This window comes from Trachinotus anak, unplaced genomic scaffold, assembly GCF_046630095.1.
Source record: "Trachinotus anak isolate AG129_WGS33_773 ecotype Australia unplaced genomic scaffold, CSIRO_AGI_Tana_v1 ptg000004l, whole genome shotgun sequence".
Classification (NCBI taxonomy): domain Eukaryota; kingdom Metazoa; phylum Chordata; class Actinopteri; order Carangiformes; family Carangidae; genus Trachinotus; species Trachinotus anak.
In genome coordinates, this window is record NW_027273855.1 from 1,641,672 (window position 1) to 1,885,464 (window position 243,793).

At 42.4% G+C, this 243,793-nt stretch overlaps 13 protein-coding genes and 2 long non-coding RNA genes across 27 annotated transcripts in view; 9 read left to right on the top strand and 6 right to left on the bottom strand.

The window, feature by feature from the left end:
- Positions 1–13,195, top strand: part of asxl1 (ASXL transcriptional regulator 1) — a 16,223-nt gene extending 3,028 nt beyond the window's left edge. The window contains exons 2-11 of the mRNA XM_071475161.1: positions 1,037–1,120; positions 3,415–3,534; positions 4,504–4,705; positions 6,565–6,734; positions 6,907–6,991; positions 7,087–7,253; positions 7,679–7,775; positions 7,999–8,104; positions 9,033–10,002; positions 10,095–13,195. Of these exons, the coding sequence (XP_071331262.1) occupies positions 1,037–1,120; positions 3,415–3,534; positions 4,504–4,705; positions 6,565–6,734; positions 6,907–6,991; positions 7,087–7,253; positions 7,679–7,775; positions 7,999–8,104; positions 9,033–10,002; positions 10,095–12,692 (4,599 nt within the window). The 3' untranslated portion in view covers positions 12,693–13,195. The remainder of the gene's footprint in view (positions 1–1,036; positions 1,121–3,414; positions 3,535–4,503; positions 4,706–6,564; positions 6,735–6,906; positions 6,992–7,086; positions 7,254–7,678; positions 7,776–7,998; positions 8,105–9,032; positions 10,003–10,094) is intronic.
- Positions 13,196–15,562: 2,367 nt separating this feature from the next.
- On the bottom strand, positions 15,563–32,970 carry myt1a (myelin transcription factor 1a). 3 transcript variants are annotated; one of them, XM_071475163.1, is made up of 23 exons: positions 32,705–32,970; positions 31,492–31,576; positions 31,351–31,405; positions 30,988–31,030; positions 30,828–30,899; positions 29,390–29,631; positions 26,905–27,984; positions 25,451–25,570; positions 24,994–25,084; positions 24,603–24,716; positions 24,299–24,516; positions 23,083–23,285; positions 22,787–23,002; positions 22,544–22,692; positions 22,084–22,146; positions 21,247–21,315; positions 20,216–20,278; positions 20,036–20,119; positions 19,184–19,405; positions 18,121–18,212; positions 17,866–17,969; positions 17,495–17,638; positions 15,563–16,580 (listed from the first exon to the last, which is right to left on the bottom strand). In XM_071475163.1, the coding sequence occupies exons 3-23, from the start codon at positions 31,403–31,405 to the stop codon at positions 16,440–16,442; spliced, it is 3,585 nt and encodes a 1,194-aa protein (XP_071331264.1). In that variant the 5' UTR covers positions 31,492–31,576; positions 32,705–32,970; the 3' UTR covers positions 15,563–16,439. The 3 variants fall into 3 exon arrangements, with proteins under 3 accessions (XP_071331264.1, XP_071331263.1, XP_071331265.1); XM_071475162.1 differs by having other exon boundaries at positions 15,563–16,583; positions 32,705–32,967; XM_071475164.1 differs by lacking the exon at positions 21,247–21,315 and having other exon boundaries at positions 15,563–16,583; positions 32,705–32,967.
- LOC139620037 (uncharacterized) lies at positions 24,976–30,591 on the top strand. The gene is made up of 5 exons (XR_011690723.1): positions 24,976–25,113; positions 25,348–25,442; positions 27,769–27,900; positions 29,504–29,645; positions 29,853–30,591. It is a non-coding gene; the product is annotated as an uncharacterized lncRNA (long non-coding RNA).
- A 17,326-nt stretch (positions 32,971–50,296) lies between the features above and the next one.
- Positions 50,297–62,598, top strand: LOC139620040 (NLR family CARD domain-containing protein 3-like). The gene is given in 10 exon segments (XM_071475180.1): positions 50,297–50,722; positions 51,855–51,968; positions 53,101–53,214; positions 54,952–55,030; positions 55,192–55,420; positions 55,544–57,338; positions 57,453–57,626; positions 57,720–57,893; positions 59,481–59,527; positions 59,648–62,598. Coding segments are annotated over 10 exon segments (3,426 nt in total). The 5' UTR covers positions 50,297–50,576; the 3' UTR covers positions 60,202–62,598.
- Positions 62,599–62,729: 131 nt separating this feature from the next.
- On the top strand, positions 62,730–70,553 carry LOC139620045 (protein-serine O-palmitoleoyltransferase porcupine-like). 3 transcript variants are annotated; one of them, XM_071475193.1, is made up of 13 exons: positions 62,730–63,283; positions 64,347–64,570; positions 64,820–65,012; positions 65,581–65,624; positions 66,055–66,236; positions 66,314–66,444; positions 67,511–67,636; positions 67,991–68,091; positions 68,702–68,778; positions 68,917–68,980; positions 69,109–69,194; positions 69,477–69,587; positions 70,033–70,553. In XM_071475193.1, exons 3-13 carry the CDS (start codon positions 64,864–64,866, stop codon positions 70,132–70,134), a joined length of 1,173 nt encoding a protein of 390 aa, XP_071331294.1. In that variant the 5' UTR covers positions 62,730–63,283; positions 64,347–64,570; positions 64,820–64,863; the 3' UTR covers positions 70,135–70,553. The 3 variants fall into 3 exon arrangements, with proteins under 3 accessions (XP_071331294.1, XP_071331293.1, XP_071331292.1); XM_071475192.1 differs by having other exon boundaries at positions 64,347–64,517; XM_071475191.1 differs by lacking the exon at positions 62,730–63,283 and adding an exon at positions 63,323–63,535 and having other exon boundaries at positions 64,352–64,517.
- A 136-nt stretch (positions 70,554–70,689) lies between these two features.
- Positions 70,690–78,233, top strand: LOC139620046 (organic solute transporter subunit alpha). Its single transcript, XM_071475194.1, has 7 exons — positions 70,690–72,552; positions 73,251–73,402; positions 73,518–73,591; positions 73,726–73,881; positions 74,090–74,201; positions 75,005–75,257; positions 76,538–78,233. Exons 1-7 carry the CDS (start codon positions 72,480–72,482, stop codon positions 76,972–76,974), a joined length of 1,257 nt encoding a protein of 418 aa, XP_071331295.1. The 5' UTR covers positions 70,690–72,479; the 3' UTR covers positions 76,975–78,233.
- Positions 78,234–78,462: 229 nt separating this feature from the next.
- Positions 78,463–86,622, top strand: LOC139620047 (histone-lysine N-methyltransferase SUV39H1-like). 2 transcript variants are annotated; one of them, XM_071475195.1, is made up of 6 exons: positions 78,463–78,599; positions 80,351–80,496; positions 82,198–82,857; positions 83,999–84,145; positions 84,802–84,931; positions 85,938–86,622. In XM_071475195.1, exons 1-6 carry the CDS (start codon positions 78,581–78,583, stop codon positions 86,069–86,071), a joined length of 1,236 nt encoding a protein of 411 aa, XP_071331296.1. In that variant the 5' UTR covers positions 78,463–78,580; the 3' UTR covers positions 86,072–86,622. The 2 variants fall into 2 exon arrangements, with proteins under 2 accessions (XP_071331296.1, XP_071331297.1); XM_071475196.1 differs by having other exon boundaries at positions 78,476–78,599; positions 80,329–80,496.
- Positions 86,623–91,248: 4,626 nt separating this feature from the next.
- On the bottom strand, positions 91,249–105,198 carry gpr173 (G protein-coupled receptor 173). The gene is made up of 2 exons (XM_071475197.1): positions 104,252–105,198; positions 91,249–98,440 (listed from the first exon to the last, which is right to left on the bottom strand). Exon 2 carries the CDS (start codon positions 98,242–98,244, stop codon positions 97,060–97,062), a length of 1,185 nt encoding a protein of 394 aa, XP_071331298.1. The 5' UTR covers positions 98,245–98,440; positions 104,252–105,198; the 3' UTR covers positions 91,249–97,059.
- Positions 105,199–117,662: 12,464 nt separating this feature from the next.
- foxp3b (forkhead box P3b) lies at positions 117,663–140,582 on the top strand. Of its 3 annotated transcripts, XM_071475201.1 has the most exons (13): positions 117,663–118,324; positions 118,654–118,725; positions 130,276–130,418; positions 131,461–131,551; positions 131,838–132,012; positions 133,294–133,386; positions 135,619–135,706; positions 136,605–136,679; positions 136,818–136,971; positions 138,110–138,186; positions 139,148–139,249; positions 139,770–139,891; positions 140,318–140,582. In XM_071475201.1, exons 4-13 carry the CDS (start codon positions 131,473–131,475, stop codon positions 140,373–140,375), a joined length of 1,023 nt encoding a protein of 340 aa, XP_071331302.1. In that variant the 5' UTR covers positions 117,663–118,324; positions 118,654–118,725; positions 130,276–130,418; positions 131,461–131,472; the 3' UTR covers positions 140,376–140,582. The 3 variants fall into 3 exon arrangements, with proteins under 3 accessions (XP_071331302.1, XP_071331300.1, XP_071331299.1); XM_071475199.1 differs by lacking the exon at positions 130,276–130,418 and having other exon boundaries at positions 117,664–118,324; XM_071475198.1 differs by lacking the exons at positions 117,663–118,324; positions 130,276–130,418 and having other exon boundaries at positions 118,381–118,725.
- A 1,030-nt stretch (positions 140,583–141,612) lies between these two features.
- Positions 141,613–146,380, top strand: trappc6b (trafficking protein particle complex subunit 6B). The gene is made up of 6 exons (XM_071475202.1): positions 141,613–141,824; positions 141,929–141,996; positions 143,960–144,077; positions 144,218–144,301; positions 145,223–145,316; positions 145,563–146,380. The coding sequence occupies exons 1-6, from the start codon at positions 141,744–141,746 to the stop codon at positions 145,592–145,594; spliced, it is 477 nt and encodes a 158-aa protein (XP_071331303.1). The 5' UTR covers positions 141,613–141,743; the 3' UTR covers positions 145,595–146,380.
- A 147-nt stretch (positions 146,381–146,527) lies between these two features.
- Positions 146,528–155,535, bottom strand: LOC139620044 (putative beta-lactamase-like 1). Its single transcript, XM_071475190.1, has 7 exons — positions 155,392–155,535; positions 155,093–155,233; positions 152,746–152,849; positions 152,499–152,656; positions 151,879–152,090; positions 149,151–149,256; positions 146,528–148,979 (listed from the first exon to the last, which is right to left on the bottom strand). The coding sequence occupies exons 2-7, from the start codon at positions 155,196–155,198 to the stop codon at positions 148,001–148,003; spliced, it is 1,665 nt and encodes a 554-aa protein (XP_071331291.1). The 5' UTR covers positions 155,199–155,233; positions 155,392–155,535; the 3' UTR covers positions 146,528–148,000.
- Positions 155,536–158,546: 3,011 nt separating this feature from the next.
- On the bottom strand, positions 158,547–162,410 carry LOC139620054 (uncharacterized). Its single transcript, XR_011690725.1, has 3 exons — positions 162,286–162,410; positions 159,454–159,491; positions 158,547–158,858 (listed from the first exon to the last, which is right to left on the bottom strand). It is a non-coding gene; the product is annotated as an uncharacterized lncRNA (long non-coding RNA).
- Positions 162,411–165,557: 3,147 nt separating this feature from the next.
- Positions 165,558–177,302, top strand: LOC139620052 (immunoglobulin superfamily member 21-like). The gene is made up of 9 exons (XM_071475203.1): positions 165,558–166,643; positions 168,831–168,952; positions 169,278–169,396; positions 171,025–171,140; positions 172,664–173,144; positions 174,197–174,297; positions 174,676–174,868; positions 174,960–174,989; positions 176,079–177,302. Exons 1-9 carry the CDS (start codon positions 166,503–166,505, stop codon positions 176,159–176,161), a joined length of 1,386 nt encoding a protein of 461 aa, XP_071331304.1. The 5' UTR covers positions 165,558–166,502; the 3' UTR covers positions 176,162–177,302.
- On the bottom strand, positions 176,828–230,920 carry vps13d (vacuolar protein sorting 13 homolog D). Of its 6 annotated transcripts, none has more exons than XM_071475166.1 (70): positions 230,380–230,920; positions 229,565–229,739; positions 228,270–228,347; positions 226,889–227,079; positions 226,256–226,336; positions 225,685–225,801; positions 225,486–225,590; positions 224,047–224,217; positions 223,178–223,278; positions 222,004–222,172; positions 220,729–220,830; positions 220,331–220,520; positions 219,914–220,093; positions 219,342–219,472; positions 219,184–219,238; positions 218,140–218,319; positions 217,854–217,984; positions 217,638–217,770; positions 215,253–217,529; positions 214,957–215,111; positions 212,952–214,007; positions 212,114–212,204; positions 211,867–211,993; positions 211,594–211,774; positions 211,149–211,373; positions 208,351–208,501; positions 207,821–208,037; positions 206,835–207,006; positions 206,540–206,655; positions 205,447–205,671; positions 205,054–205,352; positions 204,725–204,858; positions 204,315–204,470; positions 203,140–203,326; positions 202,413–202,487; positions 202,106–202,306; positions 201,512–201,601; positions 200,971–201,111; positions 200,102–200,227; positions 198,317–198,391; positions 194,948–195,050; positions 194,478–194,630; positions 193,905–194,040; positions 193,756–193,803; positions 192,940–193,090; positions 191,948–192,164; positions 191,613–191,860; positions 191,330–191,521; positions 191,117–191,243; positions 190,856–190,998; positions 190,497–190,627; positions 189,981–190,156; positions 189,318–189,441; positions 187,765–188,000; positions 187,549–187,651; positions 186,966–187,123; positions 186,688–186,796; positions 185,619–185,789; positions 184,857–184,961; positions 184,473–184,622; positions 183,709–183,858; positions 183,349–183,445; positions 183,106–183,254; positions 182,452–182,586; positions 182,129–182,296; positions 181,571–181,703; positions 180,766–180,961; positions 179,802–179,933; positions 179,472–179,712; positions 176,828–177,899 (listed from the first exon to the last, which is right to left on the bottom strand). In XM_071475166.1, exons 2-70 carry the CDS (start codon positions 229,659–229,661, stop codon positions 177,768–177,770), a joined length of 13,203 nt encoding a protein of 4,400 aa, XP_071331267.1. In that variant the 5' UTR covers positions 229,662–229,739; positions 230,380–230,920; the 3' UTR covers positions 176,828–177,767. The 6 variants fall into 6 exon arrangements, with proteins under 6 accessions (XP_071331267.1, XP_071331268.1, XP_071331266.1 ...); XM_071475167.1 differs by having other exon boundaries at positions 211,191–211,373; positions 219,914–220,096; XM_071475165.1 differs by having other exon boundaries at positions 219,914–220,096.
- A 3,091-nt stretch (positions 230,921–234,011) lies between these two features.
- lrrc38a (leucine rich repeat containing 38a) lies at positions 234,012–243,520 on the bottom strand. The gene is made up of 2 exons (XM_071475204.1): positions 242,029–243,520; positions 234,012–237,259 (listed from the first exon to the last, which is right to left on the bottom strand). The coding sequence occupies exons 1-2, from the start codon at positions 242,654–242,656 to the stop codon at positions 237,012–237,014; spliced, it is 876 nt and encodes a 291-aa protein (XP_071331305.1). The 5' UTR covers positions 242,657–243,520; the 3' UTR covers positions 234,012–237,011.
- Positions 243,521–243,793: the final 273 nt, after the last annotated feature.

The following is a 243,793-nucleotide window of genomic DNA, read 5'->3' on the forward strand; positions in this document are numbered from 1 at the left end:
CACACAACAAACAGTGCGTCAATGACAGTCAGCTGGTCGCAGCAGTGGATGCTGACGTGAAGCTATATCAGAGCAAATTAAATTAAATATTATTTAATAATACAAGTAAGTTAATACACTAAAAGGAAAACAAGTCAAATATCATCTGGACATAAAGGCCTAAACTATCAGCGATCGCTCTGATGATCGTCGATCATCGGCCATCAACACGACCCTAAAACGCTCCTGTCATGGCCGAGTAAAGCCGATACAAACACCTGCATCACAGACAGTCACCTGGGGCTGGTTTCACAGATGAGTGAAGCCAGTGGTGTTTTAGATATTTCATGTGTGACAGAGGACAGTGGTAACCCTGACACTCGCTCAGCAACTCAGCCTAAAGACCAGGACAGAGGAGGACACAAGATTTTTTTTTAATGGTGTAAAAGTTTGACTGACACTCAGTTTGTCACAGAGGCACAGCAGCTCGACATTAACAGAGATCAGGGTGTGTTTTACCGTTTAAACTGGACCTGATGTAGATAAAAACGGCTCATCATTGATCATTGTTTGCACACACAGCAGGGTCCAAGTGGGGCCACACTTCTGGACCCCTCTGTTTCTCACACAGTTAGTGACAAGAAATTTTAGAGATGTAGAAATAGTTTTATAGAACAGACAGAGGAGTGGTAAATAAGAGACAACCCACGGTTTTTTATTACCTTAATGTATTTTTGTTGTTTTTTAGTTTTTTTTATGCGATCTTATTTTTAAGATTGCATAAAAAAACTACAAACAGCAAATAATTGCTGTTGATGTTAACCTGAGGCCTGTAAAATGTCCCGCTCAGCTCTGTATTCTTCTGATCAGACTGTGCAGACATTCACCTGCCTCTGTCTGTCAGGATGAAAACAGTTTGTCTGGCGGTGTAACTTTATTAAACGAGCCTCAGTCCATCTCAGAGTTAGTGGATTAGAGAAATCCAGCTGCCCCTTCAGTGTTTCTCCCGGATGTGTGTGTTCGTGTGTGTCAGGTAAAAACTGTGGATGTTTTCCAGGTGTTGGAGAACTTCTCTGATGCTCCCATGACTCCCAAACAAATCCTCCATGTCATCCAGACCAAGGGGCTGAAGGAAATGAGGTCAGACACACACACACACACACACACACACACACACGAACACGAACCTGCACACTCAAGAGTTTTTAGTAGTTTTAGATGCTACGTTGACCGATACACCATGATAACTGACTGTTGTATGTTCGAACAGTTGTTCCCATGTTTGAATTGATGATCTTTTGTCCAGTGTTTGTAGTGGTCAGTGAACTCATCACACTGTACAAACATCAATAGAACATGTGAGTCTGGTTCTAACTCAGGTTCTTTTATTTCCTCCTTCCTGGACCACTGGACCTGCTGCCGACCAACAGGAGGTAGGTGCTCTCACTTTTTACTCCTCCTCTGCTTCATCCTCTTTTATATGGTTTTATTTTCTTATATTATATTGTCTGTTAAGTGTTGACAGACATTGTGTTTTCATTATTTCAGTAAATGAGATGCTGTATTTTAAAACTTCAGTCACCTTTTTGTCAGTGGTTGAGTTTAGGTCCCAGTTGCTCCTGATGGATGAAATCAGGATTAAGATTTGTTGAATTCAAAACATCAGCTGTGGCTGAACCAGTGAAGCAGTGAGTTTTGGAGAATTGGAATTGATTTGAGTGATTTTTGTCAATAGACAGGAAGTATTGGTGTCATCTCTCACTCCAAAATAAAGCCTGTTTTTAAGTTAATGACGACGACACAAGGCATCTGCAGTATTGTGTTAAAGTTTACGACTGTATCCAGAAATCTCAGTGGTTTGATTTGTTGTGGTGTCAAAAACATGCACACCTTTCCTCCTCACCTGAGACAAGGACACTTTTGTTACTGCGCAACACCAGAGGTCAGTCATGATACAGGCAGAACAGGCTTAAAAAAGAAAACTACCCCAGTTTGGGAATATTTGGGTCCAGATCCAGTGATACAGGTGAGCCAGTGTTTGCTACAAGAGAGAGCAGGTAACACATCGAGCCATTGTTATCCAGCGTGGCCGCAGCTTCCTCTGCATCTGAACCAGTAATCAGCACAACGGAGGTCACAGCGTTACAGTCACAGGCTAGGTTAGGTCGACCAGAGCTTCCACTGAAGGTTCTGAGTTGTTTTTATTTGTAGAATAAGGATTTAATCAAGTTTAATTATTAATTATTTTATCCCGTTGAATGAAAAACAAGTTTTAAGTTTATTGATGGGAAAGCAAAAGAAAAAATAAAATGGAATTTATTACAACTGAGCCAACAGAAGAACAGATTTATTCGGAGGCAGGAATGATCTGTGGTCTGGTCATTTTGTGTTTCTTTCAACAACAAGAAAATTACTGTCATACACTGTTTTACCCTGGTGAAATGTTGGGAAAGTACTGAAGCTGGAAAATTACCTTAAATTACTTTTTATGCTTAAACTTCTCTTGATCAGTTGGTGCTGAACACCTGTCAGAAAATGAAGTGATGCAGACTGTATAACACTGTTAGTACTGTGTGATATTTTTTCTCTAAGACTGTTTCCTCAAGAAGAAAAAAAGCCACTTTGACACTGAACCAACACAGCAGGAGAACTGTGTGTTTTAGCCTCAGTGTGTGAAATCTTTTTCAGACTAAATGATGCATCACTTGATTTTCTGTCGGGCGTTTAGCACCAGCGACCACGAGAAGCTGAAATCTTCCTGTTACATGTTTGAGCAGGAAAAGTTGTTTGGTTGCTCAATAGATCATTTTTGAACCAGAAGTTAAAATGGCTGATTTTATGAAGCGTTTATGAGAATCTGTGGAGACGCAGCAGTCGGCTGCGTGAAGATGTGTTTGTGTTAAACTACAGCGAATCACATGTTTTATTGAGTGACGTCACAATAACTGTGCAGGTCCAGCTGTTTGAGGACAGAGGTTAGTGCAGCGCTATGGTGCTAATAATACACAGAGTATTGTGTGTCCTTTACCACTGCCTGGGGGCTCCTCGAAAAGGACGCCCCCCCCATAAGAAACCAAACCACATTAACACATGTTTATCAGATGTGGTAAATGTTCGGAAACTGTAGATTTGTGTTGTGTTATTGTCAGATTTAACTGTAGCTCACTGGCTCAGACAACAACAAAGTATTTAATCACACTGATGCTGACGTTCAATATTATCAGTTATCAATCCTGCTGATTGATTTGTGACATTTCCCCAAATTACCTGATAGAACCAGAAGTTTTAAAGGGACAGAGTGTGGTCATCTAGGTGTTCAGGTACAGGTGTACACTGTCAGGACATGAACAGATATGAGTTCTGTGACCACGTGATCACATGAGGTGTAAATGTGTGTGTGTGTGTGCGTGCGTGGTTGTGTGTGTGTGTGTGTGCAGTGGCACAGCTCCGTTGGCCTGTCTGGTCACCATGCTGCACTCCCAGGTGAGAGGAGACCGAGTCAAGAACAGCATCTTCTTCAAGCTGCCTGGTCGGATGAGTCTGTTCACCCTGAAGGTGATGACGCTCTTCACTCACCTGCCTGTACAAGTCACTAATCTGAGCTCATCTTACTGTCATCACTGGGGTCAGAGCAACATTTCTCCGAAAACACGTCTCCTCAGGCATTCTGACACAAAACTACGTCTTCATTTTAAAACAAAAACGATCTCCGTCCAGACGAGTGTTTTAGCTCTGCATCAGAAAGATCTCCATCTATACCATCACACCTGAAAACACAAACATAGATGAGCATTTGCGTACACTAAGCATGTGCGAGCGGGTGTAAACAGGAAGCAGATGATTGGTTGCAGAAAATAGTCTGAATGAGGAACAACAAAGAGAGTTGTAGCAATAACATGTTGAATTTCGCAGCACAACAGCTGTTAGCAAAGACAACAAGGTCACACATGTAATTCATTATCCATGTTGCTACTCACTGGTAGTCGAGGCTGAGACAAGAGCCAATCAGGGAGCAAACGTGGGTTTTTGCTGGTCCAAACTACAACGCAGCCCCAGAGTTTTCAAAATAAAATGGGGCCAGCAGCGTTTCCAAAACGCTCTGTTTTCAGGGCTCAGACTCCAGAGGGGTAAACATAGCAAAAGTGATTTGTTTTAAAATGAAAACGTAGTAGTGTGGATGTGGTAATAAACACAAGATAATCCAGAGGCTGCACACTGAAGAGTTTTATTTGGAGCTGATTCCTGCTGAAGTACAGATTCTGTTTCTGAGAGGATGCAGACAAACACAGTTAACGCTGTTTGGTAGATCAGTCAGGATCTGTTACTGTGCGAGTTGGTTCACATCTCCACATTAGCCAGTGATATTATAATGGACATATTAACACAAAGCCGTATCATATGTTGAATGCTTCAGTGTAGCAGTGGGTTTGATGCATGAACTTCCTGATGAGCATCACACATGAAGAGGACACTTCTCCTCCAGATGATCAGGGACCTTCTAACTCTGTGCTGTTCACTCTGCAGAAGAACGCCCTCCAGTGGACAAAGACGACTTCGGAGTCGGAGACGCCGAACGAAGCAGCTGGTAGCACCACCCACCAAGCGTCCAGCAGCAGTGCCTCTGCAGGGGGCTCCGCTGTGGTCCCAGTTAACCCCACTGAGGCCGCCGAGCAGGAGAGCTGTGACTCCACCGAGACCACTGCTGCCGCCAGCGGAGACAATGATGGTAACACCAACCACACACCAGTAACCTCCCATTACCTCCACCAGAGAGGGGTTGTTCCTCAGCTGGTTATTCTGTTACCATGTGGTGGTGCAGTACAGGCAAATTCAGTTCAAGTCAACTTTATGTATATCGCTTTGAATCATGACAGAAGGTTTCTGAGGGCACTTTTCATTCAGAGCAGGTCTACACGGTCTCTTTATAATATTATTACAGACCCGACATTCACCTGGTGGTGAGGCAGGAACAATTCACTCACAGGTAGAAACCTCACGTCTACCCCCACCGGAGGGAGGGAGGGAGCAGGAGGAAGGAACACAGTGTAATTCAGGTTCCACATCAGAGACGAACCAGTATAAAAATATCATGACTATAGTGACCAAAATGATCAGTTATCAGCTGATGTATCACGATGTTGTTAAAATGTGCTGAAAATGTTCACAAAGTAATAACTTCAAACTAATTTTACAATGAAAACAAATAATTTTGTTTGCATTTAAACAATAAAATAATAACATTGCATCTGTGTCACAAATGAGGACCAGGGACCAGTAGCAGTACCAGGTTTTCCTGCAGCATTCCCACTCTGTTAACAAGGGAATAGCAAATGTATTATTATTGTTATTGTTATTATTTTCCTGCTGCAATGTCTTTCAGAGCACAGACACTGTAAACACACCTGTCACCTGCTCAGCACTGTGCTGTTAATCCAGAAACACTGCAGCTACAGTGATGAAAGATTGAGCTGCAGCCCTGAAATAAGTTTCAAAAACACACAATCACCGACTGAAGCGTCTCACATGGAGGCTCCGACGCTGTCAGGAGCACCAACCCAGAGATGTATATTTGCACAGCGGCTGCAGCTCACTGTTTCTCCTCTGTGTCTGACAACATCTGATGACACTGCTCGTTGTGTGTCCTCTCTGAATAGAAAGGCAAACTCACCTGTTAGTGTAAAAGGAATCAATTACATTTTTAGCGGATTTACCCGATCTGCCTAATTTTGGTGTGAACAGGGTTTTAGAGGCTGAAAAATCTCCAGAGAAGCTCTGTCACTGTCGTGTTTTGACTGACACTAAACAAACTCATGCTTCCTGCTGCACAGGCATCTGGGAGACTGTATGTTGATGCCGTACAGAACCTAACATGAGTCAAATTAACCATGGTAATTAATCATGGTAATTGATTATGGTTATAGTGATATTTAAAATTTAAACAGTGATACTGTCTCGCATTTCTACTGTGACTTAATGGTAAACCGGTAACATGTTTATGAAATTAATTGAAAGAAAATGGTTTGAGTCCTGGGCTGAAAAAGACACTGACAAAACTCAATAGTTCATACACACACAAATGTCTAATTGGATAAAATGATGGAAATGATGACATTTTGTATAGAAAGGGAAAAAGGTCAACATCAGAAACACTTCAACATCATAATGTTCTGCAGAAACACTTGTGGCTGTTATTCAACGCTGTAGCTCAGGAAGGGGAGATTGTGACTATATTTCCTGTCACTGGACTGGTTGGTGGAGGAAACCACCATGAGGCGGTGATTCTAGTTCTTTTCATATCTGAGGAGGTGGGTATTTGTTTCAAACCAGGAGGCCTACCTCCTACAATCCTCCTCTCTCTGTTAGTACGGGGTGGAACCTGAACCGAGTCAGTGGCAAATCTGTGATAACTGTCACTGCAGTGTTGCTCAGATTCAGAGTTGGAACATAAAGGTGAGTTTCATCAAGAGCACAAGTCTTTTCTCTGTAGATGTTTTCTGTTCTGTCAACAACATGAGGTGTGTTGGCCTCTGAATGAGTGACTTGTGAATGAACAGATCTCTAAGTGTGTTTGTCTCTGACCTGAAGCCTCGGTGGATGAGAGCTCGTCCAGCGCCTCCTGCTCCACAGAGCTGCAGGCTCCCAGCTCCCAGCCTCAGACCCGCCTGAGCAGGGCAGCGGGACAGCAGGGACGCACAGACGCACAGCAGCCCCAGCACACTCAACACGCCCAGACCAGACTGAGCCGCTCCAGACAGGTCAGCATCTGCACGAGGCAGAGACACCTACAGCTCTGTGTTTACAGTAGAAATGATAATGTGCTCATAAAGTTTTTAACTGCTGGAGAACCATCTTAATGAGGTTCAGTCTCACTCCTCCTGCTTGATATACTTATTGTAGAACTGTCTGCTGTCCTCTGCTGTGTTACAGTCAGGGAGGCAGAGGAAGAAAGCCGTCATGATGCCTCGTGTTGTCCTCACCCCTCTGAAGGTGAACGGAGAGCACGTCCCCTCAGGTAAGAACCCCTCACTAACAGCACAGCAGTAATGTCAGCGTCCATGACCCTGCAGCTTCAGCATCAGGCTAAACGTGTGCTCTCTGCTGCGGCAGGGCCCATGAAGAGGAGTCGAGGCGGGGTGGATGTAGACTTTGAAACACCAGGATCCATCCTGGTCAACACCAACATCAGAGCCCTCATCAATGTGCGGACCTTCTCAGCCTTTCCCACACACTCTCAGCAGCAGCTGCTGCAGCTGCTGCCAGAGGTGGATCGACAGGTGAGTGGTTTTCTGTCCTCACCTTCTCCTCAGCTCTCACGTCTGCAGTGATATTACACAGTAATGTTCACACAAAGCAGGAAATCAGTCACCGTCATGGACCGTTGCAGTGCATCGTTTTCATCTGTTCACTCCTGTTGGTGGATTTAATAAATGGTTATTAATGTTCTGGGCTTTCATCAGCTCTAAATGTCATCAGCTGCTGTTAATGAAAAGAGAAACAGGAACAAATATGGAACATGGCTCTACTTGGGCATCACCTGTGATGTGACCAACAGTAATACAAGGGCTACCTCATGTTTGAGTGAAACTTTGTGAAGCTCAGTTAGAGACAAAGGCCCTGTTCTGTCGTTTCCTGTCAGTTTAAAGCAGGTGAGGCAGATGTGTTCACCGTTCTCCTGCTGTTGTGTCGTCTCTCTTTGCAGATTGGACCTGATGGGATGGCCCGACTGAGCAGCTCAGCTCTCAACAATGAGTTCTTCACCCATGCCTCCCAGAGCTGGAAAGAGAGGCTGGCTGAGGGTAAATGACTGTTCAGTTCATCAACAAACATTTTACTGAAAGATCAAATTAGATCACACCGGACAGGAATGTATTGATCACTGTGGGCAAAGAGCTACACCTGATTGCTTGTTTCAACATGTCGGGTTCTCAGTGAAAATGACACAGGTTTACAGTTTGAGGTGACGTATGTTGGGCTGTGGAGCCACTCTTTTAAACCTTCATGTGTCTTTGACCTGTTCAGGTGAGTTCACCCATGAGATGCAGGTGCGTTTCCGACAGGAGATGGAGAAAGAGAAGAAGGTGGAGGCGTGGAAGGAGAAGTTCTTTGAAGAATACCACGGGCAAAAGTAAGAGTGATCCCATTTACATATTGCACCTTGTATTTGATCAATTGTTCAGCCCTAGAAACTGCTTATAGTGATCATGTTTACAGTAATCAGCTGCTGATATGGATCAAACAACTTAGAATCATTCCTACACAAATTCTGTTTAAATAATTAGCTTGTTGTATCATTCTTAGTCTTTTTATATGTGACAACATCTGGAAAAACAATTAAAAACTGTTTTAGCCTCCTACTGCAGCTGTCATATGTTGAGGCTCTCAGATTTACTTCTTCTTGTCTCGCTGAGTCATGATGATTGGCTCAGTAGCATCATGTGACCAGTGCAGCAAAGACCAGAAAAGCTGCGCCACTTAAAACAAAAACACTCTGGCAAAATGTAATAATAATAATAATTGATAGGTTATAGGTCTGGCTCAGGATAGGACACCATCTGAGTCTGAACCCAGACCGTGGTCCACCTGCTAGTTACCAGAAATCAGTTCTTCTGCCCTGCCAGTGGCTGCACAGCGTAACTTCCAGTGGAGGCTGCTGTTTTTAGAGCAGTGAAGAAGAATAGATTTCCAGGAAAATTGCAGTTTTATCTGAATGTGAAACTGTTAAGTTTATCAATACATTATGTGGTATTGGATCGGTATTTAACTTGTGTTTAAGGCAGTTGAGTGTTTAAGGCAGTATCGGAGCCATTTCTGATACTATAAACTCTAATGTGATCTACAACTGAACTATTCTGAATTGTTGTCATCAAGAGTCAATAACTTTATTTAGAAAAACCTTGTTAAAGATGTTTTTACCCAGTGTTTTAAGCCATTTATGTCCCTCTCCTGAGCTGCCCTTCATGTAGTTCAGACGACTTGACTGATCCTCCTCAGTCATGGTCGCTGTGTTTCCACAACGTGCTGAACTGTGTGTGTTGTGTATTGTGTGTCTTCAGGTCCGGCCTGACACGAGAGGAGTCTCTGAAACTTACCATGAGCGAAGCCAGTGAAGTTGGAGCCAGCGTGCTTGACAGTGATGTGGCAGTGGTGGCAAGTGGCGCCCCCAAGAGACGCAGTGTGGGACGGCGGAGGAGAGACGGCAGGATGAGGAGACGCACGCGAGCCGACCTGCGTCGCAGGGCCCGCAGGACCCTCTGCAAGCCCCCTGCTCCGGCCCTGCAGACTGCAGAAGCAGCTGAGGCCAGCGCTGCCGTGGACATCTCAGCCGTCTCTGTTGGCTCGCCCGTGTCCGACAGCGCAGTGGTTCAAGGTGAGGTGGTGCTGCAGGCCGAGTGTGGCGTGGAGCTCCCAGCTGAGAGCGCCTCCATGGAGCCAAAGCCCTCCCCCGACCCAGAGCCGGTCACGTTACCAGCCTCCACTCCTACCCCGACTCCCAGCCCCAGCCCCAGCCCGGCTTCCACCAGTGCAAACGAAGAGCCCGAGGTAACAGCCCGCCTGCTCCCCGAGGAGGCTGCGCCCGTGCTTACTTCCACCTCCTCCCCTTCCTCCTCCTCCTCCTCTGTCTCGTCTGCCTCTTCACCCGCCTCCTCGCCCTCCTCACCTTCGGATCAACAAGGAGCGTTTGCCGCTGGCCTGGACTCATCTTCATCCTCGTCAGCATCCTCCAGTGCCGCGGTGGCCGCCGATCCCCTGGATGACACCGCCTCCGTGGTTACGTCCATCACAGGGGGCACCGTCACCAGCAGCCGCGAGAGCAGCCCCTCAGCCAGCCCAGCCAGCACCCCCGCCCCCAGCGCCCAGCTCAAGGAGCAGAAGAGAAGGCCAGACGAGGCTCAGGCCTTCTCCAGCTTCCCCGAAAAGAGGCCACGGCTTGACGACCGTCAGTCCTTTCGTACCACAATTGACGGTGTCCGTTCGGAGAAGCCGCAGCCGACAACAGAAGAGCCCAAGGTGCCGCCTATCCGGGTAAGACTTTGTTGCATGAACCTGCGCGCAGGCATGTTCAGGAATGTTATTCGGCGAAAGTGTTACTCACTGTTCCTGTGTCTCTGTCCCAGATTCAATTGTCCAGAATCAAACCTCCCTGGGTCAAGGGGCACCCCACCTACCAGATCTGCCCCCGGATCGTGCCGCCCGGCGAGGGCTCGCGGCGGTCGGGGACGGGGGGTGCACGCACCTTGGCAGACATCAAAGCCCGCGCCCAGCAAGCCCGGGCCCAGCGCGAGGCCGCTGCTGCTGTTGCAGCCTCTAGCGACGGGGCAGGGCCGGCCGGGGTCCGGCTGCGGCCTGCTGCTGGGCTACCGGATAGCAGCAATGGACGAAGAGCGCGAGAGCATCCAGGACCTATCGAGCCCGGAGGAGGAGGAGGAGGAGGAGGAAGTGGAAGCAGGGGAGATGGTGGGATGGAGGAGCAGGGATCGTCTTCAGGCTCTAATTCGTCTGGAACACAACTACTGCTTCTCAGTGTAGATCCCACACCCCAGCCCTCCCCCTCCCTGTCCACTACCTCGACTTCCATGTCCTTGGAGCCCTCGCAGACCCCAAGCCCCCCTCGAGAGGAGACAGCTGGGGGGCCAGAGTCCGTAGAGGAAATAGAAGCAACATCAGCCAGTGTCCAGAGCCCCTCCAACGGGCTCACCGACAAGGTCGCTGACTCGCCCTCCCCTGAGCCTGAAGCAGTAGCCGAACCTGTGGCCTCGCAGCCGACCAGGCAAAGCAAGGTGCCGGAGTCTGCCCCCGCCCCCTCACAGAGGGCAGACCAGGGCTGTGAAAAACCCCCACTGGCTCCGACCTCAATCCCAGATTCTCTTCCCAGGTTCGGGGCTCAGGGTGTGGACGTCATTCAGACGCTGGCCAGCTCCAAGGAGCAAGGGAAGGAGGCTGGACAGGGTGGTGTTATCCAGCATGGGTCCCACCATGTGGACCCCCAGGAGCCCCTGTCTCGCCCAGCTACAGAGAGACAGCAAACAAAGGCATCCTCTCCCCGGCACGTGGACTCGTCTGGAAGAGAGAAAGATGACGAGGCAGGGACACACAGCGACTCCACGGAAACCGCCTCGGACTGTGAGAATGAGAGTCAGGATGATGAGCAGCAGCAGCCGGACCAGGACTGGGGGCCCCCCCTGAGCACCCACAGAAACAGCCAGCTGGTCATCTGCAGTCCTTCTCCTCAGAACCAGCAGCCAGTCATCCAGGCTCACGTGTCCAGCCGCCAGGGTCAGACCGTCATTCAGCCTTGCTTCCCCAACAGTTTGCCCCACCCTCAGCAGAGCCGCCCCCATCCTCTGGACCACCAGTCTCTCCCCACAGCCCACACACAGGGGCTCAAGGACGCCAACGTCGTGGTCAAAATGGAGCCTGTAGATGACGTCAGAGCCTCCAGACAGAGTTCTGCTGAGGAAGAGTGTCGTGGAGGCTCGAAGGCCTCGACTGCTGCCTCCAAGAGACTGATCAGCTCAGTCAGACCGGTTTCCAGTGTGGAGGCCAACAACCCTTTAGTGACCCAGCTGCTGCAGGGCAGCCTGCCCCTGGAGAAAGTCCTGCCCCCACACTCTGCCAACAGGCTGGAGATCAGCCGATTGCCAGGACCCCAACCCAGGCCACCACTGGCAAGGACCCCAGGGTCTCGCCACAGGCCTGAGGCTTCAGTCCAGTCTCCGGGTCCAGAACTGAATGCTGTCTCTCAGATCCACATCAAGTCTCCAACAGGCCGCCCAGTCTCGTGTCTGATGGAGGCCCCGGCCGTGTCACAGTATCAGTCCCAGCAGGCCCCCGGGGCCGTCCCGGTCATCACCTCTCTGCCCCCCTCCTCATCCTCCACCAGCTCTCTGTCCTCCAGAAGTAAGTCAGACCTCAGCTCTCACACCGCTGTGGAGTCTGCAGTGATCAAAGAGTCTCGTGGCCCTCAGCCCTCACCCGGGGCCACTCCGGATAGGCCCCAGCCAGCCCACCGGACCATGCCCAACGGCCCGTCTCCTCCCCATGCAGACACCTGTCCTACGGAGGTGTTGCCTACTATTAAGATCAACTGGCGGCCCCCCCACCCTCACCAACAGCAGCTCTCTCCTGCACCTACCATAAAGAATGAAGCGGCTGTCCGCCCCTCGTGCCAGGCTCTTGCCAAATCCTCCCCTACTGTGGCCCTCAGTGTTACCAAAAAGGAGCCTATGAGCTCCATGGACAGCTACCTGAGTGGGGGGGCGATGGAGGGGCTCCTCAACATGGAGATGACTTTAGCCAGGATGGCAAAGAAGGAGCACAGCAAAGCTCTCTACTCCTCTGGCTCTCCCTCCACCTCCTCCTCCCCATCCCCCTCCTCCTCCGCCTCCTCCCTTCCCTTCCAGCTGTACGGGAAGCTCCCCAAGCAGGGCGGAGGCGTCGGAGCCGTGAGCTACACAGCCAACGTGTCAGTGATGGACAATGGTGGTTTCTCCCGGAGCATGGCCGATGGCGTGCTCCAGCTGCACCCCCGCTTGGCCTCCACCCAGACCACCCTCAGCATCCAGGCCTTCACTGACAGCACGACCGAGGAGGTGGCGCTCAAGTGCTCGTGCCGCCTCAAAGCCATGATCATGTGCCAAGGCTGCGGTGCCTTCTGCCATGACGACTGCATCGGGCCCTCCAAACTCTGCGTGTCGTGTCTGGTGGTCAGATAGCATGGTGAACTTGTGTGTGTGCGTGTGTGTGTGTGTGTACAGGATCAGCAGCAGAACTGAGGGGGGGTGGGGGGGTTGGCTCCAGGATCAGCAGCAGGACTGGGGGGGCTCCAGTGTACAGATGCCTGATGAAGGTGGAGCACACAGGAGGAGCCTGACAGGCAGGACTTGCCTTGTATAATATAACTGGTCTGTATTTTTTTGTTGTTGCAGATTTTCAGATTTTTTTTTAGTTGTACTGATATATTGTTATTATTATTGTTATTATTATTATTATTATTATTATTATTGTTATTATTGTGAATTTGGGGCATGATTGATTGTAAATTGTGCCTTTTTTGTTTTCTCTCCTCAAAAACATTTACCTCATCTTATCTCGCTCCACCTCTCATCATTCGGTGGCCATGTTTGTTTTGGTCCCTGCTCTCCTCAGCAGACAGGGACTTGTTGTTGTCTCTTTGCGCAAAGAAGTATTTTTTTAACCATTAAAATGAGTAAATGACGTTGTTTGACTGGTTTGTGTTTGACTCAGCTCACGGCTCCTTCACCTCCAGCCTGAAAATAAAATGATCAGTGAGTGATTGAAGGCGTTTTGAATCCTTGATACCTGTCGTCAACAGAACAATGACACTGACGGTAGAACCTGTAGAATATAATAGAAATGTCCATAAAAACACAACTGAGTCAACAGAAGGACAAAGTGCAGCCAACTGCTACAAGCTGTCTGTTTAAAAGTTTATCTGGAATTAAATAAATGATACAAACATCGACGCTTTCTCAGGTTTTTAGGCAGTGATGAAGTGTGGTCGTGGAAAACGCAGCAAACATTTAAAATGAAAGGAAACTTTATTTCCAAAACTTCAAACATGGACTTAAGATGAGGCTGCGGTGCTCTGGTGAAGAATGTTCTTGATTTTTCTCCTGTGATGAGCACAGCGTTTATCAGGGGTCTCCAACCTGTTTTACTCTGAGACTTACTTTGACAAAATAAAAGGGGCTGAGCTCCTCATCTTATATCACATTTATTCACATATTGTATCAAAACAAACTGATCTCCACACCAAAATCAGATCAGCACTGCAAATAAACGTCCATAACTCTGCTTAGAAATCAAAGTAAAGAAGCTCCTCAGTCAGGGATCCAGTGATAGTTGTCAGTACGTCCTATGGTACATAACAAACAGGAAGTTAAAATGGCTAAACTTCATTTTCTAAAATGTAAACAAACATGGGCTCAGGTTCAAGCCCACTTCGTAACTCACTTCATCCACGGCAACATGTTCCTGCTTGTTGGAAAAGTTTATATCTGTTGTGTTATCCAGAAGAGTTGCTGTCACTGAATATCACCTACAGCTTATCTGACGTAAACAAACTTGACAGTGTAACTTAATTGACCGACAAATAATGATTTGGTGTTGAAGGGTGAGGATCTGTCTGTGTGTTTGGTTTAGTTGGAGCAGATTTACTAAGTGAAGTTGTGTTGCTTGTGTTGCCTCCATGGTTTGTACAGACTTTAATCTCTGAACTTTGGGTGAGCCGCTGGTAGAACCAGGAGCCATGTGTTGGAGACCCCTGGTCTAAGGTTTGTCACATTTTTCAAATTAAAAGACAATTAAGTACTTCATAGAAAAATAGAGTCAATAGTACAATATTTGTAAAACATATAAGTGTAGTGGAGTAAAAGTCAGAAGTTTCCAAAAAAAAAATAAATATAGAAAAATATATTTAAGTGCAGTAATCAAGTTAATGTTTCTGTTTACTTTGTTCCAGTGCCACTAAACACCAGGGCCAGAATCACCAGTACTTATACTATTATTTAAAGCTGCTAATCGACTAACTTCTCTGTATTTTCATAGGCCCCATATTCTGCTGTTATTTAATCCCATTAATGTTTTATGTTTGTTTGAATTCTTCAGATGTGATGAGTGAGGAGAGTTTCCCTCCTCTGATCCTGATGATGCTCATGATGCTGATACAGGAAACGGCTGAATGTCAGCTGACACAGCTGACTGTCAGCTGACACAGCTGCTGTCCATCAGCCTGTGGGGCCTTTTTCTCAAAGATAAGTGTGTTAGTGAGACCGTGTCACAAAAATAAAGTCTGACTCATTTTAAGCCAAAAACATTAGAGACCTCAGTCCTAAAATCAGTGTTACCATGGTAACAATCAATGATACCCGCGCTGACCAGCAGCACCCAACAACAAAAACCAGGGAAACATGGCTCATGATTTATGGTTTGCTAACCTTGTCGGTGATTTATTATTATTATTATTTTCCAAATCGGATTTTTCCTTTTTGTGTTTGCGGTATCTCCTAAGAAAAGGTTTAAAATGCCGAGGCGAGCTCGTTAGCATGCTAACTTCAGTAGCAGAAAAGACGAAAGAGTTAACATTGGCGTTAATTTCCACAGCTGGAAACAGCTGCTGTTGAGAAAAGGAAAGAAGTTCGATGCTGAACTCACGTTTTTTCTAAAGTGGTAAGTAAACAACTGCTAATGCTAACGCTAGCTGTGCAGACATAACAAAACTTAGAAACAGCTCCTTTAAAATGGTCAAGAACTAAACTGCGTGGTGCAACGGTTTAATAATTTGTTCTATCTATAGTCACAGTACATGTGATGTGGTTTTAACTGGTCTGTGATCAGGTCCTGTTCCCCTGCTGTACTGGTTTCATTCCAAGGTCAAAGATGCTGTTGAGACAAACTTCAGCACAATATAAACAGACAGGAGCAAATGTGACCCTTTGACCTTTGGGGACATTTTCTTCCACAACAATAAAGAACAGCTGTTTTCCTCTGAGCAGCAGCTTGTTGTGTGTGACAGTCTGACAATAAAAGAGTCAGCAGAAACACACAGGCCACCCAGTCCACGTGCACTGTGGTTTAACCTTTATTTCAAGAGCAACTTAAAGACTAATCCAGACACAGCCATCATTAACACAGACGATACAAAATAAATATTCACCATCACTTTGTTCTTCATCACCAAATAAATAACAAATATGTGCAGCTCAATATTCACAGTGTATTGCAATGTACTGAAAATATTTTGTGGAAATAAAAAGGAAAATCATATAAACATAAGCACCGAAAAAATATTTTAGAAAATTATTAAAAACTTTTAGTTACAAAATATTTGCACTTAAAAAGATCCTGTATTTTAAATAAATAATAAGATTTATAAAACAATTCATAGTTAATATCTTAAAATATTTCCTCTTTGTTCAGCAGTGCAGAGGAAACAATCACCTTCTCTTAGTTACTGGTTAAAATCTTCTCAGGTAGCAGTTTCAAATAAATAAAAAAAAAAACAAACTTAATAAATAGATAATGTTTCATAAATAAGCCAACATAAAAATAATACAGCAGACATGAGTAAATAAGTTGTTATTAAACCAACATTTGCAAAGGACTTAAATAGTTACACAGCAATTGTAAGAATGAGTCTACAAACTAGTCCTGGAGGTGCAACATCACTATGCTCTTATAGATACTATCAACATTATTGTGTAATGGGATATGTTCACTAACTAAGAATCTGTTCACTGCTCTCTGTGCACACCGTCACAGTTTGATCCACAACCTCTCGTCTCTTCACACTCACACCGTCGTAACGCAACATGCAAACAGGAAACAAACGCAAACAACAGATGACAAAGTTTCAAATGAGAAGAATTAATTACATACAGTATCTAAAGGTATGGAAAGAAAGAGTGTCGCTGTGGTGTGGGCCCGCCCCACCCACTCCATCACACCTCGATGCCCTTCACAGCCTGATTGATGGACTCGAGCAGGGCCCGGTTCTCGGGGTTCTGGTAGCAGTCTTTATTGGTAAACATGTGGGTCAGGGTGTCCACGTAGCTGTCGAAGTTCTGCTCGGACAGCGGCTCCTGCTGAAAACACACGAGGTCGCAAGTGAAGTCAGAGACATCTGAGTCTGAGCAGTAAACCTGGACTCGCGACTCTTCACACAGAATAAAACAGGAGCAGTCGTTCTGCACATCATGCTGCTTCTTTCTCTTTGGATGGTGTCATGTTTTAGCTGTTAGGTCAGAATTAAATGTATGAAATTCAAACTGTCCAGACAAAATGGTCCAGATATAAATGAAACCTTCTGACTCATAAAGAGACAGCAGGTTTTGCCCTTTGGGGAGGATGTTGTGTGTAGAGACGGACTCTGATGGAGGAGTGGAGTAAACATGTCACCAGATGGCTTCATGTGCTAATTAGCATTCGTGGCAGGATTTATTAATTAAATGCATTTAGGTGCTTTTTACCTGGTGCTCCCCACAGGACAAATCTAAATGTTGTAATCTGCTTCCTGGTGACAGACATCTGTCCAGATGTTCTCCAAACAGCTGTTGTCAGGCCCTGACTCAAAGAGCACAACCTTGACTCCTTTGATTGGAGTACATTTAGGCCTGAGTCAAACAGCTGGATTCTTTCTGACAACAACATCCTTGTCAGCTGATTTCAGTATTTTACTCCAGCTGAATTCACAATCAAGCTGTTCTCATTCACGTTTTTCTGTTCCTGTTGTCAGACCAGCAGTCACTTCGAGCTGCTGCTCTGCTGCTGCTAAAGTCCTGGTTCTGACAGAATCACCAAATACATCCGTTAAAAACACAGACTGTGCTGTGACTCCTACTGTATCTACTGTAAAACGATCACTCAGAGAGGAAGTTAAAGCTCATTCAGCTGCTGTGGGGTCAACTGAATGAGAGGCTTATATGAAACCGAATGATTATAGCTGCTAGAAGAGAATTAGTTTCCTCCTTTAGAAGACACCACGGTGTACACTCACCATGGTGGGCAGGCGGATGTTGGCCAGGCTGCGGATCAGGGCCTGACTCAGGCCAGAGAGCTCCACGAACAAAGCCTCATTCCTTTCCTCGATCTGTTTATTCTCCTCCTCCATGCTCTTCAGGTTCTTCTCCATTGAAGAGATCTGAAGCAGAGACAGACACACAACAGTCCAGAAGCAGCAACACACAGAGCTTCACAACAGAACCACAAATATTAACAACACTTCTTCGGACGTCCCGTCAGACAGACATCTCCTTAGTGTCAGCAGGGAAAATGATTTTTTAATTTCAGTACCACCTTCTGCAGCATCCTACAGCCCCTCAGTCAGTTATTACCTGGCAGCGCACTGAGCTGAGCGGCTGAGCTCACCTGAGTGTGCAGGTTCATCATGTCGGTCTCCATCTCTGAGTTGGACTCGCTCAGCTCGTTGATCTCCTTGTTGAGCTGCTTGATGTCCTCATCGTTGTCCAGAACTGTGCAAACAGAAAATGGAGACCCCTGCTCATCCCGCTCACTGTGGTGCTGCATTTACTGACAAGTGTATTTAACTGTACAGTGCATTACATCTCTGAGTCTGTGAGCGTCACGTGTTGGACGCTGTTGGACAGAGGGACTGAATCTTACCATCGCTGGCTCTGAACTTTGCAGTAATGTACTCGTCTCCGGGGAACTTGGCTCTCTTCTTGTTGGCCGACGCTCGGGGACAACCTGACAGACTGAGAGCAGCAGCTGATCAGTTCAATGAGCTAATACGTGGAAGGGTTTAGAAAACAGTGCACACGAACCAGATGTCGAAGAGACGGGAACATGTGGAGGTTTACTGTACATCAGAAACCAAGGAAGGATTGTGCATGACCGGATTAACCCAACACAGGGACCCGGGCCCCCCCCCATCTTTTTTTGCCTGCACTCAGACGCCACTCAGTGCTCCTCTAGAAGTCTACCTGACCGTAGGTTTGTGATGTGTGACGTGAATTTGTGCTGATATGATCAAACGCAGATTCATTCTGGAGCATTTTCTCAACATTAGCTAATATTTACCACCTGAACAGCCTCGTCATTTCTGACTTTTTGATTAAGTGGTGCTGATTTCCGAACTGATCTGGATTTAGGTGGATCTGTGTTGCCCCCTGCTGGACTCAAACGAATGAGAGGCCTGTTCTTCCTCGCAGAGCTCTGCCGGTCTGAACGCGACCTCAGTGAATTCACTGTGAACCATCTCATATATAATGAACTTCCAGGACCAAGGCCCCTCAGGACCCCTCAAAGTCCGGGTCCCCAGATCAGCTGGTGATCCAGGGTGAGTTAGCAAAGGAAATGAGCAGCATTTTTATAAATAGTGTTTGTTGTTGGTTTAACTCGTGGTTGGTTTAACTCAAGGTTACAAAGCATGAACCAGTATTGTTGCTATGGTTACCTGCATTTAACAGGCCCTGAAGCCTAATAAAGAACACACTGACCTGCACTGGTTAACTGGGCCTCTTCCAGAGGAAGCCATAAAACAGGTCCAGGTTCTGTGTAGCCAATGATCAGTGGTCACAACTGTCACAGTAAAGTCTACCAGGGTCTGAAGTCAGACCCAGGGAGGGGGGATTATTTATGGGGGGCCAGTGACCCTGCCTTACAACAGGCGTAATGAATGCACTCTGACATGACGCTGTAAGCTGAGCTCCCTGTGAGCCGATACCTGCGGTGAGTCAGGAAACTGCCGTTGGCGTGGCCGGAGCCGTCACAGCCCGGCGTCGGGCAGGTCGGGCCTTCGGTCTTGAAGGCCTTCCAGGAGAAGGGGGTGCCGTTGAGAAGACCTTCCTTCTGCCGACGTGCTGCTAATGGACAGCCGTACGCACTACGATGAGTGGCGTACTTCCCACTGATGTGGCCCAGACTGTCGCAGCCAGGAACCGGACACCTGGAGGCAGGAAACACCGGTTCGGCTTTGGTTCTTTAGGCTTAGAATTTGTTTGGTTTGGGTTTAGCCGCTTCAAAACATCCCAGAAAAGACAAATGTCACAGTGAAATGTGTTTTATTACACAAACACGAGACTGAATTTTAAATGGACTGTAAAAACGGCTTCACAATTAACCTTCATTTAGATTCTTCCGTGAATTAAACATTAGCTTATTTTACTTTTGACCGACTCTCCTCACATGTACTCTGTTCTCAGTCATTTTCCATTTTCCATTTTCCTCCAGAATATCTGACATGTTTCCTCCTCCATATACAAGATCTATAAGAATAATGTACAACTGTATGGAAATGACAGTGTAAAAGGCTGAAATTGATCTATCACACAGTTTGTGTTATTATATGAAACTAGGTTTTAATAAAATTTCAGACTGGCATTTAGTTTTTTGTTTTTTTTATTTTGGTTAGAGCTGCATGTCATGAGGTTTGCCCTGCTGCGCTAGAGAATAAATGATTACTGAACTATAAATGATGTCTCACTTTCAGAACATGGACGTACATTCATGTTCATTTCATGAATTACATTTCAGTAATGTGTACGACACAATCTGCCTTTCAGCTGCTGTTGCTCACCTCAACAGCTCGGAGTCTTCCTTGTCGTCCTTGGTGGGGACTGATTTGACCCCGCTCTTCTTGGCTCTGGGACACCCGGACAGACTGGCAGAGAGGAACAGAGAGGGTGAGTCACAGCATCCGTCAGCAGAGAGACTGACGGTGCAGCAGGTGGAGGAGGAGGAGGAGGACAGCTCCTACCTTCTGTGTGAAGCATAGTTTCCAGTGATGTGGCCCGATCCATCACAACCTGGAGTCGGACACCTGAGACACACAGACACTCTGTCACTCTCCAGCTTTTCTGAACTAATCTTGTATGTACTGAACAAGTGGACGCCAGGTCCAGCCTGTGACATGCATCTCAGCTGCTGCCACACTGTAATCCTTTAAAGGTCCCATATTTCACTCTTCTCCAGTGTTTTATTTGAAGTGTTAATATCCATAAGAAGATATATTTGTTGTTTTAAGAACCAAAAACCATCTCAATGTAGTTTTACATCTCCTTTCTCAGGCTTCTCTCTGGAGCTCTAGTAACAACAGAAGAGAGGATCTGAACCTCTCTTCTGATTGGCTGTTTTCTGAGTGATCCAATAGAAATATAGCAGATTTGAGATAAACACTCAGAGAAACCAAATCCTGCAAGGTTGGACGGTGGGTCCAGGTGGGCGGGGCTTGGGGCATGGCTGAGGGCAGTGAATGCTTTGTTGTGACATCACAAAGTTACAGGAGTCTTGACAGCTGGTTTTAAGGCGCAGTTTCTGAATACAGGCTGTGTGCGTTTCTCTGTGGACTGAGGCTTTGATACTTTCACAGTATTAATATAGAACCTAGACCTGCTTCATAATCACAAACACATGGACATCTACCTTTAGACTATATGGGACCTTTAACTTTAGTGCTTGTTAGGTCTTTTTTTTAATGAATTAACTATTCATTAATGAACAAAATAATATCATGGCAGCTGTTTTATAAAGACAAAAGAATATGCTCAGAAATTAACCATAGAGAGTAACTTGATTTAAATTATATATCAGAAATATTACTGTTCTACAAAAGATCAAGTATTTTGGTGTAGAAAGTTTTAATCCTGTATCATTAATACACAACTGGCCTTTGTTGAAAGAGGGTGTTAACCTCAGCGAGTCCTGTGTCTGTTGTGTGTCTGCTGTGTGTTGATGTTGTGTGTTGAGAGCAGAGCAGGGACAGAGCTGAACATGAGGAGACAGACATACTTCAGTTCAGCTGTGTGGGCAGCCATGAGGGTCCGAAGTGATTTATCAGCAAGAGGACAGCCAGACAGACTGGAAGATACAGAGAGAGACCGTCAGAAACCAGAGACCAGAACCAGAGGAAAGAGCTAGAACCTGAACTGGACTACAGAGCCAGGACAGAACTGGGCTACAGAGCCAGAACCTGAACAGGACTACAGAGCCAGGACAGAACTGGACTACAGAGCCAGAACCTGAACAGGACTACAGAGCCAGGACAGAACTGGACTACAGAGCCAGAACCTGAACTGGACGACAGAAGAGTAATAGTGGAAAAATAATGATGAAAAAATGTGTGTGTGTGTGTGTGTGTGTGTGTGTGTGTGTGTGTGTGTGTGTGTGTGTGTGTGTGTTTCTCCTGGTCAGATGAGCCACACACTGACTGAGACCTGGAGAAACTCTGAGGCAGAGCAGGTCCTGATGTTACAGGATCCTTCTCATTACACCTGAAGAGGCTGTTTGAATGAAGGTGAAACATCTTCATCTTCCTCAGTTGATTATTTTACATCTGAACACCCAATCAGAATTTTATTGATACCCTCTGTACACAAAATAATTAATAAGTCATTTGCGGGCTGTTACAGAAAATAGACCAATGACGATCCAGCACTACACCTACAGACCTACTGTACCTATGCTGTGAGGGAACAGGGACATGGTCTGACGTGGTTCGACTCTTCTGTCAGATTTACCATCAGTTTGCTTTTCTTCATGAAATGATTCAATGTCATACTTCACAGTCACACCACAGATCAACAGAACAGAAACACTCCTCATCTCCCAGCAGAGAGCGGTTCTCACCTTCGATGTGAAGCGTAGTTCCCAGTAATGTGTCCACTGCCGTCACAGCCTGGGGTGGGACATCTAGGACCAAGACACACACCCACAGATCAGGAGGTGGTGCTTATATTAAAATACCACAGTGTCATTGAGGCTTTTAACGTGTGAGGTGTTCAGGTCATATCAGGTCAGTTACAGAGTCTCTCAGGTGTAACTGTCACCTGGATGTTGTTCAAACTGGTATCCATAGTAACTCTTGGATGACACAAACACAGCAGGTTTACAGAGAGATAAACGTTTGATGCTCTGACTGACACCTGTCTCACCTGAACTCTGACTGACAGACTGAGTCATGTGAATGTTTTGACATTAATGTTCCAGTCATCTCACCTGTACAAAGTGTTACATGGTGATCAGCTGATACAGGCTACAGTGAAAGAAGTGGAACCGTGGTCCCTCAGTGTGAAAGGTTGTGACTTACACCAGAACCTCTTTTTTGCTGTCTTTGGGCTGAAACTTGACCTTGAAGCTGCTGGTGGTGACCTCACCGGGGTACTTCCTGTCCTCCAGGTTCTCCTGGTCCTCTTCCTCCCCATCAGAGGAGGTGTATGAGGGAGCCGTATACTCCACCTGACCAAAGGTAAGAACGCAGGTAACCACGATGGCACATCATCATCATCATCATCATCATCATTCGCTCAGCTGGAGTGGATGTGGACCATACCTCCTCGTGGTCTTCCTCTTTGACTCCACTTGGTTTGGTGAAGTCCAGCGGCCCCTCCCACTCTGGCTGAGTGTGGCCCTGAGACAAGGTGGCTCCGACGTGTTGGGAGGATGAAGAGGAAGAGGATGAAGGCTCTGGAGACTGCATTCCCTCCCTCTTAGTCTTCTTCATGCTGAGGTCCAAAGTGCCGTTTTCATCCACTTCGATGTCCGACTCCTGCAGAGTTCAGACACAGGAGGTGAGTGTGTGCGGCTGATCCGGTCTGAACAGGTCCGGGGAAGGATGTGTGTGCGTACCTTGGTGCAGGGCTCCCTGGGCTTGGTGCTGAGAGTCTCCGGTCTCTCCCAGCAGCGGGTGGACAGGTTGAGGATGGCTGTCGCTGCCATGTGGGCCGCCTCTGCATCTTGGCTGTAGTCATAACCACTGGAGGACGAGGCGCTCTTGGAGAATCCTCCAGACACGCTGTGGCTGGGGGAGGAGGCCTTAGGGAATGGTTTAGCTGTGTGGGAGAGGAGGGACGTTAGTGGAACAGGAACAAGAGAGCAGAGCAGCCTGACATGACACGATCTGTGCAACATTAATGAAGCCTGGTGAAGAGGACAAAACTAATACGTGTTCCCTGATGACTAATTCCTGCTCTCCAGTTTTATCGTGCACATCAATTATTCATGTCTCCTCTCAAATTTTAATAATTAGTACATATGGATTAATACATGACTGCATTAAACACATTATTACCATTGTAATACTACTGCTGATGCGCTCAACTGACAGCAGAGTATCAAGATGGTTAGAGGAGGAAAATGTTTGAACTGTAGACCCAGACTCAGGAGTTTACTGTGATCAGAGCGGTAAGTGTAGTTAATTGGTTATGTTGTTTAGCTTTTAACTGGCAGTGGCTGACACAGTGTTTGCGGCTGTGCTAATGCAAACGCTCTTTCTCTGGACTGACAAGGTTTTGGTGACCGGTAAAAGAGCAGCATGAATCAAGATGGTTAGTGTAAGAGGAAATGTCAGAGAATCAGAGACTAGCAGACGTATCAGAATGGTTAGCGTAGTTAACATCTTTGGTTTGTTTATGTTGTTTGTTAGCTTGTAACTGGCAGTGGCTGACACAGTATTAGTGGTTGTGCTAATGCTAACTCTGGCTCTCTGCACTGACAAGGTTTCAAGTTTATTTAGCCCCGCCCCCTGTCCACACAGGTTGACAGGATTGGTTCCTTAGGTTCTATGACTTATGAATCCCTGACTGTCTGGATCTGTTTTTAGGAAATACTCACTCATGGTATGTCTTGTATTATTTACAAAACATCATATGGACGTTGACAAGGTTAAACACTTGATTTTCGTCAGACAGGTTCTTAGATGTAGCACAGAATCACAACAGAAGTGATCTCAGGGCTCTTTTCATGCCGAGCAGGACTAGACGTCTCTTTCTAACGTTATTACAGGGATTTCTTTGTCAAAGTCACAGGAGAAGCAGAGCAGTGAGGTGAAGAGTGTGGGTCTCACTTTTGAAGGCTTTGGGTGATGTTTCAGTGGTGCTGGGCGTCTTTGGGATCAGCATACGCTTTCCAAACACCTGGACATCAAAGCTTGCATAGTCAAAGGACACCTTGGAGTATTTCTCCAGCTCCTTGGCCAGGTTAGCTCGCGGCGTGGTGGTCACCGTGTTGGGCCGGTAGCTGCCATACTGAGGGATCTCCAACTGTTTCACGAAACACATGGGCCTGGAGGAAAGGTCATGAGTTATGCAACGTGGACAGAGCTGTATGTATTTCATCATTAAAGAAAAGAAAAAAAAAAAGAACCTGACCTGAGCACTCTGTCAGAGTTGGAGGAGGGTTCGCTGGATGAGGCCTGTAAATGAACCTGCTTGTCCTGGTTCTTGTTGAGTTTAGCTGCTGCTGCGATGGGGCAGCCAGACAGACTGACACAGGGACACAGAGGTCAACATTCAGTTTCAGAGTTTGATTATTGAGAAGTCTTCTACAGACGGTGTGAGTATGTGTTAGTTGTATTAGATGAGATTAATTCTTCGTTTATCTTTTCTGTTCATTTCCATGAAAATTATTCCACAATCTGACTCCAAGTCTGTGTTTAAACCAGATGTTGCCAAACCATAGGCTATACAGCTATGTGTGTGTGTGTGTGTGTGTGTGTGTGTGTGTGTGTGTGTGGTGTGTGTCCTTGGGTGTTGTATTAACCTGCGGTGTGTGTTGCGGTTGCTGTTGACGTGACCTTGGCCTGTGCAGCCAGGAGTCGGACACTTCAGGACGTTCTCATGCATGGCCAGGACTACAGACACACAGCAGACACAGACTCAGGTCAGTGTGTTTAGTTCACTGATGCTGGTAAGAAGAGGAGTCGTGCTACTCACACAGTAGCTGAAAAAGCAGTAATGGTAATGACAGTAGTACTATTAGTAGTTTTTTCTATAACAGAAGGTGGTAGAATAGGTAGAAATAATGATGGAAGTAATATTAGAAAGAAGATATAAACAGACCTTTACTCTCAAAGCTGTTAAACATCTAAAAAGAACTGGTCTGTGTGTTAAATAGAAAGTCGGACAGAGCTGAGAAACTACCGCAGTGACAGAACCTGCATCAGGAGAGTCCGGGGGCCTGCCGGAGGTCTACGTGTTGTTAAAGATAAGGTACTCACTCTCTGGAGGGATTCGGTCCTTGTGAGGACATCCAGACAGACTGCGATGGTGAGGGTACAGCCCGGTCACATGACCTGTCCCATCACACCCTGGGGTTGGACACTTCACTTCCTTCTTTTCTGAATAGAGGAGGGTGTGATTTAGATGGCAGTGAGAATAAACGACAACACATCAGTGGGCAGAGCCCCAACATGCGGTCCTGACAGCAGGCCCAGGATCACCACACTGGTATGGATATTGATATATTGTTTTATTAATATTATCAGTAATTGTTTAATGAGTTTAAATGCCTCAGACATGAGGCATTTCTGAATGAAGTCAGCAGATGCAGCTTCAAAACCATTTAAAAAAAAAAAAGCGATGATAAATAATAAAACAACAAATAACAAAAACTCTGAATGTGCCCAGTGGATCTGCAGTTTCTCTGGTATTGATCTGACTGATGTTTCATTACTTACAAGAAGAACTATAGCATCTGTAGTATTGATACTCTGAGTCTCATACAGTTTTTATGCGCAGAGAATGGGAGCCTGGTGGCAATGACAATTCACAACATTGTGACAGACAATGCTGTGATGTGAGGTGTATTTCTCAGGGGGAGCAGGGACTGGCTGTGGTCCTGGAGTCTTACAGTGAGTTATTATTTGAGGTGGGGTTGTGTGATGAGTGTGTCTGTGGTCGGAGTATTTATTACCTGCAGCAGCTTCAGATCAGCTCCAGCTCAGAGAAGCTGCAGGAGCTGAGTGATGAGCTGTTGTGGACGGAGTCAGCAGAAAAACGTGTTTTTGCCACTTAAAAAATACCCGCAGAGAATAACTAATGCACGTTTAAATGTACGCTTTGTTTTGAATGTTCTCTCTGCTTTATCTTGCCGTCAATCAGCCCCTGTCTTTGGGACTACATCTTCTCAACCGTTGCACCACCGTGTTCCTGCGCGCAACGCTGACTCTGCGGAGTAATACAGCGCGCTTGTGCGTAGGAATACGGTGAATCGGTTCACAAACTGTAGTTCCACAGGAAAGGGCTGTTTTACGGCAAGATAAAGCGAAGAAAATACTCAAAGTAAAGCGTTCATTTCATCTGATATCAGCGTTTTTTATGTGGGTATTTTTTAAGGGGCTAAAATACGTTTTTTCTGCTGACCCCGTCCACATGACTCCGCCTCTGTGTCGCTGCTGCTGCCGCTTCTCTGAACCGGAGCTGATGAAGTCGGACAATAACTGTCAGCGTAGGAGTTGTTGTATGAAATAAATAAATGGATGTTGGTGATGAATTTAATGTTTGAAGCAGATATAATATATGTACCAGACAAAGAAAGCTATTAGCTGTGATTAACAGGACCCAGGTCACGACTGAACACTTGAATGAACAGGGCCTTCCTGCGCTGTGCTGTGACCGTGAACGCACCTTTGCTGTGACCGTGAACGCACCTTTGCTGTGACCGTGAACGCACCTTTGCTGTAGTGGGCGCTGCGCCGGGCCCCAGCGGCGGTGTCGCAGCTCTTGCTGGAGGAGCCGTAGGGCTGGTACTCTGGGGAGCCCCGGGCCTCCTGACCTCCCTTCACCTCCTTCGCCTTCAGGGCGATGGCCTGCTCCAGCAGCCCCAGGTTCCCTCGGGTCATGTCCCAGTTCTCTGAGTCGTCTGTGATCCCTGAGCCCTCTGAGACACGATCCTGCTCCTCTCCATCCTCCTCCTCCTCCTCTTCCTCCTCTTCTTCTTCCTCCTCCTCCTCCTCGTCATCCTCCTCCTCAGAGTGGACCTCTATGACCACTGTAGTCGGAGAGGCTTTGCTGGAGTCTCGGTCCTCGTCTTCCTCCTCCACCACCTCACCTGCTTCCTTACCCTGCCTCTCGTCCTCCTCTTCCTCTCTCTCCTCCTGCTCTTCCTCCTCCTCCTCCTCCTCAGTCATGGGGGTGCTGACCTTTTCTTCCCTGAGTGACACCTCGGCTTCTGATCCCTGAGTGCGTGGACTCAAAGTGTAAGGAGTGTCGACCTCTTGGTGGACCTCCCTCTCTTCTCCCTCCTCTTCTTCCTCCCCCTCTTCCTCGTCGTCTTCCTCCTCCCCCTCCTCCTCCTCTTGTTCCTCCCTCCTCCTCTGCTCCTCTTTGGCCTGATGGTTGTAGTCGCCACTGGAGTACTGGTGATCAGAGTTTTCCTGGTTGATCGTCTGTCTTTCTACCTCTCTCTCCTTTACAGTATTCTCTTGTCTTTCATGCTGCTTTTCCTCCTCCTTGTCTTCCTCTTCCTCCTCTTCCTCTTCCTCCTCTTCCTCTTCCTTTGTCTCTTTAAGCTCTGTAACCCCCTTGTCTTCCTCAGGTTTGTCTGATGGCTGGTCCTGTGTGACCTGCGGACCCTCCTCCTCCTCCTCCCGTGTCTCTGTTTCCTCCTGTTGATGATCGTCGGTGAGCGTTTCCACCTTCACTTCCTCGCCGGTGTCCTCGCTTTCAGGTTTGTTCTTGTCGTCTTCAGCCGGAGGACGAGCTGCTGTCTCTGTTGTGTCCTTGTCCTCCTTTGTGTCCGCTGAGCACTCTGCTGTGGAGTCGAAGAAGAGACGAATGTTAATGTCGCAAACGTCTTTGTCACCTCTGTATAACTCACAACTCCCGACACTGTGACTGACCTATAGTGACCTTATCTGACTTATTTAGCATTAATGAAGTGAAGCCTGGAGTTAGTCCAGTGAACTGGAGTCTGCTGCTACACCCACAGGGTCCAGACCAGCCCTCTGACAGGTGGAGTACTTACACCATCAGTCCTCTGCTCACCTGAAAACTACACCTGCTGCTGCTCAGGGTTGTCACTCCCCATCGTCTGGAGTCATGAAAATACATTAACATTTGTACAATACTTTTAAAGGTCCCATATTTAATCTTGTTTTATCTGAAGTGTTGATCTCCATCAGAAGATATATCTGTGGTTTTAAGAACCAAAAACCATCTCAGTGTAGTTTTACATCTCCTCTCTCAGGCTTCTCTCTGGAGCTCTAGTAACAACAGGTCAGTCAGCCAATCAGAAGAGAGGATCTGAGGCTCTCTTCTGATTGGCTGACTGTTTTCTGAGTGATCCAATAAAAATACAGCAGATTTCAGGTAAACACTCAGAGAAACCAAATCCTGCAAGGTTGGATGGTGGGTCCAGGTGGGTGGGGCTTGGGGTGTGGCTGAGGGTGGTGACTGCTTTGTTGTGACATCACAAAGTTCCAGAAGTCCTGACGGCTGGTTTTAAGGCTCAGTTTCTGAATACAGGCTGTGTGCATTTCTCTGTGGACTGAGGCTTTGATACTTTCACAGTATTAATATAGAACCTAGACCTGCTTTATAATCACAAACACATGGACATCTACCTTTAGACTGTGTGGAGCTCTAATTACCTGAAAAACTAGTGATTCCCATCAGCCTCAGCTGTGCTGTGTAGTGCTAACTAGCTAATGTTAGCATAATAACACACTAAAATATAATAACATGCTAATCTATTATGGTGACATTAGCTGCAGAATATGAGCATGTGAACATTGTCACTGTATTTTAACATGCTGATGTTAGCATTTAGCTCACAGCACCATTGAGGCGGCTCAAAGAGCAGCTGCCGTTGCTGTGACTCAGTCCATGAGTCAGCAGTCATCATTTTATTTTCACCCTCAGCTGATGAGGTTAAGACGACCTCAATAAAAAACCATGTTCTGCTTTTCTGTGACGTTTCTATGATCTTAGCTTTTTAGTGAGGATTTCGATCCACTAATGGGCTGCTCAGCCTCATAGGTCATGTTATATTTCATGATTTAAGTATTTCCTGTTTAATTGTTGTTTCATCGACTTTCATCTCCTCCGGGTTCTGATCCCCACTTCCTGCCCTGATTGTCTGTTGTGAGTGCATCTTTCATCCCTTTGACCTTATCTTTACCTCGACCCTTTGGATTTGTTGGCTTTGTTTCACTCACTTTGTACTGACTCTGGTCTGCCCTTTGTTTTACTTTTCTTCTTCTCTTTGAGGTCTTCCTCCTCCTCTTCCTCCTCCTTCTGCTCCTCGTCCTCCTCTGCGGCATCACTGTCAGCGTTGAAGCCATCATCTGACGCCTGTTTGGGAGGCTGGGTCCTCCTCTTGGGAGCAGACTGGTTCTCCTCAGCCTCGGCCTCGGCCTCCTCCAGCTTCCTCTTCTTCACAATAGGACATCCCAGCACGCTGCGGAGAGCAGGGTGTGTGTCTACATTAATGCTAACGTCCAACATGCTAACATAAAACAACACAATTGATAGTTTGTGTTCACTCTGTGAGATGTAACAGATATTGCAGCCTCCAGGTGCCACTAGCAGGACTCAACTCAGACCTTCATCTCAGTCACACATGTAGAAAACTCAATGTGCTTCAGCTAATCACACACAAACTTTCTTTATTGATCACAGCCATGAAACATGAACAGAGATGTGAACCAGCCCCAGTGATTCCTCTCAGCCTTTAGCTGTGAGTCTGAGCTTCTTCACATCACTGTGGAGTAATCTCAGCTGGACGCCTGCCGAGGGGGAGCAGTCACAGAACTGAATCATCTCCATCTATAGACGGTTTGTGTGTCTGTGGACTGATGAAGCTCTAAACTCTTTTAGCTCGATGCTCATCAACTACTCTTCATCCTCAGTCTCTGAGATCTTTGTTGTGAGGCCTGAGTTTTCACTGACTGACTCCAGGTCCGATAACTCCTGACTCCAGTTAGCTTCTGTTCACAGACTGTTTCCAGCTACACTGTGAATGTTTGAATGATGTTTTCAATGTGGACGAGAACAACACAATGTTATTAATGTGTTGATGTGTTATTAGTTCAAATCCATTGTGTTTGTTCATTATTGTAACTTGGATGAAGATAATTATAAAGGGCTCATTTTATTTTTCTCATCAAATGTATTGTTACATTTTTGATCTATTTGTTTTACATCAGTGGAAACAGTTAAAAAAAAAAACATTCAACATTTTTACATAGAAAATAATGAATGAAACAAAGACTTATGGTGCAACTGTGTGAATATTAATCATGACCTCTGACCTTTGGTGACATTTTTTATTATTTTATATATGAATGAATTAATGTGTCATTATGCTCTGCATCATTGTGTCATTGAAGTCCATAAGAAATATTGTTTTTACTGAAATTCTGATTGTTGTTGAACTGGATAACATCCAATAATTTACTTATCTCATATGTACTCACATTGAATCTGTTGCATATGAAGAATTATAATGCTAGTTTTATACATAGAATGAAGTATGTTGTATGTACTGTGCATCTGCATATTCTTTGGGCTTTCGTGGGTGATATAGCTTTAAGTCTTTTCTATATGTTGATGCTCACTAGCTGGAGTACAGAAGGTTTACAGTATGAATCCTACCTTCTGTGCCGTGAGTATCTTCCACTGACGTGGCCTTTGCCGTCACATCCAGGGGTGGGACAGCTGCTGCAGCTGCAGCAAGACAAATACACACTTCATTCACACAAGACCGGCTTTATACACACTGACAGTGATTCTGCTGAAGCATCAGATCACTTACCTCAAGTCCTGCTTCATCTCTTGTCCCACAGGTTCTGATGACGCTGAGAGTGAGGCAGCAGGGAAATCATTAGATGCAAAAATAAAAGTCATACCAGACCTATCAGTGTAAAGAGGCAGTAATGCTTTTATTTTGTAGGAAAAAAAAAATGTACTCATTGCACCGTTAGATAAATGAAATTCATCCATGTACGTAAAATATACATGTCCCAGTGTGCCTCCATGAGGAGTGGACATCTTGTGACGTGGTTGGACAACCAACCAGGCAAAGAGGGACCAGACCTCCAGGGTCCTGAAGAGACTATCAGGTTCCCAAAATCCACATTTGTGGCAAATCTGTGTGTGTGTCTGTGTCTATACTGACCCCGGATGCCTTTAGAACGGGTTCGTGTTCGTGTCTCTGTAACGTCTTGACTCATCTGAAAAGTGGAGAACAGAGACATTAGATGGGTAGAGAGATGGATAGAGGGATAATGGATGGATGGATGGATGGATGGATAGATACTTTGATGCTGAGGCGTGTCCTCTCTGGTTGATTGGCTCTCCCTTGGTCCACTGCTGACTCAGTAGCTGACCTGTGAACTCATTTTCTGTTGGATGAAACACAACACAGAACTTTGATGTAAGTAATAGTTATAGAAAAATGAAAATATGTTGTGAGGGCAATGATTGATTTATGATTTCATACATAATAGTTTACTGGTTAAGGTTCAGTCTGTTGTATAAGGTCTTCTGCATCACAAACTGGGGACGTACAGATGTGGACATTTACCAGGGAGTTAGAGTCTAATGAAAAGATTTGGTTGGTTGCATTGTGGGAAATGAAGGATCCTGCGTCTCTGCTGAGTCCTGTCAGGACACAGCCTGGCGATTAAAACATTACTGTCCTGGAGAAAAAAGTTTCCAAAGACACCAGATATATTTGAGGGTCAGGGAGGGACTGGGAGGACTTAGACTTATCCTGACTACAGCCCCGCTGAGAAACAAATAATTAATATCATATAAAATAATCATAAACATTAAGTTTTAATTAAAGATATTTAATAATAATAATAATGAGATAAAACATATATAACTTAGAGGTATGCTATCTTCAGATGTTCCTTTTGGAGGTCTCTCTGTGCTGCTGCAGGAATGAGGACCGACTGCAGTCAGTGGTGATGTTTGCACAGGGTCACAGGCCGGAGCAGGAGCCTGTTCACCTGCCCACGGCCTCAGGTTAAATGTGCATAAATGTGTATTGACTGCTACATTTCAGCAGGTAGAACACTTCAGACTGAAAAACAACATGGAGTATCGGGCACAGAGAGACGGGCTCCTGGCGGGCAGCGGGGATGTAGGCCGGCCTGTGGACCAGGACGAGGCCTGCTCCTCTGCCACACCGACGAGCACCGACGGACACAAGAGCCTCCGAGCACCGCGATCCTCTCCTCACCGCCCCGACCGGGGGGCCGCCGGCCGCCATTGTATGTGCCAGAAATAACGAGTCACAGCAATAATCGGGTTAAAGCCGGACACATTCGACCGATCTGAAATCATCCTCCACGAACGGAAAACCCCCAGAAAGCGAGCTGACACCGCCACGAACTAACGGAATACCGCCCGGTCCCGTCCTGCCGGCCCGGCCGTGGACCCACCGTGAGGCCTGCGGCCGGGCCGAGGACAGACCGGGGGGAGCGGAGAGCTTCGTGCTCTTTGTCAGAGACATAAAGCCTTACCTTGCTGCCCTCCCCTCCCCCTCCCTCAGACCGCTCCGGCTCCAGAAACACGATCGGCCCGACGCTCCGCGGTGACTACGACCACGATCCACTCCCAGACCACCGAGGACGGACTGAAGCGGGGGGCGGCGACGTCGGACTGAGCCCAGCACCGCCGACTGTTCAGCACCTCGGACAGGGCCGGCCGGATCTTCAGCACCATGGACAGAAGCCCCGCTGCACCGCCTCCTACCGGAGCGCAGGAGAGCTGCAGGCGGCCGCGCTCATGCAGGGGCCCGGGCCGTGGGCTGCTGGAGGCGGCGTCAATATTTAACAAGGCCGCCAAGCAGCTGGAGGACGGGGTCTGCGGGGGGGGGGGGGGGGGGTCACCAGACTCACTCCTGCTGCCAAACATCCAGTAACTGAGGAGGCTAAACAAGAAGTGGAGTACTAACTATATAACAGCTGATGACTAAATTAACCAGCTGGCACTGTTTACATGAGTGGTGCCTTCTTCAGCCATACATTCCTCATCATCATCATCATCATCATCATCATCATCATCATCATCATCATCACAGCAGAACATCCACCCAGAGAGCACAGGACCAGCTGACACTGGGCGAGGGTGGGGTCACAGAGAGACCTCAGATTCACACCTACAGACAGTTTATAGGCTATACATAATAAACACACACACACACACACACACGCACACACACACACACACACACACACACACACACACACACACACACACACACACACACACACACACTAACAACTAAACAAGTGCACACCACGTTTCCATAGTAGCAGTTCAGTACTGTGTTGTGTCCCTTTGTTTCATGATGACGTCACGTCACGTTATCACAAAATACCATAACATCACCACAGTAGAATAATAGCCCCAATGATCAGTATTTCCTATTTTCTATCATTTCAGTGATAGTGAACTCAACATTTTGGGGTCTTGTGAGAATTTCTAACGGATTAGAAACTGATGAAATGGTGTAGACAGACACTGTGTGGTGTAAACATGTGCAACATGGAGGTTCCTCCACTTTTGAGGCCCAGCCGCAGTCCCCAGCCCCGGGAGGAGGAGGGGCGGGCAGCGGGCAGCCTCTGGTGCTGTTGCAGCCTTCAGTCCAGCTGGGGGCGGTAGTGCACCGTGCAGCTGGTTTTCCCTCTGCAACAGAAACATAAGAGCCATGGCTGAATCACAGACTGTGTAAACCACCAAACCACATGTACAAGTTCAGCAAAGTCTCTTCTCAACCATGGAGCAGAGATGACTCTGATAGGAGGTACCCTCGTTGAGAAATGAAGAGAAACTCATCTCCATGTAAGCTCAGTGTCTTCCAGGTAGACACAGGTGGAGGAAATTGATTGTTAACAGACACAAACACAAACACAAACACAGAGACGCAAGCACACACACACAGAAACACACAGACAGACACACACACACACACACACACACACACGGAAACACACAGACAGACACACACACTGTCAGGTATACTGACAGACAGGCAAACAGACACTGTCACCACTACACACAGCAGCCATGGATTTACACACAACATAACAACTTTCACCGTACATTGTACATTTTAATACAATCTTGTGTTGATTTTTGCACTTTACTTCAACACATCAGGTATTTTTTAACCAATTCCTGACATCATGCTGTATTTACATTGTTCATACACAGTCCTTCATACTTCACAGTCCCACAGCTCTACAGATTGTGCTCAGTTTAAATTGTACTGTATATTCAAAATTATAAAAATGTCACAACTCAAACCTATTTCTTTCCACTTCAGCTGTTAAGAAATTCTAATTTTCAGCTCTTTCAGGATTTTGCTTCAACAATTCAACTTTTTCCTACTTCAACAGCAATGTCTTGTGTAACTTAAAATTTCAAACCTTGTGCTGTTTCATGATGTAGTTCATCCAATTGATGTTAACACAAAGGTTTCTTTCTGATTGTTATAACCATCTCTTTTCAAAGTTATACCTTTGGCAGTAAATAATTTGGCTTTTAACTGTTTCAACATGTTGCATTTCTCAGTTTTTGCTTCTAATGGACTTCAGATTCCAGCTCCTCCGGTTTTAAAGTTCGGCATCTAAATTTTCAAAGCGCTGTGCTTCAGTTATTATTAGCTGCTTTGTCAACACTTTAGCATTAATTCAGAAATCTCCTCCTTGTTTGACATTACAGGTTTTGCTTATATATTTCTTCTTTTGTATTTTTAGCCAATTCAGGTCTTTCACCAACAAAATACTTCAAGTCCCAGCTTTTGGAGCTTGTTAAACAACTTATCTGCAGCACTCCACCAATCAGGCCTGTATGGTAGAGTGGCCAGATGGAAGCCACTCCTCAGTAAAAGGCACATGACAGCCCAGGTGGAGTCTGCTAAAAGGCACCTGAAGGACTCTCAGACCATGAGAAACTAAATTCTCTGGTCTGATGAAACAAAGATTGAACTCTTTGGCCTGAATGCCAAGCGTCATGTCTGGAGGAAACCAGGCACCGCTCATCACCTGGCCAGTACCATCCCTACAGTGAAGCATGGTGGTGGCAGCATCAGGCTGTGGGGATGTTTTTCAGCAGCAGGAACTGGGAGACTAGTCAGGGTCGAGGGAAAGATGAATGCAGCAATGTACAGAGACGTCCTTGATGATAACCTGCTCCAGAGCGTTCTGGACCTTGGACTGGGGCAAAGGTTCATCTTCCAACAGGACAACGACCCTAAGCACACAGCCAAGATAACAAAGGAGTGGCTTCGGGACAACTGTGTGAATGTCCTTGAGCGGCTCAGCCAGAGCCCAGACTTGAACCCGATTGAACATCTCTGGAGAGATCTGAAAATGGCTGTGCACCGACGCTCCCCATCCAACCTGATGGAGCCTGAGAGGTTCTGCAAAGAAGAATGGGGGAAACTGCCCAAAAACAGGTGCCAAGCATGTAGCATCATACTCAAACAGACTTGAGGCTGTAATTGCTGCCAAAGGTGCTTCAACAAAGTACTGAACAAAGGCTGTGAATACTTATGTACATGTGATGTGTTTTGTTTTTTATTTTTAATTGCAAAACTTTCAAACAAACTTTTTTCACTTTGTCATTATGGGGTATTGTGTGTAGAATTCTGTGGTAAAAAATGAATGAATACTTTCACTGTACAACAGACAGGAATTTCCACACATCTCAACTTTTTTCTCTGTAAAAATGTTTTAATGCAGTTTTAGTAGTTTTATTAGTAGTTTCAGTATTTGTATTTATGCTGGACTGCAGGACTTTTACCTGTAATGGAGTATTTATACATTGCTTTATTGGTACTTTTGTTAAAGTATCTGAATACTTCTTCCACCACTGTGCATCTTTGCTGCAGAAATAACGCACCGCTACTAATTTTTTCATTTGTAAAGCTAGAATTTCCGAGTGTCCCTGAACCTGCGCACACCAAGGTACAGGACCATTTCTACCTGGTGTCTGTCCCACAGGTGAGTGCGGGGCTTTCGCTCTGTTGGTTTAAATGTTGAAATTCAAGTTTGGAGTTTTAAAAATGACATTAAAACTGAGTCTGAGTCAGATAAAATTCATGACATGATAACATGAAGAGAAAAATACAGTGTCCCTGTAGGATTCAGCGAATCCTTATTGTTCGTCTGTTAGCTAATATTAGCAACGATGCTAGTGCCGACCGTTAGGCTATCTGTCATGGTGTCTGTTCACTGAAGGGAAAACGTAGTTTCGCAAAGGTTTACAGCTGCAAATCAATGTTCAAATTCACGACCTCACTCAGGAAAACATATGTTGTAACTCGTTAACCTATATTAGCGACGCTGCTAACGATAAGTGACAATGCTAACTCTAGCCCCCGGACGCCGGGATAACTGAACAGTCAACAGAAAACCGTTATGTACAGTGACGTCACTGAGCAGCGCAGCAGCTAATCACAAATGTCGGTTTTAATATTAAAACTATTATTCCTCAGTGTTAATATAGCTGTTTTTATCTGACAGCAATTTAAAGACAGGGCCATGTAACAGAAGGTTACCATTTATCTATTTAAATATTTGTTGTTTTGTTTTTGAAGGCCTGCTGCTTATAACTGCTAAGTGTCAGGTTGCTAATACCAACATGCATTGTAGGAATAGCAGCCACCTCAGTAATGTTTTGTCTCTTATACACAGAGAAGATTTATCAAACTGCGCTTTAAGTAGAGAAATACAGAGACTGATTTTCACAACAGATCACATAACTAGATTACAGATAGCTGTAGCATCTGTAGATTTTATAAAAATGCCATTTACGTGTGACCTTATGCTTTATGTACTATACTCTGAAGACAATTGCCTGTCATGTCGTGAGGATTGAAATGATCTGTGAACTGCAGTGTTTCTGGAGAGAAAGTAAAATATTATTTTTTTCTCTCTTTCCATTCCCTCTGGCCTTCTTCTCCCTCTCGGCACCTGCAGGCTGTCAGCGTTGGTGACATGTAAGTTCACACACATTAATAAAAAGTTGCTGAATTCAAATATTCAATACACTGTAGTGGTAGTTAAACACTACCCTCCAAAACATAAATATATGTAAAATATAGATTATTATTTGGAGCATATTACAGTGGGGCAAAAAAGTATTTAGTCAGCCACCAATTGTGCAAGTTCTCCCACTTAAAAAGATGAGAGAGGCCTGTATTTTCATCATAGGTGTACCTCAACTATGAGAGACAGAATGGGTGGGAAGAATCCAGGAAATCACATTGTACGATTTTTAATGAATTAATTGGTAAATTCCTCGGTAAAGTAAGTATTTGGTCACCTACAAACAAGCAAGATTTCTGGCTTTCACAGACCTGTAACTTCTTCTTTAAGAGGCTCCTCTGTCCTCCACTCGTTACCTGTATTAATGGCACCAGTTTGAACTCGTTATCAGTATAAAAGACACCTGTCCACAACCTCAAACAGTCACACTCCAAACTCCACTATGGCCAAGACCAAAGAGCTGTCAAAGGACACCAGAAACAAAATTGTAGACCTGCACCAGGCTGGGAAGACTGAATCTGCAATAGATAAGCAGCTTGGTGTGAAGAAATCAACTGTGGGAGCAATTATTAGGAAATGGAAGACATACAAGACCACTGATAATCTACCTCGATCTGGGGCTCCACGCAAGATCTCACCCCGTGGGGTCAAAATGATCACAAGAATGGTGAGCAAAAATCCCAGAACCACACGGGGGGACCTAGTGAATGACCTGCAGAGAGCTGGGACCAAAGTAACAAAGGCTACCATCAGTAACACACTACGCCACCAGGGACTCAAATCCTGCAGTGCCAGACGTGTCCCCCTGCTTAAGCCAGTACATGTCCAGGCCCGTCTGAAGTTTGCTAGAGAGCATTTGGATGATCCAGAAGAGGATTGGGATAAAGTCATATGGTCAGATGAAACCAAAATAGAACTTTTTGGTAGAAACTCAACTTCGTCGTGTTTGGAGGAGAAAGAATGCTGAGTTGCATCCAAAGAACACCATACCTACTGTGAAGCATGGGGGTGGAAACATCGTGCTTTGGGGCTGTTTTTCTGCAGAGGGACCAGGACGACTGATCCGTGGAAAGGAAAGAATGAATGGGGCTGTGTATCGTGAGATTTTGAGTGAAAACCTCCTTCCATCAGCAAGGGCATTGAAGATGAAACGTGGCTGGGTCTTTCAGCATGACAATGATCCCCAAACACACTGCCCAGGCAACGAAGGAGTGGCTTCGTAAGAAGCATTTCAAGGTCCTGGAGTGGCCAAGCCAGTCTCCAGATCTCAACCCCATAGAAAATCTTTGGAGGGAGCTGAAAGTCCATGTTGCCCAGCAACAGCCCCAAAACATCACTGCTCTAGAGGAGATCTGCATGGAGGAATGGGCCAAAATACCAGCAACAGTGTGTGAAAACCTTGTGAAGACTTACAGAAAACATTTGACCTCTGTCATTGCCAACGAAGGGTATATAACAAAGTATTGAGATGAACTTTTGTTATTGACCAAATACTTATTTTCCACCATAATTTGCAAAAAAAAATTCTTTAAAAATCAGACAATGTGATTTTCTGGAATTTTTTTTTTTTTTTTTTTTTTTTTCTCATTTTGTCTCTCATAGTTGAGGTATACCCATGATGAAAATTACAGGCCTCTCATCTTTTTAAGTGGGAGAACTTGCACAATTGGTGGCTGACTAAATACCTTTTTGCCCCACTGTATATTGATACTGAACAATGAATGAGACTTTGTTAATCAATTGATTATTAAAGAGAAATAAATATTTAAATTGAAATGAACTGTGAAGGTCTAAACTCAAAATGTTCTTTTCTATCCTCTTCTCCTGTATGTACCTGCACAACGTTGCTGTTGTTGACTCCAGGCTGCACCTGAAGGGTAAGACAACAAACACATTCTCTGTGACATCCACATCATGGTGTCTCATAGAGCTACGCAGAGGCAACATGAATAGCTTGAGATTCTTCAAAGAACCTTAAGAAGTCCAGTGCAGTTGCCTGTGGAAAAGTTATGGAACACAGGTGATTTCATAATGACTACTCAGACATTGTATTACTTTACAGATTATAATGACTTCTTGTCCTAAAAATATGTCTCAACATTAATAACATACATGGATCACTTAAAATAAATCATTATTGTTATATGTAATTCTCTTTGAAGAGGATTGAGGATTGAAATGAGCTGTGAAATGTTTCTGTAGAAAAAGTAAAATATTTTTTTCTCTCTCTCTTTGGACTCCTGGCCATGAAGAGTAGGGCTTCAGTCTAAGGTTCACTGGTTGCACTTCTGCTATCAGTTCCATGGGTATAAATGGTGTAACATTCTTTGGTGGAGACGGGGGGGGGGGGGGGGGGCAATTTTGTCACAAGTCTTTTTTTCCCAGAGATGATCTGATATCACTCCTATAAACTGGCTATATTGTTGGTGTGTTGGATTACCACTCAAATTGTTCCATTTCATCAATGTGATCAAAATTTATATCATTATTTTTGCAAAGATATACTAACTGTAAAAACTGTTAATGAGGTATGAGGCAAGATTCAGAGTGACAGAGCTTAACCATAGTGACTCACTCACACCTGCCTGTGTGTACACAGAGTGAGAGCAGCAGCAGCAGCATCATGGGAATAAATGACAATAACAGATTTGTGGATATTTCTCTCTTTGCAATGATGGTTTGAAGAACTCTGCTGCTCTCTCTCTGTCTGTCTACTGTCAGCATTGTATTTGGTGACACTAAACTTACCATAGGGCTTAATGATTTGTTGTACTTGCACAAGCATTGCCCTTGTACAGCAACCACAGGTACTGAGTCAGCTCAGTGTGCTTGTTCCTCTCTGCATCTGCACTCTCATCATCAGTTGTGTTAGAGTTGAGACCTCTTGTTAGCTTTGTCTCTCCAACTGCTTCCTTGTCTTTCTCCTCATTTTGTTTTATAAAGTAATCAGCTATAAACCACTTTATAGCCAATCCAGTTATCATGTTCCATCTTTGGATCAGTGGCCGTTTGATTTTATGTATGATTCGAGTTTGTTTTAAGGAGAAATGTTACGTTCAGGTGTAATTTCAGTTTATATTTACTGGACTTTACTGGAATCCGCCACAAAAGTTCTGAATGAGAGAATGTCTTTTAGGAATGCAGGAGGGCAGGGATCCAGCAGGTGAATGGGGAGGAGCCTGCAGGTGAGAGGTGAGGATGATAATGGTGAAGATTCACAGCGGGAGCAGGCGGAAGCTTTGGAGCCGGTTACACTGGAGCGAGGAGAGACACAGGGAAGGATTCAGTTCTCAGGAGCAACAACACTGGAGAGGTTTAGTTAGTGATGTTACCTGTGACACTGAAGCTCCGAGGCCTGTTCAAAAAGATCTAATTTCAGTGAAGCCTTGTATCGGTGTGTGATTGGTTCAAATTCAAAATTACATGACCAATGACGCCAAAGCTTCGTTTCACACCCCTGCCACCTGGATGCTTCAAAAACTGAGTCAAAGGTTTAAAAATGCGCGAAACGTGGCACGGTGCAGCTTCGCGGGTTGTTGCTGTGTTGTAGTGTGTTAAGAGTTAGAGTTTGGAGATCTGTGATGGAACCTGCTGCAAAGAGTTCTGAGATCTTGAAACACCTTGATTTGATTTTGCATGTCTAATACTTAAAAGATTGTCAATAATACAATATTTCCTGTGTGTATTTGTTAAAGCACTGAAATGGTCAATTACACATATACTCCCAGGTCTCTCAGCACTGCAGCGCTCCCAGTGTTAAACTCTTAAGCACCAGACTCTCTCCAAGCGACAGTAATTCACTAGAACACTTCTTACATTGTTCTCCACATGGTCACATAAACTTTTCCTATCCCACAGGACATCGTGAACCTGCACAGAAACACTAACAAATACATGTGCAGTGTGGAGAAGTGTTAGTATACAGGTGGCTGAACCGATATTGTGCTTGTTTCAGGAAATGAATTCTAATGGCAATGACTTGGGTTCAAGTCCAACCTGTTGTTCTGGTTGAATGTTTTCACTTCCTCAGTTCATGAGTTTTACTTGTTTAGGAAAGGGAAATTGTCCAGATCCACAATAGAAAATGCCATCTTTAATGTTTTTCAGTTACTTAGAGCGAGCAGTGGAACAGGTTTATTCATCAATTCATTTATTCATGCTGTCATGTGTTGGGTAGTTGTTGTGAAACGTTTTGCAACAAAGCGCTTTTCCTCACTTTGACCAGCAGATGTTCTCAGTGAGCTCTGATATGAAAAGCTTTGAGTAATGAACATGGATGTATTATAAGACCTGGATGACGGATCTAAAAATGGCGCCCATTCAGTTCAATACGAGTTGCTCGCCTGGCGCATACACCGAAAAAGTTTCTGGCTTCCGGGTTACTTCTGCGTTATGCGGCCCATAGAGACTGCGCAGTAGTGTCACTCCCATCATGCCTTTGGGCAATGAGAACGAGCGAAAAACGTTCTCGATCTGGCGCTGCGCATTCATGAGTGCTCTGCTGGCAGACTTTATGATGTTTAACAGACTAATACAGGACCGGCCCAGTTCTGTTTCACAGATATATTTGAAAATGAAAAATATATCAATTATTTTTTATGAAGATTTAATTTAAATGATGAATGCCACTGAACATATAGCTACTGTACACTGAACACACACTGAGGAGAGTTAGAGAGACGATGATGCAGGCTGCAGCACCAGGACGCTGCATCCAGGCCGGAGTCAGTTATCATTTGAACCCGCTGACACAGTGAAGGCCATTAAATAATCTATAAAATAATAAGGCGGTTGTTGTGAGCGGATGACAGGCTGGTGAACTGCAGTCAGGATGAGACACTGCTGCTCACACATCACAGAAACTATCACACAGAAGCTCAATGACTTGAATTAAAATACCTGAAGAAACTGTGACGGAGGAAGTTATGAAAAATCATGGCGGCGTCTTAGTGAATCCAGTGATGCGGCGAATATATCGATTAAAAACAATTACATTCCTGAAAAAAAGTGTAAGAAGTGATGAATAAATGCGACAAAAAAAAAAAAAAAAAAAAAAAATCACAAAATGAATGAACTTGGTTTGTGTAGAAGAAAACTTGCCTTTGTGCCGTTTATTCACTTTTCACACTAACTTGTTCTCGTCCTGACGTCACTAGCAGTAACCTAGCAACCATGCTCGTTCCCGAGACACAGCGGGACCGCGGATAGAGTGCACGTACACAGTGGTGACGTCACTCAGAGAAAAAAGACTTTTCTGAGCTTTGAAAAACTTTTACAAAGACTAAAACCCCATGGCTTAAAACTATACATCAGAAAGATTGGTATTTGGCTGTGTGCACAGCTGGAGGTGTCCTGTTAAAAGTTTTACAGGCCTCTCTTTTACTATTGCGGCCTATGGGAAAAATGCTTTTTGGGCCGCAGGGGGATTTTTCGCTGCAATACCACGAGTGGCCACTGGAAAAAAATGGCTGCCAGGCTGAGCGGCGGCGCCGTATCCAGGTCTTATAATACATCCATGGAAATGAACCATTACTCCGCCATCACTAGGTTTAGTGGCCTGAAGTGTTACCACATGTGAAGCAGAACAACCTGGGAGAGAGTGAGTGGAAGAACAGGGCTTTTCTACAGGGTTTAATGAGAGATGAGTTGCAGGTGTGCCAGGTAGCCAGCGCTGCGCCCCGCCCCTGCTGGGAAGAGTGACCATACACAGGGGGGAGGAGCCAGACACAGGAAACACTGGGGTCACGGCCATGGTACATCCATGGTCACGGCAGGTCTGTGACAAAAGGCTGAGGTGTTTGAGAAGGTGAGGTGGTGGCCGGCAAGATGGCGGACCGGACAAGCGGCAATTTTGAAGTTTTCAAGCAACTACCCCGAAATCTACTAATTATCTACAAAATTCCCTAACAAACAAGAGAAAGAAGTCGCTTAAGTGGACACCCTGAATGGTTTGGACAATATTAAAGTGCAAATTGATGCCTGAATTTACCTCTTGAATACTTAATGCCACATGCAAACTGGGAAGACAGAAGCTAGGCTAGGTGCTGGCTCGAACACTGCTGACATTAGTGACCACACACACTGATGGATGTTGCTACTACCTGCAACAGCACAAAAAGGAAATCATCTCCTGTCACTCCTTCAAAGATCCATCTCCACCTTCTTCAAAGATGAAAACAGCTCAAGAACCGAATGAAACCACGAACGGGCTCCTTGTAGAAGCTACTGAAAAGCTAACCTCCAAAATTGATAGCTTTGGTGAGCAACTAAGAGAAAACTCAATCATGGTTGCTAAATATCTCCAAATTGGTAGAGATGAGTGCTGCCAAAATTAAAGACTGCAAAGCCAAAATCCACAGTGGTGGACACGGTTCACCGCCTTGGAAGGAGAGAGGATGGAAAACTGTGTCAGGTCATCATGCAATTCACCATGAGACACCACTGAGACGCCTTCTGGAAGTTATCTCAGAATCCCAAAGTCTGCAAAGAGCTAGGGGTCCATTTCAAACAGGACTTTTGCAAAGTGAACAGGGAGGCTGGAGCAGCATCATGGCTGAAGATGGAGAAAGCCAGAGCGGCAGGAAAAACTGTATTCTACAGAGGACATGTGGGTTACACTGGATTAGTTCAGCTCATGGTTTCTAAGGTTAACCTCACTCACTTTGTCATTCAGGAACATTACCCAAGGTTCTGTATTCATGTTTACAAGTTGGATTCTCTCCTGAAACATTTTTTAATTGAAGATGAGGGTTTTATTCTATTTTTAGATTTTTTGTTAAAGCTTTCGACACTATTGAACACAAATTTATGTTCCGCACTTTAGAATTATTTGGTTTTGGAGAAAAATTTATAAATTTAATTAAAATGCTTTACAAGGACACGACAAGTACAGTGTCTCTACCACATGGTACATCTCCAAGATTCTCAATTAGTAAGGGTATTAAACAAGGCTGTCCCATCTCTCCTCTGCTTTTTATCGCAGCAGCTGAATTGCTCTCCATTCTCATAAAAAATTTGGATTTTGAAAAATTAACAGTATTGGGCAAAGAGCTGATAATTAGCCAACTAGCAGATGACACAGCTATTTTTATTAAAAATTCTGATCAAATTCCAAAAATACTCCAAACAATTGAATTTTTCTTTAGGGCCTCAGTTTGAAATTAAACCTCAAAAAATGTGAACCGCTACCTATTCAGAACTCTTCTCTGACAACAATTCATAACATTCCTGTTAAATCTACAATTAAATACTTCGGCATCCATATTACAGAGGACAATAATACTCAAGAAAAACTTGTCAATTTTATCTGAATATGTGGTCTCGGAGAGACATCTCTATAATTGGACGTATTTTACAAAAATGGAGTGCATCTCTAGATTCATTTATCCAGCGTGCTCATTAGCAATTCCAGACAAGGAAATTAAAGCTATAAACCAGGCTAACTTTAATTATATTTGTAAAAAAAGAAAACACACTATATTAGAAAAGGAACCTTGGTCAAAGATTACGAGGAAGGAGGGCTCAAAGCCATTGACATTGAGAGCATTAATGGTACAATTAAAATAAACTGGTTGAGGTCTTTTTTGAAAAATGGTTTCATATCCCAAATAAACTTTTTATGAAAATGGGGGGCATCAACCTCCTCCTTAGGTGTGACTTTGAACTGAATAAGCTTCCAGTCAAATTATCAACATTTCACCAACCAGTATTATTACACTGGAAAATAGTCTTCTGTCATAAATTTACTCTTTATGCAGATCTTTGTCTCCCTTTTGGTGAATGGTCAAGCTCTCACTAATCTGAAACTGCCCAACATTACAATTCAGAAAGCTTTTATCAAAGTACTACATCCATTTCCATCAAGACAAAATTCAATACTAAAATTCTCCAAAACTGATGCTGACAAATTGAGAGCCAAATTTTTCAAGTATCCAATTCCACCAAAAGCTGAGGAAATCCATTTTAAAATTCTTCGTGGTATTTATCCCTCAGGAGAATTTTTAAGACGTAGATTTGGCTTTGATCATCACAACTGTGCCTTTTGTGATGATCAAATAGAACAGAACATGTATTTTATGAATGTAAATTTGCTAATACATTTTACTGGCTATACCCTAATTTTGTCAACTTTCCTGTATTAACTAAAGAAGATATTCTTTATGGCATGATTTGGAAGAATGTTACTCATGACCTGGCAATCCACACATTCATTATCCTTGGAATTTTTTTCTGCATAAAAACAGATTCCTGAAGACCCAACCAAATTTCTACATATGTCATAAAGAACTATGTCAATATTTTCATCACTAAGATTATCTCAAAAGAAGATGCTGTCAAGCTTTACAACTTAATAGAAGATCTCAAGCTTGCTGAAAACCATTAATGCCCCTCTTCTCTCATTTATCCTATATATAAAATGTATTTTTTTCTTCTTTCCTTATTTATTTTCTTTCCTTCACTTCTATTTTGTCTTTTCTTACACTTCTTTCTAATTTTATCATTTGTGTTTATAATGCTTGTCCTTTGCCTGTTTGTATACTTCAATAAAGTTTGGTTTAAAAAAAAAAAGTCTGTGACAAAACAGCCACAACAAACATACCATTGTATCAGTACAATATCTTGTAGATACGTGAAGATATATTTTTAAAAATCGTTCCAGTATTTTTACAAAGATTGTTTGAAGATACACTGCGCCCTCCTGTCACTGCTCAGGTCTGAATCTCTGTCTGATGTTTGTGTGTAATCAATAAATATTGTTCAGTTTTTATAATTTGAAGACTTAACCCTATTGGTTCTTGTACCCAGAAGCCTAATGGGGGAATCTCTGTGTTGATTGTCTGACCGCCGCCCAGCTGGTGGAGGTGCAGTGACACCAGCGAAGCTTTTTCACTGATGGTTTTTGTGAAGCTTTCAGACACTAGTTTTCCACGGTTCTACTCGGACCTGGTGTTAACACCTGTCTCAGGTGATCTAACAACAGGTGGAAAGCTCGAAGTACAGGAGTTAACACGGAGTGCAGGCCCCTCCCTTCCTCCCCCCGTTTGGCATTTCCTGGTTGAAGTTTAGTTTCACTTTCACCAAACGTTGTGACGCAGATTATTTTCTCCTCTGAAGGTAATGTGAGCAGTTTTTAATGTTTTACTCGTTAACACCCGTTGTTACCTGAGTCATCTCACCTTCAGCTTATCGTTGTGTTGTTGTTGTTGTTGTTGTTGTGTTATTATAATGTTCAGTAGCTGAGTCAGAGCTGTAGCTGAAGTGTGGACCCACATTAACCGTGTCCGCCATGTTGTGTGGATCTTTGCAGTAGAAGCGGTGGAATAAGAGCAGAAGCAGAGTTAGTTGATGGTCAGTAGTTGAACACAGAGTCGTTATTACTGTGCAGCTCCACTTCCTGAGGACTGGAGGCAGCTTTTCAGCCTGTGGAGGAGGCGGAGATGAGCCGCTGCTCTCCCGCTGTCTGGGCCTCATAAAGCGGCCTGAGCTGGGCCGGACAGCCGCCGGAGAACAGCTGTGACTTTCTGTGGGTGAATGGTGTCATTAGATTGAACTACAGGACTGATGTGGACACAGCGGCGGGCTGAGGGGCTGACGGGGTTTTTCAGGCTCTGTTTGATGCTCAGAAACACAGTTAACACTGCACCAAGAGGCTCCTGGTTCTCCAACAGGAACTGGAGACGATTCTTCTGTTTTACATTAATATTGGCCTGATCAATACTGACTGTTACTCCACATCACTGATCAATACTGAACATGTCATGTTCTTGTCAGGACTTTACTGAGACTTTATTGATTATTGATTCCACAGGATCGATGTCAGATCCAATCAGTTGATCTCAGTCCTGTGTGTCAGTGGATGTTAATGTTGGTCCATGGTGTGTGTGCTGGGCTGCTCTTCACTTCACTGCAGCTTCATGACTTCATCTAGTGGACTGATAGTAGAAGTACAGCAGCTTCCTCTTCCTCACTCTGCTGTCAGACTGTATTCAACTGACGCTGATATGAACCAGAGAAGAAGAGTCAGTCAGTGGAGGAGCAGCTGGTATTTTTACAGGAGAAATGATGTCAATTTCAGTTGATGTGCAGATGAATGATTTTTGTTTGTCTCCACATGAAGGTGTAAAGTGTGTGTGAGCTGATGTGGATGTGAATCCAGCAGCATGGATCAGGACAGAGAGGAGGGAGCCCCTCCCTCTAAAACCACTCTGTGTTGGGGCCAGACCAGAGCTCAGAGGTGAGATGAGGATCTCTAACTGTCCATGACTCTTCTCTATGTCAGAGCTCAGCTCTCAGATCACTGCTCCATCATTATGATTTCAGACAATCTGTTGATCAAAGGTCAGAATTTCAAACCGATGCAAAGTCTTTTCACACTCAAAGTTAGTTGTTGTGTTTATTAAAAGATGGAACATATTTTTTCATCAGTTTTTAATTTTAAAACCTTTTTTTTAAAATTTAGTTTCACTTGAAGATGCTTATGATGATTAGATGGATGAATTAATGGGTGAATGATTTTTTTCTACACATGAAGAAACATCAAAATCCATTGAGACAAAACAAGTGCAGTTTCATATCAGATGAAAATGTCAGAAGTAACCAGAATAAAATGAAGTGAATCAAACGGACATTACTTCAACTTACTTCATTTATCCGTCCACTATCTCAGTATTTCCCTCAACTTGAGGTTATTAAATACAGGAATCTAATGCAATGTAATAGAAATGATATGGATGTAGTAAATATGGTGACAGGTGATTTCAGATAAGGCAGGGTGTTAAACGTGTGAAATGAGTTTTTGTGTTTATTGAAAGATTGAACATATTTTCCATCAGTTTTTACTCAACATGCACATTAATCAGATCTGTTGTTGTTTCATGATCCAGCAGCAGAGACCAGACTCTCCTGAACCCAGCTGTGTGTCTTTCAAGAGCGACATGTCAAAGGACAGGCTCACTGACGATGAAAGACTTCTTCTTTCAACTGGTTATGGGTAAGCTGTAAATGACAGTAAAACTCAGGTTATTGTAGAAAAGAACCAGTTTGTACGACGTGTTGTTGGACCAGGTCTGAAATCAAAGTGTTTCTGTCTGTTGTGAACGTCCACACTGGAAGGTGGGGGTCAAACTGCAGCCGTCATAGAGGGAGGGTGGACATGATGTGGTTTAAATATGGAGATAACGTCTCCCATGTTCAGACAGTCTGTCCTGGAAGACATTCACAGTGTTGACGAGGGCTGAACAATCAATCCAAATATAATCGAAATCACAATATGGCCAAGTGCAACATCCAAATCACAGGAGCTGCAGTTTTTCTGATGAAGGTAAAATGTGTCACAACATTGTTGTGCGTTGTTAGCACCATAGCATGTTAACATGTGGTGCTACAGAGACGCCCCGGACTACAAATCATATTCTCCAGACATAAAGCAACATGTTTGTTCAAAAATCACATCATCATCATTTTACATTTTTACAAATATCATGAAGCCCGAGTGTTGACCTCAGGTGTTCACGTGAAAATTGACAGAAATAGTTTGTGTGAAGAGAGAAGTTCAAACCCGGCCTACTTTCTCACCTGAACACAGCTGACCAATCAGTGAGGGAGGTGGATGAAAAAACAATGTAGGTGGTGACGTTGGCTCAATGAACTTAAGATGTGGAGTTCACATTTAAACACAGGATCCAGAAGCTGTTCCAACAATTTCATTACACTTGAAGATGCTTATGATGATTAGATGGATGAATTAATGGGTGAATGATTTTTTTCTACACATGAAGAAACATCAAAATCCATTGAGACAAAACAAGTGTAGTTATATATCAGATGAAAATGTCAGAAGTAACCAGAATAAAATAAAGTGAATCAAACGGACATTACTTCAACTTACTTCATTTATCCGTCCACTATCTCAGTATTTCCCTCAACTTGAGGTTATTAAATACAGGAATCTAATGCAATGTAATAGAAATGATATGGATGTAGTAAATATGGTGACAGGTGATTTCAGGTAAGGCAGGGTATTAAACTTGTGAAATGAGTTGTTGTGTTTATTGAAAGATTGAACATATTTTCCATCGGTTTTTACTCAACATGCACATTAATCAGATCTGTTGTTGTTTCAGGATCCAGCAGCAGAGACCAGACTCTCCTGAACCCAGCTGTGTGTCTTTCAAGAGCGACATGTCAAAGGACAGGCTCACTGACGATGAAAGACTTCTTCTTTCAACTGGTTATGGGTAAGCTGTAAATGACAGTAAAACTCAGGTTATTGTAGAAAAGAACCAGTTTGTACGACGTGTTGTTGGACCAGGTCTGAAATCAAAGTGTTTCTGTCTGTTGTGAACGTCCACACTGGAAGGTGGGGGTCAAACTGCGGCCGTCATAGAGGGGGGGTGGACGTGATGTGGTTTAAATATGGAGATAACGTCTCCCATGTTCAGACAGTCTGTCCTGGAAGACATTCACAGTGTTGACGAGGGCTGAACAATCAATCCAAATATAATCGAAATCACAATATGGCCAAGTGCAACATCCAAATCACAGGAGCTGCAGTTTTTCTGATGAAGGTAAAATGTGTCACAACATTGTTGTGCGTTGTTAGCACCATAGCATGTTAACATGTGGTGCTACAGAGTCGCCCCGGACTACAAATCATATTCTCCAGACATAAAGCAACATGTTTGTTCAAAAATCACATCATCATCATTTTACATTTTTACAAATATCATGAAGCCCGAGTGTTGACCTCAGGTGTTCACGTGAAAATTGACAGAAATAGTTTGTGTGAAGAGAGAAGTTCAAACCCGGCCTACTTTCTCACCTGAACACAGCTGACCAATCAGTGAGGGAGGTGGATGAAAAAACAATGTAGGTGGTGACGTTGGCTCAATGAACTTAAGATGTGGAGTTCACATTTAAACACAGGATCCAGAAGCTGTTCCAACAATTTCATTACACTTGAAGATGCTTATGATGATTAGATGGATGAATTAATGGGTGAATGATTTTTTTCTACACATGAAGAAACATCAAAATCCATTGAGACAAAACAAGTGCAGTTTCATATCAGATGAAAATGTCAGAAGTAACCAGAATAAAATGAAGTGAATCAAACGGACATTACTTCAACTTACTTCATTTCTCCGTCCACTATCTCAGTATTTCCCTCAACTTGAGGTTATTAAATACAGGAATCTAATGCAATGTAATAGAAATGATATGGATGTAGTAAATATGATGACAGGTGATTTCAGATAAGGCAGGGTGTTAAACGTGTGAAATGAGTTTTTGTGTTTATTGAAAGATTGAACATATTTTCCATCAGTTTTTACTCAACATGCACATTAATCAGATCTGTTGTTGTTTCATGATCCAGCAGCAGAGACCAGACTCTCCTGAACCCAGCTGTGTGTCTTTCAAGAGCGACATGTCAAAGGACAGGCTCACTGACGATGAAAGACTTCTTCTTTCAACTGGTTATGGGTAAGCTGTAAATGACAGTAAAACTCAGGTTATTGTAGAAAAGAACCAGTTTGTACGACGTGTTGTTGGACCAGGTCTGAAATCAAAGTGTTTCTGTCTGTTGTGAACGTCCACACTGGAAGGTGGGGGTCAAACTGCAGCCGTCATAGAGGGGGGGTGGACATGATGTGGTTTAAATATGGAGATAACGTCTCCCATGTTCAGACAGTCTGTCCTGGAAGACATTCACAGTGTTGACGAGGGCTGAACAATCAATCCAAATATAATCGAAATCACAATATGGCCAAGTGCAACATCCAAATCACAGGAGCTGCAGTTTTTCTGATGAAGGTAAAATGTGTCACAACATTGTTGTGCGTTGTTAGCACCATAGCATGTTAACATGTGGTGCTACAGAGACGCCCCGGACTACAAATCATATTCTCCAGACATAAAGCAACATGTTTGTTCAAAAATCACATCATCATCATTTTACATTTTTACAAATATCATGAAGCCCGAGTGTTGACCTCAGGTGTTCACGTGAAAATTGACAGAAATAGTTTGTGTGAAGAGAGAAGTTCAAACCCGGCCTACTTTCTCACCTGAACACAGCTGACCAATCAGTGAGGGAGGTGGATGAAAAAACAATGTAGGTGGTGACGTTGGCTCAATGAACTTAAGATGTGGAGTTCACATTTAAACACAGGATCCAGAAGCTGTTCCAACAATTTCATTACACTTGAAGATGCTTATGATGATTAGATGGATGAATTAATGGGTGAATGATTTTTTTCTACACATGAAGAAACATCAAAATCCATTGAGACAAAACAAGTGTAGTTATATATCAGATGAAAATGTCAGAAGTAACCAGAATAAAATAAAGTGAATCAAACGGACATTACTTCAACTTACTTCATTTATCCGTCCACTATCTCAGTATTTCCCTCAACTTGAGGTTATTAAATACAGGAATCTAATGCAATGTAATAGAAATGATATGGATGTAGTAAATATGGTGACAGGTGATTTCAGGTAAGGCAGGGTATTAAACTTGTGAAATGAGTTGTTGTGTTTATTGAAAGATTGAACATATTTTCCATCGGTTTTTACTCAACATGCACATTAATCAGATCTGTTGTTGTTTCAGGATCCAGCAGCAGAGACCAGACTCTCCTGAACCCAGCTGTGTGTCTTTCAAGAGCGACATGTCAAAGGACAGGCTCACTGACGATGAAAGACTTCTTCTTTCAACTGGTTATGGGTAAGCTGTAAATGACAGTAAAACTCAGGTTATTGTAGAAAAGAACCAGTTTGTACGACGTGTTGTTGGACCAGGTCTGAAATCAAAGTGTTTCTGTCTGTTGTGAACGTCCACACTGGAAGGTGGGGGTCAAACTGCGGCCGTCATAGAGGGGGGGTGGACGTGATGTGGTTTAAATATGGAGATAACGTCTCCCATGTTCAGACAGTCTGTCCTGGAAGACATTCACAGTGTTGACGAGGGCTGAACAATCAATCCAAATATAATCGAAATCACAATATGGCCAAGTGCAACATCCAAATCACAGGAGCTGCAGTTTTTCTGATGAAGGTAAAATGTGTCACAACATTGTTGTGCGTTGTTAGCACCATAGCATGTTAACATGTGGTGCTACAGAGTCGCCCCGGACTACAAATCATATTCTCCAGACATAAAGCAACATGTTTGTTCAAAAATCACATCATCATCATTTTACATTTTTACAAATATCATGAAGCCCGAGTGTTGACCTCAGGTGTTCACGTGAAAATTGACAGAAATAGTTTGTGTGAAGAGAGAAGTTCAAACCCGGCCTACTTTCTCACCTGCACACAGGTGACCAATCAGTGAGGGAGGTGGATGAAAAAACAATGTAGGTGGTGACGTTGGCTCAATGAACTTAAGATGTGGAGTTCACATTTAAACACAGGATCCAGAAGCTGTTCCAACAATTTCATTACACTTGAAGATGCTTATGATGATTAGATGGATGAATTAATGGGTGAATGATTTTTTTCTACACATGAAGAAACATCAAAATCCATTGAGACAAAACAAGTGCAGTTTCATATCAGATGAAAATGTCAGAAGTAACCAGAATAAAATAAAGTGAATCAAACGGACATTACTTCAACTTACTTCATTTATCCGTCCACTATCTCAGTATTTCCCTCAACTTGAGGTTATTAAATACAGGAATCTAATGCAATGTAATAGAAATGATATGGATGTAGTAAATATGGTGACAGGTGATTTCAGGTAAGGCAGGGTATTAAACTTGTGAAATGAGTTGTTGTGTTTATTGAAAGATTGAACATATTTTCCATCGGTTTTTACTCAACATGCACATTAATCAGATCTGTTGTTGTTTCAGGATCCAGCAGCAGAGACCAGACTCTCCTGAACCCAGCTGTGTGTCTTTCAAGAGCGACATGTCAAAGGACAGGCTCACTGACGATGAAAGACTTCTTCTTTCAACTGGTTACGGGTAAGCTGTAAATGACAGTAAAACTCAGGTTATTGTAGAAAAGAACCAGTTTGTACGACGTGTTGTTGGACCAGGTCTGAAATCAAAGTGTTTCTGTCTGTTGTGAACGTCCACACTGGAAGGTGGGGGTCAAACTGCGGCCGTCATAGAGGGGGGGTGGACGTGATGTGGTTTAAATATGGAGATAACGTCTCCCATGTTCAGACAGTCTGTCCTGGAAGACATTCACAGTGTTGACGAGGGCTGAACAATCAATCCAAATATAATCGAAATCACAATATGGCCAAGTGCAACATCCAAATCACAGGAGCTGCAGTTTTTCTGATGAAGGTAAAATGTGTCACAACATTGTTGTGCGTTGTTAGCACCATAGCATGTTAACATGTGGTGCTACAGAGTCGCCCCGGACTACAAATCACATTCTCCAGACATAAAGCAACATGTTTGTTCAAAAATCACATCATCATCATTTTACATTTTTACAAATATCATGAAGCCCGAGTGTTGACCTCAGGTGTTCACGTGAAAATTGACAGAAATAGTTTGTGTGAAGAGAGAAGTTCAAACCCCGCCTACTTTCTCACCTGCACACAGGTGACCAATCAGTGAGGGAGGTGGATGAAAAAACAATGTAGGTGGTGACGTTGGCTCAATGAACATCTGATGTAGAGTTCACATTTAAACACAGGATCCAGAAGCTGTTCCAACAATTTTGTTTCACTTGAAGATGCTTATGATGATTAGATGGATGAATTAATGGGTGAATGATTTTTTTCTACACATGAAGAAACATCAAAATCCATTGAGACAAAACAAGTGCAGTTTCATATCAGATGAAAATGTCAGAAGTAACCAGGTCTGATATCAAAGTGTTTCTGTCTGTTGTGAACGTCCACACTGGAAGGTGGGGGTCAAACTGCGGCCGTCATAGAGGGGGGGTGGACGTGATGTGGTTTAAATATGGAGATAACGTCTCCCATGTTCAGACAGTCTGTCCTGGAAGACATTCACAGTGTTGACGAGGGCTGAACAATCAATCCAAATATAATCGAAATCACAATATGGCCAAGTGCAACATCCAAATCACAGGAGCTGCAGTTTTTCTGATGAAGGTAAAATGTGTCACAACATTGTTGTGTGTTGTTAGCACCATAGCATGTTAGCATGTGGTGCTACAGAGTCGCCCTGGATTACAAATCATATTCTCCAGACATAAAGCAACATGTTTGTTCAAAAATCACATCATCATCGTTTTTGGGGGGGTTCAAGTGACAAAGTTCTTGACATGAGTCAAATATAAAACTTCCAAACAAATGAATTAAAACATCCAACAAATCAAACAAAATATCGTAACAAGGTGAAATACAAATTAAATTAAAAAGGTATCATACAATAAAAGCTTTTTTTAAAAATCTGTCTTAAGAGGTGAGATAAAACAGGGAACTGACTCTGCAAGTCAGGAATCTAATGCAAAGTAATAGAAATAAACCTTTAAAATCCATGCAACCATAAAAACTAACCAAATAACTGCTTTCAACTGAACTAAATAAGATACAATGAGGTTTGAAAGTTCATTGCTGAACTCACAGTGTTTCTCATTGATGTCACAACGATTTCGACAGATTCGACTTTGCAGACCAGAAAGCAGTGGAGTTATATAAATACCTGGGTGTAATTAATAGGATGGCAGGTGATTTCAGGTAAGGCGACTTCTCATTTTTCATGATTCCTCCACAGATTGGACCAGGAGAGCTCAGAGGTTCCCAGGGATCAGTCTGCCCAGCAGCATCAAACACACCTGGACTCCATATTTATGGTCTGTACATGTACAACAGCTACTTTTATTACTGTGCTGCTCACAATCATCTCCATGCTGCACTGTTAGACCAGTGGATTGTCAGTCTGTCCAACATGGATCTGATGTTTGGCTCCATGGTTTTAGTTTGATGCTGTCACTCATATAGTTTCCTGTTCCAGCTGCTGGAAGAGAACATGGTCACTTTTGTGAAGAACAAGCTGAAAAAGATCCAGAAGCTATTGAGTGCAGATTACCCAGACTGCTTAGAGAGCCAGAGGGAGGATGAGGAGGTGTTGGATGGTGAGGATAAAGAGCAGAGGAGGAGCAGCAGAGAGGCATTAGTGAAGATCACAGTGAACTTCCTTAGGAGGATGAAGCAGGAGGAGCTGGCTGACAGTCTGCAGAGCAGTAAGAGGATTATATATATATATATATATATATATATATATATATGTATTCTTTATAGGAATTAAACAGTCATGTGTTCTTTATGAATCAGTTATTGATATAATTTCTTCTGTGTTCATTCAGGAACTCCTGCAGTTTGTCGACGTGAACTTAAATCTAACCTGAAGGAGAAGTTCCAGTGTGTGTTTGAGGGGATCTCTAAAGCAGGAAACCCAACCCTTCTGAATCAGATCTACACAGAGCTCTTCATCACAGAGGGAGGGGCTGGAGGGGTCAATGATGAACATTAGGTCAGACAGATTGAAACAGCTTCCAGGAAGCCAGCCAGACCAGAAACAACCATCAGACAAGAAGACATCTTTAAACCCTCACCTGGAAGAGCTGGACCAATCAGAACAGTGATGACAAAGGGAGTGGCTGGCATTGGGAAAACAGTCTTAACACAGAAGTTCACTCTGGACTGGGCTGAAGACAAAGCCAACCAGGACATACACTTCACATTTCCCCTCACTTTCAGAGAGCTGAATGTGCTGAAAGAGAAAAAGTTCAGCTTGGTGGAACTTGTTCATCACTTCTTCACTGAAACCAAAGAAGCAGGAATCTGCAGTTTTGATCAGTTCCAGGTTGTTTTCATCTTTGACGGTCTGGATGAGTGTCGACTTCCTCTGGACTTCCACAACACTGAGATCCTGACTGATGTTACAGAGTCCACCTCAGTGCACGTGCTGCTGACAAACCTCATCAGGGGGAAGCTGCTTCCCTCTGCTCGCCTCTGGATAACCACACGACCTGCAGCAGCCAATCAGATCCCTCCTGAGTGTGTTGACATGGTGACAGAGGTAAGAGGGTTCACTGACCCACAGAAGGAGGAGTACTTCGGGAAGAGGTTCAGAGATGAGGAGCAGGCCAGCAGGATCATCTCCCACATCAAGAGATCACGAAGCCTCCACATCATGTGCCACATCCCAGTCTTCTGCTGGATCACTGCTACAGTTCTGGAGGATGTGTTGAAGACCAGAGAGGGAGGAGAGCTGCCCAAGACCCTGACTGAGATGAACATCCACTTCCTGGTGGTTCATCTAAAACTGAAGAAGGTCAAGTATGATGGAGGAGCTGAGACAGATCCACATTGGAGTCCAGAGACCAGGAAGATGATTGAGTCTCTGGGAAAACTGGCTTTTGAGCAGCTGCAGAAAGGAAACCTGATCTTCTATGAATCAGACCTGACAGAGTGTGGCATCGATATCAGAGCAGCCTCAGTGTACTCAGGAGTGTTCACACAGGTCTTTAAAGAGGAGAGAGGCCTGTACCAGGACAAGGTGTTCTGCTTCGTCCATCTGAGTGTTCAGGAGTTTCTGGCTGCTCTTCATGTCCATCTGACCTTCATCAACTCTGGAGTCAATCTGATGTCAGAGGAACAAACAACATCCAGGTGGATTGAAGTGTTTGGAGGTAAATCAACACTTTTCTACCAGAGTGCTGTGGACAAGGCCTTACAGAGTTCAAACGGACACCTGGACTTGTTCCTCCGCTTTCTCCTGGGTCTTTCACTGCCGACCAATCAGACTCTGCTACGAGGCCTGATGACACAGACAGGAAATGGTTCACAGACCAATCAGGAAACAGTCCAGTACATCAAGGAGAAGATCAGTGAGAATCTGTCTGTAGAGAGAAGCATCAACCTGTTCCACTGTCTGAATGAACTGAATGATGGTTCTCTAGTGGAGCAGATCCAACAGTCCCTGAGATCAGGAAGTCTCTCCACAGATGAACTGTCTCCTGCTCAATGGTCAGCTCTGGTCTTCATCTTACTGTCATCAGAAGAAGATCTGGACGTGTTTGACCTGAAGAAATACTCTGCTTCAGAGGAGGCTCTTCTGAGGCTGCTGCCAGTGGTCAAAGCCTCCAACAAAGCTCTGTAAGTGTAGAGATAGTTGGATTTATTCATCATTATATAAAGAGACTTCTATCTGTTCAACAGGAGAGAAAATAAATTATTTTCTTCTTTAATTCCTTGTCATCATCTATTCAGCCTGAGTGACTGTAACCTGACAGAGAGAAGCTGTGAAGCTCTGTCCTCAGTCCTCAGCTCCCAGTCCTCTAGTCTGAGAGACCTGGACCTGAGTAACAACAACCTGCAGGATTCAGGAGTGAAGGTGTTGTCTGCTGGACTGAGGAGTCCACACTGTTCACTGGAAACTCTCAGGTCAGGATTCATCAACCTGTTTATCTGATGACTGTTTAACAGACCACCAAGTGTTGACAGAAGGTTCCTGTGTGTTGTTTTGTGTGTGTTCAGTCTGTCAGGCTGTCTGGTCACAGAGGAAGGTTGTTCTTCTCTGGTCTCAGCTCTGAGATCCAACCCCTCCCATCTGAGAGAGCTGGACCTGAGCTACAATCATCCAGGAGGCTCAGGAGTGAAGCAGCTGTCTGCTGGACTGGAGGATCCAGACTGGAGACTGGAGTCTCTCAGGTATGGACAGACACTGTCTGATAGAGGAGAAGAGCTGGAAACATTTCCTCGGTCACAGCTGATGACAGATCTGAACAGAAACGAGGAGTTTTCTCCTGATGACTCCAGTGTCTCATCATGACTCACTGTGTCATATTGAGGAGAACAGATCTCCCTGTTCTGAAATCAGCTGTTTTCAGCTGTGTTTTTTATTTCAGGCTGAATCAGCACAAAGCAGCTTGGAAACGTTTCAGCTTGTTTAATAAAACCATCTCCACTGCTCAGAGACATAAATCTCCCAGTGTCTTCAACCAGGGAGGAAATAAAAGAATTCAATCAGGTCGCACCATCATGTCTCTGTCTCCTAAAATACTGATGATCAATAATCAGCTGAACCTCTCTGAGATCCTGATCTTGTGATGATGAGATCTGTTGTATTTAGGAGACAGTGAATCATAACTGTGACAAACAGATGTAATAACTATACGGAGGCTTCCAGCTGTCAACAACAAGACTGAGCTGTAACAAACCAGCCCACAGGTCGTCTGTCAGCAGGTTTCTATGACCCATAGTTAGGTTTTGTTGCTAGGCAACATCTTGTGGCCGTAGATGTCGGCTGCTCTTGGTACAGTCACACAGCCAGTACACACGGCTGTTATTGTAACCATGACATCCAAGGTCTGGTACACCTGCTGCCGTAGGCGCACTATTCCAGGAGACGCTGCTGTGAGTCGTATCAGAGGGTTGTTGTTGTTCAGGTTGGAAAAAAACTCATTGTGGTGAACAGGTGAATAATTAGTGTTTGTGAGTGAATGTTTTTAACATGAAACAGCTGTTTTTTCAACAACAAATCTGACACCAGATCAGATGAAGACACAAAGTGGCTCCTTCATGAAAAGTGTGCAGCAGCTGGAGCTTCACTAGTCTTCCTCTCTGAGTCTCTTCCTCTCTGCTCTACAGTTTCTCTGACTTCCTCTGGACTTTGACTTGAAGTCAAACGACAGACGCTCGTATGTTTCCTGCTGCTGTGTGACGGCTGATGAATAAACACAACATCAGGACTGATGTTTCTGCTAAACTGTTCAGTGACCTGTGAACATCATCTGTCAGATTCATTCATCTAACACGTCACAGACTGAGACACTGTGGAGCAAAGAGACACATGAAGGTCACTTTAGAGAGGACTGAGTGTGTGTGTGTGTGTGTGTGTGTGTGTGTGTGTGTGTGTGTGTGTGTGTGTGTGTGTGTGTGTGTGTGTGTTAGTCTAGTGAAGCTGCAGCTCCTGTATAGTTTCCATGAAGGAGCCTCTTTGTGTCTTCATCTTATTTGCTGTGACATTAGTTTCTGCAGCTTCAGAGTCACAGACTCAAAGTGTCTCACACCACAACTGAGAAAACCAAGGATGAAATATTTTCTCTGTGTCTCCTCCCTGCTCCGTATAATTACAAGATAAAGACTCCACTTCCTGTTTCTCTGTGAATGTGCGTACAAACAGACAAGCCTCCATCTGAACACAAGAATAAAACAGTGTGTGTGTGAGAGCCATGTAATGTCCATGTCTGCATGCTGACAGAGAACATGCTGGTCTGACCCCCCTCCTCCTTTCAGGGTGGAGCCTGCTGGAGTCCGCTGGTTGAGACCAGGTCTGAGGAAGTGTAAGTGTGATTTTCATTGATTCATGAAAACAAAGCAGCACATTGAATCATCATCAGACTGTCAATAACTGATCAGATGATAGATCAATAACTGCAGCTGTGTCTTGTTCTCTCCATCAGATTGCTGTGAACTCACACTCGACACAAACACAGTGAACACAAAGATCAAACTGTCTGACAACAACAGGAAGATGACACTTGTGGAGGAGGATCAGTCGTATCCTAAACATCCAGACAGATTTGACCAGTGTCACCAGCTGCTGTGTAGAACTGGTCTGACTGGTCGCTGTTACTGGGAGGTTGAGTGGAGAGGAGAGGCTGATATATCAGTGAGTTACAGAGGCATCAGCAGGAGAGGACACAGAAAAGACTGTTGGTTTGGAGGGAACGATCAGTCCTGGAGTCTGAACAGCTCTGATGTTGGTTACTCTGTCTGGCACAATAACAGAGGAACATCTGTCTCCTCCTCCTCTTCCTCCTCCTCCTCCTCCTCCTCCTCCGTCTCTCACAGAGTAGCAGTGTATGTGGACTGTCCTGCTGGCTCTCTGTCCTTCTACAGAGTCTCCTCTGACTCACTGATCCACCTCCACACCTTCAACACCACCTTCACTCAGCCTCTGTATCCTGGGTTTGGGTTCCTATCCAGGCCTGGTTCCTCAGTGTCTCTGTGTTAGCGGAGCACAGAGTCTCCTCCTGTTAGAGAAACTTTCTCTGTTTGACAAATCTGTGTCTCTGTCACTCACATTTTCAGATTTATTATATATTATATATATTTATATATGTATTGAATCAGTTTATTTTTAAAATCTTTTGAATGATACTTGTAAACTTGTTGTTGTTGAGAGATTTAGCTTTGAAAGCCAATGTCCAGATGAAGTAGTTGATTACTGTGTGGCCACCAATGATGTTGATGAACAAACATCACCATTGATTCCTTTCACTATTAAAGGTAAATACTAAACTGTGATCTTTGAAAGTAAAGTGCAGAGGATAAAATGACTGAGTTTCATCTCAGACGTCATTTAATGTTGTTTTATAAAGATGATGATCTTACTGAGGCTTTCTTGAGCATGGTACTCAAACCTGACCTCTGACCTTCCGTGTAGAGAGCATTGTGGTTTATAATTGATGGTTTCCTGACTCACCTCAAAGGCTCAGACTTGCTAACATGTGTTCAGCTATATAACATCTTAATAAAGCCCCCTCCACAATAACAAGTTTGACACTTAGAGGAAAGTGGAGTTTCTCTCCAGATGAAAGTGGTTTCACTTTCTTTAAAGATGACCACAGATTTGGGGGAATCATATTTTTTCTGCTCTGTTTCTTTGTTAAAGTCAGTAGCTGTAACACAAAAGGCTATTTTGCCTTGTGGAAAACAAGGCAAAATAGCAACAACCTGCTCACTTTCATTTGGGTTTTCCAGACACGTTAACTTCACAGAGAGTTCAGTACCTTCCTGATGGAGCTTGATTGGAACTCTAACATGCAAATCTCAATTTATCAACGTATCATAAATCATGCAGCAGGCTTCAAGTGTTGCAAACATTCCTTATTTTCTCATCAAAATTCATCAACTTTTCTCATTTCCCTGTCCCAGTGGAGGATCAGCAGGAAAGAGGCTGAAAACAAGGTCTTTTCTTTTTTTTATATCCCTGTTGGGTGATCAAACACTGTATAAACTCAGAAAACACTAAATCCTGCTCATCACAGTGGATCTTTGTGTCAGTCCTCCCCCCTCTGGTCTGCACTGAGACCCACAGCTGGTTGCTAATCTGCTGTGAACTGGGATCAGAAGAACCACCAGACTCATGTCTCTCAGCATCTTATCACTTATTGTGACACATTTAAAATTCTTTCAATCTGACCTCTGGTTCTTTCCATTGAGTTGCACTGATATAAAACACAGTTTCATACACAGACAAGATGACACTGATCACCTGCCTTGATGAGAGGACTGACAGATGCATTTTCATTTTCATGTTGCCCCTAAAGAGTGGAGTGATATGTGAATGTAAGTGAATGGACTGAGGCTGCAGTTTCTCTGGTTGTATTTGAATATTTCCACTGTAGAGCAGGTGGAAATTGTCAAACAGATTTTCAATTTTCATTTGAATATGGTCACAGAGCTCCCACATGAGTATGTGAAAAAGAAAATGCTAACTGGATTACTGCATTTTCTTTTTAATCTTTACTTCTGCATTCTGTTGGAAGTGGTGTCACATGACTGCTGACCTGAACAGCACAGGTGTTGCTGACTCAGCTATTGTATTTATCTTGTTGTTCAGTAGAACATCTAATCTCCTGGGTTTGTCCTCATGTGATTATTCTGTATATTCACAGTCAGAATGAATTAATGAACTGACTTTGATCTAGAATTATTTGTTGCTTTATTCATGACATGATTTGACCTGTATGTTTTTTCATTTGACCCCTCAGCTGTAACCACTCACACCTGACTAGCTGCTAAAGATGAAAGACTTTCAAATGGAACCTGCTGACTGCTTCTGCTGCTTTGCTCTTATTATTAAGTTAGAGAGAACCTTGTTCTATAATAATGATGAATGGGGCTCTGATGCTGTGAGGCCATAAAATGTTTGTGTCATTTCTTACACCAGAAGTAGAATTTCAATTTTTAAACTTTACATCTAATTTAAAGTCTGGATGCGACCTGTGAGGTGGTGCACTGCACAGCTCCTGTAGATTATGGGGTTAGTGAGGGAACTCATTTCCCCAGTGGCTCAAAGTAACTTCAGCTGTGTACAGTAACTTCAGGAGCCCGACTGATGAGAAGCCTTTGACTGTTTTAGTCTGACATTTACAAGCAAGTCTCCACTTCCAGAGTTTTCTGCTGTAGAAGTTCATCATTTGCACTCAGTAGCTCTTAATGTGGGGGATTCAATTAAAGAGCCACTTATGACATTTAATGGATATTTTAATGGAAAACAACTGCTGGTTCTTGACAAAGTCAGTGGCCCTTGTGTTGTCTACAGAGAGGCCTGGTTTGAGGATTCAGGACAAAATACAGACTGAACTGTCCTGTGCTCAGGAATAAAGTGACATTAAGCCTTTAATTTAGTCATAATTGCTTTCAGATGAATGAACTGTTTATTATGAAAGTTGTGATGATAATTTATTCATTTTCATATTCATTTCCTTCAGTCTGCAGCTTCAGTTTGTGGATCCTGTGTCACCTGCAGCGGCTGTTCTCTCTGGACTCCATGTTCGCCTGGTTTTCTCTTTTGTTATGCGGCGAATATATGGATTAAAAAACAATTACATTCCTGAAAAAAGTGACGAATAAGTGCGACAAAAAATCACAAAGTCAATGAACCTTGATGCGTGAAGAAGAAAACTCGCTTTGTGCCGTTTATTCACCTTTAACTAACTTTTGCACTTCCTGTCGGCGCTAGCAGAAAAACTTTTACACAGATTAAAGCCCCATGGATTAAAAGTGTACATTATAGGACTGATGTGTGGCTGTGTGCACAGCTGGAGGGGTCCTGCTCACAGTCTTACAGGCCTCTTTACCGTCGCGCTCTGGGAAAACGCTTCTTGGGCCGCGGGGCATTTCCGCTGTAATACCACGAGTGGCCACTGGAGGAAAATGGCTGCGGGTCTGAGGACACGAGATAACCAGAGAAGAAGAGCGCAGCAGAAACAGACGAAGAAGAAGCTGTTTGACGGCACACCACCAGGTTTACAGTCTGAGGTTTTCTCCAGGTCCGGACCCGCTGCCCGCGACCCCCCACAGACCAGGTTAGCTTCTTAGCTAACTGACCAGACGGCTCGGCTCGGTTCGGCTCGGCTCGGTTCGGCTCGGCTCAGACAGCAGCTGAACCAGGACCGAGCTGCTGTGATTGTTTTACAGAGCTAACGACTAACAGGACTAGTTAAAGAAGTTAACGGCAAAGTTAGCAAGCGACGTCTCTGACAGCACCTGAGGTTAAACTGGTTAAAGCTGCGGGACTTAGTCCTTGTTTCAGTGTTTACAAAGTCCGGGAAGTTAAAGTTAGTTAAAGTTCATTAGCTGACTAACGCTAGTTAGTTGAAGTTACCTATCACTGGGTAAATGTACACTTCGGTGTAGCTCCATTTAAAGTGTGCAGCTGTGACAGTAGGTTATTATGAGGCGGTGATACAGGTTCAGTCTCTGGTTCCTGGTTCTTTTCTTCTTTGCTTCCTATTTATCTATTTATTATTGATTTATTGTTATTCACTATTTATGATTTATTATTGTGTGGAATATGGATGGATGATGTGTCTTTAACTTATGGCACCTTACAAGCACTCCAAATTTCATTGTATGGTTTTTAATGATACAGTGACAATAAAGGCCTTCTTCTTCCTCTTCTTCTTCTTCTTCTTCTTCTTCTTCTTCTTCTTCTTCTTCCTCTTCTTCTTCTTCTTCTTCCTCTTCTTCTTCTTCTTCTTCTTCTTCTTCCTCTTCTTCTTCTTCTTCTTCTTCTTCTTCTTATCTATATTATTGGATTTGAATCTCTTTGGGTTTTTGTTCTCCAGGAAATTGTCATCAGTATTTTACTATTTTCTGAAATCTAAAAGATCAAATTTGATCAGTAAAATGACCCGGACAACTGTAACTGGAGTAACTGGACCAATGCACATTAACTTTACTTCATTACATTGAAGCTAATATTCTGTAAATCGAGTGAAGCTCTGTTCACTGATTTGAGTTTTCTACAGTGATTTATAGTTTTTGGACCAGATCGTCCTTCAGATGTAATCATGAATGTGTCCATCTGACTTTGTTTTCATGTGTTTTTTATCCTCACATGTTGATGAAAGGTGTCATATGTTTCAGAGGAGTTCCTGTGTTGGTGTGGGTGGAGCTGCAGGATGGACATGTCCAGCAGGCTGGCGGTTTGGCAGGAGCTGGCTGAGAGCTGTGGCCTCGCTACCATCCAGCAGGGTCTGCAGCAGGTCTGGAGTCTGCTGCTGCTCTGCCTGATCTGCAGACTCTGCTTCAGACTGGGTGAGCTGGACTACAGTACCTGCATGTCAGCAATTAGGAGCCTTCGCAGGAAGGTTGGTCTTACCTGTCTTTGATATTGACACAGATGAAATAATGTTTTCAACACCGCTCCTGTCTAAGATTGCATTCTGATGCTTTTCTGCCTCGTCACACAAAGTGACCGTCCAGACCTTTCATTCTAGATACATTTATTACACCTGTCAACGCAAATCCAACCGTACTGATGTGAGAGGAATTCGTTGTCAGATGCTGTCGGATGCTGGTGGACTAGATCAAAGTTTCTTCCTGCCTGTGTTCCTCAGGTGGCGTCTCCACCCTGAAGCATGTGGTGTCAGTGCTGGCTGGGATGTACGGCCTCTTCCTGTTCTTTGAGTGGCACATGCTGTGGGTGCTGTTGTTCAGTGCTCTCTGTTACCTCGTTCTGCTGCTCGGCCGAGACTCCAGCACCAGAGGCCTCTTCCTCTCGGCCGTCATCCTCGTCTACCTCCTCGTCGGGTGAGGAAACGCTGCAGAAACACATAGTTTGGAATCTGCAGCTTTCGACAGGAAACAGACAAAATCAAACACTTGTACAGAATAATAAATACATGGGACTACATGATATTTCCACACCCTGTGCTCCATCCATGCGTTCACACACCCAGTTAAAAAATCTGCAACAGCAACCACTGCTGTTCATGATGAAGGAGACCTGGCTTAGCAGCTGTACAGCAGAATTAGTGCAACAACGCTCTCATAGCTACTTACAGCTTCTAATCACTCTGCTCAGTATTTATTTACCGCATCAGAGCAGCCATGCCACATCTAGTTTGGTGCAGAGCACAAACCATTTTCCTTTCCTTTTAAAGTGGGAACTCTCTGTTAGCAACAGTTCTGTCACAGAAATCAACACCTACATTCTGCCTGATATTCTCTCTGCTGCAGTTGAACCCTGACGTTGCTTCTTAGCTCACACTTCCTTCAGTAGATTCACAGTTTCCTCAGTAAGTGTTTCTGCAAACCTTGTAGTTTCTGGTGTAGAGTTTAAGTCTTGTGACACATTTTTTCTACCTTTTCATTTCAGAGAGTTACATTTAATCGACATGGTGACCTGGCATAAAATAAGAGGTAAATATTCCGTCATACTGTTAAGGACATTTTCTTTATTGGTGGTTTTTCTTGCTCGTTACTTTAAACTACAGTCGTCACTGTTCAGAATATAACACTGAGTTCTTAAATTATTGTTTTCACACCATGGTTCTGTGACTATGTTAGTCAGTTTAAACTACTGCTGTACACTGTGTGTGTGTGTGTGTGTGTGTGTGTGTGTGTGTGTGTGTGTGTGTGTGTGTGTGTGTGTGTGTGTATGTATCAGATTTGGTATTGAGCATTGTAGAATTTCATTGGTCTTGGTAGTGACCCATAAGTTTCTGGTGTCGTGACATCCCTGGTTTTAGGTTTTAGGATTCAGGTTACAGTTGGCTAAGGGGCTAGCGACTGCATTCTGTCAATGAGAACTAATGTGTATTGTGTGTGTGTGTGTGTGTGTGTGTGTCAGGCACTCAGATGGTGGTGGCCATGAAAGCCATCTCTCTGGCCTTTGACCTGGACAGAGGAGCAGTGGGAGGCCTGCCCTCCCCACCTGAGTTCCTGGGCTACGTTCTCTTTGTGGGCAGCGTGATCTTTGGCCCCTGGATCAGCTTCTCCAGTTATAAAAGCGCCATCGAAGGCAGGAAACTGGTGAGTACTGGATGTTTCTGCCCTCCTCCGCCCTCCTGTGTGGTGCTGTGGTGGTAATGAGGTGGTTTGTTCCTCAGAGCTGGTCGTGGCTGTGGAGTTCCTCCGTCAGCCTCCTGAAGAGTCAGCTCTGTCTGCTGGTCTCCACCTGCATCGCCCCTTACCTCTTCCCTCTGTTCATCCCCATTGACGGAAACGCAGTCACAGAGAAGTAAGACCAATTTTCACTTTCATCTCTCCTGCAACTTAAGACATTTTGCCAGTACAACACCTTGTAGAGTCCACTGGTCTGAGAACAGACTGTCTGTCTTTCTTTCCCTGCTTCCAAGATACATTTGATAAAGGTAAGGCTTGTTTTCAGAGTTAGACCTGACAGTTTCCTCCCTCAGTCTCCTGAGGTGCGTTTACAACGAGACCTGAACAGCAGACACTTCTTATCTGACCACGTCCTTCAGAAAAAAAAATCTCTCCCCTGTAAGAGTTCTGTACTTAAATGTAGCGTCAGTGATACAAAGCTACAATGATCCACTATCTGGTACTTTGACAAAACATCTGAACGCAAGTGTTCGGCTCAGTTGTCATGGAGATGGTTCAGGTATCACGTTGTGACCTCAGTGTGGAACTTAAAGGACCACAGCAGGGGTTTTGTGCAGTGACTGGTGGTCTGATGACAGAGAAGATGAACTGGTGAAATTAACATCTGTTTATAGCATCAATGAATGAATCAGTGTGTTAAACTCAGGCCTTGGTAGCCAACCTGGTAGCTAGCAGGACTACGATGATATTTTTGCATTTTCTTTTCACACTAAACACATTTGGACATTGTCCTTAGATTCCAACCAATCATTGTCATTTTACCTGTTTAACTGTTCATTTTCATCTGACATCAATGTGTTCACTTGGAAAAAGTATATTTCCACTTTAGGTGTATTTTTCCGTCACAAGCTTTGTCTTAAATTTAATTTATAGTGGTGTAAAACAGGTCTTAAAAAAGTCTTAAATTTAACTTGTTATCAGCTGATAAGATAAAGATAAAAAATACTGTATTAATCCTGAGGGAAATTCACATTGTGTCCAGTAGCTTATTCATGTATTTAATTAAGATTTGCGTCTGTGTCATGACACCCTGTAAACAAGCTGATAACGTGTGTTTTTCCATCCCAAGCTTTGTCTTTAATTTCTTTTAAAGTGGTGTAAAAAAGGTCTTAACCAGTCTTGTTTGTACCTGTGGACACCTTGATGATGTGTGTCTCTGATTTGTCTGGTGTGTTGCGCAGGTGGCTGCGTGCCTATGAGACTGCAGTGTCCTTCCACTTCAGTAACTACTTTGTGGGTCACCTCAGTGAAGGCACCTGCATGCTGGCTGGAGCCGGCTTCACTGAGGAGAAGGAGCACATCAGATGGTGCGTTCAGCTGCTGTGACCCGAGCGTTCAGGTGGAGTCCACCTGTGTTATAGCACACCTGTGGTGATGACAACACATGTAACCAGAAAATGGTTACAAATGTGTTGTTACGCTGTGGGTGAAATACATATTTAGTTTTTTGCTGTTTTTGATTTAAGACAAAACAGACGAGACCTTACAGAAGAGGAAACCATCAAATTTAAAACAAGAAAAAATTAGTCTGAATGAGACTGCCTCCTGTTCCCCGGTCTTATCTGTGTGTGTGTGTGTGTGTGTGTGTGTGTGTGTGTGTGTGTGTGTGTGTGTGTGTGTGTGTGTGTGTGTGTGTGTGTGTGTGTGTGTGTGCTGTGCAGGGATCTGAGTGTGGTGAAGCCTCTCAGTGTGGAGCTGCCTCGCTCCATGGTGCTGGTGGTGACATCCTGGAACGTCCCCATGTCCCGGTGGCTGAAAACCTGTGAGTCTGATAAAGACGGCTGAGACACACAGCGTCTGTCCTGTGAGACGACGGACTGAAGAGTAGAGACGTTTGTCAGTCACTGGTCCGTCCAACTCTTTGGACACGGAGACAGACGGCTCTAAAACAGCTGGCTGTCGTCCACAGACAATGATTCCTTATATCATATTTTTGGCGACACAGAAGATTCAACCCTCCAGTCGTCAGGGCTTAAAGAAAAGAATTAGCTTCTCTAATGTGAGGATTTTCTGTTTGTCATATGTCACAGTATATTTGATATTTTAAAGTCAGGTACATTTAACACATCATTTGTGAATTTTTCACTATTTTAATTTTATTTTTTGCTCGTACTAAACGATGAAGTGAGAAAATGATCACCTTCTTATTTGGTCATGAAAATGTTACCATGTGGTTTAAGTATCACCTCACTGACTAATGACGTGTGTGTGTGTGTGTGTGTGTGTGTGTGTGTGTGTGTGTGTGTGTGTGTGTGTGTGTGTGTGTGTGTGTGTGTGTGTGTGTGTGTGTGTGTGTGTGTGTGTGTGTGTGTGTGTGTACATGTTGTCATAATGTTGTGTGTTCACTGTGATCTGTCCTCCATGTTCTCCAGATGTGTTTAAAAATGCCATGAAGCTGGGGACGTTTCCCGCCATCCTGGTGACGTACACAGCCAGCGCCTTACTGCACGTCAGTGACATCACACACTCCTTTTAGTGAACATCTGGATGAAGACTGTTGATGGTTGACTTCTGTCACTAACAGATGAATTTGTTTCTACATATATTTGTGACCAGTTGAACTAAATGTGCTGTTTGTTTTGTTCAGGGTCTGAGTTTCCACCTGGGGGCTGTTCTGCTGTCTCTGGGATTCATCACATACGTTGAACATGGTGTGAATTACATCTCTGAGTAGAGTAGAGTAGAGTATTTTACTGTAGAGCTGCAAACACATGACCGAAACCCTGCAGAGCTACTGTGATAGTGATAACACGTCGTCGATTTTCTTTTCTCTCCTCAGTTCTGAGGAAGAGGCTCGCGTCCATCTTCAGCGCCTGTATCCTGTCGAGGCCTTGTAACGCTGGCTGCAGCCATCAGCACAAGAAGGTAAAAGTTCAGCTTCACTCAACAGTAGCACGATGAGCAGGTGAGCAGGTGTTTTGAGTGTACATTGGTCTAAAATTACAGACAACAGTTTGTTCTGACTTTTCTCATGGAAGTTCATACCAGGACATCAGATGTTTCTATTAGATCCAATAAACTGAGAAAGAGACGTGGTACAGGTTGATGAGAGGTCTGTGAAGGTTCTCAGTCCCCAGCTCTGTGTATAAGGGTAAAGAAGGTGCCCCTGTCCCTGTTTGAGCTTGTTCTTTGTGTGTTGGTCTGTAGGCGTACTGGGTGGTGATACTGAACCTGGGTTTCAGCCTCCTGGCCATCTTCCACCTCACCTACCTGGGCTCTATGTTTGATCCTGGAGTTGATGAACAGGATGCAGAGGAGGTAAGAGCAGAGCTGAGGTGGACCACAGGTGATCTGCTCTGAGGAGAAATACTTCACATACAGATACAGACCACACACATTTTAAAGAAGCTCCATTAACATCCCACACATGTCTCTGATATGAGTCGGTTTCAAATCTGCAGCTCAGCTCACTGTTTGTTTATTTGGGTATTTTCATTTTGGATTTGAAATCCCACTGATGTTGAAAGACACATGAATGCACCACAACACATGACACAGGAGACTGAGAGATTGTGTGTGTGTGTGTGTGTGTGTGTGTGTGTGTGTGTGTGTGTGTGTGTGTGTGTGTGTGTGTGTGTGTGTGTGTGTGTGTGTGTGAGTGAGAGTGTGTGTGTGTGTGTGTGTGTGTGTGTGTGTGTGTGTGTGTGTGTGTGTGTGTGTGTGTGTGTGTGTGTGTGTGTGTGTGTGTGTGTCCTGTTTGCAGGGCTACGCAGCGATCCACACCATCCAGAGGTGGTCTGAACTGAGCTGGGCCAGCCACTGGGTCGTGTTCGGCTGCTGGGTCTTCTACCGTTTGATTCAGTGACACGGGGCAGATGAGGAGGCGGCAGACACACAGGACTTCATATCACAGTGTGAGTGGATCTGAAGGGACTTAAGGACGAGGATCTGCTTTAATGGGACAGGTGGACGACTGCATCCACGACTGACTGGGTGCAGAGGGACAGAGCAGTTTACGGTACGAGTACCTGTGACTTTGAGGATCATTCCAGGACATGTTGACGTGAACCGTCCCCTGATGTGCAGTAAAATAGGATCAGGTGAGACCTCCGGATGTGCTCAACCTTCACTGAGGCCTGTAGACAGCTGTGTTGTATATCCAAAAACATTTCAGCAGTTCAGTATTAGATATACAGACTGATTTCTTTATATATGTTCTTCTGTTACAACTGAACCTTTCTGTGCGTGTGTGTGTTTTCTATTAAATTTTTCAGTAAACGTAAACGAGCTCCTGACCTGTGATTATCAGCAGCACGAACCTGAACTATTACAATCAGATTTATACTTTTTCTCATTACCTACCTCAATAAACAGATTCTCAAAAAACAGGTGAATCATCATTACATGTATTTATAATGTATTTTCACTGGGACACAGTGTGGAGCAGTGCTACAGCTCATCAGCAGCACAGAGTGGAGGTGATACAATAAAAACATCTGATCCTAATGAAAATCAGTGACTACATGTCTTTATCAGAGCTGCCACTGACGACTGTTACCCTGTCAATTCATCTATTGGCTGTTTTATTGATTAGTTGATTAAAAGATGAAACATTTATTTAGATGCAGGCGACTCAACCATGATGTTTAGATATTAACACACACACACTAACACACACACAGACACACAGACACACACACAGGTCATTTATCTTTATCTTATCCATATACTTATTGATCTGGCTCAAAATATTACTGGTTCTTTTTCATTAGAGTTGTTTTTTTTAATTATCATTTTAAATGTATATGTTTAGAACAGGATTAGAAAAGTCACTATAAAATCAATATCTCACTTGAAACAAATGTGAACTGTCAGTAAAATAAATAATTTAACAGTATCAGTCCTCCCTCTGCTGCTGGTACCACCGGTAGAGAGAGAGAGGGAGGGGTGGCGGCCAAGTCTGGGACAGATCCTGTGTGTGTGTGTGTGTGTGTGTGTGTGTGTGTGTGTGTGTGTGTGTGTGTGTGTGTGTGTGTGTGTGTGTACACGTGTACGTGTACTTGTACTTGTACTTGTACTTGTACTTTCTACATAGTAAGGACCAAAAAAAGTATTTTACTAACAGAGTGAGGACATTTTGGGAAAGTGAGGACATTTTGGCCGGTCCTCACTTTTTGAGACACCTTAAAATCACATGTTGAGGGTTAAGACTTGGTTTTAGAGTTATGGTTAGAATTAGGTTTAGGTTAAGGTTAGGGTCAGGGTTAGGGTTAGGCACTCAGCTGTGATGGTTAAGGTTAGGGTAAGAGGCTAGGGAATGCATTATGTCAATGAGTGTCCTCACAAAGATGGAAGTACAAGTATGTATGTGTGTGTGTGGATGTGTGGATGCGACAAACAAGCAGAAGTTTCCTCTGCAGCAATGGCAGCCATTGCTGCAGAGGAAATGCTCTGGCTATGCCACAACGACTTCTGCTTGTTCATGCAGGTCAGAGGGGCTGAGTTAGGTGATGAGGTAACACTACTGTACTGATTTGTTAATAGCTTTTCAAAAGCAGTGCAGGCTCCACGCCATATTGGGTCACACCAGGGCCCACAGTCCTTGTCCCAGCTCTGGGAAGCCTTCTTTCAGGCCCTGGGAGCTACAGCCGGCCTTTCATCCAGGTCCCATCCCCAGACCAATGGGCAGAGGGAGCAGACCAACAAGACCTGGAGACAGCTCTACGCTCCATCCCTGCTCAGCACCAAGTCACTACATGTTCACTCAACTGATCACAGATCTACACAAACACAGTAGACCACCTCTGGGATGTGGTAGTAGTGTGGTGATCTTCATACTGTGCTCAGTGAGTGTACATGTAATCATTTGACCCACTGTGCATAAATATATTTGTGTGTGTTTTAATGAGCTGTTCTTCTCACATGGATTTCTGGCCTCTTGGATGGACTTGGACCCCACCTGTCCTCTCACCTGTGTCTAGTCAATCATTAACGTCTCTGTCGCTCCGACCAACACGGAAACCACAGGACAACAGTCTGCGAGGATCCTCTGATCCCCGGCCTTTCATCCCTGATCTGATCCAGGGACGGGACCGGGTTCGTTTGGTTGCTGTGGGTTCAGCTGTAGTGTTTGTAGCTGACTGTGATAAACGTGTTCCTGTCTGTGTGTGTGGTGTGTGACGGGTGGACGGAGTGCAGAGCAGCATTACAATGAGAACTGGAAGAGGGGCCAACTGCAGCTGGATCGGGCCTGAGATCCCTCTGTCCTCACAAATCTTCAGTGGTAAGTAAAGGTCTATGCTGAGTGGGGGGACAGTTTCATTGGTTTCATTCTAACAGCAGCTGAATATAACCACTAATATACCATTATTCTTTAATATTTGAATGTCTGTTTTTCCATTTTGTACCAAGAGACAAAGCAGACTTGAGTAAAGACCCCTGGAAACTAAATTCTTATTTTGTTCATTTTGAAGCATTTTGGACAGAACGAATGATTTTTAAAAGTCTCACTGAGATACTGTGTGTGCTGTTCTCCATAGAGTAAAAACAGCTGATCATATTCATCCTCCATCAGTTCTCTAACATTTCAAACGGTTGTAAAAAGAACTAAGTCAGAGGTGTGGAGGACACATAAACAAACAGCTGCAGTATTTTATTACCTTAAATCAACTAAACATCATCTCAACTCTGGAGATTATATTAGCATTGTCCCATAATTTAACCCCAACAACAGAAATACATCATAGGATGAGAATTTAGAAACAGTGAATAACAAAGTAGTTACAGAAACTGGAGGCGAACAAAGTGAAATAAACGAGAAGCCTGGAGAAAGAGATTTAGTCTGGATGAGATCAGAACAGGAAGTGGACGTCCACACAAACAACCACCGTCACTGAGACGTTAATGAGCCCCTGCATCGCTCTGGATGATGCCCTCAGTGTGACACTGTGTGTTGATCAGACTGTGACTGTCTCCTCTCAGCCATTAAAGATGATCTGTGGCTCTTCCTCATCCCGGCCGGCCTGGCTGTCATCCTGCTGGGGGTGTTCCTGGAGGAGGTGGGCTTCTTCCTGCGCCACGTCCCCTCGTCCAGACGGAAACGCCTCTACTTGTGGATATTAGGAATGTACCCGGTAAGATGACAGCCCTCTGTCCCACACACAGCCCCTCCCCTAAACTCTACAGTGTGTTGAATTTGTTTTGGTGCAGTGTGACCACCACAGCTTTGTGTTGTTCTTTGTGACTCAGGTGTTTGCCTTGACCTCCCTCATAGCGCTGTATGTGCCTCGTTCCTCCTCGCTGTGTAACTTCATTGCATCTCTGTGAGTTAACCAGTCCTGACATCACACAGTACTGTAGTCACATCTGCACTGGTACACTGTCTGAGTGTGTGTGTGTGTGTGTGTGTGTGTGTGTGTGTGTGTGTGTGTGTGTGTGTGTGTGTGCGTGTGTGCAGGTATCACTCTGTGACCTTGCTGAAGTTCATGGGGCTGATCACAGACTTCTTTGGAGGGAAGGATCGTATGCTGGGTGCTCTGTCTGGACAGCAGGTGTCTCCAGACCCTTTCCCCTGCTGCTGCTGCTGCTGCCTCCCAATGGTGGACATCAACAGGTGCACACCTGGACACACTGACCTGCACACACCACACGAACATCTGATTCACAAACTGGTGTTTCAGCCATAGACTGTATCAGTCATCTGCCTGCACGAGCCAGTTTACAAAGGTTGACAATATCAACATGAAGCACAGGCTTATACATACATGTGTTGTGTGTAAACTTCGTTATGTAAATGTTGTGTGTGGACTGTGAACGTGCAGCAGCAGCCGTGGCTGGATGATGGCGGCCGTGCTGCAGCTCTCTGTGGTCCGCAGCATCCTGTTCTTCCTCACTCTGGTCCTGTGGTCAGACGAGCGCTACACCTACGGAGATGTGAGTCATTTATTCAGACCTCGACCTGAGCTCATTCTGTTGAAGCTATACTGCACAGATGTGATTTAACCCAGCCCCTCCTGATAAAGGACAGTGGGTGGAGCATTTGTCAACTTTATTAATCACTGTAGGTTGTTTATGGAGCTTCACCACATCAGGATTTGATATTTTTCTTTCATTTGAATCGACATTAAAGTATTTTTCAGGCTTTTTTGCCTTTATTATAGTGACAGGAAACTTTTTGGGGTGAGAGAGGGGATGACATGCAGCAAAGGGCCACAGGCCAGACCAGAACCCGGGCCACTGCGGTAAGGAGCCACCAGGGTGCTCCATCATTAAAGTAGAATTACCAAACTGGGAAAACAACTGTTTAAAGCTGCACTAGTGATGAAGATAACCTTTCATAAAGACCAAAGACCTCATGCAGTGATTGGTCGGCTGTGTGACTGAAGGGTTTAAACTTCTGAGAATCTGAGGCAGCACAGACTCAAGACTTGAAAGTCTAACGCCCTGTTGGAGTTTTATTAAAGTTTCAAGGCTCATTTAAACTGACAACACCTGAAATTACCTGTTGACCATGAACTCTTGAGCCAACCAGTCGTCCAACCAGAACAAGCATTGTTTCTTTGTCCCTCCCTTCTGATGTCGCTGATATCCAGGAAGCATAAAGAGACGTCACCTGACTTCCACTAGAGGTCACCTCACTGTAAAACCCACCTGTGGGTCATAATCAGCTGCTGCAGGGGGACGTCTCTCTAGGGCATGAAGGATAAACTCAGTGCAACAATCTTCTTGTTCTCCAGGGGGATCCAGTCAACCCCAACCTGTATGTGAACGGCATCATATGTGTGTCAACCTTCGTGTCCTTCTACGGCCACCTCCTGTTCTACAAAGCCACGAAGAGAGCTCTGCCTGGTTATGGACTGAGAGCCAAGTTCATCTGCATCATCGTGGGGTTGGTGCTGTGTGGCCTGCAGAGCGGCATCCTAGAGACCATGGGTGCTCTGGAGGTGATCCCCTGCACACCACCCTTCTCCGCCCAGGCCAGGTCCCAGTGTAAGTCTCAGCACATCAGCACAACCAGCAGTTCTAGTGAATCTGGCTTTTCTCAGGCCTTCTATTGGCTTCATATTCTACTTTATACAAACACACTCTCTGGCTTTCAACTGTGTGCCATGGTCTTCATCAGTGGGCAGCTGGACAAAGATTACAGGGGCCATTTATTTGTACATCTGACGCCAGAGACAATCTTTAAACAGAGGCCCAGGATAAAGGCTGTTAGATGTGGTTGAAATTCTTGGAAACTTTAGTAAGTGGACCTTGAGTTGAGTTTGTTTTGACACACACCTCTAGCATCAGTTTCACAGCAGTTAGATGGGAAATGTTTCAGTGATCCAGACTTTATGGATAGGACCACCACCTACAAATCCAAAGCAATCTGAACTAAATTCAGCTTCTATTATTCTAACAGAAGAACATTATTCTAACCTTACAAACGTTTTTTAGAAAGCAGTCATTGGCAATACACTGACAGTCAGTCACAGTTAGGGAGAGACAGGAAAGTCAAGGAAAGAGAGAAGGGATGACATGCAGGTTGGACCTGGCCCCAGCCCTCTATGTATCAGACCAAGCCCCCATGGTATGTACTCCCCCAGGTGAGCCACAGCAGCGCAACCCATAAAAGAAAAAAAACTGTTTATAAATGAAATATTGTTTCCTCAGGACCAGAGTCTGAAAATATCAGACAAAACATCAAAGAATTCAGACGATTATAAAGGTGCATCATGACCTGAGGGCGATAAAGTTTGTTCAAATACAGAACATAGAGCAGATTAGAAAGAGGATAATGAATCTATACATGTACATAATATATAAACATGCCGTTTGTCTACACATATGTACAAGGTAACAATAAAAAATGAAGAAAGCAAGAAATATATTCTACAAATTGGGTACATGGACGTATTCACACACCTTTATCAACACACAAACACCTGCATTCACACAACAGCTCAACATTTAACATCTGTCTTTTAATCTGGGAAGGGAATGAAATGTAGGAAATCTCCAAACTAAAGTTTCAGGTTTGTAAAGTGGGACGAGAAAGTAAATTATGAATTCATCAAATCCTCAGGCACTGAAATGTTCTGTTTTCTAAAAGATGATGGTTTCTTTAATCAGTCAGTCAAAACAAATTCTATATTTTGTTAATGAGATACAGACGAGTTGAGAAGAAGCCAGTGATACATGAGGCTGTGTTCAGTACGCTTTCTCTCTACATGTGATCACAGTAATGATTGATGCCCCTCAGACCTGTGTTATCTGTCCAACCTCAGTGATCTACCACTACTGTGTGATTGTGGAGATGTTCTGCATCGGCCTGTATGCCCGCCACACTTTCCGTAAGGTGGAGCCGAGCGTGGTGGAGGAGGCGAAGGTGCCCGTCGGTGTGTGTCAGATGGAGAAAGGCGTTCAAACAGACGACGTTCAGACTGTGCATCAGAAACGTGGCCTGCTCTCAGAGGACGCTCGGCCCGGCCGCTGCCTCGTCGGCGCCTCCAATCCCAGCTACAGCGACAGCGAGGACAGCCTGTGCAGGATAGAGCATGCTCCTCTGGATGGGTTCCCCTTCCCTCAGGTCAGAGGTCAGCAGCCAGGCAGACCTGATCCAGTGGAGCCCAAGTCTGCAGAGGACCCAGGTGTTGAGCTGACCCACATCACTGTCAGAGCTGATATTAACTGTCAGGACTCTAAGGATGTCACTGTGGTCTGACCAAACACTAAATAAGGCAAAGCTGGTAAACCAGAACCAGCATCCTCACCGCTGGTCCTGGCTGGTTTGGTTCTGTGTGTGGCCCTGAGACCTGCCTGCAGAACCTTTGATCAACAGTTCACACAGTCGTACCTGACATACAGGAATCTGTGTGGAGGTGTCCTCCTTCTCCGTATGGTGCAGATCTACAAAAACCGCTGGCTCACATCTCTGCTTTATGAGACAAAGCATGACAGGCAGCGAGGGGCCCAGGCTGGATCTGAACCTGGAGCCGCTGTGGGAAGGACTGAGCCTGGTTTATGGTACCAGCGGAGCCACTGGGGCCCTCCCTTTAGCTTACACAAAGACAAAATGTTCATCAGTGTAATGACATGAGAAATGTTGTTGCTTCTCACTCTTCAAAATCTCTAGATGTGTTTTTTATTACATTTATTGTTTTCCAGATTTGTAACACTAATTGTGCTCATTTGTGGGAAGAACTACATGAAAACTTGTCAACTAAGTTATCTTAGCGCTGATCTGCTGTAGGTTGGACTGTACCATGTTTACACACAGCTTTGGATTGAAGTGTCTTTTTTAGCAGAGACAGTTTGGACACTGGCTTCTCTCAGGAGAGAGAATAAATGAATTTATATTTCACAGTCTTTGGCTTCAAGCTTTGCCCTGTGTCTGTGTATGCAGCAGTCAGAACGTGGCTGGTTCTCTCTCTGAACATGGACCACATCCAAAAAGCTTTAAAAAAAAAAACTTTTCAGGTTAGATGAGTCTGAAAATGTTGTCCCCCTGTTTTAGTGTGAATGAAGAATATTATTACTATTATAATGGAATGATGCAGTCTTCTTCCTGTGATGATGGAGAACTATCCTCACAGAGAAATATGAGATATATATATGAGAGTTTTGACTTTTCATGTCGTGACTGTTCATATTTCTCTTCTCAAAGGAAAATAATTTGAAGTGATTTTTATTAAACTGGTGGTGAATTTTTAAATGAAACTGTATATTACTAACATGTGAATAGTGTATAGTTATGTATAGAAGTATACAGTACTCATTCTAGACAAATGTGTTAAGTCTGAAGAAAAAAGACATGAGAAACTATTAAATGTTTGGGACAGTGACTGTGTACAATATTTTAAATTACAGTCAGAGCCCAGACCTGGAATAAAACAGTAATACTTCAGTACAAGTACCTAAAACTTGAGTACCCAGGTACAGTACTTGTACTTGATTAAATGTGTTACATTCTTATCTCTATCACTGCTCGTCCTTGTGATTTATTAATTTATTATCATATCAGGGATCAGTGTTACTGCGTCTGAAGAGGATCAGGGTGAAGGACGTGAACCGGAACCACGACGGTCTCCAAACTTCCTCTGTGGTGAAACAACGGACGTACCGACGTCATCACGTAGCTGCGTAGCTTCTTGGCGAATGGCGCCGCCTTTGTACGACATCTATTGTCTTCCGGCTGATCCTGACGACATCTGAGCCAATGAGAGGGCAGACTACTGACGCTCATCCAATCAGCAGCCGCTGCAGCGTGTCCTGCAGCGGGGTCCTCCCACCAGTGCAGATTTTCCTATTTTGGCGGCTGTGCAGAAAACATGGCGGAAAATTTGAAAGGTAACTCATGAGGAGTATATATGACTTTATATGCCATTATATATTTATTTACTGTTGTTATTTTTGTTCAGTGTCGGTACAGTCGATATGAAGGCAGCGAATATCCACTCTCTCCTGTCGTCTAGCTCGCACAGCGGTAGCACAGCGGCGGGTCGTGTATTATGGGGAAGCTAAGTTAGTTGTCCGAAGTGTCGTTAGCTCTGGGTGCAGTTTAACCGAGGCTCTTTAATAACCACACTCTCCGTTTGTGATTCAGTGACTGTGACTTAAAGCCGAGAAGTGTTTTGTCAGCTGTAGGAAGCAGAAATGACGGAGTTAGTGGAGTAGTTGAGTTTGCACTTCTCCTCCGTACAAACGGCAGAAGCCGTTTAGCGGGCAAAACTGTTCCCGGTGAGCCCAAGGCGCCATGCAGCGCCAGAGGCGTTTAAATGGCTTCATACTGTTTTTATCCGGTCATTCAATCTCGGTTTGATTTACACAGTGCCAAAATGACAACATGCATTATCGGGGCTCTCTGCAGAGTCGGGTCCGGGCCTGACAGCATAATAGAGAGAAACCAAAAGTTCCACCATGAGCAGCACTTGGTGACAGTGAGGAAGGAAACTCACTTTAACAGGAGGGTGGTTTTTAGCATCTTTTTGAGACTGTATGTTTCTAATTTTCACAATATTGCACAGGTGGAAGAAGGCTGTCATAGAGACTTGTTTATGAGTGAAGTAAAAGACATGTCCTGGTTAAAAATTACCCCAAGGTTTCTTATTGTTGCACTGGAGGCCAAGGTAATGCCATTCAGAGTAACTATATTATCCAAAAATGTATGTCCGAGGTGTTTAGGACCAAGTAGAATAACTGCCTGAAGTTTGACTACCTGATTAGTTTCGTCTGGCTTCATAGATAAGTACAGCTGGGTGTTATCTGTGTAACAATGGAAATTTAAGTGGTGCTTCCTGATAATATTGCCCAAAAGAAGCATATACTGTCTATTCAGAGGGTCCAAACCTCTTCATTGTTTTTACATGTTGTTATGTTGCAGCCTGATGTCAAAACCATTTAGCACAGATCTAATATAGAAGTGTTGATTAAAGAAAAAATATCATTGAACAGCCTCATTAGAATAGAAGACTGGTCAGTGGTATAGATGAAGAAACTGTTGAAGTTAGCTCAGAGAGATCTACAGGGGAGAAGCAGTCTAAATATAAATCACATGATTCTGAGGTTACTGTACAGTTGTGTCAGTTGTGGGAAGAAGGTGAAGGAAAAAAGTGCATCAAGTAATTACTGGTAGTAATAACAAAAAAAACGGTAGCAATAATGAGCGGTATGTATGTGACAGTTCTACTCATAAAACTGGCTCTAGCCGTGGTTTCTTTGTGAGGGGACACGTTCATCAGGAGGTGCTGCACATTAAAAAGTAATTTTTTAATTTGGAGTTATGAAAACAAATAGTTTTCTTGTGGATTTACAAAACTGTTAATGTACTAAGCATCACTTAGTTGAGCAAGCTTTGTGTTTGTAACATGCTTCCAACTGAAGATGGGATTTTATTGAGATGAAACTTTCTTCACTGTGTTATTTGTCTGCTGAATTCAGCCAGTCATCCAGACAGTGTAGTGCCTGTCGAAGTCATATTACATTTCTATGCATCTTCAGCCATGAGCAGTGCTGGTGTAAATCGAATTTGTTTGAAGTGGAGTTTGCTTTAGCCTCATTGCATTTGACCCTGACTCAGTTAAAGGGAGTTGCTGTGTCAGATTGCAGCGTGCCCTGTAAGATGTCCTGGGAGGAGCTGGAAGCCCTGTGTCGCAGAGAGAGGCTCTACTGTAAAGAGCTCGGAGTGAACAGAGCCAACGTCAATGAGTATGAGGTGGAGTTCCTCTGTGACTACAAGAAGACTAAGGTAAGGTGTCACTATTACAACACATCCTCACCAGAGCTCTTCTTATCTGTGGTGGTGTTATTAGGAAGTATGCATTACGCAGCCTGTACACTGTACACTGACCTGAGGCCTCTATTATTCTGATCAGATGAAGACACAGTCATGTTGAAACACGGAATCAGTTCAAGGTAATGATATAAATGTAGCAGCTGGTTATTCCAGTTGTGTGTCTGTCATTCTAGCTAACACCACAGGATGATTCAGAAATGAGACAGATGCTGGGTACTTGTATACTGTGTGGGTTCATCCAGTTGTTGTTAATGCTTCTTTGCATACCTTTGCTCTGAGGTGTGCACTCCTGTAGACAAAATATGACATCTCAAGAGGCCTCATTTATGAAACTTTGTATAGGAGCCATACCATAAGTTTATGTGCCTATTCCAAAAAATCATCACATTTATAAAACTGGGAGCACATGGGCATGCACACAATTTAATTTTAATTTTTATTTTATTTTATCAATCACCCACAATCATCTTGAAAATATGTGCACATGCTCAGGCCTTCTATCCTGCCCACCACACTCTGAAATTAAATATAAATGGTTAATGCTGCTGCACCCTGAAAGAGTCTGGACTGGTGGGGACACAGGCAGACTGAGTTAGGGGTGGGTGATGTGACAATCTTATATTGTGGACAATCTTATGTTGGCATATGATCTGCTTTCCAGATGAATCGTACAGATTGCGTCATTAAAAAGTTCAGATATTTAATTTTAAAACTTCAATCGCTGCTGTCCAAGACGGTGGAGCTGGAGCCCATTCATGGGACAACAAACCTGCCCACAGGCAGAGGCGTGAGAGGCAGGGCTAGCTAGTCAGCAGTGACTGAACTTTCACATTAAAATACTTCCATATAGCACCTTATAAATAACAGCACTCTCCAAATGAATACTATGTATGAGATAAGCAAGAGGACAGCCTTATGGGTGAAGAGTAGAGGCGAGTCAAAGCAGCAGAAAGATTTGAATCACAACATTTGGTCATGACCTTCAAAATAAAATCGAATGGAAACAGGATGCAGATTGTGATTCAGAACGCAGATTTCGATTCTACCCAGAAAGATTGTTATATGATCTTTTTGCCAGATTGCCTACAGCAACTGAGTGGCTCACACCTTTAGACTGATGCTGTCAGCTGCAGTGTGGACTGTAACAAACAGTAATAAATCACAGGTATAAACAGGTAAGATTTGGATTGACCTGTGTCTTTTAAAATGGAGAGGTGCTTATGACAAAGTAGGTGTTTAGACTAATCTAATACAGACTAATCTTTTAATATTAGGTGAAATGAAAGGTGTGTGACAGATCACTACAAATTCACTGCTTAACAAATTTTCACAGTTTCTAAAATGTTTATGTGCCTGGGTCACAGTTGTCTACAGGTGCACACATGCTCCCAACAAGTTTGTTTCTATAAATCCCAACTTATCTTTGGGAAGTGGCTCAAACATATTTCAAGCTCTGTTACATGTACACAGAGAAAACAAGAAACTGAGCATTGACAAGAGCAAACTGAGAATTTACTAAGAAATAAAAAAACAATGATTTGTTCCAAACAGACATAAATAATATCTTAAACATTGAGCCTGGTCTGTGTTGACCTGGTAAATGATGCTGGAAAAAATTTTGTCTTTGCTCCTAATGGAAGTTGTGTGTTTCAGGAAGAGGAGTTTTACTTGGTGAAGTGGAGGGGGTTCCCAGAGTCGGACAACACCTGGGAACCCAAGAGGAACCTCAGATGCCCCAAACTGATGAAGCAGTTCCACCTGGACCTTGAGAAGGAGCTGAGTCGCCACAAGAGACGCTGCATCCCTAAAAAGCTGGATAAGGAAGTGACCTCAGCCCTTATCCAGAAAGCCAAACTCCGTCAGAGTCTGCAGCGCTGGGAGGCCCATTTGAATCACACTCGCAACCACCCAGGTCGCATTTTTGTCATAAACGAAGTGGACCTTGAGGGCCCCCCAAAAAACTTTACCTACATCAACAACTACAAAGTAGGCCAGGGCATTGTTTTGGATGAGATGGCTGTGGGTTGTGAGTGTAAGAACTGTTTAGAGGAGCCGGTGAATGGCTGCTGTCCTGGGGCCTCTTTGCACCGTATGGCCTACAATGATAGGGGGCAGGTCCGGATCAGGGCGGGAAAGCCCATTTACGAGTGCAACTCTCGATGCAACTGTGGCCCCGATTGTCCCAACAGAGTGGTGCAGAAAGGCATCCAGTTTGACCTGTGCATCTTTAAGACAGATAATGGCCGGGGCTGGGGGGTCCGCACTCTGCAGCATATCAAGAAGAACACATTCGTCATGGAGTACGTAGGAGAGGTAAGACCGGGTCCAGGACACCCTCTGTCATCATCAGGAAAGTCAGTCTGTTTAACGCATCTTTCATTTTCTCCTTTAGTAACATTTAATTGCTAAAATGGTGAAAAATAGCATTTACATTTTTTCATAACTGTGACATTGAAACTAAAGTGACAGGTGTCAGTTTCACGTGGTGTTGGTGGTGTGTCAGTATGATATCGACAGATCTTTTTCCTGTCTATTATGCTGCAGTGAGGCTAGAGCTGCAGCTCAGGCCTGTTTCTCATGCAGGCTGTGTGGCTGCTCTGTTAACATGGGAGCAGAAATAAAAACCAAGACGCTGTGATAGTCTGGTGTCCCAGGACACTTTTATGCCTCCATGGGGGCGACAGCCAGGGCCAGAGGCCTTATGTTTTCAGGTTGTCTGTCTCACTTGTCTTAGAACTCCAGCAGAGTGATATTTCTTCTCTCCAGCTGATAACTTCACATCAAGTTAAAGAGCCAGATCTTCCAGTTAAAGTTTGGTTAATATCCAATTAGTAATTTCAGTTTAGCAGCTCAATAGACTCAGGATCCAGGAGCTTGGGAAGAATAAGTTGTGCTTAATGTAGAAATCTACAGCTGTTGTTTCATTGTGTCACATACATATTTAAGGTAAATGTAGATTACACATGGAATCAGAAACACCCAGTAATAAAAGACTCAGATTAGGATTGTGGCCAAAAAAACTGGACTGGACCATTTTCAGTTTGTTGGTTGATAAATTCACCTTGTTTAAAGATTATCAAACAAATATGAAGAATTCTCATATTTACAGAACTTCACAGTTACCGTGAGGTTCTATTTAAGACATCATATTGAAAGGTGTTTCTAATATAAATATAATAATAATGATAATAATAATGTATGTTTATAAATGATGGGGGAACACTAGAAATACATTTTTAATAAATCCAATAAAACAACAGCTGAACCCACTGAGTCAAATAAAGATGGGGTTTCTTTGCAGGGCTTTCAGTTCTATTTTTCTACTCGGTGTGAATGTCTGAGCGTTTCCGCTGCCACTTCTCTTTGTTCTTTTGTTTGTGGCTGAGGCCTTCCCTCAGCAGCCTGAGTTTGAATCCAACCTGGTTCCAGTAACTTCCTGTGTGGTTTCATCCAGATCATCACGACAGATGAAGCAGAGAGGCGGGGTCACATATACGACCGCCAAGGCTCTACGTACCTGTTTGACCTGGACTATGTGGAGGATGTGTACACAGTGGATGCTGCTCACCTTGGAAACATCTCCCACTTTGTCAACCACAGTGTAAGTGTCTTTAAACTGTACAGAACATACTGCCGGCAGGACTGCACTCTGTATGTACAGTCATCAGACCCCTTCATGTTGTTCACATGTTGTCATGTTACAGTCTTACACTAAAATCATTTAAATTCAGTTTTCCCATCATCAGTCTTCATCATCAGTGAAAACACAATTTTAGACATTTGTGCAAATGTAATAAAAGGTGTTCACATTTTTATACAGGATGGATTTCACATGCAAAATGATCTGATATCGTTTAACTTTATTTACAATCTCTTTTATATTCCAGCCAATGATGTTAACGTTTGGTCCAATTAATCTTATTTAAACAGTACCTTCATTACATTTTCTTCCATCATAATATTCTGCATTTTGGGAGAAACACATGCACGTGTCCATCCCTCATCCATGATCAAAGCAGTGATGCTGCTGCAGCTCACAACTTCAGTTACCTGATGATAGTGGGAGGTCTACCTCAGCAGGTACACAACCGTGTCTCTTGTTGTCCTTCCAGGATAAGTTACTCTTCCAGTGCACTTGAGTGCAGACAGACTGTGCAGTCCCAGATTTTGTGTATGTGTTTTTTTTTTTTTAAATTGTTGTTTGGTATTTCAAAGTTGGAGTCTGAGCCCCTGGCTCATACTGTGTTGTTTTTGCAGTGTAACCCCAACCTTCAGGTCTTCAATGTGTTCATTGACAACATTGATGAGAGACTCCCGAGAATCGCTTTGTTTTCAACACGGTCTATTCGCGCAGGAGAGGAGCTCACCTTCGACTACAAGATGCAAAGTAAGTGTCATTAATTCAGCAGATTCAGCTTTAAAAAGTCTTTGATGGGCCTTTTTTAATAAGATAAGATAAGATATCAGCGGGACCACGTAATCATGACATTCAGCTCTTCTTTAGTCAAGTCAACCAGTCAGGTCTCACCAACAGAACTACACACCTGATCCTGAAGGATGGTGTCGGGGCCAAGCAGCACATATTTTGATTGTTATCAAAATCTGTTCCTTTTACTTACTGAGCTCTGTTTCTTGTCACCTCATCTTTCAAGTGCTCATCTGCTGCCTACAGTGCAGCACGACTCTGCATCTGTGTTTGAAAAATAGTGTGTGAATGTCAGGATTCCTACAGTGTGGAATATGATTTTAGTAATTTCCAACTCTGTATGAGCCAGGAAAAATAAGAGTAAAGCATGGGGGGAAAAATAGTGTTTTAGGACTGTTCTCTCCTGAGAGGTGAGACTGATGGAGAAAGCAAGAGCAAAGTCAATGGACTTCAGGTCTCTTTTCATGTTCCCTGGTGAATTGTACATAGATGTGCTGGCACCCTCGGGCCCTTAGAATAAAGATCTGTGTGATCACAATCGGGCTCCCAGTACCAGCAGTACCTCCAGCCTGCACCCTGCTCCCCCAATAATCAGAACAAAAGCAGCAGGGTTCCAGCAGGTGGATGATAAATTGATTAATAAATCAACAAAAAAGTATTCTTTGATAATTGATCACAGTCAGCTCACTCGGACTGTGGCCCAGAACAGTGTCCAGAGTATCCAACCACTCTGTAGTTTGTACTTGACACTAAAAAAACTTTTTTCATTTACTGTACGTTGGTTAATGTTTACAGAGGCAGCAGTTTTTTCTCTGTTGAAGAGTTGAACTTCACATTAAATCTACCGTTTAGAGTGTAAATGATGTCACATGGTTACCAGCCGTGTATATGGAGGGGTGGGCGGTTACTTTTTAACAGTCCATAAGAGCTGGTTTTTACACTGAACCCTGATTCTGTTTGTTTCCAGTTGATCCAGTTGACACAGAAAGCACCAAAATGGACTCCAGTTTCAGTCTAGCGGGGCTTCCCAGCTCTCCCAAGAAGAGGATTCGAGTGGAGTGTCGATGCGGATCAGACTCTTGTCGAAAGTACCTGTTCTGATGATGAACTGCTGAGAACGCAACACTGTCATTGTGTAAAGATGTGGAAAATTGTACAGATTTTTAAATGAACTATTATTTTCTTTTTGCTTATGAAAGCTGAAATCCACCATCAATGTGTGACCACGACAGACAAGATAAAAAAAAAAACCCAGTCCAGTTTCATATCAATGATTTCACAGAATGTGCAGCATCTGGTTTCCACTAAACTGACGTCAGTGGGTCGTTTTTCTATATGATGTCAATCATGTAGAAAATCAAACAGATGAGCGAGTCTTTCAGCTCATCTACAGAGTACAGGACAAAAACCAACATCCTGTTTCTCTGTGACTAAAATGTGTTCTGTGGTTAAGTCTATGACAGGTCTGTTCCCCGGCCTTTTCATGACCGTGCAATCATAGCAGTTTTTTAAAAAAAAGCTTCGCTCTTAGTTTTGTCCTTAATTTCTACTAGTGACAGCACTGTACTCACAAAGGTCACACCTGAGAACACCTGAGATCTGACATCTGAGACCACCTGAGATCGGAGAACGCCTGAGATAAGAAAACTCCTGAGACCTGTGGAAGTGAAGGTGAACAGAAACATGACGACACAAACATCTGTCACAGTTTAGACCCACTTCCTGGTTCACCTTTGACTCAGTGTACCTGCTGTAGTGTAGTGACTGATTCCTCTCACTGTTGTCAGCTGTTCACTGGTAGAAATGATTGAGTTGAGACCTGTATTTTGTGACATTAAATGGTCACAGTTTCACAAAAGGCTCTGGGCAAACAGTCGCCATGACGGCAGCTGTGGGGCCAGTGTCTGGTTTTGTTCCTGTACTTCCTGTCATCACCACACACATCTGGCCCAGCTGTTATCTCTGGCTCATATCAATGTCTTTGAACTGTCCAACATCAAATGTGATTTTTAAAAAATGTTTATTTTTTTATTAGTTATATATTTTCTTATGCTTTATGTTTCTTCTACCTTGAGTCTTGTCACTTGTGTGTCATCGTGCTCCTGATGCTCAGCTGATGTGACAGTGATGATGGTTCAGGTCTCAGTAAGAACTGGTTCACTGGACGGTGAAACACCCGCCGCCGTATTCTCCTCCCGGCTCCACCTCGCTGCCTCTCTGATCCTCCACCAGTCTGCCCATCTTTACCAGTAACCAGCTCTCAGATCCCAGTCAGCATGTAGCATGGAGATCTCCCCAAGATGAGAGGGAGTGACCAGCAGCTGAGCCAGCACTGCTCTGTGTGTGTGTGTGTGTGTGTGTGTGTGTGTGTGTGTGTGTGTGTGTGTGTTCGGTCATCAGAATATTGGATGCTTCTGTTGTGAAGCTCTGTGGGTTACAGGCTCAGTTCACACAGATGACACCACAGATGATTATGATGAACTGATCCTTTAAATCAGCTTCTCCTGTCACTTCAGTGACTCTTTGTCTGTTTTGTGGCCGAACAGCTGATTATTTCACAGTGTATATATTTAAACATTTTAGTGTTCAGTAGGTTTTATCAGTGTGTTTTAGGTGGAGAACAAAAACTGTAAATAAATGCTTATACAGTGAACTGATGCGTCATGGTTTTCATTGTTGTTTAAATAGGACTGAGTGTGTTTGAATTATACAACATCACCACTAGATGGTGCCTCTATCACTCTGAGTAACTGATACAACCCTCCACACATCACATTTATATCAGATAATAAATAACTTTAAAAATACTCCCTTTATAAAACACACAAACAATGAAACACATCAAATCTAATGTGTAGTTTTCCAGTTGAGTGTTGATGGAGGGTCAGCCCTTCAACTCATGTTGGTTTTACACCTTTTTGTTTGCAAACAAAACAAAGTGTGAAGGCTGACGGCTGCAGCAGTGGTCAGTGCAACAAACAGCACAATTATTAATCAGTGTGAATCTGAGATAAAGACCTGTTACCTTCAATAAAGGCCCCTGTCTCCATTAAAGGAAACATGGTAGTTGTAGGTTTCTTGTAAACGCCCCCTTGATGACACAACATTGACATTATCACAGACATTTGTGGATGTATTGCTGCCCTGCGCTCAGACCAGCCACACTGAGTAAACACTGTATTTACCTCCTACGCAGCAGGTGTAAATGAGGCCCCAGGTCTTCCCCAGAAGGTCCACGTCATTTGCTGGACACCACCTCGACAACCGGCTTTGGCAGGGGCCCATAGAAAACTCTGGAGTTCAACATGAATTTAATGACCTCTAATTGGTGTAATTGGGTGTTGTTACCGCCAACGTGAATATCCGTCTCACTGCAGCATGACTAGGATTCAACACAGGCCTGTGCTTCTTATGACGGACAGTCATCCTGACCCTGGTTTCCTGGCTGCTCAGGTTCTGCTGCGGGAAGAGTAGGAGCTGCACTGGGTCTGGTCACACTGGCTCCTGGGGGCCGACTAACTCGCAGCTAATGATTTTGTTTGTATGATGCCACACTTCTAATATTTTAATATCTGTATGTGTACTGAATCAGGTATATGTTGAATGAGGATTAACACTGTAACGTGGAGTAAAATAAGGTCAATCAGCATGTAAGCAGGAGGGGTGTTCTCATTAAGAGCCAAACATCTAACCATGAGTGTGTCTCCCCCACCTTGTGTGGCAGGGATTGCATTGGATTAAGTGGATTAGCGGAGGATCAGGACTTGGTGAGAGACACAGGTGGCTGGTGTCAGTGAGAGGTGAATAAGCCACATCAGCCAGATGGCTGGTGTCTGGGTCAAAGGAAGCTTGACGGTGCTTTCAGAGAGTTTGGCAGAACTTCTTCCCTGACTGGCTTATTGATGTGCTGATGTCTGATACTGTGTCAGGAACCGCTCAGTGATAAAACACCCACTGAGGAGTTTTAAGGAGAGGCACAGGTTCCCTCGTGTGAAATGAAGGAGTTGGCTGTCTGTAATCTCTGGTTTTAAAGAACTCCCTTCCTAATGCCTCTGTCCCCGTTCTGTATACAGTTCCTGCTTAAAGTTGAGTTAAAGCTAATATGAGGCTTCAGTCTGAATTATTTAAATCAACGTCACAGGTTTTTGGCGTCACAGCCCCCGACTGTGGAAAACTCATCATAATCTGAACATTACAGACTTTTCCTTCACTACCTCTTATGTGTCTCCACTTACCAGAAGCAGCGCAGTCTGGAGCTCTGCAGATAGTTTGCTTTATTTGACCGGGCTCTGAGATGTGATTACAGTGTTCAGTTTTATAGAGGAAACAGGAGCAGGCTTGTTAACCCTGAAAACTGCAGACACTGAGAAGAAGTTCAAATATCTTAAAGCAGGACCTGCAGAAATAAAGATCAACTCAACAGTAGATGTAATTTCAAGTGTGAGTTGGTATCAGTTGATCAAATGTTTTCAGTGTCAGCTTTAAAGTTAAAATATAACTTTACCTATGTTTTATGTTTGTTCTTACATCATCACAAATGTTTCCCAGAAGTTTTCAAACCTCAAGAAATCAGTGATTTTAATCATGTTAACGGTCGGTTTGTTTGGTTGCCACTCAGTGACGTCACATCCTCTATGTGCATGTGTCAGAGTTGTGGTTGTCTGCTCAAAATTGACTTTTTATCTAATTAAGCCACATTTTCAAAATACATTTTTCAACCATTTATTTTAACCAGATGAAGTCACTGTACATCTGGATCATTAGTGACCAGAGGAAAAAGCTGAGCTCTGACGTCCTGTATCCGCCGTGCAGAGAGACACTGGCTTTAAATGTGAATCTACTTTATTCAGTGTTTTAACTGGTTATAATCAGCTGCTCTGTTTGTTCTGGAGAGGAGGAGACTCTGTGGAGAATTCAGCTCCGGGTGAAAACCTGAGGCCTGTGCTACGAAGCAGGATTTGAGGTTATCCAGGTAACTTCAGGTTTAACTCTGGGTTTTCAGACGGTGCTTGACTTGTTGCCGGGGTAAGTCACCATGGTAACAGATGCTGAACTCCAAACCTGCTCAGGCACAGGTTAACTTCAGAGGATCAGATCAAAACCTGGTAACAGCCCAACTACTGACCAATCAGATCACTGGAAAAACGGAGTCATCATTTCTACAGGATCCCAAAAGGGACGAAAGAGACAATAAAGTGATAAATAATAATGAGCAGTAGACATTTTTATGGATCAGTGGATGGTTCTGCTGTTCCATGTCTTTCCATGTGTCCACTCTGGTTTTAAAACAGAGGAGAGTTTGTCACACTAAATAACCACATAATAACTGTCACAGCTTCATTTTAACTGTAGACTATTGAATGACATGATTCCTGGCAGTGATGATGCTTCGACTGACTCTCTTCTTCATCACTGAATGACATGAGGAGACTTTGGGACCAGAACTGGAAATAAAAACTAAACCTCTGATGTCTTTTATTAGGCAGAAAAAAATGATCCACACACTGTTAAATATTTCATGATTATAAAGGAACATGTCATTGTTTACATGTCAGCTTATCCAATATCTCTGAATTCATGGTTGTGATGATGCTGCTTATAATTAACAACTCTGCCTCTTTCACATGAATTTGCTCGTAGCCTGATAGGTAAACCCTGGGTTAAGTGAGCCAGTTAATAACCAGCTTCATAGTGCTGGTTATCCAGGACGGCCAGTGTTAGGTTCAGTTAAGCCAGATAAGGAAAAGTTATCCTGGGTATGTTGAACCTGCTTCGTAGTACAGACCTCTGAACCTCTGAACCTCTGACACTGAGGGAATCCAAACCAGGAGAACCTGATGGTGAAGGTGGTGAAGACAACAACTCCCAAGATCCCACAATACCTCATGACATCACCAAACTCCCTCTTTTGTTATTGTTTTGATTGAGAGAGGCAGAAAATTACATGTGGTGCATTTAAGCCCTGTAGGAATTTGAAATGTCGCTTTGTGTGTATTGTAAGTGCTGAAAGTAACAGGTCAGTTCACTTTATGTTTGCTTCTGTAATTATGGAAAAATATATTGGAGCTACTTTGTGTTGTGTGGATTCCCCAGAGAGCAGGGGGCTGGAGCCAGATCGTGATTTTGTTAGTGGGGTGAAGCCAATAAACAAACACCCAAAAAGAAAATTATCATCACCACCATCATCTGCATATTATTATACACATTCTCTGCACAGTGGGCTACACCACCACCCGGGAATGCTGGGAGATCCTGCCACAATCATAATAATCTTCTCATCATTTCAAATGAAATTTATTTTCATTACAAAACCCACAACAAAAATCATAAATTGCCAGATACATGCGTAACAGCTCGACCACGTTTTAAAAGAATACAGAGCAGAGGGAAACTGGAACGTCTGACCTGCCTCCACGATCTTCAGCGGTCACATCCTTCAAACCTGTGTGACCTCTGACCTCAGGATGCACTGAACCGAGGCGTTTTCTACATTTACCTAATACTTGAAAGTTAAATTAAACACTGTCTGGAGAATTCATCGGCCTGAAGAAACACTGTACACAGCTGCTGTGATACCTTGTTCCTGTGATTCCTGTGACTGAGTCACTCGTCAAACTGGTGTCTGGCTCATTTACTGCTGGACCCACCAGCAAACACCTGTGTGTGTCCAGGTCAGTGTGTCTGTCAGCTGCAGTGGATCCAGATCAGATCCAGTTTAAAGAGGCAGCAGTTCCACCTGAGTGATGAGCTGCCGTGGACGGGTTCTGCAGGAAAACTTATTTTAGCCACTTAAAAAACTACCCACAGAGAATAATTAATACCAGTTTAAATGTACGCTTTATTTTGTACGTTTTCTCTTCTTTATCTTTCCGTCAATCAGCTCTTTCCTTTGGAACTACATCTTCTAAACCGTTGAACTACCGTGTTCCTACGCACAAGTGCGCTGACGCTGGCTCTAACACCTGATCTGCGGAGTAATACAGTGCGCAGGAATACGGTAGGTAAACGGTTCACAAACTGCAGTTCCAAAGAAAAGGAATGTGTGACGGCAACACAAAGAGGTGAAAACATTCAAAATGAAGCGAAACACTTAATCTGATATCAGTTTAATTCTGTGGCTAAAATACGTTTGTCTTCTGACCCCGTCCACAGCAGCTCATCCCGCAGGTTCTGAGCCGGGGAGGCCGCAGCTTCTTTACCTGGAGCTGATCTGGATCCACTGCAGGTAAAAAACCAGGTACCTCACACAGGCCCACGTCAAATCACCCCAACATCACTTTAAACTGTCGCTGTCTCTGATGTAAAAAAAAAAAAGAGTCCCAACATGGAGGGAGCTTCCTCACAAAGCTTCACTCGTCCCGAACCATCATAGGCTTTAAAATCTCGAGTACAAGTTCTGATTAGACTCAGTTTTATAAAGTCATAAAAGAGACGAAGACCCTCGTCCCCTGTGAAGCAGCACAGATACTGTAGAGTCAGGTCCGACCGAGGCCTCACTCTCTGCTCGCTTCCAGTGTGACGAGGCCATTAGAGCCTCACTCTTATACAAAGCAGCCATTAAAGGATAATTCCAGCTAATTATAATTTATTTCATATTGTAATTTGAGCGATCGGGTTTAATTTTGGCGTCTCAGATCTGGGAACACGGCGACGACCAAAGTCTGACGAGAAGAGTCATGAGCAGATGATCGGCAGTTTATCTAAACCACTGGATGTGGAGATCAAAGTGGAAGTGAGTCATTCAAACTGTGGTGAAGTGGGTCACAGCTGAAGCAGGAAGTAGGCCGATGGCAGACCTGCCTGCTCACATGACCCGCAGACTTTAATGTCACCGTGGTCACAGGTCTCAGTACAGCGCTGTTTTTACTGATGGATGATCTGGACGACCCAGATATTTTTCCTGCTGATTGAAACCAGCAGCTGTTTTGTATTTGTTGTGTATCCTCGTGAAGATTGTAGTTTGACACACTTCATTTTTTGTGTTAATTCTTCAGTCAAACATTCAGAGAGACGTCATGTTTGACCCGTTCTTTATCTCCAGCTCTTTTTACCTTCATTGTCCCTAAATATATACAAAAAAAAAATCCTCCAATGAGTAATCATCATATCAATAATCAATAATCATGTTTAAAAAAGGGACTTCTAGTAAACGTCATTGGTTTAAAACATTCAGATCTTTGTATCAGAGAAGGAAACGCTGAGGAAGCAGGAATGATGTGTCTGTTCAGTACTCTCCCTCTGGTCATCCATGTAACACACACACACACACACACACACACACACACACACAGAGTCACAGTAGAAATACAATGATCAGGAACTCTTCCGTTGCATTTCAAAGTTAGTTTGCTGTCAGTATAATACACACTAAATAGTACAGAGGTCACAGTAAATTTACAAAAGATCATTTGCCTGAGGAAACTGAAAAAAGCTTCTCAGGCCTCTCAGCATCAGCTGTGGATCCACGGCTCTCTGGCTCCGTCTCAGATGATTTCAGCTGAAAACAACTGCACAGAAATCCAGAGCGGCTTCACCCACACCCTCAGACTCGGTAGAAAAGTCTCTTCTACCGCTGCGGCTGTTCCCGTCGGCCGTCCGTGACCTCAGTCCCTGCAGGTGCTGATGGGAGCGGCGGCTTGTCGGCGCGTCTCTTACACAGTGTTGTTTCCTCGTGTTGAATGACTCCAGCAGAGACACCTTTCTCTGCTCTTCGTTGCATTGGTTGGACATTTTTATGGAGTAAGGCCATAATTTAGAAAACAAAAACAACATTAGCGATTCTCTGTGGCATGCTGCTGCTGCTGCTGCTGCTGCTGCTGCTGCTGCTGGGGGTCAGACGTGCCACAGCAGGGACAGAGGGGCCCCTCAGGCCCCTCACACTCAGGGACTGGATCCTGTTTTGCAGACATTCACTGACAAATTACAATCTCTGTGCCCCGTCCTCCACCTCCACCTCAACTCCTCTGCTTACATATCATTGTCAGAGAGAAACAAGAAAGACGCACAGTTCACTCATTCATCTTTGTGCGAGCATGAAGCAGTAGGTGTTCCTTCCACTGCCAGTCCTCTAACTCCTGACTCCACAGCCATGTCCTGTTTACATCACTGCTCTGCGTCTTCATGTTTGATGATTTATTAAAGTTTGGCTTAATAATCATAATTTTGACTTCATTAGTTTGACAAAGCACGGTGAATTTGAAATGTAACACCGGGTTCTGGGATCAGTGATGTTCTGTGATCAATACCAAAGGAATCTGAATGCTGCTCTCTGTGGTGAGAGAGTCTGTGGTTTGTGTCTATCCCACAATGTGTCTGTGTCAGAAATGATCCCTGAACAACTGATCTAAGATTTACTTTACGCTTTGATTTATCCTTGAGGAATCATCCTGTACAGATCAGGTCAAATCTGTAAGTTTATTAACAACAAACTGCTTCAAGCCTCTGTCACAGAGAAGACTGGAAACAGGAAATCATCACACTGCTTTGTTTCCTCAGTGTTTTACTTTGGCTCTTTGACCAATCGTAGAGCTTCTCCTCAGACAGCAGCTCAGACGAACACAGTAACAGTCTGGACTGTTGGAAATCACTGCCTCATTCACTCTGTCGGGGATAATGAACACTTGATTCTCTGTGTCCAGAGAGTAAACTGAGATACACAGAGTAGGTACAGTGGAATAAAACTCTCAGAACCAAGGGAGTGACTACTGGACATTGTAGAGGAAAGGAGAAATAAATAAAAAAAACACCAAGGACATGGTTTTGTTTGCCAGTACTGTGCCTTGTAGGCAGGTTTGAATTATGAGGGGGGGGGGGTCTTTGGGGAGTCTGACGCCCCAGATTAAAACTTGCCCCCATATTCCCATGTTCACACTTGACTCTTGTAGAATCTTGTACTATAATTTCAGACACCCCTAAAATGGACCGTACCATTTCGTAACCTTGCAGTTAGCTTATCGACAACGTTGTCTTGGCGATGAGTCATGAGCAATGAGACAGTGGTTTGGTTAGCCTGGACCGCAACAGTGGGACCAGCCTTGTAATGACTGACTGACTGACTGACTGACTGATTTCCACCACTGATCAGCCACATGCCATGTGAGAGGGAATATTGTAGTTTCTACTTCACTCCATTTTTTGACAGCTTTAGTGAAACAAGCAAGACACTGTAAGGACTTTAACACTTCTGTTCACTGAAGCAGGCACCTGTGCTGTACTGGGTTCCCTTTCACCCTGGATGAAAAATCGCCCCCCCCCCTCTGTGATTGTATAATTCACACTCTGCCTGTAGGTACAACAACACAGTGAGTGTGATTTATTTCTCCTTTCTGTTAAAACAGCCAGTTGTTTCACTGTCTCACACTTTCTTATTCTCTTGTGCCTATATTTAAGTGAGGCACAGTTACCATCCAGCTCTATGTGACCGTCCTGCTGAGTCTGTGTGAATTACAAACATATGTACCAAATGTTTTCAGGTCACATGATCAATGTGGACGCGGCCTGCTGACTGATACTTCCTGCTGAACAGTGTGTATCAGCAGAGTCTTTCTCCTGCTTCTCAGATGTCACACTTCTGCTGTTTGTACAAAAGATGAGGTTGGTAAAGGATGGTAAAGATACACAGAAGGATCCCAAGGTCTTTTGGACCCCACTGTACATTTAGTAAATTTCAGCTTCAGCTCATGTGTCTGGCAGATACCACCTAAACTGTGACAGCTCTGGGTGCTGAGTTACTGGATTTTTAACAAATGATAACTTTGGGTATTTTTTTTCTTTGAGGGAATTACATAATGCATACATGATAAGCTTCTAAACATTTGGATTAGAAACAGAATAAAGTACATAAAGTGCAGCAAGTAGCCAATTGGAAGTGATTTCCAACACGTCCTCAGTCTGTGACTTTCTGCAGCTTCGGGTTCACACTGTCGGCTGCAACAACAAACTTCACTTACTATGAGCTGAGCTGATCAGGTCTGTTGTCTATCTTCAGCATTAACAGCACACACACTAATAGAATTTCTGCTGTGAGTTGACGCATCAATGAGTAACAAACCGAGAAACAGTGGACAACTGGTCAACAGAGAAAATACATCATACACATAATGAGTGTGCAGCACTTGTTGGAGCTACTGATGTGTTCAGACAAAACAAATGGTAACATAACCTTCCTCATTCATTTGATTACAAATGTAAGATCAGTTTAAACCATGCCCCTGCTCCCTGAGTGGAAGGAACCCGGCATGCCACTCAGAAACCTGCCCTCTACCATTTTGTAAGATTTGATTTTAAAGCCTAAAGTCACATAAAGTCTCTTAGAATTTCACCTTATTCCTCCCCGTAAAATTGACTTCATACATTGAGATAACTAATCATAAAAACTTCATTCTTTGTGGATAAATAACTGAATAGAAAGAGACTGTCTTTGGATAGATTGTTTGAAAATTAAAACATTAAGCTCACAGATCCTTGGAATCAAATAATGTTCTCAAGTGCTAACAATTAAAGACTAATAAACCAGGTTCAGTTAGGGGTTAAGATGCTAACGATGACGGCAGTGTCTCCAGTTGAACTCTAGCTGAGAATCTTTGTTGCATCTCTCTCCCTCATTTCCTCTTGTCTCTCCACTGTCATCATACAAACTCTAACTAATCCAGCATGTTTAAAAAAATTTTTGATTCAGACTTCTTTGTCTCCCGTAGGATTCTTTACATCACCACAACAACATCCTCAACAATCCTCCTTTGACATTCTTTATAAAGCAGCTTATGTAATTTGTTGGTGGTTGTTTGTCTGGCTTGGTTTCCACAATGACTGCATTATTATTTGCATGTTCTGCTGATATAGTATTTTTGTCGTTATCAAAAGTCAGCGTCTGACTCCACATATTTTGTTGCTTTGAGTGAAAATGGGTTGGTAGATGGAGATACATGCTTACCATTCCAGTGTTTTTACCATTACACTCACTAGTTTACACCCACTGCTTAAAAGAAGCTTGCGTAGATTCAAACACCACAATAACTCAAGAAAACACTCCCACAACACATCTGTTGATTGGCCCTTGGTTTTCTCCATGTTTACATCATCATCTCTGCTTACATGACGCAATAAGGCTCTCGTGGCAGATGAGGTTTAGTCCTGCAGCAGGCTGGTAGATGGGAAAGGAGCCCTTTCTTCAAGTCTTTGTTAAGGAAGAAACAGACAATGGGGTTGACCCCGGCTTGAGCGAAACTCATCCACACGGTGGTGGAGAGGTACCGGTGTGGTATTGTGCAAGCCTCGACAAACACCCTCCAATAGCAAGCCACTATATAGGGAGACCAGAGCACCAGGAACAGCAGGGTGATCACATAGAACATCCTGCCAAGCTGCTTCTCCGCTTTGAACTCCTCCATGCCCAACAGGCGCCGGTTCTGGTTGTGCAAGTTCTGCCGGATTCCCAGCAAAGTGGGTGGCATCGGGCCCCTGCCAAAGCCTGCAATCCAATTGGCTGCAGCTTGACCAGTAGCCCCCGGCCCGTGGAAGGTCCAGTTCTGACTGATGGCTGGCACCATCTGGACTGGCTTCATTTTGCGGTGCTTGTATTCAAAGAGGAGTAACTTCATGTAGACCACGTGTGTGGCTAGAATGAGCACAGCCAGCATTAACATGAATCCCAGTGTATCATTAGCCTTGAAGTAGCGATGCTCAAAGATGCACTGGTCCTCCTCGCGAATGAACTTGTAGGTGCCCACGTCAAAAACTGGTGGGAAAGCCATCGCCACAGACAGCGTCCACACCATGCACACCACTGCCACACATGTCCAGAATGTCATGCGCTTTGAGTAAAAGCGGTGGTGTGCAATGGCCATGTAGCGCGTTACGCTGATGCAGAAGAGCATGAAGGCGGCATGGAAGCAGAAGAGCACTGCCATGAAGGCCACCACCTTGCAGCTAAGCACACTATAGGTCCAGGCTGAGCCGTTCTTTATAGACACCAACACAAAGGGGAAGCAGATGGCTGAACGGATGGTGTCTGCCAGGCACAAGTCCAACAGGAAGTAATAAGGTGCCTTGTGCAGGGCCCGGTCCCGCAGTACGAGCAGAGACACCACCAGGTTACCCACTAGGCTAATGCATATGATCAGCCCCAGTAGCACCAGTTTGATATAGGTAGAGACGGCTGAGGAAGGACTCTCTGCCACCATATCTCCTGCAGTAGCCGCCACTGCTGCCATTGGCCCAGCGGGCCCTTCGCTGCTCTCATTTCTGTTCGCCATCCTGAATGTCCCCCCACCCATACCACCTTTTCTTCAAGCACCAAAACCACCACTCCCCCGCCACCTCCTCCGTCTGCTGGTTGTTCCTTCGTCCTCGTGGTTGCTTCCTCTTTTGCAGTTCACAAGGAACAGGAAAACCTTAATCCACATTGCCCCATTTCGAGCAGGGTCTTGTTATTGGTGTATTATGTCGTACCTCCTGATCCTCTCCTGGAACCTGAAAATAATCAGAGAAGACAAAGAATTAGGAGTTTGGAGGGGCCCCTGGGGAGATTAATTTCAGTCTTCCAGGTAGTATGTGTTGTACCACCTGGATGACCCAAGCAATCTCCTAAATGATCCGTATTGTACACTCACTGAGCACTTTCTTAGAACACCACACTAACACTGGGTAGTTCCTTTGTTGCTTTCAAACAGCCTCAGTTCTTCATGTCATGGATCCAAAAGATGTTGGAAACTTTCCTCTGAGACTCTGCTCCATGTTGACATGACTGCACCACATCATTTCTGTAGATTTGTAAGCTGAACATTCATGCTGCCAATCTCCCGCTCTAACAAATGGTAGGTCTACTGGATCCAGGTCTGGAGGCCACCGTCATGTTGATGAAACCAGTTTGAGACGACTTTTGCTTTGTGATATGGATCATTATCCTGTAGGAAGTAGCCATTAGAAACTGTGGCCATAAAGGGATGAACGTATTCAGCAACAATACTCAAATAGGCTGTGGCGCTCAGACCATGACGGATTCATGCTGTTGATGACAGATTCTGACCCTACCATCTGCTGCCAGATCCATCAGACCAGGCTACATTTTTCCAGTCTTCAACTGTCCAGTGTTGGTGAGCCTATTTCCACTGCAGCCTAAGGATTCTGGTCTTGGCTGACAGGAGTGCAATCTGATGGTCTTCTGCTGTTGTAGCTCAGGAGATCAGAACTTTCAGAAACACTCAAACTAGCCTGACAAACCATCATGTTGCAGTCAAAGTCACTGACATTCTTCCTCATTATGATGTTTGATGTAAACATTAACTGAAGCTCCTCACCTGGATCTGCAGGACTGAATTCACTGCCGCCACATGACTGGCTGATTGGATAACTGCATGAATAAGTGGGTGAACAGTTGTTCTTAATACAGTGCTTGCATGTCTACAGTATTTATGCAAGATACTCTTGTAACCATGGTAACACGTGTGACTGTTAGTGCAGGGAGTTTTCCAAATACATTGGAATGATATGTAGCAACCACACAGCCACTGTGCCATGTAATATAAGAGTAGACGTTCTTGTCTGTCTGTCACTACTTATGACCAATCAGAACCAGTTACCAGTTGGACATCAAAGTTTGTGATCAGTTATTTCCTGGTGAGATCTGATAAATAATCACATTAGGCTCTGTAAAGTGCAGCGTAACATCTCCAGAACCTAATTTTACCCATGAGGGTCCATTAATGAGTCTTTAACTTCCGGTGTTGCTTCTAATGGCAGGAAATATTTATGAATAAAATATTGTTACATATAGGATACTTATATTTTACAAATCAATCATCATCTATGGATTTTTACACATACACTCACAGAGTAAAAATGACAAATAAACTAACGTCATCAACCAAAACACCTCAAAATGTTTGAGGCACCACCTTCAGATCCCTGATCAATCTGAACTTGTTGGATCAGGACCAGTCTCTGACTCTGTCACACCTTTAACCTCTGCAGGAAAGCAAAACCTGCTGTTAATAGCTGCATTAAACTCCAATCCACAAACTCCAATCTACATCTTGTCTTGTAGATTTAGTTATAAATAAATAAATTTACTGAAAATAAAAAAACAAAACAAAAAAAGCTTGATTGACAAAAGTCTTCAGACCCTTCATTCAGCAGCACTTCCAGCTTCAGTCTTCTTGGTGAGGCTCTACAAGCTTTCACACCTGAACTTGTTGAGTTTATCTCATTCTTCCTGTCAGATCCTCTCAGACAGATTGGACTGGTCTTCAGGACTGGTCTTAAGGTCTCTCCACAGATGTTCTATGGGCTTTAAGTCTGGGCTTTAACTGGGACACTCAAGGACCAACCACAGTCTCCTGGACTCTGGAGCAGGTTTTCTTCAAAGACCTCTCTGTACTTGGCTGCATTCATTCTTCCCTCAGATCTGATAGGTCCCCCTGTCCCTGCTGCTGAGAAGCCCCCTCACAGCATGATGCTGCTCCCGCCATGCTTCACTGTAGGGATGATATTATCCAGGTGAAAAGCAGTACCTGGTGTTCACTAGTGTTCTGTCCAAAGAGGTCATTTTCTGTCACGAGTCTTGCTCGTCCTGCTCTCAGAGTCTTTAAATGCTGTTAGTAAAACTTCAGCAGACTGTCATGTGTCTTTTATTCAGTGTCTTCTGTCCTTTCTCTCCACCATAAAGACCTGATTGATGGAGAGCTGCTGAGATGGTCGTCCTTCCTGCAGGTTCTCCACCTCTGCAGAGGATTCTGAAGCTCTGTTACAGTGACTGTTGGGTTCTTGGTCTCCTCCCTGACCAAGACCCTTCAGACTGGGTTACTCAGTTTGTCTGGACATTCCAAACTTCTTTAATTTCACAGTTACTGAGGTCACAGTTCTCCTGTGGTGACTGTTACAGACAAACAAGCAGAGCTGAACAACCAACCCCAAACAACCAGGGATTATTCCTCTGAATGACACTAAACATATCAAATTTTATGGAGGAAAAATAAATAAAAACATTAACCATTAATGACAGTAACACACTCTGGTGACAATGCAGAATCCTTCCTACCTCTGTGTTAACCTATCCAAGCTCATGGTCTGTAAAGGTAGTTTTGAAGCTCAAAGGAGACGCAAGTTTAGTTTCCACGCACATCTACACACGTACTGTATGTACTGCTGCAATATCATAACTGATCTCAGGAGAGCAGAAGCTGAGTCACGGACAGCTTGACAGCTCGTCACCAGTCAACGATCCCAGGATTATTTTCAATGTGCAAGCCTCCTAAAAATGCTGCACTCCCTTCGATTGAGAAGCTCCAGCCGTTGGACTGGACACCGTCACACCCGTGAAAAATGACAGAAAAGTTAGGTACAACGGCTGAAAGTCCAGCTAGCTTGCAGGTACAATACCCTGCTGCCACCACAAGAGGGCAGTAAATTACATGATGAATGTAATCAGGCAAAATCCTTTATGGGTGAGAAAGTTGTTGTGAGATCAGGTGTAAGGAGAGATGTCACATGATTACTGCTTGTTCTGACGACACATCACACAAACAAACATAATGCTCCTCGCCAGCCACAGCAAAGGCTCTGAATACTTTAGTAGATGAAAAGATTTGTTTTTGATTTTTCATTAATTAAAAACTAAAAACATGTTTTGCCTTTGTCATTGTGAAGCACCATCTGTAGATTTATATCCAATTAAAATTAAATCAGGTACAACACAATAAAGTCCAAAAAGTGAAGGGGTCTGAGTCAGGACCCTAAATACTCCAAAACAGGGGTTGGGGCGTTTAAAGAGACCACCAGCTGTCCCCGTCTCTGTATCATGACTGATCTCTGGTGTTGTGCATTGACAAAAATGTCCCTGTCTCAGGTTAGTGGAGAAGGTGTCCTTATGTTAGACAGAACTAAAATTCAAACCTTTGAGACTTCTGAACACTGTGGTGAACTTTAACACGACGACACCACCCACGCCTAAGGATAACATGAAGCAGGCTTACTTAGTTATCTGCTTCTCACATCTCACAAAGACACCTCCGCCACGGACTGTGTGATTACTATAACTGTTGTTCTCAGTTTACTGCACCACAGTCATCTCCTTATCTTAGACAAGTACAAACAGAGGTTTCTGGATGCAACTCCAGTTCTATCAGTCGTTGTGTCTCACAAAGGAAACGAAGAAATGCAATATGGCCTGAGTGAGTTCCATACATCCATCTTGTGTTGTGGTGGCGTTGTCAGTGGGGTGACATCACAGCATCTGCTGTCAGTATCTGTATTGAGACTGACATTAACCTGTTGAGTGGAGTATAAACCAATTGAATTGCTGCCCCCCCCCCCCCCCAAAATGCTACACTCCCCAGAGAAGATGTGACAGTACCCAGAATAATTAAAGTCTGACCATGTCCAGGTCAGTGACAAGTGAACAAGTTGAATAAGTTCATGAAGATGCAGTTCTGTTTGGAGGACACTGCAGAAATTAAACCATTTACAGACATTTGTGTCTGTCACTGGTTTGAGTTGAGTGCTAATTAGCAAATGTTAGCATGTTAGCACACAAACACTAAATGTCATTGTGAGCATGTTAGCATGGTGATATTAGCATTTAGCTCGAGTCACCACTGTGCCTAAATACAGCTTCACGCAGCTGCTGGCGTGGCTGTAGAGTACTGTGAGCCGGCCCTTTACGACCAGAGGCCACGTTAACCAGATATTTCCTCTCATTTACTGAGTTTTTTTTTAACAATGATGGGAAAACCCGAAGGCCGTCCGTCATTTTGACAGATTAGAGCAGCAAGGCCGATCTACCATGACGTTATAATTCACATGACGTGCTGTCAAAAACCACATGTAGACCACCTGTAGCATGACCCCCCCCCGGTCCTGAAGCGCTCTCAGGTTCAGGTTCAGAACATAAAACAGCCATGAGAAGTCGACTGTCCGTGACAAAGACAATCACCTCTGCAGCGATCTGCCAGTTCCCAGTCTGAGCCCCGGCGGACCAGGAGAAGGGTCTGAGCTCAGGCTACAGCAGGCCAGCTCAGGTCATTTTAACTTACCCTAAATATTTTGTTCATATTTTAATTCAAATGATCTAATAGTGTAAATTTGCATCAGTCATGTCTGCCTATTTAGCCACAATGGCGGCTGAGTTTTAGTTTTCTCCACTGTCACTTCCTCTGCTTCATGTCAATGTCTCTGTTCATCCTTTCCCTCCATTAGAAATCAGTTTGTATTAAATCTTTAATTAAATCAAATTAAATGCTTTTAAATAGGATATGTCTCATTATCATCAGAAGATGGAAATGACAGGCTGTCCAGCCTCTGTCTGAGACCAGCTGAAACATTTCTCCCGCAAATACAAAGAGATGAACGCGAAAAAGGTGAATGATGTTGTCAGGGCAGATGCCTCTGAAAAGGACAATGAACGCATCACTGAATGAATCTTTATGTCATGTAGTGGTGGGAACAGTCTGAGGACAGTGTCATGTCAGCTGCTTGTGAAGATGAGGAAGTCTCTGAGGAAACGTCATGTGAAAAAAAAGCAAACATCTGTGGACAAGGTGGACACTCACACAACCATGACTGGAAAACGAAGAGGAAATGTATGGTATCAGCCACTGGGCTGTTTTTATCGGGTCGTTTGTGGAGCTCCACAGGCTGGGAGCTGTGAGGGGCTGAGAGGCTGTGTGTCTTGAAGGAGGGGCTTTGTGAAGCTGGAAGTTGGTTGGCGGTGGAGGGCAGAGTCACTGTCAGGAACTGGGTAGCAACAGCAGCCCAATACCTCTGGCTTGATGTCGGTGGGAGGAGGCAACAAAGCTCACTGGATGAGACGTAGACAGAGTCGGTCTCTGACAGCGGGGCCCAGCATCAGGCCTCCTCACATGGAGCACAGAGGTGTGATGAGGACTGGGGAGCCAGCCGCTGCTGCAGTCCAGCACTAAGGGACCTGGATGGCTTAAAATCACACACAACATAAGCTGCGCTCCTTCAGGAGGGAACATTACACCTCATGATAATAAATCACCTGGCTGCTGAGCCAGGCCCCAGAGCTGCTGGAAATCCTGCACTGTTTATCACCAGCACAACACAGTGTCCCACTGACCACTGCCCGCTGCCGTGCTGCATCACATCAGGACCCTGCTCTGCATAATGCGGCCCTCGCTGTTAGATCAGCCTGCAGGGGCTGGGCAGACAAAAGGCACCAGACCCTGAGGGTGCGGGCCTGCAGGGGGCTGCTGGACCCGGGCAGGGATGCGGAGCTGACAGTCTGTAGGAAACACAAAATGGTAGTCGTGTTGTGCTGCTCACCTGCTGTGGGCTGCTTGTCCTCCGGACTGTGGCAGGCCGTCTGTTGCACAAAAACGAACAGCTGATGAATAAGAAAGCGCAGCATCCACCGGCGCCCGGTCCGGGTCTCTGTCGCCGGAGTCAGGGAGCCTGTTGCGGACTCCTTCAGAAGACAAAGGCTTTAATGAAAGCACAGCTGCGTTTCCTCTTTTTTCTTGTGCATGTCATGTCTCCGTGTTCTCCACAGAGGCTCCTGCCAGCAGATCCCCAGCCCCAGTGACAGCACGAAATGTGGGTTCATCACTGTGCACGCAGGCTGTACTGAGTCTCCAGTCCGGTTCACAGACCGCAGGCAGCTGGATCCTGGAGCAGCATCAGTGAACTCGTCGTGCCTTGCAGCTGGCGGACAGACGCCCTGTGCAGCTTCTCCTGCTCGCAGTTTTCGGAAACCCTGTCGATCCGCCGCCGCCGCGCGTCATTTCGCATTGCTCCAGTCAAGCCGAGGGAAACCCCATGTTTGATGCCCGTGAAATCCTTTAGCATGCCGGGGTAATCCGCGGGCCTGCGCTCACAAACAAGTCCATTCACTAGCTAACGCACAGAGGCCAGAAAGCCCCGGGCAGGCGGGTTTGGGCTGCGGGATGACACCGACGCCAATCCCCATTCTGTCCCATCAGCGGCCGGACATCTCTCCGACAGGCGGGCACACGGGGCGCGACCGCGGGGGGACAGAGCCTGGACGCGACGCTGTGTCTGGGAGGTGGAAGCGCGGCGGTCTGGAGCAGAGAGGCTGGTGTTGGGCAGGAATAAGCGCAGCATCCAGTGGCTGGAGCAGGCAACTCCTGCTGGTAGCGGCAGCACTGATTTTAATCCCGTCTAATGTCCCATGGACAGGTGCGGTCCGGCTTTTTGGGGGGGGTGAGGGCAGAAACCCCCCCCCCCCCCCCCCTTGCCCCCACCACAGACCAGGGCTTGTGCAGGATTCATCAAATGTGATGTTCCTCATATAATGACATTTAATATATGTTTTACAAACCAGCCTGGGGATGAAGTTAAATCAGTCAGAATAATTTATCGGTATTTATGTTAGGCTCTATAAAAAATACAAAGAACATAAGAAATACACAAAAAATACAATATCATATAACTTATATGGACAGCAGTGTCAGTCAGTTCACCACTTTGGCCCAGACTCAGCCATGGTCCTAGACTCTGTCCTAGAGCCCCCCCCCCCGAACATTATTATCATTTATTAATAAATAATAGACAACACCATGTCCACACAACCTCTTCTGAGTGCTGTATTTGAACAACAGAGGAGAACAACATGTAAATGACGTCAAACAGGAGCAACATGTAAATATGGAACCAGGAGAGATGTTGCAGTGTTCCCCACAGGTGGAGAACTGACTTGTGGTGGTGGGACGCGCAGCGTGTGACCGGTGTGCATGCAGAGACTTGTGCAGTTTAGAGGGGAGAATGTAACCTAGGTTATTTTGTGTAGCTGCAATTTACAGATTGGTAGATGCTACAGTTTACTGAGGTTCCTAAAATTGCCTCTCATTCCGGCTGTCAGTAGATGTCAGTGAGGTGTGTGGCCAAAAATGAGTTTGAAAAGAGTGAAATAATGGGACATGGGGCCGTTATTATAGCAAACCTATTTACAAATCTGAGTGCAGAGTTGTGTTTCTGTATCTCAATCTGTGTGTGTGTGTTTTGATTTGTAAATGTGTGACAAAAAAATCTATATTGAGATTTGCAAGTGTATTGAGATTTGTAAATGTGTCAACAAAATCTGTAAATGTGTACTTAGATATTAATGGCTGAAACTGAGCTGGAAACACTGACAAGTCATCAGTTAAAACCCAGCCTCTCAATTGGCTTCTTTTTGCACATGACTTCTGCAAATATTCATATTTCTGGGCGATTGGTTTGATCTCAGAGAAGCGAACGATGACGGTGGAACATTATATGAATCAAAAGGTTTATGTGAAAACAGTGTAACTCAACTGTAGTTTGTTTCTAATTAGCAAATCTTAGCACGCTAATACACTTAAACATGAAAGTGAACATGTTAAACATTAAACCTGCTTTTCATCGACATGTTCTTGTGTCAGCATATTAGCATGCTAAACTGGAGCATTAGCTCAAAGCACCGCTGTCACTGAGTACAAATTCTTAGAGCCCTGACCAAAGTCAGCAAAATGCATTAACAAAGAAACTGTAATGTCTGTTCAAGCAGAATTAGTAAGCAGGACCTTGCACTAGCACAAAGGGTGTGACTGTCACATGGAGGCAGTGACTGCTAACCACATCCTTCAGACTGATTGTGAGGTTCTTATCTCATGAGCATTTTCCTTTCCTTTTAAAACCTGTTAAAATCTGCAGGCGTCCTTTCATGTTGCTGTGTGTTTCTTTTCAGTCTTGTATATCATCACTTCCTATGACAATAAACTTATAATAGTCAAAGATCCAATAGGTGCAAATGTTTTCAATGATCAGTGTAACAGTCAACTACTCTGTCTGCACAGTGATGATGATGATGAACAGTTTTTACTAACGAGGCGGCTGCATGGGGCTCCATGTATTCTAATGGCAGTCCTGCAGTGTAGTCAGATGTGTCTCTGCAGCCCACTGGGCTGGAGTTAGCAGAGGTCACAGGAACATGTGGCATGAAAAGCTTCACAGTGTGGCCTGGATCACTGCCCTCATCACGGCCAGTCAGTTGTGTTCTTGTGTAGTGAGGGTTTACGCCTCAACAGCTGTCTGCTCTGCTGGAGGCTGGACGCTGTAAAATGCCAACCACAGCTACTCTTCTCTGGAATAAAGCAATGGAGCGCTCTGCGCAACCTTTGCTGACATCATTACTTGCAGTATGCGGTAGCTCTGTAGGAGAGAAACCTGTTGGAAGCCAGAACAGCACAGTATTCACTAAGATGATTTCATGTCTTCGAAACCTGAACAGTGAGGATCCTGCACAAGAGACTGAATGAACAGACTAATGACAACACCAGACCAATACATGCAACATCCTACAGGAAGAGGTCAAAGGTCACCGGCCAGGAATCAGTGGACAATGAGAAAGATGAAGCGGACACTGTTGTCACCATGTCTCCCATCTCTTTATACAACCACCTGTTACCATGTGACATGTCACACTTACTCTGGGTCACATGATGACAACTCCATACACATGAACACACCTGGATTCTGCAGCACAACAATCACTCATCAGTCATAAAATCGTTTACTTCCAGATGGACATAAAAGCATCGGGATGTAGTTATTTAGCTGCATTTGTTAAGCTCTACCACTTAACTGTACTGAGCTGAAAATAAACCACACACTTGTGGTTGACCCAGATTTGATTTTCATTGGTATGCACTACATATCCATATCCAGTGCACACCAGGAATTTTCAACCCTTCCAGTGAAACCTCTTTGAGGACAAATGATAGTCCTGCTCCCAGAGTATGTGAATAATAAACTCTATAATGTTACTGTTTGAGTCCTGGACAGGTGTCCCCCACCTCTTGGCTCTCTGACCTGGGACTGGCTGCAGCCCCCTGCGATAAGCAGGATGGGTAATGTGTGGATGGATGTTACAGGCTGAGTATCATGGACGATATTTGGTGCCACCCTGAAGCCAAATTTGAAGAAACTTCAGTGAAATGTCAAGTTAGAAATTTGACCTTAAACATTTTTCCTTTTGTCAAAATGAGAATTTCCAGCTCTGCTAACAACTGACGTCTGAGCATGTTCTGAATTTATTCTTTATGAAAAACAGTCTTTTTAAAGAAAAGCCCACATTCTTTAGTAATGATAAAGAACCAGTAATAGTATGAGCTGGATCAGATAAGATAGAGATACAGTCCTAATGATAACCATCCCTACAGCTGCGTAGAGGTTGACTTTGGGAGGTATCCTTTCACTATAAGCCTTGATTAACCACTGTTATTTTGTAATTAAAAAAAAAATATATGGTGCACAGTGAGATCAGTCACAAAAATGTGAAGGATTAATTTCATTTCTAAGTGTTGTCTATTCATTAGTAGGGACAGCTGTTTAATATCTTTTGTCCTGTAGCTGATAAAGACTCTCATTAAGCCAAAGAGTCGTTTGCTGCTGCCTCAGAATTTACACTGAATAAGTGACTGAGAAAACGTTTAGGCCGGAATCCGGGTTTATCCTTGACTGACCGAGGAGGAAAATGAATCGTTTAGATTAATGGTGGTATACACTTCCTGTTGTGTTGGGATTTTTTTTAATGTCAAAGCATAACAACAACACAATACAACACAGATACAGAATGAATTTTGTCGCTCACTTTTATCTGCTAACTTAATATCTGATCAACCCAGTTTAGGATCATATCAGTCTAATAATACTCTCTGTTTTCCCTCCAAAAACAGTTACATGATAATAACAGTAATAGTATTATTAAGAAGAGAAATACACGTTTTATTTCAGTTTTAACTTTAACATATAAGTCCCTCTAAACTTCTGCTGATGGAAAGCGACGTCTGCAGCAGTGAAACCAAAACCGACGCAGAGAACAGATCTGGGTTGTGAGATCTTGCGAGAGTGTGTTGCTGAGACAGAGACAGCTCTGAATAAAGTTAATAAAGTTCATTTCGCCCTGGTCTGTTGGTCTAAAAAATACTATTTTGATGTTGGTATTTTGGTGACTGTGGGTTGAAAGAATCGGCCTTAATCTGTGCTCATGTTCACTTCTCCCATTGGAACGAACAGACTCAGACCTGACACCTGGATTTCTCCTTTCTCAACGGTCTCTGGTTTAGTGAGTCCCACTGCCAGACAGTAACGTAAATGCTACGTATGCAAAATAAGATACATTTTAATGAAGTTCCATTTAACAATGAGGTTATTTAGAAATAATAAACAAACGTTTTACAGGTACAACATGTAAATAATTGTAAAAAAGAAACTCAAGTTTACACATTCATACCATATTCTGACCAATAAAGTTTCAATGACGAAATTCTGGAATAAAAATGCAAATGAACCAGATTTTATCTCGTTTCTCCATGATTCATTTATTCAAATGAGACACTTTGAAAACCACCTAATCTTGCGATTGACATGTAGGACACTTAACCCTCCATCACTATTATGTCTAGACAGTTTAAAACACAGAAGATAAAACACTATAAAAAGCTTAGTAAACAGAGTGTAATGCTCTGTACACAATGGATGCCAATACATTTTAATGGACATATTCTAGTGGTAATAGTCCAATTTATGTAAGTCTTCCATTCAAATGGAAACGTCTGTGTCTTATCACAATATTGTATATACAGAATTTTAAACAATGTAGTATTTTAAAATAAAATGATCATTATCAAATAATGCTGTCAAACAGTAACTACTTCTTTTTGAATTAAATCAAAATCTGCAGTGTATTTCTGCAAAGAGTTTACAAAAATCTGCAGTTTGAGCAGAAGTCATATACAGACTGGGGCTGGGGGGAGACCAACTGTAGCTCAACCAAGAAATTATTAGACCTCTACTGTTACATACTAGATCTGCTTTGCTTTATCCAGCTGCCTCTTGTCTCCAGTTGCCATAGTTACCGTCTACACATTAACAGACATGTTATACTGGTTAAATTAACCCATTATTGTAACAGTGACTTTTGCTCTGTTGCAGTAGCAATTTGATGATAAAATTATAATACATCTATAATAATCTATATAATATTATATATTATTAAGTATTCCCATTATCTATCTATCTATCTATCTATCTATCTATCTATCTATCTATCTATCTATCTATCTATCTATAAATAGAAGGCATCTCATCATTAAATGACCTGTTAGCCGTCTTGTTGACACTGACCAAACTACCCCAGCATATTGTTGCCCCAGAGTGAGATTTCAGCACGCTGGCGTTCTGGAATCAGAGCTGTGACATGTTACTTAACAGCGTGGTCCCGTCATGCCGGCTCTATCCTTTTACACAGACGTTGATCCAGGCCCTGTGACTACCTCTGCTGCCCCCCCCTGCCATGTTTGTACCTTTAATACGGAATGAACAGGGTGTGTAAAAGGGGCTCCTGTCTCCTAGAAATGACTAAATTGCAACATGTTTTGAAGGTGAGGTGACTGAACTTATTAGCAAGATGTTCACTGACAAATCAAAATTCTGGAGAACCTGGAGGGACAGTTGTTTTGAGTTCTGCAAACACGCACAACGAACTGAAACCAGCTGCTCACGCCACCCGTCCTCCAGTGACATGGTGACACAGGAGAGGCACAGGGCACAGGGTCACAGATGCATCGGAGTTATCACAGATCAATTACTGTTTCAACATACTGACATACTTCTTTCCTATCTGGTGTTCTTATTACATAATCTGAGTCACTCCCTTTCCACTCAACTTCATAGAACCTACAGAACTTTGCTGGAGACCAGAACCAGCAACAGGTCACAAAACTAAAACATGGTCACCTGGTTGGAAATGGCGACTGAGAGACCAAGAGACTCCTGTGTGGTTCACGAATGGCGAACAGCAGCAGTGGTAGACCCTCATCCCCCTCTGCTGGACTCAACACATATTTACAAAGCAGGAACTGCTTTATCTTGCTGTCAAACAGACCTTGTCTTTGGAACTACAGTTTACTCCGATATATAAGCTGTTTGATTCAGTGTTCTGCAGTTGTGTGTAGGAACACGGTAGTTCAATGGTTGAAAAGATGTAGTTCCAGAGGAAAGGGCTGTTTAATGGCAAGATAAAGTGGTGAAAATACTGAAAAACTGATTTTCTGTGGAAATTTGCTGAGGTGGCTAAAATACATTTGTCTTCTGACCTCGTCCACAGCAGCTCATCACTCAGCTCCTGCTGCTTCTCTAACTGGAGCTGATCTGAATCCACTGCAAGTGTTGCACAGACTTGAGATAAGTACCTCACACCAGAACAGCTGTGAGGGTGGTACACACCTCCTGAGCTTTCCCCACCAATTTACACTGAAGCAACAAGCTGCAAACATCCTTTGGCCACTTCAAAGTTACTGCTATGCGCTCAAATGCATTAAAATACGAATCCACCTGAGACTCCCTGAACAGTGGCACCAGTGCAATATGCCTGCTCACATTGAAACTTTGCTGTGTGGCAGGTGACTGGGGAGTAACACTAAACTGGAACTCTCACCCTAAGGTGCAGAGCCTCCACCTCTACCTCCTGTTTTCTCAGCTCCATCTCTTTAACATGGACAGCCAGTCGGAGCTCTTGAGCCGACCTCCCCAGGATAGTGGGTTGATCTGCGGGAGTGGATCTTAGGATCTTGGAGCTCCACATCAGCTTTCACTGCTCCCTCGGCAGTGGGCAGGTCCCCCAGCTTCTCAACCAGGAGCTGTCTCACCTCCGTTTGTCTTGAATTTAATGGCACATGCACATACATTTAGTCAGTTGCTGCAATGTAGGATTTCTTGCAAAACCCTCCTGATCAAACTCCAGAGTACCACTACAGAAAAACTGTGATCTAGAAAAAAAAAAAAAATATATATATATATATATATATATATATATGTATGGGCCAAAATACCTACAAAACTTACCCAACAAAACATGAGGATAAATGTACCAGCCCCCAATTTGTGTTAGAGCATAAAAAATGACTTCCCCTTCCTCCCAAAGATGACCAGTACCACATCAACTTACAGACAGAAAGCCAATGTGATTTTTACATTGGGTTTTGCATTATTACAGAAAATAAGCTCAGAAACCTTCACTAATGAACAGCATGATTTTTGATGCCACCAGAAATAAAAAGCTATGTTAGTCAATAAATGAACTACACCACCATAGCATTGACTAAACTTCAGCCTGTAGTTTGATTCAGCTCTGAGCTCTTCTACAGAAGCCTTTCCTCTGACAGAGTTAGTGACAGTTTGTAAGAGTAGAGACACAGCGAGGCTGTAAAGGTGGACTGGTGAGGAGATCTGTTTTCATGTTGGACTGATGACATTTAACGCCCCCGACAACCTCTGTCGTCTCATTTAGACACTTTTTAACAGATGTAAAAGCTTAAAGACATCGTGACTGATGTTTTTACTGATGTATTTTATGTCATAGAATAAAACGTGAAAATGTCTTGAGCTTGTGTTAAACACAGACCTTATTTCAGACATATAACCAAATACCCATTCAAAAACCCCAGCGACTTTAAGAAGAGGGAACCAAAGGTGCTAAAATGCTAACGTGTTTCTGGGTTTCAGGACTCATTCCTGCAGACCTCCACTGCAACCGCCACCTCCAGCTCAAGCAGCACAGACCACAGGACAGAGGAAACAGCACCACCCTCAGGCAGGGAGGAAGAACAACAAAAGCAAAAGCACACTCAAACACAAATTGACCCAGAAATTATGACTCAGGCTCATGACAGTTTGGGTTAAGATAAGTGCTTCTTTTAGGTCAAAGGAGTAGGTTACAGTAATAAACACACGATGAAGGTTGTGGTTAAAAGAAACAACGTCTGCTGTGTGAAAGTCCTGTGTTGTCATTCTTTCACCATGTAACCTGACTCTCTCCTCTGTTCCCGTCATAATTACTACGGCCACTAGAGGCCGTTTAACAATAAAACTCAACTATGGGTCGTAATAACCTGCTGAACAAACGACCCACAGAGTTGTTTTTTTTACAGAAGCGTCTCCAGTTAACAGACTGGTGTGTTGTAAGTTTTTAGTTTTGTTCAGCAACACTATGTGAACATGGGAAGTAATTAGTAATTATGTTGTAATCTTCAGTGAAAAAAATGAGCAGTAAAAACGTTTGTAGACATATGTTGCATTGCTTGAGTCACACGAATATTTAGTAATTGTAGTTGTAGTAGTTGAAACTTGAGCTCTGCTTCAGAAGAATATTGAAACCTGCTCTAAAAACAGATCCAAAGCAGCCTTACAATACTGCATGAAGAAAAAAACACAGTATTTTTTAAACAATATAAATAAGAAAGTGCTCAGAGAGCACAGACCTCCATCAAGGTGTTAATTTGGTCACTGAGTTTTAACCTGCATCTGATTAAATGTGCAGCCAAACACACACACACACAAAAATTGTCCACAGAAAAGTGCAGTGATGATCTGCTGAAGTCTTGAAAACAAATGTTACCTAATAAGGTTAATAATAAAGGCAAAACTTTGAGAAGGAAATCGAGATTTGAAAGGCCTCAGGCTTCCGCTGTGCCTCAGTGGCATTCTGTAAGGTGAGATGACCTTTGACAACACAGAAAATAACCTCAGAACGAGCTGTTTACACCTGTTAGAATGTCATACAGCAATGTACTGGGCTTCCCCCCGGCTCACTGCAGCTAATGCTTCCTCTTCTGAAATGTACTGGTGTACCATTTGAGGTTGTTGATACTGAAAATGACTGAGATGATGAGTTTACACAGAACAATCACTCAGACACCAGGAAACAATATTTCCGAGGAGATTCAAGCAATAATGAGACATTCATTATTGAAAAGCATCTGGTCTAAAAACAAACACTTTACAGAAAGATTACAAACTGGTGTTTTACTGAAGTTCCAAGCTCCACACGTCACAAAGAAAGTTTTTGAGTGGATTGCAGAGCCTAATTTTAAATATGAAATATGTACAGTACACAGACATCAAGTACATGAAATCCAAGAATGAAAATGATGAAAGACAAGTGCTGATGCATTGTACTGTATTGTACAGGGCAAATAGTTATATCTCCATGCTAATTGCTTACATCTGGGAACATGGTGGCATTACTATAAATAAGTCAGGCTTTAAAAGAAAACTGGGTCCTTCATTTAATCCGGTCCCACTGAGATCAAGAGACCCGAGACCTGCAGGAGAAATCAGACAAACACATCGAGACAACATCAGACAGAATCACAAACATCTCAAAAAACGTTCATCATTAAAAGTTTAAATTCATGTAATGTGATGAGACTTTCATGTTCTACGGAGCAAAGTCCTGGAGGGCAGTCTGCTCAAGTTCAGCATTTACTCTAATGAACGGTAGTTTTCAGTCTAAGAGGAGATGTGAGGAAATGATGGAGTTTAAGTGGGATGAACTGATGTGTCGTCCTCTTCTAGCGTGTTGACATAGAGGCCACCGTACTAAGCTGGATAGAGTCATTTTAAGGTGGAGTATCTCATCACAATAATTTTCCTTTCCTCAAGAGAAAAATCTGCTATTTCTGATGTAAGGAAACAATTTGTCTCTTCAGTCTGTGCCGTTGGTTCTACATGAGGTTTAACAGCAAAATTCACAGATATTTAGAGGACTGTTTCAGTTTCAGTTCATATACGTGTAGGGATGACAGGAAGATAAAATCATGGGTTCATTTTTATTTTATCATTGTTCAGTGCAAGTTTGAGGTTCTGCAGAGTTGTCTGGAGAATTTCACAGGCGGCCTGGAGTCTGGACATGGCTTGAGGTGGAATAGAAGAATATACATACAAGATTGTATCATCTGCATAGAGATTGAAAATGATATTATTCCATAGTTTTGGCTTTAATTAGTATTAGCAACAACACCAGTGATGTGAATCTCATAAAGTTGCATCTTTGGTCAAGCAGGTCAGACGGAGCGTTTGTCACACACTCAACTTTCTTACCCCGTTGGTCTGGTTTTAACAACGTCGCTAAAATGACTGAGATCAAAAACCTCAGAAATTACTTTGGTGAATATGATGTTATCTTATAATTTATTAGCTGATATCTGAGCAATCAGATGATTAGACAGGTTAGAAACAAACCAACATGTGAGTTAAAACTATAGCTGACTGTAGCTGTGTGCTGGTCTCCAGCGTGAACTCTCCTCAGTAAAATGTTGGTACAGGTTATGAGCTGTAATCTACAGTTCGTGTGGCCTGTAAATAAAGAACAAAGCTCCATCCTGTCTTTGCTCTGTACAGTAACAAAGTACTAAAAATAGTACTGAAAATCCCCCAGAATTGTTACACCCCCATGGTACAACACACACACACACACACACACACACACACACACATTTCTTTTAATTTGACCTCAAACTAAAGTGGTTTAAATACTGTCATATGGATAAACTGTCGGCTTTGTGTTTCCAGATGTCAGCAGTTACTTTGTAAGTCGTCATCATAAATAATAAAAGGCCAAAAATATGTAAAATAAGATGCAAGTTGTTAAAAACATGTATTTATCAATTTAAAAGAAGTGTTACGCCACTCTACCATTCAAAATAAATAAATAAATAAATAACAATACTGTATATAATGTTTACGCCACTGCATCCATCTAATCAGTTAGCTATGATCCAGATACAGACCAAACAGAACACAGGCTCGGAAAGTACAGTGCATATAGGTTGTCCTGGATGCACTGCCAGGGGCCCTGCACGGTCCTCACATGTGCAACTGGGAAAGTCCCGTCACCAACTGCTGTGATCCAGCAGCCTCTCACATATATTAAACACAAAACTCCACAAAACTTTAGTTCTTTGTGAAAAGATAAGACGGTGACTGGTTTGTTGGTCAATAATAATAATCAATGTTCAGTAGATTAACATGGAGGTTGTTGTGGGTTGTGAAGCTAAGAAAATAGATGTGTACTGACAGACAAAGACAAACCTTCAGATATCCTTTGAGGGTGCAAGTACAGCAGTGTGCCAACAGTCACACTGTACCTGAGTCACACAGAATCAGAGAGAAGTCCAGTGAATGAGGTTTCTAAAAGAAACAGGTCTGTAAAGAACAACAGCTCAGAGGTGACTGAAGACTCCGTCTATTCAGCTCCAACAACCAGTGAATCATTTACCATATTCACTTCACAGCTGGAATTAACATAAAGAGAAAGATGAAAACGCCTGTTCTTCTTTGAAATTCAGAATTCAAGACTTTCACTACAAAATGTCATTGGCACTGGTGGAATCTGACCTCTAATGAAACAAGTACACACCTCCACTCTGGGCTGAATCAGCTGAGTAAGCCCTCACATCCAGCACCTCAGCGGAGGAAGGAGTGAATCATGGCATATTGACAATATAATTTTCACTCTGAATCACGCTAAGTGAGAGGGCACACATCATTTACAGTACACACACAAGTGGAACCACATCAGCAAAATTCAGGGATCAGAAAGTAGAGTCATAAAGCTGTTCTCACACTAGTACACGGTTCACACAGTCAGATACGGCACTGACCGCGCTCTGCAGGGAAGCTGCACGTGCAAAAATGATGCACTGTTTCCAGCATCCACATCACTTCTGTTTGACAACTGATCAAAATCGGAACCAAACAAATGAAGCATCTAAAGATTTCAAACTGAATGAATTCAAATGAATGAGCCCTGACATTGCTGCCGTGTGTCTGCCTTCAAAACCTCCACAGTGTGTTTGTGAAGAACCCAGAAGTTACATACAACAGAGCCATCATTAATATCAAGGTGCTGTTAACTCTGACACGTCAAACTGTGTGCTGTGAGAAAGGCCTCTGGTGTGATGGCACAGTAGATACAGGACGACCTGAAACACACCAGAAATCCCACAGAGAAACAGTGGACAGTGTTTTATATGTTGGACACATTAACTTATCCCATCACAGGAGAGCTGCCATGTCTCACAAAAAACATTGTCCTGCCAGTTTGTTTCCAGTAAAACATTAGTAAATATAATGTAGAAGCTTATGTAAGTGCTTGCTGAGCTACAAGTTTAAATTAATTTAAATTTAAATACAATTATTAATCTAAAAACTAAATCAAAGTTTTCAAATCTCACTTAAACCTCCAAGTTTTTTTTTCTTCTAAGATACCAGAAGCATGTTTTTTTCATGTCTTTAGCATGTTCCACTTTACAAATGGTGTCCAGTGTATATCCTGCTCATAGGCAACAGCCACCATCTTGTTAAAGAAATGTAAAAGCAAGATTCAAGTTTTATGCTTTTATTTAGGCGACTCAAGGCAGATGGGAGAGATGGTGATCTTCTTTTAATATCACAAAACTCACTGACATGTTTTACTTTCAATATCTTTTACAGAGCTTTTGATATTATATTATATGATATTAAGTAGTTATAATACCCTAACCCTATTATATTGTGCAGTGACACTAAACACATAACCACTACATGCTTAAACCTAATTTTATTTTAACCTTAAAACACGTTTTTACCTTATCTGCTTTTTGTCCCTTTAAGGAAAACATGTCCCCGTAAAGTGAAAAAACATGTAGGTCCCCACAGCATAAGTAATACCTGGAACCCCACCACACACACAAACAAAGAAACACACACACACTCACACACACACACACACTCACACACACAGATACCCTCCTTGGAGACTTACGATATCATTATCATACACTGAGACTCATTAAAAAACTCCCATTTTCCATGGTCTGTATAATCTCTGTGTGTAATCTGTGTGTGTGTGTGTGTGTGTGTGTAATCTGATTATCTGGAGAATCTTTGTGTCCACATTAGAAAACAGTTGATACAGGACCAGGACTCTGTGGCCCCTCCTGACTGACTGGAACAGTGTCTCTGAGACGGCACCGTTCACCTGAGCCGTTCTTGTTGTGATGAGTCTCAGTAAAAACTGAGATTAAACATAAACTACAGTAGTTGTCACTGAAGTCAGTTCAGACATGTGTTTGTGACTTTACCAACATGACCACTGAGAAGGTTCTGGCCTGACTCAGTTCTTGTGAAAACAGGAGTGACTCAGGAGGCAGGGAGGTAAAGATTAAATTTCATTACTCAAAGTGGTTCAAATGAAGAGAAATGCATCTTATTTTCATTAAATACATTTGTTACATTCATGTTAAAAAAAGAAAAGAAAACTCCAACAGGTGTAAAAAGCCGTTATTTCTCTGTGCTGTCTGGACGTCTGTTCTCCAGCCCACAGAGACAACGTGTTTGATCTCTGTGTACTTTCCAACAGATATATTTGCTCAGGTTGTCAGAGCCGTGTTAGGAAAGTGTTTTTGTTGAAGTTTCTTGTTGTGTTGTGATTTGCTGAGCTCACAGGCTTCGGTTTTGCTCCGTCTCCTGCTGCGTATAAATACTGAGTGGATGTCTCGCAGCTCTGATGTCCTCTTCCTCTGAGACTGCTGTCAGGTGAGTGTACACCTTTACTCCAGCATTATTACTAACATCCAGCACCTTCAACAATTCTTTTAAGAATTAAAAAAATCAATGAGATGACGAAATATTTTGACATTTAGATTTAAATTTTTTTTTCTTTCACATAAAACTAAAACTAAAAATATAAATCTAAACTTTCTTACTGTATGGTGCAGATTTTATTGTAAAGTGCAACACCACTTTTTCTTTTTTTTTTTTTTTTTGCATTTCCAACCAAAATAGCAGAATTGTGCTCTGATGTGTCTGTCAGTTCTTCTAAAAAAACATATTTCCTGTGGAATAACTCCCCTGAATCACTTCAGAGTATCTCCGTCGAAGAAACCTGAGAAAAGGAAGACAGAGACAAGCAGCAGGTTCTGCACGCAGGTGATACGGTAAGAACCAGTCTCGCTGTTTTACATCAGAACTTCAGATCCTCTACCTGGGATCATGACGAGATCAGCTCAGACTACATGGAAAAGCCTGAGGATCAGTGTAGGTTTGCAGCACACGGTGAGAGAAGGTGCACGTTGTCAGTGTGGTCTGTGTGCAGTCGACATACGTCCTAATATTTCAAATCATGACTGTGTTCACAAAACGCACAACTGCAGTGTTAAGAGAGTAAAAAACACCACAGAACCCGTCTGGTAGAAGGAACCAGAAAAAAATCTGTGATGATATTTTTGATCTTCTTAAACCACATTCGTGTGTTTTTATCAGATGGTTACAGAGAAGTCTTCAAACACATGGTGGCAGGTAGAGTTTTTTTTTTTTTTCCCAAAAGACATTTCGATTCAATTTCAACAATTATGAAGTTGATATATATGCTCAGTACAATGGAGTTAAATTCAGATTTTAAAAAAAAATCATCTGCCAAATATCTTGAATAAATGTAAAACACTCAGGTGTTACAGTCATATGTGGTGATAGTTCTTCATCTGTCTGTCAGATTATACAAGAGAACAGTTCTTCTGTCTGGACTTCTTCCACATACTCGTCTGCAGTGATATAACAATACCACGTTTCATGTCTTTAATATATTTTAAAAACCCCTGATGCTTGATGTTGAACGTCAGCTGTAGTTTGACTGTACATGTAAATGTGCTGCTGTCCGACCTCTGACCCTGCATCATCACCGTCTGCACAGACAAAGTCCAACTTGTCTCTGACGTATCAGATTGCAAAGACATAATAAATGAGAATGATCATTAGGATCAAGATATAGATGAGATGATATTTAGATGATATAATATTTATACAACGTTGTTTTTCTCACCTACCTTTAAGTTTTAAATGTTTCTCATGGATTATTAAATAATTGTGGCTCAGGTCTCGAAGACTGAACTGGTCCCAACTGCTGCTGGTAGACCTGCTTCATTTTTAACGTCACAAACCATAAATATTAGGAAGCACTGGAAAATGAGGTAGTAGATAGGTAGGTAGGTAGTAGACTTTATGATGATTTTTATTTTTATGTGCAGTACCAGCCTTCGTCAACATATTAAAGAGTCTTTACTCATAAAAGTTAATTTTCTCCACATGTCTGCACCTGCATATTTATATTCAGCTGATTTACTGTGGATGGTAAAATGATAACGTGCTGCGATTGTGATAATTGCTTTATATACATTAAAACAAATGTAAACTTCAGAAGTCTATATTTTATATGAAAAATGTTTATAACAAACTACCATGAAATGTTTTACCAATATTCAAAAAAACTGATGTAGCATCATGTTTAGCCAAGACTATATACAATATACAACATATATTACACACACACACACACACACACACACACACACACACACACATACACACACACACAGTAGTGAAGTAGTTTCTGGTTGAATTTTAGTGAGTTTCACTTCATCAACTAAAATTAATGGCACTAACAATTTTCTGGTTGTTCTAAAGTAAAGGGAAAATGTCAGATTAAGCACAGTTTCCGTTGAGCATACACACACACAGACACACAGACACACACACACCATTTAAAAAGATGACTCATACGTCCCACCTTTCAGTATAACACTCATTACGACTCAGAGCAGAGAAGCTCTGGTGCTGATGTGGACCAGGACATCAGTAATGTCGATAAATGAGGTTTCAAGTGTGGTGTGTTATTGCGCCGCTTGTGTGCGTTGTTGGGTAGATGCAGTTAATGATGTTACAGGTTTTCATAGGAGCACAGACAGTGTATTCCTGTGTATATGACACCTCAGGAAGCCTCTCTAAGAGCTGCAGCCATCTTCTCAGCAGAAATCAGGAAGTGGGGCTGCAGAGGAAAATATCACTCCAAACACTCGTCTTTCTAGCTCGGGTTTATCTGTGAAACACCCAAACACAACACTTCAAGTGTTTCCTATGTAACCACTGAAAAACAGACTCTTTGCTTTTTGTGTTATATTAGTTCAGTATCGTTCCCCCTCCTGTTTGAAAGCACAGCTTGTATGTCAGCTAGAATATAAAAGCAGCAGCACTGTTGTTCTCACTTTTTCCTCCAAACCTCATTTTTTCCCCCATAACTGTAGTGAATAGATTTCCATTGTTTACTCTAGTAAACAGTTTACTCTAGTAGTTACTCTGTTGTTCCCAATAATGTATTTTATTCAACTGTTGCTACATGTAATCATCAGGAGGAACCACTCAGTGTTGTATTGTCAGCTGACTCATACAGTGAACTGACACTGTAAATTGCAGAGTGACCTTAACTGCTCACAATGACTGGTAGAACTGGTCTGAATCAGTGTTTGGTTTGATCACTGACAACATTCAAGTGTATGTTCACTACAACACACTGCAACACACTACAACACACTGCAACACACTGCAACATACTGCAACACACTGCAACATACTACAACACGCTGCAACATACTACAACACACTGCAAGACACTGCAACACACTGCAACATACTACAACACACTGCAACACACTGCAACATACTACAACACACTGCAACACACTGCAACACAATACAACACACTGCAACACACTACAACACACTGCAACATACTATAACACACTGCAACACACTGCAACATACTGCAAAACACTGCAAGACACTACAACACACCACAACCCACCGCAACACAATACAACACACTGCAACACACTGCAACACACTGCAACATACTGCAAAACACTGCAAGACACTACAACACACCACAACCCACCGCAACACAATACAACACACTGCAACACACTGCAACATACTGCAAAACACTGCAAGACACTACAACACACCACAACCCACTGCAACACAATACAACACACTGCAACACACTGCAACACACTGCAAGACAATACAACACACTGCAACACACTACAACACTATACAACACACTGCAAGACAATACAACACAATACAACACACCACAACCCACCGCAATACACTGCAACATACTACAACACACTGCAACACACTGCAAGACAATACAGCACACTGCAACACACTACAACACACTGCAACACACCGCAACACACTGCAACATACTACAACACAATACAACACACTGCAACACACCGCAACACACTGCAACATACTACAACACAATACAACACACTGCAACACACTGCAAGACAATACAACACACTGCAACACACTACAACACAATACAACACACTGCAACACACTGCAACACACTACAACACACTGCAACACAGTACAACACACTGCAACACACTGCAACACACTACAACACACTGCAACACACTGCAACACACTGCAACACACTGCAACATACTACAACACACTGCAACACACCGCAAGACACTACAACACACCACAACCCACTGCAACATACTACAACACAATACAATATACTGCAACACAATACAACACACTGCAACACACTGCAAGACAATACAACCCACTGCAACACACTACAACACAATACAACACACTGCAGCATACCGCAAGACACTGCAAAATACTACAACACACTGCAACACAGTACAACACACTGCAAGACAGTACAACACACTGCAGCACACTGCAACACAGTACAACACACTAGAACACACTGCAAGACAGTACAGCACACTACAACACACTGCAACACAGTACAACACAGTACAACACACTACAACACACTGCAACACAGTACAACACAGTACAACACACTACAACACACTGCAACACACTGCAACACAGTACAACACACTGCAACACAGTAAAACACAGTACAACACACTACAACACACTGCAACACACTACAACATACTACAACACACTACAACACACTACAACACACCGCACCACACTACAACACACTGCAACACAATACAACACACTGCAACACACTACAACACACTGCAACACACCGCAACACACCGCAACACAATACAACACACTGCAACACAGTACAACACACTGCAACACACTGCAACACATTGCAAGACACCGCAACACACTACAACACACTGCAGCACACTGCAAGACAATACAACACACTGCAACACACTGCAACACACTACAACACAATGCAACACAATACAGCACACTACAACACAATGCAACACAATACAACACAATACAACACACTGCAACACAATACAGCACACTACAACACAATACAACACACTGCAACACAATACAGCACACTACAACACACTACAACACACTGCAACACACTGCAGCATACAACACAACAAAACACACTATGACATACTACAGTGTAAAACACATTACAACACAATACAACATACTACAATGTACTACAAGATACTACAATACTACGACATGCTACAGCACATTACAACACACTATGACTTGCTTCAACATACTACAATGTACTACAACACTACAACACGCTACAACACACTTGTACACACTATAACATAATACAACAACACATTTTAAAAGCATTTTAAGATGATGGGCATTCAGAGCTTATATTTATAATAATAATAATGAAGCACAAATTCAGTGTCCACATCTGTCCACATCTGCCCACATCTGTCCACATCTGTCCACAGATCAGACACAGTTTGTGAGCAGCTTCATCCTTTAAACAAACTGATAAATCAAAAGGTACAAACACAAAATAAAGCACAAGATTCAGGATGAGGTTGTTCATTTAATTCTCTTTCCACATATACAGTCCCCTCCAAAGGTATCGAAACGGCAGAGCCAGTTCCTTTGTTTTGTTGTTCACTGAAGACATTTGGCTTTAAGATCAGAAGATGAATGTGAGACGATAGTTCAGAATTCATCTAGATGTGTTAAACAACTCAGGACATAGCACCTTTAGTATCAGACTGCCCCATTTTTAGGTAAGCAACAGTGAAGGAACAGCTAGTCTTAAAGTAAATAACATCAAGCCTGTGACCCACTGACATCACCGAACTGTTGCATTCTTCATACGTGATGCTTTTCCTGCCTTTTACTGCAGCCTCTGTCAGTTCTTGTTTGTTTCGGGGGGGGGGTTTCTCCCGTCAGTCTCCTCTTCAGGAGGTGAATTGCATGCTCTACTGGGTGATTGGCTTGGCCAGTCTAAAACCTTCCACTTTTTCCCCCTGATGAAGTCCTTTGTTGTGTTGGCAGTGGGTCGTTTTCTTGCTGCATGATGATGAACTTCCTCCCGATTAGTTTGGTTGCATTTCTCTATAAATTGTCAGACAAAATGTTTCTGTAGACTTCTGAATTCATTCTGCTGCTACCATCATGAGTTTCATCATCTATAAAGATTAGTGAGCCTGTTCCAGAAGCAGCCATGCAGGCCCAGGCCATGACGCCGCCTCCACCGTGCTTCACAGATGAGCTTGTATGCTTTGGATCATGAGCAGATCCTTTCTTTCTCCACACTTTGGCCTTTCCATCATCAGATTCATCTTGTTTCATCGGTCCATAAGACTTTGTTCCAGAACTTTTGTGGCTCATCTCTGTACTTCTTTGCAAATTCCAATCTGGCCTCCGATTCTTACTGCTGATGAGTGGTTTGCATCTTGTGGTATGGCCTCTATATTTCTGCTCTCGAAGTCTCCTTCGAATGCTGGATTGCGATACCTTCACCCCTGCACTCTGGAGGTTGTTGGCGACGTCACTGATCATTGTTTTGGGGTTTTTCTTCACAGCTGCTGTTGTTTTCCTTGGCCGACCATGTTTGTCCAATGGCTCTGATTGATTTCCCCTCTTCTCTCAGCTTCAGAATGGCTTGGTTTTCTCATCTTCATGTTAGTTTATCCTTTTTAGCAAGAAATGCAGTCTTCACACGTGAAACCTGAGGCTAAAACATTAGAGCTATTTAATGTTTAAACAGTCAATCTAAAGAAGAAAAAGAAACAACTGTCAGTCACATGTTCCGATATTTTTGCTCACTTGAAAAATAGGTGGGTTCAAACAAAAGGTGCTATGTCGTGAGTTGTTTAACACATGTAGATGAATTCTGAACTCTTGTCTCATATTCATCCTTTGATCTTGAACCCAGATGTCTTCAGTGAAGAACAAAAACAAAGGAATTGGTTGCAATACTTTTTGGAGGGGACTGTATATGTGTGTGTGTGTGTGTGTGTGTGTTAGAGTCACACAGAAAATCCAGTGTGACAACAATGCCTCTTTCTGTTTGAATAATTAACACTTGAACGCTTGGTTGGGTGATTTTAGATCAAAGATCTGAAAACAAGAATCTCTTACACTTTGATTTCAGAGTATCAGTCTGATGTGAGATATGGAAGTATGCAAATAATTAACCCACACATGATAGTAGTACCATTATGAGGTATCTGCAACTTTCCATACTGTAATGTGGCTGATTACAAAATCCAAACAGGAAATACTTCTCTGCACCATTTGTGGCCGCCAGATGTTGACTCACAGAAATACCGACCAGATATCGACCATCAAATCAGATCATCTGAGTGTTCAGGGCTGGGACTGAATCTCTCTTCACTGTGTCAGAGCAGAAACACTGAGGCTTCTTCTAGGGGAGGCAATGTGATGGAGGAAAGCCACAAACATGAGTGCTCTCACTTTCCACTGAATTCCTCTCTGTTTCTGTGGGTGTGCATCTGCAGAACACATTTGGTATTGGCTTTTTTGGTTTATTGTCTTGATGCACCTTCCTCTGCAGCTTTAAACAAATCTCTGATGTGACAGTGAGATAGCTGACTTCAGACTGTGCATGATACTTTATTTACATGGTGACAATAACGATCACCTGCTCCACAGAGAGATGTGTCATTTCATGAGCTTAATAGGAGCCTCTGTGGAGCAAGATTAAGCATCACAGCTAAATGCTTTTGAAATACAGGAGAAGATGAAGCCAGAGTTTCCATGTTTTAGAAATGTAACCAGTGGGTGGTCAGTCATTAACAGTAGAGAGTGAAAATGTCTGAATGAGTTTAACCAACTGATCAACTAACAAAAATGTAGAACGAGGAAAAGAAGCTAAAGAATGTGCTTTTCTTCCAAATTATAAATATTGAAATATAAAAAATGCTCATTGCTTTCATTTACAAATACTTTGATACTGAATGTATCAGTAAAACGTTCATGAAAATTGTTGTTGTTGTTGTTGCAGCTCAATCTCTCCCCTGTAGTGACTCCAACATTAGATTCTCACAGCTCTTGGTTCAGGCCTGGTCTGATTAAATACAGCGAAAGGTCACACTGACTCACAGCACGAGCCACAGCATATTTAATAAGATGTAACCAAAGCCACAATTTTTCCCTAATCTTAACTAAGTTGCTGCAAACCCTGATCTGTGGTGTCGCAGTCGCAGCAATCATCTCAGCAAATGCCACAAAATGACCTGTTTGTGTTTACAGAGCCGTCCAGTTGTTCCTCTAGTTCCCTGGAAAATAAAAAAAACAAAGAGATTTTCACATTGTCTTTTGTATTAATGCAAAAAAATTAACAAACAGAAGTTTATGATACACTTTTTGTTCAGCAGGTTAATCTTGACTCCACTTTATGATGTTTGAAGCCTAAATACAACCAGCAGCAGTAAAAAGCTCATGTTAGGCTGTAAACCAACGACACCACGGTCACATGACTTCACCGTCACCACCACTAACCTTCAGCCTGTAGTTTGATTCAGCTCTGAGCTCTTCTACAGAAGCCTTTTCTCTGACAGTTTGTAGAAACACAGCGAGGCTGTAAAGGTGGACTGGTGAGGAGATCGGTTTTCATGTTGGACTGATGACATTTAACGTCCCCGACAACCTCTGTCGTCTCATTTAGACACCAGCCTTTTTTAAAGAGACAGCTTAAACTCTTCTTGACTAGGATATTGAATCAATCTGATTTTATTTGTTTAGCGCCAAGTCATAACATACATCATCTCAAGCACTTTCCAGGGTAGGGTCAAGACCTTACTGTAGTACAGAAAAAGACAAAGTAAAACCTTCACCACGTTCTTTCCACACAGTCCAGGATGGTTCTCTAAACCTAACAGAGTTGTTTTTGTTCTTAAACCCAATGAAACCTCAACCACAGCATTTTCACCTCACGTTACTGAAACTAACTGTTAATTATTGGATCAGTGAGAAACCAGAGGCTGTACAAATATGGACAACGGTCTCCACTTCCTCCCACTGTACAATAACAGCCAGATTCTTCACAGTACTGATCAGGCTCCACCCATGACAGCGTACCTCTTTTTTTATAGCATAATTAATTAGAACCCGTCTTATCAGTCATTGTGAGAAACCATCTGTAGGAATACGTGTTACTTTACCATGTAAATGTGAGTCAGTGTGTGCACACTCTCGATACAAAAACTGGCTGATAAAGACATTTCTCAGTAACTACTAGTGGTGACAGGACATCTTTACAAATATCCATTTATCCAACATATCCAGTATTTATCTTTTGAGTGTCAAAAGATCATTATAAAGTGCTGGGTAACACTTTATAAAAGTCTTTACAAATAATACTCTAAAGTTTTCATTTTAATTTAATTATATTTTGAAGTTATTGTTCTTCATTTGAAATTTTTTATCTTATGCGACTTCGTGTGTACTTTGTGGACTAGGATTTTAAAAACCACTATGATTTATAACATAGTTTAGATCAGTTTCATCTGGACTGGCTACAATATTAAACAGCTGGCTTCATGTCAACGCCTTAAAAACCGTCAGTGTTGAAGCTGGAGCACATTTTTATGGAGGCCAAGAGGGGCCATACTTGTAAATATGTTTTTATCCTGTTATCTCAAGAAAACAAAGTTATCTTGAGAGCGACAGAAAAAATATTTACAACAACCTTTCTCAGCTTCTGTACATTTTGCTGATAATATGAGTAAAATGAATTTGTATTATATTTTAAAATCAAAAATCGAATTAAGGTGTTTTACTTGTTTTACTATTAAAGTAAAGATTGGAAATACAAATGATTCGACCTCTGTCAAAACACATCACTTTCAGTACAACTTCAGTGGAACTGGAGAAATGATTTATAAATGTTTGGGTGCTGTTCCATTATGAATATTGTCCCCATTGGAGTAAGATGTGTTGTAACTGACATGATGTCAAGCTGACCAGTCTTGTGAGCGTCAAATGAAAACTGATCTGGAAATACCATCCTGGCATCTCTGATAAACAACCAGCCCCGGTGGTTGCAGGTGAGACATTTCACCGCGCTGCACAAAAGCAGAGCGAGTGTGTGTCTGTGTTTGTGTGTGGTTGTGTATGTGTGTCAGTGCACCTGTGAACAACCACAACTTCTGTCAGAAGGCTTGGAACAGGAAAGCCTTCACGTTTTGGGTTGTGTGTTTTTGTCAGATAACCACACGGCTCTGATGTTGTGTTCGAACTGCATCATGTGTGGAAGGCGACAGCCTCCAGCTGCTGCTCCCTGCAGGAGCAATAACTTCATGTTCACGCTGTTACACAGCTGTGTTGTCCAAAGTAAACAAGACTTATTATATACTGAGAAAACAAAAACTTCAAGCTGAATGTGTCCTGCGATATTGAAAAAATATCATCGTTTGTGTGGGAAACCTGTGCTTGTGTTAATAAAGTCAGAACAAACAGATCTGTGCTCTTGGTTGAACTAATTTAGGCTCTAATAAGTTTTTATTAAAATAATAATTTGTGCAAATAAATGAATGAATATTTCCTTTTACTTAGCAATTTGATCTTTTAAACTAAACACTTGAGAGGATGCAACATGACACAATAGTCGACATGTCATCATGCTCATGGGACCTATTGTTTAAAAGGGAAACGAGCTAAATCCACTGTGAGCAGAGCGATCAGGAGTCAGACTCATGATCTGGCAGCTGTCTCTGTTTGTGTTGCCTTATGCTACACAGCTACGTGTGCAGCTAACTGACCTCAGCCAGAAACAACACAACAGTACAAGCGAGTAAAAGAGGGTTAATTATGATTATGATTTTGAACAATATTGATATGCAGAATTGAATTCAGTATTTGAAGACATGTCATCATCAAAACCAATCAGCTAGCCTGATGCTAACTGCTAACAGGCTGCTGTTCCTGGTGTGACAGTCTGAACAATCTGACTCTAAAAATGTTCAAATTTCAATAATGCTATGATTTAAAATTTCTAATTTAAGCACAAATGGTAATTTGTGAGAGAATATTAGAAAATGCAAATGCAATTAATAACAACAGAATAATAAGAAGCATTTTGCATAAAAGTATAAAAGGTGAAAGGATTTAGAAGTAGCACAATTTATTAAAAAAAACATTATACAAAGAGAAAGGAAGAGGATTTAAACAGAACTAGAATTAGAATAAAACAGGTTAAACAGTGGGATAAAAATGACTATGATGACAAACAGGAAGCAGTTTAAAAATGTGAGAACTCGAGTGATGTGATCCACGTCCCTGGTCTCACTGAGGACCAGCAGCAGGGAGACCTGATGAAGATGAGTTTGTTTTTCGATTCTGTCCTCCTGTTAAAAACCGAGCACACATGTCGTCTGTGCAGCAGGTTGTTATGACCCCTAGTAATTATGACATTATTATGATAGAATATAGAGCGACAAAGTCCACGTCAGGAGGAGGTTGGGGCGGATGCAAGGGTCACATGTTTGATTCCCAACAGCAGTTTAACCGGTAGTAAGTTGTTATTATTGTAACCATGACAACAAAAATCATCAAATTTTGAGGAAGTACTTTTAAACTCTTAAATCACTGATTTTTCCTAAACCTAACCAAGCCATGACTGTTTTTATAGTAGCCATGGTGACACAGGTATGTACATCGCTCTTAGTACAGCTTGCATGTTTATTACTGTAACCATGACAACCAAGGTTTGGTACGCCTACCTCTTTCGGGGCACTGTTTCAGGAGATGCTCCTATAGGTCGTATCAGAGGGTTAAAAACAATATGTGGTTGTTGTTCTTTAATTATTAAATTTGAGTTCTGAGTCCACGACCGCACCAGCAGACCTGGTTTTCTGGTCTTTAATGGTTGAGACTGAAGCTGAGCTCTGACTTTAATCCTTCAGCTTCATCTTTGTTTACCTGGAGAGGTTTCGTCTCATCTGATCTGTTGGAGACACCCACTCGGTGCTCGTATGGAACAATAGTCGATATAGTCATAGGTCTGTGCGTCGTCCTCATGGGTGTGGCGAGACATGTAGTTGTTTTACACAGTTTGAGCTGAGGGAGAATACAGATGTTGAACAGAGGCAGGCCCAGTTTAGTACAGTGCCAGAGAGTCCCACATCAGGACGTCCCAGTGTGTGAAGTGATGGTGGATGTTTGCTGAGGTGTGTTCACTGCTGACGGGAGAAAACAGCTGTGTGTGAATTAGTCCTAGTCAAAAAAATTAGGAGTGCTACAGTTACAACTTTCAGGAGTTTCTCCTAAATTGGGAAGTTAGGAGCTGCTTTTAGCCTTAAGCTGCTTTGTGAATACAGCAGTAAGTGTTGCTTGTGCTCCTGTGGAGTGGAAGTGAAACCACTTTAGGACACAACCTTAAAGTCGCTTTAGTGAAGCAGTGAAGTCTCCTGTCACAGCAGGAATACCACAGACGATTAGTGAGGGCGTGAGATGTGGACAGCACCAAGCTCAACCACAGTGTGATAAGATCTAACATCCTCCTCCACCTCCTCCTCCTTGTCAGACCAGGGACACGGTGTCACCACCTGCCTCAGGAAGTCAGGTACGCAACCAATGACATCACACAGCTACGCTGGAACAAACTTTACCACTTCCTAAACACAGAGAGGCATGATACATTTTCCTGGGTTGAAGGCGGTGGTGGAGGAAATATTCAAATTCTTCAAATTCAAGTTCAAATTCTCAGTATGCTCAGGGACAAAGGTCTCCTATTGTTATGTAATATATATATAATTTTACAGGATTAATATTCATTAAAAATGACTGAATTATTTTTAATGTTCACAGCATTAAACTGTGTAGATGGTCACTGTTGAACTATAAGATGCTGATGTGTTGTGCTGCAGATGCTGTGTTGTGCTTTTTACTCACTCATAAACCTACAATAATCCATAACAGTGTGATGAGAGCATTCCAACGTGTTTATTCTACATATTATCAAATCTTTTTGTGTGCAAAAAAAAAAGTTTTTTCTGCTCAGAATTATTCTGTATGTGTCTGCTTGGATTTGAAAGTTCAGTTTGGCCGAATACTCTTGAACAAAGTAGGTGACCCTGCTGTCAGTCAGTCCGACAGTGAAACCTTGATAATGATTCAGTCTTGTTATGACCGTGGCTCAAGTGGCAACAACAAAACGGAGACACATCATGGTTAAGATCAATAAAGAATATTTTCATTAAATCAAATTAAGATGCCTAATTAAATCATCTAAGGTGTAGAAATCAGTGAAATCAGTAGTGTATGGTGTGCACGGGGGAGGGATGTGAGTGCAGGTGTTGCCTGGTTCAGAACTAAACATAAAGATTAAACCAAGACGACATAACCAAAGTCAAACTGTGGCGTGCCTGTGGAGGGGAGCAGAGGCAGATTAGATAGCAACAGGAGTTGTGTACCCTGAATCACACGCTGCAGTGTTCCAGATGCAGACAAGAGACAGGCCAGCAAATGCATCCCAACCCCCCCAAGAGGACCCCAGGGGTCATCACAATCTGATGAACAAGTGGCATTCATCATGGTGAAACAAGTGATTTATGAAAGTTTGTCCAGTCCACAGGCCGTGGTTAACATGATGTTTTTCCTCCCAGCTTTGGAGCAGTATGGAAAACACGAAGCAGAAGCAGCAGAGACCGTCAGTGCTGCGTCAAGTTTCCCAGACAGCTTCCAGACAACACCACGGTATGTTGACATGTCAGTGTCCTCAGCTCCACAGCAGCAACATCATCACTGTACATCATTTTATATATGCTGACATTTTTTTTTTTTTTAAGTCAGCAACTTTATAGACAACAATTCTAACATTTGTGCTTGATGGTGTTTTTGTTTCTTACCCGAATAAATGTGCTGACTGGAGCTTTAAGACCACCGTTTACCTGTTAACACAGTAGAGCATCAGCAGTTGCAACATATTTTATTGCATGTATTTCCAACAGGTCAGGAGTACACTAATGCTTTCTTTCTCCAGTGTATCCAGAAAATGGTGCAACCGTCTCCAGCTGCAAGGAAGAGGTGGACGAAGGCCGTCTTTCCCAGTCCCCTTCGCCACAGATGGGCTCCTCTCTCATGCAAAGCCTTCACCTGCTTCCTTTTGGGAGAGACGCTCCAAAGCAGAGCTCCATCGAGGCCAGGCTTCATGACAGGTGACTGTCACATTGATCTTCACATTGAAAGATTAATTATGCAAATTAATGAATTGGCTTAAATTATTGAGGCCATATTAGAGTCTAATTTACAGGAGACCCCGTAGCAGACCCAGAGCATATTGGCATAATTATACTAAAGTACAAGTACTATCACTTAAATGAAATTTTACTTGTGTAAAAATGTACACAGATACAAGTACAAAGTACATCAGTTAATATAAGTATATAAACATTACTGTGTTACATTCTTAAAAGGGAGGAGAGGTAAAATAAATATGTCAAGGACAGTAACATACGGTAAAACTATTAAATGAAAGAACATCTTTATGCTACAGGTGCATATGCATCAGTAGTTCATTGCTATATGTTTCCAGGTGAGAACTGCACCAAAGACAACCATTTACTTCCAGCCAGGCAGTTTGCAGTCTGTGCATACAACTGATAATTACACATGCACTCAGTTGTCAGTTTGTTAGGAACACCAAGCTCAGATCAATGCAGTCTAAAACAACCGCTTTGTAATTTTAATGTTATTAATTTTTTGGAGAGAGTAGTTGATTCATCTGTGTGATCATTGTGGAGGATGCCGTGTGTGGAGCTGTTGAGTTGTATTTAAATAGAGAGGTGGTAGAAACACCAGGAAACACCAGATTTATGTAGCAACGTTAAGCTCCATAAATCAAACAGCTGCCGTTTCTTAAGAATTAAGCAGCAGAATAAAGCAGCAGAAAAAGCAGAGATGTATTAACAACATTAACTCCACAGAGGCTGCAGCTGAGAAACACACAAAACGCTGTAGTTGTTGATGGTGGACACCGTTGCACACCCCTGTCTGAACAACACTCTGCATCTCATCCACCAAGGTCCACTATCTGCTCTAAATCCACATTCTCTGCTAGTTCTCAAAGCAAAATATAACCAGTCCACTCAGTCTCTCAGCGCTAGCCGACCCAGCATGCACCTGTGGTCACGCAACATGACAACTGTGCTTGATGTAGGACACGTGTCGTGGGGCGGTGTATCCAATCAGCAGTCTCTTCTCTGCTGCAGCTGCTGACACAGTTAATCATTACTTCATCATGTGACTTGTTTTTACTTTATAATGATTTTCACTTAAAGTATCTGAAAGTATCTAGTTTTCAAGAGCTAATTCTTTCATCAATCTTTTTTTTTTTTTTTTTAATAATTGTAGAACTAGTGTCTCTCACCTGCTCAGCTCTTTCTCCAGAGGCAGTACCATGAACCACACTTTAAGTTTGTTGTCTGTGTTCCCTCCAGCATCCCTGAGGGGACCAGTGCTCTGTTCGTGAGCGGCCTCTGCCGCTGGCCTGGCTGCGATGCAGTGTCGAAAGATTTTCCCAGCTTCTTAAAGTGAGTAGCTGAACATTTCCCCGAATCGCTCGTCATCAAAGTGCTGCAGCATTTTTAGGAATTACTATTTTCCCCAGACACAGATTAATAATGAACCACTCTTACTTTGAGAGCAATGATTCCATGTGATATTAACCTAATAATCATTATTCACCTCTGTAAGGGAACAATTTCAGAATATATGTTTTTCCACCTTAAACAAATAAAGCTTGCAGTGCTCAGTCCAGGCAGTGGGGGAAAGTAACTAAGCACATTTACTCTAAGTACTGTACTTGAGGTACTTTATACTTCCACTCCTACATTTCAGAGGAAGATATTTTACTTTCTACTCCCCTGCATTTATTTATTACTTGTTACTTTTAAGATGTGGATTTTACAAAATGGATAACATAACAAGCTTTTAAAATAGAACATGTTGTTAAAGTTTAAACCAGTGGTTTCCAGCCTTCCTGTCCTCTGACGTGTCACTGAAATCAGTGTGTGGTTGTGGTCACAGCTCAGATGTCTGTGAGTTAACAGCTCCAGCAAACAGTGATTTAAACTTCTCACATGGATTCATTTCAACAAACACTCATCACGATATTTATAGAAAATTTAAACAATAGTCAAATCCTTCCTCAACTTCGTTTACTGTTTATTATGTCTTTGTCTTTTTTTGACAAATGAATCAGACTCAGATGCACAGAAGCAAAAAGAACAATTACACTTAGTGGACAGTGAAAAGGCGACAAAACAAATGATGAGCAAAAGACCCATAAGGCCAAACTTCATCAGATGTGTATTATTCTCATTAATCAATAATCAGAATTACAGTGTGTTCAGAAAACTTTCAGAGTCCTTCACTGTTTTCACATGTTGTTTTAAATTGTATTTAACAACAATAAAAAAAAAAAAATAGAATTTTATACATTTTTTCAAATGTATTGAAAAATAAAAACTGAAATATCACATTGACATAATTATTCAGAAACTTTCCTATGACACTTGAAGTTTGGCTCCACCTGTGGTAAACTCAGCTGATTGGACATACTTAAAGACACACACCTGTCTATATAAAGTCTCAGCTGACAATGTAGATCAGAGCAGAAACCATGAGGAGGACGGAGCTGCTGCAGAGCTCAGAGACAGGATTGTGTCGAGGCTCAGCAACCAGGACTCTTCCAGAGCTGGACCAGGACTAACTGAGAGATCAGGGAGAAGTGAGGAGACCAAGAAGCTGACGACCGTCACTGCAGCTCTGCACTGATCTGGGCGGGCGAAGCCTCTCCTCAGTGAGAGTTTGTGAAAAAGCAGCTAAAGGACTCTGAGACTGTGAGAAACCAGATTCTCTGGTCTGATGAAACCAGGATTGAACAGTTTGGCCTCAGTTTTATGAGTCAGAAGTTTCTCCCAGGTATTGATTAAAAACTGATGAGGGGAAAAAATGAATTGAAATGATTTTAGCATAAAACTGCAACATAACAACACGTGAAGACTTTCAGAATGAACTGCAGACTTGTCATTTCTCAAACTTCAAATTTTAATCTGTGTGAAATATCTAAATCTGTGGGAATAATTGTAGGAAATGAACAACAGTTAATTTATATATAATATATTAATATATAAATAAGTCACTGAGGCTCAAACCTCCGGACTCTGCAGCTCTCTGCAGTCACTATGTTCATGTGTCCCATTCTTGTGAACACAATATCTCAGTAACACCTTGATGGAACATCTTCAAATTTGGTACAAACGTTCACTTGAACGCAAGGATAAACTGATTACAATTTGGTGCTCAAAGGTTAAAGGTCAAGGTCACTGTGATTAAAACACGTTTTTGGCCATAGCTCACAAATTAATTCATTAAATATGACACAATTTAACAGAAATGTCTAAAAGGATAAAGTTAAGTGATGACATTTTATATCTAAACGATCGAAGGTCAACTTCACTGTGACATGTATCTCAGGAGGCGGAGACTGTGACCATGTTTCCTGTGACTTGGCTGATTGGTGAGAAAACAACCACAAGGTGGTGACTCTAGTTCTTCTTAAATCCCTGAGCAGCAGTAAAAGTGTCTTTATCTTTAAATACAGAACCATGATTTCAGAGGGGACCTGTGTTCCACATGGCAGAGACCTGGCCGGGATCGGGGCTGAGATCAGGTCCTGGATGCAGCACTGGACCTGACTCTGAGCTTCTCCTCTGACTCTGGGTCATTGTCTCTATAATAACCTGTATTTTGTCTTGTAGGCATCTCCACTCAGAACACAGCCATGGTGACAGAAGCATTGCTCAGTGGAGGGTCCAGCAGGACATTGTTCAGTGCATGGAAAGTCAGGTGGGAACTACAGAGACCTGGAAGGTCTAACTCACGTTACTTTGACTTCGGCTCGACTTCCTAGACTGTGTGTCATCGTCTCAGTGGTACAGGAAGTAACCCTCCCCCACCAGTGCAGTTTCTTTAATACAGGGTTGTTTTTGGTCTGAATATAAAGAGAGACACGACACTGACTGGTTTGTTTATACTGGTTTTTGTGGTTCATACCATTTTAAACAATGTGACAATTCTGATGCATGTAACCACTGCACAGAGGTTCAGATTGTAAAGTCGAGCTATGAATGTCAGTGTGGTAGGTGGTGGTTAGCTTAACTTAACTTAACTTAAATGTTCATGCTTCTTCAAACACAGCACTGACACTTGTGCAGAGGAGATGAAAACATTTGGGATAATGGAAGCGCACAACTCAACAAGTGTAAGACACAAGTCGTTTTTAGACATTTTAATGTGGCAAAGTTCCACACAGCTGACGGAGGGGACAGGAAGTGAATTCTGTCGGATAATCAGAGCAGCATTAGCTCCTGCTTGTGTAGGAAAACAAAATCATTGTTTGGGTTAAAAGACGCATTTCCTCCGGGTCAGAGGGCCTTCATTAACCTCGTTCCTTTGTTACCATGGTTACAGAAGTGAACACAAGTTGCAGAACAAACTGCCATGGATAAAAGAAACAGGAAACACACAGGAAACAAACAGTGGTGTCAACCCATGACTCCAGTTCAGCCACCCCCTAACACAGACTACATCAGTACACACTCACTGCCCCAACCACACTAATGCATAGCTGTTGTGTGGCTCAGACAACAGGAACTATTGCTAACTTTAACTAATGACTAACAAACTCTCTGTGGGTGTCGAGCAGTGGGATCACAACATTTAAACTCACGTCTCTTTTTCTCAGCTCATCCTGGAAAAACAGAAACTCATTGCGATGCAGCTTCACCTGCAGCTGTCTGAACACAAACACACTGATCTGGTAAGTTTCTTTCTCTCAGCCTGATTTGCCAACTTAAAAGGATTAAGTGCAGCTTGAAGAATTGTCAGAAGATTTTTGAAGCAGTAAAGAAAGAAAGTGAAACTGTGTGTTAATGGCCGCCTCCGTCATTGTGTGCAGAAGGCTGCTTCACCGTGGCCATACAGCCTCCCTCTGTTCCTGCCACAGCCTCAGCTGTCAGATGGAGACAGGGCGCAGCAATGGTGCATTAAACATGTGGAGGAGTTGTCCCAGCATGGCTACGCAGCCCCTGCTTCTGCCAGCCTTCTGCCAGGTAACACAAGCAACCCTGGGGGTTTATTCAAGACAGAATATTACAGCAACAAACTCAACTCGACTCGGTTTTTTTTTTTTTTTTTTTTTTTAGCTCTGTGTGAGATAGTGTTAATTTAGTCAGCTATTTTTAGATTAACATCAAAATCCATTTTATTTTTAGCCATTTTTACTCAACAGCATCTTACTAATAGAAAAGAACAACTATTTTATTCTAGTTGTAGACGACAGAAGCGCTTTTTTTGTCATCAGGAAGTTAGTTGATGAACATTTGAGTATAATTTTAGTCAAGAATGAACATTTTAATCAAAAAAACGTTTCATCCAGCTAATGACAGGTTGTATGATCATGAATGCAGCAGCTGTGATATTTTAAACATCCAAAGCTGAGCGGACAGTCTAAGTTTCAGTATAAATCTGTGACTTGAACTTTTCTGTTTGTCCAGAAAAAAAGAAAGAACCAACAGGAATGTGTTGATTCTGTTCTGTCATACTGTCGCCTTAGTGGTAGTGTTGTGTTAGACCCACTGTGTTTATAATATGCTGTACATTACCACCAGTACATTTGTATTATATGCAAGAAAAATATTTTGCACCTCTCTGCATACAGCACAAGCCAAATACTACACAGTCAGCTGCAGCTCCAGACCTGATGATGTTTTAATAACCAGGAGATGTCACATTCAGAATCTACAAGGCCTCGCTATCTAAGGTGTATGGTCATTGAGTTGTGCGTGCTTTAGCATGGATGACAAGTTTAACTCTCCAAAATAAACAAAATCATCTGAAGCAAAATAATTCTCAAAACTGCACTGAAATTTGACATTTTCAAAATATGAAAAATTACAAATGCAAATTATAGATCACAGGAGGAAAATTCTCATTCCTGTTATTCTTTCATTAAAGAGTCTTTTATTAAAACCAGTCGTCAGTTTTATAACAATCTGTCATCTCAGTCTTTACACAGGAGTAGGTCGTCTGTAATGTAATGTTCATACAACCTGAACATTTTGTTCCTTTTCATATTATTTGATCACACTCACGGTTTTCTACCAACACACTGTGGCAGAGGATCGGCTGAATAACCACATCACCCCAGTCCTATGTGTTTAATGACTTATCATTGTTGTTGTTGTACAGATCTGGTCCCCAGCATCGAATGTTACAAATACAACAACATCAGGCCTCCGTACACATACGCCTACTTGATCAGATGGGTGAGTTTCATTGGCTAATGTAAGATATGTTCAGTTATCTGTGAAGAGGATTGTTGTGGTTTGACAATCAATGATGATTTCATGCTCTTTACTCCTGTAGAAAAATATTATATATGTATGCTACTTATGTTAAATTTCCATATATGAAACATATGCACAAATGAAATAAAAACATATGTAAAAGTGATGTATGTAACCTATTAGAAAAGGGAACAATTTCATATATTGACATATATGTCTAGCATATACGAATATATATAAAGCTTAATTACGTAACATATATCTTTAATATATGTTATATAAATATGTATCCATATCAAAGCCTGACAATACATGTTTATATTATATACAGAATGATCCAAAAGTGTGACACCCTTTTCCTAGAATGAAAATATATGTTTCAAATGAATAATAATAATATATAATAAGATATAACAACAACAACACCACAACAACAACAACAACAACAACAACAATAATAATAAGTATATATATATATTTATTTATTTGTTTATTTGTTTGTTTATTTATTTGTTTATTAGATACATATTATTGACAAAGATGGTTGCAACATGTTATATCATATGGAAATTAATCATATACATATTTGTAATCTATATAGGCCACATATACAAATGTATATTTCATATATGTTATGTTATATATAAACTGATATCTTCATATATCCAGAGTATATATGTAATAATAATAATATATCCCCCTATAGGTGTCACATATGACAAAACACTCACACTACACATACATATCTAAGTAAATTATATATATTATTATATATTTATTGTATATCATAATATAATATACTATTAATACTATTATATATGAATGTATACACTGTTGGGTGCAGTTTTTCTGCTATAAGCTGTTGCAGCAGTGGTTCATTTGTGAGTCCATGAAGTGACTGTCTTTGTGTGTGTTCTTTGTTGTGCCTGACTTGTTGCAGTCTATCCTGGAGTCTCCAGACAAACAGCGCACTCTGAATGAGATTTACAACTGGTTCACCACCATGTTCTTCTACTTCAGACACAACACCGCCACCTGGAAGGTTTGACTTACCTGGATTATACATTCACTCTGAAACCTGCGGAAATGATGTGCATTACACAGTTGGAGCCCTATGACTGAGCGCGCGGCACCTTTTCTCTCACATCAGAATTATGACAGAAACACTTCACACTGTATCAAGTCCATTTTATTTTCTTGTGTTAACATCTTAGGACTAATTTAAGACTGTTAAAAATCAGCATAGTTACTCTCACTTTATTGACTTTGTGAACGGCCGCTCTGATTGGAGGATGGTTGTTCTGCAGGGGACAACACGGAGGAAAAATGATGTCAGTGGGACAGATACAGGAGCAAAACAAAATAAAAATCATCCAAAATGTACGTGTCAGACTGAAGGAGTGAAGGGAAACAAAACGGCACTGACTGATCATCAGGCTTTTGCTACAGAAGGGTGACAGCTGAGGAGTCAGTTCATTAGGGCAACACTGAGAGTCGTGGTTTCTGTCAGAAGAGAACATGCTTTACCTTCTGTGACGACAGAACTTTCCTCTTCTACCCAGAATGCAGTGCGCCACAACCTCAGCCTGCACAAGTGCTTCGTACGAGTGGAGGGTGGAAAGGGAGCTGTGTGGACAGTGGATGAAACCGAGTACCAGAGGAGGAAGGGACAGAAGTATCACAGGTACAAACATCCTCACAACAAACACAAACTGCTCTCAGGCCTGTTCAGCCCTGCTCTGGATTCAAGCATCAGCGCTGTTTATAGGCCGATATCTGTGCTAAGCAGGTTTATAATTTAGTTCACGTGTTTCTACAGTCAAAGAGGGAAAGGAAGAGTAAGGCACTGACAGGATTTTTTATATATAAAGAAAAGATTAGGTAGAAAAGGAGAGGAGGAAGTAGAAAGGAAAGGAGGAGGTAGGAAAGGGATGGAGGAGATAAAGAAGAGGTTTGAAAATCAGTTCCATTTCAGATTTAGCACATTATAATTCAGTATCAAATATCTGTCCGTAGTTGATAGTTGAATAAAAAGAGTGGCTGAAGTGAGAGTGTGGTCAGTCAGTGTGTGTTTGTGTGTGTCTGTCACACTAACTGTGTGTGTTTTCAGGGACTGTCCTGTCAAGTGGTTCACATCCTACTCCCACCACTGTCCAGAGGATCCCTGAACACCAGCAGATGGAGTCATATCCATGTTAAGTGAAAATGTAGACCAGAAAACATTTACGGAATTGTCTATTTTTATTTAGTGTTATTTTCAAATGGCTTAATGTTAATTAAACATGGCTGTATTGTTTGTGACATAAAGGTATTGTGTTCTCATATTTGAGTTTTAATTAAAACTAAGTGTAAAATAAATGAAGCCAACATGTGTTGCTGTGCTGTCTTTAGCCTGATTTTACCCATTCATGAACCGGTTGCCTCCTTCATTCAGTAGGTCAAAGGTCAGTCACATCATCACACATGAACCCTCTGACTGCTGAACAGAGAACATCCTCCTACACTTTGCCGTCTGCTCTTTTTAGATATGATCTTGACTTTCACAAAAACAAATTGAAAATTGGTCGTTAACCTAATTAATTCTTTTTTTCCCCTTTCCCACACAACAGTAACACAAGTACTTCAAAGGCCGCTGCATATTATTACCACACAGCTCTGTATGACCTGACTAGTGTCACTGAGCAATAACACTGTTGGCATTATGCGTGACACATAAAACTATCATACAAATATCAATGCAAGTATGAGTCAGGTGATATTCTATACTATTTTCGTTGTTAACACACTCTATAAAATGAGCAAAACCAAGACTGTGTTGGTCTGTCTGACGTGTTCAGTCTGTCTGAGCCGAGCCCATTGGAGGGAAAAGGTCAAAGGGCTCAGTCATTTCCTAAAACAGCGGGTGTATGTAGCTTTTTATTTTTTTACAAACATTACTCAGTGCTTTTTTTGTCAACAACCTTATTGAACACAGAGATCACAACAGTGTAAGGATTAATACAAACACACGACACAAAAACAGCAGGCATTAATACAAAGAAACAACAACAGAGAAACGTTATTCAATGCCCGGTCACACAGCATTCCGGGGTTCATCACTTTTTTGTGCCCCCCGGAAACATTTCCGTCCTGTTGTGAGTATTTGTGGGTACGTGTGTTGGGTTGCGTTGATGTATTGGGTTGATTTGTCAGTATTTACAGCACATTTGTGTATTTGTGTTGTGAGTATTTGGATGAGTTGTGTTGTCAAACTGATGAACGTATTTTTCTTATTTGTTTGTGTCTTGTCACACATTTGGACGTGTTTTTTTTAAGTCGCAGTGCGTTGAGCTCTCAGGGCCACCGTAGTTGGTCCTCCTGGCCGGCTGGTGGCGGTGGAGGGGCAGCGGTGCTCTCTGCCCCCCCCCCGGTAAACAACATAAACAACACGGAAGCGACAGAAAGCGACCGTGCTGTGTTTGTGTCGGTGTGGAGGAATGAGGCCGGCCCCGGTGTAAGTGGCCCCCGGCGGACCCGCTGCTGTCACAGGGAGAAGGATGGCAGACGAAGCTCCCTTCCAGTTCCTCCACAACGAAGTGATTCAGTACATTTCCAAGTCCGCTGAGGGCGGAGAGACGGTGAGGAACTGCCCGTCAGGAGGCGCTCCACGGCGGCTTCACGACCTGAGCAGCCAGGGGTCGATGGTTCTGTTTATTCACCACTTCTTCTGTCATTCATTCAGGAAAATGGAAGAAATATTACCAAACTGGAGAATATGGGATTCCGAGTCGGCCAAGGACTAATAGAGAGGTAACTACCAGGCTGCTGCAGACATGGGACGGGAGGGGGTCAGCTGTGGCTCAGTATATGATGGCCTAAAATAATAGTCTCTGTTTGAGTCATTGTCTTATTATGGATTCAACAGTAAGGTCGTGGAGGAGACACAAGGCTTCATCATTTATACATTTAGAATGATTTCTTCCACTTTTTAAGAGTGAAAACAGTAACAGTCAGCACATTTATAAAGCATCAAGCACAACACCGCCCCAGAGAGAACCCATTCCTCTCTGTATTATTGAAATAATAATATTTAAAGGAGTAGTTTCATGTCAACTAATCCCATGTGCAGAGTCAAGTCAACAATGAATCTCCTTCTAACAATGGTGAGGTTATCCAGAGCCTGGTGTGCCCTCTTCCTCTGCGGCACAGAGCTCCGTCACTAACCAGTGGGGGGAGAAGTATTCAGATCCTTTACCTAAATAACAGTAGTAATTCCATAGCCTAAAGTACTCCATTAAAAGTAAAATGTTTGCTTAAATGTACATAAGTAAATACCTTAGATATTGAAAGTAAAAGTAGGAATTGTGCAGAGCGGCTCTTTTCAGGTTGTTGTTGTTGTAGTTTGTCAAACTGGAGCCAACTTGTGTTATTTCTAGAGATATTTTGAGTAGATGAGTAGAGGAGGTGAGATGATGCATTTACATTCTGCCACTGTTGAAAACACATCAGTGAGTCACATGTTCCTTCACCACCCTGAGTTTATTCAGACTCAACCACACACACACACCCCGTCCTGCTGCTGCAAACACTCAGCAGAGCTCAGCACGTGGAGCTTTTTTCTTTGCTCTTCCAGATGCAGGTTAATTCAGAGGTTTTCTGGACTCACTCAGCTGCCTCCGAGTCTTTCTGCAGGTCTCCGTGTCCTCCTCTGTTGCACATGGCCGCCTCTCATATTGGTTGTGGACCACTCTGCTTCACTCGTTCAGTCTTCTAATTAGAGGTTTCAGGAGTTGAAGTTTCGCTGTGTCAAAGTTGTATTTTTACTGTCTGTGAATGGAATTCTCCCACACTCAGTCTGAGGAGGCAGCCTTTGATGGACATTTTAGGGGTTTCAGTTATGATCAGATCTCATGAACATGTGAAACTCATCAGGCAGAAAAATATAAAGTATAAAAAATAAGATATGACACATATTGCCTGATGGGTGGTGCTCTAATAATGAAGTTTACATTTTTTGCATTTTTCTCAAAATGGCTTGAGCTATACTGTAATTTTAGTATAGCTAAAATTATACTAATGATTGATTAAAGTGGATTAATCGTACTTATTACAGAAAATATAAATTTGTCATCATCACAATCATTGCACCTTCCAAACTTCAAAAAAATCACAATAAATCACCCGTACTCCCACAGAGCTGAACTTTTTTCAGCACATCCACTGGATGATGACTGAAGTTTGCCTCGCTGTCAGTTCAGAGGTCCATTGCTCTGTATTTTTCAAAATACGCAAAATCAGTTCCACAAGTCTTAATATCAAGTGTTTCAGTGTTTGGATCTAACGACTGGTGAGTCCGCAGTGATCCTGATAATCTTGCTGTAATTTGTACTGTATGCACAACATTTTCTTTTTTGCTCAGTGTTGAATTCAAAGTCATCAAACTGTTTGATGAGACTCCTGATACCAGCACAATGATGTGTGATGTTTTTCACAACTTTCACACCAACAATTTAAGTGTTTTAAGGTGAATCAGGCAAAAATCCCCCAGTTTTGCACATGTGATGTCATTGCCTCAGCTTCTGTGAAGGTGTGTGCAGCACATGGTTACCCAGTGGCACAATCAGTAAGTCACCTTCTCTGGGGGATACCAACGATAATCACAGCCAGTGATTATATTTAAATTGAATGTTGGTCTTTAACTTTTCATCAAGTATCATTCCTTTGTGGCAATAATACTTTCATTCAAAGCTTCTGGCGTTTTCCTTTTCTCCAGACTGACAAAAGACGCAGCACGGTTCAAAGACGAGCTGGACATCATGAAGTTCATCTGTAAGGACTTCTGGACCTGTGTGTTCAAGAAGCAGATAGACAACCTGCGGACCAATCACCAGGTAACACTGAGTTAACAGACTGCTCATCAGGCTCAGCCCTGACAGACTGAAATCATTCATTTAGTCTTAAACATTTGTAATACACTTTATGGTGTATGAATATCATCCGAGTTATTACCTTTGTCTGTGGTGTGTTTCAGGGCATCTATGTTCTCCAGGACAACAAGTTCCGCCTGCTGAGTCAGCTGTCAGCTGGTAAACAGTACCTGGAACACGCTCCTAAGGTGCTCCGCCTCGATTTCATCAGACTCTGTGACTCCGTCGTGATTTGTTCTATAAGGCCCTGGATTGTTTTTTCATGAGGCAGCTGATCCCAGACCAGCAGGGCCTCACACAGCTCCAGACTCAGTAGGGATGAGGTTCATCAGCATTTTACTGAATTTGAATCCAGTTTCCCAATCCACTTATGAAATCTGAATCCTTCAGGATCCCTCATTGGATCTTTTTAATTAGTTTCTGTTGTTATTTCACTCAGCCCAGTAACAAAACCAATCGCAACCATTTAGTGAAACTAAGGATTAAATTTGATATATTTAAGAATTAAGCTTCTTCTAAACACATTAATAACACAGTTGGTAATTATGTGTGATTGCTGATTCAGCCAAAAGTTTTTGTCAAATGAATGGAGAGGATTTCAGCTTCACTTTCAGCTATTGAAACTTGTATTCAGATTTTTGATATCTTGTACAGTTTTTGATTTATTGCAGTTTATTGCACAAATTTCATTCTACACACATAATTTTTCCTCAGACCGGAGGAAAACGTGTTCAATATCACACAGTGTGAAACAACTGGACGTCTGGTTTTTCAACAGTCAGCCCCTGAGCAACATGAGAGCATCTCAACAGCTCCGTGCACTTCAATACAAATTAAGAGGAAGATTTTCAGAGAAAAAAAAAAACTAAACTTTTCTTAAACTTGCTCTATTTGCCACATTTTTCCAAAAATTTTACAGATATAAGTTGTGGTTCTTTATGTGCGCTGAGCCAAACTCTCACTAAGGTCCCTGTGAGTTAGTAAGTTAAGAGTTCTTACTTTAACAGCGCACTGGGGTGTTTGAAGAGCTGCTGCGCCACAGCACACAGACGCACAACAGCTGTGTTAGGACGTCCCTGCTCATCATATGGCTGTTTGTCTTTCTGCAGTACCTGGCCTTCACCTGTGGTCTGGTGAGAGGAGCTCTGTCCAACCTGGGAGTGAAGAGTATTGTGACTGCTGAGGTGTCCGTCATGCCTGCGTGTAAGACACACATCTCATCACTTGTCCATCATTCAGAGACACAAAGTGTAGTGTTGATCTTGCTAAGAGTAATTTGACAAAAACATTTGAACTCTTCTTCCTTTTTTTCAAGAGCTTTCAACCACATCTCTCTGTCATCATCAGTAGGGTTTCTTTTTATTTTCAGCCCTATTCAGACCTGTTTTTAATGTTTGTCTCCGGTGACTAACTTATGCTTTCTTCTCCTTGTGTTCTTTGTGTCTGCAGGTAAATTCCAGGTCATGATCCAGAAAATGTAGCAGCCAGCAGAGGCCACACTCACTCTCCCTTTTGCCTTCATATGTCCTTGTGTTTTGTCTTTAAAGGCAAATTACATCCAACTTCAGCAGTAAAATGACGTCTCTACACTCTAGAGATGACGTTGACTTCCAGTGTTTCCTGCTGACCGACTGTCATTATCATATCTCTCTTTCCAATGCCATGATGATTATCTCTGAGAATGATTATATAGTAATGTTATTTCTTTTATATATAGTCTACATGATTCCCACTAACTGAATGTGTGACTGTGCATTGTGATCATGGAAGTTTTTTGTTGCCCTCTTGTGGTACAAAAGTAAACTTCAGCATGTTTGAATGGATGGATAGAAAAAAAAAAAAAAAAAAACTTTGATATTGATAAATATCAAAATAAAACACTGATAATTATCAATAACTCTGTTAGGATTTATCATTCTAATACATTGCTGCATTGCCTTCTAGTTAATCTATGATCATTAGATTTTAAGTGCTTTTCAGAAATCTGTTTATGTTAAAACAATTCATAAAATTACAATAACAATATAAAGATCATAAATATATAAATAGATAAAAATTAGGAAATGCTGAGCAGCTAAGATATCACAGGAGAAGTTCAGTATTGTCCTCAGACATGTCAAACAGATGAGTAAATGAGTGAGCTCAGTTTGATGATCAGAAATCCTGTTGAAGCATGAAAATGTCCAAACTGTTTTTATTGAAGTTGTTTGTTTGAACTTGACTCGAGGTTGAATCAGTTGCAATAAATTCCAGTGTGAAATCTCTCAGTTCCTCATTGTCTCGCTGTGTTTCCTTGTTATTTTTTGTGCTCCAGATATTATGTTAGAGACATGACCACTGTTTATGATTGCAATTCAATTTCCTAATATTCATCTTTGCTCCATTAAATTAGTCACAGTTACTAACAGCATCACTAACGTTAGTAAATCATTGAGTTTTCTATAGGAACTCTGTTAAAAAAAACTTGTTTAAAATACACACACACTCACAAACTCATCATTACAATGATTTAAAGTGAACATTTTGTCTGCATTTATTACTATGAATAAAATTTACAGTGCATTCAGAAAGTCTTCAGACCTCTCATTTTATGCTAAAATCCTTAAATGTTTCCTCTCATCAGTCTACACTCAATACCCAATAATGACAAAGTGAAAACAGTTTTCAAAATTTTGCAAATTTATTAAAAAGGAAAAAGTTAAATATCACATTGACAAACGTATTTAGACACTTTCCTGCAGCTGTAAATTAATTGTGAAGCCAATTATCAGAATTGATACAAAACCAGGCTTACATTTAAAGATAAAGACCATTTTGGAGGAAGTGGAGATAAATTGGATTAACAAGTTCTGAGATTTAGGTTCTGAATTTAGAAAAACAGAGCAGAATGTATTTTTTTCCTCAAGTGAATGCATTACGCTTCCATAGGATCACTGTACAAGAGGAGGCAAAAATGTGTTTTTGATTAAATGGCACTGAAGTGAATTCCCTGAACCTGTTCAGAGTGTATTTGTTGAGCCTGTCTCCGTCCACAATGTAATGTGATGCTATAGATAAACCTGTAGTAAATATTAGCTCTGTGAAACATCTAATATTTACGTATATTAGATACATATAGATATAATAGATAAATTCTGTCAACGTTAGCCCTACTTTGTTCTCCCATTGAGTGTTTATTTTAATTGTTGTTATATTACATGGAACAATGATTCTAATGTGTTCCTCCGTGTGTATGTATATGCGGTTATTGTGTATTAAGGTGTTGTGTACCACAGGACCGTTCAATAGATATTTTTCCAGTAACATCAGTGCCACCTGTGTATCTACCAATATGCAATGCAAATGCATGCATATCGTCACTTAATCGTTAATTAACGCTCAATATAGACTTAATAAACATTTAATATACGAGTTAATTTTGCATAATATCTTGTATCTCGTATTTATTGTTTATAGAAAACGTGTTCACCTGCTCCCCTAGTGAATTTGAATCTTGAAAAATCTAACCACTTGACATTTAAATCAACAGTGCTTTTCCTCTTTCTAGGTCACACTGCAGGCACTTAGAGATAGAAAAGGAATGATGCAGCATTGTCCATTAACCAAACATGACTCAGAACACATTATACAGCAGTGTCAGTTCTGAAATGCTTGTGTTGGATACTTAACAGAAGAATAACTCTTAAAGTTTGCTTTGGAGACTTGGACAAAACTAAATGATACAATTGGTTTTATGAGCAGAAAGATATTATATTAAAATTCAGCAACTTGAACAAGAGAGCATCCAATGACACATGACCACTGAGCAATTGTTTGCAATATCAAATTTTCCACTGCATTTGTCCAGTGACAAACTTGTGCTAGGCTGAATTCCTGTATTCCTGTCATCATGAAGTAAAGTATGGTCTACCAGCTATCCTTGTAACCCTGTAAGTGTTGAGTCCTGGGGAATCGAACCCTGGCGACAGACCTTTCTTGTTGAACAGGTAAAAGTTGAAGAGCTGTCTGTCCTGTGTCTCCAGGGAGACTGAGGCGCTGTTAACTTTCAACTTGCAAGGGTACGGGCTGTCAAACACCACCCTGAACACCCTATTCTGCAAGTAATCCAGCCGAATAGTTCGGTACTTGGACGGCACAGTTGTGTCCACCTGTGGTCCAAACTGCTGCATGACAAGCACTCCATCTGAGCCCACCTTAATCTCATAGAAAGTCATATTCCTGTAAGTGAAAAAACCAATATATGGAGCTGGGTTGGGCGGTGGTCTTAGAGTTCTTTGAGCATCCCTGAAAGCGTTCTTGACTACAGGGATGAGATAGCTATAGGCCTGGCTCACAAGGTCCTCATTTGCAGGCCGTACCCCTGCCATCAGGATTACCAGTCCCAGCTTGAGCCGTGGCACTAAGGAGAGAGTGGCCGCGTAACCATCCAGGTCGCCATCCTTCCTCACCACATCATAGCCGAACTGCTCATTGATCTCCCACGGTGTGCCGGTGGAGTTGGCGAAGTAGCCACTGTGGCATTGTGCCACTGGGGTCAGCATGGTGTTCAGGGTGTCCTGGCGGAGCAGGGTCCCACCGTATGCACCCAGCAGTGTCATCATGAGCTTGGCCATGTCAGCTGCTGTGGAGTACATCTGACCTGCAGGTCGGTACCAGCCGAGGTTGTAGAGTGGAGCCGGCTGGCCATTGCTGTACACACCCACAGCCATCTGCCTCTCTATGGTTGGAGTTATGTTGAAACCAGTGTCTTCCATGCTGAGCCGCTCCAGAATGTTGTTTGACACCCAGCTCTCAAAGTCTGAACCAGTAACCTTTTGGGCCAAGATGTTGGCCAATAAGGAAAAAGCAACATTGCTGTAGTGGCATCTGAGGGAGAGGAAACAGTGATGTCACAAGTGTTCACAAGTTACCTGTTTACAAAATACCAAAAGGATTGTTGTTCTTTGAATAGACATAAACCCGCTTGCAAAATGTACAGACTGTCTAAAGTCATCAGAGTCAAAAATAGTGTGACCCAGGAAGGAAACAGAGTCTTACTTGGTGCCTGGATTTGCCACAAGGACATCATCCTGTAACAAATTAAGGGCTGCCTCTGTGTCTCCACTCCAAAGGAGATTAGTTGACCTTAATCTTCTGGGTAACCCTGTAAAAATATTAGAAAACCTGAGTGAGTAAAACTGGTGTGTATATCTGTGGGCTACTTCATTCATGAAAGCATGGTCTGCTTTAAAGAAAGAACTATGCACAGTAATTATACATGGAAACACTTGGACATTAGTAACAAAGCAAATGTCCTCAGCATATATATGTCATGCACACATATAAAGAAGGTATTAAAACTAAGGTTCAGGGACAAGACCATGCCATGCCCCCGCCAATTCAATCATCTGTGCAAACCTATATAAATGTACCTAACCCCTTTTCTCATGGTTGTCTCACTTCTCATGACTGTTCCCCCTAAACCCTGTTCTTCTCCTCTCCTCTCTCAGCAGGGTGGCAGCGTGGCTCAGCGATCGGCAGTGTTGTCTAACAGCAAGGAGGTCCTGGATCCAATGAGCCACAGGTGATGACTAAGCTCATTGGACCTACTCTCACCCTGAGTCTCAATCCCTGAGTTCCTCAGTGCTCCAGCCACACTATGACCCTGTTTGGCCCTTGCTCATCTCCATGCATTCAACCCCTTTTCATCCCTTCCATCAACCCATACCATCCCAATGAACACAACCTTCATCCAATCCTTCCTGAATCCTCTAGCCAATCCAAATAATATTTAAAATACAGTATATATAGTCAATCAAATGGTATGGTGTTGTTGGTGAATTTTGGATTCAAATCTTCTTGCTCAATATTCGTTTACAAAATATGGGTTGAGAAAGTCCACATTGAGACTTTGAAGATCCTGATCTAGTGCCATCATCAGGTTAGCATGAAAACCTGTCCATGAGTAATGGTTTAAAAATATTATCTTCCTTCTTTCCCCCAGCATCCTGCAGGGCTTCCCCCTCTGTTAATCTGAGAGAACTGAGCTGATTACCTCTATATCTGGACACAGCTCAGTATAATTTTAGCTCCTCTCTGTTTAGATGAGCCAAGGGTAACTAAGGTACTGTAGTGGGTGGTAGAGATGTGTCCTTAAAAGGAATTACATGGTGTCAAGTATGTGAGTGTACACCTACACTTTGACCAATCTGCTTTCTTCACACACTGTCATGGATCTGTTTAGCTTTAGATGTTAGCTTTGCAAAGCTTGTAAGCAGTTTTTGAGATGTGTCTTTTATTAGCTGTGTCCCAATTCAGGGGCCTCCTCCTTCAGAGGTTGCATTGGAAAACTGATGGAGTTACAACAGCACAAATAGGCTGACTCATTTCAAAGGCTCCTTCAAATGTGGCCGGGAGATGAAGGATCCAATGGGTGGATTCTTTGTGGCCTTACCTATTCCAAGATCCATTGCACACTGGTAATGAAAGCAAACAACACCCAAGAGCCCAAGGAATATTCTTTCAGTTTCAGCTCAGTTCAACAGCCAACAGTAGAACTGTTAAAACCTCAAGGTTCTGTGACAAAAACTTATGTGTTATGTGCAACAGTAAGGTCGGGCACAGCTGTTGATGCAAAGCAATAATCCTTTATACCAGACCATACCATACCAGACCAGACCATAGCAGACCATTTCGGGTCATCCTCCAAAGGATGTGGCCTATATATTAGGACACATCTATGTCTCTGCTCCGGCATCTATATGTGGTGACCGCAATAACTTGAACAAAGACCGATTTCAACCCGAAATTAACTCTAGGAACTTGCTTTTTACCAGTGTTTATGAATAGACAAACTTGGAGGACTAAATATCCAGAAGACAGATCGAGGCCAAGCTACCCCTATTCAACTCCAAACTGACGATTGTGACTGCCACACCCCTTTACAGTAAGATTTTGGTTTTTTTTTTCATTTTTTCCTTGAGCTGAACCATCTTACATCTTGTGAATGTTTAGTGTTAATTTAACCAATTATCCACAATTCAGAATTATTTAAAGGACAACTGGAGTTAGTGTTCTGTCATAGAAGAAGATTGTTTTACAAGTTCACTCAGTAAAATGACTTAAAACAGCCTGTGCTGAAGTGTCCGTCTCATTAGTGCTTGGTGCATTTTTAAAAATCCATTATTTATGAATGTACCTAGTGGGACCATCCCTGCCCAGCAAGGCTCTGAAAGTGTCCTTAACTCGTGTCAGAGGAGCCTGACTGTGGGGCCAGTCACATGGATATGAAAGCCTCAGCCTTCAGCGTGGCTCCCCCACTCGGCCCTTCCCTTTTGGTCTGTTTCTACACCTTACAATACCATTTACGTGTTTGTTCCGTTTAATCATGGCCTGTGGTCTGGGTTATGACTCCAGGTAGCTAACTATGATGTAAGACAACATCCTGTCCCAGGCCTGTTGCCCATTCTGCCTCTATGTTCCTGTCTTCAGCCACATTCCCACCTCCCTTTGCCCTGCGTTGCTATTAAACTGTGCAGTCATTGCCCTCTGACTTCCCTCCCTGTTACCTGACTCCCTCGTGCACCTGCTCATCTGTCTCTCTTTCACCTGACCTGTCCCCGCCCTCCCACACACCTGTTCCCAGTTCCCCATCGGCCCTGTCAGCGTGTACATACAAGCTGTCATTAACCCATCCTCTGCCAGGTTGTTCATTTTGCTTCTTCATGTGTTCCAGTCATTTCTACGAGGCTGCCTGCCTCCTAGTCTTGTCAGACTGTGTGCTTACCTGAGAGCTGGCTGGCCATCCTGCGCAGACTGAGTGCAGGGGAGCGGCTGCGGAGGGACGAGGAAGCTGGTGCCCCACTTTTCTCCAGTGGGTTCTTGATGGTGAAGTTTTCTGCGTATTTCTCCAGAGGGTCGTCCAGAGAGTCCACCAGGCCGTCCTCCCACAGCTTGTACAGCATCAGTGTGGGGAAGATTTTAGAGAGGCTTGCAATTCTGCAATTACAGTGATTACAGTGAATGCAGCACCTTCTTATTCCAGTTGATTAAATGAATGTATCCTGATTTAATAATACACAGCATCCCCACTGCTGCTGCACAGATTGAAGCACTTCATTTGGTGAGTGGTTCAGTCTCATTGATTACTGGTCCTATACGATGCTTAATACAGTGAAGGTCTAATCCTAACCAGGACCCCTAATTCTAACTGTAAGCCTACAATATCCAACAGAAGAATTAGACTGCAGGTTGCATTGTGTGCTGATGATTATTATTCAAATTGAGCTGCTAATATTATGAACTGGCTGAGCAGCTTTTAGGACTAGATAATATTAATTCCACTTCCCTTTTGTCATATTTGTCACATATTATGTGGTACACACTGTGCATGACTGTAAATCTCACCTGTACACTGTGTACTCATTAGGTGCAGATGAGGAAGGGTCGCTTATGTTCTTCTTGCCAAAGTTTCCGTTCCACAGAACAGAGTCATTTAACACCACGATGGCTGATATGGCTGGCAGCTTGGTGGAGTGAACACTCGACCTCAGGAGTATATCTATCTGTTAGGAGAGAAAACTGACTATATTCAGAATCTCCACATGATAAAACACTGTAGTACGAATTTTTAAACTTGTTGAGAGAGATTCACCTTCTCTAAGGCCACCCTCAGTGACGTTATCGGATGTTTGAGGGGCACAGGCTCAGGGAAGCGAGGGCACATCTCCTCTAATGTCACTTTTTTTTCCACCACTTCTGTGGAGAAGGAAAAAGGTTTAACACGTATGAAACATACAGACATGGTGTTATTGTGGTATGACATGACAGGCAGATCCCAGGTGTGACTGGATAACCTTCCAACATAGACTGAACTCATTCCAGGAGCTCATTATTAATATTATTATTATGATTATTAACTTAGCTTCCAACAACTCCCATGCTGTCTGTTGTAGTACATGTTTAACACATGTAGAAACCAAGACCTAGACATGTTAAGGAGCTATTTCCTGCCCATCTGCTGGATGCACTCACTACGTGTCTGTCCTCGTTGTGGGGGTTGCCATGTTGGAGCTCTGTAACTGAACAAAACTAAGGTTTCTAGCTAAACAATTCTAACACATCCTGTAAATTAGACAGTTGTTGAAATGTGTATTCTTTCACCTCTTGTGTGAATTAAATCACTCAAACCCATGTGGGGAACCAAATGAAATTCATGTGTGGATCAAATTTAGTTTTATTAACTTTTCAAATATTGGATAAACTACAAACAAAAAGAGCTAATATTTACTGAAATGATATTTACCTTCTCTGCCTACTTTCACACCTTTCAGAATGTTTGTGTTGTGCAAATATAAAATGTCAAATTTAGATTTTGGGAAAGTCGAAGACACCTGGCTCTTCTACATCTCTGACATTAAACCTACGAGCCGGAGAAAAATCTGTCCTTCTTGTATTTGCATGTTTTTATGTCATCTGATGAAACTGACAGACTTGTTAACATCAGAACATCTTTCTTCATGAATCCTATTCATTCCCCTGCAGGTGCTCTCCATGGTTTAAGAAAAGTCTAATGGGCAGTGGCTGTTGCTCCTCATATCCAGGTCACAATGTAAAACAACTGCAAGCTTAAAATACAGACAGACGACTATCAAGAACATAACACATCTTCCCTATAATATCTGTCACTGAGCCTCAGCTTCAACCCCAATATAATGGAAGTCAAAGGAAATTTACAGTGTAGTGCTCATAACTAAAAATTACATTTTTCAATGGATTATTTTTTTGACCATTAACAGTGAAAGACTAACAGGATTCCACCTGTGAGAAAGTTCCCTTAACTTGTGACAGACATATAATTCTGCTATTCAATACCTATCTGCACTAACGCATTACTAAGATATTGTAACTCTGATTTTTTTTTGGTCAGTAGTGTTCTCCAGTCCCTCTGGGCTGTGGGCAACAATCGGGCTATGATTTTCTTTTAGCTCTACAATCACCACCAATAAGTCAGGACAGTTGACATAACTTTATTCTACTCTCTTAGCAGGACACCTGTCCCCCTGTAAACAATGGCAGATGGGAACCAAAAGTGCTCCACACAAGGGGGGTTGTAAATAAGCAAATGTTACACCTACAACATATATATCATATATGCAATAAAAAAGTGCTGCAACTGATGGTAAATTATACAATAAAGTCAGTGAAGAAATATTAATCAATAATATGATAAACTCAAATAATATTGCACCACTTCACATACAACACAAATGAATATGGTAATTTTTATAATCAATAATTCATAAATACTAATTTATATCAGTGATAAAAAATATTTTTATAATTGAGATAACCTAAATTTGTACAATGATTAAAGTTACAATATATTAATACAATAGGTAATTTCATTTTATATTAAGATAGTATTCTGCAGTTTGGAATATCTCTGTACTCCTGTAACTGTCCTTGTGAATTAAGGTGATTTAAAATATAATTTGTAGACATAGTAAATAGTAGGAAACACATTTTCTGTTATATATGTATATATATGCAATAATCCAGCAGCAATAATCCAGCAGCACACACTAAACCATGATTAATGTGAGGTTCATTATTAACTGGTGTAAATGTGTTTAACAAGGTTATAAAGCTGAGCTGTTTCTATGATGTTAATCATTGAGTCCTTCAGATGCATCGTGTTTGCCACAGTCACACAGTACACCCTGAATATCACATTTATTGTCACATACAAAGCACCACTGCTCTGCTCCACCCTGCCTCCTCCTCTTGTCTCTCAGCAGGAGTTAAAGTCTGCTTCACAGGGCAGCTAATCCTGCTGTCACTATTTCCAGCTTTGTGTAATCCTGCTGCAGCTTCTGCAAACGAGCAATTACAGCAAAGAGGCTAAGAGCGCTCACTAAGTTCCAGGATGGGAAGTCATACTATATGTTTTAAAAAGTCTATGTGTGGGTGGAAATCTGTAGCGGCTGGAGAAACGTTACCTGTCTTCAGCTTTGGCATCCTATACTGCCAAATAAAACAGCAGGTCATGACCACCGACAGCAGAAAGAAGACGACCATGCCCAGCATGGTCCATTTCACCTTCATCTTGCTTAGTGGCTGTTATGGGCCACGGACACAGTCTAGAAAAAGTGTCAGTAAAATGCGGAAGAATGATTAATGACCACATATTGATGTTTTTCATGATATTTGACAAGTAAAAAGTTTGGTTTCCCAGAGGAGGTAATGACTCAAAGAAAGATTACTTTCATAAACAGCAGATTCAAATCATTTATCTTACCAAAGGAGGGAAAACAAGCATTAGAGTTCTCCCATTGTCTTTGTGTCATTCTTCATCTTCTGACAGCAAATATCCAGTTTCATTTCCTACAAGGTCCACAAGGGAAAAGCCTGCAGCACTGTCTGATCTCAGCTCCACTGCTCCTGAGCATTCACTGGCCACAGACCACCACCCACATGCACTTAATCCTGAGTGTGATCCCTGGCTGCAGATGAAGGGCTGCTTCTATTCCCACTCCGCCGCCGTGACATCATAATCTGCTGGGAGATTCAGCTACAGCGCCAAATGTAAGGAGGACCGTGGAATGGAAACCACAGCACTCATCCTCAGCAATCAAATCATCTCACATCCTCCGGGGTTAATTCTGCATCACTCATCTGCTACATCAGAGGGACAGTGCAGGGTTAAGTATCATGGAAATGAATAAAGACTTACCAGATTTGAACAAGCACAGGTTTAATAATGATGACTGCAGAGAAGAGCATTTTGAATGAAAGTCTCCACGTAGACCTGGGATGGGTTCTGCAAGGGAACAAGTTCCCAAAAGCACCCAGGACCTAACAGGACGTCCCTCTGTCTTACAGGGAGAGAGGGAGAGAGGTGCATCTTTCCTCAGTGGACAGACCCCCTCCAAAATGGTCTGGGGGTTGCCCAAAGCCGCCCAATTTCAAAACCCTCGATCGGAGGGAAGGAGAGGGGGGGCTTGCCAGGCTGCCCTGGCTGTCTGCTGCATGGGCCCCTGATTGCAGCACTGGATGGTTGGGCTGGGGGCCCCTTGCCTGCCCCTCTGGCTTTCTAGTGTAGTCTCTCCCCCACCCCTACTACATGAATAGAATCGATCATCATTATTATTGTATTATATCATATTATTACCATATATTATTTTTACTATTATTATACTGTGTGTGTATACATGTACATGTAAATATGTGACTATATAACTTTCTATCTCATTACTATTATCATGGCATTTATCACATTGATGCTATCATATTATCATTATTATTATTATTATTATCATTATTATCAAGATGATTGTTATATTATTATTATATACGATTGACTCTCATTAGAACATCCTACCATGCACACACACATACACACACATACACACACACCTAAATCTAGTTATATATACACTATGTTTATGATGTTTTATGATCACAGTGTCTTTTATGTCACTTTCTGTGTGTCATGTTCAACATGTATTTAAAAAACAAAAAAAACAAAAAAAAACACCCATTTCACTGAATAAAGCTCTTGACTCAAAGGTCAAAGGTCCATTGTAAGGTCACGTTATGATCTGAGCTTGAGCCTGTAATGACCCCTTCAACCCACTAGAGGGACCTGTAGTGATTGGACTGCTTCTTCCACCCACTTATTCGACATGAAAGTCCATTCAACTATGTTGGCTTCATTTATTTACATATTCTCTGTAAACACTATGATTTTCATCCACTAACCTTTTTTGCATTATGGACTCTTCAAGTCCTCATTTCATACAGATGTATGTGCATTAGTTGTTTATGATAGTTTATAACTTTATTCAGTTATAAACGACCATAAGTTTTCATTTCAATCTATCTGTTTTTAGTGCATCGGTCTCTGTGAACAACAGGAGAATTACACATGACACAAAAACCACAAATGATTTCTTCCTGGAGTTGCTCCTACACAAACAATGTTGTGTCATACATTTTTTTTTGGAATTTTGTTCTTTTATTGATTAACATATATTATTTTATAAATAACTGCATCATGATAGTTTGGAAAGATGTAGTGTTGGTCTGACAAATAAATGAATAAATAACTTAATGGTATTTACTGTGTTTTCTGAGCTTCATCATCATAGTATTTGCGCAGTTGTTATTAATGTGCTGTTTATCTAAGCAGAGCCAAACGTGCTGATCAAAAGCTATATTTAGTCAGTAACAGTCATGTGCTTATGTAAATAAAATATTACTATGAATATTTTGTGTTTAGTTACTATTTGGTGCAGAAGCCTAAAGGAGAACTCTGCCTTCACCTCTCATCACTGTCCAGAGCACACTCAGCTGAAGGCTGGGATTATTAAATGACTGACCCACAGGATGTGCACCAAACCCTGTCTCTGAAAAATTACATTGATGGTTTTGTCAAATATGTTTTGTACGACACAGAGGGAGGTCAAGGTGACCTCTGACCTCACAGTTTACATCCTGCATCCTCCACACATCATGAATTAGTTTACAGGGATCGATTGACTGGTCAGTGAATGTAAAATATTATTCAATACACAGGAGCTTGCAAAAGGAACTAGAATAAACTGAATTTAAAATAAAATGAAAAATGAAAGATGAACACCTGGAAATAACGTACGATCCATGCCCTTCAATCTTTCAATGTTTTTATGAGGTATGTGTATATTAAGATACCTTTGCAGTTATTGTTTGAGAGTTATTCTCCTTTTAAGTGTGTGTGTGAGGATATTTTTTATTATTAGGTGAAAACTTTTTACAATAATATGTCAGGATTCCCATTCTCTTCTATTTTCCCAGGAGATTTCCAGTGATGATCGAGCTCATGTGACAGACAGGAATAAAAACCATACACCCATATGTTCCTGTCAGTGGAAGCTGGCTACCCTATGAAATCATCTCTCAGATACTTAACTCATTTTGAAATTATGACAAATTGATCACAAAAACTTTGTTACATGTAAATAAAATCATTTTTATCACCATTATTCATTTATAACTGGACTCATTTCTTATGAATGATATTAACTGAACATCAGTGACTAAATGGCGAAACACCATGAACACAAACAGTAATCTACAATGTTCCTTACTGACCCCAGTTGAATAAATAATAACTTATAATAGCCATAATAATAACTAATAACCATAATCAAACCAAAGAGATATATTGATTTCCTCAAACTCAGTAGGATTCAGTAGGAGCTATTCCACTATCAGCATCTATAAACAGCAGCCAGTAAAAACTTTCCTCATTACTCTCAAATAACAAAAGATTAATTGACAAATGTAGAGTGGAAAGGGAGGGCAAGCGATATGCGGGCATTGCTGCCCCCTTCCACCCCCTCCACCCCCACCTCCTCTGCACGGCCCTGTAAATATAGATGAAAGTACAAATGCAGGCGCAGAGAGAGAGAGAGAGAGAGAGAGAGAGAGAGAGAGAGAGAGAGAGAGAGAGAGAGAGAGAGCTGCTGTAATCCTCTAACTATAAACCCGAGCGGTGGGGTGCAGCAGCCTCAGTGTGAAGGATGGGAGATGAAACACCGCCGCTGTCCTCCGCTCTCATGACAACAGATGGAGCATCCTTCGGTCTGAGCAGCACCACCCAGCAGGATGACAGGTCCCCCCGTCCTCTGCCTCCTTCTCCTCTCTGCTCACACTCTCAGTCTCACAGCCGGTAAGTGAACACCACCCTCGACGAGCAGCATCTCTGGGAGAAATAACTGAAGTCTGAATGAGAGATCATGGTGGGGGGGAAAAAAAGTTCAGAATTACAGATAGTTGTTGTTTGCTTTTACGATTTGTTGTTTTCCTTATGATTATCACGGACCTTTGCAGGTATTTTTTCATCCTAACACTGGTCATTATACAGAATACATACCAGAGCTCCAGGAAAATGCAACCTATATTTAAAAATCACATTTGATTTTATGTGATATTTCAAATGTTTTTAACCTTTTAACCTCTTAAAACAACTTCATTTTTATGTGAAATGTGTAGACATTTCATTTCAATTACTACTGTGCTTAAAAATAAATAAATCTAAATTTAAGGTTTCTAGACAGAATGTTTTGCAAAGATTGAGATTTTTTGAATGTGCTTTATGTGTTGACTTGTGGTTTGGAGCTGAAATTATTGTCACCAGTAGTGTGATGAACTTAATCACACTTGACTGAAAGCAATTCATTAATCATTGAGTTCATTAATCAAATGGTGTGTGTGTGTGTGTGTGTGTGTGTGTGTGTGTGTGTGTGTGTGTGTGTGTGTGTGTGTGTGTGTGTATGTGTGTGTGTGTGTGTGCGCGTGTGTATTTAGAGGAACCTACCAGTACAACCGTACAATTCAACTTCATGAGACTGGACCCTAGAAAAAAAAAAAAGTTAAATTTAACTGAAGGTCCACCAAAGTCTCTCAAACGGTCACATGACAGGACCTGAGTAAACTCCATCCACTGAACAGAGACTTAGCTGGAAGAAAGAAAAGACGAACTTTGAGTTTAAATTTGTTGTCAAATATCTTCCGAAGCATCTTTTATGTGTTTGTCTGAACTCCCAGAATGCCTCCGGCTTCATTCAGGATAAAAACCAATTTGCAGAGACAGCATGAGGCTTGTATTGTTTTCACCTGGTGAGTCTATGAGTGTGTATGTCCTCATGAAAAAATATGGTCCTGGAGACACCCAGTGTGGTGGGAACTACTACAGAGGCTGTCTGAGCACTGTGGCAAGTGCTTATATGTCTGAATGTGAACCAGCAAGATGCAGTCTCAAAAATGCACTGGTGTGCAGCTGAGATCAAAATGTAGACTGATTTTGAAGATGGGTCTGACACGAGTACTGAGTAGTGCTGGTGGTGATAGGAGACTTTTCAAAAGTGTGTTACTACAGATAATGAGTGAAACACAGTAAAAGCAGACATGATCCGCACTGTGGCGGATTATGTAACTGAAATAAGTCCTAAGGCTCCACATCTAGATCTTCATATAACAGTTTAATGTAAGCCTGGATTACCACACAGAATGGACCACAGCTCTGAGGCCCCAGACCCCCATGTGCCACAACAGCTCCAGGTTCACTGTAGGACAAATCTTTTTTATTTAAAAAAATTTTTTTTTAGTAAATTGATTAGTTATAAATTTGTGGTTTTCTCTCAACACGTTTATAATTTAAATTTGTGTTAGCGGTGACATTCCCTAAATAAAGTTGTGTTTGAATGGTTTTAGATGTGACACTTTACATCCAGTGATAATGTTCAGTGCCAATGCAGGAAGTTGTGTGTCCTTTAAATAAAGGACTAATAAAGGCTATCTTATCTTATCTTATCTTATCTTATCTTATCTTATCTTATCTTATCTCTCTGAGGAAAGACGGACAGAGAAAGTGCGGAGGTCGGGAAGGTGAATGAGTGAGTGAGTGTGTAACACGTCTGACTTTAAAGGAGGAGGACAACATCAACTTTCCCTGTTGCCTAACCTAATATTAACAAAATGTCATAGTTGCTGAACTTAAAACATATTTAACAATTCATTTATTTGCCATAACTAGAATCTCTCCTGACCTTAACTGTTCATCGGGGCAGAGCAGCTGGTTAATCTGGCCTCGATGAAATTAATGGGAACGAGTGGCTTCCTGGCTGATAAGAAAACATGAAACTGAAAATAGTTTTTCTACTTTGGAAAGTTATAAAAAATGTGAAGATACAATAATATTACTGTCTCACTGTAAATGCAGCAGCTGCAGTTGGGTCTCATGTCTGCTGTTGATGACAACAGAGCACAAACCTAAAGCCAGAGAAAAGACTATTTATCAAAAATGTTCAAGCAGCCTGCTGATTGTGTCATCGAGTGACTTAGCTAACGTTGTTTGGAGATGCTTCCTCTTGAGGATAAAATGCCCAGTGTCTCATATTGCTAAAGGTAATCTGTCCTTTAAAACTACTGAACTACTGCTTGTACCAGTTCAAACCAGAGAGTGGATGGAAAATTCATCCCTGCAGAATTCACTGATTTTCTGATGATCTCGGACCAAACTGTCTAGATTTCAGATTATGAATGAACCTGGAGCCACTGATTCAACCAGTCCAGCTTTTTACAGCCACAGTGAAAAAACATTTATTCAAAGCACCAGTCAGGCACCAGAGAGGGGGCCATGGCTCAGCTGGTTGTGCAGAGTGGCTGCTGATCCGCGGCTCCCTCAAATCCAGAGGTCTTTACTTTCAGGTTTAACTCTGGGTTTTCAGGGTTACAACAGCGGTTCACTTCTTACCGGGGTAAATCACCATGGTAACTTATACTGAACTCCCAACCTGCTCCGGAGCAGGTAAGCTTCAGGGGATCACATCGAAACCTGTCAACAGCCAAACTACTGACCAATCAGATCACTGGGAAAAGTGAGGCGTCATTTCCACAGGATCCCAGTGGGAACAAAAGAGTTTACAATTAAGTGACAAATAATAAGGAGCAACAGATAATTTTATAGATCAGTCAAAGTGAGTCTGTCAGTGTGTCTGCACTGGTTCTAAAACAGAGGAGAGTTTATCACTAAATAACTACATGATAAATATTATAGCTTCATTCTAAACACTGATTCTTTAATCTGACAGAATCTTTTATTAGAAAAATGATCCACACACTGTTAAATATTTTCCACCATTATAAATGAACGTCTCAGTTAGATTGACCTCATCAGACAAAAACTACTTCTCATGTCTCCTCTCTGCTCTGGCAGCAGACTTGACTTTTTCTTCTGCATCACATGTTCAGAATAATGAAGAAAAAAACCATCAAGCTGCAGAAACTTGGACTAAAAACCTTTCTCTGCCTGTGGATCAAGGACTTTCTCACCAACAGACTCCACCATATCAGACTAGACAAACCTCCTCTACCATCATCCTCAACACTGGTGCCCCCCCAGGTTGTGTCCTCAGTCCACTCCTCTACTCCCTATTCATCTATGTCTGCAGCCCCACCCACAGCTCCAACACCATGACCACAAATAATGAGGAAAGCGCCTACAGGGACAAGATCCAGATGGTGGTGCAAGGACAATGACTTGATCCTCAACACTAAAGAGACAAAGCCAGTGGTCATAGAACAAGAAACCACAGCACACTGGACTATGCATTGACAGAGACAGAGTCCACATGTCAGAGGATCTGACCTGGAGTGTGGTCGAGAAGACCCAGCAGCGCCTCTTCTTCACAACAAACTCCCCCAGAAACTCCTGCTTAGTTTCTACCGCTGCTCAACAGGAAGTGTCCTGACACACTGCTGCACAGTCTGGTTCTGTAGCTGCTGCAGAAGAGAGGACGGACCTACAGCGAGCATCCAACCCTGTGTGACATCCACAGGAGCCATCTTCTTCGGGTTATTACTAACTGTGCAATATGATTTATTTTTACTTAAATAATATAATAATAATAATGAAAATACATTTCATGCATAATATTTATTCTATATCTTTTTTCTCCTTTCAATATCTATTTAGTTTGTTCTTTATCAAACAAAAGAGAAAAAAGACTCAACAAGAAACTTCATAATAATAATTCCTGTAAATAATCCCAGTATTTATTCACAGTTTGTCCTCAGACTGATTTTAATAATTGGAAATTATTTCTTTTTTTTCTTTTCTATTTTAGCTATGCAGTCTTATTGTTTACATTTCCTCTTTTGATGTCGCTATAACTAAACTTACCTGCAGGTATCTTTCACATGAATGTGCTTGTAGCCAGACAGAAAAACCCAGAGTGACTGAGCCAGTTGAGAACCAGCTTCGTACCACAGTTATTCAGTGTAAGGTTCAGTGAAGCCATCATTTAAAAAAGAGAAGGAAAGAGAAAAAAGAAAAAAAGTCACAAAGTGTTGCTAAAATCGTGATGATTAAATATGATACCGACGATTAAATACAACTTTGCTGTTGTTATGACATCATGGCCTCCAGCGGGACCTCTCTTTTAATTTTACCTCACCGTAACTGAAGTTTAACTGATTAATCCACATTAATCCACATTATTTGCTCCAGTTGATTTTCACATGGGGATGTTTTGTAATTTTTCCCCACCCTTTTAAATACATAATGACTCTATTTTCATTATAATTGCATAATCTTTTAAAATCCCTGTTCTTTCTGAATAAAAGATTTTCACGTATGAGCTGTGCTAAAGCTTCGCTTCGGTTGGGAAAATAAACCCAAATCTTTTTTTTTTTTGATATTTGATTTTTTTCAGTTCAGAGCAGCTCTTATTTTGCCTGAAGTCTGTCATTCGTAATGCAGGGTAGCAGCTCCAGTCAGACAGTTTTGAACTCTTTCAGGTTGCCACTGATGTGTTTGAAAGTGGAGCCTTTTATCTACCAGCAAGGCCAACTCTCTGCCTTCCATCCTGGGAGAAATTTACAAAGAGGAGGGCGACTTGGCTGAATAAGCCACTTTTATCTCTTCCAGCAAAGACAACACAAGACATGGAATATAAAACACTTCACAGTCCACAGCAGGCTAAGCTGTTGAATTGTCCTTTCTATGTTTGTTGCATAAAGTAGGGCAAAAGCAGCCGTAGTCCAAAACCAAGCCGAAGCTGAGCAGGGAGAGTAATATCACTCCCCAATATCTCATTTCACTAACCCTAATCTCATTCCCAAATATGCTTTCCCTCAGTTTAAATGATTGCTTTCAGTTGTTTACAGTGGACATTACGAATCAGTTACCATGTGTGAGAGCTGTTTTTTATCATTTCAGTGTTATTCTGATATGTGTTAATCTCTCTGCTACCTTGTTTGTGTGTGTGTGTGTGTGTGTGTGTGGAGAGACCAGAGCTTGGCAAATGGCTGGCTCTTTAGATGAAAAGCTGGAGGGCGGATTAAGAGGAAAAACATGGGAAAATAATCTGTAGGCAGTCTGACGTCATGCAGTACAGGCCGGCACTGTGGAGGTGAGACTGACTGTGGTGAGAGAGGGCATCTGAGTGCCTCTCAGCACTGGCAGGCCGAAGGTGCCTTTGGTCCCAGTCCACATGTCAGAGGGCAGCCGTTCAGCTCCTGGACATGAGTTCAGCCCACACAGGCTACATGCACGCATCAGGCCAGGGTTCGTTTCAGTCTCTTCATATGAAGCGTAGTGTTTCTCATGTAAAGTGTAAAAACCACATGGATTGTGTGTGAATTCTTTCTGTGAAAAAATATATTTCAATATGAAATTAATGCTAAAGCTTGAATTTTACATCTGAAATATCATATCATAGCATATATCATAATATCTGAAACATCAATATCATGTGAATTTTCTTGCAGGTGTAATGTCCAAACTCTACCTGCACCTATATGTAAATTAATAACATGTGAAATTTGACGTCTTGTATCACATTATTCTTTTCACATGCAAAATCAAAAACCATGTGACTATGCATCAATTAATCATGTTTGAAACCTATTTGATATTATGTGATATTACAATTGAAGTGAAATACATGATCAGTATTTGGATTTATCACATGAAGTTTAACATGATGAAACCAAATGAGTCTATATATGTCTAAATATACGTTTCATCTATGTAATAAATCGTATGTACCTATACGTTACATTAACCCATTTAATCCCACAGCAACATTTAAATCTCAGCCTGGTGTAAATACTGTTGCTCCCATGGATTAGTATATCTAAGATGTGAGCTGTGTGAGAATTGAATTTCCATGTATGTACATATAAAATATACATAATTTTAATTTGAATAATTTTAAATAATTTTACATATATGTAAAAATTATTTGAAACCTATAGGAAACTGGAACAATTTCATTTATTGGCATATATTTCTAGCCCATACAAATATGTATGTTTATGTATGTATGCTTATAGACACGTTATATAAATATACTGTATATCCACCCAAAAGCCTGCCAATATGTTATTATATATAGTGTCTTCCAAAAGTGAGAAGATAGACATGTTTGAAATTCATGAGAAATTAATAAGACAAATATATGTTGTAGCAAGGTTAAAATTTGCTGTGGGAAGAATCCAGATATCTGCTTTGTGACAACCACCGTGCCCCATACCCTGCAGGACTACTGGGGGTACAGTGCACTGCACCTACAGGGTGGTCATTAACTGCACAACTCACTTCTCTCGTGGTGTAACATGCTTTTTCTATAAATGGACTATAAGCCACCAGAGACATTGCAGAGTTACTGTTAAGAGCAGTAAAACTAGTCACCACACGCAGATTTAGTTTACATTCACTACACAATCTACTCAGCTTATATCCGTGAACGCTTTGCCTCAGAGTGCACTGGGTTAACGTTCCACCCACTAAAACCTAACAATAATTCCACCCACTTATCCCAAACATGCTACAATATATATAGATTTTTAAAAAACATTGTTTTAATGAATTTGCATATATAAATTAAATATATGCTGTTAACATATATGGTCGTCTCATGTCATACCATCTAAAAATTCATCATATAGATATTTCTAATATATCTACATAAACAAATTTTACTATGGGTATTTCATATATGTTATAAACGTATATCTTCATATATACAGAGGGATACATGTCTTACATTACATTTTTGTATGGGAGGATTCACTATTTAATATTTCACATTGAACAAAAACACTGCTGAAGCAAAACAAAATGGAAACTTATTTTAAAAAGCTGACAATAGCTCATAAATCAAACCCAACTAAATCAAATCTCATAAAAAAATGACAGAGATTCAAGAGGGAAAAGACATTTTGACATCTCTGTAACGCCTTGATAACCTCAAATTTGGAAAAACCATTAAAAATGTGAGTTTGAGTTCACGGTGACCTCACAAAACATGATTTTGGCCTTGTGAACCCAACATCTAGAGAACTTCTTGAGGGAATTTCTTCAAATTTGGCACAAACGTTCACTTACACTCAAGGGCAAACTGATTAAATTTTGGTGGTCAAAGGTCAAAGGTCAAGGTCAGTGTGACCTCACAAAACACTTTTTAGACTTTACACTGCATTTTGACAAAATTTCACACAAATGGTTCATATTTCATACGACTCCTGGCCCAAAACAACCTCCACTTATAGTTTTTCAGTCCTTCATTTTTCTTTAATCATCTGTGTGTTGCATCTCTCAGGAGGTTTTTGACTTATTTGGCTCACATATTGTAAAATGTTAATGTTATGTTGATTTAGTGAGAGCTATATGTTTACTAAGTGGGAGTCCACCTTGACTCAGCTTTGATCTGAGAAAAACAGACGTGGAACAAAGCTGCGGGGCTGTTAAATGTGCAGAGTGCTGAGTGCAATACATCAACCCGGTGATGCTTGTTTTGTACAGCATAAGAACATAAAGTACATAACATCTCTGTTCACTTCACACTTCACAATGTCCAAATGTCTCCCGTTTTTGTCCCTTTTGCAGGTTACTTAACTGTTTCCATTGAGCCGCTTCCTCCTGTTGTGATTGGAGACACAGTCACACTCAAGTGCAACTTCCAAACAGACGGCAGCCTCCGAGAGATCGTGTGGTTTCAGGTGAGCATGCAGGTGAACTGAACTCTCAGTATATGGCTGATGAGAGTCCCTCCTTCTCCCGCTCTCAGTATGTCTGTCTGAAAACATCCATGTTTGGTGTACAGTCATACAGAGCAGTGGTCGTGTGCAGTAAATGTTTAAAGCTCTATCTGGAGCTCAGGCTGGCAGGAGACTAAACACAGGAGCAGCTGGGTGTCGATCATGGTGGATGGTGAACGGCATGCTGGGGGACTGGGTGGTGGCTGGGAACCTGTGGATGAGGCTGGTTGCTGATGGGAGGGATGCCAGCTGAGTGGAAAACAGACTGGAGGCTAGCTGACTCAGGAACAGGAAGTAGGTTAGCAGACAGACAGGCTGAGAGACTGTCTATGAATCAGGGGAGTTAATAAAGTTCAGACAATGGCTCCTTTAGCAGCATTTCTCAGGCACTTCCTGTGGCCTAACCTTGGAAGGCAGCTGAGATTCTTGCGAGCAAGAATCCAGGCTCCGAGCGATTCACTTGTGGCCAAAACACTGCAATTCCAAAACTGCTTTGTATGAGGGAGGAACAACTGGCAGCTATGGAGAAGCGAATGCCTTTTATGTACAACTTTTCTTTACAAGGATGGTGAAAGTTCTCTACCAACATGCTAACTAGCTTTCAAAGCTCCAACGAAGCCCTCACAGATGGTTGTGTGTAACAAACCATCTGGCGTGTTAGGTTCAGAGCAGTCTCAGTGTCTTCTCTCTTCCCCTCCACAAACAAACACACAAAGGAACACGACAGCTCAAATCATTTGTCATCAAATAAAATGTCTTCTGGGTCCAAACTGTTAGACAGAAGCCAAGAACAACACACAAGAAGGGAAGAATTCAGACACACAGAGTCCTGCCGATGCAGTAAAGTTGTCTTCAGATGGGTGGATGAACTGCAGCCGGGGAAGGCAGGAAACTAATCACGGCAAATCCAAACATTATGAACTACCAGGACATGAACAGGAAAATGAACAGATGAACTGACAAAGAGCTGGTGACAAAGGCTGATCAGAGGCCTCATGTACAAACACAAAAACCTTAAGTAGTGATCTTCCTCTCGGACGGTTTAAGCCAGAAACTGTCATGTCCAGCTCTGCTTCCTCCTGCGGCTTGTTTTATTTTGAAATCACCAACTCTACTTTCATTTCAGTTTCACTTTGTTCCCTTGTGTGTTTCCCGCCCTAGTGTGTTGCACCTGCACCATCTTTCCTAGTGTAGTTGTTTTCTAGTGTACGACTGTAGTTCTGTTTTTGACCCCTTTTTGGATTCGCCTGCCTGTATTGAACTGACTACCTGTGTACCTTGTGGTTTTCAGTCCTCATCCTGTAGTTTCAGTGGATGACAGAGACATGCTGTTTTTTTTCCTGTTAAACTTGAAAAAAAGCCCCTGACTGTTTATGTGAGTAATTTACTTCTGTCAATAACCTAATATGTAAGTTGGAAAATATTTGGATAGTCTCACCTTTTGCTTGGTGCAGTGCTTCATTCCATCTGAGTGTATATTGAAAATAGTGTAAGGTAACTAGTGTATGAAATTAATGAAATACTACTGTAAATTATTTTACTCATTTCAATCAAGAGAAACTGCATAATGTACAAGAAGAACACCTCATTCTGGTGCAGGGCATGACAGAACCCCCCCACATTAACATTCTGTGTATTTTCTGTTACTATTAAAGCCAGAGGGCAGTGATGAATAAAACCTTTTTTTTCTGGATTCTGCCTCTGAAAGCAGCTCCTTACCCACTGAAATTTCTCTTTTGGTTAGCTGCCATTTTTCCTGATTCTGAAGTCCAGGCCTTCATACTCATTAGCATATAAAATTTAGGGCGTAAAGACAATGGAGGGTGGTTTTCGTGCATGTGCGCTCAATTTCACGTTAAGTGCGTGGAATCCTGCGTGCACACGGTTTCACACATCTGAATTTTTTTGGTGCATACACAGCTTTCCACTTTCTTGTTTCAGTATTTGTACATAAAGAAACTAGAAAGGTGTAGGTGAGCAGGGATCTCAGGTGACTTCAAATAGGCAACTGATGACAAAGAAAACTGGTGGGAAAAACACAAAGGCTAGGCACATAGGTGAAGTCATTTCAAAATAAAACAGGAAATACTACATAAAAAATCCGGACGTCACTCAGATCTTGACACTAACATGCTCTCACTGTCTCAGGTTATTGAAGGAGGCGGCGTCAAGCAGAAAATTTTCACCTATGATGCAATGTACAACACCACTTACTCCCACTTGGAGGACATCCACAGACATGATGACCTGGTCTACCAGTCAACTGTGCGGTAAGGCAGGCTACTACAACTGTGCAAGACGTGTTCTGGTCAGAAAAATTCATCAATCCATTAGCTTTACTTCTTATCTTTGAGGGTCTGGAGCCAATCCCAGCTGTCACTGGGTGATAGGTGGGGTACATGCTGGACAGGTGGCCAGTCTATCACAGGGTTGACACATAAACAAGATGTATGTTGTTATCTGGGCTGTAAGCTAACAGTGCTAACAGGAAGGAAGGATCAGAGGGAAGGTGGTTGTAAGCGGAAGTGAGATTTCAGCAGTCTAATATTAAAAAAATGAAATGCTAAAAGCTGTAGTGTCTGTGTATATGAACAGGCTTCCTGAGGTCCAGATGGACGATGACGGCCTGTACGAGTGCCACGTGGGGATCTATGACAAGAGCTCCAGAGACAAAGTGATTCTAGCCTCAGGCAGCATCATCCTCAATGTCATAGGTATGTATTCATTCCTGGGGTCTCGGGAAATTTAAATATAAATAGAGGAAAAGTCAGGGCATCACCAAACCATAGACATCTGCATGGTAATCAGTCCAGCTGTTGTTGAGATATTTCAGATTTGCAGGAACTGTTTCTTTGTGACTCAAGTCGGGTGCAGCTTTCTGTGTCCAGATCATTAAAATAAACAATAATGGGAAACACTGGAAACTGAAAATTCCCATTTCATTTCAAAACTGAGAATTCAGGAATCAAGAATTCTGGGATCGACTGATGAATTTCTGTGACAGGCTGCTGCACCTGTTGCATTATGATGCTTGTGTTTTCACAACCTCTTCTGCCTCTGTTAGAATGAAGGAGCTGTCCCCCAGGATATGCACAAGGAAGCCGAGAAAGGCCACACTCACAAATATTTTTTTATATCGTTATCTCGCGATAAGAAAGCTCGTTATCTTGAGATACTGAGATATTACTGGATAATTATTCTGTTGTCTTGAGAAAACAAGAAATTCATCTTCTGTATATGCATGACACCATGATTATTGTGCTGTATGAGACCAAGAGAAACTGCATTGACTGCAATAACCCCACCCTCTTCAGCATCATGGGGAAGGTCTTCACCCACATTGCACTTGCCAGCCTCCAACTCCAAGCAAACTTTGTTGGCCCTGAGTCACAGTGAGACTTTCGGACAGCAAAAAACATGGTACATAAGAAACAAATGTCAGGGGCAGAGGAGACCCTAACCCTAACCTCCCAAAGGCCTTCGACCTTATCAGCAGAGATTATCTCTGCAAGATGCTCGCACAAATTGGCTGCCTCCCAAAACTCCCTACCCTGAAAAGAATTTCCAGTCTGCAGCAGAGAGACGCAGGGCTGTGTTCCTCCATCAATACTCCTCTGAATTTCCTTCTCTCTCCTGCTGACAGTAAACTCTTCAACCAAAGACCAAAGTGACCACTGTGCTCCTGAAGGAAATACTATTTGCCGATGCATGCTTGTGAAGCGTTCGCCTTCACCTTTAGCCACCATCAACAACAAAATCCTTCACTGTGTCAACTCATTTACATACCTCAGGTCCACAATGTCCACTCACCAGATGTGGGGCTGAGCACCCAATGACTGCCGCAGTGAAAGCCAAGCCGTCGAAGAGTGTGCTCCAACTGTAACCATGTGCACATGGTTTCCTACCAAGCCTGCGTCATCAGCACTCTGCTGTATGGTAGTGAGGCCTGGACCCCCCCAGCCTCAGCTCTGACGGACGGATTCCTACAGACTTTGGGAGGAGGAGGGATGTGTTGGTTGCTAACCACATCCTGACTGTCTGTACAGACATGAGATTAGGATCCATCTGATCATCTCATTCTCCAAGAACATCAGCGTATTTTCCAAAATGTATTCCTTTGATTCAAGTATTGAACTGATTTGCAGTTTTCCCTTTGAAGGTGCTTTTTGCAGCAGACTTTGCTCAGACTCATCACCGGCATACTAATTCATCACTTAGGACTGATTTCCTTTCTTTTCCATATAAATAACTAAAAACCTTTACTGTATATTTATTCTCCGTCAATGAATCAAAAGTACTTCAATGTTTGAGTGCCTGAATCCTGTCTGTATTTTCTCTGTAGTGCCTCCCAAGTCCATCTCTGTGGTGGCAGCCAACTGTCCGGCTCCTTTCAGCCGCTACGAGGCCCAGAACTTCACTCTGGTCTGCATTGTTACAGGAGCAAAGCCAGCTCCCATGGTGAGATGGAGCCTTCTCACTCTTTGTCTCTCTCAAAGGACTCAGTCTCTATAATCAAATTTGCATCACTGCTGTGTGTGCTATGAGGCACACATCCATTTATTTCTGATCATGGAAAACAACTCTAACATCTTTTAGATGTTAGACAGTGTCAGAAAAATGCTTTTATGTCGACTGCAGGATGGAATTGGAAGCAGTGCTGGATTTACTGTTCACAGAAAAAAAAGAAAAAAAAGAAAAAACAATGTCCTCGCTTTATTCTTGCTGCAGTGGATTGAAGTTTAAAATGAAAAGAGCTATTTACAGCTTTGGTCGATGACCCCTGAGTGACCTTTTTGGAAAATGTATTTCCTTAATATGAGGGGATTACAGGGCAGAAGCATATGTGATAAAATAAAAGTCCAGTGAAGAGGGGTCCTGAATGAGACAAAGATTTTTACTGTGTTTATCTATTGCAGTGGATCTCCTGTTTAACCAAGGTCACCTCTGCCTAACACCGGGCTGTTGTAGTTGTGGTAAATAATGATGATGGCGGACACCACCCATCTCCCTGGTCACATGACCATATGTTCAACCAGTAAACAAGATTAACACAGTAGCAACCAGCTGTTAGCCTTCTACTGACAAGCATCTTTATAAATGCAGCAGTGTAGATACAGTACAGGAGGATACAGAGTCTGGATGATGTTACAGCTCAGAGTAAAGTGTGGAGTCAAAACCACTGATCTCACTCAAACACACACAAACACACAGATCTTAGTTTTACTATACCCCCCCCCCCCCCACCCCCCAGCAAATGTTTTTATGAAAATGAGCTGAATTCCCATGTTTGTATCATTTAGAATAACCAGTGCTAACATGGTTTTTATTACGCCTCTGCACCGGCGACAGTCAGGGCCAGAGGCCTTATGTTTTTGGGTTGTCCGTCTGTCCATTTGTCCGTCTGTATGTGAACATGATATCTCACCTGGAGGGAACTTCTTCAAATTTGGAATAAATGTTCACTTGGACTCAAGGATGAACTGATTAGATTTTGGAAGCCAAAGGTCGAGGTCACGGTGACCTCACAAAACATGGTTTTGGGCCTGTGAACATGATATCTCAGTAACGCCTTGAGGGAACTTCTTTAAATTTGGCACAAATGTCCAATTGGACTCAACATTATGATGTCACAGCATTTGGTAAATTTTATCCTTATAGACTTTTGTGTTAAATTGTGTCATGAACGGCCATGAATTTGTGAGTTATGGCAAGACTCAAAAGGTCTTGAGTTATGTTTTTAAAAATATCAGCAGGTGATATCAGAAGTTAGTGCAGTAAGTTAACCTTCACACTCAAAGTGATGTGATTAGTCGCCATCAAAAACAAACAGGAAACAAATCTTTGAACTGATCAAAATTATCTGATTCGTCAAAGCGAGTCAGAGCTTTTGCTGTCATTTCAAATGGAGACTCTGTCAAGAGGCTCAGGGTTATTCCACTGTTGTGCCTCCACTGTCCTTATTGAGCTCACCTGTCTTTCAGGTATACTTCAAGCGGGATGGTGAGCTCATTGATGTGGTGCCAACTCCCCAGTCCTCCTCCTCAATGGGACACCGAAGCCAGGCGGGGCTCCGGAGCTCCAAGAGCAGTCGAGACCTTGATGACACCAAAGTCCACAAGTCCCTGTCCCCGCTGGAAGAAGAGGGGAAGCCGGCTCGACTGGGCCAAGACGGGCCCAATGGCCCCAACCAGGACCGGGAGCAGAGGTCCAAGTCCGACCCCAAGCCAACCACTGAGGTGATACCTGAGACGGTGGTGAGCCGCGAGTTTCCCCGTTGGGTCCAGAGCAGTGACCCGCTCTACTACTTCCAGCACCGGCAGCAGCCAGCAGGAGACGGCACCGTGGAGGTGAGAGCCCTGCTGACCTGGAGCCTCAACCCCCAGCTGGACAATGAGGCTCTGTTCAGCTGTGAGGTCCACCACCCAGCTCTGTCCATGCCCATGCAGGCTGAGGTCACACTGGGTGAGTCACGATGCTGAGCTAACTAGAGCGAACTAACCCTCTGTGTGTGTTAGTGCAGAGAATCATCTCCGAATCAAGTCACTCAGTCGCAACAAAATCAGATGAAAAAACGTTTACCCCCGAAAATGTTGCCTACAACCTCGCAGATGGAGACGATATTGAAGTATAAGTGGTTTCACATCAACTTAATAACGTCACTTCCTGTTAGCGCTCCTTGCATCTTGCGGCACAATGTACCTGCTAATACTGAAAAACCAGATAAACTCTGAAGTTCCATATATTTAAAAGGGTGGACTGTTAATTTAGTGATGGGCTCTACCAGTAAGGTTGTTCATGTTTATCTGGGTTCTTGTGAATGGAGGGAAAGTGGTGAAGTTTGGCATCAGTCACTTCCTCTTATCAACACAATTACTCAGATCACCTGGTTATAATAACAATGAAAATGCAGAATATACTAGAAATAAAATTTCAGTGCAACCAGAAATTCATGGATATGAAGAATTAAAGGGGACAAATCAGGATTCATTAATGTAAACAAAAAGGGGAAGGGTCATACTGAGCCTTTAGCACAGTTTGTACCTTCACCTCAGATGGTTTGTAGCATAGGTACATGAAAAGGTGGTGGACATGCACTGAGCTGGTGGGTAGATCCTGGAAATGTGGTAGCCATAATTACGTAATATGTATTTTTATGACTTTTCTCTTTTTCAGTACGGAAGCAGAGAAAGGTCATACTCGCAAGTATTTTTTTTTATCCCATTATCTCGAGATAACAAAGCTCATTATCTCGAGATAATGACATATTGTCAAGAGAAAACTATTTTATGTTTTTGGATAATGGAGTTTCGTTATGTCTTCACAATAGAATAATTATCCCATTTACTTGAGATAACAAAATATGTCATTATCTCGAGATAATGTTATGTTATCTCGAGATGAAAAAATATGAATGAATATGGCCTTTCTCAGCTTCCAAAATTCAGGCATCTGAAAGTTAAGTTTTGTCTAATTGTACATCAATAAACCAATGTGGTATTTTGGTTTTCCATCAGCTGCTCCCAGAGGACCCAAGCTGTCTATGAGCCCCAGTAGGGCCAAGGTGGGAGACACGGTGCGGATCGCTGTCCAGGGCTTCCAGCTGGGACCTTCTGCAGTGAGTTCCCAACACAGTGGCTTCTTTGAGAAGGGAAATCTCTGTGAAGTTAAAAAAAAAAATAAAAAAAGAGAGAAACTCTAACTCCAGATTTGGCTATTGGGTAGTTAAATTCAGTTGTCTGTAGTATTAAAGTATCAGGGCCTGTTTGCCAAAGGACCAGAGGTGACTGAAGCTTTGTTTTAGGGCCCCAAACAACCTGAGTCTGAGGAAACCAGCAAAATTGAGCCAGTTTCATCTTTAATATCACTTTTAAGAACTTAAAAAAATAAAAACACGTTTTTAATGGAAAGGGTTAGAATTCTCTCACCTTGTTCTGGCAGCCTGACCCTGCAGCTTTCTGCTCACACACCTGTGTGTGTGTATGTGTGTCCACAGAGCGAGGTCTTCCCTGAGCCCATGTTCACCTGGACCAAGGTCGGAGGTCGTCTGCTGGACGGCAGAGAGGAGCACGATGGCAGGGAGCTTATTCTAGACAGAGTCCCCGCTGAGCTGAACGGCTCCATGTTCCGCTGCACAGCCCAGAATCCTCTGGGCTCCACAGATACCCACACCCGCCTCATTGTGTTTGGTGCGTGTGTGTGTGTGTAGGAGGACTTGATCTAATCATTTATCTTTGTTCAGTGAGCTCACAGTAAATGTTGTTTTGTGTGTTTTTACAGAAAACCCAAGACTGAAGAAACATTTTATTGGTAGGTTTTTCTATTCTATTCAGATGCTTTTACAACTGTTACTATGGTAACCTCCCATCAGTGTAATGAACCACTGATTGAGTTTTATGTCCAGGCTCCTGTGACCGGCTGTTTGAGCAGACACACTAATTTACAGAGCCCCAAAGTGTTCAATATTCAATAAACACACAAGAAACTATAACATAAATAATCACATGAAAAATTTGTAAAATAATTTAAGACATTAAAACTCAACTATATAACATTATTTCAGCACTCACTATTTGAATAAGGTCTATAGGACATTTTAAAAGGCCCCTTTTCAAATTTATTACATAAAAAATTCCCCAATAACATTTCAACTTTATACCACTTTTTAATTCATAATAAAAACTTGTACAACCTTTCATAACTTCACTTTTTATTTCATGATATCACTGCTCTTGACAGTGGTGTTGTCACTGCCCTCTTACTGCCCTAGCCTAGCAAGCTCAGCAACTGAGCATTAGCAAGTTAGCTCCTGTTAGCTAGAGCTAGATCTCATTTTCTGTATTAACTGGGCTGAAAATGCTGCCTACCTTGCTAGTTAACCTGTGAGCTTAGGTAGGGCTGGCATCAAAACGAAGAACATATATATATATGAAAATTTGCATATTTTGCTTAAAGGTTTTCATGCTATCATTGTGCTCACTGTGCTATTATTAAATTTGCAACTATACCATTTTTGAAAGCCTAACCCCACTATATGTAATGGGTTTTTATGTTAATACAGATTCTTTTAAATTAAGATAATTAGTGATTTTAATCACAATTATTATTTTCAACTAAGCAAATCTGATTTAAAAAAATAAGTAAATAAAGTCTTACTTTCTACCCTGCAATGGACACACCCACACCCACAATACTTGTTAATATGATACATTTATTGCAGGTTTGTCTCTGCACATGAGATTTGATGACAATATAAATTCAGAATATATAGACTTATACTTTAATGGTTTAGTTGTTCCTTGAAGTTGGAACAGTTAACGTCAACATGTCACAGTCATGGTGAAATCGTATGAATCTACAGCAGTGCTGTGTAATGCATGCTCTCCTGTTTGTGTGCAGCCATCGACGCAGCGGTCAGTCGACGCTCGCTCACATTATCCTCCACGTTGCTGCTGCTGAGCTTCACTTGTGAGTTGACGTGACCTCTGGCTCTGCTGCGCCTCCACACCACCACCACCACCACCACCACCACCACCACCACCCCACTACCACCCCCACCTGAGGCATCCGCTCTTGAATGACCCCCAGAATCTAAACCTCCACCCGGCTGTTAGCAGCAACACTGAGCGCTGCGGGAACATTAAAGCTGCAGCAGGACCCTGACAGAGAGGACAGATACAGGATCAGACACAGAACTGAGATCCAGTTGCTGTGCACCATGTTGTCACACTGAGCAGCTTTGAGGAGAGGTCACACTCGGTCAGATTATGAGTATGTAAGATGCTCTAATTGTATCATACTAAAGGAAACCATGGATGTAGTGTGTGATGTCACCTAACCCAGGTGTAATGGTTTTGCAGAATGGTAGCCCAGGCAGTACCAGCTCTCATGTTTACACCAGACACTGGGACACTGCAAGACACAGTATCACAAAAATAAAAGGCTTTCTCAACTTGTTCATGAATATCTGGAAGGCAGACAGAGCCATGTGACAGAGCCATACATTTTTTTTTTCCCCTCATCAATCCAAAAGCCAAAAAGCCAAAAAGTTACTGTATATAATCCTCATGACTCTCACCCAAACAGGTTTCTATATCCAATGATGTTCTGGTTCGGTTTGGAAATAACAGGCTCCACACAGTGAGTGCTGAAGTTGAAGTGGTGCTTTATTTAAAGCAGTGTCTATGTGAACATTATTTTACAGAATCACAGAATGAGGCCTATCCTGAACTCCACGCCTCCTGTCTAGTTAACAATCCAAACTCAGCTCAAAAAAAATCTCATCTGACATCAAACCAAAACCCTGAAGGTCTGACAAGTTGTGTAGAGTTTAGAGACAGGCCTGGTTAGAGGGCGGCCCACACGCTCTGTTAGAGGAGGCCTCTGGTACAAGAGAACAGCAGGCTCGTTAAAAATGACTGTTAAATAAAAGTAGAGACACTCAGACCTGGAGGTCTTTGATTGAAAAAAGGGAGCGATAGTGAGAGTCCACACACACACACACACACACACACACACACACACACACACACACACACACACACACACACACACACACACACACACACACACACACACACACACACACACACACACACACACACACACACACACACACACTAATAGTCTCTTATACACATAATAGAGTTGTAAAGGCAGTTTGTTACATTGGACTTTATTTCAGCATCTGTCCTTATTCTCTATACTGTGTACAGTATGCACACTACTGTAGTGTTGGTGTGTAGCTCTATTTACATTTCTGTCTATTCACAAACATATAGAACAGCTGTAGGATGTGTACACCTGCTGCCATCAGCAGTCATAAACACACAGAACCTGCTTGTTATGAGTGGTTTGTTTTTTTACATATACACAAGTCAAACTAACACTGTCTTGCATATGTTATTCATGTAATGTACATGTATGTGCTCTGTCAAACATCGGGCCATGTCACTCAATCACGTGCACAGTTGCTTGACTTTTCCCTTTACTGTCAAACACATTAAAAAACAGAAGCCTGAAAAAAAATATATCAGTAAAAGCCGTTACCCACTCAGGATGTAAGAAAAGTCAGAATCCGTCAGGTGATCAGGACTCCAGCAGCAGGTAGTCCTCGTTCTCGCTGGCAGGAAGCATCAGCTGCTGCTCGTAGTACAGACTCTTGGCATAGTTGATTTCTTGAGAGATTTTGATGGCGAGACTCTCACTCTTCACATGGACCTGGGGGGTGGGGGGGGTTTAGGAGTGGGGTTAGGAGTAAAAGGAAGTTTCATTAACATCTACAATGTACTCCACAAGGTGGGTGACATTCCTGATCCTGGAAGCCTCTCTAACATGCAGGTCCTGAAAGACCAGGTCAGGGCCATGATGATCAAAGAGTCACACACTCCTGCTCTGATAAGGCTCAGAGATGTGACAGACTATAAATTTGACCCCAACCAATCAGAGCTCGCCCACTTCGATGACAGCTTTCCTTTATCTCTTGCTATTTTCTTGGATGGAGCTATGGAGGAAAATTATGTTTCATTTGTAATCCCCTGGTGTTTTAAGAGAGAGACACCCCCCCCCCAAAAAAAAAATCCTGAATCGCAACGTCTGTGTGGCCAGAGATGGCAGCTGTATGACAAATATCCCGCCCTCCCCCAGAAAAAGCCAGTTGTCTGCTTCATAACAGCAAAACCAGGAAACATATGAAGCCGATCGTGTTGCTGCGGCTCACAACTGAACCTGATGTGGTGGCAGGAAGGAGGAGGTGCGGACAGACTTTGAAGAAGCATTAAAGAGGAGGATATCATGCAAATATTATTCAAACATCAGACACGAACTTCTGCATTTGTTCAAGCGCTCTGGTGGTGTGAGCTGACGGTGTGATGTCACAGCGTTGACTGAGCTGTATAAGAAGCTGGGGCTGTGAAACCTTGTGTGTGCATAGTACAACCTGTGGAAAAGAAGCGTTTCAATTATTTTTAGTGTATTCAGCTGCAGCAAGAGCACGAATGTGAAAGACGAATGCAAAGGACGAAAAAGGAAGTAGAACTTTCAAAAATGGTTTGTAGAGGGCCTAGTTTTCAAAGGGTGCAGCTGAACCCTTCTCTGGGGGTGAAGAGGCCTGGCAGCACAAACATCTACACTCAGCTGGCAGTTTATTAGGAACACCAAACTAAAACTAAAGCAGTCTAATCCATTGGTCCTTTAATAAATCTTCCTTCATCAGAGTTATATAATATAACTCTGAACAATGCAACTTATATTGTTCAGCTTGTGTTGATTCAAATTTGTATGACTTTTATTTGGAGGCTGCAGTTTGTGATGCTGTTGAGTGCTGACAGTTTGATGGTTATTTATTTCTTCTTTAGAACATAACTACCATGAAACTATCTAAAGCTAATAAAATTTGATTTGTTACACTCTCTCGCTTTGATCTCTGTACCACAGCCCCTCCCCCCTCCGTCTCTTCACTCTCCAGCTTGCTCATGTTCTCAGTTTGTTCACACTGAACCCAACAGCAAAGCCCGACTTTGGTTTTCAATAAAAATAAACAACGAGAAAAGGTTGATTTTTTTGCACTAATATTGACACCAGAGTACTTCCTTGTTTTGTGAATGACAAGTTGAAGAAGCTGTGGTGTCTGACCAATCAGTGATGGTCAGCTGTACAGACCCCCCCCCCTCCCTCCAAAGGCTGAGACAGAAATCTAGAAACCTGGACCAATAAAACCCAAACTATCTGCATGGGGAAGGACAAGAGGAAACCATGTGGTCAGTGATGGAGCAGTCAGATGGGGGGTCTCACCATTGGTTTCTGGTGGGAGGGGCCAGGAATGGCCACACCACTGCTGGTGCTCTCAGCCTTCTTGGTGAGCTGCACATACACCTTTCCATGATCCTTGGAGACCAGACAGTGGTAGAGGTCGTCGTATTTGACCTCCAGGAAGATGGCCTCGCGGTCCACATAGTCCCCTGGCTTCAGGAAGTAGACCACTTTGGAGGAAATGAGGACGAAGTAGCTGTCGATGGTCTCCACGGCGATGAAGCTGGAGTGGGAAAACGGACAGTGAACAACTCTGTCTGATGGAAAAAAAAGGGTATTAAACACACAGCCGGTGAAATGAGCAAGACTCACAACTCAGAGTGGATGTTGTCAGTGAGGCGGAACAGCTGCTCCTGGCCCTCAGCCTGTATGGCTGAGTATCGAGGCAGGAGACCCTGGGGTCCTTTACAGCAGCGAGGCTTCCTGACCCGCTGCACACCGAGCCTGAACAACAAAACAAGAACACAAACACTTCACACAAAATACACAACACAGGTACTCTTCAAGCAGGAACCTCACAGAACTGAGATAGCGTTTTATATCTGTGATAGGATGAGTTTGTTTCTATGGTGACCAGGTCTGAGCAGAAGCTTTCTGATATAAGACAGCCAGTACAAAAATCCTACTTATTTTGATACCTTACTTTGAGAAATAAAAACATGTTCTTTTACAAATCACTTCTTTAAAATATAAATGTTTACTTTATCTCATCTTTTTATGAATATAATAAGGACACACTTTTGATAATCTTTTGATACTGAATGTATCTGCAGAGTGTTCATTGTTAGTGTTTAAAAGTGTGTAAAAAATACTGGGTTATTTTAATCTTTCAATAATTTTAATAACTTTAATTGGGTGAAATGTAGTGACCCAGTGCGATGGGTTGAAGATGCACCCTGAAACTGAGGCTGCAGTTTAAGCTCCCAGAAGAAAGATTTTTCAATTTTATACATTTAAAATGTATTGGGACATCAGGTTATACATGGCTAACTGCATATTTTTTGCTTGTTGCAATAAAAAAGTGCCTGGGTCATGTTTGTTTCATTGTTTCATCATTTCACAACAATTTTAATTTCATTTTAATATGAACAGCAGAGGCTGAGTGAAATAAAATTAGTCATTTAAATCCCAGTGATAGTGATAACCGAGAACCTTTAACCTAATGAAGTCTTGCTGCAGAAAATTAAGATCTGCACGTTTTCTCTGTAAAGACCTGAAAACTTCTCAAGTCATTTTTTCAGAAGCTCATGTTATACAGGTAACAGACTCCGCCCACCTGTGGTTACTGAGACTAGCCATGTCCCGGACCGTCTGTGCCGTCTCTGAGGCGAAATCCAGAGCTCCAGCCACCGGTTTGGTCACAGTTCCAACCAGACCTTTACCTAGGCCTGAGAAGAAGCCGCTGACTCCGCCCTCTGTCTTCACCCCTTCCACTGTGGAGGTGATGATGCTCGTCATGCCTCCGATGATACCTGGAGGGGAGCGGGAGTTTATTTAAAAGGACAAGTAGAACAGAAAGACTAGAGAGACAGAAGACAGAAAGGAGTCCAGCTTCTCATGCAGAACATGTTTACACTGATGCCTGTGTACAGTACAGCACAGCACAGCACAGCACAGCACAGCACAGCACAGCACAGTACAGCACAGCACAGTAGTAATAATATCTGTGGACACTGGATAAATTGCTGGAGCTTTGGAGCATCTGATTAATCCCTGAGCGCTGCAGTTATTTATTGTTGCAGGATTGAACTGAACATTGAATCCTCGTGAGGATAATTTGATGTATGTTCACTGGACTTCAGATGAGTGTGCATTAGATATTAACTGCACTGCAGCTTTACTGACTGATCTGCTTTTATATAGAGAGAAATAACCCTCCGCTGATTTTGTACTGTACATAAAAGACTTTGATTCACTGGATTAGTTCAACCAACAGCCAGTTTTCAAAGGATGCACATTCAGCAGCGAGGTAGTAAAGTCAAAGACATGACCGATTATTTTCTATGAAGAAATTAAACAACAAGCTGGGGAGCAGTAAAATTATTTTTTTTAATCAGACAAAGAAATGTTTCAGGTTGTACCATGAGCCAGTCCATGAATCCCTGCTACCAGGTGCTCTCCACTGGTGGCTCCGTGGTATCTGATGTACTCTCGCTCACTCTGGTGCCGGTTATCCATGGTCTTCCCTAAGCCGTCGGATAAAGTCCCTGCAAACTGACACACAGAGAACAGGAGGATGTTTACGCTACATGACTACTTCCACATTTTTTACTCTTTTTCCCAGATGTCTGTGACTGACAGAGTGAGTGATAAGTGTTGGTCTTTTCCCATAGGACGTTCCTCTTTAATAATGATATGGTGCTAACATTTCTATTTCTATTACATCATCAGGGGATGTTACTAAACATGGTTCAGACATATACTAGGTTTTGACCTTGTCTTGTTACTGGTATATGTTGATCCGTATATTCAGGAGATACACAGATAACAGGAACAACTGTACAAGATAATGCAACAATGCCAAGTAATAAATTAAAAGTCTTTGCGATGCACCAGTGTGAACAATATACAGAACGTACAGAACAAAAAGTAACAACACAAAGTCAGAGGCAGTTACACACAGCTGAGCAGAGATGTACCTTGGCAGCAGAGTTGGACACACCGTGGGTCACGTTACGTATAAGACCACCCACATTGCCGTACTTGATGAGCTCAGACACGCCCTCAGTGACATCATTGAGGAGGCCCATTGGATTTCCCAGGAAGTCCACGGAGCCCAGGATCTGAGCTGCCTGGCTGATCAGCTCCTTCAGACAGGAAACACCACACAGACAATGATGTGACAGTCACATGACACACCTATGTATGTGATATCTGTCCATGTAGCAGCTCATGAGTGATGGAAATTATCCTCAAAGCAGCACCGCCAAACATGCTTCATACAGGTGTGTGTTCCTCTTACCTCTCTGAAGTGCTTGAGGATGTCGTTGATGATGATCTCCTGGGTCTCATAGGGGTGCACTCTAGTGAACGGGTACATGTTGATGACAGCGTCTTCAAAGCGAACCAGAGGAAATCCCAGGGTGCCTTTCAGAGCCTATAGTGACAAAAAAAGAAAAACAATCAAATAAAATCAAAAATCAAAAACTGAAAAATGTTTATGCTGTTTGTTAGCTTGTAATTGGCAGTGGCTGACACAGTGTTAGTGGTTGTGCTAATGCAAATGATCGCTCTCTGGACTGACAAGGTTTTGGTGAGTAATGAGGGAGCAGCAAGTATCAAGATAGTTAGAGGAGAAAACATCAGAGGCTAGCAGACGTCTGTTAGCATGGTTCCTCAGGTTCTATGACATATGAATCCCTGGCTTTCTGAATCTGTTTTTATGAGACTGTCATTGGTTCAGTGCAGTTCAAGTTGGAAACACTCAGTCATGGTGTTGACTGATTATTTCACTTATATGTCTTGTATTATGTAAAGAAAATGTCATATGGATATTAACAAGGTTAAACACTTGATTTTCATCAGAGGGGGGTCTTTGAATGATTGTATTGAGTCTGACCAAAGGAAGAAGAGTGGTTTTAAAAACGAAGAAGAAAAAATGACCATGTGAGGTTACCTTGAGATCAGGAGGCAGCTTGTGAGAGGTGAAGACACTCAGCTTGACCTGAGGGAGGCTGATCTTTAGGTTTTCAAAGTAGTAACGTTTGGGAGATCCTGCATCCTCGTTGGGCTTCTCATGGAGGTTTTCATCCAACTTCTCCAGCTCTGCATTCAAACATGATTTATTTTTTTACTTTAAAGCAAATCCTACTCACAGTGACACACATATATTAACAAAGAGATTCAAACAATGAGCTACCGGCTTCTGTCTGTCCGTAACCAAAGAAGCTGAGCAGCTTGAGCAGCAGTTTCTCCTCGATGATCACAGTGAAGCGTCGGGCTGTCACCATGAGGTGCTGTGAACACATCAGGGTGACGTCATTAGTCACATGAGTCTAGTATCACTCTAACGCATCAGAGATGTCCAGTTTGTGATGTGCACAAGAAACCAGGAGTTAGTGACTGAATGTGACTCAGCATGAGACACTCACTCACTCACTCACCCGCTCACTCACCCGCTCACTCACCCGCTCACTCACTCACTCACTCACCCACTCACTCACTCACTCACTCACTCACTCACTCACTCACTCACTCACTCACTCACTCACTCACTCACCTTGAAGAGATCAGTGAGGATGAGGTTGCTGGGAACTTTGACGGAGTTGACCTGCAGGGCGGGGCCGCTTTCGTTGACACTGCTGTCACTGGAAGTGGGAGTGATACACAGCATCACAGGCTGGGTGGTGCCCAGCAGCTGGTTGTCCACCTGAGAACCACAACATGACAGAGCAAGTATCAAACAACACTCTCTACTAAAACTGGATTTACATGTAAGAGTTATGTGTATTATTATTGGCAGCACTGATCAGGCTTGATTGATCACACAGAACTGCAGTGTGTGTGTGTGTGTGTGTGTGTGTGTGTGTGTGTGTGTGTGTGTCAGGACTGGGCTCACTGATCATTCACAATATGAATCAAATTCTGTGTGAACCACTGCACCATTATAACAGCAATCCGCCAAGGTGCAGCTCACCTGGCTTATGCAGGGAGTGGGAGATAGAACTCTGATTGGTTCATTGCATGTTACACTAAAAACACTCCCATGAATAACTAAGAGACTTAGTACAACCCTTTTGAACCATGGACCGGGCACAGCTTCTGTATTTTGTGCCGTTAAAATAGCGAAAGTGATAGTCACACTCCAACGACCATGTCATACTGCGTGAGGTCTCACAGGGGTCCATTACTGGACACCTTTGTAGGCTCCATCTTTCTGTTTCATTATTTTACAAAAACGTGAATCTTCTGCATGAAATTGTGTTATATAAATAAAACGTGAACCTGATTTTATGAATGCTGTCATAGCTGAGGTGAGCTCACCTGGATGTTCTGGATGCTGAGCTCCAACACCTCGTTGGCAGCAGTGCGAGTGAAGTGCACGTCTATACCAGACAGTGTAGTGAACACGAGCTCCTCAGGAACCTTGTTGACCAGAGACACACCCAGACCTTCGTCCAAGTTCACCAACACCTGGGAGTCAATACAAAGGAGAAAACGTTTTTCATTAAGAAAAGAACTCTGAAACTGCACAGGGAATGTAACACCCACTGAGCTTCAGCAACTGGTCTCAGACACAAATTTAAATATAACAAATAAAATAAGGAACAAATAAGATTAAACATTAATTTAAAATAAGGAACAAGTGAGGATTCATTTGTTTTTTATTCCCAGGCATGAATGTCATGTAAAAAAAGTTCCTCATACCTCCAACTCCTGCTCGGGCTCTTTCTTCTTCACGTCCTCTTTGCTCTTGTCTTGTTCTGAGCTGGATGAGCTGCGGATCATCCTCCTCTGGTTGAAGTCACTGATCTGAAACAGAGCCAAGCCAAACAAATGTCTGAGGGCAGAAATGATGACGTCTGCCAAAATAAAGTAATTTGTGATTAACTGCCTACATCAGATGCATTGTCATATTCTCTAAGTGGTTACCGTTGGTTACCTGAAAGGTAAATAACACACACTGGTACATTATGATGAACACCTGACACTAATGCAACTAAGATAAACCAAACACAGACCTCCCCAAGGAAATAAAGCTGGCACAATCACAAACCTCTTTTAAACCTCACTTCTTAAAACTCATTTTTATAGACTTGGTTTTATGTTATGTCTTTTTATTTTATTTATTTATTTTTATCTTTTTATTGTTATTTTATTGTTTTTACCGTCTTTGCATGTGTGTGGTTTTTGATTTATAAATGTTCTTATTTAGCTCCTGCTCCCTCCTTATCTATAATGAAATATATTGTTTGTCTTCCCTCTGCTTCTGTCCTGCTTTTGACTACCATTCCTTTTTCCTTCATCTGTCAAAGCACTTTGTAAACCCTGTTTTTAAAGCTGCTATATAAATAAAGTTATTATTATTATAAAGTAGCACTTTCAGGATAGTTCTATGAGAAATCAAGCTAACAAGAAGAGGACAAAAGAGCAGCTGGATGAAATAAAAAAACTGGGTTTTGCTCTCACCTGCAGGACCCGAGTGGGTCCATCTGGCAGCACCTGGACTGACAGCACCCCAGAACCAGGTCTCATCTTCTGGTTGATGAACTGCTGTTCAGGGCCAGGCTCCATCAGCCCGGAGTCTGGTCCCAGCACCACCTCTGCTCCATCATACAGGCCCGCCACACCACCCTTCACCTTAAAGATACAAGTCATAGATCGAAAGTAAAACTTTTTATCAACTGCACCAAAACTAGTTCCTCAAACTAATTCCTTATTAAAGACATACAGTCACTTCGGAAACTGTTCAGATCCCTTCACTTGAAACGTTGTCTACACTGTACCAACATGCTTCACTGTAGGGATGGTGTCAACCAGTGCCTGGTGTTCACCACACACAGACTTGGAGTTCTGGCCATAGAATTCAATTTTTGGTCTCGTTAGATCAGAGAATCTTCTTTTCCTTTAAACACTGTTTTGCAGGCTGTTACATCTCCACCATGAAGACCTGATTGATGGAGAGCTGCTGAGATGGTCGTCCTTCCTGCAGGTTCTCCATCTCTGCAGAGGACTTCTGGTCTCCTCTCTGACCAAGACCCTTCTAGGAAAAGTCCTGATTCCAACACTCATAATTACTGACGCCACTGTTCTCCTGGAAACACCTTTATACCTTCAACCTGATCTGTGCCTGACCACAGTTTTATCACAGATGTCTCGGATTTTGTTCTGATGTGCGATAGGAACTGTGGGACTTTGTAAACACAGGTATGTGCTTAAACCTTGTCCAATCAGTTCAATTTGCCACAGACGGATCCAGTCAAGCTCTAGACACATCTCAGGGTCAATTAAGAAAGCTTGATGCATCTGACTTTAATTTGTGTGCTATAGCTAAAGGTCTGAATAGATTTAGGTTTTTGATTTTTAATGAATTTGCACAAATTTCTAAAAACATGTTTCCAGTTTGTTTGTTATGGGATAGTTAATGTAGACTAATTGGTAAAAAATATGGCAATTTTACTAATTTAAAATCAAAAACAGCAAAGGGGTCTGAATATTTTCTAAAAGCGACTGTGTTAACATAACCGGGTGTTCTCACCTGTACCACCAGCCGTGGAAGCCCACAGGTCAGCATGCCTGAGCTGAAGTACCATGTCTGTGTGGTGCTGCGGCGGGAGTCCGGCCTCCTCAGCATCAGAGGCTCAAAACTGGGAAAGAAGAACAGGTCGGGTGAGGACACCTTCGTACATCCAGTTTTCCACAATAGATTTCCTTTCAGTTTCCGGTTCAGTGTACAAAACTGACTGTAAATGTTTCCTGAGAGGATTATCTGTTGTGTTGACCTTATCATGCACTACAGCTGCACACACTACAAACCTGTTGTCACTAACGGCTGCCAGCCCTGCAATGTCCAGCACCAGAGAGGAGTCCAGTGGACGTGGCTGGGCCGGCTTGCTCTGTGGCGGAGACGAGCCTTCGTGACACAGCATGCCAGTCCCAGTCATCCTCCACAGCTGGGAGCGCTTCCCCGGCTCCTGCACAACAATCAGCGCACGTGTTGCTACACATTCATTTATGGACTTGATCTCAGTCTTAATTTCATGGGCTGCAACTAATGAATATTATTTTATTTTCATTATTCTTTTTTATTATTTTATTCTCAGAATCTTTTTTTGATAAAGAGTGCATCAGTTTTCCAGTCAGGGCTGAACAATAGATCGTTATAAATGTCCTTATCGAGACATGAATATGCATAATATTAACATTGCAAAAGGCAAGAGATAACCATGGCCTGGACCAAGTGGAGCAAAAGACAATAATTGATCAAATGGAAACTTCAGCTCTACTTTGTTTCCCCTCTTCTCCTTTAATTTTGCATGACTTTTTTTTTTGATCACCACCACACGGAGATCAAAGTGTGTTTGTACAGTCTGGGTTATTTTAAACTAAGAACTTTTACCTTCTTCTTCAAGATGACCCTTTGAGTCTTGGTGTCCACATCAAGAACCAGCTCAGCACAGCTCACCAGACGCTTCTTTCCAACAGGTCTCTTCTCAACATTCCTGCATCAACAGAGTGATGCTGCTTACTTTCACAATTTAAGCTTTTCTACATGAAAAAAACCTAATGATATAAAATGATATTTGCATTAGTTAGTCATGACACTGGTCCATACTGTGAGAAGGTGTGTGTGGCTGCGATGTAGATGAAGTTCTCGTAGTAGAGCTTGTTGTATTCTCTGAAGAAGTTCATGTCAGCTGTGACCTCTGAGGATCCAGCTCCCTTTACAGTGAGCGTGAGGTAGGGGGACAGTGTGGGCTCATCACAGGCGTAGTCCAGCTGTGAGCCTGCCTTTACCTCAGTGTGCAGCCGGATGTCGACCACACCATGCTGCCAGAACTGGATAGGCACCTGAGGGGATTCAAACAATAGAATCTGTTACATGTATTAGGGATGGCTCATGATTTTCAGATTTTTGAAGCCATTAAATTATTGAAAGCTAGGCGACGTCGAGTCGCAGGTTTGACTCCCAACCAGCCTGATTCTTTCAAATTCTCTGATGTATTAAACAGTTTGTTGTGATACTGTATTTATATGAACCCTGACACATCGCTGTTTGAGAGATACAGAAATAAGTCTGTTATTTTCCTTTCTTCAGTTGTGTTGTTGGCAAACAGGACTTTGATAACTTTTGTGAGTCCTGCAGAGTCCAGGACTATGTTGCCTTAAACAAACTGAGTAGTGGGAAGACAGGCAGATCCCCAGTGTTGTGGCTGTTTGAACCATACGCTAAGATCCTAGGCAAGCAGAGAATCTTGTTTTGACTCATGTTCCTCTGAATTAATCCAACCTTATTGCGTAAACCAAGTGTACTCACACTCAGACAGGAAAACTTGAACAAGGGTTTATTTCCATACACTGACGTCACAGCAGGTGAATCAGTTTTACATCTCAGCCTGGATCATTACTGACTCCATGTTCAACATAAGCTACTCGCAGCTTTAAATCCATTACATCTCACAGGCTCAAAAACTTATACTGTTCCAAACTCTGCCGACTTCCCAGCGCTGCCTCATCTGAAGCACCAAACTGCTTTAATCACCTGTCGTAAACAAAAACATCAACCACCTCAGCACAACCACCTCAGCACAATCATCCACATTAACTATTGTACAGACTTTATTACATTTAGAATCTCAATAACATGTCCTAACAGCATATTTTGTCAAAAGATAGAATATGTACTTAATTGGCTCTTACACCCAATAACTGGAAGAGAAATGATCAGTTTCTGTCTGTGATCTGTGAAAAAAAGGTTGAATAGTTCCCAGTGAATATTGATACAAGTTTTTCTTGAACTTTCCATATCGAATGTGTATTCTAAAAATGCTGTAGTCATACCCACTTTACTCTGTGATGTGTGTGGAGGTGTGAAAGTAGGCAGGGTGTGCAGCTCTCTTTATCTCATAGCTGCAGTGTCAGTCTGAAACCACCTTACTGGAACATGGTCTCAGGCTTTTGGGCCACAGAGTCAAAGACCATGACTGTCTTTGAGGACAGACGGTTTGAAATAAGCTCCGTTGAGCCACAACCACACTACAGTGACACAGACGTCATGGAGAGAGATCAGCAGGTCCAGTTAGTGATTCAGGCACAGGCCTTCTTTTTTCTCTTGAGTAAAGATGATGTAATTATCACGTTAATGAAGCTGCCATCACGGTGGCTTACCTCAGACATGTTGTCGATGCGGAAGGGTGGAGGCAGCTGGTCGGTGTCAGTGAAGGAGATCTGGTAGGTGGCTCCCTTCAGCGTGATCTCTGTCCGGAGGAAGAAACAGTTCCCCAGCGTGTCCCTGTTCAAACCAAGATCCGTTTAAAACCTGGCAAATACTTCACTGACTGTATCTCAATGAAAACACACGCTGAGCCGGTGGAATTAATTTTACAAATTCATCAATCCTTACAACAAGGGAAACAACACAACATATAGGCAGACTTAAAATATTACACAATAAATAACAATAATCTGTGCAGGTCTCATAATGTGGGGATCAATGCAAGAACTTAATGATAAATAGTATAATTAAACATTTGTGATTTTGTGATACAAAAATACATTTTACTTTATAATGTACAGTGTTAAATTAATGAAATTATTTATATACTGTGTATATATATATATATACATATATATATATATATATATATATATATGTATATATATGTATATATATATGTGATAATCAAGAGGACAAAACATATGAAAATTAGAACAGACAGTATAATTGTGCAGGATATTCTCCAACTGAAATGCATTGTAATTTGTAAAGGAAAGCCAACATTAATTTAAAAGAGACACTCTATGAGCAAAGAGCTGTTGTATGTGTCTCACCTCATGTTGACGTGGAATGACTTTGGTTTGTTGACCTCGAAGCCTCCAGACCAGGTGCAGTTGGGGGTGTCCATGAGGCGCACACACAGCAGCTGGTCGTAGTCATTACGGGGCCAGTGGAAGACAACGCTGGAGCCCGGTAGGGTGGAGATATAAGCCTCTGGGTTGGCCGTACCCTGGGACAGAGTCATTCATTAATGACCACTGTCATATTGCATTTAAAACCATTTGAAACCTGCAGGAGGTATCACATGACCACAGCATTGCATCACAGTACTACCAGTAACGTAGGCCACAGGGATGACTGATGAACAATTCATTTCTTTCTCTGCATTTTAATTTATTATAAGTCAAAATAGAGATGCAGACAGGAAATGGTTAAAGAGAGAGGAGGAGGGGTGGGAAACAAAGTCCTTGGCCTGAACTGGAGATGTTGTGATAACTGTAAGTGTGTGTGTTAAGCAGCCAGCTCCAGAAACATCCAGTCAACAGTTATTTTAAGAGGTAAATCCTCACCTTTCCTCTTGCAAACTCTCTCTGAGCGAAGGCCAGTTTGTGTGTGGAGCGGTTGTCCAGCAGGTAGCGTGGGGCAAAGGTCACTATGTGAGTGTCCCTGTAGCGTCCTTTCCCCTTTCGCACACTGATGCCTGTGTTGATCAGACAGGGAACAATTAATGCCTGACAAACATATTTATTAGCTCAAATATTCAAAAATAAAGGTGAAGATATCCAGTGTGTTGTACAGTACATGTATCTAAAGTGAAGGAGTGCTGCTTTATGTTAAATCATCGAGAGTTAAGGAATTCGATGAATCTGTCCTGCAGTAGTTCAGTTAGTGCTATCCATTTGTACTGATTGTGATTGTGCCAACTTGCCTATGTTGTAGATGAGGCCAGGCCTGTTCCCGTGCTGTATAACCTTCACTGCCCTGACTCCTCTCCCTCCGTCCAGGGAGAAGCCCTGGCACCAGCCTGGAACTCCGTCTGGGTGGATTCCTTTCCCGATCCGCATAGTACACCTGGGAGCAAGACAGGCGCGGAACGAAGGTAATGTGAGGACAGAAGAATAAAAACACCAGGAGGATGTCTGTTGGGTGGAACAGTGCTCGTTATATATAATATATGGGACACACTTACATAGCAGGCTGCTCCTTGTCAGTGTAGCAGAACAGTAGCGGACTGAGACTTCGGGCCAACTCGTGCTCCTCAAACTGACCTGCTGCGTCGGCTTTGCTGTTGTCCTGACGGAAAATTAATGGCAGACCTAAGGGAGGAAAGTGGCTTTAGGGAATGATAGCTGAGTTGGGTGTTTACTTGTGAAATCTTTTTTAATAACAAAGACAACATTACCAGTCTTGTTGATGAGCCAGTAGGGGGCAGAAATCAGGATTTTCAGTGCCCCCTGTGCGCGCAGGATGATGCGGATGGTGAGGCAGAGCAGACGTTTGTTGGTATCGTACAGTCGCATGCGGACCACGTAGTTCTGAGTCCCAGGGGGAATCAGCAGCTCTTTGCACATGGGGAAGTTCTCCAGCAGGACTCCTGAGGGACACACATCAAGAACACTGGGAGTGAGAACACGAAAAGTGTTTAGGAAATACACTCCAGTGACCAACATTCGGCCAGTCCTGACCTAGCTCCATGTTCTGTGAGGTGTCGGCTGCGTGGAGTATGGCCTCCTTTCCCGGCTTCAGTGAGCCTTTGATGGGCGTTCCTTTGATGTAGTAGTTGAGGTCACATGGCAGCAGGTTGGCCAGCACCATGGTGGGTAGCAGGTAGATGGTGTGGCCCGGCTGTCGATAGATCTGCTTTGTGCTGCCAGAAACTCTCTTAGCAGGCTGCTGGTCTGGGTAGTTCTCCTTTTTGATGACCACACAAAACCTGCAAGACGCAGAGAAATGAGGGGAATGGTAACACATGTGAGGAAGACAACAACCAAGAACAACAAGACTGAGCGACTGTTTTTACCTGAAGTTCCGCTTGAGGTTATCATCAAAATCTGCTGACTGACACTCCCTCTTACTGCTGCTGATCTCTCCCTGCCGCTCCACGCTGGTCCAGTGGATGGGAACCTTACAGAAGAATAAACCCAGGCCTTTGGGTCGAGCTTGTAGCCGCCAGGATGTCAGGTGGAGGGGGACTGCCAAGGCCTGGCCAGGCAGGATAGGAGGCAATACCACTGGTTCTGTCAACACAGGGACACAACTGACTTAATTTTAAATGACAAAACACAACAGGAAATAAGATAAAGTAAGATTAAATGAAATGAAATGAAGTAATAAAATAAGACTTAAAAAAAATTAATAAAACAACAAAGATGAAGTAAAACAATATCTATCAAATTACTTAAAGACAAGAATAATAGAAAAATAGACAATTTAAAGTAATTTAAATGCAATAAATATGAAAAATAAATGGATAAAATGGGATAAAGGAAAATGAAAAAAGAGATTATATAAAACAAAATAAAGATAAAAATAAAATACATAAATAAATGTATCTTAAGGTAATTTAATTAAAACAATAAAATCAATTATATGATCAATGATATTTGAAATAAAATAAGACAAAATAAAAAGATAAAAAATAAAATGAAATAAAACACAATAAAATACAAATTAACTTAAATGCAATTAAATTCAACATAATCTTATTTTAATTTCATCTAATTATATCTAATTAAGTTTAGTTATAACATCAAAATAAATGGGTTAGGATTAGGATAACATTTTATTGCATGAAAGACAATAGAAAAGACAGAGGGACCCCAAATAAGGTTAAATAAAGAAAAAAAAACATAACATTAAATAACTCTTAATTGCATTAAATTAATAAAATAAAATGACAGAAAATAAAATGGCCCAGCCAATCTTGGCTGCACAAGCCAGGTCAGGTATTTAACTGATTATTTCATTCAGTAAGATAAAAATGGAAACAAATACAATGGAGCAACGTCTTACTGTCAGGAGCCGAGGGGCTGTCCAGTCTGACCTCCATAGGAACATCTAGCCGGTTCTTCACCATGAGGGCAGAGCGCACAGTGATGACCTTCCTGGCGCTGCCCTCCATTGTGATGGAGAACACCACTCTGACTGGAGGCAGGGCCGAGAACTGAGGTTTCACACACAAAACAAGTCACCATCAGGTTTAAATTCATACTGAGCATTATTTGTGTTGAGTCTTCGAATCGACTGTAACACCTGATTTATATTTAGACTGCGTCTCTCCTGCAGATCTCTCTGAGCTCACTTCATCTGAATCATCAACTTGTCTTCCAGACCTTATTCCAATGAGGCTGTTCAAGGATGTTTTTCCTTTAATCAACACTTCTACATTATAATCTAATGAATTTATTCTCATTAACAGGTTGTGTACCGCAGGCTTTTAAGGTTGCAGTAATTGAACCTTAACTTAAAAAGCCTCCGCTTCACCCAGATGTTTTAGCAAACTACAGACCCATAACTAACTTCTCCTTTATCCCTAAAATCCTTGAAAAAGTTTTCATAAAACAGTTATGTGATTATTTGCATAGGAATGGTTTGTTTGAAGATTTCCAGTCTAGATTTAGATCCATCAAAGAACAGAAACAGCTCTGGTTGAGGTTACCAATGATCCCCTCATAGCCTCAGACAATGGACTTGTCTCTGCTTTTAATTCTTAGAGGCAAGAACAGCAAGGTTATTTCTCCATTTTTAATTCACCCAACTATTTGGTATCCAGGTGAATAATGAGCATTACAGCTGCTACTATCTAGAGACAAGACTTGCCATACTTACATAAACATGTGGGTGGATGATGTTGGTCCTGCTAATAGGACTGCCAACCTGTGGAAGAGTGAAGGAGAAATGAAATGGTTTACATCAAACTCCAGGCCAATTTGTTAGGAACCCTTTAGATTATCAGTGAGTTTTTGACTCCTGCTCACAGTGTTGGAAGAGTTGTTTCTATCTGGAGCCGCATAACGGAAGAAAACGCCCACTTTGTCCACAGACACCGGCTTCACTTGCTCCCATCCACACACCCGAACCAGCAGCTGGTGCAGCTTCAGCTCATGAGTGTGTCTGCAGAGGAGGAGGCAGAAAGTGATCAGTGAAACATAATCACAATCTATGACATCACTGTTTTCACTGATTTCAGCTTTACTAATTATATTTATATCATTCATATTATATATTATTACATAAAAAGGAAATTATAGTATTGGCTTGATTATTTTAATTTAATTGTTATCAAAACCAATAGGCATAATGGCAAAAACTAAATGAGCTGTAATCCCTACAATCAAACTGATTTATCACATCTGAAAACAGAAAAAGGAGAAATAAAGACAAATAAAAGACAAACCTGACATGATAGAGAAGCCTTACACCATCAAATTACAAAGTGCATATCATTGGTTGTCAAACCAGTAAGAATGATGGCTAAACCAGTCATAAACAACAATTTCACATTCATTTGACTAAATCCACAGGCGTGGTGAATTTGAATCAAGCTGTACCGGTGGCGGAGTTTCTCCCGGGCTTCAAACTCAAAGGGAATCTCCTCTCCAGGCAGCACCTCCCTCCACTGGCTAATGTTGTGAGTGTCATCAGTTCCTGGACCGTGGAAGTCCGAGATGGAGTCTGCACTGCTGCTGTGTGATAGTGCCACCCTGTGGGAAATGTGAATAACTTTAACTGAAGACATCAGAGATTAGTTTCTATTTTCCTCTTGATGGGACCATAATTTTAAAAAATGAGCATCAAGTTGTATTGAAGAAGACTTGAAACTAGTGATTGAGACCATAAACTCATTAGGAGATAAACGTCCACATTGGCTTCACTTTTCAGATCCAGAGTCTACGTCCATTTTTAGAAACAGTCCATGGTTTGGATACTGGTACATTTGCTTCTAGTTATCCCTTCATATCTTTCGAGTATACTGTAACTCCAGTTTGTAGTGCATGTACTTGGTTAGTGTTACACATACCTTGTGGGGGTTGTAGTCAGAGTGGCAAACCACATGGTGCATCCTGTGTGGTTGCACAGAGCATATGGCACGAATGGCTGCCTCCTCTTGGACAGTTTGACATCTGCTGGGAGCAGAAATGAAAACCAAATCAGAGAGAGGATGAGTGTGTTTGGCCTTTTTACATTATTCAACACTAACTTCTGTTCATTTCTAACAGTCATGCGCTTCATTCGTCTCTGTGCTACAAAGCAGCCAGAGCACATGTGCTTTAAAATTCTTTCAGTTGCAATTATAACAGTATAACTAGTTATAATTGTCTCGGCCTTTTGCTCATTTTTCATGTTCTACACATGAACGTACACTCACTGAGCACTTTCCTCTGAGACTCTGCTCCATGTTGACATGACTGCATCACATAATTTCTGCAGACTTGTCAGCTGCATGTTCAAGCTGCCAATCTCCTGCTTTAAAACATACCAAAGGTTGTCTACTGGATCCAGGTCTGAGACTGGGGGGGGGGGGGGGGTCACTGACATTCACTGAACTCACTGTCATGTTTATGAAACCAGTTTGAGACAACTTTTGCTTTGTGACATGGAGCATCATCCTGCAGGAAGGAGCCATTAGAAGATGGTGAACTGTGGCCATGAAGGGATGAACATGGTCAGCAAGAATACTCTGAGAGACCATGGCATCCACCACCAGCCTGGACTGTTGACATGAAGCAGGCTGGGTCCATGGATTCAAGCTGCTGCCTCAGCAGAAATCCAGATCCATCAGACCAGTACTGGTGAGCCCGTGTCCACTGCAGCCTCAGGTTACTGGTCTTGGTGACAGGAAGTGGTACCTGACATGGTCTCTGCTGTTGTAGTCCGTCCACCTCAAGGTTGGACGTGTTGTTCACTCTGAAGCTTCTCTGCTCAGCACAGTTGTAAAGAGTGGTTATCTGAGTGACTGTAGCCTTTCTGTCAGCTCCCACCAGTCTGTCCATTCTCCTCTGACCTCTCTCATCAACACTGAGCTGCTGCTCACTGGACGGTTTTTGTTGTCGGCTCCATTCTGAGTAAAAACTCTGGAGACTGTTGTGTGACACCAACAATCATGTCACGATAACATTTTGTTCATATTCTGATGTTGTGAACATTACTGAAGCTCCTGACCTGTAGCTGCAGAAGTTTCTGCACTGCTGCCACATGATTGGCTGATTGGATAACTGCATGAATAAGCAGGTGTACAGGTGTTCCTAATGAAGTGCTCGGTGAGTGTATAGTACATACTGATCAAAAATAACTTTACTAAAGGTTACTAAAGGTGGAAAGTGAGTGAAATGAACACAACATTGCATTTTGCTCCATGTGCACCATCACATGTAACGTTACTGTTTGAACAAAATGCCAGAAAACTCATGTCCTATTCATATACCGCAATGAATGAGTAAATCTTATTGGTCCAAAATAAAAATAAGCAAACTGCTTTTATTAAACAAATATGTCAACTTTTGAGTATAAATAACTTTTTTGCCAACTTACCAGCAGAAAAAAGACTGGTAACAGTTTAACCTCTGTGTCCAAGGTCCAAGCTGACCTCTTTAGTTTATGTTTAGCAGATGTGAAACTTTGCTTATATTCTTTGAAAATGATAAATATACTCAGTATAGCATAAAAACTGCCAGACACAAAGAGGCTGCCTAAAATCAGATGCAAGCACACTACTCTGCTATGTTCTGACAAAGTGTGCAACAGTCTACAAAAATCATAGACGACTACTGTGCAGTAATGTCGAGCAAATTTTTCACAAAGGATCCACAACAACTGGCCATGCAGCGGAAAACAGATGAACAAGTCATGCTGTTCAGGCAAAATGCAAAGCAGAAAGAAACTTGCTCTAGAAGAGGAGGAAAGACAAGACAGACTAGAATTCTAGTGAAAGCTGCACTAGACTGTGAGAGGCTGATTTTAAACCCACAACACCACTGAACGCACAGACAGGGTCCCTTCAGTTGTGCAGCAGATTTAACTGTAGCAGCTCAACAAAAACCTTTGTGAGACAAATGTGTTGTAGCTACTTGAAGTAAGTAAATCACATTAGTGTTTATGAGCATTTTATCACCATTAGTGATGAATGCAACTCGTGGTGTTAGTGTAAGTAAGTTTAAGTTGTTTTTTGTTTTTTTTTTTGCTCACAATTTCATTTTATCTTTTATACTCTTGCTGTTTAGCTTTGTCATTGAACTGTCTTATTCACATTTTACTTTTCTTGTTCCTAATTTAAGTTGATCCTGTTTGTCGCCCACAGATTACAAATCAACTGTTTAGCATAGGTCAGTTATATTTTATGAAAACATTTAGAATCCCGTTCATGGGAAAGTGGTCTCAGAGTTTTGGACCACAGCCATTTCCCTCAAATTAAATGGTATTCATAAAAACAGACTGTGCTCCAAGGCTCAGTAAAATGGCATCTGAGGAATTTATAAACTTTATTTAATTAACAATGAATTGTGTTTTTTTTTTATTTTAACTTGAGGCATCATTTTATTTCCATTTGTTTATGCCTCTTTTTATTTTTGCCTTTGTTGTGACGCATTTTCTTTCGGTGAGTGCTACATTTCATGATAATGACTGACTCCTAAAAAGAATGTGTGTGCTTATTTCTGTCTTACATAGAGTATCGTGGATCAGGCTCCTTTTTTTTGGCAAATTACCAAAACCTAAAATCAAAGAAGCACCAAATATTCCTGCCCATTCTCTTTTTTTACTTGGTTATATGCAGCTAACTGGTGTTCACTCACAGGGTGAAGAGGTGTTGTATTGTTCAAAAGTTAAAGTGTAGTAAACAGAAAAACCTAAACTGAGTCAGTATTTGGTGCGAACACCTTTTGCTGCACACAGTTTTTCAAGATACTTGGCAGGTAGGTTGCTCCAGCATCTGGGAGAACGTGCCACAGTTCTTCTGTCTCAGTTCTTCATGTGATCCCAGACTGACTCCATGATGCTGAGATCAGGGCTCTGTGAAGACCAGACCAGCTGTAGCAGGACTCCTGGCTCCAGGCTGTGTGTCTGGGACCAATCACACGCATCCATGATGGGATTGTGTGACGGATAAAAATCTAAATATGTGAAGTGCCTAACATGTTTGCACAGTGCTGTACAACACCAGAACCTGCAACATTGAGATTCATGGTCAGAGTCCTAACTTCTAAGCCACAGATCTGCCCTGTACAATGAAACCAATACTGATATTAGTTGCAATTCATACTTGATTTGTTGGCAGGAAACATTTGAGCCCTTTGACCCTGCTTTTAATCGACCTCTCTGTGACTGATGAGAGCTTTGACACCCAGCGTGCTGGCGAAGGAGACTGAGTGGGCGGCTAAACTCTGAACTGTACCTCTGGAGTGAATCTGCTGCTCGAGGCAGGTCAAGCTGGCTGTGCTCCTAGTTCTAAGATGAGCAAGAGGAGCACCTGACAGCAGAGAGAGACAGTTACAACACAACAGAGACACATGCAGAGGAAACACACAAGAGGGTTAGAGCTTCAGCATCCTCATTCAGTACTCTGTTAGCAATCAGCACTCATCTGCAAATCAGTACCTCTGTGAACAGTGCAACTCATGCTTCACTTCACGTCATTTCCCTTCTTTTTACTCGCGGTTGGCATTGAAACCAACATCCATTCATTTCATTTCTCTACTAGACGACCAGAGGAACTTGGTTAATGAGTTGCAGGTTTTGTGGTTATGTTGTTAGCATCTCTTAGTTCATATCAAACATAAACAAAGGAGTAGAAAAGCTTGGAGCCAAGCAGCTCAAACCTCTTGTTACCCACTCCTCTTCATAACAAAGTAACCCACGAACCAAGTTTCTCAAAGGATGAATGCATACAGCCGAAGTACCAAACTAAAGCCCTACCCATCTTAAACCAGCCACTTTATGGATAACTGGTGTTATTCTATGTTTTCTCTTGTTGTCAGAAAATCCCATGAAAATATGAAACAACAAACTAACAATATGTTTTTTCTCTTCTTTAATACTCTCTAACTTCCCTAATGGTTCCTGCTGAAGATGCAAATCTTTAAAAAGACTTAACAAAAACACTTAAAAAAAAAGGCACAGTAATTTAAATGTCTATCAAACAGGAGGAAATAGTGCAGTTGTGGGGGATTATTTTCAGAGGTTGATTTATCCAAACTTGGTGCTCTGTGGGACTAATGTGTGTGTGTGTGTGTGTGTGTGTGTGTGTGTGTGTGTTTATGGTAATGAGGGAACATGTCACCCAGTGACTCACTGATGTGTTTTTAAGTTCTTAAACAACAACAGCGCTCTGGGCTCGGGGGAATAAGATAAAGTGGTTTGGAGTGACCTGGTTTTCTGTATTAATTGCTCATAAACTGTGACCTGATTCATCTGAGTCACAAGCACAGACACACACTATGTGCTTCATCTAACACACAGACAACTATAATGATAAGTGATGTTTTTGGTGGTATAGACAGTGGTTTCATGGAACATGGTGTCCACAAACAGAGCAATGTTTCCTTTAAGCCTTTAGCTCTCGCACTGAGTCGTCTCAGCTGGACTTGAGACAGTTTTCAGTATGGACAAGAACAACACAATAATTTGTGTGTTATTAGTTGAAGTACATTGTGTTTGTTCATTAATGTGACTTAGATGAAGATCAGATCATATTTAAGGATTGAATAAAAGGCTTGGCTACACAGATAATACTTTGTTAGTGGGATTTTCATTCATTGTTGATTTTGCTCTGCACATTTAATTTGATGGAGAAGAGGAGAAGAAAAATATTGAAAACCACCAGATTTAAAATTGACTCTGTCAACAGTATCTCTCAGTGTTCTTTGAGTTCGTAGATACACACATAACAGACCCAAGATCACGTCATACTACAAACTGTGGGAATGTCATGCAGATTACGTTGTCATGGTAACACGTTAGTAACTAGTGCTTGTATTTTAAACTATAAAGACAATAGCAAATAAATATGAAATAAACCAGCAGAGAGTTCAAGTATAAGAGACCACCTACAGTTAAATTTGTCATTCAGGATGTTTTATCTGGCCATGCATTCAAAACATATTTTGACTGAGTATTTTTGTGAAGAATTTCTTCACTACCCAGTGATTGATTTGTGGTACTGTGTGTAGCTGACACTCACTCTGTCCGAAGCTTGGTGGGTCGACTGAGGAGCCCATCCAGGGCATGGGGGGTGGAGACAGGGGGCTTGGTTCCTCCTCCTTACAGTAGTCAGCTATCCAGGAGCTCTTGGTGGTGTTGTATTGTTCTGGAGGATCCAGATAAAGACATGTTCAACATCTCTGGGTTGTTGGACACGTTTATCACTGTAACTAGAAACCTGAACCAATAAGTGTTCAGTCAGATCCAAGTGTCAACCCACTGTGATGTCGCCCACTGGTTCGTGAGCTGCTGTTTTGAAGCCTTGAGTTTGTAATTTGGTTGTTGCCATCTTGGTTTTTTGAAACCATATGGAGGAGAAGATGGAGCTGAGGAGGAGTGAGGGGTGGAGCTGACCTGCTCTGTCCTCTATCCTGATTGTCAAGCAGGTCACCATGTGTGGTGCAGTCTGTCAATCACACAGTCGCCCCGCCCTAATGCATCCCCTGCTTTATGGTCTATTTTCCTCTAAATGGACCATAATGTAAAAAATGAACATCATGTTGTGTTGAAGAAGACTTGAAACTAGAGACTGAGACATAAACTCATCAGGAAAACTTTTACTGAGGTAATAAATCAAGTGAGAAGTAGAGACATTTTCCCATAGACTTCAATACAATCAGACTCTGTTTACAACCAGTGGAGTCGCCCCCTGATGGTCATTAGATAGAATAAAGCTTTAAGGCTCTTCAGCATTGGCTTCACTGTTCAGACCTGGAGTCTACGTCCACTTTTATACACAGTCTATGGTCAGATCACATACTGACTGAGCCCCAAGTCACTGTTCGATCAGCTGTGTAATCCATGCAAGTTTGTTCATGAGCAAAGAAGCAGGTTCCAGCTTTCACTCACCCAACAGGACAGAGGTGATGTTGACATCCAGTCTCTGTTTGGCTCGAATACCCATCTTGAGGCGCGGAGGGTGGAGACGGCCAGCGGCCTGCTGCTGCCAGGACAGGAAGCAGGGCCAAGGCTCGATGAAGGGCTCCCAGCCTGGCGCACACACACACACACACACACACACACACACACACACACACACACACACACACACACAGAGTTATAAAAACCTTCTGGGACACTGCACTGACTTACATTTATGCCTTCGAGGCTTTCCCATTGGAATCAAGGAATCAGCTCTCACTGTTCCTGATGATTAAGAGCAAGGTTTTATTTATTCATTCTGCTATTTCATTTTTATTATTTATCACATTACTGCCATAACCATATTATTAAATTGGCATTATTATTAGAAGTCATCCCACCAAACACACACACACACACACACACACACTACCCACAACACACCTAACATAATTCAACCTTTACATGATATATATATTTTTTAAGAAAAGTAACAAAAAATAATAAAGCTTTAGGTAAAAGTTATTACCTGACAGCTCTCTGTTGTAGTAGTCTCCGGACAAGGTGAAGCTGGCGTTTCCTTCCTGAGTGGAACCGATGCGCTGTAGCACATAGAGCCCTGTAATAACAAACAGTCCTCAGATAACAATCAGGCTGAGATACAAGATGTTCATCCTTCACTTGCCCTGCATTTATCTATTTATTGATAGATTTATTTAGATGACTTTTTTTTTACTTTACTTTTTTACTTTTATCAAATAGTGACATTAGAGATTCAGACAAGTAACACAAGGAGAGAGAGAGAGAGAGAGAGAGCGAGAGAGAGAAAGAAGGATATCATAGCTGTGGGAAAGAATCAGACTGGGACACGGTGGTCACATGCTGTGCCTTCTCCAGGTTTAAATAAATATAATGGGCAACAATAATAAATAAAATCACCACTGTGAATGAAGCAACAACAGTGACTTCTAATTTAACTCCAAAAGCAATATTTGCTGATGTTTGGTGGTCAGCAAATATGTGTGTGTTTGTGTGAGAGACCCCTGAGCTGCTGAATCTTTCATTGTAAGAATAAAACAAGTTTCCCAATTTTGTATTTATACTTAATGTAAAAGAGACTTACTAGAGAAGGTCAGCTCAGCCAGTGGTATGTCACAGTCCAGACAGTCATCGATGAAACAGATGCAAACACTTTCAGCCCTCACCTCCACCCCTGACAGAGGAGCTGAGTGGCTGCTGGAGCCAGAGTCCGCCCTGGCTCTGGGGTGGCCTGCCATGTTCTCAGCATTCTCCAGCAGCCAAGTGGCTGCCTGGTCCAGCTGACCTGAGGGACACATTTTTCCGTCTTAATATAGATTTTCATTAAATAATAACAAAGACTGTGAGAGCTCTGTAGCCTCCCACATGCATGTATTAAAGGTCTCACTCACCTTTGCAGTGGATCAGGGCTCTTTTGCAGTCCTCTTTCCTGAAGCCGAGGTCTTGTAGACGGGTCAGCTGACCCTCTGTGGAGACAAAAAATGACCACATAAATAACAGCATGTCATCACTGTCACTAGACAGTGGCCTTGCCAGTGTTTGCGCAAGATTACACAAATAATAACAAAAATCATTTCATGCAGTTCATTAAAGAGAGTTTCTTAAAGCGTAAATCCAACTCCTGCAACAAATGGACATTAAAATTATTTTTTATGTTTGATTTGACGCACTTACAAAATACAGAATAATTTAAAAAGTAATTGTGGCATTTGCAAAAGTTTAGTAACAAAACATGAATTTGTCCGTGAGTACTCAAACTTTTGCATAACTATGAATCACTACCTCTAGATAGGAGGTCGAGCTGAGATATGGTCCCTATTTTGGGATGAAAAGTTTCTGAAAAAACATTAAGACCATGGAAAATGGGACTGAAAATGAGTGGGAATTAATAAATTCTAGGACTAATGATGAAAGTCAGCCATCTAAAATCTCCCTTCCAGTGGATTGCTGCATTATCCAATGATTTAAATGCGCCACTCTAGTTAACTCTGAATGAGAGAGTGAAGCAGCTTCTGGATGAATAAAACTAATAAAAACATGAAGTGACCAAAATTTGACTAAATCTAAAATAAACTAAAACTAATCAATGTTAAAATGAACACTGAACACTTCACTTACCTATGAGAGCCTCAGTCTTTTGCCTGAAGCTGTCTTTGGGTGTAGCAGTGGACTCAGTGCTGGGGGCGGTGGAGGCGTCAGAGTCAGATGGCAGTGATGCGCTGGAAGTCGGGATAGATTTGGCGATGGCCAGGAAGAGCTGGATGTCGTTGTATGACAGACGGATGTCCAGAGCAGGAAACTGAACCTTACAGAGACAGAAACATTTACATGTCACTTCATTTGTATATGGGGTCTTCACACAGCCTGAATGTCCAATTTACTACAAGAAGGCACACTTGGCCAACAAATTGTCACATATTTGGAGGCAAAAAGGGTGTGTGTCCATAGTGTTTTTCTGAGTGCCTGCATCTTTTTTCAAGTTGCTCCCAATGAGGAGCCTAGAGAAAAAAGAAAAGGTGCTGCACCAGCCTCCTTTTCAGAGTGCTCTGCCTTTTTTGTGCGTCTGCTTGATTACAAATCTCAGAACTTTTCCAATTAGTTTGCGCAGGACTTGTGCGGGGATTTTTTTTTGTTTTATTATTGCGCTTAAAAAACAATAACAAAAAAAACCCTCCACCCCCCACTTCCCAAAAGGAGCGATTTTTATAGTCACATTAATGTTATTTAGTTAATTAATTAATATAATGAATTCAATCATTCTAGTGTCAGATGCCACAAGATCTCAACTCAATGGATTGTCAATCTCTGCTCCAAAGGAGCAGTGAATTAAATAAATACATTTATTTACGATTAACTACTGATACAGCAAATGGTAAATAAAGGGGTCTAAGAAGCAGCAAGATAAAAAGTGGAGCAAAGAAACAGTGTTAATCATTAGCTGATGAAATCAACTCTGTCATGAATTGGGCAATGATTTGGATATTTACTATGTGACTATACTACTAATTATACTGAGACGTCTATGAATGAAGATCAAATAATTCCAAAGAGATATAAAATACTAGATGTGTTATAGGGAGAGATGCTCATTTATTGGCTACTCTATTGTTCTTGCGGTGACCCCACTTGAGTTACCTTTACATTACATTCTCCATCAGTTTGCTATACCCACTTATCCTTTGAACGGTCTTGGGGGGCTTTGAGAATCCTCATGCTGTAAGGTGACAGTGTTAACCACAGCGTAAAATAAGACATGTTGCACGTCCTATTTTGGTTGATCGCTAACTCCTTACCTCCAGCAGTGGTGGGATGTCCTCCACATTGAAAGCATCCAGTAGTCCTGAGCTGCTTTGGTATGTGGGACTCCCACACAGCTCCACCTGAACATTGACAGGATCGATGATGGACAACGCCGTCTCCTGCTCGCTGCCAAGCCGACATGAAAACACCTGGGGGTGACAAGATACCTCTGAATCAAAGCTAATGAAATTATTATCTGAATATAGAAGGACCCCTGCACTAATGCAGTGTACCAATCCCATATTATGTACTGAGCTTCACTGGATACCATTTTGGCCACTAAAGTGGGGTGGGTTGGGGTAGGGGGTGGGGGAGTTGCAAGTAAGAAGAGGTAGACGAAGTGGTCTCAGTAGTGATATTTGACCATGAACCAGTGCTTTGACAGTGGGAGAAGTCATTTCACCTCTATTCCTGCGAGGCTTCCAGAAAAGGGTCTGTCTAGCAGACGGGGTTTGTAGGTGAGGACAGTGGTGCCTTTTAGAATGATGGCATTGGTGTCCAGACAGGACGAGTCCTCCACAACCACAAACTCTGTGCCTGGAGACCAGATGATGATATCATATTTTAAAAGACAGATTCAGTAAAACACACAAAACAGGTCATTTAGAATTCACATTTAGGAGTTCTAAATGTGAACCTCAACGACTTTCTATGTCTTTACAGTAATTGCTGTACCATCTGTATTTCCTGGTTAAAATATTTCGTCACAGAAACAGGTCCGAACAGGCTGACCTGTGACGTTGATCTTGACCTCCAGACAGCGGTCCTGGGTGACCGGCACTGTGGACCTCTTGGTGACCACGCCACTCTTGACTGTCTTTGGCATGACGGCCCCAGTGGTGGTGGTGGTGGTGGTCGTGCCAGAGTCAGTACTGTTGTTACTGGGCCATCGCCGACGACCCTCAGCACCGCTCGCCACCTTCTCCCCCGGCGTCCGCAGGAAGTCTCGCACCAGCTGGAGCCAGTCAAATATGAGAAAGACCCTAAGGTTGTTGAGGACCACCGTGAAGCAGGAGGAGTCACGCGTGGACCTGTGGGAAGGTAGACCAACTCTTTACTATCTAACACCACCTAAGATCTCTGCTTTGGAAATGTTCAGTGAGCTTGAAAATTCCCCATTGATACCTGTAATGCAGTTCCAGTTGCAGTGACGCCCGGTTAGTGCCCGTTTTGGAGGGCTGAAGGATGCAGTCAAAGACATTGTGCTTTGCCCCATTAGCTCTACCAGTACTTTTATTCAGCCCCGTGTACCGAGTGTCATGTGCCATCAGGGAGTGAGACACCAGGTTGACAGACTTGGATCCATTGGAGAAACTCTCAAAGAGAAGCTTGGATTTCATAAAGTCAAACCTTTGCAAAGAGAAACACAAACATAATATTAAAGTAGGATCTTTTTTGCCTTCACTGAAGATGAGTGTTTTTTTTGTTTTTTTTACATCTCTCAACTGTGACACAACAGAGTGAATCAATCTGCATGTCCATAAAAGTTTTGTTTTTTTTGTTTTTTTTGTTTTTTTGTCCATAAAAGGTTTTAACTGTGAGGTTTGTTAATCTGCTGGGTACTCTAAAGTTGCAACTAACTTTAGTTTCTCTCTTAGAGTGTAACTATAAGAAATCCCATATTTTAGTTAAAATGAGTATTTGATTAAGTGTTCTTAAAAAAATAACTAGAATTTGCAGGAAGTTGCAGGGAATATGGCCACAATCTCTCCTTCCTGAGTTGTAGCACTGAATAATGACCAGAAGTGACAGTGAAGTTGTCATCATTCCATCATTTTATCCTATTAGACATCTGAGTTAAACTGAGTCATAATTAACGTAGTTTGTTTTGTGAGGTTGCAGTGACCTTGGCCTTGACCCAAAATCGAATCATTTAATCTTTGAGTCGTGGACTGTGGTTGAAAAGTCAAAATAACCTCCTTCCCCAAACACTTTTTTCTTGATCTCAGTGGAGAACGCCATGAGGTCAAGGAAAGATGTGAAGGAAAATTAATAAGGAAAAGAACCGCACTTACACTAGGACTGTTTTTTTAACTGTATCTAAAACACATGGATGATAATTCCTCATTTCCTAACCACAAAAACAGAGCAACATGGCAGGAATACACAAGTAGAGAAAGTTGAGCCATAAAAATCATAAATAAATAAAAATAAGGAACTCAGCAAGGGATCAGAATAAATTTGGCTATATTCAGACAGCAAGGCAGAAGAGGCTCACCTTGCTAATGAGTGTTTCTGTTCAGTGGGTTTGGGGGTGTCCAAGAGCTCCAGACTGACATCCATCATGTCCACCAGGAATGACAAGTTAGTGTAGACATCTCCACTTAACACCGTCTGATGAGAGATACAACATCAGTATCAAAAACTATACCTTACAATATATATTTGGGAATGAGCAAAACAAAGACATCATTAAAATAGCCACATAAATAACATTTGCTACAAATATGATGACTGCAATTAGCTGTTCAGCCGGTTAGTCAGAGTGTATGTGTGGTTGCATGCTTTCTAACATAGGTGCTGGGGTCCTGCAGGTTGTAGGGTCGCAGGAATTCTTCAACAGGCTCTCCCAGGTTGTTCTCCAGCAGCCCTCTGATCAGCTGGTAGTGGTCCAGATCCAGACAGCAGTGTACTGACGACAGGCTGCCATGGATGGACATGTCAGGTACTGCATGGCTCAGCTCCCTGATAAAAATCAGTGAACACAAACATGAGTCTGAATTGTCAGTATGGTCCTACACTAACACAGTCATACCTGCTGCATTTGTTCTGAGAAAATACGTGCTAAGTCGTGGAGTGATGAAGTCAATGGTGCTAAAAAGAAGCAACAAGCTTGACTCAGAAGTGCCCAAAAGTTTGTAGGCAGCAAATTAACAAATTAAAGCAAGTTAAGAAAACAAGTACCTGCAAAGCCAGGCTGTTGGAGGGAGAGAAAATAAATGAAATGTGGACAGAAGTGATGCAAATTAAGTCACTCAACAGTTAGATTCTTTTGGTCGGTGGACCCTTATGGTCTAAAGGAATATAAATACTTGAGGAAAGGACAGACAATCACAATCACGACCTCTTCAGAGGTAGGGAGTCACGACCATTTCGCTCACTGTTATGACTCAACTTTGCAAAACATTTGCACAATTGTAAGCTGGTCTCCGGCGACCAGGTGGGTTCTAAAGCAGTCAGTCCATAACCTCCCATAGGTGTTAAACTGGGTTGAGATCTGGTGACTGTGAAGGCCACAGCATATGATTCTATGCATATGAAGCTAATGTTGTTTGAGAGCTTGCTGTGGTCCATGGGCCACTATTTGCTAACTGTTGTACAAAATAAAGTGAACATATAATGTATCTAACATGTATTTTCTTTACACAGAGATACCACAAGAACAACAATTAAAAAAAAAGCTAAACAAGTGAAGTCTGAACCGTCATCCTCAGCGTGATTTCATTGTAAGATGATCATAATCTTTGCCATGAATAAAACATTAAAAAGCAGGTCGTACTTGTCCAGGTTGCGCTCCACTTTAAGCTTAAGGCGGCAGCAGTCTTTCAACAGGTTGTCTCCAGTGCGACGGACAGAGTACGAAGGAAAGATGAGGTCTGATGTTTCAGGAGGTTTGCTAACACTTTCCCAGGGCTGACAGGGCAGACGCTCTGCAGCGAAAATATGCATCTCTTGTAGGTCCAGTGCAATGCAGTCCAACAGGCACACATGGTCCACTAATGGGGAAAAACACACCAAGTGACAGCAATTTTAAATACGACTTTTACCATGAAGGGGAACAGTGGAGAGAAAGAAGAACAGTACTTGTGATAGGTGGACAACAATCCAGAAGCATTTTCTGGAACTTAGAAGAAAACAATTCGAAACTGCATTTGATCTTGGGTTTATTCTGTTATGTGAATCTTTCATAGTAAGTTCAAAGTAAACTTCAAAGCCTCTCGTCATTACTGCGGTCCACATCTACCTCCTACATACAGTAGTGGAAGATACAGTGTGTGGCTTTCTTTCAAACTTTGCATCGATACTAACCTAAACTGTGAGGGCCATCTTCTTCAGGGGCCTTCCCTGTGTCTGGGGCCTGGGGCCTTCCAAGGGTGAAACCAGTGGAGGATGAGCTGGAGGGGGGGGTTCTAGGCTTCTCCTGCTCACTATGGCCTCCTGCGGCACTCTGGACACGCTCCTTTTTTAAGAAAAAAGAAAGAAAAGAGACATGCAGTTGCACATCATGTCGACTTAGCAATATGATCAATACATACACACAAAAGAAAGATGATTTAAAGAGGCCAAAGCACAAAATAATTTACCATGAGGGGTTTGATGTGATTTTGATATATATTAATGATTCTGTTTCAATGATTTGCTTTACTGTTGGAAAGACACTTAAAAACATTTTCAACTGAGGACAGTGCTAAAACTCAGAAATGACATGGGAGGGCTGAACCATGTGGTTGTGACAAAGATGGGCAGAGAATGAGTATTTATGTTTCTACTGTTTGATAAAGGGGATAATTCTGGGGTTTCCTGATGGCCGATTGATTAGGGAGGACACTATGCGGGCATACTGAGCCCTAAGCAGCTCCCGGCCAGTCTCTCTCTCTCTCTCTCTCTCTCTCTCTCTCTCTCTCTCTCTCTCTCTCTCTCTCCCTCTCCCTCTCCCTCTCCCTCTCCCTCTCCCTCTCCCTCTCCACATTCCCCATCAAACAAAGGCATAAAAACTGCCCAAAAACATAACTTTAAAAATAAAAAAAAATAACTGAATTTCCAAATAAAAATAATAATGCAGTGATATTGTGCCATCATCTCCTAAACCAGAAAAAACACACAGCAGTGCACAGAACTGAACTCAAGATTCTGATCCAACAGATATTCTCAATGACACCAAAGTAAAATTCAACAAACATTTCGAGATCAAATTGTATCAAAACAATACACCGACTTTTGCCATTAAGTTCTCTGATCAGTGTACACAGTACATGACCTAAGGTAGGGAAACCTATTGAGATTCCTGAGCTAATTCTAATTCTAATTTGGGGGATCATTGACTGAGTCAAGATGCAAGTACAGGCCAGTTGATGCTGACATTCAGGAGATAAAATCCCACAGTGTGTGGGATTTGTTTTATGATCCATCTGGTGCTGTCAATTTTGATTAATTGTAGATTTTAGTGTCATGGATTCAAGGTGAGCACTGACTTTTAATCTTTCTTCTTTGAGGCCAAAAACAATGATATTGGGACCTCACTATCCTGCTCTTCCGCCCTTTACCAGTGGAAAGAGGCAGGGCTGCCTTACATCTCCCATATTTGCCATCACTACTGAACTGTTGACTACATAACAGAACTGGAACTACTCAGTAACTTTCATTATACGCAGACGATTTCCCTCTATACATTCCTAACCTAATTTTATCTGTTTCTGCAGTGCAGGAATTTTCAATATAACTCCCTAGAAGCAGCTTTCGCCCTGGCAAAGTACGTATGATAGTATCTAAGAGATCTCAATTACAAACTCATTCTAGTGATACAGCACAAACACGATCAAGGAGCTTGAAAAGTTGGTGTATTCCTTTAAACAATACATGCAACAGTTGTTTTAGCAGAAAGTTCAGTCCATCACAAAACCAACTGCAAACAGACAAACTGCAAGCAAGGGGCTGGCTTATCAGGAGCATTATGAAACTGTTTGAAGTGCAATTAACAGTGACATGTGAAGTGTCAAAGAAATCCTTGACATGTATTGTCAGCTGTCTATGGTGTGGGAACAGTTTCTGCTTCTGTGCACGATTAAAATTGAAAGGTAAAACACACCAAAGCAAAACCATGCCATTGTACCTTGTAATGGGATGGATCCTTGTATGCATTTGCATGTAGTATAAAATTCTTCACAAAAAACACAAGATGCATATGAAAACTATTGTTCTCCTTCCAAAAATACACTCATCTCTCAAAAAAAATGACAGCATGAGCAGGGCCCTGTTCCTCACACGTGATGACACCGAAGATATACAGAGTTGACAAGGTTTAGTTATGGAACCATGCTTTACAATCTTCAGCAAACCATCAGGCAATGCTTTATTCATTGTACTAGAGATGAAACGGTGTAAAAATGTAATATCAAGATTATAGTGACCAAAATGATCACAGTTATCAGTATCATCACAGAGTTGTTAAAGGGTGCTGTCACAGATGAGATGATACAGGGTTTCCCTGCTGCCTGCCCACTCTGTAAACAAGGGAAAAGCAGATGTATCATCATTATAATTTTCAGTGCTGTGACGTCCTTCAGAGCACAGACAGTGTAGACACTCCCGTCACTTGTCCAGCACAGTGCTGTTAAACCATAAACACCACAGCTATACTGCTTGGGGATGAAAGAGTGAGCTGCAGCCCCAAAATAAGTTTCAGACACACAATCAGCAATCGGAAAGCTCTGACTGTCACAGGAGCACAAACCCAGGAAGAGACACTACAGAAAAACCGCCTTATACCAACTAACTTTGGTGAAAAAGGGTATTAGAGGGCTGAAAAAATCTCCAGAGGAGCACTATCACTGCTTTTTACTGGTAATACTAACCATCTGGCATCTTGACTATGATTTAGCCTGAAACTAGCAACCGTTTCATCTCTAAATAGTACAGGGTTTCCATTGTTTTTTTCAGGGAACCAGGCTGGCATGTTAGTAGTGGCATAAGGTTACTCTGAAGTTATTCAGAAGTTTTACAACTTGGGTAATCAATTGAATAAATGAATATCGTATAATTAGAACAAAAGAAGTGAAAGGACGGTCAGTGAGCACTGTATGGATGGATGAACGGGCAGCGTGACTCACCAGAGAAGGGAAAAAGGCATGTGCCATGGTGAGTTTCTCTACCTTGTCTCTGAGGGAAAAGGTTCCATGAGCCCCAGCAGGTAGGAAGCAGTTCTGCACTTTCAGCTGGCCGAGGTTGGCCACAATGACCCTCGGTGACCTTGAGCTCTCTGGGATGAGAATAACTGGGGCCCCAGCCTCGATATCCAGCAAAACCCTAGATGCCCGCTGAGGATGGTACCGCACCTGTGTGGAGAGACAGGAGACCAGAGAGGAGGACAGGGACAGGAAAAGGTTAGATAAAGAAAGTGAAATTGATAGACAGAGTGGGAGAAAATTTAACTTAGGAAATAAATTGAGCAGGAATCAGCTGAGAAATATTTTAGACATCAAAAATATTACTGGATAATATATGAATCAAGCACTGTCATTATAATGGTAAAGAGCCCCAGGATCCAGCACTCACAGCCTGGCCTTCCATTGCAGCCCTCTGCCTGCCCAGGACATCCTGTAGCTGGGTGAAGTGTTGGATGAATGCTACCACCTCGGACTGGAAGCGCTGGGTGTGGACGTACTGCACTGAGGCCATCTGCAGGAACACCTTGATATCGCATTCCCGCTCCAGGTGGGGATCAGGCTGGCTGTACCTGATCAGACCAGAACACAAAGGTAACTAAAAAAAAGAGTTCTTTGGTATCACGCAGATTAACTGTGTCTGGTTAACTTCTGTGATACATACTTATGGATGTTGAAAATAAGGGCCTCCCCTCCTCGTGTGGTGAAACGTTCTCGGTAGAGATCACCATGTGGCGTCAGGTCACTCAGGGACAAACTTCCTAGACTGCCATGTAATTCTAGGTTGCCATCTGAAATATTAGGCACAATGTGATTATGAACATAACATCAAATTATCTTCAAGACTAAACCTTAAAGAAATTATTTGTCTTATCTAAGCAAGGTGAATTTTTTAAGTTTTCCATACACACCCAACATTTCAAGATGAGCAGATAATTTGGACACACTAGCTCGGGCAAGCTCATTGAGCTTCTTGTTCAGTATAAGAGACAAAGAATGAACCTAAAAATGAAAACATAGACAAGTTTAGTCATGAAGCACTCCCATCAGAACTGATTCTTACAGCTTCACCTAGACTGACAGAGAAAGAATTAACATGAATCTGATACATTTTCAGAGCAAATCATACCATGGTTTCACTGTGAAAGTGCAGTATAGACTATAATACAAATCCCAACAGTGCTGCTTGGTGTGGCATATAAATGATTTTCCAGTAACACAAAACTACTGTTTTAAATTTCATTTAAAAGGTCGCAGTCATATAATGGGATGCAGCTAACAACTATTTTCAACATTTATTAATCTACTGATTATTTCTACTAGGTTTCTTTAGGTTTCTTTCTACTAGGTTTCTTTCTCCACCTTGACCACATTGAAAATCTGTTATATGATATATTAATATATTTCACAAATCTGGTCAAACTGTCAACTGTCCGTTGTGCCAGAGGAAAAGTCAGAGCACCACCAAAACCAGTACCATTCATCCTCTGAGGACCATAAATGTCTGAACAAAATTTAATGTGAGTCCATCCAGCAGATAGAATTAAATGATGGATGGACAGATGGTCACTGCCATTCCTAGAACACTGCAGCTAGTGTGGCTAACAAATATAAATAACATATAACATATGACATTTTTCATAGATTATATACATACTGTATATGTTCAATATACTGTAGGTGAACATTACATTACACATACATCAACTACAGTCTACCAACTGGACTGCACTCTGTCCATTGACCTACCTTTAGGTCCACTTTAGTGTTGACGGCCTCTGTTGTCTCCTCTTCATTGACGTCTGGCTCATACAGAGGGTGTCCTGGCACAGACTGAAGTGACACAGGGGGGACCTTCACAGCATGATTATTGGCTGTGGAGCCAATACCAAAGAAGTCTAGAATAACCACCCACGTCTGCAGTGTAATCAAAACGTCCAGGCAGTTGAAGTCAATATCCACACTTCGTCCCACACTGCCATAGCGTGTTTTGAACTCTGGGTGGTTCTGGTCCACGAGCAGCACATTGATATGAACTAATGAGTCATCAAAGTTTGGATCTAGCTGAGGTGAGGGTGTATGGCGGGTAGGAGAGGGAGGTGGAGTGCTGGGACAGTCCGGGTCCCTCTTGGCTTTGCGACTGCTAGCTGAAGGGGTGCTGGGATGCCTCTGGTAGAGCTGGAAGACGTTCTGGGCCTCCTCCATGTGAGCAGGCAGTGAGCGAGGCATGTCTGGGTACAGGACATTGGATGCTGATGGACAGCTTTGAGAAAGGTATTCCTTTGGACTGAAGGTGGAAGGCTTGGGAGCTCCGCGAGACACCATCAAGTGTTTGTACTTAGACTCAGGGTTCGGCTCCAGGAGGTCTTCCATTAGCAGTGAGCGCAGTGCCAGTTGGACTGCCAGTAAGTGAGGGTGGTCTCTGGTAAAGTCTCCCTCCAGATCCTGGAAGCGCAGACTGACTAAGCCCTGGGAGCCCTGGGTCAGGTCAGCACTGAGCTGGACCTGCAATTCTGCCACATGTAAGGTCACTTTTAGCTGAGTGAATGTGGGAGAGTCAAGAGCAGGTTTGTGAGACTGTAGAGGCAATGGAGAGGAAAACGAGGAGTGGGAGAAGCTGATATGGGGAGGGTCCCTTGCAAATAGTCCTCCCTGGGGATCAGGAAAGCGGTGAGGTCTGGTGGAGGAGGGAGTTGGTGGTGGGGGTGTGGGTGGTTGGCTGGGTGTGACACGTTGCTCCTCAATGAGGGACAAATTGTCCAGTGTCTGGAGGACTTGTTCATACACAGACTTGCACAGGAACACCTATCACCAGAGAGTCAGATATTGACACAATTAATGAACATCAAACTTGTTATGTAATGGCCCTGCACACCCACACTGACATTTTGATTTATTCTGGCTGATTAGATCTCTGCTCATATTGATGGTGGGTGGAGCTATGCTGCAATTGCAATTTGTCCTGCCCTAACACTTGGAACAATGAAAAGCAGAATTAAGTCCAATCTGTTCATGTCCAGAAAATGATGAGATCATTTCACATAGGCCAAAATAAAATTCTGGTCTAAGATGATTGTTAAAAAAAGGCTACTACTCTACATCTAAATTTTCTAAACTTCTAAACTTTGATTTTCATTGTAATCAACTGTAAATACGTTATAATACGTCCTCTGAGCATCTACATCTTCAGGACAGACTGGAGGCTACAGTGAATCATAATTGGAAAGTTACGAGACGGACCGGGGCTAGCTGTTTAGCGTGCTAGCTTCAGTGTAAGAAAAGATGTGATAGAAACGATTTAACATTGGTGTTTCTCTCCACCTCTGGAGACAGCTGCTGGTGAGTAAAATCATGAATTTTGATGCTGAATGCAATGTTTCTTCTAGACTGATTGATAGACTGCTGTTAATGCTAACGTTAGCTATGTAGCAACAGCAAAACTTACATATAGCTCCTTTAACTGTGATGGAAAGAATGGCAACAGAGGGAAAGCCAAAATTAATGAGTGAATAAGGACAGTAAGAATAACTGAGAGCAACAGAGTGGTGAGTATGAGTTGACTGTGGTTCACTGAATTTACTTTGTGAGGTATTACAGTAAAGTTGACCACCTCTTTATATTTGTTAAAAGGCCTTAATTGGGGACTGATCTCTCTCAAGTTGGCCACAATATAAATTCTGCTAGTATTTCAGACACAAGCATTATATAATACCGACTTATATTCGAGAATTTACAGTATTGGTATAGTGTATACCTGAACAGGGTTGACGAATTTGCCCTCAATCCTTAGTAACCCTGTGCTCCTGCAGGGCTCCTCCGTGGTAAGGAAGATAAACTGGGTGGTGTCTTCATCAACAGGAACTTTTTCCAAGGTGAACTTTATAGTGGTGTCTTTCAATATATGGAAGGCTGATAAAGAAAATTATGTGAACTTTTGTTAGAAGCTGCATATAAAATGTATGTTTGTATTTTTTTCATTACCATGTACTATGTACCATTCAGAATACAACAATCCTTAGCATCTGCAACTTATTTGTAACTAATTCTCACCTTTTCCCCGGCTGAGGGATTCAAAAAAGTCATGACGTGTGAACTGAGGTTCATCACGACTGATGCTCCCATTGCGAGATGGTGGCATGGTGCCAGCACCGTCCCCTCTGGCCGGCCTCTTCAAAACCAGATGACTCATGTTGAGTGAATACAGCCGAATATCCTTCACAAATACCTGCAACCTCTCCCCATCAGAGTCTTGCCCAGGCACAAAATTCTGGATCGTTATGCTTCCCAAATGACCAACCAATAGCTCAGGGTGTCCAGGCTTGCGGGGAATGGACACAACTGGTGATTCAATGCTGATATCAAGGGTGAGCTTCACCAAGAATGTATCCAAGGTGGATTCAGGTTCCTCCATGGCAGCATCCTCCTCATCGTCAAATGGATAAGCCCAGCTCTGACTCTGAGTCCGAGTTCTCCGTGAGGGAGTCTCAAAGAGTGACACCATACCACTGTACTCTGCCGTCTTGGTGGCTAGAACTGTTGACACTTTGGTGGCAGCACTTTTCAACATGGACCGGAAATTGTCTTCTACTTCATTAGCAGACAGACTCAGCTCCTTCAAGAACTTAGCTGAGTGATTATAGTGCAAGGATGCCATTTGAAGCTTTAAGGAACAGTCTCCTTGGGCTCTCTCCGTAAGCTGAAAATTTAAAGCTTCTGAGGGAGAACCTCCTGTGTCAGCAAGGAATGTTAGTCCGCCAAGAGTTGAGGAGTTGTCTTCAACACTGCCAATGCTGACCACAAACTGGCTTCGGCCTCCTTCCTGGGTCAGGTCCACCAACTGCATGGACCCAAGTGAACCATTGATGTCCCATCGACTTCCCATAGACACATTTACCTTGGTGCCAGTGATGCTGGCAGTGGCAATCTTTAGCCCTTTCTTCTCAGCAACCAGGACACTGCCAGTGGACACGGTCCGAAGGAGAAGGAGGTTAAGGCGGTGGATCTCTACAGTCAGCTCTTTACTCTGGTCATAAGTGGCTTGATATGTCCCCTCCTCTTGCTCACTGTAAGGCTGTGTTGTATGTTGCTGCGCCGATGATGTCCAAGTGCTTTCTTCTTTGGGGAAAGACTTCTGAAGGAACTTGAGTAGCTCCACCATGGTCTCAGGGTTGAGAATGATATCCAGATTGTTGACTTGCATGCTTGTCACCTGAAGGGAGCTGTCAAGGTTCATCGAAGGGCAGTCTGAGCTCACAAACTGGTACTCAAGCTTAATTAGGGCCTCCTGGTCCTTGAAAAAGGAACTGAAGGGGGAGATTCTATCCCCGGGCATAACAGAGGTTGACTCACTATGGTGGCCCTGATGTTCGGGAGACCTGCCATCGGGGGATGATACAGGAGACGAAGGTTGGCTCTCTCGGAGGCTGCCTGTGGGTATGTCAAAACTGAGATGCTTATGAGAAGCCACAAGGAGGTCGAAATCTGAGCCATAAGTCTGTAAGGTGTCCACCAGCAGAAGACCATGGACAGTCAGAGAGACTTCAGCATCATAAGGCCGCTTGACAAAATGAGCATTTGTGCCAAATACCTTGAGAACAGATATGTAGCGGCCATCACTCTCTACACCAAGCTGCATATAGTTAATGTTGAACTCAGCTAACAGTAGACGGGACTCCACCAGGACTTCCCGTGTGTGCTGCTCTAAAGTCATCACACTCTGTGTCAGGTTCTTGGCTGAACCCTGCAGCTTCCAGGAGCTGTCCTCCCTCTGAAATATCTTGTCATGGCGAAGGGTAAGAGGGTCAGGGGACCTTATATTGGGGCCTCTCTCTTGACTTTTGTCCTCTTCACTCACAGCTGGACTGGTTAGCCTAGCCAGGCAACTCCTAAGGGCAGTCATCTTCTCGAGGTTGATATGGACTTTGAGGTCTGGTAGAGCTCCTGAGAGTACAGCCCCAGGGAGTTGGGGGTCTGATGTATAGCGCAGTCTCTGCTCAAGCTGCAGCAGCACATTAAACTTTTCCACCACATGAGTGGGGCCTACCTCGCTCTCTTGAAGATGTTTCCAGTTGTCCTTATAGCGACCAACCATTATCTGCAGGTCCTTAAAGGACAAAGAGTATTTTTCATAAAGCTTCCTGCTGTAGGCCTGTGTAATTTCAGGAGATATGAGGTTGGGAAGTTCAGGGCTTTTGAGTTGTGTTTTCAAAGGCATGTCTGTTTCAGGTGGTGGAGACTCTGGCGGGGTGGCAAGGGGCGTCTGGTACTCATCATCACTCATGTCTTCCTTTTCAGGCTGCGTAGCTTTTGAGCTGGCCTTATTGTCATCTTCAAAGAAAATGAATAGTGATGAGCTGAGTTAGAAACCTCATTTGGTAAAGGAATTATAATATCTGCACATGTCCTTTTACTTTTAAAAATGGATGATAGTTTTACCTTGAGAGTTTGTGAGGAGAATCCTGCCTAGATCAACGATAACTAGCATCGGGTCCCCTGACTGGAAATCATCAGGAAAAATCACCTGGGGTGCACAGATGTCCAGTTTCATGGTCCAACGCTTACTGTTTTCCTACAAAGCAAACACATCAAATGTATTTAGGAATTATTCAACTGACAATAAGTACATGTCGCCATCCGGGGAATCACTCTTACAATAAACTCTCCCACGAGTAGCTGATCAATGGTTTGTCGGATCTCTGCCTTGGTCTGCATCTTCAGCTTGTTGTACTGCCTCCTGGCAGCCTCTGCCACTCTCAGCTCCAGCTCTGACTGATAGCCAAAACCTGTGGATCAAAGAAATATGTTCACAATCTTCTGAATTAGAGGACTGTCAGTTTGTGGCTTGCTTGATAGGTTTTATGTATATGTATATATACACACAGTATAATTACACATTATTATGTTTACATACAGCATTAAAAAAAGTTTCAGTACTTGCCTGAGGTGTGAACTCTTCCTTTATAGAAGAATTCGGCAACTTTTTTGATTGCTTGTGGGTTATAGACGATGTTCAATGGACTAGTGCTCACTTCCAGTCTTCTCTCAAACTTACACCTTGGAGGGTTACGCTCATAAATCATCTCAAACACAGGTGAAGATGAGTAGTCTGCACTGCATCCTGACAAGACAAAAACAAAACACAAATAGTATCTATTAAGAGACAAACTCTTTGGCCACTGCTGGTAGGAATATGGTGCCTTGCTATTCATACTGCCACCAAAATCTGATTATTGCCACTTTACTTTAAAGAGTTGTTGAACTGGCATTTTGTAAACAGGACCATGAGCATAAAGTTCTGTTAGCGCCCCCTAAAGGCAGGCATTGTAATTACTGCCCCCTGTAATGCTGATGATTTGAATAATTCGGCCACAATTCAACCCTCATTTCAGTTAAATCATCAGCCCTTTTTTCACAACGGTTTCTGCTTGTTGTTTCAGTTTTCTCACTCTGGTGCTGAATGTAGTGAGGCTGGATAAACTACTCATGAGCCACGAGTGCTAAAACATAAAACCTGAGGCTGATATAGGAGATAAGTGTGGAGTGTCAGCTCTGCAGCGGTCCTGGACTGTAGTTTATGGCCAGAGACCAAGTGACACTACAGTAAGGTTTAAGTAGCGATGACAAAGCACAAAAAATAATGCTGAGTATTCTTAAAAATGAAAAAAATATCGATAGACTAGAAAAGTCAGGGACCACATGCACATAAATAAAGAAGTTATAGCAAGTTTTATGTTGAGTGAACGTGCTGACTTTGTAACAAATGCAACTGGCAGGGTGGGAATATTGATAAACTAAAAGATTTTTTAAGGTTTATTTATACTCAATTATATAATTGCCCATATAAAACAGATTAGCTCACATCTGACAGCTTGAAGACGGTGGTCATGAGGTCACATGAGCATTGAAAGTATTATTCAATTTCGTTAAAACAGATAAAATATTGTTAAATCAGTTTCTTAAAAACATACAACAGAAGTCTTACCAAAGGTGCTGCTGGACTGGCCTGATGGCTGATTAGTGGCAACAACAACTTTGTCCTACAAGTGACAGATATTATAAAAACATTAGGTGATACAGTATACGTTCAAACTGTTCTTCATATAATGAACTTGCTGCCCACCTCTGTCTGTCACTTCTTACCGTTTTGGGAGACACCAGCACAGGGAAGATGGTGCCCTGAGTGGTCAAGTCTCTCAGGAACAAACAACCCAGTTTAACAGACAGCAGGGAGGACTCTGAGCGGGGGAGAGACTCCACAATCACCTTCACACCTGTGGAGATGGGGTCACAGTAAATTCAATCACAAAATTGTGGTGGGTGGTAGAAATGAAGCTGTATGGCAATGTCAATATTGCTCAGCTACATCGAAGCGATTCAGTCATTTGTTTGTGTTATTTGTTTTAGTGGTATTGAGCAGGGGTGCACTCAGTTTTGTTGTGGCATATTTTATGAGGTCACAGTGACCTTTGACCTCAAATTCTAAATTAAATAAATAAGTAGTAGTTAATATTTCCGTCCAAGGTTTTCCTGAGATATAATTTTTAACGAGAACGGGACGGACAAACGGACGGATGGAGAATCTGAAAAAACATAATGCGTCCGTCTATGCAGAAGCCAAAAAAACTGCCACTTCACCACTGTGAAAAAATATACTGTTAACCTAAATAACCCTGAAACACCTTTCCATCTGTCCAAACACTGCTTCTTTGTACCTGAGAATTCCAACTGGATGACCCCACTCTCATGCAGCGTGTCCCCCCTCCTGTCCTGGTGGAAGAGTGTGACTCCGCCCTTCTCCAGTAAGAACTCCAGGCGGGCAAACAGGTGATCTCGTCTGGTGAAGGTGTTCAGTGTGTGAGAGTCCTCCAACGGGTCGAATAAGTCTTCTGTCTCTGCTGGAGAAGCAAATCATCAGGATCAGCAGTCAGTGCAGGAATAATACAATAAATAACACAAAACACATAAATCTAATTTATTATACAAAACTCCAGACTAGACCACAAAGATCTAGACACTGTCCAGTGCAACAGAATATGCAATTCAAATAAAACCAGTTGTGTGGCACCAACATCTACTACAGCTTCTAAAGAGACTAAAGACAGATGTCAGCACACAGTGGAGTCTCTCACCTAAAATATCCCAGGAGGACGGACTTGGCAGGAGCTCTTCAGGCCTGTTTGGGTCCTGGGAATCTCCATACCAGCCTCCCCAGCCTGGGAACCAAGACTGCAGGTACTGTATCATCCCTGAGCTCCCACTCTTAGGGATGGACGTGGTGGGTGAACAGGACTGGGGGTCGGTGCTGGGCTCTCGCACAGTCTAGAAGAAGAGACAGAGAACATGTGCTGAAACTACGACAAAGATGCATTTGGTACATCAGTGTGATGATTGTGAGAAGTACTTTTTGTGTCATTAACAGGACTTTAATCTAAGCAGACAGGCATTTCTCCTCCCACAAAGACAGTTGATATGTTGAAATTTTCATTTCATACACTACTGTACATCCCTATGAATCGTCTAAGGTTACCTCTGCGATCTCTTCCTGCTTTCGAGACCAGTCGTGGACAACTTCTCTGAGACTCTGCAGCTCCTCTAACGTCTGCTCCTCTTCCACTCGCTCCAGTTCACTCTAGGTGACAAAGACAAGCATCAGTTCAGTGACGTGTGTTTCTAAGTACACGTGAAAGTACATCATCACAAAATACAAAACCAAAAACACTTGGTCGTTTTCAACTATATACTTTAATTGGATGAAGGATTTTAGTCATCAGACGTCTGGATTCTAAATAATCAGAGAAAAACGCTGAGCAAATGTTAGACAGCTCAGCTAAGATCTGCGACAAGTTGTCCTTTGTCCGCTGAAGAGCGTCAGCTACCTCTGTGGATAATTCAGCTGCCGGCAAAAACCTCCTGAACGTCTGATTCATAAGTTATCAAAGAAACAACTGAAACAAAGGGTAGCAGCAGCCTCACATCTGCTTTATTCAGTGCTTTTACTGGTTATAAACACCGGGTCTGTTTGTTGCATAGAAGAAGAGACTTGTATAGATAATTCAGCTCCAGGTAAAAACCTCCTGAACCGCTGACACTGAAGGAATCCAAACCAGGAGAGGCTTATGAAGCAATGAATAAGCAATGGTGGTGAAGACAACAACTCCCATGATCCCACGCTATTACATGACATCACTCAACACCGTCTTTTGTTATTGTTTTGACTGAGAGACCCATAGTGGTAGAGGTTATATAAAAGATACAATCAAAACAGGGACTTGCTCATCTGAACACTGTTCCACAGCACTGCTAGAGGTCACAAACTGCACTGGGTATCTTTTAACTGCCTGTAAAATATCCTCTTAGAGGTCAGATGGACTCACTTCACTGACATCTGAATTCTTAAATAAAGAAAATGATCATATAAGTAAAACCTTACTATGCTGCATTGTAAATAGCTTTAATTCAGTGAGCTAAACATTACAATTCATCGTGAATTTAAATTTGAATCTGTCTGCATAAAGGTGCCTTGCATCTATTCATTATTAATAAAAAAAAATTAAAAAATCATTAGTCATCATCATAAATTAAATCAACATTACAACTCCAGGTGGAAATGCTGTTTCAAAGGTTTGTGACTACATTAAGTAAAATTATTTTATGATTCCTATCAATAAAATGAAAGGGAATAGGTGGGACAATATATAATCAACATGTGTTAGTTGTTGTTGTTTAGACTTAATGTTACTGATTTATTATATATAAAGATATGAATAATATAGTCTCTTAAGTGTGTGTTCCAGTGCAGCACCTCTTCCTGAGGACTCAGTGGGACTGCTCTGAGCTTTCTGAAGTAGAGGCTGGTGTAGGTCTGGGCATCTCGGGCTCGCTGCAGGGCAAAGTCCCAGTTGCCTCGCCGCCGCTGCTCCCTGATCTCACTCAGGTTGGCCTGGATGGCAAACATCCACCACTGCCGGCAGCTGCAGGGAAACACAATGTCGCATGGTCTGATATAAAGGTTTATTACACAGACAATATGTGCAATGAGGTGCAATGTGGAATGCTCTTAAAGGTTGTATATAAGAGATTTTACAAAATTACATAGCGGTAAATAAGTATTTTCTTAGTAAAGATATATTGGAGTACTGGCATCCTGAGCAGAGGACAAAGTCACACCCCCTGTGTGGGGGTGTGTAATCAGAGCTTCTCTGGTCGTTGTTTTGATAGCTGGTCCTGACAAGCGTGCATGTTAGTGCATGTGAGTCCCTCCTGAGAACGACCTTTTAGAATTTCCTCCACTGAAGAAACCACATTTTTTGGCTGAAAAGGCTCCGACAGAGAAAGAGATAAGACCAGAGCACAGGAGGAGTTAAGTTTTTACCAGCTCCCTCAGTGTCGTTCGTCAGGCTGGTCCCAGTGGATCAGTCCGACCGTGGAGCCAATACTGGCTTTAACAAGATGTAGATACCTAGGAGCTGCTAAAGGGCTCAGAACTGTTCTTTCTTCTCCTCATTGTGTTAGTAACTTGATGCTGCATAATGTTTCATGTCTGTTTTCATTAGTGACTGGGAGACATGACAACGTTAGCTACCTTGCGGTTACCAACATTATGAATGTGTTCAGCAAATGCTGCTATCGCTAGCTGGCAATGATTGTGGCTGGAGTGTTTTTTGTTGACTCTCATGTACACAGGGTAACTTTATACACTAAACACACTGTGTGTTCAGTGCCCACTTTCACTGGGCGTCAATAATAAGGGAAGCTGAAGGTGTGGTCGACAAAGCGTTTGTTTTGATTTGAGATGCTGGTGATCTAGTGGGACGTCTCATGGCCGTCAATATCATGTACAGAAGTTTAAGGCTGGGCTCAAAAACAAGTGTAAAAAAATAAGACTGGTGAATAATTCAGTTTCTACTCTGAGAGAAAGTTAACTCACTCTTTGTTCCCACAATAAAAAAAACTCAAGTGTCTAAGTGTGAACTTACTTTCCAGAAATGGGGACTTTGGGTCTCCATTTACGGTAAAGCATCTCTCTCTCCCGGCGGTCTAGCTCTTTAAGGAAGGCCATGATCTGCTGGTACTGTACCTAAGGGACAACACAAACCACACGCACACACACACACACACACACACACACACACACACACACACACACACACACACACACACACACACACATACACACAGTCAGAAATTGTCTGAAAGCTTCTGTTACATAAGCTAATGATCAAACATTTGCTTGATGAAACTCAGGCTTTGGTTTAGAGATATGTGAAATTAGGTTGTGCTGTAAAAATAAACCGTCGTTTTAGTACTTTTATTTGGAATATGAGTCTGGACCAGACTGATGAATCCACAGGAAGGAGGTGGTCAGCTCCTGCCAGTGCCACTTCCTGTCACTTGGGCCTCACGGCTAAGGTACATTTGCTGACTGGATTAAAAATGAATGACTCTGAAAATCTAAAATCTTCTCAGGTTAATCAGTCCTTATGTAGTCTCCTCTTTACTTCGGAAGAAACGATATTCACTTTTTAATACCAATACTATTTACATTCACTGATTAGTTCTTATTCTACTCTCATTTTTTGTGTGCTGATAAGTTACTGTCATTAAAAAGCAATGCAGATGTTTTAAAAAGACAGGTAGTCCCGTTGTTTTTAACTTCATACATGTGCGATGCGAGTGTGTGTGTGTGTGTGTGTGTGTGTGCGTGCAGAGTCTAACTCATGCAAATCCCCACATTAGATTCCCAGGGTTTGTTGTTGTTTGCTTGTTCCCCTTTCTTTTGTAAGTGTGCGTGAAAGTGTGTAAAAGTGACTGAAGAAGAAGAAGGACATCAGGTGTTTATAGAGACCTGTGACAAGCGTAGGGACATGGGCTCCAGCTGAACCTGGCCCTCGATCCGTGGGGTGTGTCGGGACCTCAGAGGCTCCTTGGAGGCGTTTCTTCTGAGCAGCACGGAGGCACACACTGGTTCGAAGATGTACTGATGCTCACGGCTCTGCATGCACCGGGTCATCGCATCCTGTGCAGTTACAAAATGAATCAGACAAGTCATATGGAATTTGACCTTAGAGCCGAGACGATGCATTTACATCTAATTTGGTTTTGCATCATCACAGTGCATCGCTCATGAAACTTTCTGAGTGCTTCACCAAGCAGCTTCTATTCTGTGCTTCATGATTCATGATTTCATTCTTTACTATACTCATATTATCTTACTATATCACATTATTATTACTATTATCATTTTGTAAGATTAGGCATTAATCAAAACATGTAACTTAACCAACACTATGATAATGTTTAAATTTAAGTCACGTGCGTAAATTAATTTACTTCACATCATGTATCCCTTTAACATCACATCTCACCCTTAGGTGCACAAACAACAGATCACTGTCACTCATGACTAGATGCTGTGTTGTTAGCAGGAATGTCTTTTCTCTGGGGTTCAGTTCAGTTTGTCGAGATAATAATTTATAGTAAATCTTGTTTTAAAGTTTTAAATTCATTTTTTGACTGTATTTTTAACTTCACCACCTGAAAAATGTCAGGTGGCGCAACCAAATTTATATACTTTCCTTCGATTTATAAGTGAAATGTTTGGCAAGTATACCTGAGTGTGTCTATAGTGGCTAACACATTTTTATAATAAAATAACATTTTCCTAGTTTTACCTTGGTTGTACCACCTGACATGAAAAGTGTACCAGCCTAACTATGAGTTGAAAGTAGCTATTTTTATCAATATTTGAGAGAGCTCTTTTCACTCATCAATAAAGATCACTTGGGGTCCTCTGGCTGATGGAATATCCTGTTTGATGTTGTAACTATTCACTTCAGAATAAAAGATGCATGTATACAGTTGCACCACCCTGACATTTGACAATACACAAATTCCCGGACAAAAGTTTTTGAATTATCTTAACACCTTTAAAACTATTAATATTTGTGAATTTAGTTTATTTGAAAGGTCTCAAAAATAAAATCATGCCACAGTATTTATTTTGAATTTATTATTATTAAAATATCATATTTAATACTTTTCTCAGGCTGTTCATTAACTCGGACGGTTGCACCACCAGACATTTTGGTGGTTTGAGATGCCAAAATATAAAATATATACATTATTATAATGTACTGAAAACATGATCAAACTACAGCAGTTTTATAGAATAAAATGATGCATGTCATGAATGAATTAAAATTATTTTAAAGGAAAGTAATGCACTCGGACACAAAAATATGCACGTCATGTCAATGATCCTGACGTTGTCACCACATTCCTGACCTGGATCTGATTTGCCGGCAGCTGTCCCAGCATTTCACACTCTGTGTCCCAGTAGACACAGAAGTCTTCAATCTCCAGCTGCTTTTGTCGGAGCGACTTCTGGACCTGCAAATACAAAGAAAGTTTCTGTTAACCTTTAATGCAAAAGACCCATGGTGGTCATGACTGAACCGAATGGAGACTTTGAGTGAACACTTACCGACTCTTTGGAGGGGTTCTGAGCAGAAATGTTGTTGATGCAAACCCCAAAGGAGAAGGGTTTCTCGGGGTTGGAGAAGTCGTCCTCAAATCTAAGATGCACATCTTGAATGTTCAGCTACAAATAAGACAGAAAAAAGTTCAATCTGTACCTCAGGGTCAAATAATAACAACTTCCTGATTACTTTAGGCAGGCCAGGCACAGTGTCGGGACAGCAACATGGAAATTCTTTGTCCTGATGTTTGGAAGTGATTTACCTACTTAGATATTCTTCTTTTTGAGTGTATGGTTAAAACTTTGCCTATGTTGTGAATGAAGATTATAAAGTTCAGTTTTTGTCGTACTCTGGCGTTGATTTAATCGTATGGTCATTTTAGAGCGTGGAGTTTGTGCTGCTTTTGAACTGTGCTGTATTATAGTATTATACTAAGATCTCTTACGAATATCTAGTCCACACTTACTGATCAGGAATGGGGTGGACTATTTACTATTTGCAATGGGGTGTTTGAACTGAATATGCATGGTTATTTTTGATAGTCCCAGTTATTGTATCTAATATTGGATAACTTACCTCAATGTTTTCCACAATCCTGGTGACCACTGAGGCAGTGACAGAGTACCAGTATGACTCTCCTCTCTGTTCACACTCACTCTGGAAGAGTCAAACACATACACACATCAACAACAACAAAGACTGTTAAAGATAAAAGTGCTTGGTAGAGAAGTGTATAGATTTGACACAATAAAATAACTAAAGGAGGCAATGAACACACACATCAGGACAAGAGGGCAAAGCCACAAAGTCCAGTTCCATTATCTGATTTAGATAAGACTCAGTTTGCTTGAGGGAGAATTTGGGATTCTTTTTTTTTTTTTTCTCTGACAATTCAGACTTGTGACCTGGTATCAGATTGATTCCTGTAGCAACAGGAACCAGTCTGAAAACCAGCGCTCTCTTTGTCTGTGGTTCAAAATCACCACATCAAAACACCAGAGAATAATAGTTTGGGGACATAACCTCAATTAATTGAAGAAGTGACATGTGACATATGTTGAATATATCTACAAGTCCGTAGCTACTCGAGTGTTCCCCTGGGCCTCCAACGCTCATTATAGACTAGTAAACTAAATCGATAAAAAAGTTTTTTTTCCATTAGTGGGACAAGTGAAAAGCACATTTTATCTCTAGCGTTGATCCACCTACTTTGAATTTGTCCTCGAGGGCCTGGAGGAGACGTTTCTTGCGTTCCCTCTCCTCCTCTCTCTCCTTCTCTCCATCATACTCCTGCAGCTCGGTGGGGCCGATGATCAGGTTGAGCTGGGACATGGAGATGACCCATGGGTCACTGTGTGGCCGGTAGAAAGGGATCTGGAGAGTAATCTTTCCAATGAAGCCTGGTGAAAGACACAATGATGCACAGATCATGGTAAAGGAAGAAATAAACTCAATTTTGACTCTTATTCATATTCATGTCAGTTTTGTTGAAACAAGATGAACGTGATGTGTTTAGGAGCAAAATAAAAGATTTGTAAATCTACAGATGTTATGAATCACCTCTTCTCATCATGTGCATTAAGGCCTTTGTTTTAAACCATGCTGGTTGTTATTCATTGTTAGTGATAATGCTGAAAATAAATTGTTATAAAGTGCAAGATCAGTAATCATTGTGAGAAGTACTCTGACGGTCTCTGTCACTGTCCATGGAGTTGTTTTTTTTAAAAGTCTTGAGCCTTACAGGTTTTAAGAGTCAAAGCATCTCTCAAAACTCCCCCAGACTTGTTTCTTTTCAGCAGCGAATGCAGGTATGTGAGATAAAGAACGCTGCTCCTCCGTCATTAAACTAGAGCACATGTCACCAAACAGGAAAATCCTGATTCAGAATGAGACCGCCAGCGATGCAGAGCAGTGCAGCTACAAAAAGTCCAAAGAGAAACACAAAGCACAGATTTCATTTTCTATCCTTGCATCTGAAGAACAGCGGCTTGTGGTGGCAAAGTATTTTTCTGACGCATGTTGGTTTGATCAACCAATCTTTAAAGACATGTCCATCTGACAGTGTAATTTCAAAGGAGACATTTTATTTAGCAATTACCAACGCACAAGATTAGATCAAAATTATTGCTCTTCCCCAACAGACAGTTCCCTGCTTTATTCACCGAGCATCTGTGGCTGCCTTCCATTTCCAGGAAATGTGCTGTGTCAGAAACTCAAAATGAAACAACAAGCTTCTCTATTGATGGTGGTGGAATTAAAATATATGTGCAAACAATAGCAGTGGTGTCAAGAAGTGACTGAAAAAGTGGGGCTAATTAAAATAATGCAGTTTATGGGATGCCATATACCAGCCATGTTGATTATTGACATCGTGGCCGCTATTACTAAAGACTAGTTAAGTTTTGGTTTATCAGCAAAAAAAACAACAACAACAAAAACAAAAAAAAAATAATAATTTAAGCATGCGCTTCCTGGACAAGTAATCTGAGGGAAATACATGGTCCAATCAAAAAGGATTGATGGCTTTGGTTATAGTTTTTGTAAGTTATGTGTGGTAAGTTTGTGAGGTCAGTCAGTCAACGTGTCTCACCTGCTTTGACTTCAAATGGCAGATCAAACTCTCGGAGGGCATCTTTCCTCAGAGGGAGGTTCTCCAGCTCCACTGCACCTGAACAGGAAACACACACTGTCTGTGCCAATGCCGGGCCGCCTCACTTTCCCAATCAGTGCTGATGGTCTCAATTTAAGTTAAAATTACAATTTGTTATACAACACCTAGCTAAAACTGACACGGTCAACTACAACTGTCCTGCAATGAATCCTCATTCATGAAGGTTTTAATGTTCAGTTTTATTGGGACTGTTTCAGAGACGTGTTGATTCAACAGTATGGTGGTGTATCCTGCTATACTGTGCTATACTGTGAGCTGTTACTATTATTTGTCAATGAGGAAAGACTAAAACACCTCTCTGTATGATGCAATACAGGTCAACAGCACCATAAACTACAGCGTCTACAATGACAAAACAGCTGAATCAGCACCTCACAGAGGCAGTTTCCACACCGACTTAACTTAAACTTCATGATGGATTCATAGGATTTCATGCTGAGCTGTTGTATCAGACTGCATTCATTTTGCCTGGTGTACCTAATAAACTGCCAACTGAGTGTTATCTGACTTTGAGAATGCACAGCGAATTAAAAATGGCTGATTATATGCGACTCAAAGTTTTAGTGGCAGATATGTTGAGTCCATGTGGTGGTTTGTGGTACACTGCTACCAACATATGGCCCTTAAAAACATATGCCACATCTCATCGTACTGACTCTTATAAACAAATACCTCTGCTGGTTATGAAATGCCGATGCTGTGTGCAACTTATAAATGGCTCCTCACTCCAACTTCACCAGCAGAAAGCACAGTCTAGCTGCACGCTAGTGGTGTCACTCTTGTTTTAGGGTCACATGTCAATTCTTAGCTGCATTTTCCTCCAACATCACCCTACACAAACTTTACACCATAGCACGACTGTGAAACTAATGAAGCTATAAGGAAATCTAAATAGGCGGCAAGCAGTGCATCAAACACTGTCATCGTCAAGGTCGAACACTTTACAAATAGTCTTCAAATTCAATTTGCACATACTTGAATGTCAGGAAATCTCTCACTGTCACATAAGACAATTTAGCCTTTCATCTGTACTAATATGTAACTACCTCATGCACAACAATAAAAGCAGAAATCATGTTAACTTTGATGGATTTCAAAAGCCGCCGGGGGAACAATGGAAAACACATTTCAACATCCAGAACACTGCAGTGTGCTTGGTAAAATACTTAGCAATAACTTTAAGGGACCAGTAAAATAGAAGCATGTGTAATTACCTTTCAGAAGCGCGATGGAGAGCTGATCTGTGTTCAGGTTACTGACATATTTGCCCAGGTATGTGTTTAGCACCCAGGCAACAAGGCCCTCCAACATCCTGATAGCTCACAGATGAGGAGAGCTACACCAAGGGAGGAAGCTGTGATGCTGACAAGCACCTTCTTGGTTGTAGCCCTGACAGAAGAGGTGCACAATGTATGATTACTGATCTGAGCAGTAAGTTGCTCACAACTCGGTCTTCATTACGCCAAACACATCCTGTTGTCATGCAGAGATCCTTCACCTGCCAAACTCCATTCAAAAATGTAAAAAGTTAATTTCTTCATAGCCACAAACCAACATAGTCCAAGCTTCAGTGTGACTTTAAAGGCTTTTCAATAATTGTTAGTCTGTCTATAAATTCGGCAGACAGGGCCCTGATCAAACGCCAGGCGTTCACTGCAGACGGTACTGTCTTTGTCTAGTCTTTGGGTTCAGCACCTATACCACAACATCAAACATGGCCACGCTGTTTAACGGGGTTTTTGATAAAAGTGTGTTTAAGTTACATATTCGGGGACCGTTAGTTTCTTTAGCAGCAGCTTGGCGACAGAAACTAAAGTGAAAGTGTCCGAGGTCGTGTCTTCAGTGACAGCCAACAGAATTAGTGAAGCGGCCGGTGGCTTACTCACGGCCGCCTTCTTATCCGATGTTGGCAGAGTGACAGTAACTTTAACACCCAACTAAAGTTAGATGTTATCAGAGCAGCAACCCGCCTACAGCCACCATGAACCCTGCGTTAATGTCAAACAGTGAAGCAGAGCTGCTGACTTACCGCTTCAGACGCTCAGTCCGTGCATCGAGCCAGCGTCGCCGAGTCCATGCTGGTCCAGCCGGACGCCGCTGTCAGAGGCTGCTCATGTCCTGTCAGAGCCTCCCAGGACAGGACTCACGCTACAGTGACGGTTAGCGGTACAAGAGCCACACACTTCACACTGCCACGCTTTATTAACACATATTAGCCAAACCAGGGCAAAGTGGAAATGACGAACCTCCTGAAAAGTTGTCACCGTCCGCGAACAGCGCGAAACTCCCGTGGTTGTGGTGACGGACAGGGCAAGGTTGTGATCCCAGTTAGCTCGACACCTAGCTGCGACTAGCATGCGAAGGATGAATGCTCACAGCCGAAAACAGGCGGCCCACGGTGTCACGCTCAAAGGCAACACTAACCGGGTTCGTTTTCACAGAAAACACAGTTCATCCACCCTGAATAAACGGGCGATTATTGCATTTTAAGACTACAGAGCTGTGTGTCGCTGCATCGTAAATAAACACACTTCCTAATAGAAGGGAACTTCCAACACATACTTCCTGTCATGTGACAAAAACAAACCATTCCTCTCGTGTTGCGTTTACGTTCAAACCGGGCACTGGGAATTTAAAACTTCTGCTAATTTGTACTACTACAAAAGTACAACTGTACCAACTGAACATTTTGCAAAGTAATTTACAAAACTTAAACTAGGGCTGCGTAGTATTTTGTTGATGTAGCCTACGTACATACGTACACCTATCCTTCCTGCGTATACATTTTTTCTTGCTGATAGCTGTGAGCGTATTCCCTTTATGTATGTGTCATTATGTTGTATGTGTCATATGTCATGTATGTTGCTGCTGCAACGCAACAATTTCCCAGTTTGGGATCATTAAAGTACTTTGATTGATTGATTGATTGATTGATTGATTAGTTGAAGGCTGTTGTGAACAGCACATTCAAATTGATTCGAACTCTAGAAAATTGACAAAAGAAAGAGACCGTGAACACAACACGAAGACTTCCGGCGGGCACAAGTGCAAATTGTCGTTTTCTCCGCAGAGAGGCGCAGTTCTTCAGAGACCTGCCGGCAGCAGCTAGCAGCACATGCACTGCGTGAAAGCTGAGGTGTAAAATGTAAAAACATTTTCAAAATACCAGAGCTGTGGCACACAAGTACACAAAAGCTACTTAATTACATACAGTAAAAAGAAAAATAAATGCACTACTTGAAGGTCAGATCACCCAAGTTAGAAAGTGGTGGTTCTCTGTCTCGCCTCCAGGGACTGAGATATCTGTCCTGAGATCTGTGCTTCCACTCCAAAACAATGGAGGTGAATATTAATATGTCCCAGTCTATGTGAAGTTGTGTTTAAGTGATATAGATAGATGGCGATGCCTGCTCTCTTTTTTCCTTATATCAGCTGCACAGTTTCCAAAACCGTGAGGAGGAAAAATGAACTGAACTCTGTACAATGGATCCGGTGCCATAATTAAGATGATGATAGGTCATTTATCTTGTCAGCCAGTTTTTGCATGAACAAATTGAAGATATGAAGTGCTTTGTGTGATGTTAACTAAAGTGGGCTCAGAGGAGGGGTGGTGAGGTGGCTGAACCTACAATTTCTGAGACACAGTAAACGTCAGACAGGCAGTATTTTATCTCCAGTTCCAGAAATTATGAAACATCACTAGGCCTCATTCATGAATGTTTAGTTATTTTTCTCCCCAATTTTCTGTGAAAATTAAATAAAAGAAGAACAAGGTTAAAAAAACAAACTCTTCTGCACAGACAGAGTTGCAGCACCTCACCCGGAAAAAGGGAAATCTGGGTCCCTTCCTGGAGCCAGACCTGGGAGGGGAGCTTGCCAGCGAGTGTCACTCTCCTGTCCTCCCCGCTCCAGCAGCTGTCCACCACCACCTGAGCCCCCTGTGACCTGCCCTGCCCCCATGTCACTCAGCTCACAGCCACTCTACACATCCACTACATTTCCTGTCCACTGCCCTTCACCCCCTTCCACAATCTCCAGTAGACAGTCATCCTGCTCCAACAGCTACAGGCCGGTGGCACTGACATCCCACCTGATGAAGACCCTTGACCATCTTCGCCCCCTGGTGAGCGCATCAATGGACCTGCTACAGTTTGCCTATCAGCCTGGGATTGGGCATAGATTCCTCTCTCTCCCGGAGAAGGCTAGGAGCACTGTGAGAACCATCCACGCTCCTGAGGGACGAGCTGGAGTGCACAGGAGTGGACCAATACCTCACTGCATGGATTCTGGACTAACTCAGCAACCGACCACAGTATGTGAGGATACAGGACTGTGTGTCCGACAGGGTTGTATGGGTTGTATGTAGGGTTGTACCCTCTACACTGTAGACTCTCATACGACTTTGCTAACTGCCACCTGCAAAAGTCTTCTCATGATTCTGCGGTTGTCGGCCTCATCACTGATGGGAAGAACAGGGAGTGTGGAGGACTGACCCAGGACTCTGTGGACAGAGGAACTGCCTCCAGATCAATGCTGGGAAAACCAAAGAGCTGGCGGTGGACTTATGCAGGAACAAACACTCCTCAGAGTAGTGCCTGGTTGTTCACCTGGATGATAAACTGGACTGACAACACTTATTATATGAAATACTTTACATATCCACTCTATATTTCAGGTTTTGCTTTTCAGGTTGTTCCATCCCACTAAATGTTGCAAACAAAGAGCATACTAAAAACAAAGCAATCACAATCCAGCCTCCCCACACCCTCCAGTCCTGGCAGATGTGAAGTCTTCACTACACTACTCTGACACTAATAAACCTCCAAGCCCATTGGCTGGTTCTCATGTTTCCTCCCCTTATAATCCAGGACAGGCCCACAGTGAAACTGGAGCCATCTGTTCCATCCAGCATTATGGAGGCTGATTTTGTATTTTAATAGACTATCTTTCTGAGCTTTTTCTTCCATATTGGACAATGTGATTCTTTCTTTAAATTGGATTACAGTATTGTCAGATAGACACCTGCTGTAATGGAATTTTTTCTCAAATACTCTGTAATCCATTACTGTGAACTCAAGTGTTAATAAAGAGGGTTTTGAGTAAATAAATATTAAATGTTCAAATCCTATGCCATATGTGAGAATAAGATTGAGAGAGTGATTAAAACTCAATTTAGTCTAATTAAATAAACAGTCTCTGGTCTTAATTAATATTAAACAAGTGTAAGATCGACATCAAACCCAACCCTGATGACATGAACGCTATGACTCAGTGATGACAACAGAAATCATGCAAATAGGAAGTAAAACATAAATGAACCAAAAAGCAAGTGCTATAAAACAGTGGTTCTCAAAGTGGGGTCTGGGGACCCCCAGGGGTCCTTCAGTGAATTCCTGGGTGGTCCCCAACAAGAAGACGAATAATTTATTTTCACAATAATTCCATGCACAAGTAACACAGTGACAGAATGTGCGACTATTTTGGTCATGGGTTTCAAAACTTTCTATAAAAAAAAAAACATCAAAAGCAAAAATCTTAGAAGATGGGGGTCCGAGGTCTGTGTCAGTTTAGGGGTTATTGATGTGAAAAAGTTTGACAGCCAATGCTATAAAATACACACAGTAGATAATATGCTATAGAAGAAGAAACAATAATCAAAGGTGAAATAAAAACATTACTTTATTTGAAAAAATCTGAAGGAATTTAAGGAATTTCCCAACAATCAAATATGGCCACAAAAGTGATTTTCCCTTCAGCCAAATTTACAAAATATTGGATTTAAGTTACAGGGATTCTAACAAATTGGGGATCAGTGGATGAAGAACACTGACCACAAATAACAAACCAGAAACCTTAAAACCTGGAGGACAATTAAAATCAGGTATCAGTTAACTCCATCCTCCAAGACACCAAATATAAGACCAGATATAAAAAAAATCTGGCCCATACTTGGGCCACATGCTTGTTTTCTTCTGGCCTAATATGTGCCCAGATCAATTGTCTGAATCTGGCCTATATCCAGCATGATTGTTTCTACATCTGTACCAATTCTGATGAACAAACAGAAAATCTTCCAGCTGTGAGCCAAAACCTGAGGATAACAGTCAGAATCTGCCCAGATGTGGGCGTATATGGGCCGGATTCAGACCAATGACCCAAGTATATGTCAGGCCAGAAGTTTCATTTTGCTATCTTCTTACAGTAGTTAAACTAGAAAACTGTGGCCATAAAGATGCACATGGTCATCAACAATCCCCAGGTAGGCTGTGGCATTCAAACCATGACTGATTGGTATTAAGAGCCTGAAGTGTGTTCAGAAAACATTCCCCTCACTATTACACCACCACCACCAGCCTGGACTGTTGACACAAGGACGGACATATGGATTCATGCTGTCACACATTCATCATACGTTTTTTCCAGTCTTTGTCTGTCCAATGTTGGTGAACCTGTGTCCACTGCAGCCTCAGCTTTCAGGAGCAGAACCTGCAGATGTGGTCTTCTGCTGCTGTAGTCCATCCACCTCAAGGGTCAACATGTTGTGCAGCCTGGGATGCTTCTCTGCTCAACACAGTTGTAAAAAATGGTTATCTGAGCATTTCCGTCAGTTCCAACCAGTCTGGCCCGTGCTCCTCTGACCTCTTTTAGAAGGTTAGGTCCAAATCAGATGCTGTCAGCTGTATTGTAAGTATTATTGCTTCAGTGGATTACAGCAGGACTAATCAAAAGTCTGCAATATGAGAGGGCATTGTTACTTTTGGAAGTTGAATCCAAGAATATCTCCTGCCACCTGTGAACCAAACTGTAATAGACTCTCCAAGAATGACAGCAGTGTGCTGATGATACCTTTAAGGAAAGTGCAATTCAGTCTGCCAACGTAAGGAGTTAACAGGTTCAGTTTTGAATGTATTTTCAGGTGGAATGAAGCATTTGTTTCAGTACTGGAAGAAAATATAATATATGAAATAAAAGTTGTGTTATGAATGAGTGTACAAATGTTTTAGAAAGCTAATGTTCAGATCCTGACAACTATTCTTTTAACAACCAAGAGGTTGTTGAGCAAAGGCACTTAGCCACCAGCTGTACCAGTACTGGCTGACCTAAACTTATGAAAACCCGAGGACCCAGCCCAAACCAGGTCTTTGTAGCACACTGCACTCTGGGTAGGATCTGACCTAAAACAGCCAATTTTACTACTACTTTCAAAGCCAAGCACAGCTACTTTGACTTGACTTTGCAGAGGTCTGCAAACTGGGATAGACTGCAGAGTGCAATCTAATGTTTAATGCAGTCACTTTCATGCCGTTGTGATAAACTGCATGAAAATGTATTTAAATGTTGGATGCTAATGTATGAAAAGTCAGTTTTTGGTGGAAGTTATTGCTTGTTGTAGTTTATTATTGTGGAAGACAATAGAAAGTTAGATTTTTCCCCTTCTCTTGCCTGGTTTGACACTTCGTGTTCTGTGATACTGTCCCACAGGAGCACAGAACACTCCTCTGCACACAGGTGTAAAGATGGAGGAATGAAATTGGGAACTGAGGTTGTTGGTTCAGTCATGTAAAAGTCAGCAAAACTGTGGTTCGTCACATGTAGTCTGCAATGTCATTGTAAGAATTTATAAATCTGACACAGTGGGGACTGCTTAAAGGACTATGTGTGCTTTACTATTCAGTTCCCACTGCTACCTCTTCCTCTTGCAACATTGTCGCAAATATTTTCTTCTATCTTGAGATAACATGATATTATCAGGAGAAAACTTTTTTTCTTATCCCGGGATTAAGGAATAATTATCCCGTTAACCCCTCATTATCTTGGAACACCAAAAAATGAGCTTTGATATCTTGAGATAATGGGGTAAAAATATATTTAGTATGGCCTTTCTCAGCTTCCATAGTTTCCTCCCGTTATCTTGGGATAACAAAAAAATGTTTTCTCCTGATAATATGTCGTTATCTCAAGATTGTCTGTCATGATAGCTCGTGATAGGTTGTGATAGCTCACCTGTGATTTTCGATTTGACATGCTAAGAGCTAACAAGCTTTGTTGACTTGAGATAATGGGATAAAAAATATTTGCGAGTATGACATTTCACAGCTTCCATAGCAACATATGCTGGAGACATGATTTGCATTTCCCCTGTAGTGCTTCCTGATCACTCTCTATAGTCCCAGTATGCGCCTGTTTGTCTCTCCATCTTCTTCTAGTCTACAATCTCTTTCCAATGTCAATCTTAATGAGGAGGGCTGCATACATTTTTTTCCAACAATGGCGTAATTCCTGTACTACAGTTCTCCTGTTCCTAACAAAAAGCCTCTGCACTGACCAGAGTTCCTGCAGTCAGTGCAGTATGCAGTAGTAGAAATTCCTACATTCAGTGAATGCAAACCCTCGTCGCAGTGATTCAAGCCCACTAGATGTTTCCTAAACCAGTCAGTGATTGTCATGATAGCTCACCTGTGATTTTGGATTTAACATGCTAAGAGCTTTCTTAGTTTGGCATCTTCCTTTGACTCTGCCTGTTTAACTCCCCACCACTGATTTCTCTCTGCTCTCATATTCTGTCGAGCTTTCTCTGGGATACCAACAGGATCTCTGAGCAAGAGTTTTGTATAAAACACTTGCATTTCACATAATCCATTTCTCCTTTCCCTCCCCCCATCAGTCGTTCCCTTCCTCCTCATCTCCTTTGCTGCCTTTGCTGAGGCGCTGGAAGCAGTGGACTGTGGAAGCGAGGAAGAAGCTGGCCATGATGGCTGCCACTGAGACAGAGATGCCAGAAAAGATGACGATGAGGTAGTCCGTGAGGGTGAGGGTACCACGGCACTCCCGAAAACTGTCCTCAGAGAGTAAACTGAGGGGAACACGAGGTCCATCCAGAGGCAGGGAGCACTCTATCCCCTCCAAACCTGGGAGGAGAGGAAACAACAAGTGAACCAGCTGATAGACAACCAACACACTGTATCAACATTAGGCCTTGCATCTCATTTACAAGGGAAAGTGGTTATTCAGACCAAATTTGGATGCTCCCGTGGCCTTGTGGTTAGGGTGCACGCCATACAACTGCAACGTTCATAGTTTGATTCCCAGTCAGGGGACCTTTGTAGCATGTCATACTCTGTCTCTCTCAACTGGCTGACAAATGATGACACAATCCTAATAATTAATTGCTATTTGATGTGAATTAATAGACAGATGAAGACTTTGCTTTTGTTTTTAAATAGAACTAGTACAGTGCCTGTTCAAAACATACTATCATGTTATCTCATCAATAATGCAATATTTTATTCAATCATCTAATCATCATCATCTTGTCTGATCATCTGACTGCTGTTTTGTCAGATTTTGCAGTGATGTCACTGTTCTTCAGCTGTTTAAGGGGCCCTGTGGAGATTTCTTTTAAACAAACAAGTCATGTTTTCATGTAGATGCAATGTTGAGGCCTAACAAACATTTTAACTCATAAAAATGACTCGCAAGTCCCCTTCCCGCCTTCATAGGCACATTGCTTTGTTTTTTTTGGCACATTACCAGCACTACATAATCACAATAGTATGAGACCATTGGCAGAAACGTCCCTCAGAGACCAAACGAAAGTTAAAAAGAGACTTACATTCATTAGATGGACACAAATGCAATTTCAAATAATTAATGCTAATGTTCCTCTTTATCAACTGGTGTTAAGGCAACAGTCTGCTAACCATAGACTGTATAAACATGGACATAGACTCTGGGTCTGAAAAGTGAAGCCAGTGCTGAAGAGCCTTAAACCTTCATTCTATCTAATGACCATCAGGGTGTGACTCCACTGGTTACAAAAAGAAGTCTGATTGTATTGAAGTCTATGGCAAAATGTCTCTACTTCTCACTGATTTATTCCCTCAGTAAACGTTTTCCTGATGAGTTTATGTCTCAGTCTCTAGTTTCAAGTCTTCTTCAATACAACATGATGTTAATTTTTAAAATTATGGTCCATTTAGAGGAAAATAGACCATAAAGCAGGGGATGCATTAGGGCGGGGCCACTGTGTGATTGACAGACTGCACCACACATGGTGACCTGCCTGACAATCAGGATTGAGGACAGAGCAGGTCAGCTCCACCCCTCACTCCTCCTCAGCTCCACCTTCTCCTCCAAATATGGTTTTCAGTGGGTGACATCATTGCAGAATTGGTTGCCACTTGCTGCTATAATATTACTGATATTAACTTTATTAGATAGTAAAATGTCAGTTTTGTGTTTATAGCTTGGTTCCACTACCCCCAAGTGGCCATAAATCAATTAATACAGGTTCAACAACTCATGGCATTTAATATTGTGCTTTAATGGGGAATATTCCCAAACAAAATTTCAATTCATTTTTCACAAACCAGTTGACACACAGTGAGCAAAGAGCTCTCGGGGCCCCCGGGGCAATTGCATAAAGACGCATTTTTTGAGGAGGTGTGTGTTCGTATTGTAGGTAATCTACAGCATATCTCTGGAGGCCACCTGTCTCTAAACTGTGACCCCCTAATGCACCAAGAGACATCCAGCTTTACACATTTATACTGCAGGTCAGAATGTAGATAATATTATTATATAACTACTTTAACCCAAAGGCTGAATATGAAAAAATCACATTTTTGTTAGTCTCTGCAAACCACTGGTTGTTTGTTTAAAAAAAAAAAAAACAAGAAATAGAAACCAAGTTGTGTGTTTCGTACCGATCCACTGTGTAACACCTCGGAAACATTTTGTCCACTGTGGAGACAGAGGTGCTTCCATTTTATCATGATTCCTGTGTAGCACTGCTGTACCCAAGAGTCACAAAACATCATTGTCAAGTGTGTGTTTGTGTTTGTGTGAGTCACTGTAAGACCAGAAGGGGTTTTCCACATGAAAAGGGACTCAGTGACCGCATCACTTGGTGATATTCCAGTCACGTGGCGCTACAACAGGCAGCCAGACTCATGCTCACACAGGCATGCAGGACACAGACAGACAGAAACACATCCCCTCACACACAGACACGTGCACGTGGACACAAAACACACACAAAATGGAGTGCATGTGAATGTGTGTTCACAAGCAGCTGTAGAGGTGTACACATGCAGTAACACGTGTTTGACAATATGTGCAGATGTTTGCATTCACACCCACATGCATGTTCTGCACATTGATGCAAACACACACAGATATTACATGACCAACAATAGGTCTACATATGTCTACAGGAAACACAAAATGGCAACACAGAGACAGGCACACACAGCTAGACACACACACACACACACACACACACACACACACACACACACACACACACACAGACTGTTGTGATACAAACTCACTGCAAGACAGTGTCCTCTGAAATCTTTGCTCAGACAAGTTTATTCACTCACTTCTTAACTTTAATTTATCTCAGTGTGTGTGTGTGTGTGTGTGTGTGTGTGTGTGTGTGTGTGTGTGTGTGTGTGTGTGTGTGTGTGTTTTGCTGTGAGGAAGGAGTCTAGACATGGGTAGCAGTGATGCTGAATAAGGCTTGTTACAGTACAGTGAGCAGGCTGCCTTGTGATTCTCTCTCTCATTCTTTCTTAAGTGTGTTGAAAGGAACGCTTGTTATTTGAGTGACTGCAATTAATTATTTAGTGTAATTATAAAGTTACAAATTACTTTTGAAAAAACAGTTCAACTTCTCTGCAAAGTGATTGAGCTTTGATCTCAAAATCAGCTGTAGACTTGTAGATTTTGTTGCCTGGAGATTTTGTCCAGCGCCTGCACAATGTTGTTATGAAATGTTATGTTATTAAATATGGCAGTTTTAGATGGACTTAAATAAACTGTCTTGTATTATTCATGCTCACCCTTAAATATACACACAAACTGACAGTAAAGTAACTAAAAATATTTACTGAACTATTATACTTATGCACAGTTTTTAATTTTCATTTCATTTTTCATTTTTTATTTTATGATATACTTATTCTTGGTGACATTTCAAACAACAGATTACGATTTGTAAGAACTAATATTAACATCTAAAATTTCCCGACAGCATTTGAAATGTTTAAAAGTTGTTACTCAGAATAAAGCCAGAATAACAGAAATATCAAGGGTAACAAAAACTGTAGCCTACTACTGACTTATAATTATTTTTTTTGTTTTGTTACTGTGCACTAACAGTGCTGTTATAAGGTTACAGGCCCTGCAGTATATCTCGACAGTCTTTTTTCTTTATTCTGATGGCCACAGTGAAAGAGAGAGACAGGAAAGTGAGGGAGAGAGGGGGGACGATATGATGCAGCAAAAGGCTACAGGTCGGACTTGAACCCGGCCGCTGCAGTTTGGACTGAGCCTTTATGACATGCTCTTTCAGGTGAGCCACCAGGACGCTGTTAATCTCTCTTTACCTGTAGAAGGGAACCACTGAAATAGGGCACATCATGTGACCTATTTTCTCACAGCACACAGAGCTTGTCACTCATTAATAAACTTCTCCAATCCAATTGTGGGCTTTGGTTTTACTTGACATTACATTATTCACAGCACTTTGAGGACAGAGTTTATAAATTAAATGACGTGTGCAAAAATACAGGACAAATTCTATTGAATCAACAGCATCAGCAGGGTTTTTTTTCAAATATGGGACGATACCATATTAAATGGGACGGGTGACAACTCTCGTCACAATATCAATAGAGTATTATGATCAATATCATTATCTAGCAGTCGGCAGAAAAATCAACGTGGGCAATCACATTAATCATGCCAGGAATCATCTTTGAAGAGAGACGGGGTTTACAATCACCCACCCCCCATCTGTTATCACGTGATTTATGTTCATACTTTAGCCACATTCTGACAACTGAGTAAACTTCAACGACTGCTGACAGCTGCCAGATACAGCTGAACACCTCAATAAAAGACAGTAAGTTAAATTAATGTCATTGTTTTTCTAGCAGTAAATAAATAGATACTGAACATATCAAAAAATATGGTGATATTGTGTCTGTGTGGTTGAACATGTAATTAACTGGTTGTATTGTTTGCAAAATCAGGTTGAGTGCACACAGAGACTGTGAATGATGAACAAGACATTCAGGTATATTTTGTCAAACACTGAACAAGTGAAGCCTGACACTGATGTTTGTAACTTCAAACTTTTAAATTTCTTAGTCCAGAGAAAACAAGAGTATTGACTCTTTTTGTTTTCAGTGTTTTGTATTTTTGACTTGACCGGGAAGAATGACTCTTTTTGACATATGTGTGAGTTTATCTTCATGTAGCTCAAGTGTATCCCTGAGAAGCACCATCACTGAGGTCAGACTGGTTCAGCTTTGGAAACTACACAGCTGTCTAAATGCCTTCAGTTTGTGTAGTGTGTTAACAGTGGCTTTATCTGTATCTGTATCTGGTTCCTGGTCCTGATTTTAATGTTAACCAATAAACAAGATGTAATTCTCTCCTAATTTGCAACCATTTTTCTTTGAGATGTGCAACAAAGATGGAGTTTTGTGGACCTCTGATTAAAATGATGGAGGCCTGATTTCAGTCACATCACTGTAACCAACAAGATGAGCTACTTTCGTCAATTCATTGGATTAACCATGTTCTAACTACAAGTGATCATCAAACATTAAGGTTAAATGTATCTCAGGGAAGTTTTGGTCCATACTTTAAGCAGAGTACATCTTACCAGTTGGGAGCTTGTGACGATTTTCTGTCAACCATACAAAGAGTCTGGCAAAGTTGCAGTTGCAGAGCCAGGGGTTGCCCTCCAGACGCAGCCTTCGAAGGGAGGGCAGGGGTTCCAGGACTCTGACGTCCAGCGCTGTGAGGCCATTTCTCTCCAGTTCCAGCTCCCTCAAAGAAGTCAACCCTGTAAAAGCATCGCTGCCTACCATGCTTAGGTAGGGGTTGTTCCCCAGTCGCAGTTTGATCAGACTCCTGGACTCCCCAAAGGTCCCAGAGGGGATTTCCGTCAGGTTGTTGCTCCCTAGGTCCAAGAAGACTAATCTAGAGGAGGTGCTCAGTGTCCCTGGCTCCAGCTGGGAGAGGGAGTTATTCCTCAGGTCCAGGTAGACCAGATCACTGTAGAGGAACAGGAAGTCAGACGGGATCCAGGGAATCCAGTTGTTGGAGAGCAGGAGACGTCGAACATCCAGAGGGATGGAGTCCGGGACTCTGGTTAGACCTTGGCCGGTGCAGTCCACAGTGTGATGGTCTGGACACAGACAGCTGGACGGGCAGTGGTGGCCTCGTGTGAGCAAGGTGGAGGAGAGCAAGGCAAGGAAAGGCTGTAGCCAGTTAATACATGGTAACATTGTTGAGGGGCCGGCAGCATTAATCAGGAGACGGGGGTGGGAGGGGTTGGGGGTCGCGACGAGGGATAAGAGGGGAGGTCAGGGAGACGGACAGATAGACAGGTTGAGACCACAGGATGGGGAAGTAAAGATGAAACAATAGGTTCAGCGTGGCACTGGCATCCTCTCGTGCCCTCTGCACTGCAGCGCAAGAAAAGCCATCGAGTAGCGAGGGAGTGTTGTACACCAGGAGATCACGTAACAAGCAGTCTGGATCAAATAGCAGCCTGCTGGCTTAGAGGGAAAAGCAGGGAGGAGCAAAGGAGAGCGTGCAAGAGAGCGGCGAGGAGGGGAAGAGGGGGGATGTGAAAAGGGGAGAGGATTAGCACAGAGGTAAATAGAAGCAAACGAAGGGAGGGGCGGGGTTTATGGGGTAAGCTATGAGACATGTGTTTGTGTGTGTGTGTGTGTGTGTCTCTGTAGTTTAGCTGGGGTAGCCCTCCGTGTCTCATTAGTCAGCAGCTGAGGTAAACCAATTATCCCTGTCATCAGTGGAATGAGTGGAGCAGAACCACAGCCACGGTCCTCACTGACTGAAATCCTGCCGGTGTGTTTTGGACGCCAGTGCTTCACACAGGCAGCTGATGTGACGACGAGGATGCCGCCGCCATCTGTGACTCACATGTGACGTATGTAGTCTTCTGGAATCACCTCTGCCCCTCCCCCACACTTTGTGTCACATGCTGACAGAGGTAGTTGCTCAGTCAGTCACCGTGACAGTGGAGCCGAAACATTTTCCAACCTGAGGATGAGCTGATGGAAGTGTCACTGTCAATCTGCGACTTCTCACACATTCACACATCATTCACACACAAAACACAAGAATCAGGCTTTTTAGTTTATACTTTGCCATCTTGTAGTTTATCTGGGTTTTTTTGGATGACTGTTCTTGTTTAGCCAGGATGGATGTTCTTGTGCTCTCTGGATCATGTGTCGAGTGAAACCTCCACAGACAAGAAAAGTGAAGAAGTTTAATTTCGAGCCAGCAGCTATAACGAGATGTTTACCTGCTGATTTTGCAAGCAAAGAGCTTGGTTAATGTCGAGCAGCTAACCGCTGAACTTTATCATCTTTTCATATTTAATATTTATATTTCCA

Excerpts from the sequence above, each read along its gene's own strand:
- myt1a (XM_071475162.1), bottom strand. The coding sequence starts at position 31,405 with ATGAGTCAAGACGTTACAGAGACACGAACACGAACCCGTTCTAAAGGC. Across the intron at positions 29,632-30,827 it reads AGATACTCACGGCACAGAAG|CGTGCTGGGATGTCCTATTG; the intron begins GTAGGATTCATA and ends TGCTCTCCGCAG. Across the intron at positions 25,571-26,904 it reads CAGCGCCCACTACAGCAAAG|AAAAGAAGGAAGTGAAGTGT; the intron begins GTGCGTTCACGG and ends TCCTCTATTCAG.
- LOC139620045 (XM_071475192.1), top strand. The coding sequence starts at position 64,382 with ATGGACATGTCCAGCAGGCTGGCGGTTTGGCAGGAGCTGGCTGAGAGC. Across the intron at positions 65,013-65,580 it reads CTCGTCTACCTCCTCGTCGG|AGAGTTACATTTAATCGACA; the intron begins GTGAGGAAACGC and ends TTTTCATTTCAG. Across the intron at positions 68,981-69,108 it reads CATCACATACGTTGAACATG|TTCTGAGGAAGAGGCTCGCG; the intron begins GTGTGAATTACA and ends TTCTCTCCTCAG.
- LOC139620046 (XM_071475194.1), top strand. The coding sequence starts at position 72,480 with ATGAGAACTGGAAGAGGGGCCAACTGCAGCTGGATCGGGCCTGAGATC. Across the intron at positions 72,553-73,250 it reads GTCCTCACAAATCTTCAGTG|CCATTAAAGATGATCTGTGG; the intron begins GTAAGTAAAGGT and ends GTCTCCTCTCAG. Across the intron at positions 75,258-76,537 it reads CGCCCAGGCCAGGTCCCAGT|TGATCTACCACTACTGTGTG; the intron begins GTAAGTCTCAGC and ends GTCCAACCTCAG.
- LOC139620047 (XM_071475195.1), top strand. Across the intron at positions 82,858-83,998 it reads TCATGGAGTACGTAGGAGAG|ATCATCACGACAGATGAAGC; the intron begins GTAAGACCGGGT and ends GGTTTCATCCAG. Across the intron at positions 84,932-85,937 it reads CTTCGACTACAAGATGCAAA|TTGATCCAGTTGACACAGAA; the intron begins GTAAGTGTCATT and ends GTTTGTTTCCAG.
- gpr173 (XM_071475197.1), bottom strand. The coding sequence starts at position 98,244 with ATGGGTGGGGGGACATTCAGGATGGCGAACAGAAATGAGAGCAGCGAA.
- foxp3b (XM_071475201.1), top strand. The coding sequence starts at position 131,473 with ATGGAAAACACGAAGCAGAAGCAGCAGAGACCGTCAGTGCTGCGTCAA. Across the intron at positions 135,707-136,604 it reads TTCAGTGCATGGAAAGTCAG|CTCATCCTGGAAAAACAGAA; the intron begins GTGGGAACTACA and ends TCTTTTTCTCAG. Across the intron at positions 139,892-140,317 it reads AAGGGACAGAAGTATCACAG|GGACTGTCCTGTCAAGTGGT; the intron begins GTACAAACATCC and ends GTGTGTTTTCAG.
- trappc6b (XM_071475202.1), top strand. The coding sequence starts at position 141,744 with ATGGCAGACGAAGCTCCCTTCCAGTTCCTCCACAACGAAGTGATTCAG. Across the intron at positions 141,997-143,959 it reads GGCCAAGGACTAATAGAGAG|ACTGACAAAAGACGCAGCAC; the intron begins GTAACTACCAGG and ends CCTTTTCTCCAG. Across the intron at positions 144,078-144,217 it reads ACCTGCGGACCAATCACCAG|GGCATCTATGTTCTCCAGGA; the intron begins GTAACACTGAGT and ends GGTGTGTTTCAG.
- LOC139620044 (XM_071475190.1), bottom strand. The coding sequence starts at position 155,198 with ATGAAGGTGAAATGGACCATGCTGGGCATGGTCGTCTTCTTTCTGCTG. Across the intron at positions 152,850-155,092 it reads GATGCCAAAGCTGAAGACAG|AAGTGGTGGAAAAAAAAGTG; the intron begins GTAACGTTTCTC and ends CCTTCTCCACAG. Across the intron at positions 152,091-152,498 it reads AATGAGTACACAGTGTACAG|AATTGCAAGCCTCTCTAAAA; the intron begins GTGAGATTTACA and ends CTGTAATTGCAG.
- LOC139620052 (XM_071475203.1), top strand. The coding sequence starts at position 166,503 with ATGTCTCCCGTTTTTGTCCCTTTTGCAGGTTACTTAACTGTTTCCATT. Across the intron at positions 166,644-168,830 it reads GAGAGATCGTGTGGTTTCAG|GTTATTGAAGGAGGCGGCGT; the intron begins GTGAGCATGCAG and ends TCACTGTCTCAG. Across the intron at positions 174,869-174,959 it reads CACCCGCCTCATTGTGTTTG|AAAACCCAAGACTGAAGAAA; the intron begins GTGCGTGTGTGT and ends GTGTTTTTACAG.
- vps13d (XM_071475165.1), bottom strand. The coding sequence starts at position 229,661 with ATGTTGGAGGGCCTTGTTGCCTGGGTGCTAAACACATACCTGGGCAAA. Across the intron at positions 211,994-212,113 it reads TGCTCATCTTGAAATGTTGG|ATGGCAACCTAGAATTACAT; the intron begins GTGTGTATGGAA and ends CTAATATTTCAG. Across the intron at positions 182,297-182,451 it reads TCCTCAAGCACTTCAGAGAG|GAGCTGATCAGCCAGGCAGC; the intron begins GTAAGAGGAACA and ends TCCTGTCTGAAG.
- lrrc38a (XM_071475204.1), bottom strand. The coding sequence starts at position 242,656 with ATGTTACCATGTATTAACTGGCTACAGCCTTTCCTTGCCTTGCTCTCC. Across the intron at positions 237,260-242,028 it reads TCGTCACAAGCTCCCAACTG|GTTTGGAGGGGATAGAGTGC; the intron begins GTAAGATGTACT and ends CTCTCCTCCCAG.